At 38.5% G+C, this 228357-nt stretch overlaps 2 protein-coding genes across 7 annotated transcripts; both read left to right on the top strand.

Moving 5' to 3' along the window:
* Positions 1–19792: 19792 nt before the first annotated feature.
* Positions 19793–126402, top strand: ZDHHC14 (zinc finger DHHC-type palmitoyltransferase 14). Of its 5 annotated transcripts, none has more exons than XM_054061600.1 (9): positions 19796–21512; positions 75370–75542; positions 89186–89344; positions 100057–100194; positions 104066–104114; positions 108208–108310; positions 110962–111071; positions 113927–114029; positions 123305–126402. In XM_054061600.1, exons 1-9 carry the CDS (start codon positions 21262–21264, stop codon positions 123659–123661), a joined length of 1443 nt encoding a protein of 480 aa, XP_053917575.1. In that variant the 5' UTR covers positions 19796–21261; the 3' UTR covers positions 123662–126402. The 5 variants fall into 5 exon arrangements, with proteins under 5 accessions (XP_053917577.1, XP_053917575.1, XP_053917576.1 ...); XM_054061601.1 differs by having other exon boundaries at positions 19798–21512; positions 75370–75530; XM_009570354.2 differs by having other exon boundaries at positions 19799–21512; positions 123260–126402.
* Positions 126403–163164: 36762 nt separating this feature from the next.
* Positions 163165–220500, top strand: SNX9 (sorting nexin 9). 2 transcript variants are annotated; one of them, XM_009570353.2, is made up of 18 exons: positions 163165–163315; positions 180195–180281; positions 181999–182073; positions 183235–183357; positions 195090–195273; positions 196046–196196; positions 197668–197752; positions 198560–198685; positions 198985–199102; positions 201807–201937; positions 203284–203387; positions 204625–204728; positions 207388–207465; positions 213010–213086; positions 213983–214072; positions 215449–215563; positions 216960–217051; positions 218420–220500. In XM_009570353.2, exons 1-18 carry the CDS (start codon positions 163304–163306, stop codon positions 218465–218467), a joined length of 1800 nt encoding a protein of 599 aa, XP_009568648.2. In that variant the 5' UTR covers positions 163165–163303; the 3' UTR covers positions 218468–220500. The 2 variants fall into 2 exon arrangements, with proteins under 2 accessions (XP_009568648.2, XP_009568647.2); XM_009570352.2 differs by having other exon boundaries at positions 163166–163315; positions 196043–196196; positions 218420–220494.
* Positions 220501–228357: the final 7857 nt, after the last annotated feature.

Below are 228357 nucleotides of genomic sequence, written 5' to 3'. Positions count from 1 at the left end.
TGACAAATGGTGGGGGTGCTGAAGTGCGTCTTTTTGTTCAAAATCTTCATTCTTCTATGCTGTGTAAATAGTTCTTTAAACACTGTCTCAGTCATAATCATAACACTGCATACATCTCTGTTTCCATTCATGTCAGTACCACAGTACTGTGCGCTTGCTGATGGATATATAACGTGCTTATCTATCACACTGCTCAGTGTGTGCCTTTATCAGATGGTACACTTAGGATAACCTTTATCCAATGGTACGCTTAGGATAACTTATCAGGATTCAGTATGTGCAGCTAAAGTATATTTTTATTTATAACAAGTCCGCACTTTAACAGCATGCAAAGGATGTAAATAAATCTTCCCGCAAAACAAGCGTTTCTTCCCCAGCTTCCTTCTTTGTATATGTTCATCATCTTTGATAGTCTGTAACTAAGGGTCTAATTACAGAAGCTTGGGTTGCTAGGCAAAAAATTAGTATTTTGGGAAACTTCCTGTTCACAGTACTTCTGAAAACCAATCCAAAGCCATTTCCTAACAGTCCATGTAAACAGAACTTTACACAGTTAAGCAGTTGTTATAAAAGAAGCAGGCATTATCTCTGCTGCCTAAAACATCATTACTAACTCAGTTTCTCTAATCTAGACGGCACTTAACTGACTTCTAGTTTTTTTCCCTCCTTTGGAAAAAGCACTTCTAAATCCTATGTATGAATAGCATTGGACTTTGCCTCAAATAATTATAATACCTCCTTGAGAAAGCTTAGAAAAGGTGGTCTTAGAAAAATTGCACTGTGACAATATTAAAAGAAGAAATTACTTTTTATTTTATCTTCATGCTGAAGTGTATATGATTCTATATTTAAATGTTGTTAGTATGCATAAAACTGAAACAACAGCATGCATGTCATTTTCCTTGCAAATTGTGTCAAGATCACTATTGCATCTGCTAGAAGAATCCCTGAACTATGAGAGATAATAACCTATTTTTTGTTTCTTTGATGATAAAACCCTAGATTTTCTTCTCAGGATACTTTTTTAAATTCACATCAAACAAGACATCACTCTCTTTCAAATCTTCTCCAGAACTAGGAAGAAAGAGAAAAGAAATAATAATGTTATTTAATCCTGGTTTGAACAATGGCAAGAATCTATCTTTAAGAGAGTCAGATAAGATCTATCTCTATTAATCATTCAAAGACTTAAAGTAGGGCATAAAATCCATGAAATCCATTCCATCTTACTGAAAAACTTAAAATTCTTAGTGTTGTAGTATAAATTGTCCTGCTTTAACAAAACAAGGGATGTTAAGCAGAATTTTGTCCATTTAGGTTACAATATTGATCTATTTTTGGTATATAGTTGTATATAATAAAATGCTTTCTTTCCTTTTATTTATACCTCACTCAAGAGCCTTGCATTTTCTGTCATAATTCATTCTCCTGTCACTGTTCTGACACCCGTGCAAGTGTACTCGTGTACATATGGATACTCAGAAATAACCAGTTACCTTTTTCTAAAATTCAGTTGCTTTTCTAAAAGCAGACATTTTTTTTTTGAAAGATAGATTTTAATTATTTTAGTATCAAATATCCAAATCTTCATAAAATGAGGGCATGTATCTGCAAGTAAATAGGTTATATAGGTGATAGCAGAGACAAAAAATACACTACTTTTACTCATTTAATTTGACTGCAGGTCTGAGCTCTCCTATCTTTGAATTTGGACAAAGTAATAGTAATTGCATGACTAGGTTCACGTCTACTTTTTGTCAAGCTTTGCAATAGCCAGCGTGCCCTTCCTGTTTTTACAAAAAAAAATTGGTCAACCAACAGCAGACAATAATAGGCAACCAAAGTTTTCACCTTCAAAGTACCTGTAAATCTCCACCTCTAATTCTGAAGTTCTGGTTAGGATTTCTATATTGACCTTTGGGGGTTAATGAAAAATTGGTAACACAGTGCTCCTCTCATTGAAGTTTGTAATAAAATGTATAGTGTTGGTGAGGGTGAAACATGGAAACAGAAAGATCACAAGGAAGAAAATACATTTAAGAAAAATACAAAAGAAACAGATTTACATAAATATATTTGCTAAGAGAATTTTATAATCTTTGTGAATGGTATTTCTGCCAATAAACAGCTCTATTAAGAAATAACAACACGGTGTGCAAGCTTCTTAACATAATGCTGCAAAATACTTAAATCTCAGCCTGTGTTTCTCCTGCTCCCCTCTCTCTTCTGTGCAGGACAGCACAGTGATACCTGGTCATCTCCATGGAAGGTGAGTTTCACTTGAGGACCAAACTTGAAATCTAGAGGAGAAGAAACTAGTTTATAAGCTGGCTGGGACATAATAAATGCAGTAATTTGATATGTGCACTAAATGATCTAACTGAGTGATTTTATATATCTGAAACAGTGTTGAGTGCTACTGCAAAAAAAAAGTTGGCAGCTGAGGCACAGAATCCTGCCTCGAGTTTGAAAATCCAATTCAAAACATAGAGGAGGTCAATTTCAATACTGGTTAAACTGACATCTTTGGTAACAGAACTGGATTATGTAAAAGTATTTGGGAGGGAGCCAAACACTGGTTTTGGAAAGAGAGAAAATGCAGAGGTTGGGCTGCTCTCCGGCTCTCAGAAGAGCTGAGCTTTGCTCTCTGCTTGACTCTCTGGACTCATTTCCTGTATTTATGAAAGCTTTGATAGTCCTGAAAGCACTGTGCAGCCTCAGCACTGGATGCAGGCAGGGGCATGAAGAAACCAGTTCTGTATTTCCGAACAATTTTCTGGTTGATTGGAGAAAAAATTAAAGCGTTCTGCAGCTATGGTTTGGTTTCTGGAGGAACGTCTGTTTTTACAGTAAGCTGGTTACTGTTGTGCATCTCTTAAAAAGCTGGTGGCCGAGATTCCCATGTTGAGAGTAAGTCCTTGGGTCTTTTGTTTCACATAGCAGCAAAAATCTGGTCACTGAATAATGATTTGTAGACTTCAGCCACAGAAATACTTATAAAGTCAGAGCTCATTTGTCAAATATGAGAAAAATTTTAAGAGCCTTGCACCAGAGAATCAAGACACTTTAAAAATATTGGTTGAGCTGGCTTCACGATTTATGGGAGGGGTATTTTTCCATTTGCTGAAGATGAATAAATGAATCAGTTTCCACAAAGTTCAGCTGTAGGTCTCCAGCAAAGGCAAGAGTTGAGAGGATAGATCTCCAGATTCTGGTCACTTCTTCTAAGCCCAGATCTGCCTTTCTTACCTGCACTTTACTGCTGCAGAAGATTAAACACTTGTTTTTAATTTCACTTTTACATTTGGTTATTCAGTGTAGCACATCAGGCATAGCTTCGGACATGACTGAGTGTGCTGGCAGGCTGCACTAACATCACAGTGGCATTGCTTTTTTATGGCCAGAGCCTGACTGCATTTCAGTAAATGGCAAAAGTCCCGTTAGCAGTATGGCCAGAATTTCAGTTATAAATCCCAAATTAACACTCATAGATGATGACGTTATGGCTGCACTACAAATTTCAGAGCTGTTGATAACACATATCGAGGCTGTCATATGCCTTAGATGGCATTAACATGGCACTGCCAAGATGAGAACACTTACAGAGGATTTTCTCGCATATGCGTGTATCTGCTTGTTTTCAATTCTTATCCTTCTCTAAATTATATGTTTTATTACCTTCTCAGTATTTAAGATATACTCTGCAAGTAAAATATGGCTGTAGGTCTTTGGCTCTGCCTGCATTAACTAGAGAGGCAAATCATAGATTCCTTCCCAATTCCTGTGGTATTACCACTGTCTTCGGAAAATAGCAAATACGCTTAGAAGCTCTTTTAATTTTTTTTACTGGGTACCATGTCTTTAATGGTCTCAGTATGTATTTCGTTATAGAATTGTACTCTCTAAACTTTTAATAGTTACTTTGCCATACCATATTAGAAAAGCTTTTAACATGGGCCAGAAAAAATGTATTTCGGACTGACTTAAAAAAAGGAACAGCAAAAATGAATTATCATTTCCATTGTGTAATTAGAACATGGCCTGGTACTTGAAGCTCAGCCACGCTGTGTGGATGTTGCTACCTGAGTTAGCAGCAGTGATCCAGCATCTGCTACCGGTGATGACTTCTTTGTCCACAGCTCAAGCAGGTCCCCATGAGGATGGTCAGACTCAGATCAGGCTACCTTGAGAGGTCTTGCAGTCTCCTTTTGAGGATCTTTTCAAGAGGATAAAGCCCTGAGTGAACTGGTCTGAACTAACAGCTGAGCCTGCTTTGGGGTGGAGGTTGGACTGAGACCTCCTGAGCTCCCCTCCAGCCTGGGTGACTTGGGATGTGTGGGTAGACTCCTCCACAAATTAGCTAGTGGGCAAGGGTAACTTCAAGCTTGTTTCACTTGCACTTAGCTCTAAGTAACACCCCCTGCCATGTTCGTTGCCTGTGCCACCACCAGGCAGCAGAAGTCCCTCAGATGCCATGTTCAAAGGCTACTTTATTGGGCAAACCCGTGGGAAGGCTTCTATGCCCACCCCGTGCCACTGGCTGTCCTCCTGTTCTAGTGCACGCTGCAGAGCACCCAGCAGAGGAAAGAGGTTGAATTAGCATTTCATTTATCATGGAGAGGCAGCCAGTATGAACTTGACCCATGTACAATAGTACAATAGTACATCACCTGCTGAGAAATCTGATGGTAAAATTAATTGGCATGAATACAAGATGTATACTTCTCCTTCTTGACTTCAGTGCAATTATATCTAAATGCCCTTTTTGCAGTCATTCACAGAGCTTAATTGCTATAGTTTAATCTTACAGTTTAAAAAGGCCTGGAAGGAAAGCTGAATATTAGGCTCCTGATGAATGATAATTATCACTTTGTGTAGACGAATAGAAAATATTTCTAATTAAATTATTCTTGTAGCATAAATTAATAGTGTGATCTCGATAAAGTACTTCCGATTTCACATCTAGAATATTTCTAAGAGCACCAGGTTTGTGCCAGAATTTCAGTCAGCAAGTCAAATTCTTTAAAAAATACCTTTCCAGTCAATTTAGCAGCTTTTTGTAGGTTTCTGGAGGGAAGATGTTCAGCAATGAGAGAATGATTCAAACGTTGCACAGAGAATAAAGTAAAATGAAATGAAACAAAATAAAACTATGCAACTAGCATCATCTCTTAGTTCTATGAGCAAGGGGGGATTCCCAGTCTAAATGATAAGGATTCACAGTGTAACTGTCACACGTTTTCTTCCTATATTAATTTAATCTTTATCTGAGCATTTTTGCAAGACATGAACCATTGAGATAATACTTTGAAAACAGGAAAGCTCATTAGCAGTTGTAGGGAAGGGGGTGACATGGGCAACGAAGGTGCAGATCATTAAGGTTTGAAAGAGAAGGAAGTGTGGTAGTTGTGAAGAATTACTAGATGTGATATTTGTGCTCTTTAAAAATCCAGTGATGTTTTTTATATCTTGCATTTGTTTCTCATTAGCAGGACCTGTAAAGAATAAAGTAAACAGACAAATGTAAAAGTCTCAGCTGAAGGTATAAGACTACATTTCAAGAAGTGGATTACAGATAATCACTCTAAGATGACTGGTAGCTTCATGGCCTAATACAGGTAGCTGACACGTTAGGTATACACAGTAGCTCTTTCAGGAGATCTCATTAGACAATCATTTTAAGTTTCTAGAGCAACTATCTATGACTCCAATGGCATATTTTTGAAGGGCATAAGTGGGAGATAGGTGGCCACGTTCTGTCAGAAGATAAGGTGAATATTGTGTCAAGGCACTCTGTGCATATAGAAGACTGTCCCTTAGATATTCTGCATGCATGCCCTCTTGTGTTTGACATATATTAGTGCTTACTGTATATATCAAGATTTGGCACTACTGTAGCTCTCTAAACATCACATTAATCCATCTGTCTGTCACCATGGTAACAAGGGTCCCTATTGATGACTGAAGAAGAGCTGAACCATTAAAACTATACGTACATGGTTAAAAAAAGGTGAGTAAGCTCACTTCCTGTAGCACTACAGAAACACAAATGGTAAAAAATGGGCTAATGAATATTTTCTATATACTATCTTTATTCATGGTTGTATATATGAAATAAAGCCTATTGCTAAAATGATCCTCAAATATTATCTTTGCTTCTTCACATCTATTTATTACATATTCTGCAAAACTCAACATGAAAAAATGTGCATTTTTCCAGAAGTTTGCATGTTCCGTAATATTTATTTATCCCAGAGGGGCGGAAGATGAAATTAATATCTTAAAGATACGAAGTACAAATTAGATTAGAAATGTTGCTGAATATTTTACTGCACATATCCTATCGCTCGCTTGCTCGCTTCCATGCTTGTAACATTGCCAAAATAAAATCAGTAATGTGCACACATTCATTAAAGGATCAGTGTCTAACTGAGCACTGTTAGTTAGTTGAACCTGATATTTCTGTGAAGCATAATGTTGTGGAAACTCTGACATGAATTACTGAACTTCATAAATCATTCTTGGATAATGAATTTCTATTTTTTATTACGCTGGCGCCATGCATGCTATTAATGGTAGACTTGAGTCTATAATTCTATTAAGCTATAAAGAGGTATTTGGTTTTAGACCAGAAACAAAGCTTAAAACTAACCACTGACATCTCATCTCCTGGTTTCATTGCATAGTGCTCCTTGTTATCTAGAAAAATGCTGTGCGTTTTCTTGACCCTCTGCAGATTTTCTTTTCCAAGCACCTTTAGTTTGTTCTGCTCACAAGGTTAGTGCTAATAACAGCTATAAAGTGGATAAAATGAGGGACCAGAAAAAAAAACAGGAATAGTGTGTTTCAGAATGCTTTGCTGCATTCACGGAGCTGAAATTATGATTATTTTTTATGTCAGGATTTTCAACTCTTTGACATCTGTTTTAAACTATGGCCCTGATCTTGCAATAAACCCTTGAGTCAGGAGGTACCTCACAAGAGCATTTTATCAGCTCCATGGAAGGGATGGTAGCGTTGCTTTGCCTGTCTAGGGGTGGGGGAAGTTTGTACACATGCATACATGCTGAACTCTGCTTTATCAGGCAGATTTTATTAGATCTGGTGTCCTACTGAGCAAACATGGATGTTACAGGTGATATAAATACCTGGAAGGTCAGCTGAACCTGCCTGGTAAAACAAGGAGGCACAGATGCTACCAGCCTATATTTACAGCTGACATTTAAAATGCTTTCAGCTCAGCAAGAGGCTAGAGGAACTTCAAGGTATGGAGGAACACAACCCAACCAAACAATCAACCAACTAACCTCCCCTTCCTCCTCTCCTTTTCAGGAGAAGAACTGATGGAAAAGAGTATTCATGCTTGATATGAAGCAGAGGGGTGAGAAAGACATATCAACTGAAAAGAGTCTTCTTAGGTTTGTCTTTAACAGAAAATAGAAGATTAATTCTGAACTTTATAAATGCCACAGTTATGGCATGTATTGCCCTGGGTAGATAGAGACACGACAACGTGATCAGGCTGCAGATGCTTTTTGGGATATAAAAGTGGCACTTGGCCATGTGGATAATGACCATCTGTGATGTATTTTATGACCTAATTTGCCTTTATTCCAAGCAGTATGTCACCTCCACCGCTGGATCCAGCAAGCCTTCCAAACCATTGAAAAACTGCAGCTACAGACACAATATGTGTCTCAGTGTTCCTACAGTGAGCTAAGCTTTCTAAGATTTTAAGGAGATCTTGTTGATCAATGCAATTCATTCTACTTTCCCAAATGTTACAACAACAATGTAATCTGTTCCCCTGATACAATGAATTTCAGACAGTTTATTATATGAAGAATCCTACAATGCAATCAAATGGCATTCCTAGAGATGGGAGGAACTTTGCTTTTTACTTACAAAATTATACATTGTAGTAGCTTTTTAAATAAAGTGAAAAAGTTTGTTAAAATTCAGAATTTAAAAGCCTTATCTATGAAAAATTATTATTCCTATTCTAATTCAATATGGAAAAAAGCGTATTATATTGTTTCAAAGAAAGTATTTCAAAAAAGGTATTCTGATTTTCATTATTTGTAGAAACTGCAAAATTTCTCTTTATTTTACGTTTAATTTTGCAGGGGCTGGACAACATCCTTTGTTACTTCAGTGAATTCCTTTCTCTCTTAAAAATGCAATCTTCTGAAAATTTCCTTTTCTTCAAAACATGCTCTTTTAATAAAAACTTGGTTTGAATCCTCACCTATCACAAGAGACTTACTTCCTTGCCTGCTGTATTTCTGTCTTCAAGCTACGTAGTACCTGTGTCCTTTCACTCCAGATGAGACAAATTTGAGTATCTCTAGGGCGAATACTTCTGTACTGCCCATACATTTGGCTGCTATTCATATATGATGGAGCATGTTCAAATCTTTTTGTCAACCACTCAACAGAGACAAAGCATTTCATGATCAAAGTTTTTATTCAAATAACGCAGTTTTGGGCCAGCTAAGATAGGAAATCCCTGAATCACCCTGTTCACTTTCATTTTCTTTACTGAAACTGAGGACTGTGCAGAACACTGCCTGCAGCAGTACAAGGTTCTTGATCTCCTTGCTGCACAGAGCAGGACTGACAAGTTGCGATAGACAAATGCTATTAAGGAAGTGGTCTTAATGGAGATGGGAGATGTTCCAACATCTCATCCACCAGCAAGGTCAGAGTGCCTTATTATTGGAATGCCAGGTTCTTCAAAAGCCTTCTTTCAAAAAACCTTTTACAAAGGTGAAGAATTATGTGCAGAGAGGAGATAAACTGGTGCTTTTCATGACTTTGGAAGGAGGTGGGAAGGACGTAGGAAAAGGAAGTGGGAGGATTGAGTTTTTTGGTCTTTTTGTATAAAAAGGAAACTTGCTTTTGTCTTCTTGAGGAGGTGCTGGGAAAGGAAGGAAATTAGTGGGGTTGTTCGATCATGTATGGAGAAAGAAAAATTCTGCCCTGTGAGCACCCGTGTGAATGAACATTCATTACAGTCTTACCCTTCTCACCCTGAAGACCCAGGTGGGGCTTGTGGGAATGCGCTGTTGCTAACACCCATTCGCCTAGCAAATCTATTTCATGCAAGTCTAGGGTTTTCTGCAAGGTGTTGAGATGTGATGCCAGAGATGGCCCCCTGGCTCAGGAGCGGCCTGAGATGCTCTCATGGTTTCTTGAGCTGTTGCACAAGGAACAGGTACCGTAGCAGCTGCCGCAAACAAAATAATGGCAGGTGGCGTGTGTTTGCAGTGTCGGGTATGCAAAGGTTACCAATATCTGCTAGGCTTATTCTGAATATGTTGTGAATATGTTGTGGTTAGGTGTTGTGGTTACAGCAGACAACTGCTGTGGTATCCAGATAAAAAGAACATGGGATGGAATTTGCACAAAAACATGCTTTTCTGAGTGTGAAGAAAGTCCACTAGGAAAGCCCTAGCTTTGACCTGCATGCCAAAAGCTAGTCTGAACAAGTTGGCCTGCATGAGAATCACAAAAAATTGAAGTTAAATTGGGTTCTCATAAATCCCCATGAGCTGCCTCTTCATGCTACCAGTAATTTGTTTCTTGTTAGCATTTCTCTGGGGAGGAATCCTTCCTAGTTGCAGTTATCTTCAGAAGTGAAAAATACAGATTTCTACAGATTATTTCCCATTATAAAATGTTTCTTTTGTGTAAAGTATCCCTAAAAATTCACCTGCAGTTTCTCATGTGGGCAGTGAGTACTGGACTCTTGCCCTCTTGATGTCTTCTGCCCCTGCTCCTCGACTCTGAACAGCAACCCAAAGATTCAGCCTTCGACTTTACCAGGTATTCACCACACCTGAGTCATCCAAGGATGATGCTGTTTGCCTCCTTCAAGTTGGGCTTCTCACTACAGGCATTTGGAGACTTCCTTCTTCTACGTGTAACCCCACTTTATAAATTTCTACACATAAATATCTGTCTTTGGATATAAAAGCTAAAAGGGGGCCCTACTCATCACTAAATGAAACTCCTCAATCTCAGATATTCACACAAGCTTTCCCCTTCTGCCCTCTTTCCTTCGGATGTTACTGATCAGTTGGGGCTCTGTGGCTGAGTAGCAACTGAATTAAGATGGTCCACTTCATGTGCTCAGAACTGGAAGGAAGGCCAGCTGAGAGTGCGCCACTACAGTCAAAGTGAAAAGATTTCTCCAGTGTCTGCTTACACACACCTATGGTACAAAGGGATATGTTTATTTGACACTGTGAGGAACTCTGTCTCCTGATAAACACTTTTGTTGTCTTTACATCAAGCTTGAGTTTAAATTGTTCTCCCAACCTTATTTCTTTCTGAAGTGAAAATCTTTTTCTGCTACATTCCTGCTAATATTCTGTACCTACAATCCTTTTAATCAAATAAAACATACCAATTCATAATGCCTCCAAGACTAATCTTTGAATATTATTTATTGCATGAATATTAGAATTCTGAATGGATTTCCTGGATTTGCGGGTTACAGTTTTATTGGTTTAAGATGTGATTATATTGCAGACTGCCACTTGCTCATCAGAATTCATTTATATGAATACTAGTATATTATTATAAACTACTTATATAAAAATTCAGATTTATGAACTCATTCTCCTATTTTGGTGTAAAAAGCATATGTTCTAAAGCCTTGACAAGTCACTCTTGGAATTTTGGCCAAAATCTTCTCTTAACCATACAAATAATCCCATACTTTTTCCTATAAGAAATTCTTGATTTTTTTTTTTTAATGAATAATTATTGGTTAAAATAATTAATGGCTAGATAATCTTGCATGAAAAAATAGAACACCTTATGAGGCCTACTTGTGCACATATGAAGAAGACAAACTCCTAAGAATGCTAAAAAGTGAGGCATTACATTGACTGCAATCTGAAATATGCATTTATTATGTGAAAATCACGTTTCCATCAGAACATGTTGCCTCAACTAGTAGTAGAAGTAACTGCTAAAACTCTGGTGCCATAAACACACACCTAGTTGGGCATCAGCTTTTGAGCAGAACAAAACCATCCATTTAAGTGGGCACAGACTTACAGGAATGATAACTATAGTAAATAAATGAACAAAAATATCAGAAAAATGTTTTTGTTTTATGCTGGTGACCACACTTGCGTATGATCAGTAGCACATTTCTATCGATTATCAGACTTCCTTTCTCTACCGTGATGTTGTCAGCCATATGATTCATGAGTCACATCTATTCCTTTGTATATAGAGGTCACTGAATATTCAGATTCTACAGGGTATAAATGATCAAGTTAGTGAATTTTTTTTTTTTATGTTTGCTGGGGGGGGCAAGGGAAGGAACCCCAGCTTTCCAAATTTGAAATTAATTCAGTCCTTGCAGTGCTGCATCCCTGAGTCTGTCATGGCTTATTGTCATGAAAACAACAGCTCTGATACTCTGATATAATAACAGCTCTGTAAAATAACCTGTTCTCCCTTATTCTTTTTGCTCATTGTTTTATGTTGAGAAGATGGAAAAGAGACAGGTGTATGAAACCCGAGGCCAATATTTGCTGAAAGTATGTATATGGCAGAGGGCAGGTCTAGAAGAGACACAAAACTGAGTTGAAGTCAGGGAAAGTAATATTGGAGAGAAAAGAAAGAAACAAGAAAAAAGCAATGACATAATACTAAATTGTCCCCATTAATGATGCTGAATTGTGACAATGAGGCATTAAAGAGATTTTCAAAAGCAGTTAGCTCCATTTTGAGATGGTCCAGTTAAGTATTTAATGATGCAGATAGTCCCCTCTGGGATTTTCAGAAGTCTCTAATTGCCTAATTCCTCCAGGAAAACCATTATGTATTTTGTGTTAATCCATATAAACACACATCATGGACATGTTCCACTGACAGTAAAAGCTAAAAGTGTGTGGGCCAAAACAGTGAAACAGCCCACAACTATAATTATAAAGAAGGCTTTTCTCAAAATGGGTGTCACACTCCTGCATAAGCAGGATGAAATCACTTTTTTGCACTCCACCACAGAGTGCAAATAGTTGCTTTCCCACAGTATTTTAAGAGGCTGTTTGCTGAGGCAGTGGAGAAAAGAAAGGAAGAGGCAGTCAGGAAATATACGTAGAGAGGGGCAACAAAGGTTGTCTGTGAGACAAATTAGAGCATATTTGCGGTTATTCTTTTTGTCAACCAGGAGCCCATTCCCTTCTATAGCCCCAGGTAAGAAACAGGAGAAAAAAAGAAGCACCTGTAAAAGCGACACAGGAGATATTACTTAAAGAAATCCATCTCAAAACATTTTTACTATTTTAATTGCTTAATTAAAATAATTGCAGTTGACAGCATCCCTCTAATTACATGACCTTTTGTAGATGTGCATCTTATAATTTTTTTGTTTGTTTCCTATGGAAACAGATTTATGCAACTGTTTAAGGTGTCAGTCAGACTTTATGTCTCTCCTCAAAGGAAGACTTTGGAACTTGCTTAGCTGAACAGGAAAGAGAGTAGAAGTTTCAAGTATAAATAAATTCTTAAAAGTTTCCTGAAAATCAATGGAAAAAGGGCAAATTAATGCCAACGCTGTGGAAAGGGGTTGATCATCATGCACTACCATCCTTAGCAAGTTACAATGAGATGGCTTGAGCTTATCTAACAGTCTACTGCTACCACAGGTGAAGGTCCAGCTCTCCCTTCTTTTTCTGTCTTTAAACTTCATGTTTTCTCCTCACACTTTTTGCCAACTCTTGCACCTATGGGATGCCTCCATGAGCACATCTGGTTGAGCCTGAAGTTCAGTGGCAGCCCAGACCTATCTGACTACTGCCCACAGTCCTACTCTCTGCCCTTGTTCTGTATCCATTTAAATTTATATTATATATAGTTATAAAGACAAAAAGCCTTCCCTTTTTTACTTCCCTTTCCCTGAGCAATGTGTTCCTGCCTCTCCCTTGTACCAGTCCTGGATGCTTTGTCATGTCCTTTGCTGAGTCGTTTCAGCATGATAAAGTGGCAGAAAATTAACTCTCTGAAAAAAACACAAATACTTTTCTATTTCTGCTCCTACTTTTGTCCCAAGACAGCTCAGCAAAACACTCAATGAGCAGTGGAGATACTTCAAGGGAGAGAGTAAAATGGGAGTACAGGGACAAAAAGGGTAAAAGGGGAGGGGAGGAGAGGACAGGACAACTGCCACCCTTCACTGCTAGTTTAGGAGCGGGGAAAGGTCTTACTCCCTTGATGCTAGTGAGCTGGAAGTTCTGCTCAGCCACTCACCCATTTTAAGTCACTTCTCTTTTGGTCATTTGGTGCAGCCAGCTGGCCACCAGACAGCATGCGTGCAGCTCCCAGTTAGCCACAGTACACGATCCTCTTGTCACATGGTGGGTATCATGCGGACCATGAGTGCAAAGCAATGTTGTTGTGATGGGGAAAAGAAATCCAGTTCTGTTTCACCCATTGCTCACATAGATGCTTGCTTTAATATTAATTGTGTTGAACACAAAAGAAAAAAAAATGAGGCCTGGCGCAATAGTAAGGAGTTTAGCAACGGAGACACCTCGAAATCAGGAAGCATGTCTGCTGTGACAAGTACAGATGGGCATGACCCATGATCATATGTTTTTTTCTCTGAAGTGCTAAGTTCATTTCCTGTACGTATTATAGGAAGGAGGGAAGTTGGAAAGTGGTTTTAAAGAGGAAGTTTACTGAAGTACTGGTTTGGTGAACTGTGATTAGGATGAAGGTGTATGAAATGTGTTAATCAAGAATTAGTAGTGCGGATGCCTGACCTTCACTGAATTATACAGAAATTTCTGTATGGTACAGACTGATTAAATGATGCTGTTCTGCATCAAACAATGATGAGTACTGGGTTTTCCACAGGGGACCAAAACATCAAACAAACTGTAATTCACTTCACTGCCTAAGCAGTGTGCTAGACTAATACATGATGTAAGACTGTGGAAAGTTATTTGCTAGCTCCATTGAGGGAATGTTTGATGTGCTCCAAGACTGATAATACTGGAAAATTTGCATTTTTTCCTCATGTAACTGTACTTTCCTGGCCTTTTCTCTTGGTTGGTTCATTTTCTGTGTCAGCTTCCCAGAATAAAAGACATTTTCCTTCCTTCACTCAAATTAGGGTAAGAAGAAATGTTAAATAGGGTTAAAATACCACACTGATGATCTCACACAGTGCGTAAAGATCATCTAGTTCCAACCCCCCTGCCATGGGCAGGGACACCTCCCACTAGATCAGGCTGCCCAAGGCCCCATCCAACCTGGCCTTGAACACCTCCAGGGATGGGGCAGCCACAGCTTCCCTGAGCAACCTGTGCCAGTGCCTCACCACTCTCATGGTGAAGAAATTCTTCCTGAAGTCCAGTCTAAATCTGCCCCTCTCCAGTTTATACCCATTCCCCCTGGTCCTATCCCCACAAGCCTTTATGAATAGCCCCTCTCCAGCTTTCCTGTAGGCCCCCTTCAGGTACTGGAAGGTCGCTAAAAGATCTCCTTGGAGCCTTCTCTTCTCCAGGCTGAACAACCCCAACTCTCTCAGCTTGTCCTTGCTCCAGCCCTCCAATCATCCCTGTAGCCCTCCTCTGGACATATTCCAACAGTTCCATATCCTTCTTACGTTGAGGATTCCAGGACTGGACACAGTATTCCAGATGAAGTCTCACAAGAGAGGAACAGAGGGGCAGAATCACTTCCCTCGCCCTGCTGGCCACGCTTCTTTTGATGCAGCCCAGGATACAGTTGGCCTTCTGGGCTGTGAGTGCACATTGCTGGCTCATGTTGAGCTTCTCATCGACCAGCACCCCCAAGTCCTCCTCTGCGAGGCTGCTCTCAAGCACGTCATCTCCCATTGTGTACTGAAAATGGGGATTGCCCTGACCCAGGTGCAGGACCTTACACTTGGCCTTGTTCGACCTCATGAGGTTCTCAGAGGCCTATTTCTCCAGTCTGTCCAGGTCCCTCTGGATGATATCCCGTCCTTCCGGTGTGGCAACTACACCACTCAGCTTGGTGTCATCCGCAAACTTGCTGTGGGTGCACTCAATCTTGCTGTCAATATCATTGATAAAGATACTGAACAGCACTGGTCCCAGTACGGACCCCTGAAGGACACCACTTGTCATGGATCTCCATCTGGACTTTGAGCCATTGACCACTACTCTTTGAATACGACCATCCAACCAGTTTCTTATCCACCTTACCATCCACCCATCAAATCCATACCTCTCCAATTTAGAAAGAAGGATGTTGTGGGGGACTATGTCAAATGTGATAGATCACATCCGTCGGTTTACCTGAAAAAACACGTTTTTACTTCCAGAAAAAACAGCTGAGAAAAAGGAGAAAAATATTTGGTCAGGAGAACAGGGATATTGTGGAAGACCCCTAGCATTATGTGCTCTTGACATTGTAAACCAGCATGTATGATGTACTGTAGTAGTCAGCAATTCTGAACTTGCAAGGCTACATTCACTGTCTCATGAGACAACGGCATTATCTCTACTTTGTTTGAATTTATTTTTCAAAATTCATTGTGAAAGATGTTCACAGCAGTGCCTAGCTTTCTTTCCACCTGTAAGAGTATTAGAAGATCTTTCTATTCAAAACTTGTCAATCCATCCTCCTTTTTCGATTGGAAGTAAAAAAGAATTTGTTTGGCAGTGCAGGATGTGTGGAGTATAGACATATTATGTCCAAAATGCTACAGTTCGGTAGTTTGTGTTTGTTTAATCACTTAAATACTATAATAATGCTTCCAGCATAGTCAAGCAGATTCTGCCGTGAAGCATGGTAATGGATGTTCTATATATGTAAGGTGACGTGTCATCACAGCAAATTAGCTTTGCTGTTGTTTTAAGACTTGCCCTTATGACACCTCCACACTGCAGACAGGGTACGAGATAGCAAGTTTCAGTGGCAACAGCTCTTTCACTAACATTTTCCTAACAAAAAGACAGTCTGTCTTATTTTTTAAAGTAAGTAATGTTGCTGCAACATATCCATCTATTGCATGAGATCAACCTGAGTCATGGATAAGAAATCAGAAGAGTACCTGCCATAACACATGATCCTACAAAGTTCTATGAAGAGAGAATATTTGTTCTACCAACTATGTTTAAGATTTAATCTATTCAGTGCCTCAAACCCGGTTTTATTAATGTTCTGAATAAACAATAACAAATGCTTTCAAGAATAATGTTGAATTGTGTGCAATATTAGCTGTATAAAGCCTTTTTTTTGTAGGGGACTTTTCAAATTGTTTTAAAAGCGGCTTCAAAGAGGTGTTGATAGTGTGGTCACAATATTTGCAAAAGGACATCAATAACACTCTAAATTCCAATGCAACAACACCAGTACTGATTAGGGACTAGAATAGGATATCATGTGGAAAGTACGATGGCTGGCACTGGATGATCCTGTTACAATCAAAGCAGATTCACAACTAGAAGTGTGTTTGCTCTCCAAGTTTGACTTTTAGAAGTATTTTTCCATGCACTCTCAAATTCCTTTATGTATTTCTCTCAATTAATATGACTGAAGTTCACTTCTCAACCATAATGTTGTAAAACCCAAGAGAAATACTGTGGAGTAAGACAGCAGCTTGAACGAGGTGCTGGTATTGTTTACAAATGTTTTGCTTCTGAAGAGTGTTTCTGAAATTAGCCTGAGTGCTACCTGCGAAGATAAGCCAACAATGACAACTCTTACATAAACTGTTTGTTTTATTTGTGAATGTCAAAAATATTTCATAATCTCCGGAGAGTATAATGCCATTTGACATGATACAGTCATTAATATTGTGAAAGCACTGAAGACAGATGAAAAACTAATGAAAACCTGATGAGGACTAAAAATGCTTGTCAGTGAACCACAAAATTCCTGTCAGCAGCCTTCTGCTGGCATAGATTGATGCTGTAGTCATGAACATAGAAAGAAAAGTTATTACTTTACAAAGAACATTTCAAAGAATTAAAAATGCCATGATATCTAAGTTATGAGATAGCAGGTAAACTGTTGACAACAGGCACTACAGAAAGAGGAGGAGGAGGCGCTGAGAAGGAAAAACACAGCAGCATCTATTACAGGTGGGCAAGAAAGATGCCAATGCATTTGCATGAAAGATGATATCAGAAACTGTTTTTACATCCTGCTACCCACTTGCCAAAAGACTACTCCTTTATACCTTGCAGAGGGAGACACCCCTCCATAGTTTAGCCACATGGCATTAGCATTCCCAAAATTGTTCTTGTGTATCAATAAATGAATCATAGAATCATCAGCAGAGTGTCTACCAGGCCAGTCTGTAATTTCGTTACCAAAGTAATTTCCTCCAAGGAAAAGGGAGTAGCCACTGCTAGTCAATCTGTTCTGTGGTTGCTTTGTTACCTGGCACTGTTTATGGATAAAGAATTAGCTTATCATATTATATTAAAGGGATAAATATTCCATTCCAAAATTATAAGTGGAACAACGAAAACAGAAAACAGATTGCCTATGTACAAAGTCTCAGCTGCATCCTCACACTGTATTTTTGGTGTCACTCCCAAGGGTGACTGCAATATATCTTAAGTTTTTCCAGAATTTTTTTCAGTTGCTTTTGGGTTTTTTGAACTCAAGGTTACTTCCTACCACGTGTCCCAAAGTAGCCCATTCTCTGTATGTTACACAGCCCCTCTAGTAAGCTGCAAATCTTTGTAAAAGATTCATCAAAGTGAAACCCTTGTCAGCAGTGCACGTGCCTGCTTATCAGTTCATAGAATCATAGAATCACTTATGTTGGAAAACACCTTTAAGATCATAGGAGCCCAACCGTAAACCTAACGTTGCCAAATTCACTGCTAAACCATGTCCCTAGGCACCACATCTATATCTCTTTTAAATACCTCCAGAGATGGTGACTCCACCACTTCCCCAAGAAGCCTTTTCCAATGCTTGACAACTCTTTCAATGAAGTAATATTTCCTAATATCCAGTGTAAACCTCCCTGACACAACTTGAGGCCACTTCTTCTCATCCTATCACTAGGATCTCACTTGGGAAAAAGAGACCAACATCCATTTCCTTACAACCTCCTTTCAAGGGGTTGTAGTGAGCAATAAGGTCTCCCCTCAGCCTCTTCTTCTCCAGGCTAAACAAACCCAGATCCCTCAGATGTTCCTCCTCTGGAGACTTGTGCTCCAGAACCTTTACCAGCTTTGTTGATCTTCTTTGGACACACATGGAAAACATACTAGGTAGAAACAACAGCAAACAGCTTTGAGAGTACTTGTCCCTTTGCTGTGGGAAGCCACTCTCCCTGGGCTCTCTACAGGTGAAATTGCTACCAGTGCCATTTTGCATTGGCACAGTTCTGTGCAAGAAGGGCTTGATGCAGGATTGTGTTCCTGGGAAAACTTTTTCTTCACGGCTTTTAGCATTCTAAGGTGTGCCTCATGAAAGGAGGACAGAGTAAGGGTCTGTGTGAACGTCACCTTTGACAAGCCCATTTCTCCCAGCAACGTGTTGGAGCATGCGGATGCCATTGCTAAAACAATGAAACATTCGCCTGTGTGAGCAAAAGCAGGGATAGCCATCTGTTGGCCCATCTCACTGCTGCAGCCGAGTCCTCCCTTATGAGAGCAGGCTGAGAGGGTTGAGGTTGTTCAGCCTGGAGAAGGGAAGGCTCTGGGGAGACCTTATAGCGACCTTCCAGTACCTGAAGGGGCTACAGGAAAGCTGGAGAGGGGCTCTTTATCAGTGAGGGGCACTTTATCAGTGGAGTGCAGGGATAGGACAAGGGGTAGCGGGTTTGAGCTGAAATAGGGGCGAGATTTAGATTAGACATTAGGAAGAATTTCTTCACCATGAGAGTGGTGAGGCACTGGCACAGGTTGCCCAGGGAAGTTGTGGATGCCCCATCCCTCGAGGTGTTCAAGGCCAAGCTGGATGGGGCCTTGGGCAGCCTAGGCTTGCGGGACGTGTCCCTGCCCACGGCAGGGGGGTTGGAACTGGACGGTCTGTGAGGTCTTTTCCAACCCAACCCATTCTATGACTTTGGGTAGTCGGGACAGGAGCTCTCTTTGCGCTGGTTTTTGCCTCTGTTTGTGCTGGGTGACCAGGGAGGAGCAGCGCCCACCTGAGCGAAGCAGCGGACGCAGCCCCGGCTCTCACGTCTCCATGAAATCAAGACTGGACATAAACTCAGAGGAACGCTCCCGAGCGAACCGCGCCGGATGGGCGGTGCAGGGACCGCCCCGCCCCGGCCCCACGCGCGGCGGCCCCGCCCCCTCCCTGGGGCGGCACGAGGTGTATGCTGGGGCTTGTAGTCCACACCCTGCCATCCCGCCTCCCGGAAGCGGGTATGGGGAACTACAACTCCCACCAGGCGCGCTAGCGCCTGAGCCAGGTCCCGCTAGGTCGTGCCGCCTCTATTCCCTCCTATCGCTCAACCCGGCAGCTCGCAGCAAAAAGGGAGGCCGTGGGCTTAACGGCAGACATCGCAGACCGGGCTCGGCGGCGCGTGCCTGGCCGTGTGCGCGCGCGCTGGGTGGGCCAGGAGGCGAGGGCTGAGCGGGGCTGCAGCCGCCCGGCCATGGGACGGAGTTAGTGCCGTCGCCCGGGGAAAAGGGGGGGTGGCTTGGGGCTGGGCCAGGAGTGCGGAGAGACGGGGGCGGGGGCGTGCGCCCGTGCGGTCCCGTCCCTCGGCGGCTCCTCCCGCGTGCGCTGCGCCTGCTTCTCGCCTCCCCCCGCCCCCCCTCGAAGATGAAGAGGTGGCAGCCGCTGCTGGGCTTGGCTGCTGGGGAGAAGCCTGGGTAGAGGCGCCACCGAAAAAGGGAGAAGGGAGAGAAAGTCGCCGCTGTCCGGTCGGCGGAGCGGGGAGCTGGGTGTGTTCCCCACCCTGCTCCGGGCAGAAGCGAAGCGAGGGGCTTAGGGGCGAAGCGAAGGGAGCCGGGGCGAAGCGAGGGTCGAAGCGAAGGGAACCAGGTCGAACCGCGAGGCTCCGGAGCGAAGGGCCCCGGGTGGAAGCGGGGGTTGAGGGTGCCGGGGCGAAGCGGGAGTGGAAGCGAAGGGAGCCGGGGCGAAGCAGGGGGCTCAGGCTGTAGTCGAGGGTCTCGGGGCTCAGGGTCGAAGCGAAGGAGCTGTGTCGAAGCGAGGGGCTCAGGGTCTAATCAGGGGTCTTAGTGTCGAAGCGAGGGGCTCCGTGCCGAACCGAGCTCTCGGGTGGGAGCAGGGCGGCCGCCCGGGGGCGGGATGCGGGGCGGTCGCGGCGGGCCGGAGGCGTGCGGGGAGGCGCCGAGCGAGTGGCGGCGCTGAGCCGGGGCGGCGAGGATGATGAGGGGAGGGAGAAGTCCCGGCGGAGATCTCCCGGCACCGGCGGCGGCTCAGGCTCCCTCTCCTCTCCCTCCGCAGCCTCCCTTCGGCGCGGGGCTGCGGAGCATGAGGCGGCGGCGGGGACCCGCCGTGTAGCAGGAGGCGGGGGTTGAGCGCGGCGGGGAGGGAGAGGATGAGGAGGACGAGGAGGACCTGCTCCCACCGCGCTGCTGCCTGTCGGGGACCGGCCCTGCCCCGGGCTGCCTCGGGATCGGGGGAAGCCGCATCAGTGGAGCCGTGAGAAGTCGCCCTTCCCGCTAAGCTGCGGGGGGAGCTCGGAGTGTTTCTCGGAAGCTGGAGTTGCAGCCTGCTTGCTTTTTCTTCTCCTTCCTCCCCTTTAATCTCGCTCTCTCTTGAGAGAACGGGTTAGGGATGGTCATTTTTAGCAGTGAGCTGCGCAGGGGACGATAACAAATCTCAGTGAACGATAGACTCGATCGCTAAACCTCACCTTGTCCAGCCTTCTGACCCTCGGAGACGAGGGTGTGCGTGGGAAGGAGAGAAGAAACGCTCCCATTTGAAAATAAACTTGAAAAAAAAAGACTTTTTTTTTTTGGACAGCCTAACTGCTTTATAATTACTTTTTTAATTTGGTCTTGTTTGGTGATAAGTTGTTTTAAAAAGGATTGCCCTACGCAATTGTTTTGTAACTGGTGGAGGAAGGTAGGATCCCCCTCAAGCTTTTCTGGTGTGACAGCCTTGGATTCTGAAGAGTTAACCGGTGTCTGCATGATACACCTATTGCTAGTCTGGTAGCAGACTTTTCAGCTTTTTATTTGCTTTCTTTTTTTTATTAACTGCGGCCGGTGGAGAGGGTTGGCCAGAAGAATATTTGCACATACATATATTGTGTATATTTTTGGTGGGGTTCTCCCCACATTTTACTCTTTCTTGATGACTCCTGGAGGTGGTAGTGGGCCCATGAAAGACTGTGAATACAGTCAGATCAGCACACACAGCTCTTCGTCTCCCATGGAGTCTCCCCATAAGAAAAAGAAATCGGCTCCCAAAAGAAAATGGGAGGTTTTTCCTGGAAGAAACAAGTTCTTCTGCAATGGGAGGATCATGATGGCTCGACAGACTGGAGTCTTCTACCTGACTCTTGTTCTCATCTTGGTCACCAGTGGACTCTTCTTTGCATTTGAGTAAGTGACAATGAAGTCTTCATATCTTCTTTCTCTTCCTCTATTTATTTTCTAGCTGAAAGCAAAGTAAACGTGTTTATCCAGATGTCATAGACAATGCTGACTGAATTCAGCTAATGTAGGTTTATATAATTGAAAATATGATCTGATAACATGCTAAGCAGGACATGATCCTGTTTTGATTATCATGCTGTGTTGAAAACTGATGTTTGAGGATTAAGGTTGTAGAGCTTTTATCCCACAGGTCTCCAGCTCTTACTGATGTTGCATGAGAAGTGTAAAGCAGCAGGTTTGGGATGGTCAGGAAATGATGTAGCGTCTTGTCAGTCAGTTTCGCTGCTGGGACTCAAAACTGACAGGTGCAAAAGTACTGATGCAGAGCTGAATGCAAGAAAAGCGATATATTTCATTAGACTTCCTCCCCTCCCCCTTGAAGTAGTTTAATAGCTTGTAGATGAGAATTTCAAGTTAGTAAAAAAAGAAAAAGCTGTTTTGCATATGTGTAGCTTTTTACCACTAGGTAACAGCATTCTGTTTGTGATGGTAACTTCAGAGTTTGGTCATAGTTCAAGCTGTATTTATTCTAGATTTTTGGGTTTTTTTTTTTTTTTTTTTTTTTTAAGCAGGCTTCTGATATCCTCCTAGGATGTTTTTCTCTGTTTGTGGTCTTCAGGAGTCTTTTTCGTATATACAAAGTGAATGCAGAATGACAGAAAATCAAATATACTTATTTTTGCACTTATGGCTAAATTAACTATGCATGACAATAAATAAATAGGAATTTGATATGAACAATACAGTTCAACTTTTATTTACTTATTTTTGTTAAGGCACCAAGTACATAGGTGGTCACACTGCCAAAACACTTGCTATAGTAATAATTCTTTTGAAAGAGTTAAGGCTTCTTTACCTTTTTAAAACTATTATAGCCTGATTTGTGGTTTGCAGGAAGGAAAAAAGTCCTCAAAATACATGTACACCTCATACTGTTTTCTTGAATAGGATCTAGTATTTGTAAGTAGGCTTCAGCACTGCCTCCAGAAATCGTTCATTTTGCTAAGTGATACAGTTGAAAAACAGAAGTCATGCATCACTTGAGGTCTTCAAGGAAGAGAGTAGTGACTCAGCAAATGAATTGTTAGTGGACTCCACATTACTTTAGAGGGGTTTATTAACTGTAAATCTTCTGCAGACATTGTGAAGCTGCTTGAACATCCTTTGAGTAGTTGAAATAACAGAGTCAATGATGGTATCCATGTACGCCAAGTGTTTACTTTACTGGTGTTAAAGAGGTATTAAATGTGTAACCTGATATTATTGCATCGTTACTGGGTGCTGCTCTATTCTGTTTGCCATGATTAGGCCTAGCTTTGGAAAGCTTTTCTGTGTAGGCTGAGACTTGCATCTGGTGCAGTCTCATCATCTTCAGCAGAACCTCTGAAAGCAAGTGCTGTACTTCCCACAAGTACGAGAATGTAAGTGTAGGATCAAACCTGTAATGTTTTATAATCACAATTGTAAAACATATTTATTAAGCCGCTGTTTACAGCATATTTATATGTTTTAACACTTTGATCCTTCAGACATAAATATCTGCAGCTGCATGATTCCCAGCTGCTAAAGCAGGATGAGCTGTTAGCTGTTCGTCACCTTCTGATTTCATTACTACTGTGAGTTATGTGCTTTACCAGGGTCGAGCGCTTCAACTTCTGTTCTGTCTTTGAGCTTATTTGCGGTGTAACGGTGTGTGATAGACAACAGTTTTAGTTAAGCTACAGCATTTAGATATATAATTAGTGCTTGAAGTCTTGAAGCAGGGAAAAATCTTTGAATTTATATAACTGTGTAAATTCCGTGTATGTCCTGGTCTTGAGTCATTCTTGTGTCACATGCACTCTTTTAAGGAAAATCAAACTAGACACTGACAATGATATTTCATTTTTATAGTAACAAGGTATATTTTGGTCTTTGAACAGCACTTGCACTGAAAAAGTATTACTCAATCTCTGAGGCTAATTAAAAAACCAAACTTTTAAGACTGAGAATGGTGTATTACCTGTTTGTGAGTTTTGAACTACAGAAAGTTATTAATGTTACAAAGAGAGGAGTCTCTTTGATTAAACAGTGTTACTTTGAGGTCCTAGTAATCTGAGGTCACTATTTATTGATTAGTTGGTAACATCTTTAGTTGTGAGTGTCACTTCCATTATTTGGCCAATTTGGTTATGATACTCCTCGTTAACCAGCTATTTACATAATATGACAGAAATGTTTTTCAGTCCCTTGTGTACACGTGGGGCAAAGTGATTTTTAAATGGCTACGTGCCTCGTGTGTCTGAAATGTAAAGTCAGACTGTCATTGAAGGGGAAGATAACTGCTTTGTTCTTGGAATTGTTTGGTCTTTTTGCTGCAATTGAAATTAATTATTTTGTTCTTTTTGGTTTTGGAAACTGGAATGTAGGTACTTGTGTTCCAAGTCACGCCTTGGTTGCAGGCAGTGAAGAGGGGGAGTAGGAAAGAGATGACTTTTAACAGCTAATTCCTGGGAAAGCATCATGCTAACATAAACACTTGTCCTTTATCCTTTTGGCTTTATTTGTTCCTCTAAAATGATCTCCCCCTTGCCCCGCGCTGCCTTGTACTTTATTCTTAACACCCATTCGTCCAGAGCTGAATCTCACGTGCTCTGGAATCATCTCCAAGGTAGAAATACATTTCTCTGAATCATCAAATCTGAGCTCTCCAGAAGCAAACACGTCATACATCTTGACCTGTATAGCTTTCGACTATGAACCATGCGTTTGTAATCTTTGTTTCTTCGTATTTATGCTTCTGTGCATTTTCCTGCATACTTCTTCCAGCTCCTAATTTTGGCTGGTTTTATTCCTTTCTCTCTGCTCACTTTTCTCTCTCTTGTACTCCAAATACATCATCACTTCTTCTTTTTATCATTTCACTGTTCTCTCCCATTTTCAAAGGGGTAAGCCAGGATTTGCTTAAAATAAAACCAACAAACCATAGGCTTTCAAGCAGGTGAAGTATTTATAATTCCTGCTTCCCTGCCTTTCTGAAGGAAGAGAATGCAAATACCAAGCAGTTTTATTTCTGTAACTTGTCTATTAAATGTAACATGAATTATTGCAAGCACTTTTGGGTCCCAAGAGGGATGCCGTGTTTGAGGTATTCTTAAAAACAATGCCTATTTTAAAATGTTAAAGATGAGCCATCACAAAGAACCTAACTTGTCTGTAAAATATGGATGTGTTGTTTTATCTTGGAAATGTATCTCCTAACTTTTTTGATTTTGTTGATTTTTCTTTCTTTTTCTTGCAAATTTGACTTTGTGTTGAACTTCCGTTTTCCCTTTGCCTTGCCTACCTACAGACAAATAGGTTTGGTTTTTTTGATACTCTTCAGTGCTCATGTAAAAGTAGCTACGTGAAAAGTCTGGAAAACAAATTCCTTTCCCTAGAGCAAAGATAGTATCTGTAACTGAAGGGCAGATCTCACTTACTGCTGTACCTAGCCAGTTCAACCACTGTATTTACATATGTGTAAAGTCTTCTATTGGTGCAATAAAGAGAAGCAAAAGTAAGGCAGTCTGTACTTACTGCTTTTATTCAGCTAGGTATACATACTCAGTAGAAAAGAACCCTTTATGCCTGTGATCATTTAGGGGTACTGTTTTTGTAAATTACAGGAAAGCAAAATGAAGGCTGAATGACATGTTTAACACAGTAGGATATGTAAACCAGACATCATGTTGTTAAATGGCAAGTCTTCTACGGATGCACCAGCTTCACGAGTTTGGGGGTGGCAGACCAGTGTAGCTGCTTTGCTACTGTGGGTTAACGCTGCCTCTTCTGCCAGCACCCTTCCTTACCTTCTTGGACTTCTGCTGTGCAGGTAGCAGGAGGGAACTGGTCTGCATCTGAGCTGCTTCAGTTCACGGAGGCACGTTACACTTCCTACAAAAGCTTAGTTTAAGTGAAGATGCTGACTGAACTGAATTGACTCAGGCACAGTCGTGTTTTCTTCTGTCAGCTCAGTTGCAGGGCGAGTGGTTCTGGATGAAGGTTGGAGCAGATGGTAGGATGCCGGAAGGGCTGAAGCAGTGTAGCTCTTTTCTCTGTTAAAGTGAGTCAGAGCCCTATCGCTTCTGATACAATTTGACACTTGCACTGATTCAACAAACTGGAGATGATTTTTTTTCTATGCACCAGTTTGGGTTTTGCAAGCATTTGTGTTACTGCATTGTCTTTCAAAAGATGGATGTTGGAAAATTATTCAAACTGAGACTGTTTATGTGCATATGTGTGTACAAATCATTCTTTCTATCTGCTCTTGCAGTTGCTGGCAACCTGCTCCATGCCTCCCACTTTGAAAACCAGTGTGACTGGAGGACATGCATGAGTCACGCTTTCTGATGCGGTGTAGATTGTTCAGTATTGAACTTCTGTAGCATGTGAGTGCTATGGCAAAGTGGTAACTTTCTGCTCACTGTGACAGACCTCTGTGCGTAAACACTGATGTCGCAACAAGCTGAGCATTTTCACTGTGGTATCAACAGTCCTCTTCATCTTACGGCAAATGTTTTCCGTTCTTGCAGAAGTGGATTCTTAGTTTGAGGTTGTATTCCAAATAGGTGGAATGTTATTAATCTAAAACATCCTTTACCTTTCTTCCTCTTCTCTTCAGATGAGTAGGTTATTTGTGTCTTGTGATGACCACGTCCTTAAAAAATTAGTTCTTAGAAGGAAGTGTTACCAATCTGACTTCTACTGTTAGGGACTGCTGTAAACTTGTAGGGCATTTCCTGCTGAAGATGTGAAAATGGGTTTTAAAGTAAAAATCATGGTACATAAACTAAGATGATTATTTGACAGAGGTGTCCATCCTTCTCTGCGTGGAAGGCATTATGGCCTAACAGTGCATAGCAGTGTAGGTGAATGCAGTAATAAGTAGGTGTTTTTTCTCCAAGTTTTCATTGATTGTTAGAAAAAATCCGTTATTAAAATTAAACTAGAACAATATTTGTTTCTTATTTTGATGTGTTACGGATCTCTAACTTAGTGAAAAAGACATGGAATACAGTAAGCCTAATCTTTTGGATTTACTTTTTGTGTGTAGTTTATTTATTATAGATATACTGAATATTATCTGTCAAATTCCTAAGGGGTGGATGGCATCCATTCCAACCAGTTGTGGGTTTTTTTTTTATTCTTCACGCTTAAGTTATCCTGAAAATGTTAACTGTCATAATCAAATATCTTTGTAGGTACAAAGTAAATCTAACACTTCATTTCTTGACAAGGGACTTTCCTTGCCATGATTGCTAAAAAGTTTACTTAACTTATCTGTTCTGAGTTTCGCAGTGATATGTGCAAGTATGTCTGCTGAAGTTTCTCCCTGCCCAGAAGGGAAGGTTTTTTTTTTTTACTATCCTGTCTTAATGTAGCACTTCACTGATACATCAGTTTATATAGTTTTAAACGTGCTTTGAATGAATTATATGATACAAATTGAAATCCTCCTATCCTTAAGTGTACTAATAACATTTGACGTTAGGTCACACACCTCTACTTTTCAAGGCTAGGTCCATTTATGTGCCAAGGAAGAATGATTAAGTGCTTCATTTTTCAGAGTAAAATTCTGTGAGGATAACAGAAGGATAACTTCTCTTGGTTTTGGAACTTATACCTTCTTTAGTTCCCCAGAAACTGCAGAAGATTTTATGGTTTTGTTACACAATAGTGAAAGGTTAAATAGCTTTTTTTTTCCTCATGGTGGTTTGTTTTTGGTTTGTTTCATTTTGGTTTTTTTTTTGTGCTGTTTGGGCTTGTTTGGTTTTTTTTTTATTCTGCTTAGTGATGGCCTTTATGTACTCTTTCATGGAGCAGACAAGTTTTGAACATAATTTTTGGTCTTTTAATTTCTTCCTTTCTCACCTGTACTTCTACTTACATTTCCACCTTTTTTTGCAGAGGTGGAGGGAGTAAAAATAGAGAGCATAATGGTGTAAGAAGCCAGTGGTGTAAGATGATGTTGGCTTCTTGGATACCGTGAGCTCTCAGAACCTTGAGGAGATCACTGTGTGGCTATGAACCATCTATATATGTGCATCTTCAGAGTGAAATGTGACCGTTTGTGGTCTCTTTCCTAGTGTCACTGCCCTCTTGGAGAAAGAGGGGTAATTCCATAGCAGCCTGTTGGGGTGTGGTTTGCTGTATTCATCGTCACTCAGCATGCTTGTTGTAGATAGGTATAAATTCTCATCTGGGATGTTTGATATCCCTTGTAGAGTGAAAAAGAGGTAATTTCAAAAGTTTGGTTATTCTTACCTATATAAATGTCTTCAAATATTTACAAATGCCAATGAATAATACTTCTGTACAGCTTTTGCATCCAGAATGTGAGGTTAGACTTGTTATTTTATGACAGTTGTTTGGTAAGATATTAATTTATCACTGAGAAGTTTGAGGTTTCTGTTGTTGGTACAGTCTACATGGTATGCCTCTATTATTTTGTCTTTCGTAGGTACTGTTTCCCTTTATATTAATGGCTGTGTGCCAAAGGTATAAAAAAGGTATATCTCTAGAGATAAATGTAGGGAGAGTTGTGTTAAATAGATTTACAGTATTAAAAAACTAATTTCTGTTAGTTCCTGGAAGACTGTCATTTCCGTATGACCTTCTCTGGGTCTGTCCCCATATCAGCCCCACAGAAATTTTTGTGCTTTATTTGAAGGAAAGATGTTTTCTCAAGTCAGTTTCTCAGGAATCGTGCTACATCTTTAGGTTCATGTAAAGTATTTTTTTTACTTAGGTTTAAATTTGGGCTACTGATTCAGAAAATACTTATGTTGCTACATGATTTGTTTTCTTTCGTAGCTGTGTTGCATTATTACTTTGTAAATAACATTTAATACAATGAAATGGGTGATTAGATACTCACTGGATGACTGAGGAATTATTTTCCTTTAAAATTAAAAGAGAAGATATTAGTCTATATGGAACTGGAACCAAACTGTTCTGTTCATTCTGTTCATTCTCCTTTTTTTTTTTTTTTTTTCCCCTTTGGCCGGGGGGGGCACAGGCTGAAAAAGTATTTTGTTAAAAATATCTGGAATTAGTTGTAGATTCAGTAGAAACTGGAATTCTGAAATTTGAACTGGACATAAAAATAGAAATTCTCTTTTAATGGATACCTTTTATGTGGCTAAAACCAACATCAAAACAAAGACTTTTGTACTGCCTTTCTAATGGAATGGATCTCCATTCTAGTGCAGCATTAAACTGTTAGTTGTAACATTCAAATGTGAACTAATTAATGAGAAAGTGAAGATGACTGCAGAAGAGGAGGAAGCTGAGAATATTTTTAGCTTTCTGAACTGCATGGTTGTTTCAAAATAGCCCACTCACCCCCTCCCTCAGCTTAAAATACTGGGACATTTTGAAAAATTACTTAAAATGTTATAACAACATTACCTATGAAATTTTTGTTATCCTGATTGCTGATACTTCTAAGTAAGGCTGTAGTAGTTGATTATCACTTAAGTTTCAGGCTGCAGTAAAGGTTTTTATCTGTCGATGCTGCTCATCTTTCTTTTGGAAAAGCTGATGGAAAAGGGGAAGACCCCTCTGGAGGCAGCTGTAACTACCGAAGTCTATTAAATTTAATAATAGCCCAGATTTTTTTCACAAGATAATAAGAATTGTTAAATGGTTGAACTTTTTACAAACTAAAGAAACAGACCAAAATAAAGAAATCAAGATGAAATCTATACTTAATAGCTAAAAATAAAATTCTATTCATATTTCTCACATTGCATAAGTATTAAACGTTATAACATAAAATGTACTTAGAGAAGGAAGCTGAAGTGTTTTGGACTTTGTTTTGTGTAAAGCAGCTTCGGTCCCTTACCCTGTTAGAAGTTTTCATTTTTGAATGCCTGATCATGCCACAGTTACCAAGCGAAGGGGGCTTTGTATTTGTGAAGCCCAATCATGGGCTTTCTGCAGTATGCATTAGTGGAGATCTTACAAAATTGCATTCCAGAACTTTAACTACTAAGTTGACAGTGTGCTCTAGTGCTATCTGGTTATTCAGCTTCTGTATCCCTGATCACTTCCTTTTCATCAGTGTCCATAGGGTTTTTAGTTGCGTTTTTGTGGAATGGTGGTTAATGAGGTCTTACATAATGAGCTTGGCTAATGAGATCACAGCTGGTTTTGTTTTATGTTTTTCCAGTCCTGCTATCCTCTTAAGTTGCTCATTGCAATAAATACTGGTGGTGTGTGTTTATTGTGAATATGCAGTCAGTTCAGCTTCCGTAAATTTTACTCTTGTTTAAAAAAAAAAATTATGAAAGAGATGGAATAGAATACTGAGAATTAAATTGAAAACTTGAGAACCTGAACTCAGAAGTTAATATGTACAGAAAATCTGCAGTTTGTGAATTTCATATTAAAGTTTTAAGTGCAAGATAACACAATTATGTTGTCTGCATTTAGTGAATGTATGAAATAAATTTGTAGGTATGTTTCTTGTATGTATGATCAATATATATTAATTCTTAATAGCAAGAAACACATATACTAGAATTTGTTGTTATTTTAGCATAAACACTCAATATACTGCTAGAAGTTATGAGTGTAGGTTAAGCAACATTGGCAAGGACTGGAAACTTTTTCCCCTCTTAGGACAAGGAGTACCACTACAGAACTTTTGTTTCCGATTGTGATAGATTTAGTGATCTTCCTTTTGGAATTGTCTAGATACCAGGAAATTGCAGTCCTGGTCTTGCGTTTAGTACACTTGTTAGATATCCCACTGGTTATGAATGCCATTTTTCAGGGTAGGAGCAAGTGTCAGATCAGTCTGTGCTTTATGTCTGCTGACATGATTCTGTGGGTTTTCGTGGCACAACTATCTATTCATGTTTCTTAGTACATACTGTTTTGTTGGCAAAAACGGCTTTCTACTCTTGCATTAGAATGTGGAAGAGTTATAATTTTTCCTAATTTGGAACTATGTAAAGCAGTTAAAAGCACTAAGAAAGCTAGAGTACTGATGACTTCTCTTTCATCAGTATTGCAGCTCTGTAATAAAGTTGCTTCTTGTGAATGTGGTTTCTTCAGGGCTGCAACTCATAATGCTTCTATGTAGGGAAAAAATACAACTTTTAAGATACTTTTAAGTATGAACTCTTTCCAGGGCTGGACAGGCATCGCATGTGGAATCAGCCAAGTAGACTTCGTCATTAGTCTGAGTAGACTGGTACATGAAATGTGTTGTATGGTGTGATATAAAAGAAGTGAGTGCACTGTGTAAAGAGCATACTCACTTCTGATTTTCCCCAGTGAATAAGCCCAGAGAAGATGAGAAGCCCTGGACTCTTTCAGTGGTCCCCAATGACAGGAAAAGAGGCAGTGAGCGTAAAATGAAGTACCTTAAAAAGGTTTCTTTGGCTGTTTTGGGATTTTTTTAATTTTTTTTTTTTGGAGGGGTGGGGAAGCAGTGTTTGGGGTTTTTTTTGTTTGTTTACCTGTCTTGTTTGGCAGTTTGCTGTGAGGGTGATCAAACACTGGCACAGGTTGCCCAGAGACCTAGTATAGAAACAACCCAGATACAGGCCTGAGCAGCCTCCTCTAGCTGACCCTGCTTTGAGCTTGGATTTGGACTTGGTGATCTCCAGATGTCCCGTCCCACCTCAACTATTCTGTTCTTGGATATTCACAGGTGACTTCTTACCATAAGACAGCAAATGATTTGTCTAGTGAGATAATTTTAATCCTGTTTTAATGACCCAATTATTACATGCATATTTCACAGGAACTTTAGTTTTATCTAGTCTTAGGATCTGAATTTAAGTCTCAGTCAAACAAAACTTAAAAAAAAAATTTGCAAGTGAAATAGCCACAGGTGTTCTTTCTGTCCTCTATTCTCTTTTCTCTCCTTTGAATACAGCTTTCTCGGTTTTTAAGTACATTTTCCAAGGCTGCGTGGAGGTTCTTTTTCTGCTTTCTTTCACTTATCTGCTGTTTTCCACCAAGCTTTACTCTCTTATTATCCATCTGGCTTTTGTTGGGGTATAGTTCGTATTTTCCTTTCTTATAGTGTAAACAACAGCATTAAGTTTCAATAGCATCAGTTTCATCTGGCAGAATGTCTCTGTATATGGTTATTCTAGCAATGTGATGTGTTCATGAATTTGTACATGTCATACTTAAATTTTGTGAACTTCTTTTTCCTTCCGTGCAGTCTTTCCAGCTGCTTGTTCAATCTTAATTGACTAAGAACACTACTGTAGAAGTGGTGAGGAGGCAGTGGAAGTGAAGTTGGCTTACTTTTTCACTTTCCATAGTTGTAAGGGATGAGAGTTCAATATTTTTTCCTGTGATCTATGTTGTATATGCTTATATCATTATGCAGCTATGTAAAATCATGGTCTGTCTCCCAGTGCTTGAGCCAGGTAAAAAGGTTGTTCGGATCCTGCAGGTTCAGCTTCTTCCTTGAATCTGCTATGTGACCACGCTAGCGTCAGACCAGTTCTTGAATCTTAATAAATAGCTCGTTCCAGCTTCTGGACTCCTAGACATAAAGGATGAAATTAGTTGCCTGAAAATCTGCTAAAGCTGGATTGGTTTTCTGTGCAGAAGGGTAAACACCCTGGATATGTCAGCTTAATTCCAGTAAGGCAGGTGTCCAGTTCTGGATAACAAATGAGAAATAAAATTATAAGAGGAGAAAGCTTAAATGAAACAGAGCATATTTTGAATGAAATATATCTAAATTTCTATGTCCTATAGTAGCTATCCTTGCTAAGTTTCTCCGAGGCTGGTGGAAGCCAAAGGGGCATTTTCCTATACCATATATTCAGAGCACTGTTTTTCAAAGTGAACTTTATGCCTGTAGACCTGCTTGCCTGTTCTGAGAGGACAGGGATTGGATTTTTACTGCTCATGAATTCAAACAAAACTCTGGAATATTTCATAGGGGCGTCCCAGTTTCCTTTGTTTTGCACACTTGGTTGCAGTGAGATGAATCTGAGAGTTGAATGCTGCTGAAAAGGATGGACCCACCTCTTCCCGTCTCCTAGGCCTCAGATATTACTTCTTTTGTCTGGCTCTGGTGTTTTCCTCACCCAATGATGACCCGCTTCAGGGAGTTCCCTTCCTGCAGAAAGCTTATCCTTCCCTTCTGCCCACACAAAGGAAAACTCTGCTGCTTTAGATCCCTGAGCTGGATCCCTGAAAATTCAGAAAAATGTTATTACTAGTGCCAGGGAAGAAGTGGGGAAGTGAGAGGAAGGAGATTGTCAGACCATCCTAGCTATGATTTGAAATTGTATCCCAGCTCGAGGAAACTTATTATCTAGTCGTGGTTTATTCTTTGGTATCTGAGAACACAAACAAAATATAGGCTCACCTGAATTAGTATTTAGTTGCTTAATGAGAATCTACAGAATTCTAACTTCTTAACCTTCTTTTATTTCTGAAGGAACTGTGTTGTAGTTTAGAGAACTTGAACTGCAGCATCTTTCAAATAGCACATTATTAAGTGCTTCTTAGTTGTTCATGTCTTTTTTTCTGTGTTTCTGTTTTTTAAAGGCATCCTACCTAATCCTGTAACATAACACGAATGGTAACTGAAGCATCTTCCAGCATCCTTGCCTGCGTACTCTGTTCCTCATATATGTTCCTTATATGTCCCTGCCCATGGCAGAGGGTTTGGAAGTAGATGATCTTTAAAGTCCCTTCCAACCCTAACTATTCTATGATTCTATATCCAGGCTGCAGAGCCATTGTATTGAATTTGATACCAAAGCCTATGGAAAAACTGCATGAATGTTTCTTCACGTTAGGTTGTATAACACCTTCTGAGTTAGCTCAAAATATACTAAGCTGAACCAGGAAAGGAGTATTCTCAATCCTGGCCATTTCTCCCACACTTCAGCTGAGATGGCAAACAACCCAGGGAAATTGCCTGTTTCTTTGCAGTCCTGTTCAGCTGCCTACTTGGCTGGTTTTTTATTTTGTTGGTTTGTTTGGTATTGTAAATGTTGAAAGTTTAAGCTTAGGAGGATGAAGGAAGAATCATAAAGCAGTTAATGGAAATTGAGCAGCTTGCATGCAAGAGGCAGTTGAAACGGATGTCTCTATTCACGGTGCGATAAAAGAATTGTCCTTTAAAGTGATTTTGTTAAATAAGACACCTAAAGCTAATCAGAGCAGAAGGAATTGTCTACAGAGCAGAAGATGGGGGGAAAAGTTATGAACTGAAATATGACAGATCAATCTACTTCAAGTAGAACTATTCTACTTGAATAGTTCTTCTTTTAGAAGACACTAAGCTCAGAAAGCGCTCTTCTCTGTACCTTGAGCTGTGGAGGCTCTGAGAATTCTCGTCACTGGTGTGAGCAAAACATGTTGGTGGGTGGGTTTTTTTTCCCCCTAATGTAATGAACCTCAGACCCTTTTAGGATCAGGCTGCACTGTGCATTGTTTTTTTAATGCTAGGCCCTGGTGCCGGAATCTCATTTCCAGTATGTGAGTGCATCAAAAGAAGTGTGCTGGGGGCAGAAGGACATTTCGGAGGAAAGCCTATAGAAATTGGGTGGGGTAAAATAATTTTGCTTTTTTCACTTGGCTCATACTCAAGAAGAGTTTGGGAAACAGGCAATTGGCTATAAATGTGCTAATCAAAACAGTCTGATATGAGAAAAACACTGACATGCTTGGATCCCAGTAAGTGAAACTGTTGCGGGCTGGCATACAGCTTGATGGAAAGGTAAATATGCCGTTTCCCATGCACATATCTTTCTGTTATTGCATCCTAGAAAACTTTAACCAACAGATAAAGTTGCTAAATCATAGTCTGGAGGTGCAGTATTACCCAATGGTTGACTGTTCTTGGCAAAAGTAAGTTTATTTTCTGTCCTGAAACTTCTTTTAAGCAGTTGTTGGTACTAGCCTGTGCTGTTGCAACAAAGGAATGACATTTTTGAAAGGAGAGCATAGGTTCGTTGCTTCTTAGTTCAGTACAAAAGAAGTGAGGTTTGTTGACAGGTAATTCACTGTTATTGAGATATCACTGTCACTGAAATAAGCTTTTAATTTGACCTCCATTACAAGTATTCTTTCTGACTGCAAAGTAAAGATCAAAGATGAAGTGCAGCTTGTCAGTGAAGTTGATTCTTAGAGATATAAGAGTTGCATAGTTATGTTACCCAGAACTAGTGCGTTCCTAGGCCAGCAATGCTTGCCTTCATATGATGAATGATGAAAAGACTTTTCAATGCGTGTAGAAGAGGTAGGAGGAGGAGGTAGAAATAAGAAGTGCTATCTGCTGTAGTGATTTCTTCTGGAAATTAATTTCAATTACTCAAGGGACAGTTGTTTTGTGTTCATATTCATTTAGTATCTACAAGTAAGCTAGTAATAACTTGTGATACGTATCCTGGATTTTTCAGTTGTTATTATGTCCAGTGCTATAGACAGAGTTGGACTGCACAGCAAGAAACTGAAGTTACATGGTTCTCAAGTTGCTTGTGCATGTTGAGTCCTATCAACGTCGCTCTCACTTCAGACGCTGAGAGCTGAAAATAAACCTATGAAAAATGAAAACTGTGAAAAATCATCATGGAGATATACTGGCAGCCCTAGTTCATTAGTGCAGAACTGGGTTTGGCAGCATGGTGCACAGAGCTTTGTTATTGGACTCCTTTTGGGGTTTGGTTATTCATACATTTGCCATGATGGTAAGGGAAAGACCCAGGAGACAGGCTTGCAGGTTATGTGTAGAAGAGATAGTGGCTTATTCTGAATTTTTGTTATACATAGGCAGGAGTCTGCAAGTGTGGTAGCATCTCAAAGATGTATGTTGTGCTGTCTTCATTAAAGTCCAGTACTGACATCTGCTCAAGCTTGAGTCTTTTGTGAATGCTAAAACTTATTTTTTATATAGTAAAAGCTCTGAAACCTGTGTCTGTGCTGGGCATATCTCTCTGAGGGCATGGCACAACTCTCTCATTGAAATTGGTTTTGAGCAATGCCAACCTACTTGTGAGTTTGGTAGCACAACTGTTTTGGGGAGCTAAGCTGTGCCCTGTGGGGTTGCCTTCACCTGTGGCTACAGGCAGCATAAACGCAGAAACAGTAGAACTGTTTCACTCACCACGCATCTTCCAGTTTCTGCAATCTTCAGTTCTGTGTGTTGTTCTTACACAAAAGTCATCTTTACTTAAACTCCACTTCATCTCTGGAACAGTTCCACCCACAGCTTTAAGTGAAGCAGGAGTCCTCGGGGGTGAGGGGTTTAAAACTAAAAGCTCTGTCACAAAGCGTGTGACAGATGAAGGAGGGCTTGGCAGAGTGGTGTCAAATTTAATTTCCACAGGCATGCTGGCATTTTATTTCGTTTTGGCAGTCTTGAATGTAGCAATCTTGTAGTTTGTTTTAGCATAGATATTCTATGTGCAATTGTTAGACTAGTAAGTTCCAAGCCAGGTGCTATTTCTCTTCTTTTCCTCACACTCTCTCCCAAATCCATGTCTCCTCCTTCCAAATAGCTTGTACGTGCTTGCCCTGTACCATTGTGTTCTGTGGACTGATGCATCTTCCATCAGCACCTTTCAGGGGCAGCACTGACTTTCTTACTCAAGACAGCTTTTGAACTTGTTGCAGGGGTCGAAGAGGTAAAGACAAGTGGCTTCGATCATTTTGTAGTGGTGTTGTAGTCTTGCTTTATTTTCTTCTAATTTCTGCAAGTCTTGCAGATTAGTCTCTTAAAGTTGCTCTTCTTTTTCTACGCTCCTCTAATTGAGGAGGGAGTGTTAGGGATGATGAGAACACTGGAAAAGGAGAGATGCTGCATTGTGTACTTTTACAGAGGGAGGCATTTGGCTGTTCACATAGCACTTGTTTGCCGCTCTTGATCTTTCATAGTGCTTAAGGTGTGGGTGACTGGACGAAACTCGGGAGGGTTCAGAGATGCTCTTTACAGGCAACAAAGTACAACTGGAATGAGTACAGTGGGACAGCCCAGCCATTGATGTAGATATTTCTGCATGAGGAGGAGGCTACTGCTCTGCTATATAAAATGAGTTGTCTCAGTATATCTATCTTTAATGTGGTACTTAATACGTTGTACAGAAAACTTCATTAAGTGGATCTAAATGTTGCTTGGATAGGAATTGCAGTAAATAAAAACACTTTGTAACCCTAAATACTCATTTTGCTTTTAGCTTGAAGTTCTACGCCAGTTGCATTAAGAGAGCTCTTTGATATAAGTATATGTCAGTAGTCAGACTTGTACAATAGCAAAGTGACTGGTGAAATTGCATGGATCTTGGTGAAATGGAAATTAACAGCAAATTTAGGGGTGGCCGAGTCCATGGTGTAATAGTATTTAGTGCAGAAAATGTTCATTTTGTGACCATTTCATATGTGGACTTTCTTTAATATTTTTTGTTTTGAAGGTGCAGGAAACCTATTGCAGGAAACCTACAATAGATACCTATTGTACCTATTGAAGTACATACCTATGTACTACAATAGATACCTATTGTACCTATTGAAGTACATACCTATGTACTTCAGCTTTAGTCATACATTATGGTACTAAATTTATTTTAAGTTTGTAAGATGACTCCACATTCCGATAGCTGTGTTGTCTGAAGTGGAGTAAAGTTCATTTGCCAGTGGAGAAAACTGAGATCGTCAGCTTGGTTCTCCCGTGATTGGTCTACTATGCATGAAAAAAATACATATAACTCAAAGAAGTGTTTAACTATATCTGATAGTTATGAAAGGATCAGGTGTTGATCTGACCACTGGCAAATCAGAGGCCTGTTCATGTGTGTGACAGATGTGGTGGGTGATAACTTTTGCTTCAGTATAGATTTTCTTCAGCTGTGTAGATCAGCATGCACAAAAACTTAATGATAAAATAGCAGGCAGGATGGAGAAGCAAATCTCCTTTTAGTTATTTGTTATTGTTATATTTGTTATATTTTGTATTATATATTTATTATTATTTTTATTACATTATTACAGTATAGCTTGGGATAGGGTTTTTTTGCAATAAGATTGGCACTGGCTGCTTCCTCAGCTAGCTATCAAGGCTCCCTGCCATCTTGAGTTTATTTTTCTTGCACAAAGCCTGGGAAAAAATATGAACCTTGTTCTAAAAGTCACTATGTCTAGCTGTCTTTCTGAGCAACGAAACTGAATGAATTTCAGAGCTGCTGACCCTTCATATATAATATTGTGCCACTGCCTGCCTTCATTTAAAGCAATGACCTTCAGGACACTGAGGGAATTTCAGCAGGTGTGGAAATGAATAAGGAGGATGTCCTTCTAAGGTAGCTGGATGCAATCTAGTTTTGTTTTTGCACGTTCCACTGAAATTTTCTTTAAGTGAAAGATCATCCACAAACAAACCTTTTTCCTTGTTTGATGAAAACAGAATTTTAAAGGTACTGTCTTATTCTTATGGCAAGATATCAATTAAATTTTAATACTGTTTGTGACATTGAGATGCAAGGCTGGCTTCTGAATCCAGCCATCCACGCCTGTTTCTTTTAATCTCATGTTATGTTTGTGAACACAACTATGTCACCAGTTTCATAAAGTGGATACCAGTAAAGTGGAGTTTGACACATGATGGAATCTTTCCAAAGGAGAAAATGGCCACTGGCAGATGCAGCCCCAGTAATATATTTACTTTTTATTTTTACCTTTTTTGGCTTGGGACGAACTTACAAGATCTTTTCCTAAGAAGTACCTGAAATTTACTTGTGTTCTAGAAATGTGGTTTGTAGCACAGTTCATACTATGAATTGAAGGCCAACCCTAAGATCTTGTTCAATACAGACAGAAATATCTTTTGTAATGCACTTTATTTTAAGGTGGTATCTTCCCACTTTTTTTTCTTCAGGCTCTTTTTTGCATGCTCACACTTCAAATTATACTTCAGAAACTCTTTCCATTTTGTATTCTAGTAGTAGGACTATCCTAGTCAAATGAAACTCCTTAGAATAGTACATTTCTCCTTGGTGCATTGCTTGGTTAGATGCAAGATAGCAATTAAACAAATTATCTGTACTGTGTGTTGTGCAAAACAATGATAAAAAAAATCTTTAAAGAGAAATCTGTTGGAGGAAAAGTGGACTTCTCTTTCAGTGGCACTGAACTATGACAAATATGGCATTCAAAATACATGCCGAGACCTGATTAGATCGGATTATTGTTTTCAGACTTGAATGATTATTTCTATGAAGTGAAATCTTAACATGTTTGGAAGAGATCACAGGCAATGATTGATGTATAGGAAGAAGATGGTTAAACCCTATTAGTGTCGGTATAAAGTGTTACTGTAGCTCAAGCTGGCATGTGTTTAAATACTTGAACATGCATCGTTCTTCTGTTGCTTTTACTGGAGAACTGTCGACTTCCTTATAATCCTGATTGCGCTTGAGGTGATGTATGAGAGCAGTGTAATGGAAGATGCTGTCTTTGCTTGGGTATTGCTTTCCTAACAATAGATAAGGTAGCTTGTTAAATTGAGAAATGTCTTGAATGGTTTTATTCTAATTTTCTCAACTTTTTGCCTTTTATTTCTCTCCAAATTAGAGGCTTTATCAGTAAATTTAGCGGTTTCTTCATCACAAGAATTTCTTCCTTCTTTTCCCTTTCCCTATTATCACCTCAGATACATAAAAAAAAGGTTGGAATTTCTTTTACCTAGAGAGGATGATGCTGGCAGAGTTATGGTGATGGCCTTTGGATTTGTGGAAGGATGATAATAAATGGTTCTCTTCATTGTTTGGGATGTGACAGGAAGTTCTGACTTCAGGTTGCAGCAAGAAGTATTCAGGTTAGAGGTTAGTAGACATTAAGGAAAAAGAACTCTTTCAAAGCATAAAGATGTATGAGGACTGAAATAAATTTCCCAGGAAGATTGTGGGAATTGTCAGCATTAGAAATTTACTGTGAAGCAGGCTCGACAAAGCTTTATCTGAAATAGTCCATGTATAGCTGGTCTTCTGCTGGAGTACCATAACTTCCAAAATATGGTTCCGCTACTATTATTAAGTAATATATCTGTGAAATGCTGGAAGGATATTAGTTGAAACTGTTATTAATGCAAGGTTGTTGGGGTGGGGAGAGAAAGGAATCTACTGTGCATTGAGTAGAATGTAATTACATCAGTTAGTGCATTGTATGTGTGACCTCAGTTGTGATTAATTACAAGAAGGAGGGAAGAGGTGTCTCTGAGTGGACACCAAACTATTTTAGTCTGTATGTGCTTCTATTACTTTGTAGCTGTAATGTAGAGTTTTATATTATGCAAGAATTATAATATTTAATGATGTAGGATCTATATGGGAATTGTGGGAAACAAGTTTCAAACTGTAAAGCTTTCATAGTTGAATGTTAAAGATCTGTGGTATAGGAATGGATCATAACTGCCTGTTATATTCCCACACTAACTGTGCTTCTGTCTGAGTAGGGAAAAAGGCTGGCTCTAGATTCTATGTTCATATATCTATATCTCCCCTCTTTTCCTCCAAAAGAGAACAGTTAATTTCTTTGATATAATGCAAAAGGTTGTGAAACCAACACTTGTGGCGGTCGGTTTTTTTAATAACCCATCGTTGCAATTTTTAAGTTTTCGCTGAAGTTTATGCTGAGTAAATGCTGGCATGTTCAAGGCAGAAACATGGAATTCTTGATAACAAAAATTAATTAATTTACCCCACACTGCCTATTCTTACCTTCTTTTGAAATCCTATGTGGATATGTTCTAACTTTATATGTTCTGCATTGTCTATACTTCAGTATGTTACCGAAGATTTTATGGGGGCGATGCAAAAAATTCGTTCTTATGTTCATCTGTAGTATAGGTCTCTCTCAGTATCTGAAAAGTGCAAATTAAAATACTTCTGATCATTTTTCTAATTTATAAAAATGCTGCACTAGGGTCCATGGATTTTTTTTTTTCCTTGCTTTTCCCAGGTTAATGAATGCAAGTACAAAGTAAACTTTCTTCCAGGTTTTTCTCTGGGGTTTGTTGTTGATTTCATAGAATCAGAATCACCAGGTTGGAAAGGACCCACCGGATCATCGAGTCCAACCATTCCTAATAATCCCTAAACCATGCCTCTCAGCATCTCATCCACCCGTCCGTTAAACATCTCCAGGGATAGTGACTCAACCACCTCCCTGGGCAGCCTCTGCCAGTGCCCAATGACCCTTTCTGTGAAAATTGTTTCCTGATATCCAGCTTGAACGTCCCCTGGCTCAGCTTGAGGCCATTCCCTCTTGTCCTGTCCCCTGTCGCTTGGGAGAAGAGGCCAGCTCCCTCCTCTCCACAACCTCTTTTCAGGTACTTGTAGAGAGCAATAAGGTCTCCCCTCAGCCTCCCCTTCTCCAGGCTAAACAACCCCAGCTCTTTCAGCCACTCCCCCTAAGACTTGTTCTCCAGCCCCCTCACCAGCTTCGTTGCTCTTCTCCGGACACACTCCAGAGCCTTAACATCCTTCTTGTGGTGAGGGGCCCAGAACTGAACACAGTACTCAAGGTGTGGTCTCACCAGTGCCGAGTACAGGGGCAGAATAACCTCCCTGGACCTGCTGGTGACCCCATTTCTGATACAAGCCAAGATGCCATTGGCCTTCTTGGCCACCTGGGCACATTGCTGGCTCATGTTCAGTCGGCTGTCAACCAACACCCCCAGGTCCTTCTCCTCTAGGCAGCTTTCTATCCAGACTTCTCCTGGTCTGTAGCACTGCATAGGGTTGTTGTGGCCCAAGTGCAGGACCCGGCATTTGGCCTTATTAAACCTCATGCCATTGGTCTCAGCCCAGCGGTCCAGCCTGTTCAGATCCCTTTGCAGAGCCTCCCTACCCTTCAGCAGATCCACACTTCCACCCAGCTTAGTGTCATGCAACAAAATGCCACATGGTTCAATTTAAGAGTTTCTTTTGTCAAAATCTGCTTTCTTATATGCACTTAAGAGTGATGTGGAAGACGTTGAAATGAAACAGAATGTGTACCTGCAGTGTATTCAGGAAATCTGAACCAAGCTTTAGTTCAGTTGTCTTTTGCAATATGGACTGTTAACATGTCTTGTATGTGTTGTATTTTTGATGCAAACTATTTGTTATACAAGCAATGTGCATGGAATTACTCTTCCATTTCCACCATGTCTCTTCAAAAATGTTTCTAGGAAGAGGCCACTAAAAAAATTAAAATTAAAAAAACCCTCAGAACTCTATTGTGTACCTTCTTTGAAGCTTTCAGTGTTGCTATCCACACTGTTTTCTGGTTTTGTTTATGGATGAAATTATCCAAAGATAAGTGGTGGGTTGGGGGAGTACTACATGAACAGTTGCTCCCTAAACATGCACAGAACAACATGTCAGAGACAAGACGTAGCAAATATAGTCGCAGTAGACACTGAACAACATGAATCCCATAGTCATCTTTGTGTTGGCAATTCAGATACATCTGCCTGTGCAAATCTTGACCTCTGGGTGTGTAAACTGATGTCTTGGCCTCTTATTCTGACTTTTTCTTATGAATATCTAGCTGTCAACTCAGGCTTAGTGTGACTAAGTGGTATTGAGTGATGGCTACTGGACATCCAGTGTCACAAATGCACTTTCTCCAGCTAGCTTTTTTTCTTCTGTGGTGGCAGTAACAGCAGGTAGGTTTTGGTCTTGTGTACATGCAGGGATAAATAGTTGCTTGAGCGCTTTGTGCGTATGGCCTATAGCTGTCTTGCTGTTTGCAGTGGTTTATGTCTGGTGGACTGCCAGAAGCTGAGTGGGATTTAGGCATAGAGGAAAAAGGATTTGTAAAATGCCTTCCATAAACTCATGGGAAGGTATACAGGAAATACCTTTATAGAAGACATTCTGTGAGCTCAATCACAAAAAAACCCCTGAGACTATGCCTGCAACTTTTTATTTAACAAATTAAGAAAAACAGCTATGATCACTTTCAAAATAGTTCCCTTCCGAGTTGACGCACAACTGCATATGATGCTGCTAATGTTCAGAGCAATTCTGTGATTGAAATTTTCTGAAAAACTGTTGTGGATCTCCATTGGTTTTTCTTTCATGTTTTCTGCTGACAAAAAATAGCTTCCTTTGAGCAGTGACTTGATATTTGGGATCTCTTCACTGTAAACCTCAGTAAATATTTGAAAAGTTTCCATTATGGATTTCTTCAGTTTTACAAGAACTTGGTGTTAACTCACTGTTCACTCTTACAGACCGACACTTTCTAGCTGAGAGTAAGAAAAGGTCTATATTTCATTATATGCCTGCTTGTACTGAGTGAAGTGATTGTGAGAGGTTAAAACATGTTCTATAACCCTCTCTTTGCCTCTTCCCTCATGTTTATAGATGATACTGTGTTTTTGAGAGTTTAACCTTTGAGCATGGAAGTAAACTGATTTTGGGCTATTTGTCTGTAGAAGGTGACATCTGGTTACTAAGTCCTTTCCTGAGTTATTCATGTTCAGGAGACTGAAGGATGTTAAAGCAAGCCTAGTTAAAGATCAAGAAGCGGGTAAAGCAGTTTTGTGGAACAGCTGTAATTTTTTCAGTTTCTATAAGCAGAGCAAGTTTTAGTGCTGTTTTTCAAAAAGCAGGAGTCCATATCCAGGTGTTCTTCTCAATACTGTAATTATTAGAGTCTGATCTTAGATAGTTGCTAAAAAAATAAATAAAACCAAGTTGTTTTCTTTGTTACAGCCAGCAGGGAACAACTTCTGTCAAAGTAAAAATTACTCCAAATTATTTTTTTGTGTCAGTCATTTCTACAGAGTAAGTGAGGAGTGGCCTATTTTGACACAATTTTTTTATTTAATAAATTTAGCCTTGTCATCAAAATTGTTTTCCTCTGTCATTGCAGTGCAAAGAATTATGTTAAATCAGACTTAACAGAAATATGGCAGAAAACATAATCTATTTCCTAAGTTTCATAATAAATAAAATTATTTTACCTTCATGTATTTCATCAACTCTTTTTGCCTTGTCAACATGGGTTTTCATCTCATAACATATCACGAATACTCTGAGGAAGCATTTCTTCTTTCCTTTTTGTTTTCCCCTGGAGATTTTTTTTGACTGGGATGTTGGATTTGGTGGTTGTTTTTTTTAAGCAAGGATGGTAACTTCTGTCTTTGGCCTCTTGAAAGGAATAATGTTAATTACTGTATATTTTTAATGGAGTTATTAGTAGAAGAGATTACACAGTGTCTTCTTAGTTAAAGTATGGTCTACATGTATTATAGTAGTTTTCAGGGTTAGTTTAATACAACTACTGGAAATGCATTTTTCTGTATAAGCAGATGTTTGCCTACATGAAATGGTTTCCGTTTTCATTTGGAACTCGTCTAACTGAGAAGGGTAAAATTTGAACAAATGCAGTGGTGGTCTTTCAGTGATTTTTAAGTATGCAATTTAAACAGGAAGTATGATGTATTTTGTTATTTAAAGTCAGACTTAAATATTCATACCATTTTGGGATAGGGTTATGTGTCCTGCCTTCTTTATTGACAGCTGCCTGGAGATACAGTTTAACCTCATTTTTGAGAGCTGTGTTGATGGTTCACACAGCAAGCTATTATCTAAGTTACAGTTATTCTTTCAGTTTTGTTAACAAGAAAGGCCAGTTGCAGGTTATAAGAAACATAATGTCTGAAAGATTTGCGGTAGCCTGAGGAAAAACACAGTTGTCGTGATATTGCCAGTGATCTAAAAAATGAAGGCTTTGTTATTGAAATTGACAGTGTTTCCTATTATGGTTTTTTCCTTTTGAGATTAAAACAAAAGCCTCTAGACAAATTAGGATCTATTTTTTCTTCACTTTCATAAACTGTTCCCTTTGGCTGACTGTTGAACTAAAGGAACAAAAATGCTATGTATTTTTGCAAATAGTACTCGAGACTTCTACCTTAAGCGCGGAAACAATCTTTACTGCTTTTCAACATGTTGGTAGTGCCTTAACCAGGCACACAGTTCCCCTGCTGATTAGAAAATGAATGTAGGAAGCAGAATTTACTTACTTAATTCTCAAGGTACCTTTTTAATATCTTTCTGCTTTTTGGTATTGAAATGTACAGATGAAAATACATGATGGCTATTGAGACTTACGACAGAGTTTTGACTTTGGTTCCGGTTTTCTCATTGTTTATAGAAGGTACAGCATTACAAAATGTGTTGACTGCTGAAGATATTAGCAGGTGTTTAAAGAGGTTATTTGTAACGTTTTGGGCATCCTTTTGTTGTAGGGTAAAGAAACTTTGGAAAATTAGGCTTGCATATGAGAAAGAGCTGTCAGGAAGGCAGTAGAGCAAACTAGACTTAATTTTACTGTAGATTCCAAGATACGTTTTTCTCTTGGATCTAGTACCCAAGTGTTTTCGGGCATTTTTGTTAAACAAAGCAAAGTAGCAAAGCTTTTTTCTCCCCTGCATCATCTGTAACATCTGTTTAAAATAACTGCATCTCTCAATGAAAATACCATACCACGAGTTCTTTGGAGAGCCCTCAGAAATACCTGCTCCAAATGCTCTGTTATTGTCCTTCCTGCAGTATTTCCAGTTCTGAAGATAACTATTGGCAACAGCTGCTGCTTTAGTTGAATATTAATTTTTGTCACCTCTACCTTTTGTTTTTAATTGGAACAAACAAGCTTTTAGATATCTGTTATTTCTTTATACTTCGTCAAAATCAGGTGGAAGGTTTGTCATCCTTTGGAAGTTAAGGAAAGAAGCTGTAAAAGAAAGTGTAGATGGACAGCATGACCACATGCTCTCTCGTCCTTAGATTGTCCAAGATGAAAATAAAATGGTTGATCTTTGTTTCAGTTCTTCAGTTTGTTTGTGTGGTTGAATGGCCACCAGAGGATTTGAGTGATTCTTGTGTATACGTGCATGCTGTACCAGTTGTTTCCAAGTGAGGTAAAAAAACACAAGTAATATTGACTGTGAAATGTAACTGATGTCCTTTTGCATGTTTTTCTTAGTTTCTCTCTCTTGAATTATTTTATATGGAGGCACAGAAAGAGTTGGAATTTTAAAAAGGATTTCTGAAAACTAGGAGTCCAAATATCCTGCTCCCTCGATTTAGGTCTGTCATCCCAGCCTGTGCGGAAAGAGAATGTGCATAAAATCTTAGAAGTGTAGACCGCAAACAAAATAGTGATATGGACTTTAATAGACTTTTTTCCTCCCCTTATGGAAATCATATGCCGAAGGCAGTGGTCTGGGTTTTTCATCATGTCTTTATTCACAAAATCACATGGGGTTTTTTTTTGACTAGTAAAATAATTGCTGAGATACCTTGAGATCGTTAAAATCTCAGTGGTAGGCCATATGTAGTAGTTAATACCTGCCTCTTTCTCAAAAATGTCTGTGTGCTTTTGGATGTTGTTTTGTATATACTCTAAATTATTAGAAAATATTTGGGCGAACTCTAATTGCCCAGGGCCAAAGAATTCTTTGGCAGTTGCGAGGACTGGATCTGTGAATAGAGACAGTAACTATTGCAGCTGCCTGGCACGGAGTGTGTTACTTGTTTTTTCTTTCCTTTTCCTTGTACAGGAATGGTGCAGACAGGCAATTCTTTGTCTAAAACGTATGCTTTCATGTGTTTTGACTGAGACACATGCTTCCCAATCACCACATTTTTTATTAGAGGGGACTTTGCATATGCATGCAAAGTGTAGTTAAAACTTGATTTAAACGGTAGCTAAGCAATATCGTATAGATTTTCGTTGTTGTTTTTCCCTGCTGCTTGGATTTAATGGTATTGAATTCTGTAGAGGACAGAGGAACTGGTGAGTTTGTTTTCAGCAAATACATGTCATCCACTTGAACTAAACAGGATGCTTGTACATATTTTTAGTGTAATGGACTGTCCTCCTGGCAATCTAGGGTATATAAACTCTTGCTTGTGATGTGCTCATAAGATTTTTATTTGAAGGAAATAATCTCTTAAATCATACTACTGTTATTTACTTTGCTTTTATATAGCAACAAAAATAAACTGTTACGTGTTTTTCTTAATAAAATAGATTTACATGGGATTAGTGTACAAGTAGACTCTGGTCTACAGAGATATTTAGATACATAGCTTCCTGCTGGAATCAGTAGAATTTCAGAGAGACACTTTAAATACTTTTCTGAACCTGGCTACAAGTACTTCAAGGGCTTTTTAGTCCTAATGATAATGTTTCTTTAAAGTGATCGCTTTATTCTTTAGAAGAGTAAGTTTCTTTTGCAAGAATATTGTATTTGCAAGAATATTTTCCAAGAATGTTATATTGATATAGCACTATGTATCACAGAGAATACTGTCAAGAATAAATGTATTTCAAAATTGTTATATAGATTTGAATTTGATTTTCTTTGCTGGCTGCAAAGATGCTGGTCTGTTCTGTTAGGGTAACTTTCCTCCAGGAGTTGCAAGAGACAGGTACTGTTTTGTTAAGTATCAATGGTTTGCATATTAGATTAAGCTGCTTGCTGACTGAAAATATTCTAATTGAGAAAGTAACTTAAAAACCCTAAACCTACTCATCTCTTTTTTTTTTTTTTTTTTTTTTAAGGAGCAGTGTGTGTGAGGGAGACTAAGATCAAGGGGTAAATATGTTCAAGTACATAGCAAGTTGTATTTTGATATAAGGAAGGAGGACGTGTAGTGGATCAATCTTGCTGTTCTACCTTGTGGATAACACCACCAAAGGTGGTGTTTACCTCTGACAAAGAGGATAGTGAGGGACTTCTAGTGCATGTAAGCACAATTTGATTGGTTATAGTAATGTATTTATTGCTAGATTTCCCTTGGGACAGTTATTGAATACTGCTTGTGGCTAGAAAGGACCATTAAGTCATCTAGACTGCCTACCTTACATACTACAGATCTTTGTGTCATTCAGTTATCCGGTAACAAACATTTTGACGTATCTGACCAAAACACAGTTTGTGCCTAGCTGAAGTGCATTTGCCAGAAGGATATCTATCCATCATTTAAAGGCATCAAGGGATCAAGAAGACACTAGTTTTTTGTGCTCGATTACTCCATTTCCTTGTTTGAAAAAGGAAAAGAAAGAAAAGGAAAAGCATTTCTGCTTCATGACAATGATTTAAAATTGATCCTGATTTCCTGGGTTGCTAACATGGTTTACAGTTGTATCTGTGTAATAAAAATGCATATACACACATGGTATGTACATAGGTCCATACTGTCAGTCTTAATTCAATTCAATATACTTTTGTTTGGGAAATGCTGCTATGCCCTGTCGCGTTTACCTTTGATGTGTGAATGCAGCACAAACTACAGTAAAATTTTACATTAATTCCAATAAATTTGTGATTTTTTTATCTAGTACAAACATTTTATAAAATACTGTAAATTAATGAAATAACATTATTCTTTCAGCTTTTTATTAGTTACCTTTGCCTCTGGAACCATTTGCAGCTCAGAGCTTCCATTAAACAGTATCAGGACTGGATTTCACAGACATCTGCCATTAGTTTTTAATAACCTTTTATCTTTTAGCATGGGCTAGTTACGTCTAGAACTATTGTAGCTTAAGTTTTTAACAACATTCTGCAAAAGTGGTATTTTTATATGTATTAAGTTTTTGTTGTTCTGGGGTGTGTGTCCATACTATTCACCATTTCTCCACATTGTATGGGTACTAAAAAAACAATGCATTGGCAAAAAATCCCTAATTGCTTTGTAGCTTTCTGTGAGTGTTCTCTTCTATCAGTTTTTGGGTTATTGGAATCTGTCCTACAAAGTATCAGTTTCAGGATGTATGTTTTGTTATACATGTATAGTTTTCTGTGTTGTATGTCTTGGTTATATTGCTACTCCTTCTATTCCCCCATAACAAAATTTCAGCCCTTCATATGTAATCCTCTTATTTTTAGTATGGTGACCTACATTTTTCATCCAATTATGTATTTGAGAAGCCTGGGACTACCAGCCCTATCATTGACTTTATTTTAGAATTTAATTGTAGAGTACAGGTCAGTGTGTTGGGAGCTGGACTGCGTTCCTACCTTTTGCAGATTTCTCACAGTGATTCACTAAAAATTAGAATTTCTATGTGTAGTCACTACTTGTATTTTTCTTTTGATTCAACTTAAGAACCTGGCATTGGACTAGCAAAAGTGATATGAGCTCTCAGGCGTAATGGGACTCATGGTAATTTTGTGTTAAGTAAATATAAAATACAACTTTTATATATTACAGAAATACTGTGAAAGGCTACCTAGCCTGGAAAATATGCTGCATCCACAAATCTTGAACATTTTTTCTTCTGTGCCTGAATTTTTATTTCTCAAATCTTGAGGTAGTGCTTTATAGATTTTAGTGATGTATTTTGAGGACAGTGTTTTTTAAGACACTCAGTGGATATAATAAATGGCGTTATGGAATACCACACTAGGAATCAGAGGAGTCTGCCTTTGTAGAAATACTTGAGTATTGCTCAGTATAGAAGGCCTCAGGCTATCTCCTTTTTGAGAAGAAAACAAAATATTGAGTGGTTGCTCAATAAATGCGTGTTGATTTTTCTTTTTAACTGAATCAGTGAGAAGCCTTGTGAGGGGAGGTAGGATGTGAGCCTACAACTAAAAACTTGACCATCGTGCAAACACACAGGGCAAGGGCAAATTAAGGCTCTCGGGCATCTTGCCTCTTTTTTCTGGCACTGTCTTTGACATTTGCTGCCTTTAAAGGGCTTGATTTTTGCAATTTGATTTTCTCTGGGCCTAGTTTCTGTCCATAACTGTACAACTCTAGGAACAGCCTGTGCAACATATGACACAAGTGAAATACGGTACAGAACAGCTTTTAAAAGGTTATTTTGATAAGGCCCATTGTTGGGTTAAGATGAAAAGGGTCATGCTGGAAAAAAGGTCAGGCGTTTTTGAATTAAGAATAAATGGCTGATATGCCAGTGTATTTGTAAACTGTGTTTAATCATTGCTGTAGACAATCCATAATTTATCTGCCACTAAGGAACAGGAACATAAAATTTCCTTCTCAGAATGAGCAGTGTAGTGGGGGAGCTATTCATCAAAGTTACAATGTCAGAAAGGTCATGGGAAGAGATTTGTAAAATTTTCGTAATTCCAGAAATAACCCCTTTGGCATCCAAAAAGAAACTTGAGTGTTTAGGAGAGGACTCGTAGTTGTATCTGATACCATCCTGCAGCGGGGTGAGTCGGCTCTATGTGATGGATATTCTGTTCAGCAGAGCTGCATGTTTTCACTTACCCCTCCCTTCCACCCTGTGGGAAGAAAGGGGGAGGTAATAAGCATTTATTCTGTGTGTGACAAGCAGAGTTCATCCCCTTTGCTGCTTATGTCTGTCTTTTGATTTTGCTGCTCTGTATGAAAACCGACAGTATACTTTAGAGACCCTATATTAAACTTGCTGTTAATTAAGTTCTTCAGATAGATTTTTCCCAGCAGATTTTTGAGTCGGGAAGATTTAGAACGGAGCTTTCATACAGAGAGTCCTGCTGTACCATGCTGTGCTTTTTGTGAAGTCTCTACATAGCTATAATGTCAGAATAGCAAGGTATTCATTAGCCTATTTGTTAGTACTTTTTCCATTAAGTATGGAGGCATGTCATCATAAAATAAATCCCTTTTGTAGCTCAAAATATTTTCTACCTCTCTTCACTTTTCTCGTGGTCCCTAGTTGTCCTTATTTCTAAACATGTGTTATGTCAAAATGGTTTTCTTAGTATGTTTTTTCAAGTTCTGACTCAAATTGTTAATATCCTGTGTTTGCAGGTAAGAAAGGAGAGATTTCAGAGAAATTTATTTTTTTTTTCCCTGGATTAAGTATATCAGGATGCAAGATACTCAGTTGCTTATTGTAGACGTCTCTGAACTTCCCTTAAAAATTCTTCAAGAGATTAGTATGAGGAATCATTTTATTCCTTTTTGCTCATTCTTTTCTCCACTCCCTCAAGAGTTTAACTAATCAGTGTTAATGCAGGTAACAGCAAAGAATATAAATGTTCTTTCTAAAAGAACAGCAACAGAACTAACTTCAATATCTTTTCTTTTAAAGCAAAGCATGTGATGTTTTAATATCGTAGCTGGAGCAAACTGTGACGTTTTAATAAAAGCGTAGCTGGAGAAAACTGTTTCCCAGTTGAAGTGATTGTGGACAACATTCACTTCACTGAAAAAAGATGCTTGCAAAAAATCCATGTATTTTTCCCCATTCGTTTTCTTAATGTCTGTATTGTATACCGATCCATAGAGTAATACATGTTCAGTGTCAGGTAAAGGAGCACTTCCTACATAATTAGTAAACCAATATAAATATTTTAGGGAAGTATTTGATTGCAGTAGGCAACACTGCCATAAATAAATAGTCCTGACAAATTCCAGACCAGCACAGTGTAGGTCTCTTCCTGATAGTTATTTTTAATGAGCTTTTTGGATAAGACCTTGTTGGTGGCTGATGTAACAAGGTAGGCAGATACTGGAGGCAATTCAGGAACATCTTAGTTTCTTTTGTTACCGTTTTCACTGCTGAAAAAGAACCAGCATGTAACAAGGTTTTTAAAATAATCCCTCATCTATGATTGGAGGCTGTTAATAGAGTTAATGCAAAATTTGAAGATTCAGAAGAGACAGAAGTTTTAAGAGTTAAAATTTTAATTTCAAGCATTTTGTGAGCAACTGTCACAATGAAGAAAAATTGCATTTTTCTCTGTGGCTTGAAGTGTGGGGTTTGTTTCCTTTTTTGATAGTAGCTAGTGTGGTATTGTTTAAATTATGTCTGTTTTGGCAACTATTTCTTCTGTCTGCATTCAGTTTCGTCTTCTATGTTTTACTCTGCCATTTTTGCCATTCTGTTTTCATAATCTAGAGTGTAGCCAGGCAAATTTGTTCTTCCTGTATAGTGCTTTGTTTCTGATATCTGAATCTTTGTAGTAAAAGATTGGCACAAATTTAGCAAAACCTTATCTGCAGAGTTGCTTTATAGAGAAGCTGTGAATTCAGTCATATGTTAATGCTGCATAAGTATACATAGAGGGAAGCTAGAATGGTAATCACATTTTGAAGGGCCTCAACTCAACAGAATGTGGCTCCAGAAGGGATAAAAACTGTAGTTCTCTGGTTGAAAGGAGTTAGCACAGTCCAGGAAGTGCTGTGTAATGGTTTTCTTGATGATTTACAGCATATTTATTTTTAGCCAAGGAAAAGGGAAAAAAAAAAAAGCAGCTTCACAACCTGGTGTTTTTTTTGGAAAAATGTGAAAAAACAAATCAGAAGGTTTGTTCTGGAATGCGTCCTTCCTGTTTCAAAGTAAAAATGCATTTAAATGCACTAATCAGAATTTATTCTTATACATTTGGTCTTTTTAATAATTCAATTTTAAATTTCACTTTAGTCTCTTTTGAAGATGCACTTACTTTATCTTATGGTAGAACATTTTATTTTTTCATGGATTTTTTTTCAGGCCAAAGTATGACTTTCATGACTTTGTGAGTTTTACTGTGAGTTTTACTTCCTCTTACTTGTATCATTGCCACTATGCAACAAACTTGCTATGCTCATGCCAAACATATTTTTTTATCCTTTGGGATGCCCTTTTGGGTTATGATTAGTAGGAGCATAGAACGAAGTTAGGGCTGTACAACCCTCTGTCAGAAGGGGCCCCACTGATCGTCAGACTTTCAGCTATCAAATGTCAGAAGTTGCACATTTTTTTTGTATTGATTTTTCATATATTATTTTCTTTAATGTGTTTTTGTTAGATTCCCTCTTGTAGATGGTTAACTGAGCTTTATATAGTTAAAAAAAAAAAAGCTTGACTGTGGTACTCCTAAATCTTTGCTTTGATTTTTTTTTTTGTGTGTGTGTACCCTCATATATAGGTGTATATATATAAAAATGTGTATGCTTATGAAAAACTGTGCATATATACATTTGTACATACGTGTGTATGATTTTTTTATTCTGAAAAATATGAATTTTCTACAAGACACTTGAAGGCATAAAGAAGTCTATCAAATTCTTTGGAACTTATGAGATTTGCATATGCAGATGCTTTAGAAGAGCTTAGAGATGCTTTTAATTAATGCTTTGCATGAAGGGATGAGTGTTAGGGCAAAACATCTATTTTCAATTGGCCTCTTATGGAAAGCAATCAATATGCTTATTACTTATGCACAATTCAGGTATCTAATCACAGTTGGAAGTCCTGTAATCTCGGCCATCAGCTTTGGAAGCTTTAGTAGAAGACCAGTCTTAATGCTCCTGTAGCTAAGAAGTTCTTCACGTTGGGATGCTGTTTGGATTAACATACTGTGTTGTGCTGTATTTGGTGTATGTTTTTACTGTGTCTGATATGTGATTGCCAGCTTTTCTGATTGTTTTGGTTGTAGCATGATATAGTGTTGAGAGTGAAATTAGTGTTACTTATAATTAACACTTTTTCTAAGCTCTTAGTAGTTGTATCAAGCAAAACCATGAATAAAAATAACATTTTGAAGTGGTTTTGAGGAAGCGAGATGAAAGATTGAGGAGAAATAATTACTTAATGGCTAACTGCTTTAAAATAGTAGCTGCTATTATATCTAGATTTCTTCAAATAGGAGTGTGACAACATCAACCAAATGCAGTATGAGGAAAAAAGCCCAAACCCTTAAATACTGCTTGTGTTTTGTGTTGGCTGTCTACTGGGGATGAATTTCATGCTCATTGAGAAAATATTGGAATGAGTTGCTGTAAAACCTCTTGCAAAGCCTTGGCAAAGATTGAATATGAAAGTATGTATCAAAAGAACAGTAAACCAACTATGTTTAGGAGAGATGCAAGATTTTGGTTGGAAAGAGTAGGGTAGCAGTTTCTTCAGTAGCTGAGGCAGTCTGAAACTGGTTTACTGTTACCACAAGAGAGACATCTTTCTAACCCACTCCCACAGCTGTGGGTATGGTACTTTTCCCTCCCGTGCTCCAGTTCTGATGCTTTGTGGACTAATCCCTGATTTGCTCTGCTTTGCTAATGCAGCAGAAAGTGCCCTTTGCTGGGTGAGGGAGCTGCACAGGCACCTAGGGATCTCTAGTGCATGGGAAGCAGTGAAATTCTATAGCTGTCTGTGGGCACAGCAGTACCAATTTGACTCCTTCCATCACATAGAGTCCTACCTTTGTCTGTAATAGACCTCCGTACATCTCTGGTTTTTCATACTGCAGATCACGCATTTTCTAAATACATCCTACATTCAAATCCTAATTTTGCCCATTTCAAAACCATATTACTAGCCTCTCCTTCCAAAGCTGCTTTGCAAGAGATCAGATGCATCTCTCCTTGACCTGTGGCCCTGTGGGCTTTTTGGTTTTGTTTTTTAAGACTTGCAGATTTTAGACCTCACCTTTTAAAAATACATCTTCTTACCTGCACATTAAAATTATTTTTACTGGAGCTGGACTTTTAAGCCTTCATATTTTGCATAATACTTTATCAATATGCTTATTGTAACATCTAATTCCTTCAAATGAGTTTCTAACAAGCTGCAGAAATCCTTTCTTGTGAAGTTTTCAGTACAAAATGTTAACATAATTTTATGCCTGAGCTCCTGGTTGACTTTTTTTTTTAATCATGTTCCTCTCTTAATCTAGGTATTAGTATCAGTTTCCCTTAAACTATACAATTCAGATGTGGATGGTTCTTTTGGTTAAAAGTATATAAATGTGCAGCTTTGAATTGAATGCTTCTTACAATCAAAATTTTACTATTATACAAGGTAATCATTATTAAGATTACTATTTAATATAACTGAGGTTTTCAGAAGTTGGTCAAGAATATATTTTTATATTTTAACAAAAATGTGTATATCTAAGTAACTGTAATGTAGTCTGGACTTTCCCTACACCCCTTCATTTATTATAGTTCAGACACTGAATTTTACAGTTGTTGGATTTTCAGTAATTTACAGGATTCATCACGTTTCATAGTCTATAGCTTGGTTGATTATTGTGTGTGTCTTGGTTTATATTGTGTATGACTTAGTTTCTGTTGTTCACATGTATTAGGAATCACTCAGTAATCTGAGACAATATGTTTGTCTATTTTTTCTTTTGCATAAAATTGGATTTAAATAGTTGTTTCCAGTGATGCTAATTTATTTGTCTGTTTAAATCAACTCTGCTTCGTAACAGTCCTTTTAGTAAATTAGGGTTCTTTAGTGCAGCAGTAATCTAGGATCAGTAATGTGCTTTTTAGAAGTGTACTAATTTGAGACAAAATCATTGAAGCAGACTGTCAAACAGAGGGTTAGCACTTACATTGTTTTCTGAACTTACGGATAAAAAAATTAAATTGAAAAAGCAGCTATGGTCTAAGTGTGATTGTGTTGGCAAAAGTAGTGGATTATGTTCCTCTGAAATATCATGCTCTCATTCTATTCTCTGACAGGTAAACTTTGTCTTTTAAGTTTAATGAGTCATTCTGCTATTGTGAGCTCCTGTTATGATTTAAGTGAGGTAGAGATTTTTTGTAAACCCGAGCAGGGTAAGGCTTTGGGATACTGTGTGGATCTTTGCAAAGGGTGTAGGATCTTGAACTAGGAAATGTAAACTGTAATTCTGGATAGGTCAAGGAGCAGGAGTTTCTTTGTAGTTTTAATGGTGAAGGAATCCAAGTTAATACGTCTGTCACTTCAGTGTAATCGATTTTACATGTTTATTTAATTGTCACCTCAGTTGATGAGTAAATGTGACAAGAATAATGGTGGGAGATGAGAAATTCATTGTCACATTGCTGTTGTGGTTGCCTTACGCACAAGGTAGTGCCATTTTGAGTATTTGGCAGTCTTTGTTTCAGCTCCAAGTCCTTGTTCTGTGTCTACCACTGAGTTACTGAGCATATAAATATTTAAAATCTTGTGGGTAGAAAGACTCATAGAATGGGTTGAGTTGGAAAAGACTTTCACGGGTCATCTAGTTCAGCCCCCTGCAGTCAGCAGGGTCATCAGCTAGATCAGTTGCTCAAAGCCTGGTCTAACCTGACCTTGAGTGTTTCCAAGGGTGAGGCATCTACCACCTCTCTGGGCAACCTATTCCAGTGTTTCACCATCTTCAGTGTCAAAAGCTTCTTCCTAATACCCAGTCTAAACCTCTCCCCTTTTAGTTTAAACCCCTTACCCCTTGTCCTCTTGCCCTGCTAGAATAGGTTTTCCCTCATCTTTCTTATAAGCCCCCTTTAAGTACTGAAAGGCCGCAACAAGGTCTTCTCGACGTATTCTCTTCTCCAAGCTGAACACCCCCAACTCTCTCAGCCTCTCTTCACAGGGGAGGTGTTCTAGGCCTTTGAAAGAAAAACAAAAGCCTCTTGGCTTGTAGCCTTGCATCTTGAATTTCTGCAATTTATAGGCCTGTCTTTGTATTCCGTGAAGGAGTATTAAAACCAACAGTTGCTTCAGTGGTATTGTTGCTGTCTGTTTATCCTCAATGTTTATGAAGTTCTTAACTGAAATATTCTCTCAGAGACCAATAGCTCATCTTTTGTTAGGTGTCAGCTGAGTAGTCTGACCATCTCTCAGCAAAGAAGGAAGGAAACAATGCTTTTACTGATTGGATTACTTGAAGTAAGAGGGATGTATTCCTTCTTCCTACTTCCACAAATACATCATTTGCATTGTAGTAGCTCTGTATCTGTAGCTGAACTTTGTGAGCTCTAAGCAATTTAAAAAAAATATGTGAATAGCACTTTGTCAAGTAAAGAATGACAATAACAACATTCTTTCCAGGGTAGCTATGACCATAGTATTATGCTAGCCTGTTTGCTCAAAGATGTAAGCAGTTACACACAGTGGCAAAGAAACACAGCCCTGAAAACAAACACAAGCACAAGACATTGAAATATGGCAGAAGTTACTAGGGCATATGCTTTTGTAAGTTTATATCTAATATTTAGTTCAAGTTCTGTTACAATCAGTGTTTGTCATAACTTGAGTTAGGGCTTCAGAATCTTGTTTCTCCAGATTTTGGGAATCAGTATACAATGTTGAAAAGATATTTCGCATCTCCTGAGGCAAAGAGTCAGTTTTTGGAAGCCACATGTTAGACATTCCACATACTAAAATTTGGTGAGCCTATGACTGAAATAATACAATATGATTTCTCAGATAGATAAAACTATCGAGTTAGTTTCCTTTTTACGGTTTCAGTCATACCAGCACTGTTCTGAGGTTTAATGGATACTCAGACTCTGTCTAGTGCAAATCCATTCTAATTTTGTGAAATCTCTAGAATAAAGTTGTGCTAAAGAAGGAATTTATTATGAAAAGTAGAAGATTCAATAAGCTGTAGTCCCATTATAAAAATTTTTTACTAAAGTCCAGATAGAGTAGATGGACTGCATTTGTTTCATCTTTTTTCAGTTCATAAGGGGTATGTATTGAGTTAAACTATGTAGTTTATCTTTACTTTCTATTTCTTCAGGTCTTTCTTTCAAAATGACTTATGAAGGGTTTTCTTAATGGTAATTAAGGCAAATTCAGAGTTCTATATTTGTCTGATTATTCTTTACAAAAGCAGATATTTGCTGCTTGCTGGTCATATGGTAGCATATAGCTAATTTCATAGTTTGATTTAAAAAAATCTTCCTACTTATTTTCCATTTTAATATCCTGTGTACTTTTTTAGTTTTCTTGATTACCGTTCCCATAGTGGAGCATGGCATGCTCTGAGTTCTTTCACATATGATGTGGGCATTTGCATTTCTCTTCATTAAGTCTTGTTAGTTGCCTTTCTGTGCCTCTTGTTTTGCTGACCTGTTGTTTCTGGGCAACAGAAGCAAACCATCCTTTTAGATGCTCCATCTTCAATCTCAGTATGGCATGAATGCACACTTTTCCTGTTTGCTTGGGTTTTTTCAATCAAAAAAAGTGACAAAATTTTACTTCTTGTTCCATCCTAGTTTGAATGTTTATTTGAGCAGGTCTGTTTATAAGCAAACAATTTTTGACCTCCAGGGTATAAATGTCTTGTGTCAGTAAATCTTCCCTCAGCGTTTCTGTTGACCCTGTGTTTGAGGTGTTTATTTGAATAGTTAATCTTAGGCACCTGTTTCTATTATGCCAGAAAATGTTGTGCTTTTTGACTTAAGAAATGACAAAGCCTTCTTCAGATCCAGGTTCTTATGTTCTCCAGTTTACTGTCTTTGTCCTTTTGAGTTGCAGATAGGCGTAAGGGGCAGGGAAATAGCTGATTACTGATTGTTTTATTTGTTCATTTAACTTTCGTATTTAATAAGCTGATTCAGTGTAATACCAGTTTTTCTGTGACCTGTTCCTCTGTGAAGTCCTTCCTCATATACAAAACCAGATTTTAATGAAAACTGCCTTCTTAGAGCAGCACTTTTTCACTGAAGACGCCTTTGTCTCTTAGGCATGCTACTGTTGTTTTTTGGTCTATTTGTGAAGACAGTCTTTCCAAAAAGATGATGAAATTTTTGTTCCATTAACCTCTATTCATGTCACTGCCCAATTACTGCAAACACTTAGTAGTACTGTAAACATAACCTTTTAAAACTATAATTTCCCTGACTGACTCTGACCAAAGCTAATTCTGCTTTATCTAAGGAATCTGTGTCTCTAATTGGTGAGATATTACTAATGCACTTCAGTATCTAAGGGACTTTACTTTTGGTTTACTATCCTCAGCTTTGACCTGAATAATCCAATATCTTTTTCTGTAGTCTCTTAAATGTCCCGAGTTTTATGTCCTGAACCAGTATTTTACAGTGTCTTTCAGGATTCATATATTCAAGTGCAAAAAAATGTCTGTTGTTGCTCTAACCTGGCCTGAAAGAGCCATTTCAGGTTCAGTTCTTCCATGAACTCCTGCAGTGACTACAGCTCCTGTCGATATCAAACCCTTTTCGCTGCTGTCCTTGTAGTTGGAGAATTCTTGAATCCTCTGCTGTGTAAGTGTATCCACGACTTCACTTGGGTGCAGAAACCAAAACTCTGCTATGACTCTCCTGGAGTACAGGGATCAAAAATCATCTGGGGTACTGACTTCATGTGAAAACAGGTTTAAGTTTAAGCTTGTACATACAGGGAGTTTCCATATTTCCTGCCTGATGCTTCTGTTAGATATTTTTGCTTTGGTCTGCAGAATTACACGTGAATTAGCTTAAAGTGGATTGGATGATTTATACCTATGGGGTATAAAGCTGCTTCAGCTTGCTTACAATCCTGCCTTTAATTAAGATGACGCAACTCTGAGTGCAGATGAGACCTGATTAAGATCCGAGTGCAGTTGATGGTCTTTCCATTCTGCTCTGTCAGACCAAGCAAAAAATGAGTGCCAGAAGTATTGTTACTAAAGTTGAAATAATATGCAAAGCTAGTCAAAGTGTCACCAGTATGACATTTTGAAGTCATAAACTGATTATATGGGGATTTTTTTGGAACATATTTTTTGTACACTTGATCAGCAAGATGACACTTGCTGGTCATTTTCGTTGTATTGACCCAATTAACTCAATATCGTATTATTTAGCAAAACAGTAGTGGTGGTGTGCAGATAGTTGTCAGGGATACTTGAAAGAAAAATATAATCTTGGTAGCAGATCATTGTGTGTCTCTTCTGAATGTTTGCATTTCTTCAGCTATCTTACTTTCCTTGTTTTGAAGCTCAAGGCCGTACAAGGACATATATTTTTGTATGGCATTCATCATTCTCTGCACTGATGGGGTCTGGGTGTTTTTTTTTCCCCCTCACTTCAGTCTTTGCCATTGATTGCATAGTCACAGAATGAGCTGCAGGGTAGAGAGGGAAATGTACGTTTCTGACGCTCAGAATTTGCTTTTGTTGGAGAAAGAAGCAGTGCTGAAAGGAACAAAAATGAAACATTCGGTGCTGCATTGAAAATGCCTTCCCTCAAAAAAATTATTCTTCTCCTTTGATTATAGGTTTATAGCACTGTGGGATATAGTTCTTTCCTGAAAGATTGAGATCATTAAAACTGCTGAGTTATAACATCCTCCTGTACAAAATGCCTCTCAGGTGTGGTAGTCTCTGTAGTTGTTTCTCTGTTGAGCAGAGGGATTGGTCCCCTGGCTGGAGTTTGCAGTGCTGAACCACTGAAGTATTTGTCAAGTGCTGAGCTAGGCTTGTTGCCCAACTAGGAATAAGAAAAGTCATTTACATTTTCATTTGTAATTGATTGTCAGGATGGTTCCCTGGACAGCTGCATTGTTGCTGTCATCTAAAAGATTCATTGAGTTGTGATCCTAAGGCATTGTTGTCACGGCTGCTGTCCACGTTTCATGGTTGATGTGCACAGGGGTAAAAAGGCAACACTTGAGACAACCTTGAAGTTTGACAATGCAGGGATTTTTTTATCCATGGAATCATAGTATTATGTTATAATTTACTTAGGCCTAGAAATCATCTAGTTGTTGAAGTATTAGCAATAATGATATACTGTAATATGGAGAATATTTATCAATTCCAACAATTCGACTGTCATTCTGTCCCAAGAAAATTTCACTTCTACTAAGTAAACTCATCTCACAGCAAATATTTTTGCTTGACACAGGAGAAAATTGCAGAGTAAACATTCTGTGTTAAGTAGCAACAATTCCCATGTAACACCAACATTTTTTATAATCTAGGAATTAGAGGACTGCTATACAACAAATCCAACAATAAAAGAAGGTAAGGAGCAAAGTGAAACTTCCCTTGCTGTTGTTATAAAGGTAATGGTAGAATTTGCATTGTAAATGTACTTCACATCTCTGCAGATAACTTGACTTATTTTAGCTAAAATGATTGTTTTGAAGAGGCTGAGTGGAATTGGTGTTTCTTTTTGAAAAAGTCTTGTCTGTAAAATTCTATGGAGTTTAATAGCAAAACATGCAAAGGGCTGGATATTTTTATATGCTTTGGATTTTTCCCTCATTAGTTGTCTTGATTATAAATGTGCAGCAAGTGTTGCTTAATAACACTTATTCATATTGTCTGTAGACCTCTGTAGCTTTCCTTTAAATTTAATTAGATTATTTGATTTTTTGCAGGTTCAGTGTTTGTAAAAAGTACTCGAAAGATTATAGATGTAATTTATAAGTAATTTTCTTATATTGTCAGATTGGAGTCAGTCCTACGGTGTGTGTCAAATTAAATGGAGGTGTCTGATTTTCCCTAAAAATATTTCAGTGTTTTTCTCTGTTGTAGATCTGTTGCTGGCTTAACTGAAGATTATTTCAGGTATTTGAAGGCTGATGGTCAACTATTTATTAAAAATTTAAACCAGACAGACATAGCTAAACAATGGAAACCAAGAACTGAAAAAATGACCCAATCAATCATCTCACTTCTCACTCTAGCACATTTTCCAGCTCTTCATTTTCTTCCTGGCGAGGGCGTTTTCCTCACTCCCTGGAACATTTGTGTCAGCACAAGGCAAGGGTGGAAATGACTGGGCTGGCTGAGAGGAAGAGGAGCTTCATTTGGCACAGTCAATGAAAAGTTAGTCACTCTCAGCATGTGTTGATGGAGGAAATTGCTTTGGTCTATATGGACTATTGTTAATCTTCACAGTTGCAAATAGTTAATAACTGTTGCTTCAAGTCTCACATACTGTAATTCAGAAAGCCTAGGGCTTTTTTAAAATGAAGATAGTTTCTTGGAACAGGCACATTTCTCAGTATCTTTGACTTTACAGTAAAAAGGAGAATTCAGGTATCTCAGGAAAGTCCCACCCCTCCAAACTTTGAAGTAATTTCCTCAGAGTTATTGTCATAAGTATGACAGACATGCACTGACTATATTTAGAAGGGAACTTGCTAAAATACCTGTCAAAATCAGGTTCCTATGAAATGTTTTTGAAAACCAGTTAAGTTCTTGTCTAAACCTGAACGTTATTTTATGAAACAATATTTAAATCTATAAAGGACAAACACTCTGTCTCTTTAGGAGAGCCTGAAACACTTCTAATTCTGTATATTTTCGTAATTTGTTGTCATTGCAGTGTTTTTTTAAATGTAAACTAATAATCAGCAAGTAACATATGGAGTTTCTATTTTAAGTCCTCCTCCTTTTTTTTCCTATTGTATTGTGTAAGCCAAGCTGTGTATCCTGTTAGTAATTATTTGTATTTCAGTATTGCTTGGAGATTCTAGCTGACTTGCTTGTTGCTTAGACAGTGTTTTTGTATGGTAGAGTCCAAGACCATCATCAGTTTTCACTGGCAGAAAAAAAAAAAAACCACCCAATAAAAATAAGTAACTGGAGGGGATATTTGTATTCATACAGAGATTGGCACATAATTAGTCTGTCTTGCTTGTGTCCTGGATAGATAGTAGAGAGCTGAATTGCCTTTACTCAAGGTCACACATCACATTCCTGGTTGATCTAGGTAGAGCACTTTACCGATTCCTGGTCTCCTGTCCCATCCCTTGAACTGTTTGTGACCTGTGTTTTAATAGGGTTTTCTTAGGTTAATCCATCCCCTTTCTGAGAGAAAATAACATAATATTTCATCAAACAAAAATTAAGTCTAAAGCATACATTCACTGTCCTTCAAGAGAAACAAAAGAAGCAAAGATGGATATTGTATTTAGCAACAGTTGGAGGACACAGCATTGTTTGTGCAATATTCCTTAGGTCTCCAGAGATTCTTTCCTAAGCCTCGAAAGGCTGAGGAAGTGGAGGCATTGGCATGGTGTTGAAGCAGCTGCAGAGGGTTGGCTAAGCTACAAGCATCTGAGTGCAAAGTAGGTCAAAAAATAAGTTATGTGTCTTTGTTGTTTTGAAAGAATATATAGTTTAGCTAATTTTAGCATGAGTAGTACAATGTCGTATAAAAAATGCACATGATTGCAGTGTAGGGTTGCAATGTAGCACATTAACAACTGAGGGATTTAAGCCATATGTTTTCCAAATATTTCCAGTACTTTTTTTTGTAATCGAGACACATTTTTTTGCACCACTTCGACTGTAATTAGCCACCTCTGGCCAGTAACGCTGCTAGGCCCTTTCTTTACACTTCACTTAATGCTTCTTGACTTCCGTAGTGTGATTTCTTTTTTTTTTCCTTTAGTCTTTAGTAGAGTAGAAATACTCCTGTGAATTATGAATCTTTAAATTCTGTTTATAAATTTAAGGTTTAATTTAGCTCTTCAGTAGCATATGAGAGATAACTTGAGAGGGTTTTGGCACTAACTGTATGCCAGCTTCTAAGGGATAACATAAGGAAAATCAGAAGAGAGAACTTAAGTCCTTCACTTTGAACATTGAGTAGTCAGTGAAAAAATAATAAAAATAAAATATAAAGTATTTGTTGCTGTTGATCTTTCCTTCTTGAAAACCTCATTTTTTTTTGTCTCTTCTTTTTCACTCTTCTAATCTAAAACTGTTTCATTTGTTGCTCTATTGTAGTTTTTAACATAGCTACCATTAGCACACTTTTCTGTGAATCTTATTCACAGAAAAGCACCGATGCCTTTGACTGTGACAATGAGGACTGAGCTTCAAGGAAACTCCTGCTTAAAAGCTAAGAGTAAGAACACAGGACGTTCAGGTCATAGACCTCCATTGTGTAAGGCGTTGCCTTTTGTTTATTTAATACCTAGCTAGATCTTAGAAATTTTGGAATACCAAATTGTGGACTCATTACTATGGGTGTTGTAACTATTTTTGTCATGTATATGTGTTTTCAGAAAAGGGAGAGAAAGGGTTAACAGAGGATGAATTAATGAAATACTCAAATATTAGAATCGTAACCTAGGTCCAGTTACAGTCAGTGCTAATCATGTTCTTAAATGCTGGCTTTTTTCTGGGACCTTATCCTAGTGTAGGACCGGCTTGCAGAACAAGCATTTACATTTTTTTTAGGTTACAGATCAAAGTGTAGCTTAGGATGCTATGAATAATTATCTCTGTTGAGAAACAGCAGAATGTGTTCACACTCAAAGAGGGATATTTGTGCTGTCCTGAGGATGTTCGCAGTGGATTTATATACCGTCCGTGCAGTGCATGAGCCTGAAACCCAAGCCTGGAACTCATGGTTGGCAGATGTGGACTATCACATTTTAATGGCTGTTGACTGTTCTAACAGACTGAAAAATTGCAGACAGTTCGTTTCTTGGTATTTCTGTGTCTGTGATGAGTTGGACACCAATAACAGGGCTCATAGGCATTCATAGCAATGAATTTTAATTCAGTGATAGTTGCATTAAAAATCTTTTGAGGGACTGGATGCAGTTATACTAATAACTTGGCATTTGCTATGCTGCTTGCTATTTTGAGGTTTGTAGCTTTGAGTGGAAAAACTACGCCCTCTGCTCTTGAATGTTTACTTTTATTCTCTCCAGCTGCATGATTTTCTGTGTGTTTTAAACAAGTTAATAGGTAGTTAGCATGCATTTAGGACACAGAGGATATTAATGTTGTTTTGCAACCCAGGACAAAATGCAATGTTTAGAATTTTAATTAACATATATCTGAAATGTGAATTTCTCTCTAGATGACAGAGCATGGGTTAGGATCTTGCCTGTTATTTATAAGCTGTGTGGTCTTCAGTCCTTTTATCTTTCTTTCAGCAAAATCATATTAGAATCTGCTATCTGCTAGCAAAAAGCTTTGACTTAACGGACAGAATTGAAATGTATCTGCCAAAGTGTCAAATATGAGAAAAGAATGGAAGTGGTTCAGTAGTGAGAATAATTTGACTTATTACTCTAAGAAGGGCTCAGAAAAATTAACAAGCATGAGTTAAGTACTCAGTTCAGAAAGTTCAGTTGCCTGGCAGTGCTTCTGGACTTCAATTTGTGAACTTATTCACAATTATTTGGTGTGTTCTTCATACCAGTGAACTTTTTGAGAGTTTTATCTTCTTCAGACTAATGAAATATTAGGTAGTATTTTATTGTTTATGGATGTGAAAAATGAAGTTTTATTTTGTAGTATAACAGGGGAAAAGCAATTGTTCCTGGAGGGATAAGTACACATAATGTTACTTAAGCTTGTAATGTAAAGTTCAATGAAACTGAAATTAGATTTACAGCCGTATTTTGGTTTAAGATTGGTTGTATGACTGTCCGTTCTTCTTTTCTCTTTTTTTCATTCAGACAAAGCTGAGTATTGGAATAAAGAGTTCTGTACTTCAGAGCAGAGTAGTTACTCATGCTTTGAGAGGAAAAGGATTTTTTTCTATGCCAGTGAAGAAAAGGAATCTTGTGTTCCTGCTATGACTTTTATTTGTAAATAGAAATTACTTATTGTGCTCATTGTTCCGTGCATCTTTCATACACTTTGCTTTATCAGTTATTCATTGTAAGCATTAGTTTAATGTTTATAACTAGGAGCTAGATGGACAATGGTCTCTTCTTTCTGAATGCATGTAGGCAGAAAATGCTTTACATAGGATAGCTATTGGAAAATGAAGGACATGCCTGACATCTGAAATTTGTTGTCATGTTTGTAAGGGCACAGAAAGGAAGGGGGAGGAACACATTGATATTTACCCTTTTGTTTAGTGCAACTATTTGAAGTAACATAACCAGCAAGCTTCTTATAGTTATGTGTAGCTTGTCTTTTTGAATACAGAATGTTCTGCAAACCCAAAAGGCAGTCTTTTTCATGGAGAATGAACTTAATCATAGGACAGGCTAAAAGAAAAGAGTAAAGGTTATAGAAAACTATGGATCTCTGGAGCTTCCTCATGGTTAGGGTCCATTCCCGTTCCCATGTGCAAAGCCTCTGATTAATCTAGAGTAGCAGCTTTTCTTCAGGTACTGTTGCCGATATCCTCATATATATCAGGACACCAGTGGGATGTTGTAAAGGCTGCAATTCACCTCTGGTACTGCATCACAGGGATTGTGTGCATTTGAAGCTGGAAGAAGGGCCCAGCCAGCCTCTATTCTCTGGTGGTCATAGTCCAGCCAGGAAAGAGCCTGAGGTACTTGAGAGGGGCTTGCCAAAGGCAACAGCAAACCTGGTTAAAGAGAGAACACCAGGGCAAAAGACGGTGATTTAGTAAAATAGGGTGCACGTCACAAATTTACACTTAGAGATTATGAACTACAGAGATATAGGATGCAGCATGCGATGCTTTTTTATGCAGCTAGTTGGGGTTTTTTTGTAGGGTGGTGTCTGGCAGTGTCTTGCGGCAGTGTCTGGATTGGTGCTGCAATCCTGGTTTTATTTTAGTTTCTCTGCAATTGTTTTATGTATTCAAAAGATTTCCATTTCTCTTTAACTTTGCGCCCTGCTAGTTTCCTGTTTCTGCAAAAGTGCTGAAGTGCAGACCAACACTTGAAGCAGTATTTGCATGGTTGAGTATGTCTGCGAGAATTGTTTACGTATCAGCATCTGAAACTGGGAGGGAAGCAGCAGAACATGTTTGGCAATGGAAAGATGGAGAATAAATCTTTTATTGCAGTTCCTTAGAGTGTGTTTTGGGAACAGTGAAGTAATTGAACTTTGCTCTGATTTTCAAGGCTGGCTTGCCTTAGAGAGGATCATGTAGTTCTACTTGCAATATCATCTACCAGGTGTCAGTATAATGGCAAAAAAAATGCTCTTTAAGCGAGGCTTGGGATTGTATCTCTTATAACAAGTTGCATAATAATAATGTTAGAAGAAAAAAGTTTGAAATGTACAGTGGCAGTGCATATAATGAATCATAGAATGGTTTGGGTTGGAACGGACCATGAAATTCATCTAGTCCAACCTCCCTGCAGTGAGCAGGGTCATATCCAATTAGATGAGGCTGCTGAAGATCTTCCTTGCTTTGCTTCACTTTCTTATGACACTTTTAAAAAAAGTTTTGGCAGTCTGACAAAAACAGATGTTAAATTGGAGATGTAAATTACACTTTCAAAGAAGGGTAGTAGTAATGCCCTGTGTTCTTTAATCTCGCTAACCTGGAATCCTAGTAAAATTTATATTAAAATTTGGAGTTTGAGATAATCCCTGAACAAAATTGCAGGAACAACTCAATTAGGAAAAAGCTTGAAAATGTTAATGAAATAGTAGAAAGCAGAATTTGCATATGAAAAAAATTAAAACTGAGTGGGAATTTTAAATAAAATATTTTTAAGAAACAATATAAAAGCTGAGCATTTCTTCTTTGTTCATCTTCCATTCATCTGTTTGTACATTAGCAGTCAGCATATTTAGTTACTGTACAGCAATTAACTGTAAAGTACTGTGGTTCCTAAGTGACTGACATTTGTATGAGGAAGGTAGTTCTTTTAAATGTGGAATTGTTTTTGCTGTTAAGCTTGTTATGGAACCTTCTGTGATACTTCTAACCATTAATGTGTGTGATTTTCATTCTCAGTTTTTAATGTTAAAAATAACATTGCTAACTTCCTTTAAGTGTATTTTTTTTGTAATGCATATTCTTGATATTGTTGGCTTAAGAGAAAATATGCTGGAATAGTTCACTCATTTAAACAGATGCTTTAAATCATAGAATTGATGTGTGCTAGAAATAACTTTTGATTAATTATACATGTCCAGGTAGGGACTATGGAATTAATATTCAGTCAGTGGCCTTTCTCAAGAAAAAAGTGCCTTTACATAATATATTCATGGAACTACAAAGAAAAGCACAATGCAATAAAGCCATTGATTTTCAATTTGAACATGCTTATATAGATTTGATAAGTACTCTACCTAAAAGTGCATGCAGAGCCATTTTTTGTGCACATGTCTTTGAAGATAGTTAAGGGCTATGAAATTGCCAACTCTCATTCAGAAGCAGTCTTCCAATGTAGGACATTTCTTAAACTTTTAATGCCTGGACTTGCATGAATTACACCCCCAAATCTCAGTCCTAATGCAAAACAGTAAAAGATATTTCTAGTTGTTTAAATGCATAGCTAACCAAAATATGGTAATAGTAATGCTTTCTGTGTGGATGAAGCACTGTGTGGTTTAGTTTTTTTCAGTGGAAAAAGAAAGATTTGCCTCAAGCTGGTCTTGCAGTTTATTTACATTTAAACTGACTGATATTTATGCTTTAGTATGATGTGTGCCAATTAGTTGTTGGGGTTTTCTTAATCTGAAGTAGCCTGAAATACGCCAGTCTGTTTGTCCAGTGAATTCCTAATCTGGGATAAGAGAAATAAGAGGAGACAGTAGGAAAAAACAAAGGATACCATTTCAGGTAGAATTCTGCTGGCATTTGTGCAGACCCAGACCTGTGATGTTACTACAAACAGGCCTCTGGGGTCTTGGAGGAGGATGATCAAGTCACTGAATTGCTACTGCTCATCTCTGCTTTTTTTAGGGAAGAGGAGGTTTCTTGGTTTTATGCTGCCCCTTGCGTTATGTTCCCAGTTGCTTTGTAACCATGTGATGCGTACTTTCAGTACATAGAGTGGGCAGGGTCATAAATTCTCCACTTTTTTTATAGGTAAACGATCTCCAGGAAGCCCTATATATGCGAAGCATAGCTCTGTTTTTCAGTGAAAGAGCTAAGGCTTGTACTACAGTGTGTTTCCCTGAGAAGTTACAGTTTTACAATTTGCCCCCTGTATTTTAGATCAGTGTTCTTTCATGTATTTCATGCAAAAGACTTGCATTATGGAGAACTGCAGAGGGAAAAAGACATGGTAATAAAAAGCAAAAACTAAACCAACAACCATGGGAGATGCTGGATCTACTATTCCTAAGTGCTTACGATTATGGGTTGAATTTCATTTTATGACTAAGTCCACATAGCAGTTGACTGCCTTGGTAAATGACAGTTCAACTTGTCCTGCACTCGATGTATTCCTTCCTGTTCATGGGCACTCATTGTGTCACACAGTGAAGTTTTTGAGGAAACTGATGTAACAGAAGATGATTATTTTTTTTTTCCCAGAAAAGGAACAGGTTGAGAGCAATTCCTCTGGTTTAACTAAGTGTTAGCCAACTCACTTGTGCTATACCAGGGAAGTGCACTATCAGGGCTTTCCCCTTTAGCAAGGGCTAGGCTTTATATCTAACCTTCAGATCTTATAAACTGTGCAGGGCGAACAGAAATTATAGCTCATTGAATGCTTAGAATCCACTATCTAGCAGAACCTTACGTTTCGATTTCCAGAGAACCCTGTGGAATATCACCTAGAAGCTCATACTCCTTCAGAGACTTGTTTGTGGTATAAGGCATTTCCTCTTGTTTTGTCCTACTTTTCGTTTCTGTTCGTAAGTACTTGGGATTAACCTGATGGTTTAGTTATAAAATCACAGATCAGGAAATAATAATAAATAATAAGGAAGTAATATGAAGCATAACAGGAAAGAAAGGGTTCTAAATGAGCTGTTTAAAAGAAATGGTAAGGTAGTGCATTTAATGGAGTTCATTAATCGGTAGCCTTTTACTATGGAAACCATATCTTGTACTGTATGCGAAACCAGAGAATTAAAGTACAAATTTAACTTTAGCTTTTCACATAAGTAATTAGTCAGCAAACAGGAATTGCAGTAAAGCAGGCCTTCTGTTTGCTGCCTGGTTGGTTACCAGGCCTTTTTGGAGTTTGTCTTTTGAGAATATGTCATATTTGCATTGGCATTTCCTAAGACTCTTGATGTGTAGTTCATTTGATATTCCCCATTTTCTTACTACCTTACTTGAAATTTCCTGGCAAACAGCTGATGCAATCAAAATTATAGAAATTGTGTTTTGTAAAAGAAGAAAGCCTTCTCTGTATAACAAAGTAAGAATGTAGTTGCCCTTGTAGGAGCTTCAGGGACCACATCTGTTTTGCAGATGAGTTCTTCTCGCATAATGCATTTTATCTATCCCAGCTTTGAAGTTTGACAGTGGATCATTAGAGTTAATTCATGTAGCAATAAAAATCAGGAGGTCATGTAAGGCAATTATTTTTATTGTTGCATATCTGCTGTATTAAACCCTTAAGATCTTTACTTGTAGGAGAGAGTTCTCTTATACAATTTCATAATCAACACTACTTACTTAGCTTCATTTAAACTCCTACATCCAAATCCAGCTAGTATAAATCTGATCTTAATGGTAATGAACTACAATTCAGGGGAATTAGTGCCGCAAGGAGTTGCATGGAACACTTGTTGGTTTGTGTAGGGAGAGAGAGGTCCCTGCAGTCTTTCAATTTGGTAATTGATCACGTGTTTTGACATCAGCTTTGAAGACCAAACTGTGTCAGGTTTTCACATGAAACTTTGAAGACCAGTTATTGAGCTTTTGTTGTTCAGGGTACCATTAAGCTTACTTTATTTTGTATTAGGTTTCAAAGAACTTTTAAAGTAGTTAATTTACTAGGTTTAAGAACTGTGCTCTTCTGTGATCTGTGCAGTTTCATCATATTAATCTTCTTTGGGTTAAGCAATAATTTCTAAGTGCTGGGTAGAACTGAGACACTTACGTACACAATACAATTACTATTATTCTGTATGTGTTGCCAATTAAAAATTATTTTTAATTGGAATTAAAATTAAGAAGAGTTACCCCCCAAGCAATATAACAAATACAGAAAAAAAAAGTAACATGTATCCAGTACCATAAAATACAGGAGAAACTAGTTAAGCCTTCAAGTGAGGTTAAATGCTTCTTTAAAGAAACTATTAAGTAAATCTGCATTTGTGGTTAGGGTATAATATTTTTTATTGTTAAACTGAGAAGGTACTATTCTGCTTATTTCTTCCTTTCCTGCTGTCATTCTGCCTTTTGTTTGTTAGCTCTTGTGTTTTCCATAATCTTTACATGTTTTCAGCATTCCAGACTTCTTGGACTTGAAATGAAGCAAGTATTGGAAGGATTTCTCTTGCATTTTGTCAAATACATTTCTGAAATTGATTGGCTATTCTGAAATGAGGGATTGCATGATCTTAAAAAATAGTTCAAAACACACACACAAAAATGCAGAAAATCATTTTTTTATAAAAGGAAATTTCAAATCTCATTGAAATTAGTCTGTGTTTTCCCTAATATCTCTTGAAAATTCCAATAGGAATTTTAAAGACTGTACAAAAGAATTGAGCAGACGTAGGAAACTAATGCACAACTTCCTTAGCTAATCTTGTTAGGCATTTCATGTAACATCACTTGGACTACTCTGTACTCAAATTATACCACAGTTTCTATTTGCCAACAGCATGCTTATGAAGAATTAGACATGTAATGGTTAATGCACTGCAAGTTGTTTTATATTGTAACTTTTTTTCTTGTGTTACACCTTTTTTAGAGTTTCTTCATCTTAACTTTAGAATAAGGCCCTCTTTAAGGAAGTAGTTCTAGGATGCTGGGATTTGAGGTTAGAGATGGAAACATATAAACATGCCAAAAAAATACTAAGAACTGATACATTGAAACATTCCCTGATCTTTACTTTTTTCTGGTCTTTAAATTAGTTATGTATTCTTTTCTGTGGCATTGTTTTCTGCTGTAGCTATGTCTATACAATGGGAAAATTTACACTGTGCTTAAAATTCTGAGTATATCAAAACTATGTTTTAATATAACAGATGCAGTACTTTTGAAGTAGTGTTTAGCAGGTTAAAGCCTCCAAACCTTACAGCACTGAAATTATTTCACTCTGATCATTCTCTTTGTTCCATTTATTTCCCTACAGCCTTTGTCAGCAGCCTTCAAGGTTCTTGCTGTGCCCTCATGTTTTGCCCATCCTTGCATCTTCCACTGTCTGTGTGGTGGTCTACGTGCGTGTCTCTGGCTGCTTTCTAACTTGTCATTAGAAAAGTAAATTAAAAGCCATTTTTGCTCTTCTAACTAATAGTCTTGAATTGCCTTTAATCTATTTTTTGGGTATTCTGTTGCCATTTCTAAATTGAAAGAGGTCAAGGTTAGAATATGGTTTCACAAGAAGCAGTGGTCTGGATGAAAATCTTACTAACTGCTGCCAAAATGGAGGTCTTCCTCCCTCTGTCCTAGCTTTCTTCTCCCAATAGTTTTTGTGTGTGTGCTTCTGTCTCTCTTGCCTTGTGCTAATATCTGTGCTCCTTTCCAAGTGCATGTTTGATTTGTTAAAGAGGCAGAAAGAGAAGTCAAAATGGTGTGATTTTCCTACATTTTAGTAAAGTAACTTGGCTCTCAAAAGTACCTGAAGATTTGTGTTGGCGTGAGGTCGGAAATATGGGCCTGAGTGGCTTGGAGTAATTATGCAGTAGAATTGAAAGGAAGGGGAAGCTGAGAGGAGCCATAAATAGAAGTGGAAGGACAAAACCCAAACCCTTGGGGTTAGTTTAAGGAAAGCATCAGTCTCATTCAGATGTTAACTTGTAGCACGTGTAACGGAAGCCGGAGTTCTCAGTGCAAGCCTTCTGTCTTAGTGTTGGACCCTACCTGCACACTAATAGGTGCTGGCATATTAAATAGGTGATACCTGTAGAAACATAAATTAAATTGATGATGCAGAAAATGAACAGTATTATTTTTTCCTTATGTTACTTCATTCTCCTATACTTATGCTTTCTGTAGAATACATCTTTTTATATCTGCTGCTAAGAGTTTTACGTTGATGAAAAATTTGACTCATAGTATCCTATTACCAGTCAAGCTTGTAGAGGGTCTTTTTTTTTAACTAGTGTAATTAAGTCTGGTGGCTACTACATCTTTGCATAAAATCTGTACTTTTATTGTTTTCTGCCTGCCAACTTAGTAAATATTAAGTGAGATCTCCAAGTTCTCACACATATAAAACCCTGTCTTATTTGTGCTCTTTAGTAAATGGCTGTATTTGTTCTTAATTTTTTTTTGTAACTACAGGGTTTGCCTCTCTCCAAGTTAGACTCTCTCCAAATCTCCATTATCCCTACTGGATAGACTTGTCATTTACTGTGTCTCCCCATCAGTGAATAACAACAGCTGTCAGTAAACTGTTGAAGAAAGCCTTAATCTTTTTAGGAAAGGCCTTAAGGAGGCTTCTTTTTTTCCTGTTCCCTTTTCTAATGAAAGAGCTTGAAAGTTGTAGAACTCTCACTCTGTGTGCTCCTCAGTACGATCACTACGTGTATTTTCTGTTGCTCTTGGTAGCCACAGGGAGCGTGGGTACACAGCTAAGAGGGCTGCTGGGTGGTAAGAATGTCTTCTTGTTCTTCTGCATCCTTTGCTCACAGGGATGATACTTGATAATTATCTCTTAAATGCCAGCATGTTTTTATTTTTGTCTAGCTGTGACAGACTAGTCTTCCAGCAGATTTTGTTTCCCTCCTACACTCCTGCAAACTTCCACATAATGCTTAAAAAAAGTGGCCAAGCATAAAGCAGGGCTGATTTGTAAAGGCCTCCTATTAATTAAATCAAAACTTCAGGTTGTGTAACTGGTTACTATGTGCAAATCCAAACATTGTTCTCTGAAGAAGCTTTTTTCACAATGATAATTTCTAGTGGGACCTGTAGTCAAGTAACACTTCCTAAAAATGTGCTTTCTGGGGTGGACCCAGTCAGTACTTGGTCTGTGCTATCATTAGCTGTTAGGAAATACCAGGTAATATTTACTTTTAAAACTCTTTGAAAATACCCTCCAGAAAAGATACCACAAGAAATACCTGAGGAAAGATGTTGCCTAAAGGGATGCAAACTCAATTGAAGTAAATTAATTAAGGAAATTGAGGAGTTATTAGGAATAATCTTTTTTCTGTGTACAGTATTTGGCAGTTCTAAAAGTAGTAATGCTAAACCAAATTGTTTAAAATAATATCCACTTAACATAGCAGTACAAACATTTGTTATATAAGCATGCAGGTATAAATGGTGGATTTTTCTTAATAACCCAGGAGATGGGAAGATCATTTCCCCCTTTTTTATTACAGACATGACGAAAAAAGTGGTCTTTACAGTATCTCTGTTTTTTTTCAATTTGACAGGAACTTGAAAAAATAAATTAGGCCTTTCTGAAGGATAGATATCATTGTGCTCTCTGCTTTTTCATGGTAATGCAGTCATCGCTTTTCAGCAATGCAAGGCTTTCTCAGTATTTCAGCACAGGAATTTGTTCTTTCTACCAATTCCCTATGAAATTATTTTTAAAACAAAACATGTCACTGTCATGATGGCCCTTAATTTTCCATTCTCTGAGTATCACTGAGATTTTGAGATTTTAAGTTGTATAGGTAGATGCCATTACTGTTTTTGCATTGGTACCTGTCTACATTTCATTGTGCCAACTGTGCTGCCCTGAGATTATCTCATGGTACCTTTTGCACACATACAGCTCTTGTTTGGTCAACAGACTTCATCACAGTTGCAATTTCTCCGGTATGTGTAATGAATAATGCAATAGAATAGTAGCTCTGTGCTATATTTAGTGTTCATTAATGAACATGTTCCCTCTAATCCTTTTAAAAATACATTCTTGCAGCCTAGTTGTACTCTTGTCTAATAGTACAGCCTATTTGTACTGTCTACTCTTGTACAGTAGTTTTGATTTCAGAAATTCTTTGTGGCAACAAATAAATTGAGCAGTAGGATCTTTATGTGGTATGAAAGCTTCTCTTTGGTTCTTCATTTTGAGTGACTTCCCTGACTTGAAGGGAGCAAGGCTTATATCTACCAGTTGTCTTGCTGCTGCTTCCTTTAGTTAGCACTGATATCATAAATCTAGGTCTTTGACACAGATTTTCTAAAAGAGTGCATTTGAAGTACATTTTCTAGGGTTTAAACGGTCTATTCATTATATGAAGCTACAGTATCTATTGTTCCTCACCTCTGTGTATATACCCAGTTGTCTTTTTAATCTTTCATAACTTATTATGCCTGTAATATTATCGTCATGTAGGGTGAAAGATGAATTCCACTCCTAGTGGTGGTATGATGAGCTGTGTAATGTCTATGCACTCTCTGTATCCATGAAACCCCCAGAGTTCTGTGAAACAACTGAGTGAATTTAACAGGATTATGCAGGGAGATAAATGCTGGGTACATAGTAGCTTGTATAAAAAATGTTTCCATTTTCTCCTCATTCTGCGGGCAGAAGTGATGGACAGCGAAGCTGTCATGATCATCACTTGTGCACAGTTCACGTTCCAGTGAAGTTAACTGACTGGCAGCACAAAAGCTTGTGTGTCTGAATCATCATTTCAAGCACTCAGCTAAAACAGGGAAGACAATGTTAATTAAACTTGACTGATACCTGGGAGCTTTAGACGAAGGCCTGAGGCCTAGAACTTGTTGGCTTTCAGCTTCTGTTACTTTTAGACTTATTTTATTACTTCTCAAGCAGACGTCAGAAATGCATGAAGCCATCTGTGTGTTTTGCCTCCTCTACTTAATGTAAGAGCCATGGAGAGAGTCTTCAGCCTGTATGATTCTAAGATGATCCTGCAGTGCCTGTTGTATGACTTGGATTAATGAGTGTGTGTACCATGTAATGTCCAAGTGTTCATATTCCCTCTTTCTGCACAACTGTTAAGAGATACTTATATGTTTTTGTTGCTTAGATTCCAATGCTTCTGTCCATTTTGATTTTATTAAATGTGAAGCATAGACTAAAACTTGATCCAAACTAGAGCCATATATGTATATTGTACTAGTAGCCAGAGAGTGTTGTTTTGTGCTGGTAAAGGGCTGCTAGTATTGCCTTAGAGCCCTCTGGATTCTCTGTTTCCAGATGTATTGCATTGTCATTTGCAGTCATCTAGCTTTGTAAATGAGTAAACGAGATTACCAAGCTACAAGAAATAGATTAAGAAAGAGAATTAGTAATGGTGTTACACATCAACTGAAAGTTCAGGTTTGATAAACGTTCAAGACAATAAATTAAGAAAAGAAAGTGAATTCTTCATATGCATTTAAAATAGTAAACAGTTTTTGATTATGTTTAATATTTTTTCTTTTTCCAGTTGTCCGTATTTGTCAGAGAAGATTACACCTGCTATACCTGCAATTGGTGGGATTCTTTTCTTTTTCGTGATGGGAACCCTGCTGCGTACTAGTTTCAGTGATCCTGGTGTCCTCCCACGTGCAACACCAGATGAAGCAGCTGATCTAGAGAGACAAATAGGTAACACTGAAGGTTTGTTGTCTCTTCGCTTTCCTCCCGAGGGTGCATGTACTGTGTGAAGGCAGTGTGCTGCTCTGCTTATGGGAGGAGTTACTCCTATCTTGCCACAGTAATTGTTCTGGAGTTTGTAATGTCTGATAGCGTTGCTGTGATTCCTGTGGAAAGATGATTGATCAGTTCTTCACCAAGAAAGATAGTAAACAAAATCCTGGCATTGGAGAGTGATAGTTATTACTGTAAATACTTCTTGGCAAGTATGGTAGAAGTCTGTCTATGATAAACAAGAGAATACTTTCTAAAGTGTTTTTGGCAAGAAAGCTGATATTGCAAAGGTTCTACAATTGTGCATCTCTTAAAGTACTGTACCCTCAGAGTGCAACTGAATTTAATTATGTTGCTGTTCATATTGTGACAGAGTCAGACTGTTTAATATACAGTCTTGTAAGTTGATGCCGTCTTGGGAAGACTTTTGTTCAGAAACAATAAAATGTTACTGGTTCTCATCTTTAAAGCCAGCACAATTAAAGGAGAGTGAACTAGATTTTAATCAGCTTCATCGAAGAAGAGAATTGTTCATTAAATTCTAATTGTGGAATTTCTACAGCTACAAATATGCAGAGTAGCTAAAATACGCTGCCTGCGTAAGAAGACACATGATTTTGCAGAGCTGCTTCATAAACACTGGTTTTGTTTGCTTATTTTTTAGTAAACTACTAAGGCTTGCTAAAGGCTACTGTGTCTGCTTTGGTATGATACTGAATGGAAGTCCCTTTGTTCTGAAGCAATTTCAGAGGAACGCTCAGTCATATAATTGAAAAGACAGATAACAGGTTTATGCAAGTACAGGAGTAACACCTGCAGGGTCCTTGTACTATAGTACAGTCTTAGGCTTTGTGTAATGTGACAAATAATTTAATGCAGTAGAAGCAGATGGGTGCACTAAAGCTGCAGTTTTTCTGCATCTATAGAGTGTGAATTTGAGGGGTTTACTTCTGAGCAGGTTTTGTGTGATTCTCTAGACAAAGAGAACCTTTTGTCCTCCATAAAGCATTGGTGAAAATGTATAAGGGGTGAAGGCATTGGTTTAGACTCTAACAACATGTTGTGGGGTACAGTTCATTTGATGTGCACATGGCGCAGAAGTTCTGGTTTAGTTTCCTCAGAAAGCAGATGTAGTCTGTATGTACCAAATTCACACTGTGAACCATGCTGGTAAGTGGCAGTGATGATTGTTTTCTTTCACCAGATTGGAAGATCCTGACCATAGCTAGTTTGCTGTGTTACAGAGTAAAATAAAGAGATGACCGTGTTATAAATAGCATTTTGTGTATTTCAAAGTGTTTGAATTTGAGTTCTGAATGGAATAAAGGCATCTGCAACAATTTACAGCATGCTATGTGCAGCAGCTAATTGTGCTTACACCATATGCTCTTTGCATGGACTTTATGCTTTTGGAACTGTATGATCATGTAACATGGTTGTTGAACTTTGTGGGAAGGAAATCTTTTCTTGTGGATTTGTGAAGTTTGAGATGAGTAGTTCATCAAATTTTGTAGACCTGCTATAGCTTTCTAAAAAGCAGTCTATTCTGCTGACATTCACATCTCGGGAAGGAAAGCCTACATTGCTTTTATACATTGTTTGGACTTACTGTGCGGAGCCAGGAGCCAGCTGTCATTGCCATGACAGGAAGAAGATTACATTTGGCCAGTCTAGACTTAGCTTTGGGCAAGGACCATACTGTGTGTAGTAGGCAGGGAAGAAAACTGTTGGATCCTAGATGAGTCAGAGAGCTCAATCCTAGATGGGTGAACTTAAATTCTTACAAATTTCTTCTGTTTGCTTACTTTCTGATGTGGCACTCTGGATTATTTAAAACGAAAGTCAGCCTGCCCTTACATGCTATAAAGAACTTAAATTGGAAATGGAGGAGTATTGTGAAGCCATCTTTTCACTACACTCCAAAACCCATTAAAACTGAGTATGGAATGTGTTTATACTGAGGAACTGGAATTCTCTTCAAGCACAATAGTTTCAGTACTTACTTGTGTAACAGAAGAATTCCTAGTATTCACAGAATTCAGATATGTGAAAAACAGATGCCAAAGTTCAAATGTGTTATTGGGAAAGCTAACAGATTTCTTGGGAAGACTCATTTTAGAGGGTTTTTTTTTTTAGCTTTTGTCAGTGCTGTCACTGCAAACATTTTTCAGGATCAAATACTGAGTATGTTATGTGCTGCATACAAGCGTGTAAGTTCCTGTAATGTGTAATGAGATAATTTTTATAGCTGGGAAGAAAAGGATAGAGAGTGGGGGAAAGAAGGCATTGAAAAAATGTGGGAAAATTTCCCACTCCTTTTCTGCCCTCACCTCTTCTCAAAAAAAAAAAAAAAGAAAAGCTATTATCTCTGTAGGAATGTAGGAATAACATGTGAGAGGAGGATCAAATTCAGGTAGACATATTCCTTAGAGTTGCCTAAAAGGAATGCCTCTTTGTATCATAATCTTGTGTTCTAAGTTGTAGGTAAAAAATTGTTTAAAATTTAGAGTTTTCCAGAAAGAGACATTTTGAAATAGTTTCCCATGTATCTTTTATTACTGCTGTAATTGTTGTGATGGATTGTGAGTATACTGTGTTTTCTTTAAATTGAGTTCTTCTTCAGTTTTATTAATGCAATATTTGGGGAGCAGTGGACATTCTTTGCCTGTTTCAGTACTGGAGTTCTCAGTAAAATGTCTTGTGATCGGAAGGTAAATAAACTTATTAGATATTTGAAATCATGAGAATACATTTCTAATTGAATAACCTTCTATAAAATTTACTTGACCAACACAGATTTCTGTTAAACCTTTACATGTCAAGTCTGCCACCATGAGCTCTTACAGCTGTTTCACTCTAGCAATCCTAGCACTTCTATTTTTTTCTCTGAAACACTAACTTTCACTGTTGTTTCCCTTACTAATAACACTTTGAGTGAAAACAGACATCAGTTTAGAAGAGAAAGACAGAGATCATGTTTTGGATTGTGCTGCTGGTGGCTGGTAGCTCAGCTATAGAAAAATAATACATGTAATTCCTTAATATGTTTGAAGATTAGTGAAATAAAATCTTCCTATACAGTGGGAGTCTTTTGCACCTGCATTTGAGAAATGAACAGAGAATAGGCTAAGATGCTCAAAAGAATAGTAATATCCGTTTAGGTGCTGTCTGATGTACCCTGTCATCTGTGTAGCTAATTTTCCATTCCTATGTCCATTTCTTTGGATTTCTTGAGTCCCATAGGCAGAAAATGAAATTATAATCCATTAATGAAGCTGCTACTGAAATCTACTTGCCGATTATCTATTGGTAATAATAATGATGCAGTTGAGGAAAGAATTTTCAGAACAAAAACTTGTATAACCTATTCTTCTTATGTAAACCAGGTGGGCTTTCCAATGGAAATTTAATTGTTTCAGTAATTACATGTAAAGATTATAACGATGATGGTCTGCTAAATTATATTGTGAGTTGTTGAAGAGTAGGCAGTAGAATTTAGTTATCTTGCTCTGACAGAGATTTTTCACCACTATATCCAGCTACTTAGTGAAATCTTGAGTGTTCTGTAAATCATGTTTTAAATATTCTTTTGTTAAAGGATTTTCCCCAGTTTAACCACAGAAAATGAATTCCTCAGTTTTTGAATCCAGTACCCATATAAGCAATATTTAATTGTATCTATGGTTTTGCAGTGAACATGGTGTAATAGTCATTTCAGAGTTTTTATGGTGTGCAGTTTAATTCTCTACTCATATAGAATGGCAGATGTGTAAACAGGTGATAAATATTAACAGATTGTGTTCTTAGCTCTGTTTGAAGGATGAGGTATTTTGAATGCTTGCTAATTGGCATAGAAAGTGGCTTAGATGCGTTATTTTCATAATCCAGTGGTTATAAAGTAAAAAAAAATTAAATGGAGTAGTAAGTTGTTCTTAGAGTAATTAAAACCTAGACAGGTAAGGCAGAACGCAGCACTGTAAGAACACACTTCTTGTTATTAGGGCCTTGACATAAAAACCAGTCACTGTGGTTTGTTCCAAAAAGGTGTTTGGACTTTGGCTCCTTTTTCTGGAGAATCTTGTGCTTTCTCGTTTTTAGAGTCCACTCAGGGTCTTTTATTTGTCTTGCATCTGTTAGGTACATACAACCCAAGTTCTGCCCTGTCTTTTCTGTACTTCTTTTCAGCTCTGCCTACATGGTTCCTATCTGGATCCGACCTAGTTGCATTTGTTGTTATCTGTCACTCCTTGTTGTTTGTCTGATCCTTCCTTCCACTCTACTTTTTACTCACCTAGTGTTTCTATGATGGGAGCTCCTCAAAGCTTTTCCTTTTTCTGATTTGAGCAGGCCCCTCCTCTTTGTTTTGGAGGTGGTAGGAGGGAGAGCCAGCCAAGTTCCTTCCCCTAAGACCTAAGGAATCCTTTACCTGGAATAAAGTACCAGCTTTAGTCCAAAATACAGGCACAGGTTCCTGTTCAAGGAATTACTTATTCACCCTGTGTTCAAAGAAACATTTATCTGTGTCAGAAAAGAAATTATTTCACTTAAGGACTTCACAATAATAATTTTTCCTTAAAGAAAGATTCTGTTCGATAGAGACTTTTGGCTAAATACGAAATGTAAAATATAAATTGACTACTGAAAAAAATTGCAAAGATTATGTATTTAAAAAGTCAGGAGAGTCAAAATGTTCCCATGTGTTACTATTTCAGAACTCGTGTTTACAATTTTTATTAAAAAATGGCTTGTATGGCAAATCTAATGGAGAGGAACAAGCTGGCTAGTGATAACTAATCCTTCTGCCTTAAAATTGTGATTCTGGAATCAACAATGAAAATGGAAAGAAACATCTTCGTACTGTTAAAATACATATTTTAGTGTGCCCTAAAAAATACATCCTAGTGGAGTGGCATCTGTGCAGCGGGGAAGGCTGGATAGCTCCTGCTGTTCAAAAGAACTTCTGTGTGCTCCAACACTAGTTCTGGTTTGATTGCCTTGGAAGTTGTACCTTTGAACTTGAGGTACAAGTTGAGGTACCTTGCCTTCTAAGGATGAGGTGCAAGATTAACAGGAATGTACTTCTAGGCAAGAGATAAATCAACTAAAACTAATGCCTTTACAAAATTGTTTTTTTTCTAAAATGTGTGCATTTAACATGTCCAGTCTGTGGCTTTTACTTTATTCAAGTCATTCGTGGGCCAGAGTAAGTTTTAAGTATCTATCTGTCTCTTTGGGAAGCAGCCTCACAGAAATTACTGTGAATGCAGTGAGAAACTGTGATGTCCCAAGAGGAGGAATTCTGATTTAAGAATGCTATTTCTAAGTTCTTTTAAGGGTCATTAAAAATTCTTGTTGTTTGTCTGAAAGCATAGAAAAGAATGAGCTGGTTAACTAGAACAGTTCTCAAAATAAGGCCTTCTAAAGAAACTGCCGGTACTTCATTCATTCAGGTGACTTTTTGGAAACGGAGTGGTCATCCTGGCAGTGTGGAATGTTTCCACCTAGGCTATCACCTTTTTCCAGATGAAGATGGGAGACTTAATAGGGCTGTGATGTTGCTGTTTCCACCACGAAGGTGCAGGAATGGAAAGCAGTTGTTTCTCGAGGATTTGGCGAGGTGGTAGTAGCCCAGCTGATCATAGCAAAACAAAAAGTGAAAGGAATTGCAAGTAAAATAAAGATGTCTGCAAAGCAAAAGAGATTTGTTATTGAAAAATATTGTGTTAAATGCACATCATCCAGCTATTCTCATACAGAGGAAGGTTGGGAAGAGTAGTAAGAGGCCATTCTATCTGTATTTCTGGTTTTATGAAGACTGCTGTCAAAAAGAGACATTTATCAGACATGGAGACAATTTCTAAAGGTGAGTATAAAGAGGCAGCACAAGCATACATGGAAAGTGCTAGAAAGGCAAAAGGGGAATAAACTCAGCTACAACCAGTAAAGAACAGAGAAGACAAACAAGACGGTTTCTGTTAGAGGTCAGAGGAAGAAAGAAGCTGTGTAATTGGGAAATGTGAAATAACAGAAGGCATTCTGAAATACTCAACACTCTTCTTTGATCTCAGAGGAGAATTTGCACGTTTCTTGCCACCTGAAGGTCAGAAAAGGGAAAGTAGCAGTAGTAGTTAAAAGAAAAAGAATAATCTGACAGTCTACTATACTGTTTCTATATCTGTCTAATGTTCTACTCTAATAGAAATCTGTCTATTCTATCACTAGAAACTATTTTCTGTCTGGAGAGAGATCTAACAAACTGCTAAAGGATCAAATGTTAAGAATTGGAGCTGGCAGGAGTTGGAGCTTATGGCCATTTAAGACTCAAAGCAAGTTACAAGGTCTTTCAAGAGCAAATAAAGTATAACCAAACTGATGTCCTTTATTGAAAGATTAACCAGGGGAAAAGAATAAGCAGGCGTGATAAATTTTGACTTGTAATAGAGCTCTTGATGCTGTCCTCCATAAGATTTTTTCTGTATAAGTTTTGGAAATAAAGTCTAGATGAAATCACCACAGAGTCAATGAGTAACTTCCTGGAAAGACAATCCATTGTTAAATGTAAGTGATCAAGCAGGACTGTGCAGAGACTGACTGTGGTATTGTGGGCTCTAGAAGAACAGAATATGTGAAGTTGATGCTGATGTGGGGGAATTTGCTTGCGCTCAGCTTGATGATTTATTTTTTTTTAGTACTCTAAGTAGTCTTAGCAAATTTAGGGAACAAATACAAAATGCATGATTGCAAATGGAAATCAAATACTAACAAAAAGAGGGTTGAGTAGAGACTGGTACAGTAAAGGGAGGCTTGAGTATAATCCACAAACAGATTGAGTCGGCTTTGTGATAGCATGACGAAAAAGGGACATTCTTTTTTGGGAGGCATTAGAAGAAAAGTGACATTCTGCAATACCTATAGATGTTGAGGTCTCAGTTCACTGTCCATGTTTTGACACCATGCATGGAAACTCAAGAGGAAGCAGCAAACCAGAAAAGTCTAGAAAGCATGACCTGTAAGGAAATATTTAAGAAATACTTGTGTTTGGCCTAAGAGAGGAAAGATTTTTAGTATTTTTTTCATATAACATAATAGAACAAAAGTAACGAGCTGCATGAGGCTTGTATAATGCAAAATCACTGAAGATAATATAGGGTTATTTGGTATAAAAGTGCTATAATTTCAGTTAAATGCAGCAGGACCTCGTTTTTTATGAATAGGAAATCAAACTTGTTGATGTAGCATTTTTACTTTGATTATAACTTTCATGAAAATCAAAAAGTAATTTTTTTTTCTCCAGGACAACCCCAATGGTAGTTGCATCCTTTTCGTGGTGCATATAACCATGGCTGCTGCAATCACACAAATTACTATATTGAGAGGGGCTGTTGTTTCTATGGGAACATGAAAACTAGAAACAGCCTTATTTTGTAACCTCTTTGTGGTTATGATATTTGTCTAATATTTTATGATATTAGTTAGCTTTGTGTGGAGTCAGCTCAAGTGGAAAATATTTATAGGATAAACTTGTAAATAGGAGGGCTTTGAAGGATAACCAAACCCAGGAGGATGGGTTTCGCAGGTGGGAAAGCATTTGTCCATTAGATGTATACAAGATCAACAATTATTTCACAATATCACTCTTTTTTTGCATTGAATAGGTGATGCATGTAAATGAAAAGATGGTCATGGTCATTTATCCTTCCAGCCTTAAAAAGGCCCATCTATAGTAAGGAGATACTTTGGATTTTTCTTCAGAGTAACTGTCTTAACTTATGTATATCTTCCTAACTTATGCTGTAGAACCAGCTCAGGCCAGTTCAGAGTTTTTGCTGCCTTTCTTTAGCTAATTCAGCCTGCCGTCTCTGGAAGCTGGTTTTGTCCTGGCTCTGTAATTTTCATTGATGCTCAAGACTACATTTGAGGCTTCTCCACAGTTCCTTGCTTGTCTTTCATTTGTTTTGAAATGCACAGTTTGATTTCCTTAGAGCCTTATAAAATTAAATCTGTGTCACAGCAGAGACATTTCATAAAACTGACAGTAGCCTGAGCAAATGTATGCAGCTTGTGGGTACAATGTGGGTATGTGTTGCTTTCCACATGCCAGCTTGATAAGCTAAGTCATACCTGATATTGGATGGTCTTCAAGTAAATTTAGTGGAATTACTTTGTGCATCAGATTAAGTCTTTCAGAAAGCTCCTCCTCTCTATGCTTCTTTCCCCCAGCAAATCACTAAAGATTATATCTCGTTCTGGCGGTAAGAATACCTTCCGCATAAAGTTTTAGACTTTAAAATGATGCTATCCTATTCTTCAGAAAATAATACATAGTATTTTCTGAAGCTGTAGCAGTAAGCCTTTTATCTAAAGTTAGGAGCAATATTTGGTCGGTATATCTTGTTCACTGTCAGATGGAGAATAATGTGAAGAATGCAGTTAGCAGCTGCTGGTTTAAGTCTGAGCCAGGTTCCCAGTATTATTTGTTCCTGAGAATACTGTGGGCTCTTGTAGCCCAATGTTGTTACACTTATAGCTTAGATGTAAGTGGTTAAACACAACCGAAGACACTTCTTGCCGGAGGTTTGCATTTTTGCAGGGTTTGTTTTGGGGGTGTGTGTTTTGTTATTCTTCAGATGTTATAGACCATACCTAAAGATTTTATTCATTCTGCATGATAAGATTCTTGTAGAGACAACGTGGAGTGACCTTCTGGAATGTCCTAGGAATTTAGGAAAGTTGACCATAAAAGCAAATACTTGACTGAGAGAGAGAATCCTGATAACGTGGCTACATATATACAAAATTCCAGCCTTTCTGTCTCATCTAAACAGCACCTTCCATTTGTTTTCAGCATAATAGTTCAAGACATCTAAGCAGACTTTGTTGTCACGTAGGAGGTTGCTAGACTGTGCTGGATCTTTATTAAATACTTGAAGTGACTTTCTTGCCGCATTTCCGGTACTTTGCAAGGATATGAATTGTATGTTTGGGGGGTTTATAATAGGTAGTAAAAATGCTGGAACCCCATCTAATGCAAGGACACTTAATGCTGACAGAGAAGTTATAAGATGTATCAGAGCAGATAGCATGGAAGGTGATCCCAGTATTTGGGAACATTTTACCCTTTTTGTAAAATAACTTGCATTACTACATCAGCAATTAATTGGAAGAGAAAACTGTAAAATGTAGTGGTGAAGTGAAGGTTTATCCGAGGAAAGTGATTCCGTAAAGCCTTGTCTTATACCTTCAAGGGACCGCATATATTAAAAGATTTAGCTGTGTTAGAACCCAAGTATGAGTAGTCCAGTTGAAAGCTAATTACAGTCTGAAGAATCACTGTGAGACCAGAACATGTTTAGCACGCTTATGTTAGAAAAATCTGATTAAATCCAAGCACGTTTATCCTTGCTCTGTTGTGTGTTTCCAGGAAAAAAAAAATGCTAATAAACAGAAAGATTGGGACTTTGGATTTGATTATAGAATTTGAGATTGTGGGAAAATCCTGACTCCGTGGAAAGTCGACAAGACTGTTTTCATTAATTTCATTTGCATCAGTTTTTGTTCTTGGATGTCGAGATTAATTTTTCTCAGAGCTAGGATTTGCTGTCCCTGTGAACTTGAACTTTTCTGCAAAGATCTGGAAGGAAATCCTCTTAGAAAATCAGTGTTGTAGTATCACGGGCTGGCCAGCAGTTCCGTTTTCTACCAGAGAAGAGGGAAGTTGCCTTGAGATTCTGTCAGAGCCCATTTTAAAATAAAATAGATACAGTGCACTTTTTTTCACTTCTTGAAAGGTGGAGAATTATTTGGTTTAGTCACTGTACGCTTTTTAGGTGCCAATGTTTCATTAGAAGAAAAAGTTTGGTTTTTTTCTAAACAATTCACTTTTACTGGTTAAAGTAATTTTCTTTCAGAAGTTATGTACATATTCAGGAATAATAAGATTTTATAAAAGAAGAAAATCTGGAATGTTGGTATTAATTTAGGAAATCCAGTGCATCAGCGCTGCTTGCAGTATAAAAAGCTACACCTGTATAAAATGCAAGCTTCCTGTTCAATATCTTTATCAATAACCTCAATGAGGGGATTGAATGCACCCCTAGCAAGTTTGCGGACAACACTAAATTGGAAGGAAGTGTAGATCCATTGACGGGTAGGGAGGCTCTTCAAAGGGATCTGAACAGGCTGGATCGATGGGCTGAGGCCAATGGGATGAGGTTTAGCACGGCCAAGTGCAAGTCCTGCATTTGGGGGACAACAACTCCAGCAGTGCTACAGGCTTGGGGAAGACTGGCTTGAAAGCTGCCTGGCAGGGAAGGACCTGGGGGTGTTGGTTGACAGCTGACTGAACATGAGCCAGCAGTGTGCCCAGGCGGCCAAGAAGGCCAACAGCATCTTGACTTGTATCAGAAACAGCATGGCCAGCAGGACCAGGGAAGTGATTCTCCCCCTGTACTCGGCGCTGGTGAGACTGCACCTTGAATACTATGTTGAGTTCTGAGCTGCTCACTCCAAGAAAGACATTGAGGCTTTGGAGTGTCTCCATAGAATAGCAGTGAAGCTGGTGAGGGGCCTGGAAAACAAGTCTTACGAGGAGTGGCTGAGGGAACTGGGGTTGTTTAGCCTAGAAAAGAGGAGTCTGAGGGGAGACCTTATTGCTCTCTACAACTACCTGAAAGCAGGTTGTGGAAAGGTGAGTGTTCTCTCTCTCCTCCTAGGTGAAAGGTGATAGGACAAGAGGGAATGGCATCAAGCTGTGTCAGGGGAAGTTTAGATTGGACATTAGGAAAAATTTCTTCACAGAAGGGGTTATCAAGCAGTGGCATAGGCTGTCCAGGGAGGTGATTGAGTCCCCATCCCTTGAGATATGATGAGTTGCTTGGGGACGTGATCTAGTAGTAAACAGTTATGGTTGGAGTTGATCTCTTTTCCAACCTAATGATTCTACGATTAGTATCTTTGACAATTTTACACCTAAATTTGAGTATGAGTATCAAGTGGAAATCACCGATTTATTAATGAACATGTTATGCATGTGCATGTTAAATGCTTTGTTGGATAAAAAGCTAATTACAGCTGATGACCTACAGTTTTCTTATATTTTAAGTCTATCCTGACCAGACAATGATCAGAAATGGGTGGAATGCTATGTTTTCTAAGACCCATGTATTTAAAGGACAACTAAGAGTATTACAAGCCTGCTGGTCATGTCGTCACTGAAAGTACAGTGTATTAAAATATATTTATCTTTTTCAGTGATAGTAAGTAAAATAAGCTACAGGGGATTGTTAATAACAAAAAACTTAGTATGGGGATTTTCTCCCCTAAAAAGTATTGTCCTCTTTAGATCTGTACTAGTACTGCAAGTTTTTTTTTTATTTCAGCCTATGGTAACTTGTTCTAGAGAAAAGAAGTTTTCATCAAAAACAGGGAAGGTTTTTTAATGTAATCTCTGGATTATTAGACATTCTTCCTTGTTTTCTGGTTTTAGGAATCATCTACGTCTCTGTAAAGCTTTAAATAGTATAAGTACAGTTGTTCTATGCCCCTAAAAGAACATCTTTTCAGCTTAGTTCTGAATTAGAATGCAAAAATAAAAAAAAATACTTAACTCAGACTTATATGTCATGCGGATAAATAAACTGTTACGCAAGCAAATAAAGAAGTCTTTTACTATAACCGGAAGAAATGGAATTGTTCTATTGACCTCACCAATTTCCTTTTTTGCTCGCGTGCTTTAAAATCATGGCCATTTAATTAACAAGTTTCTTTTAAAAAACATAACTGTAAAAAAGAAAAAGTCCAAATTGCACACTAAACAACTTTGATTGTCTAGTCATACTTCAGTATGTAAACACACCAATAGCTTGTGAAGCAGTACTCACTAAATAAAAAATATTGCATCAAGTAGTACCTTCCTTGAGGTCAAAATCAGCGTTGTTGATTGTTATGGAAACCACACAGTAATCTCTGCTTCCACGTGCAGATCATAGGACCTAGTCCAGAGTTCCAGAAACATTGCACAGGCTGGTGTAGATCCAACACAAGCAAATGTCTGTACCTCATCAGGGTCTAGTAGGCTGCTTCTAAGCTGCTGTTTCTTCATTATTCACTACTTGATTCTCATAAGGGATGCCTAGAAGCTTCATAGCCTGATTCCGTCATTCTTATCTATTGCTCCCCTCCTTCCACCTTCCTCTCCAAGAGAATTTTCTGGGAACTGTTTGTTTCAGTGGTTGTGTTTACACTGGTGTCCCACAAATACTTTTATTGTTGCGTATTTATGGAGTGGGTGAGCATGTTGCAGATGAGAACTTGCTAGCTAGATTATGCCTTTCTTAGAGCTATGCTGTCACTAATTTGGATACCTTGCTAGGCAGGAGACTTTCTGTTTGCCCCCTTGGAAATCGTGTAGCTTGTAAGCTGTGTAAGTTTGTCTGCAGCCCTGGAAGAAATTGTAATTGTGGGTGATATTTATAACAATTTGAGCTCAAATACAAGTCATGGATCTTTTAGTAACCTGTCATCCAGCTCTGTGCTTGTCCAACAGGACATTGGGGGTGAGCAACTTAAAACACGGTTGTGCAGGTAAATGTGACTTTGAAATATAGTTTCATTCATATATTGGAAAAGAATCTATATTCCTTTCTTACTGTTCTTTCTATTCTACCTGTCCAAGAATAATAACTTGGGGTTTGGGTTTTTGTTTTTTACTTTTGTGGTTTGATTTCATTGTGATTTCACAAGAAGAGATAAACTAAGAAAAAGGTATGCTCTAACACATTAAACTTTCTAAGTATAGCTCAGCTTGGAACTGTTTAAAGGACAAAATTGAACCTTAATGATTTGGCCTGATCAGTCCTTTAGTTGCTGGAAAAATGGACACGGATGCCCTAAAAAAAACCCGAAAGCGATCAAGCAAACAAAACATAAACCTCACCACTTGTACCAAATGAGGTAGTTAGAAACTACTTTTATGCAACAAACAAACTTCAAGATGTGTAAAAGTAATACTGGGGGTTAGGTTTTCAAACTCTGAAACAGTGAGAGCTATGAAATACTATTCCGAATGTGCTTCATTGTAGCACAGCATTTGAGAGACCTCTAAGTGACTACTGATTTTATTTCTGCCATGCGCCAAACTATAATGACAGAGGTGCTGTTGCTTAAGTAAGTGCAGATTCTATATTGGATTGCAGAATTTCTGCAGCATGTGTAGAGAGACTTTTTGTTATTACAGGAATTCAAAAAATGTCAGGAAAATCCTACAAATAACTTGTCCAGCTTTTACCATCCTGCACCAACAGTCATAGTTGTCTTTAATGTATTCTCTGAATTGTTAGGGTGTACAAGTGCAAGAATTTTGGGATCAAGGTAGCTCTCAGCATCTGAGAATTGAATTTGGGTAGTTTCTTCAATTCAAACTGATTTGCTGTGGATGCCACTTGTAATTATTTTTTTGCCACATGTTATTTTAAGAGAATGAGAAAGGAAAAGGTTGTTTATTTTGAGTGTGTTAATAGAAACTTGAAACTTGCTATAGATTGCCATTATGGACAGTTCTGTGTATATGTCATAGTTCATGTGAGAAATATAATGCATTGTATTTCCACGTTTAGATATTGCAAATGGCTCCAGTTCAGGAGGATACCGTCCCCCTCCCAGAACAAAAGAAGTGATCATCAATGGACAGACAGTGAAATTAAAGTACTGTTTTACTTGCAAGATTTTCCGCCCACCTCGTGCCTCACATTGCAGCCTTTGTGATAACTGCGTAGGTGAGTAAAGAGAGATATGGCATATATTCAGTTTAGTAGCTTATGTATTGTTATGAATGCTTTTGATATGAGAGAGAAAATAGCCAGAGTTAGTGACAAGATTATTCCTGAGGTCACTTACCATGTTAATCTTTCTTTCCTGCAAGCTCTATTAAATGTTAAGAATTTTAGAGGAGGCAGAAGAGGAGATTTGACCTAGTGGGTAGTAGTCATTAATCTAGAAAGGAAAATATCTTCTGAGGCATACATATTTCCTAACCTGGTCCACAAGGTAAAGAACACACCAAAGCCAAATAGGGCCACCTAGTACACGCTATGAACTTTCAAGTGCGGAGAACCAAGCTTTATGAGAGCCTCAGAACTGTTTCCCTCAAAACTAAACTGAGGGCAAGGAACTGCTTCTCTAGTTTATTACAGGATAATTGTTCAAATGGGTGTGAACAGAACATACACTGTTGGTGAATCTTAGCTTTGAACAGTTTTAAGACTAGAAATTTTAAAGTCAGAAACCATAAGAAATTTTGAGAGTAAATACATGTTAATCGGACCTAAGGATATTTTGTAATGATAGTGGTGTTTTTTTCCTTTGAACATCTTGTCTTTCTTCATGACTGTTTTCTTTGGAGGGCAGACAAGGTGATTAAGATATGCTTGAATTTAAAAGCAAACCAAAAAAAACCTACCAATCAAATCTGAGTAGTTTTCTAGTTAATTAGATCACATTTAGAGTTCAGTGCAGCTGATTAGCGCACTGTTGAGCTGAGAATGTAATTGCAGCATTCAGCAGTGATATTTTTGGATATGAAGAAGTCATTGGAAGAATTAGTTTCATGTTTAGATGCTATTTGTTTAGGCAGTACACTTGCATCAGAGTGAAAAGTATAGCCTTTAGGCCCTGTACAGTTAATTTGGTATCTAGCTGGTTTCTTCAATAAATATGGTTTTCTGATGTGTTAGAATTTTGTAAGTGTTGTAAAAGCTATTGAACTTGGCAAGTAGGGATATTTATGAATTGTAGCTGACACATTTTCAGAAAAATATCATATCAAATGTGTAACTTGGACATGTTGTGGTATTGCTTAGCAAACCTGATTATGTGAAAATGCAGTTGTCGACCAGTGCAATAAATAAAAATTAAAGGCTTTTGTTTTTACCAAGAGTGAATAAATAAGAGCAACTCACACACACATCCTGAAGCTTACTTAAAAATGATGTTACAGTTTTTATAGTAAAATAATATGAAGGATTTTTCTAGGGGTTATTCTGTAATCTGATTGTGTCCTTTTCATACCAAATTTTGAAAACCTACTCCGTGAAAAACACAATTAGTGATGGTGGGGAAACAGCTTAAACAATATTTGTCTTCTGATTATGTCTGTGAAGCAACAGATGTGAATTATGAATGTATAGAAGAGTCTAAGCACATGACTTTTATAAGTGATAATTGTATCCAAGATGATTAGTCTTTTCTGCTCGTAAAATAGGTATGATATTGTAATTTCCTCTTGCACTTTTTTCTATTTGAAGTTATTTGTTTTAAAGTAATTCTGTCCATTTATTGTAATGAATTTACTGGTTATTTGATCCTCCAGATGACAATAAATTATAACTTGAAGAAGTACATTATGTAGTACTTCTGTTTCCTGATTAGGTATTGCAAAAAAAAAAAATTTCTGAGCTCAAGCTAGTTATCGCTGCATTTAGACAAGAGGCTTTGACTGAATGTGTGATACTAGTAGGAAGCTAGTGGTTGGGCTTGCTTCTGAAATGACCAGATAACCCTTCTGAATTTATTTTTGTCATTTCAACATCAGCTGTGTCATTTCCTTTTTTGTTTTGTTTTAATAAATATTTTTTGATCTAGTTTGATTTCTGTAGTAAAAGCTGAGCAAGAAGCAGTTGACTCTTTGCAAACAATTTAAGTAGGGTACTGATAGCAGTAAATCAACTTAGTCCAATAATCTAAATTTCTAAAGCCTTCCTTGCTTTCACCTGCCACAGTTTTGCTTATCAAGTGAAAGTAAAGGATTTAGACTAAAGCAAAAATCCAGTATGGTGAAAGAAGAGATCCACCATTTATTCTCATCTAAGAGAATATGGCTTTTTTGTTTGTTTCAAAATCTATATATCATAAATTTATGTGCAGCTGATGGATGAGGATAGCTTTTCTTCTCCGGTTCCACTGTGTTTCTTTCAACACATGACTTTTTTTTCCACAGAGGTTTGAAAGGTCACATTTTTGAAATTTTATGTCAGCACTTAACTTTGAAATGCTTGTATTAGGACTACTGAGAAATTAATTTGAGTTTTCAGACATCACTGATGAACATGCCGATGCCATACCAAGGTAGACCAAAGTTTTGGTTCATGCAGCAGCCTATTTTCTGCTATAGCCGGAGTGGATGCCTGGAGAAGAATGAGATAACAGGGCGAGCGTGTGGGGATGCTTTCTGCTAAATATTCTCACGCTCTCAGTAATTTTCAAGGCCTTCTTGAACCTTGAGGGGTTATTCTTTTCTTTTCAATAGCTCTTGCTGGATCCTAGTTGGGCTTCTTTGTACCCAATATAAACTTTTTGAGACAGGGAACCAGGATGCCAGTAGTGCTAAGGGCACATGTACCATAGTGGCATTTTCTATCAATGTTTCTGTTTTCTGTAGGAGATAGGATTCCTCTCACTTGTAAGTCTGCTTATTTTTCTGTAGATCCCAAACATGAGACCGAGTGTCAAGATTTTGACAGAAATTTTGCCAGAAAATATGCTATATTAGAAGCCAACAGACACTGTCTTTCTGGTTAACATGTTGCTTCTGTAAAGCTTTTCTCCCTGCCAATAGTACAGATCATCTTTTGGTTTTGGTCTTGACTGGACTACATTAATTTATTATTTTGAAAATACAACGTGTTACATACCCAGCAGTGTGCCAAACAGCAGAATTTGGATGAAACAATTGTTTTTAAAAGTAGTTTCCTAAATTAGGCAATAGTGCTAAAAATTTATTTTCTTAAAATGGAGAATTAATTGTTAAAACAGATGTAATATGTAACACACACAACATAAGACAGAGTGAGAATTGCAACTGTTTTCTGAGAGAAATTCTTCCCTATAGTCACTCCATATACCACCGTCTTTCTGCCTGGAGAACACACATTACTTCAAAAACAGTCTGAGAGTCTGCGTTGTAACAATTTGATTATTATAACACTGACACTGAGAGTAATTTTCACAGGACTTCGTGGTCCTTTATAATCAGAGAATATTTACTTGATGTCAGGACTTCATTTTTCACTTGGATTTAATTCCGTTTGTGGCACTCTTCATTACCTTATCCTTTGCCTTTTTCCTTTTAGTTCCTTTTCATGATCTTTGTCTGTTTCTTTATTTATATTTCCTGCAATGAAGGCTCTACAACTTTCACTTCATTTTGGGGATGATTTTTGAACCTGTTAAACCTTAGCTCCAGGTCTCTTTAGCTGAATAGTTACAAATACAATGTTGACTACTATGTCTTTTGGGGTTTGGTTTTTTTTTTCTATTTTTTCTTGGTGATTTTTTCCCCCAAATTTTTACATGGGGGAAATGGCTTAGGCTCTTTTTGTTTGTGCTGCCTTCTTGGGCCACCCAAAAAGTGCCCGAGTTGGGGTTTTGGGGTTTTTAACTCTCTTTCTCTATGGTTGCCTATGTGTCTGACACTTGTTTGGTTCCCAGTGTGTGAAAGCATTGTATTGGCAAGAATAAGTATGTAAGGAAAGATCGTTAAGTGTAATGTCCTTTGCTTTACGTTCATTGTTTTGTTCATTACTTAGCAAAAAAACTGTCATTCTAAACTGCTGCCACTGCCTTTTTGAGGTGTCACCATTAATGTGCATGCAGTCAAAGGGGTTTGTTGTTAATTAGTCAACACTTATTATTGGAGGTAGCAGTGAAGTGAGCTGTGTGATAGTATAGTTTAGTTACTGTGAGCTATGCTAGAGCAATGGCTGGATGTTTTCCTGATAAATCAATTGCTATTTTCATTAAGAAAATTAGGTGTATTTATTTTCTTTTTGTGAATAACTTTAGTGTGCCATTGAAGTTGCAACTGATTTTCTTAAAAAAAACAAAAGCAAAAGCCCCACCCAAAAACCCCCAAAAATTCACCCAAATAGCTTAGCTGTGTGGGACAGTATCTAGCTGATGATGAGAGTGAAATGCTTGTTGAGTAGCCCCTTGTGCTTCTGTTTCTCACTGACTTTTTGTCATAGATAACTATATAAATTATTTCGTTGGGGCACATCTTTCCTAATGTTACATTGCTGTTTCAGTTTGTATCACCTTGTAGAGATTAGTGTAGTGTTCAGAATGTAATGTGATGTAAACTTTTGAGTATTTCCCAAATGTAACATTGAGGCTAGAAGGCACGTTTTGTGCCACGTGGTTTTCTTGGGGTGCTTTTGATCTGGGATCACAGCAAAAAAGTACTGATTTAAAGGATCCATTGTGCATTGTTCCATAACAGATGTTCTAAAATAGCATCAGCATGCGTATAAATGTAACTTGCAAACGGTCTTTTGTTGTTTTTTTTCATATAAATTTCTACTCTATTTTCATTCCACAAAAGTAACAGCAAAGACATTGTGAGGGGAACAACTCACACAGGTGAATATTTCGTAAGTTAAATTTATTGGTATTGCTGTTACCAACTGGCAAGTCCCGTCAATGGTTTTTTAAATATGATTAAGTAAATAATTTCTTAGGAGTGATGACTTCAGTCAGTGGAACTGAACATCTGAGCTAAGGATGTTTTTTATGAGTATGCTATGAATATTGAATAGAATATTTTTTATTTGTTACGTTAAATTATCAGACATCCAGAACTGACTGTAGAAGATTTAATTCCATGGTTATATTGGCTTTAGTGCATGTGCACATGACTCTCAGCAGGCTTTTGTGATTGAAATGCTGTATCTTACAAGAAAATAAATACTTTCTGTGATAAGAAGTACTCCTCATATGGACCTTTAAAAAGCTTGTTTGTTTTCCTAAACATTTCAAGAGCAACAAAATTCTGAAACTACCATTTGTCATACAAAATATCAAGTTAAGAAGCCTGAACAGTTGTGGTCATGTTATGACATCATAATCCTAAAAAAAAGCTGTAATTGTCATCATTACAAATATGTGCAGATGTGTCAGTATCTCTACATAATTGTCCAGTGTGCATCCAGGACAATGAACCTTGTAGTCTTATTTTGTACTGCTACTATCAAAAGTAATTTTGAGTCATTCTGGCCTAGTTGGTTGAGTTGTAATGTGCTTTTTGTGACTGATGCAAGATTTGTATAGCAGGCTGTTGACTCTTCCCAGTCCTGGGATACATTGTTTGTGTGTGTTAAATAAAGATAATAATATTTGGTGAATGCCTTAGGTTTGTGTGTTTGCCCTACAATGCTTTACATGAGCAGGAAGGAAGAATCTGCATGTGAATTCTAGCTTATTCTCATTGGAATCTGCTGGTAATGTGACCTAGATATTTTTTTTCACCTGCAGACTTCTGGTCTTCCTGAGACCTGCCTTTATATTAAGCTTTAGAAAATACATGTTGGCATGCAGTGACTCAGTGAAGCAATGGAAAAAAGGAAGCAGTTAATAAATAGTAACAAATCTTTCTGAGATTACAATATGAAGAGATGAGAAAAGCTGCAAACTGAAAGACCAAGCTGGCCTACAAATATTCCACGTAAAAATGCTTTTTTGTTCCTTATAAATTATAAAGCATTTATTAAATATTTTGAAAGAGGAAGGAAAGCATTGGAATAATTTTGTACATGGTTTCCTGGAGTGTAGTAATTGAAAAAATGGAAGTTAAACAATTAAGGATTTAAAGAGTCTGCATGCTGTGCTGTGGAAAAGTAGAGTTTTGACTCTTTGGTTCTGAGCAGCAAGGCACATGCTTCAGTCTTGCTCCTGAAGGAAACCCTTTCCACATATAAGACCATTAGGATGGGAAATGTTCTCTGTTTTGTTTTTATCTGAAATAAACAGCAGTTCATGTTTCTTAAGCAAATTTTTTAAATGTAAATGTTTCAGGGAAGGTAAAAACTGAGAGAAATGTCTGAAGTACGATATAACTTGTATGTTGTTCTGTTATCCAGTTAACATATATTATTAGATGAGTGTTAATGAGAACACTGAGTCATGCTGACAGCTTGCTGCTTCCAAAGGGAAGATATCTGAACTTCATCCTCTTCCCTCCCCCCCTACTTGTGTGATTCTCTCCTTTTGCCTATTTACACAGCCCTTAGTAACATGCAGCCATTGGTAAGTCAGTTTTTCTCACTAAGCAATGAACAGAATACTTCCATTTTTTTCTTTCTTGTTTTTTTCAGGGAAGTAGTTTAGACAATGAAAGATGGAAGTGTGATAAAGCGGCAGGAAAGGCAGTAAGCAGCCATCTCTTTCAATGTTACTAAGCTTTTTGATTGGCTCGGTAATCCTGTGAAGCCTCACCTGATTTGGTTTGGGGGATGCTGTCTGTCCTTAGGAGTTACTCAGATTCAAAGTTGCTGATCGCTTGGGAAAGACAAGTAAAATAAAGTCGCAGTTGCAGGTTTACTGACAGTTCTTGAGGTTTCTTACCTCTTTGGTTATCTGTGCTCTTCACAGCAACATTTTGAAAGCTGCCTGGAGAAGGACCTGGGGGTGTTGGTTGACAGCTGACTGAACATGAGCCAGCAGTGTGCCCAGGTGGTCAAGAAGGCCAATGGCATCTTGGCTTGTGTCAGAAATGGCATGACCAGCAGGTCCAGGGAGGTGATTCTCCCTCTGTACTTGGCACTGTTGAGACTGCAACTTGAATACTGTGTTCAGTTCTGGGCCTCTCACCACAAGAAGGATGTTGAGGCTCTGGAGTGTGTCCAGAGAAGAGCAACGAAGCTGGTGAGGGGGCTGGAGAACAAGTCTTACGAGCAGCGGCTGAGGGAACTGGGTTTTTTTTAGCCTGGAGAAGAGGAGGCTGAGGGGAGACCTTATTGCTCTCTACAACTACCTGAAAGGAGATTGTGGAGAGGAGGGAGCTGGCCTCTTCTCCCCAGTGACAAGGGACAGGACAAGAGGGAATGGCCTCAAGCTGAGCCAGGGGAGGTTCAGGCTGGACATCAGGAAAAAATTTTTCATGGAAAGGGTCATTGGGCAGTGGCAGAGGCTGCCCAGGGAGGTGGTTGAGTCACCTTCCCTGGAGGTGTTTAAGGGACGGGTGGATGAGATGCTGAGGGGCATGGTTTAGGGATTGTTAGGAATGGTTAGACTTGATGATCCAGTGGGTCCTTCCCAACCTAGTGATTCTATGATTTTTATTCTTTGTTATCCATCTCCTCTTTTCATTGATACTTCACCTTATAAACTGTTCACACATTTTCTCAGTCTTTTTTGTTTGCTTCAGCTTTTGTTCTCAAGACCTTGAAAAACTGATCAATACTGAATTTCTTCTGTGGTCCTGATAAGCGCTAACCTGTAGTTGATATGACTGTAAAATTATACCATATCCTGAAGGCAAATACCTTGCTGCTTTTACTTAAAACTGAGCACAGGAGGATGATCTTCTTAAACTTCTGTTCATTAAATCCTTCTGTAGTCGTACTTCTTAGCCTTGCAGCTTTCTTCCTCTCTCATGAAGAGTTGTAAACACTTTTTATTAACAAGAGTTTGTATTGCCAATGTTTTGCTTCTCCTTGTTTGCCTTGAATATTTTTTACATTAACCTTGTCACAAATTTGTGATTGAATACTGGAGCATGTTACCTATACTCTATAAATTTAAACCAGAACTGCAGTCATCACCTCTAAGTAGTCCGTTATTCTTCATATCTATCAATTGCATTTATATTTGCTCTGCATTTTAAGCCAGAGTTTCCAATTTTTCTCAGCATCAGTAGTTTTTCATTTCTCAGTGAAGACAAATCTTAATTATGCTGCCAACGTTGTGAAAGCCAAGTAAAGATGGCAGGCAGAGCTTCTTTTTACAATCATTGTTTTCTCAGTTTGCAGGCATCTGGAGTCCTGGAAGTGAACCTTAAGATATTGTGTTATATCTTCATTAATACTTTTTCAGCCATGCCATTTTGTAAGGAAGAAGAAACAGCTCTAGATTTAAGAGAATTTATAGTTTGGATTTCATAACAGCATTAAAAACTTCTTCTTAGTATGTGTCTGTGTGTTTTGCCAGGGTTGACTGTTTTCTCTTGCCTTAACGTCTAAGCAGAGAGCTCAGAAGCTGTAAGGTTGTTATCTTTAACTTCTATTTACATATTTGTGTTCTGCTGAGGAGAATAATCCCTTGCTTTTTAATACATTGTTATGTGGCATATAACATAAATGTCACATTCCTTTCTGTTTTATGACTGAGGAAAATGAGGCCCAGTTTATTAATTCATAACAATCATGTAAACCCTTTAATACTTCTTCATTAGAGTTGATTTCAATTTAACACTGTAGCAATGCTTTTCATATCCAGGTAGCCTTTTCTGTCCATTTCTGGTTTACTTAGGTAGGTAGTTAGCTTCACAATGATTGGTAAGGTATTTCTTGAAGAAGCAGAGCCTTTCAGTTTACCAAGAAAGTTCAAAGACAAAAATTGGAGAGGAGTGACTTGTAGGTTAAAAATATCAAGTCAGTTTTTAGTAAGGAATATGTGTGTGCATGTGCTTTTATAGATGGGGAGGTGTATGCGTATGTTTTTGTTTGTCTGCATTTATCTGAATATATCTATCAAATAGATGTGTCTACCTGTACCTAAATATTGCTTCATGGCTAGAAACTGAGCTTTACATGAGTATAATTTGTTGATTGCTACTGTGTCAGCATAGAAAAGAATGTGTACATATGGAATTCATCTTCCGAAAATATGTCATGATTTTATTGTGTTTTTCTGCAGCAATAGGGTACAAAAGTACCCTAAGACTATGCTCTTTAAAAGGCATATTGTATTTTTTGTGTGTTATTTGCTAATGTGTTGTATTAGGTACCCATTAAATGAAGTGTTTATCAGAACATAAGAACTTATTCAGAAGTACAAATATAAAAATAAGCACTGTTCAAATGCAATGTCAACTTATTTTGGGATTACAGCTGTATTGCATTGACTAAAGGTACCAAAGTGTTTAGTTCTTGGTATTAACAATACCCATTGAATCAAAGTATTTCTGAAGCCTTATCCTAAGGAAGTTCAGTAAGTTCACCTTGAATAGCCCCATTGGAATTTGAAACAGATTTATGGCAGAAACATGTGGTCCAAACAGCTGTCACGCAAAACCATTTTAAAAAATCCTGAAAGTCTGATGAACTCAGAAATCTGTTGTGCATGTTGTTTTGGCTTTTGTTTAATGAAGATAATACTAAATACATCCTTCAAGGAAAAGCTCTGCTGAAGGTCTTTAACATAAAGCCATAGCTAAAATAAACTGGTGTGCTGAGACAGATGTGCCTTTTTAACAGAGGGCTTAAAGACTTCAAATTTATAGCTCGCCTTTCCTGTGGAATTACAAATAGTTTGATATCATACGTCAATGGCTGCATAAAAGTCACAGAAAACAAACCAGGACATTCGGACAAGGATCAGAGAGTGAGTCAGCATGAGCATCTGTCTTATGTTATAGCCTTGGATTGATTAAAAAATTTTAAATTCTGCCAGTGTAATCTCTCCAAGGCAGAGTTAGGAAATGCCAGTTTTTTTCTGACAATTCTTTTTCTGTTAGCTGGTGTACTGAGATGGAAAGGGAGAGTCCAGGCTGCCTCAGAACAAGCAGAGTGGAGTGTTCCTTCTGCCACTTTCCAGCACTGGGGCATTTCCCCTGTGTTGAGGACACTCATTTCTGACTCCTCTGGCCTTTTCCTGTCTCACTCTTGAGTTTATCTTTCAGGGAAAGGGAATGGTTTAGTAAAAATAAGAAGGACCCTGTAGTGGAAGGGGTAAACAGACCATTCAGGTAACATCTACCAATTTTTATACCATGTGGTTTACAGAGAATTCCTGCAAGATTGAATTGATTATTAAAGAAAAAAACCAACCAGCTCCAAACCCAAAAGAAGTAGAAGCAAGTTTTACAAGACTGTCAGAATTTTAACATTTGAAAAATGGTTTATGTGAATGATTTTTCTGTTTTTAATGGTTCTGTGTGCCATTGTCAACTCTAAATGGAAAAATAGGAGGTCTGGAATGGCGAATATTTTGAGTGAAGCAATAAAAGGAAGTGAGAGGGTTTAAATATTTCATATACCATAATAGATGAATGAGATGATAGTAGACATAAGTCAGGGGTGTGATCATGACAGATACGAATAAAACAACATCAGACCTTCCAGTTTTGAATAGAAGAGTCACTAGGGGGGGAACCAACCTTATTTTGAAATAATAAAATACAATTGAGTTGGTACTGCTCCATGTGCATAAATACATGCGTATTAGTCTGGCTGCATAATTTATCACAATGATGCTGTTAGTTTAACAGGAGCTCACCTCAGCCATGCTTCAATTTTTTTAAAAGCTGTAAGTTTTCATTAAAGTACTCCTTTTTTTCTGTTCTAGTTTTTCCTTTCTAAATAAGAGTTTCTCTGTGGCTAAGTTGCAAATGCCAATTAAATCATGAGTTTTAATGTAGTATTCGGAGAGCTTTTTTCAAATAAACAACATTTTATTAATTGTTTTCCATTTTTTTTTCTTCTGCCTCTCATTTCAGAACGGTTTGATCACCACTGTCCCTGGGTAGGCAACTGTGTGGGGAAAAGAAACTACAGATTTTTTTATATGTTTATTTTATCTCTGTCCTTTCTGACAGTCTTTATATTTGCATTCGTTATCACCCACGTCATCCTTCGTAAGTATGCTGGTGAAATCAGATTACGTATGTAGCCATTTGCTTGAGTTTTTTATTTTTAAGTTAATCTTTTGATCATTCAGGGTTTATTTATTTGTTTATTTATTTGCCTTTTCTCTGAAGCTTCACAGTCCCCAGTGAGTCCCATTCTGGTCTATAGTAGACCCTGCTCATTGTAGTCATTGATCTAGCACTGGCTTTATATTAATGCAGGGTTAATTTTCTTAGGGTTTTTTGTCCTTTTCTGGATGATTTATTGGAAAAGCAGCACACATACTGTGTGTCTAAGAATTCACATAGTATCGTTTTCCAAAAGAACTTCTGTGTGCTTTTTTAACTGTAAGCATGAGTCACTTGCCATCCAAACACACACATAAATTACTAAGAAATAAATTGGAGCTATTTTACACTCTTTGTTGTTTGCTATTTAGTGTTACATCTTTCCCCTATTTTTAACGCAAGTTACTTCATTTGCATGGACATTCTGAGAATAACCAATTCATAGGGAAGTGAATCAGATAAGTTATAGGAAGACTAATATTTCTCAGTTTGAGACTGATTTTCATTTGTATTCTGGGTTGGGTTTGAGGAGGGTATTTTCAAGACTGTCTTGGGTACTGTCTTTCTTTTTATTCCCACACACCTAATAAATTTTGTTAGCTCCTACATGACGATGTTTTAATTTATGGTGATAGGTTATATGACTTGTCTTTAAAGATCTCTTGTATATTGTGGGGGTTTTTTAACCTACTATCACTAGGAAGATTGAGTCTTGTCTCTTCACCAATTGTATAGGATATTGCCTTGAACAGTATTTCTTTAGTGATTTTGGAAATGTGATCTTTTTATTTCTTTGTACTCTGTATTACAATGGAAACCCAATAGAAGTAATAATTTCTGTTTATTACACATTTATAAGGCTAACTTGATAATAGAGATATTTAGAGACTGTTTTATGGGGGAAAAAAAAATGCCAGATTGTGCTCCATCTCCTAAATTGCTTATACTGCCCAGGGAAAATTTGTATTGTAAAGAGCAGAAGTCCTGCTGTTATTTGTGCTTCACAAAAGGATAAGAGCACCGAGTGGCTCTCCCATAGCCCAGAAATCTAGCACATAGGCTAGAACCAGGAGCACCTAATTTTGAGGGAGTCTGGATCAACAGGTTGTTCTCACTTGCAGATACAGCATTTCTAATACCAGTTGAAAGAGCAGAGGAGAGATGTATGTGTTGCTTAAAAAAAGGAAAAGTAGTTGTTGGAAAGAGGACACTTTCCATTAATACTTAAAACCTTGACATTTATTTGGGCATGCATGAGCATATGCGTACACGCATTTTACATTTAAGAAGAAAGCATGGGGGTTTTTTCCTGTCATCTTACTTTGCTAGAATTCAGTAGTTGTAAACATTGCCAGTCTGACAGTGTAAAGCTACTTTTGAAGCTGGCCTGCCTGTGTTTAGCAGAGACTGCAGTGCTTTTTATCTTTAGTTTTCAGCGTATGAATTACCAGTATTCTGCCAGTATTTCGTGTTCTGTATCTTAAGTAGATTTATCCAGTGGATTTTTGTCTTTCCAGTGTCCATATCTAATTCTGAGTATGAATTAGACAAAGATCAGAGAAATTAATTATGCCTTTGCATGGTTGAAAAGCACTTCAGCATTGTGTAGGTGTGACTGTTAATATACAGGGAATGTTATATGCTGATTTATCTAAGTATATCAGCTGTAAAATAGTCTTGCTATGTTTATCTACCTTGGATGAGACAGGAAAAACCTCTTTAGTTGTAAAAATTGATTGGTCCTCAAAGGCAATGGAAGCAGGTATGAACTGTGATTAGTTCCTCAGTGTTTATTTGCTGTGCTTAAGCTTCAAGCCCTGCTTTCAAATCTATCTACTGTAGTCTTGGCTGTGTCCAAAAAAAAGAGTTCTTTACAAATAAGTTTTTTTAATCATACCTATCTCTGTGTGGCAACCATGCTTCTAGAAGTCCTCATATCTACCTTTTTAATAGTTGCCACTCAGCCATTTCCGTTCTGTTTTACAGCCCTGCAGTTCTTCAGCTGATGCTAACCAGTAAGCAGGGTTCTTGGTTACTTAAACTGAACCTTTGCACTTAGCATAGACCACTCTGTGTTAGCATATCTGAATAAAGTCTGGGTTTTTAGTCCTGGCTCTGTGATCTTCCTGCAGTGTTTCAAAGTCATGTGTATGTATTTCCCTAAGTCCTGCTAACTTAGTCAAATCCTGTTCTTAGCTTTTTTGAAGACAGTCCTAACAGGATTGCCTTCAGAAACTCTTTAGATAGCATGTGTTAGACAGGATGCCTTCTGACACTGTTCTTTTAGGAATCCTAACAGGGATTTTCCTTCTGTGACCTCAGTGATTACATAGGAAACATATTTTCTTTTTTTTTTTTTTATTCTCTTTATGTAGACAAATTTTTGAAATTTGTATTTTTTTTTAATACATCTTGCAAACTGACTTTTTTATAATTCTGGTGGGCTTAAGTGATGATGAGATATGAGATACATATTAACTTCTGTGTTTATGTGTCTTTTGAGGAATTCATTGGAAATTTGCACTTTCCAGAATTAAGAATATGTGCATATATTACTGAAGATGATAAAATGTATTTGTAAAGCAGATGCTTTAAAGGTATTGTCTTGCAAGATTTTCTTCCATCTCCCCAAGCTCAACACGTTTTCAGTAGTAGTGTCTGGCTTCACTGTTACTTGGCTCCATTTGAGGCATTTGTATTTCAGCTGTTTATTGCAGTGAGGAACCTTCCCCTTCTGATGTATTGGGAATCACTTGGAACAGTGTGACCAGCGTTAAGGAATAGAGGTCACACCTACCTGCTGCCATTGCCATTAAGGATCCTAGAAGTAGTAGGAAGATAGGGAATTTCCATTAGTCTTGTGCCTTGAGGCTAAGAACCAGTTACCAGGGTCTGAAAGGGCTCAGAAGTACAAGGTAAGTAATTTTCCCTTTATAATGACAAACAGTAAAATTAACCAGGCAGGCCTAGCAATATATGCATGTATACATACACACATATCTTTCTTTTTTATTTTAAAGACAGGGTTCTTCTCTCTTCATACAAATCTTCAGATGAATTTAGAGAAGGACTGGTTTGTGCTGTGGGAAAGGCTTTCGACTTGATGCATTTAAATCATTTAAGTTGTATGTAAAATGCTAACTATATGCCTTTAGCTCTGTGACGTTGAGTCAGTTTCTATAAACTAATTCTCTTGTTGCAATCAGCAAATTGTCGAATTACCCTTTTTGATTAATATCTTGTGCTTGTGGAACCCAGGTGGATGTTCTAGTTGACTGGATCATGCTGCTTTTGAGCTCTTTTCAGCTAGCAGATAATCTCTTATTTGCCCAGAGGCAACAAACACTTATTAGATAAACCTTCTGTACAGGTGCAGTAGGAGCAGAATTACAGTCTAGAGAACTTTGGCTGCCTCCAGAACAAAGGAGAAAAAGTTGAGAATCTGCTTTATAGAATAAATTTTCTGAGGAAAAAAGTTGTTTTGAAAAATAGTATTTCAAAACAAAAAAGTAGCTTATAATTTTTTGTTTCCATATTAGGTCCGAAAAGAACAGGGATAATCAGAAATCTTGTTCATGGGAAAGTATGCGTGCATTGGTTTGGTATGACTGAGAAAATATCCTGCAGATGTTAGACCTGATAACCTTTTTTTTTTCTCATGTCGTTGCTGCTGAACAACATAGTCTCAGATTTGTATTAGTAAATCTATTCTATGATTATTTGGTTTATGATTAATTGTGTTAACTATGGTAAAAACAGCCTGTAGTCCAGTTTCTTACTCAGCTGGTAATTTTGGGTTCTATTTCTACAGGTTCTCAACAAACAGGGTTCCTCAATGCCCTGAAGGACAGTCCTGCAAGATATCCTTTCATTTAAAATTGTAGATTTTGTTGCAAAATAACATTCGAGATATGGTTTTGCTTGTTTTCTTGCTACTGTTGGATATGTGCATTTAAGACTTCATCAATTAATAATTTCATCACTTCCTGCACAGTAGGATTTCTCCCACATGTTGGAGCTAGGAAGGAGACTACAGCTGAGGTGTTTATTATTCTTCATCTTTTGAAGAGTGGTACTCTTGACAAAGGTCTCTAGTTTTCAAGTGTGATGGAAAAATGCTCCATATGTTTGTGACGGAACTTATAAATGTATCTCATGCTATACCTATGCTGTGATTTCATGTAAAATATTCAATAATTCTCCTGCTTTTACAACAGAAAGTATCCAAAATGGCTGATGGAGAAAGTAGATTGTGAAACAACTGAAACCATAAGCTATCCCTGAAGAGTTCAGTTCCTGAAAGTATTCTTACATTGATGTACTGTTTCTAGAGAAGTTAATTTCAACTTCTGTTGAGTTACGTAAAAGTATATACATGCATACAAAGGGACTACTACTGTTGTTCAGCCTGGAGAAGAGGTGACTTTGGGGAGACCTCATTGTGATCTTTGGATACATAAAGGGGATTCATAGGAAAGACATAGACTTTTTACTAGGGCCTGTAGTGACAGGAGAAGGGGCAGTGGTTTAAACTGAAAACGAATAGGTTTAGGTTGGCTATAACAAAGTTTTTACAATCACAGTGATGGGGCAATTTAAGAGGTTGCCCAGAGAAGCTGTGGATGCTTCAGCCCTGGAAGTGTTCAAGGTCAGGTTGGATGGGGCTTTTATCAACCTGATCTAGTAAAAGATGTCCCCGCCCATGGCAGGGGGTTTGGGCTAGATGATCTTTGGAGGTCTCTTTCAACCCAAGCCATTCTGTGGTTCTTTTCTGTAAATACTCCATGTTCTTTTTGCCACTTCATAGGAGCTTTCTCTGTATTTTCTACTTGATGAGAAGGGAAAAGTCTTCTGTCTGAATGGAACTAACATAATGGAAATATGGAAAGCTGACTTTATTTCTGTTGAATTTCTTCCTTACATTTCTGTACAGAATGTAAGCTTCCCACTTCTTATGTATAAGTTTTGAGTGGTTTATGTCTGAATAAGCAGTTTGCACCTCTCACAAAGACACTATAAAAAGAATTCTTTCCCATACTCATGCTGAGGAGCCTTTTGTCTGTTGTACCTCACGTGGTTTGCTCTTTTCCATGGAAGAATAGGAAGAAAGATCTCTTGTCATTCGTAGTTGTACCTTACAAGAAACCTCTCCTTCCATGTAGTTTTTCCAAGTGTCAGATTCTCCAAATTCTGCGCGTAATTTTTTGTGTATATGTGGTCATCAGGTAGAGTCACTGAGCTGTAAACTCCCTGTTTAAATAAAGCCACAGTTCAGATTTTTTTTTTTTGCTAATAATTTTAAAGCACAAATGATCTGTTCTAAATAATACAAGAGTAGCTTCCAATTCAAACAATGACAATCACTTTTTAAAAAAGGTAATTGTTTCAAACTATTTTCAAACTGAGAATAGCTTTCAATTGTCCTTAAATCAAAAGGTAATTGATTATGCATTTGAGGATCCTTGTAAAGGAACAACAAGCTGCTTGTTCGTAATTTGTATTTAGCGATGTGCTGCTTTGAAAGGCTCGGTAGTTCATCTTGTGGAAACGGCTAGTTTGACAGTGATATGGCGGACAATTTAATAGCTTGGTTACAATTCCTAACAGTAATCCAAATAGTATTGGGGATGCTGATTTGGAGCAAGGCAGTCAGTTCAGGCACAGAGAACATTGCCATTTCTATCTTGCTAATAACCCTGTGTGAGATACCAAGGGAGTGTCATACCTTATTATGCTAGTAAGTTGTACTTTCTGTTGAGAATATGCTGGGATATGCTATTTAATTTTTAATTAATGAACTCATGTTTAATTAATGGAGTCATGCTAAAGTAACATAAGCCATGCCAGCTGTTCTAGACATCTTTTGGATCTTGATGTGGAGAACTGAAAGAAGTCTCTTTCTTGGGGAAAGACATACCTTTCAGTGTGAGACTGAAAGAAGTCTTGAACTGAAGGGAATTCCCTTTTTTGTCAGTAGGAATTACTGTGTGGAGAGGGAAGCTCACTTTTCAGGATCCTCTCAAGTCTAACCGTGGTGAGGAACATCCTGTTAGTGGTGTACTCAGTCAAATGATGAGGTTGCAGGGAGCCCTTCTCCCTCTCATATGCCCCTTTCCTGACCTGGTGATTCTTCCCCTTAGTCTTGATGTGTAGTTTCTACCTAACAGTGCTCATCTACAGCCTTCCTTATAATTTCTACCTTCTCAAAGCCCAGTTAGGTGGGCTTGTATTGTGTGTAATGTTTTGGGGCTGTTTCCTTCTTTAACACCTTTCTGAGCCCTCTGCTAACAACAGTCTACTTCCTCACGCATTCTCCCTCATTGTCCTTGCTTTAGCTGTGGCTCTGGCACAGTCAGCAGAGACTGAGTTCCTGTCTTGTGTAGGCTTGACTCCACACAGGTTGAGGAGGTCATCCTGCTGCTCTTGGAGCAGAATTGCTCAGAAAGCAAATGGCTCTTTTTTGGCATTTAAACCACTCTGAGTGAAGTAGGCTCTAGGGGAAGTTATACAGACAGTTCAGGTATTTCCTATTTCATTAGGTGAGAGCAGACTTTCCATACAAAACTCTTCACTGTTATATAATGTTAGGATTATTTATAGCTAATATTTATGTCCATCCATGCATTTTCCAGTCTGTCTGCATCATGGTGAAAAGCTGTCATATTTCTCTTCTATTGATAGGCTCAGAAATAAGGATGGCTTTGTATGTTTTAAGGCTGTGTCCTTGTTCTGAAATATTTTGAGTTGATGTTGTCTTGGAAACTGACTTTGCTAAAGGTTGGCATACGGTTAATATACAGATTATTTTTATCCTGTTCTTTTCCCGTTGTATTGTTCCTACTTATTTATTACATCTATTTTTCTGCTGTTGATTCATGTTCCCTAAAAAAAATTGCTATTGAAGTGTTATAGAAAATAAGTCTTAAAGTAGGTGTATTCTGAGTTCATGGCTATTGTGTGTAAATAAAAATATATGTAACTGAAAAACTGCGGCAAGAAGCCTTCTGTAGAAAATTGCTCTTTATGCTTGATTATATAAAGTTTAGCAGCAACTTTGTTGTCTCATTGCTGAGATGATTACTCCTTTAGAGTAAAAGGAATAATGTAGACAGTACCAAGTACGCAGCACCGAGTGCTGACTGACTTTCTGAATATAGCTGTCTGAATTTTTAAAGTCTGGTTACTTCTTTATGGCATTTGGGTTATGCAGTTTATAAGGAGTGAAATCACAGGTAGTTTGAAAGTGAAAAAAGAAAAAGAGTGAAAGATGCAAGCTTAAAAATAGATAACCTAGTAGTGCAGTCTGTTATTTAACTTTTGTACTATGCTGAGTAGTGTAATTCTGTGCTTTTTGTCTGCGATGTTGCAGTTTGGGAAAATTAGAATGAGATAAAGGTTGGTCTTGCAATTCAAAACTCAGTTCATTTAGTTCAAAACAAATCAGGATTGAAGCTGTTTATTGGTTCAGTAATGACATATAGATCACTGATTGCTGGATAACTATATATTTAGGGTCAATATCAGTAATAAAAAAGATAAATGTATTGGACACTTAAGAAATATTAATAAGCACCTACAGATGTCTCAACACCATTCTGTAACTAAACTAATACAAGTGTTATGACTTTAATAGAGTGAACATGGAAATTTGAATTTTAGCAATTAAGATTAAACCCACTCATCAATAGTTTCTGGCCTTTTTTAAGCTGCAAGCCCTTAAATATTTGCTGTTGTAGATGCTGTTCAGTGGCCTGTATACTAAAGCCTACTAACAATAGGCTGGCTTTTCTGAGTTTAATTTTTGCTAACCTCTTTGAAGTACCCTGAAGATCTCAATGGACTTGCGGACTGTAAGTTGACTGCGCTGAATTTTGTGATTGTAACTACTTGTTATTTGAGATATATATATATTTTTTTTTCCCATTTGCATATATTTCCTTGACTTTTAATTACTGTGCTGGAAGCTGTGGTGTGTTTTTTCTCAGTATGGTCCATTGTTGGCCTCTCAGGTTTTCACACATATTTGATCAGCTCCAATCAAACAACAAACGAAGATGTAAGTTCATAGTATATTTCTACATATATACTTTTCTAAATAACAGTGAGGAGCAGGTGATCAATTTTATGCAGTTTTTCTCTGTTATTCTTGGAGAAGTCATACCTGCCTGCATAGCCTTGTGAATACCTCAGTAGTGAAGAAGGAACAAGTAACCTGGTGATGCTTGATTCAAAATATCCGAAGGGATCTTTTGGACACTATTTGTTGTGGTTTGAAGACGTGCTGGTTACTTAATGTGTCCACTATGATTTACACCCACAGGACCTAAATCTTGAAATATGAAAATATAGAATAGAAGAGACAAAGAAATACAAGTCTATTTTATAAAATAGGAAATCACTAAATATTCTTCAGTATTTCTTTCGCTGGGAGTCCTAATATCCTTTGACTCAAAAATTGCAAAGTATGTTGAATTCTCCAAACAAAACTTTCAATCTTTATTTTATTTTTCCTTTGAAATTTCTTTGCCAGTCTGAGGTCTAAAACCTCTGGCAAGGAGTATGTAATTAATTTAAAGGTCAACTTTCTCATTTATGCAGTTGTCCTATTTTGCTCTTAGGTTTCTATTTTTTTGGTATGAAATTATATTTAACTGTATGTGGAAGCTTCATGTGTCTCCCCTAATAAAAAGAAGAAATAAAATATGAACAAAAGGACTAAATAAAAATATCTAGGTAGCTAATGGATTGGAAAGCTTGTTGGAATTCAGCAAGTAATCTAACAAACCACTGCAAGTTCAATATTATTTTATGGTAATTTACCAATGTACCTTTTTTGTCCCTCTAGATGGATCAAGTGTGATTCCACTATCCAACTTCCCTCAAATAAATATCTCTCTTGGATTGTTGAAAGTCAGATAGCAGGGAATTGCAGAGTGTAATGTGTCTGAATTTCAAATGAACTGCTCGATAATTTCATTAAAAGCATTATTTCCAGTTGAATACAGTAGGATGTTTTACTCAGGCTTTCAGGTACCTCACAAACAAAAAAAGCAAGACTGGCTAAAAGAAAATGTAATATGGGCTAAAAGGTACTAATGACTTCAGTTACTTCATAATGTTTTAGAGCAGTTTGTGGGCATTAGGAAAGATATCGTTGTGTACTGGTCTAGTACGGCTTTAGAACTTACCCAAGAGTATGGGAAAAGTGCTCTATTGCTGACAATAACTGTGTGTTGCAATTGAGCCTCGTCTGTAGAATGTACCATAATATTTGTAAAATTAAGCTTGTGTCATTATGTTTAGATGCTGAAATTCCTATCGTGGTGGGGTGGATTGACCCTGGCTGGATGCCAGGTGCCCACCAAAGCCACTCTATCACGCCCCTGCTCAGCTGGAGAGGGGAGGGAATGTACTACTAAATGCTCTTGGGTTGAGATGGGGACAGAGAGAGATCACTCAGCAATTACTGTCACAGGCAAAACAGACTTGACTCAGGAAAATTAGTTTATTACCAATCAAATCAGAGTAGAATAATGAGAAAATAAAAACTAAATTTTAAAACATTTTCTCCCCATCCCTCTTTGCTTCCCAGGCTCAATGTCACTCCTAATTTTCTTTTCCTCTTCCCCTGCAATGGCACAGGGGAATGGGAAATGGGGGTTGGGGGTCAGTTCGTCACCTGCTATCTCTATGCTCCTTCCTTCTCAGGGGGAGGACTCCTCACTCTGTTCCCCCAGCATGGGTTCCCTTCCCGTGGGAGACAGTCCTCCATGAACTTCTCCAACATGAGTCCTTCCCATGGCCTGCAGTTCTTCATGAACTGCTCCAGTCTGGGTCCCTTCCACAGGGTGCAGTTCTCCAGGAACAGACTGCTCCAGCGTGGGTCCCTTCTACAGGGTCGCAAGTCCTGCCAGTGAGCCTGCTCCAGCATGGACTTCTTTCTGCAGGGGTTCACAGGTCCTGCTATGAACCTGCTTCAGTGTGGGCCCTCCACAGGGTCACAGGGCATTCACCTGCTCCAGCATGCGGTCCTCCACAGCCTGCAGCTGGATGTCTGCTCCACTATTACCTCTACAGGCTGCAGAGGGACCATCTGCCTCACCATGGTCTTCACCATGGGCTGCAGAGGAATCTCTGTTCCAACAGCTGAAGTACCTTCTTCCCCTCCTTCTTCACTCACCTTGGTGTCTGCAGAGTTGTTTCTCTCACGTATTCTCACACCTCTCCTCTGGCTGCTGCTGAGCAGGTTTTTTTCCCCACTTCTTAAACATGTTATCCCAGAGGCACTACCATCATCAGGGGTGGGCTTGGCTTTGGCCAGTGGTGGATCCATCAAACACAGGGAGACCTTCCAGCAGCTTCTCACAGGAGCCACCCTTGTAGCGCTCCCACAGTGTCCTGTTCCCCCCCCCCCCCGCTCCCTGCTACCAGAACGTTGCTATGTGAACCCAGTACGTCTGATTATAATGGTCCTTTGAGAATTTGAGTTGTCTAAATCTATTGAGATAAAGCACATGCTTGCTTGTAAGGTTTTAGACTTCACACCTCCTTAGCAGGCCAAAGTTCTAAGCTGTCTGGAAAGCATGATCATGGATTTTCTTCTCTGTCTCTGATATAAGTAGCAATGCTGCTTTGGTAACCCTTAATTTGTCTCAGCCATTTTCTATACCATATTATATGTGATCTGTCTTGTTCATATCTCTTCAGATTAAAGGATCGTGGTCAAATAAAAGAGGTAAAGAGAATTATAATCCATACAGTTATGGCAACATCTTTACTAATTGCTGTGCTGCACTCTGTGGGCCCCTCTCCCCAAGGTAAGAGTATCAGAAGTATTGTTAATATAAATAAAGACGTGGTTATTGATTAAAAAATTATTCTCTTTGATTGCCTGAGTTTACTTAACAGAAATAAGGTTCTGGTTTACGGCCCATTAGAAGTTTTAATTAAGTTTTTTTCAGTAGTAAAGAGATAAGTTGGTAGATTGTGGTTAAATTAAGTTAGTGGTCAGATACTGTGAAATATATTTAAGGTTGACATCTGAAATGATAGCCTTGTTTATGTGTTTTTTGAACCTTTGCTACTGCAGTCAATAGCTTACAGCAATAAAAAAATTCCTGGTAGTTAACTCTTGCGTGATGGGCAGTTTGAAAAAACTCTTACATGTCTAACAGATGTGACGTGAGTTTAGGAACCTTTATTTTACAACTAGTTTGATAACTGTTCACTTTTGTCTTTCCATTCTGAACTGTTTTGTTAAATAGACAGTAATTTTTATTTGTGTTATTGTTAACTTATATACATTAAGCTGAATTTGGTGGTGTAACGCCAAAGCAGCTCCTGAGAATGCGTAATGGATTCATTTTTGCTACATACGTTTTCACTTTTAAATCCAAAATATTTGTATATTCATGGTTGACGATGACTTTTCAGCTTGAATTAAAGATAAGACAGAGCTGAAACTAGAGAAATAAAACTGGCATCAGGAAAGACATTATTATTTTCTTATTCCGGTGCTCATTGGTTAGATAATTCTTGTGCTACGTGTACAGTAGAAGCCCAGTTCCTCAGTAAAGAGTGCTGACATCTTGCAGCTTATTTTTGTGGTGTACTTATCAATGGAAGCTGGTTTGCTTTATCTGGAGTTATATAGTTATTAATCTGAACTGCTGAGAAGGAAAAAAGTAAATGACTTTATAGTCCAGTGGCTAAGGTCTTTCATTGGAAGTGGGATTTATATCTTTACTGTTATGAATAACAGAAATGGTTTTTCTGTAAGCTGTTGAATATTAATTCTTAGGTTTGACTCTAAATGGAAATCTTTATTAAGACTACATAATGTTTCTGATCATTTGGAATAGCAGCTTAGGCTGATACAAGTAGCAGCACACAATAAACCGGACTATCATTGACTCCTCTGTTTTAACAGTTTGTACATTTTTACCTGAATTCCATTTAGCAACATAACTTTTTGGATGACAAAGTGTATGCACAGTTCCTGAAGGGAGGTATTTTGTGATCAACAGCAGAACTTTACTGACTGTAAAATGTAAATTATAAACTTTCCTTTTTTGACTTTTAATCTCACTTGTGTTCACACTCACTAGATTTTTTTTTTCCTCCCTTAATTTCTGGTGAAGTGTTTTAGCAGCAATTACACTTAAAATTAAAAATGTTCAATTGCTTTTAATGCAGGTTAAGAGAGGATCTGTAAATTATCCAGAATTTTCTCACTTTTGTTAAAGATCATGTTTCTCATTTTTAAACTTATGCTAGCAAATTCAAAATGCATTTTACATGTCCTCAAGAGTAACTTTCAAATCTTAATTTCATCCGTAGCTGTCAGCATGTCTAACTGGTGTTCTCATATTATAAATCATACACTTATTTTAAAGCATCTGATTTTTTCCACATGGCAGATTGTAATCTTGGGTGGATTTCTATTTTTGAATGTACTTAAAAACTCTTTCTGCAGACCTTAATGAGGAGAGTTTGGACTGGTCTCAGAGTGGTGGAAACCTTTACTTCTGAGAAGGGAAACACCTTAGTTTTTCTATGCATCCTGTTCTTGTCTTTTAAAATTGAAGTCATTTTGACCCTTAGCAAATTTAGAGGTCCCATAAATCAGTAAGTAAACTGACAGTCAGTAAGTGCTGACTTCAGCTCTCAGGTGGTTTAAGGCATTCCTGTTGTTGCTCTTAATAACAGGAACTATAACCATCCAGTTAAAATTTGATAGCCTGTAGTAAAAATTGTAGTTTTCCAGATGGGAATTAACATTGGTAAGGTCACAGGAAAAAAAACATTTTGGCCTATGATTAAAAATTTATGGAACTATATTTGAAAGCTGCATGTATTTAAAAAAAAAAAAAAATTTTAAAAAAATCCTTTGAATGATTTGAAGCATAAATGCTGTTTTAGGTTTTTTTATATGGAAGTAATATGAGCTAATAAACATGTAGAATATAGTACATTCAGCTTTTTATGGGTATTAACTAGAAGAACCTTACATGTGGTTTATAGTTCCCAAAATGAGAGTAAAATTGCACATGGAATTTGAGAAAAATACTTAACTAAGTCAGATGACTCCGATCTATTTATTTTTATTAATTTCTCCACAAAATGTTTTAATCTCTGAGTGCATCACTTTGGTAGAAGCAGTGGAGCAGTATGAGCAGTGTTAGGTAGCTGTTGTGAAACACCTGGCAAATAAGTTGTCTAAACAAAATTTCCTCTTTCTTTCTAAACTTTGTGACTGTGTAGCTTTAATTTTGAGGTGTGGAAACTGATAAAAGAACCTTCAAAGTAGACACCAATTCAAAGTACACTAGTGAGTTTTGTAATTTGTTTTCATACCTGTGGTTTAACATTCTTTGGTTTGTGGTATCTTCTGGCCAGCTTCTAAATCTTTTGCCTATTATTATAGACAAAAAAGTCCAGAAAAGTAGCAGTACTATATGGTGGGTAGTATTTCAAGGAAACAATTATCTTGCTAATGAGTAGAAGTGACGTCTTATACTTCAGTTGACTGAAAGGGGAGATTTGAAGGTATTGGTCAGGTATTAAGGTCTGTTCTGTGACAGAAATATTTTCTCTTTCTTGTTATTGAAAGTAAGTAGTTAATGATCAGCAATATCTCTCATCCTTTTTCTTTGTTTTGATTTCTCCATAGCTTAATTGACAGAAGAGGATTTATACAACCAGATACGCCACAATTAGCAGGACCATCAAATGGCATTACTATGTACGGGGCCACACAATCTCAGAGCAACATGGTAGGAATCATCCCATAGTGTTATTCATCAAGATTCCTGTGAATGTTTTCCTTCTCCACTTTCATGTGAACTAATCAAGTAATAACTAACTGGATACAGCTGACACTCTGGGTGGAATGACTTGGTTATTAACAGTAAAGGAAAAAAAAAGGCTCGTTTTAATGTATGTTTCACACAGTGTAATAGTTATTGCTCATGGATTCTAAAAAAAGAGGCTTTTCTACACTGTTGATTTACTGAATGTACTGGCATTCTGACTTGTACTGTTGACATCTGCTGTGTTTTGAACTGGAATATTCAAGTATCATGGACTTGCTCTGGTTCATCATTTTACAGCTAATTGTTGTTTTGTATGGCGCTTTTTTTCATACTCTTTCCTTCTTTGCACATGCCCTGCGGTTTTGCGTAGACTAATGTGTTTTAAAAAGCAAAGATGAACAAAGAGGAGTTTCTAGGGGAGAAGTACGTTGAAGAGCAGGAGGACACTGAACTTCCAAAGAAGAAAAAATGGCAACTGGATTGTTACCACAAAAGCTTTTAACAGTCTTTGAAACTGTGTCAAGTTTTTTTGCTGGTAGCATTGGCTCTCATAATGGAAGATAGGATTTCCAGTGCCAAGAAGAAGAGAATAACTGGAAAGAGATATTTTTCCAAAGGCAAGCATCTTGCGTATGTGCCTATTTTCTGAGTTGTTACCCACATACCTTCATATTATGTGGGTTCTAAGACTTTGTCAAAGAAGCTGTGAGTTATGGACACCCTCCCTCCGCCAAAAAGAGGTGGCCACAGGGCCTTCTAACATAATTCTGCCTTTCCTTGAACTAAAGAAGACAAGGGTCAGTCTTCCTAGACAGATTAGTTTTAGTGTCACTAATAAACTCGTCTGAAAATTTTGCTGTAGTTCCTGAGCTGTTTTTTACTTATTATTTCAATGATTAAATCGAAGATTTATTAGTCTCCTTAATAAGAAAAAGTAGGTGCAGTTGTGCAGACCAAGGTAATGCTCCATGCAAATTTTACTCAAAAAAAAATGTAACTCTGAAAAGAGAAAGGAGGGTTAAAAAAAAAAAAAAAGAGGAAGAGAAAGCAAGCCTTATAAATAGTGTGAGATCTTTCTAGGTTTACTCCAAATTTCTGACTGTGTTAAGGCTTCTTGTTTGGGAGGGTCATTAACCCACAATAAGTCCCTGCATTAAATTATCTTAACATTATAAGAATTATACTTGCATTGTAAGAAGACACTATCATTATTACTAGATGCTAATGAGAAAATCTTGTGCCAGTTTGATAGAAAATTGACTAAATTTGTCTCTAGAAATTGAAAAATCTGTAATAGTATTACTTTAAGTCAAGCAGGTAGCTGTTATGATTTTAGAGCGCAGTACCTTTTAAATATGCAAATTCTATGAATCAAGGACTTGAGCAACTTATATTCTAGAACTTCATTCACCCTGCTTGAGCTGGGAAAGCCTTGGCTTCTTGAACAGTTATCAGAATCACTTGAAAATGTACCATTTTCATTCCTGAAAATGATGTCTCAGAGAAAGCTTGAAAAATGTAATATGTGATACTTGATTTGGAGGAATATCCTTAAAACTATGATACCGTTTTTCTCAGGATATTATTCCTGGTTTATATCCAAGACTAATTAGCTTCTAGTTGCAATTAGTTATGAGCATTAAAATTTCCCCTCTGAGTTTTCTTGCTAATTGTTAAAGACCTGCTTAGTTTTCCAGTTTCTCTAGCACTACTTTTTCTTCCCTATTTAAAATCTTCCATTCTTTTCTGAGTTTGAAGCATAAGAAATTATGAATTCATTTCCTGCTGGCAACAATGCAATGGAACATAACTTGGCCTCTGACTTGTTATGGTTTCACATTTCCCTTTTTCTGCGTTCTGAGGTCAGCGTTTTTACTCTTGTCAGTAGACTCCGCCTGCTTTCAGGTTCTCATCCCTCCTTTTTCATAAAGCAGCAAACAAAACTGATTTCCATGTTTCACAGTTGAGATCTCAATCTCATCCACAAGAGACTGACTTTTTTTATTGTACCAAAATGAATTCACCTTACTGCTAGCTTAATTGTTCTGTTACTAGATTTCCTGTTCCAGTTTAAATTTCAACGGAAATAATCAAGTAAATCTTCATCATTCTATTTAAAACTTTTTCTCGTGGAATGAGTCCTAGTACTTGTCCAGGCTATACGGTATCTGTTTCTCTCAGCTTTCTTCCCAGAACACAATCTTAGATTCTTCTGAAAAAGTTTGGGAACAAGGGCACTGGGAATGCCACTCACTCATTTGTTCTCCTCTGAAAAGGGCCACAGAAGTTTTTTTGTTTGATTGTTTTTAAGAGAAGGAATCTCTGTAAGATTCTCTAGAATTCCTCTTGCTAAAAGTTCAGATGCAGAAATCAAAATTTCCTTTGGTTATTGACTGTTTAAATAATAGACTAGATCAAGCCAAAGACTCCAGTGGAAGCAACACAGTAGAGGGAACATCTTAGTGGAAGAAAGTTTCCTTTTTACCTCATGTCCTCACTGACAAAGCTTAGGCAAAGAATGGAGTATGTTTTGGTCTTCCCTTCTGGAAGGTTGCTTACCTCTTGGGAAAAAGGCAGAGGCATAAGAGTACATAAGATGGATATGGAACCATTGGAATGAGTCCAGAGGAGGGCTACAAAGATGATGGAAAGGCTGGAGCACTTCTGCTGTGAGATCAGTTTGAGAGAGCTGAGGTTGTTCAGCCTGGAGAAGTGAAAGCTCTAGGGAAACCTTATAGCAACCTTCCAGTACCTGAAACGGCTACAGGAAAGCTGGAGAGGGACTTTTTACAAAGGGTTGTAGTGATAGGACAAGGGGGAATGGCTTTCAATTGGAAGGGGGAAGATTTAGATTAGACATTAGGAAGAAATTCTTCACAATGAGGATGGCGAGGCAATGGCACAGGTTGCCCAGGGAGGCTGTGGATGCCCCATCCCTAGAGGTCTTCAAGGCCAGGTTGGATTGGGCCTTGGGCAGCCTGATCTAGTGGGAGGTGTCCCTGCCCATGGTGGGAGGCTTGGAACTGGATGATCTTTAAAGTTCCTTCCAGCCCAAACCCTTCTATGATAAGGTGAAAAATGCTTTCCTGGGCCTGAGGCAGGTGGACCACACAGAACCAGCAAGTTTGAAGGGGATATATCTGGTACTGCAGTTTCTTTTATTATGGTTTCAGATAAGGACAGGCAATGCGGGATTCCTTGACTTAATAGTATGTGTAGATCATAGCTTTAGTCCATAAATGCTTCTTAAGTGGCAGAGGTTTACCCTTTTGTGCGTCATCAGGGATAATTACAGTTTTATCAATTTGGTGCTTTTGAGTACAGGAAATAACTTACTAGAAATCTGAAGTGTGTTCCAGTGCACCTTTATGGTGTGTCGCCATGGATTTTGTTCCAGAATGCATTACATCATCTTATCTCTACATTGAATCTTAATGCTAGATGTTATACTACAAATGACGTGCTAAAATATCTCTCTTGCCTTTACTATTAAAAGATTCTAATGACCACCTTCTCTCACCCCTGCCCTCCCCTCTTCCTCTCACCTTCCCTTCTCCTTCTTCCCCTTCCCTCAAATATTTGTGGCTTGTGTCTTTCTAGTTAGAGAGTTCTTTTGCCTCACCCAACTAGCCTCTCGTCATTCTTTAAATCTCTCTTGGTTGCTTAGTATTATATTCTGCTTTCTTTTATTTTATTACGTCTTTTAGCATAGCATCACTTCTGTATTTAAGCTCAAAATATTTATCAAGCTAAATTTAAAATTGCTAGACACTTTTCAGGGCGATGTATTATCTCTTTTTCAGAATATCTTTTGTGGGGCACTATTTTTTTATGTAAGAGCTTTTGTAGTAATTTTGTCTTTGAGACTGTGAATATTTCATGTAGGAGCTACCCTACTCATGCTAGTGGCTCAGTTTATCATAGCCTCAGAAAGTCAGGGCTGTTGCTGTAATCAGTGCTTCATAGACCCATGCTATGAGTTTATTTTTTTCTGGATCTTTATAAAAGAGCTATGTCTCCATTTCTCTCTTTAATATCTCCCTTATTTTGCTAAGAGCTGAAATCTTACTTTTTTGAGGGCTGGAAGCACATATAATTTTTTTCCTGATACATTCCCAGTGTTTATAATTTCTTTTCTAATATAATTTTAAAATAATCTGGTAAATTCATTAGCCAGCTTCTTAATATCCTTATCCATGGGACAAGAACAGTCACTGGGAGCTCCTGATCTGTAGATCTGATATTTCCTAAGTATTTCCCTATTGCATTTTATAGCTCTTCATTTTTGCAAGCTCTTCATTAGTTTGGTTGTCCAAGTATCTCTACTCTCATTCTTAAGGATGTTCTTTCATATGAAACACAGCATCTCACCCATTATGAAATCAGAATTTTCTGTGTATTTTGTTCTTTCTCTTTCACTTTAAGATTTATTTTCTTTGTATTCTGAAAAAAAACATAAGCGCATCGGCAACCGTTACCTGGATCTACATTTCTGTAGTACTTGGATTTCTCTTAAAAGCCCGTGTTGGTTCTTGGATTTTGTTACAGGGTATTTTATTCTTTAGTAATCAGTTATGGAGAAACACAGAATCTGTCTTGCTCCGTGCACTTTTTTGAGAGGAATTTGTTTGGTTTATTTTTACTATGATGTCTCTAGGAATTCTGTAATGCCTTATGAAGTGATAGATTTTACTTCCTCCTGCCTCGGTGTCAGGACCTATTTATTTCTTTGTTTTGAATTTTGACCGTACTCCTGCATTCCTAGGCATATCTCCTTCAGTGCTTAGGTAGTTTCTGGTGTGCCAAATTCCTTTATTTCCATTTCTCCCTTTGTTTTCTTATTTATATGTACCACTGCAAATTGTAGGAGCAATTCGTTACCAGTGAGATGTGCAGGAAAGTCCTAACCCAAATGCTCACATCAGGATTTCTAACACTGATCTGGAAACAGGAATGCAGCTGATCAAAGGAACATTAACTCCGACCATCTAGCATACTTTTTCCTTTGCTTTTCATATTCTCATTATTAGGAGGAAGTATTTCTATCATGATGGTAAAAGGATCAGTCAGGAGCCTCATTTTGCCGGGTGCTTTAAGAGTGTGTTTCCTTGTATATGTTGTACTTCAGAAATATATTTTTTCATTGCTCAAAATGGAACTTAGGGCTCTTAGCAAGTAAACATTACTACAGTCAAGGTTGATAGTGTGTTTTAATTAAAGCGTTTTACTTCACAGTTAAAATAGTTTAAGGACACATGCAGTAAATGAACTTCAGAATTTAGCTTTCAGTTGGGGTGTGTTTTAGAAGCAATTCTTTTGCATATATTTACTGCATTTTTGTTCTCATCACAGACCAGAATCAGAGCGCATGAACTAGATTTGTTTCAGAAGATGTGCTTCCAGAATACACCCACTATGCTCTATTCAGGGACATTGAGTTCAAGGAGTCGTTAGTCCAAAATATAATCCGTGAACAGATGTAGTTTCCTCTTGGGCTTCAGAAGCATTTCTTTTCATCAATCTACTCGTGGCACGCTTGCTAGTGGAGCCCTTGACTTTGTGTGTTTTGTGGCTCAGTTGTTGCACGGTATCTGCAATACCATGATTTTGGGTGTGGAATCCTACATCTGTTGGCAATGGTTGTACGGCTTCATCTCTCCACTCTTTACACATCTACTGTATTCATTTACTATGGTATTTCAGCACACTTTCTGTTACTTCATAGGGTTGTCAGTGCTCTCTGTATCCTTTGAACTTTTTGCACAGACGTGCTGAGATAATTTAACCTGCATTTCTCCGTTTTCTGAGAACTGTAACAATTCCTTATTGTCAGTAGTGTTTAGAAAACTTTTAACAAAGTTAATTTAAAGTTAAAAGTAAATAATGGCTTTGGCATTTGGAAATGTGAAAAACCAATTGCCATAATGGCTTTGGCATTTGGAAATGTGAAAAAACAATTGCCATGTACGACAACTATGTTAACATGTATGTTATGTGTAGCTTAGAAAAAAACCAGATTTTCTTCAGAAAAAAAATGAAAAATATTGTTTCCTTAGTTGGTTGTATTTATTATTTGTGAAATAAACAGAGAATTTTAGGTGTTGTCTAATTTGCTTTAATTTGCACTTTTTTTGATGTTAAAATAAGTGCAGAGAACTCAAAATTTCTATGCACACATTAAATTGAATTTCTGTACTCGTAGAATTTATTAAACTTGTCTTAACCTTCAGAATCTGCTGTTCCTCTGAAACAGTGAAAATTTTAAGTGGAAAATAAAATCAGTAGATCAGAAGTAAGAAGGTACTGGCAGAATAATTTCGACAGTAGGTTTACAGATATCTGGATTACAGTTCTTTTTGTTACAGTGATAGGTTGTTAAGACTTTTGCCCCTAAATTTCATTTAGTTAAGAGTGAAATATAGAATCAAGGAAAAAACACCAAGCCAGCCCTATAAACAAATCTGATTTCCTTGTTTCGTTTTGTGTTGACTGTTTAGACTCCAGAACAGTCTGCCTGTGTGGTACGCGTGATTTTTATCAGATATTTTTGTGAATGTCTTTGAACACATCTACCATTTTTAGTATAAACCACACTCTTTTGACTTTTGAAAGCTTTTTACAGCCTGTATTTTCCTAAGATATTTAATGTTAGTTACTGTTGAATAGAACAAAAAAAAAATAATCAAAAGGAGGAACCTGAAATGTATCTGAACAACAGGAGGGGCTTTAGGGAAGTAAGAAGTGCATTGAAAATGAAGGGAGATAGAGCACCTGAAAAAGTTTTATAACACTGTTTAATGGAACTTTTATAAGGCTACTTTATGTTGGTTCAGTGGAAATGCAGAGTTTGGTAAGAAGAAAATTAATTCAGACCATACAATGAGTTTAAGTAAATTACCTTCCGCTAATTTAAAACTTGTATTGCCTGGAATGCATTAATCATTTCCTTTTGAAGATCAGTGCTGAAGCTTCACTAAAGCAATAAGTCAGCTGCTAACATTATTTGTTTTCAGTGTTTATAGGTATTCCTTTGTTGTTTAACTTGCTCTTTGACTACTGCTGTTCAGAGAAGATGGAGATTGTTGGTCTTTTTGAAGTCTGAAAATTCAGTTAACAGATTCTTAAGGTCTGCATAGTACAGTTGGTTGAAGAGATCTAGTTTAATTGAAATAAGCAGGTGTGAATAACAGTATATTAATCAAGAATGAGTTATTCACACTGAATTACTAATTGAAAACCTGATTTTAAAATATGCTGACAGTTTTCTTCTTAGTAAGGTGTTTATGCAAGATTTTGGCTTTAAGCCTGTAAGTAATCCCTCTGAAATTATATGGGACCACTTCAGTTGTTTGGCTGGGGCTGTTAATCATTTTGTAAGTGAAGAAATTGCTTGTAACACATAAGACTCAACTTATGTATCAGGAGGACAGAGCATTATCTTTCTGAAATTATAAGTGTTGGAAAATATGTAACAGAGTAAGGATCGGACTTCTGCCTGTTGATCTAGTTGGTCTAGGAGTCCTAAACCCCTTAGGCATGTTTAAAATACTGCTTATCTACTGTGACGAAGTAGTCTGCTTGCACACTTTCTGAATATAATATATGTGCATCTGTCATTAAGCTATTCAGTGGTGGAACTGGAGAACCAGAAAATATCAGAGGAAACCATTCACAGCAATGGTTTTTCATCATACAGTAAAGGAAGCAAAAGTCTTTCCATTTATTTGCATAGCATATATCCCAGTGGCTTATTAAACTCAAATAGGCATTTTAGAGATTTGCTGTCATGTTAGTAATAATGGTTATGATTTGGAATGTCTTGAACAGATGTTGGATTTGTAGTGTCATTCAGTAATTTGATAAAGACTGAAGTCAATTGTAGAGCAGAACATGTTGCTGCAACAGAATCCTTGAAAGAACAACAGTGAATAAGCACGTCTTACATCTGGATATGTTTGTGGGGTTTTTTATTCTGCTTTCTTGCTTCCAAATTTTCTTTGCTGCATTGGATTTATAGTTGTATTCATTGACTGCAGTGTTTCTCTTGCACAGTGGAACAGTAGTATGACAAATGAATCTAACAGGGTTTTGAAAATCTGCAGATGTTGTAACTGATTAGGCTTTAAATTAAATATAAATTGTCTTTGGAAGGTATCAAAAATCATGCCAGTTTGTGTTAAGGAAACTTCATTTGGCAGTAGGCGTACTACCTACTTAGCTGGCTGGACATTATTGAAACATCTATCTGTTTTGTCATCTCAAGGAATGAATGATTTTGTGTGAACAGTTGAATGACATAAAGCCAAAAGCATTCTTGGTAATGCTCACTGAGTTGGATTTATATAATGCTCAATGTGGCTTGTTATTGTGAAAGCGCTTGCCAAATAACTTGTGTTTTGTACCTTGATTCTTCATGTTATCAAGATTAAATTAATGAAGAAACAGCCTAAAAATCATGAAAGTTGATAAATTAATGCATCTGCAGTGCTGCCTAATTTCTGCACATCCTTTAATGTATTGATTATAGTGTAGTATATTATCTAGAGTGTGTCTGTAATGTATGAAATTAAAGGAGAGGGGGAGATTGTTGCTCACAAAGGCTGTATTGCCAGCTATGTCTTTATAGAACCACCTGCTTCAAAGGAATTCTTGTTCCTGTAGACTTCTTTACACCTTAACTCATATGCGTGAAAACAAATTTAAAAAATACGCTTGCCTGACGCTTTTGCACTTTGAAAGATGCTTAGATTATGCCTTTAGGACCCTCTCTGAATGACTAGCTACTCTAGGGAAGGTTTTGGGGTACCCAATGCAGTTAGTTACACACTGTGCAGCTAGGCTTTCCAAATTGCTTTGAACAAGAATAAGCGAAGCATTTGAATTACGGTACTCACAAAATACTATTTTAAAGGTTACCAAAACTCTTAAGTGAACACTGTAAATGTTTATCATAATTTACTTTGATAATGTACCAAAGCACTAGCTCAGTTATGCATGTTTGTTGTTTTGGTTTTTTCCCCTGGGCAGCATGCAGTGGGATTTTTGGGTGGCTAACCATGGAATGATACTAATGTCTTTCTTTTTTTCTCTTCACATCCCATTCTTTTCCATGCCTTTTTGTCCATATTCTCCCCTTTTTTTTCCTCTATTTTGTTTGCCTTCTATGATTTTGACACCCTCCCATTCTACAGTGTGACCAAGATCAGTGCATTCAGAGCACTAAATTCGTTTTGCAGGCTGCTGCCACCCCCCTACTACAGAGTGAGCCAAGCATAACTAGTGAAGAGCTACCTTTGCCAGGAAAAACTACTATCAGTGGGCCTTGTGCAACTCTAACTCTAGGGCAACCAACACCACCATCTTCTATGCCAAATCTCACATCAGATACAGGTTTGACAGACATGATGCCATTAAAAGAGGAGCATGAAGGTCATCAGTTTCTCACTCCTGAAGAAGCTCCATCACCCCCTGGGATGCTGCCAAGTGGAAGTCCTATTACACACAGCCATACAATGCATGTCCTGAGTCTAGCCAGCCAGGACTCCTTGCATGAAGACTCAGTGCGTGGCCTCGTGAAGCTTAGCTCAGTTTGAACAGCTGTATTTGAACTTTGCACCGTTTCTTGGTGTCTGTACAGATCTCTACTTAACAGGAATGACACTGCAGTACCACTGTCAGACTTCGTAACATGCCTATGATGGAAGCTTTATTGCATATTGGAGTCTACTAAAAAGACAAGTTATTTTTTGATGGAGCCATGGTATTTTTTTGATCAGCTTGTTAATGGTTGAGCTTTGATGGTGACTGCATTTTATTTTTAAACAAAACCAGAAACGGTCAGTAATCTTGCTTCCTGAAGCTTGGGTACAGTAAGTTGGAAGTCGGCCTGTAACAAACACCATGTACAGTACAAAAGAGAGAGATTCTTGGATGTGAGTGTTATGCTCTGTGTTCTATGCTCTTGTAATACACACTTGTTAAGGCTTACCACATTTGTGGCCAGAATGATCTGCACTTACATGTTATGCTACTAATATTTGAGATAGAAAATTACCATTCCGTTTGTTAATACAAAAAAAAAAGACTGCAGATATGGATTTGCATGCCACGCTACAGTATGTGTTACAGTGGTGTTGGTATTAAGAGAAAGTGCTGCTTTTTTATTTGTGACTTTCAAAGTGCTGTTTCATTTAAAGACAGTGCAACAAACAAATTAATGGACTATATTATTTTTTCAATTTATTAAAGTTTATTTTAAATTAATCAGTGGTGCCTAGAAGATGGAGAATTACTGATTTGATCATGTTGCATATCATTTAACCTTCTGTTTAAGTGTTTAGAGTGAGATACTGTGTTGTGCCATACCATGAGATTCTTCCACTCCCTAATGTGATACAGTTACCTGTGGACCTCCAATAAAATGACATCCTCTATTTCTTGGACATGTGTACAGTTATCCTTGCAAAATTTTCCTGGGGAAGGATGGGGAAATAATGATTTGTTGACATCGTTTGTAAAGACTTGACTGGAATATGTTTACGTAACGATACTAGAGCTACAGAGGAAGAGCTGTTTACAATTAGGATTGCTTCAGCATCTTTTATGGTTTTGTTTGAGATGTGTGTTTGTTCCCGTAAGAAGTCTTTATTTGGAAACAGAGTTAGCCTCTGCTTGGACTGTAATTCCATGTTCTTCATCTTACATCTTACAGCTGAAGGGTGTGGGGCTTGAGATTCAAGACAAAGACAGATGGCTTAATCTTAAGTAATCTGAAGTAATCTTAAATGGTTAATGATAGGCTGTAGCTGCCCCCTGCCATCATCCTTCATTTGTATTTGTCCTTTAATATTTTATATGAAAACTTGATTTCATAGAATTCTTCTGTGCTTTTCTTTTTTAAGTAAAGCACAATGAAAAGGTTAAAGATTTTTATAATTTTTTTTTGTGACAGCTGAAGAGAAACCCTAGTTAAGATGAGAAAGTCTAATAGCTTTAATACTGTGTTTACAATGCTTTCCAGGATGTGGAACTTGGATTCTTCTTTTCTCAGGACAAACTTAAGTGCAGAATGTGCTTTATCTAATGCTTTTGTGGCATGAAAGTTTTCAGTTAAGATATATAACAGTTCTGTATTGTTCACTATGGGCATTCACTGACACCAAGATGAAAATCTTTTTGTTTTTATTTTCGTTGTTGAAATTGAGGACAATCAGCCTGCAAAGAATCAGTCACCCATGTTATTGAAGCTTCCAACAAGATCCTGACAAAAACCCTACTCCTCCAAGATTTCATAAGCAATCTGTTTCTATAATTGATGATGCTGGCTTTGACCTAATTCAGTATGTAGAACATAGCAACGCTTTCTGTCTGTAAGTGCTGTAAGGGGTCCACCAAAGAATTTCTGGCAGACAAGCCTGACCCAGCTATTGGGGCCACTGAGGAACCTCTGGCAGACAAGTCTATTGCAGCCACCCTCCCAGCATTTTCCTGACGCTGCGACAGTGTTCAGTTCTTTCTGTGAGCCAAACTGTGGTGATTGACATGTCCCAGTTGGCTCATCTCCCATTAAATCCCAAGTATCCGCATTTATTTCTGTGTCTTCTCTTGAAGTCAGTGATGTTTATCTTCTTGATTTCATCTTTCTCTGATGTAGCTTTTCATGTATGAAGCCATGAACACCTGCATTAAAGCAGGTAATGGATTGAGGGCTGGATGTGCTGGACTCAGAGACAAGGAAAGAATGAGTTTGTAGGTCAGAACTTGACTGAATCATTTTCTCACGGATGTCTGTGGGGAGATAACTATGGATGTATTACACAGAAAAACAAGTCAAATATTTTTAATGTGATATCAAAACTTTCCACTTGTAGCAGTAATGATGAGGACCACTGTTTTAAGGAAATGGTTCTTTTTAAGTGTCCCCGAAACACCCAAGGGATTTCATGCTTCCATGAATAATAACTTTGTGACATTTGTTTGTGTCACTGCCCCTAGAGAGTGTTGCAGGAAGCTGCACTCCAGCTCTGTGCACGTGATACAATTAGTGTCAGTTTTAACATGAAACAAAAGGAGAAGGACGGGATTAGAGTCTTTATGCTGTTTTTCTTGTTCTCATGCTTTTCACCATCATTTTTTTGAACCTTCTGTTTTGTTTATAAGTGAGGTGTAAGAATTATCTAACAAATTGGAAACAGATGTGCTACTTCACACAGATGTGCTAGTTCTGTACTTGTTCAGGTGACCTTTTTTTGTCTTTTAAGATGACAGACATATTTTTAACATGCTGCCGTTGTATTTTAAGTTTGACATTTGAGAATAAATTAAATATTTTGAATTTGTCTGTCTATATGTTTATATCGCCTTTATTTTATGTCTTTAATTCCTTCCCATCTCAGTCTTTTTTTGAATGGTGACATCTCTAACCTCCCTGACACGGCTGCCTTGTGAGGACATCTGCTGGAAAATTTCAGAACTAAATCTATTAACCCACATGGTGTGGTAATCGCAGCCTTTGATTGACAGCTGGCAGGGATTTAGCAGCAGGTTGGTGGAAGAGATGCCCCTAACAGGGGTTTTGGTCCCTTCCCCTTGCCTCCAGCACAGCTGCATTCAATCGTGGGTGCTCCCTTCCTTGGAACTTCTCTATGCCTCTGGAATGAGTCAGCAAAGTAAATAGTCATCACCTGCTCTACAGAGCTGGGATTTTTATTTTAGTTATTTGAACTGTGATTCCAAAGCATGCACGCCAGCAATCCAAAATTATAATCCTAGTGAATACTGCACAGAGTTTATTCCTTTTTTTCTTTGACAGTTAGTATACTAATATTAAATAGTTCTTTCCATATTTATCCGATTTAGAAATGTAGACTTGAAGTAAGTATTTATTTTTTTCTTAAAAATCTAAAATATTTGAATTTGGAAAAGCTGGTTAGTTTATCTGGTAAAAAATATTTATTCTGCTTTGATTATTTTAAATAACGTTTTCCTCTTCTAAGTGTCTGTGAAATATTCTAAGTAAAATGAAACGCGGTGCTTCAGAAAATGGTTTTGAAGGCTCATTATTCTTGTGACTGCTCAAAGACATTTCTGGTTTAGAAGAGAGTTTTATATTCTTATCAGTTAATCAGTAATATAATAATGTCAAAATATTATTGTATTTTTGTATCATAGTGCATCTTTTACCAACTTTTTATCTGTTCATGTTAACTGATGGTAAAGGTACGTGTATTTCTGCATGAACTGGTTAATGCATTCATTAAAAATAATCTTATATATTGAAGATTAGGCATTTTGCTGTTGATCCTAGTGAATGATCCTAGAGGAAGACGACTGATCTCATAAACTCAAAGAGCTATGGGTTAGCAACATGTGTGAATACTGCAAATTTTGTATTTTTTGAAATCTATACAGTGAGTGCAGTAGTTCATCGTAAGTAAATTATTCCCTAATGTTCAAAATACTAAAGGAAGGAACATCTCTGTAGAATTAACAAAATTGAGCTTCTGTTTGTCTTTTAGTTCCCAGATTCAATACAGCTTGAAGAACAGCTCAGCAATGCTACAGAGGGATCCAATCCTTACTTTAGTTCTTTTCTGGTTTAAATTATAAGTGGGAACTGTCGTTATGTAGTTGGGGTGTTTTTCCGTTCCCTTTCTTAGCAGCAGTGAATCCCTGAAGGTGACTGTGGTGTGTTCATTCTTGGGCCAGCCTGGCCCTTTGTTTTAAAATGCAGTTGCTGGCCAAGTGATTTTGTTTTGACGGCTGAAGTGAAACGAGGTGGTATGCTTCAACACACTTTCAAGTGTTCTATGCCCCAAAATATTAATGGAATGTATTTTAGACAGTTGTATATAGATTTAATTCACTTGAACTGGAACTGTCCTAGTTTTCAGGATCCATCTGTGTCAGGACTTCCTGATTTTGCCTGTCCACCTGCCCGCAAAGACATTGCAGTTTGACATTTGGCTCAGTGTATTGCCTGGACTTCTGAAAGACTGGTGGGACCAGGTGAGCTATTTAAACCTATGCAAATCTAGATTAATTATGACTTGATGCAGCAATTAATTTCCATCACCAGAAGGCATCTCCTAATTTCCGACTGCAGAATTTCAATGTTCACCACAAACAATGTAGGAGGGGCAAGCAGAACAACTTAGGAAGAGATAAAATAGGAGTTTGTTTCTAAGGTAGGTCAGAGAGGACAGGAATAAGCAGATGAAAGGGAAAAGACTTGAGTGAAAGCAGAACAGAGAAGATTAGCAGGTGACACAGAGGAAAAGAGGAATTATCTGTAAGCTGTGGAAGGAGAGAGAGGGAGAATAAACAAAAAGCCACATCAGGGGAAGGCGGGGTGGGGAAGAGGCCAGCTGTCAATATTAATCAAACAAATTTTTTCTTAAAAATCATTTTCTCACTGGTATTCAACTATTTTTGTGAGTTTTATTTTAAAAAAAAAATCATTCTGGAAAAAGATTAAAGAGAAATAATGTCAGACTTCTGAGAGAAGGCATCTGTAGGAAGATAAAGAGAAAAATGTGAGACATTGGTCTGCCCTCAAGCCTCTCCCCCATAGTGTCTTTTCTGTTTTGAAAATGTATCTGTAAATATTAAAACAGGTTAATGCTTGGCCCCCTTGAACTTGATGGGAGACTTAAGACATTGACCACATCAAAAAATGTTTTTATAGCATTTTGCATTTCCATACTGTTAGTTGTTTTAGCATTCCATATTTCCATACCAGAGGTGCCATTGCACTGGGAAAATGCAATGTGTAGTGTGGTTCTGTGTTTGTTTTCGTGATGCCTTCATTAAATTTGCTCACCTTTAAGTAAAAGTGTTTCTCTTAAGTAGTAATCTTGCCAACTGGATGTGAAACCTGGAATTCAGTCAGAGTTTCTGTGACTACTGTGGAAACTGGAATTAAGACTACGGGCTAAATTAACTTTGTGGTTTATAGACCAAAAAGATCTGTCCCACAGAGATACATTTACTTTGCAATACTGAAGTCAGTTCCACTGGCAACAAAATATTGAAGGCAGTGTATTGATGTATTTTATGCCCTTCCCAACTGCAGCTGTATTGCCTCTTCTGAAAAACTGGGAAAACAAACCTAAGTTTGACCCCACTATAATTTAAACCTCCTCAATCCTGAAGCTGGTAACAGCTGCTGGGACTTACTTGTATGCGTTTAGCTGTAGTTATAGAAAGAACTGAAGGGCTCACTCTAAAGCAACTTGGCTGAGTGGAGGAGAGTTCTTGGAGCTTTTCCCGAGTCCTGAATTTAACAGACTCAAAAAGATCTCCCTTTATTGTATGCTCTGTAGTCCATAGCAATATGCAGGGATCTGACTGCGCTGGGGACTGCCAGTTGTGAGCTGGAAGCTGAGATGGACTATTTTGTGAGACCTAACCTGGAGTATTGTGTCCAGTTATGGAATCCTCAACATAAGAAGGGTATGGAACTCTTGGAATGGGTCCAGAGAAGGGCTACAAAGATGGTCAGAGGGCTGGAGCACCTTCCATATGAGGACAGGCTGAGAGAGTTGGGGTGGTTCAGCCTGGAGAAGAGAAGGCTCTGGGAAGACCTTATAGTGACCTTCCAGTACCTGGAGGGGCTACGGGAGAGCTGGGGAGGGGCTGTTCACAAAGGCTTGTGGGGATAGGACTGGGGGCAATGGGTATAAACTGGAGAGGGGCAGGTTTAGACTAGACATTAGGAAGAATTTCTTCACCATGAGAGTGGTGAGGCACTGGCACAGGTTGCCCAGGGAAGCATCTTGTTTAGGGGCATGGAGACACAGAGCAGCCATACGGTGGCATAGGAAACAAGGCTGAAAGTTTTGGTAAAAATTTGCAGTGACAGGCTAAAATGTCTTAGGGAAACATATATATGTGTGAGAAACCAAGGAGAACACATATCCAGAACTTTTTGACTGTATGCCTGGGACTGAATTTCCTCTGGCCTGTGGTTCTGTATGTAGCCACATTAGTATTTTAACACACTTTTGAAATTAATTTTCCTGTTATCTCTGCTTAGCACTTTGGCTTATAGAATGGAGCAGTCTTGTAATATGAACTAAATTTCTTTTAAATAAAAAATAAACCAGAAGGTAGGTTGCATCAGCTTTCCTAATGCAATCCAAATGCTAACAGGACCAGACTGGAGCTAGTCCAGAGTTTCTATCCCTAAAACATACACACTTTAGATATCAGGTCATCAGCACCAAATATTTTGTTATGTAAATCTATGCATATTAAGCTCACTACTTGTGAAAGCAGATATAACCATAGATAGATTTCCCAACAAACTTGTATTGTCCCTCTGGTTCATAATGCTGAAGTTGTGCTCTCCTTATTAAAAAAAAAAATCTGTCAAAATTAGCCTTTGTGAATTTATAGGAAAGGTTTCTTTAAAATATGAAAAAATAATTCTTATATAAGGATGTCCTTAATAATGCGCCCAGAAAATGCTGCTGGAATTTTGTGAAATGCAAGGCTAACACATGCAATTCAGGGATGAGCTTTCAGTAGCATCACATACCTCCCCAGTCACTCTGGGAACCTGCTGTCTAGAAATCCAAGGGCCTGATTTCTTGTACGTATCAGTTTCATTAGTTTATGAGCTTTAGCATGCTGGTAAGGCTTTTTTTTTTTTTTTTTTGGTGATGTACGCAGATCTATTTGAAGAGATTAAAGTATGTATTATTTTAACTGTTTATGTTGCTTCTGAATTATGGCAAGTTTTGTTCCCCTGATATCCGCTCTGATCTTGCATTTTTGACCTATTAGTGATCCTGATGTCAAAGATTTTGAAGCTGGTGGTTGCATTTCTTCTTAGAATCATAGAATAGAATCACAGAATATTTTGAGAAGGAAGGAACCTTAAAGATCATCCGGTTCCAACCCCCCTGCCATAGGCAGGGACACCTCCCACTAGACCAGACTGCCCAGGGCCCCATCCAACCTGGCCTTGAACACCTCCACAGATGGGGTATCCACAGCTTCCCTGGGCAACCTGTGCCAGTGCCTCACCACTCTCCTGGTGGAGAAATTCTTCTGTATGTCTAGCCTGAATCCACCCCTCTCCAGTTTATACCCATTGCCCCTCATCCTAGCACTACAAGCCTTTGTGAACAGCCCCTCCTCCATGTTCCTGCGTGTTTCCAATGGCTGTAATGACCGTAGCATCCTACAGAACACATATTTCAAGAATAATTAAGGAGTATAGCACTGATTAAAACGCATACATAAAATATCTTCAAGATAAAGCGTTTCTCTCACTGTGACGAACAAACATCAGATTACATTACGGAATGCAGAAACATGTCATAATGTGTCAGATTTTATCTGCCTTATGTGAGCAGTATTATATTCATACAAACTGATACTTGTCTGTTGTCACTACATGTTAATGGGAATGTAAGTTTAAAGTAGTAGCCTTGAAATCTTTAATTTAGTCTCATTCCACAGAGGTACACAGCAACAAGTTGTTAATAGCACCAGTGCAGTGACAGATGCATTGCATAGATGTTATGAGGAAGAGGGGATGTTGCATGGAGCCCATTATGTGATTCATGATGACTGTGCCAAAACAGGATAAGAAAGGCTTATCTTTGGTACCAAATGTTATTTTCTCCCTTTCCCCACCCAGAGACCCAACCATACCTGAGACTAACGACTTTTGTTTTCCTGCCCTGTGGTTTGGTAGCCTGCAGGACCACAAGCCCACGCCCACAGTGATCCGCTGGTTATCCGTTCTCGGCTGCAGTCTTGCGTGCTGCTCATCCACACAGTTCATGCCAACTAGGAATTGGATCTGACCATTGCCTTGAAGTGGACTGGTAAGTATGAGCCAGGTACTGTTTCTCGCTTGCTGATCTGTTTCCTTCTACAGAATCCATATGGATCCCTCAGGGTTATAGTTAGGCAGTTTTATATAACTAAAATGTTTGAGTACTAACATGCAGTAAAGAACATGCAGTACAAAATCATTAGTATTTAGATTAATTTTACAATTTTCACAAAATTTTTTCACCATACGTCTCTCCTTATGTGAAATCAGAATTCTGGATATTTGTCTTTAACATGTTATTAAGTTTAGTTAAGACATGGAATTTCTTACAGAAAAATACAGCTCAGAGGACAAATTCTCTGACCCAGTGCAGGCAGCCCCGCTTAATTAAAGCATTTGTATTTTTTTTTTTTTTTTGGTTTTACCTTACCTTAATTAAAGGATTTGTATTTATTTTGGTTTTACCTTTTCAGGGGTACACAAGTGGACAATACTGTGTTGGTATAACGTTATTGACATGTGTAGACTTTTGTAATTAAATAAGCCATATTTTCTGAATAAGGTTACAGATTAAAAGACAGGGTACTATTCGTGAGTGTAGAAAGTATGGTTGGTTGTTTGGTTTTTTTTTAACCACAGCTTTTCATCATTCTTTTTATAATATATTGAATAACGTATAACCCAAATCAACAATAAAGCAAATACCCAGGTTTAGCGTCTTGCCAAGGTGTTCTGCTGGCTTCACAGAGCCAGGTCTTGTCGCTAGACTGTGGTGTAGATCTGAGATGCTATTTTCTGTCTGTTTTAACAGACTTGAGCAGTGTTTTCCTTTATTATTTTCAGTGTAAATCTTTTTCTAATGGACGGTCTCATCAGTCACAGTTCTGCCTAGACATTTGTCAGTTCAGCTGCACTGGCGCAGGTTGCCCAGGGAAGCTGTGGCTGCCCCATCCCTGGAGGTGTTCAAGGCCAGATTGGATGGGCTTTGAGCAATCTGATCCAATGGAAGAGTGTCCCTGCCAATGCAGGGGGCTTGGATCTGGTTAAGGTCCCTTCCAACCCAAACCATTCTATGATTCTAAATACATATGTCCATAACTTGTCCTGAAGTTTCTTTTTTTAGGTGGCAATGACCGATTCTGGATGTTGCTCTGTCATTGATTTCATTGTAAAGGATGATCTTCTATCAGGAAGTTTATTCTAAGGGACATTTAACAGCAATATTCCTCTTTGATTTGTAATCGCACCTCTCTGCAGGGAGAATCAACTATAAACAGAGTTCCAGATGTTCAGTTCTTAAGTTGGAGGCTGTGAGGCCTGTAGCCTTTTTTGGGGCCTCAAAAGTCATGTCTTCTGTTTGAAATGTTTGGGGGCTTGTCAGCTTGTGTAGGTCTGTGTTTCTGTAGTGAACATAGAAATTTACAACGATTGCAAAGTTGCAGCTTAATTTATGATTAAGCGAGCAGATAAAAATTAACTTCTTTTCCAGTGTTGCATGAACTAAAAAAAAAGTTCTCCCCGTAGTTCCATAGGTTTCACAGAATAGGGAAAACCAAACAAAATTATATTGGTTTAGTCAATTAGATATGGTTTTAAAACAAACAAAAAGCTGCATTCAATCCACATGGAAAAAGAGCTACTTTACATTTCCAGGTCATTTTTTGTGACCACACTCAATATTGTTACTTGCACTTGAATGTCATTTGTCACCACCAGTCTCGTCAGTGTTTGTCGTTGTTTCCTATATTGGAAACACCCATTTTTTGAGTCTGAGCTTGATGATAGAAGAACGCATTGCCTCCTTCTCTTCACTTGAAGGGCGTGGGCTATCAATTTCCTGCCCAAGACTCACATTTTCTGTCATTCTGTGCCACAGCAGCACAACCGTTTCTCACAGCCTTGCAATGTCACTGCCTGTATCACTGTCTGGGGTTACTGCAGTGCAGCTGGGGGCTTTGCACTGGTCCTTGCTGAAGTTAGCAGGGATCCTGTCAGTCCTCCAGCCTGCCTTGGGGTCTCTGAAAGGCTGCCCTGCCCTTGGCACATTGACTGAACCCCCCCTACAACAGTTTGTTGTCATCATTCTCTGGTAGCTTCGGGGTTATTAGGAGGATGGTTGCTCACGTGAACCCATACAAGCTCAGTATGATTGCCTAAGTCAGTTTTCCTTAGAAACATTTCTAATTTAATCTGTACAGTTTTGCTTTATGCTTTGATTTTCCTTACGTGCAACTTCACTATTGCATAGACTTTCATCCTTGTACATCTAATGCTGACTAACGTCTGACTTTGTTTTCCTATTCAAAGAAAATAGGCCTTAGAATAGAGCTTCTTTCAGTGTACTTCTGCAGCTCCCCAGTGTTTCTGAGTTTTCTCTAACGTAATTCATTGAGTTCGTTTGAGAGCCTGCTGAAAGCTTCAAGATAGCAAATTACTATGTGTAAGTGGCTTGGTGGACCACTCAACCTATAAATGATTTAGTAGCTGTCTTTCCAGCAGGGATGAAGCTAGGTTATGTGTTCTATAATTCAGAAAATACTTAACGCTTGAGTGAACAGACATATACAAAAAGAAACATAATTCATCCAGTATTACTGCAAATCTGTTCCTTGTATTTTTTTTTTCCTTTCATCATTCTAAATTCAATAATGTCAGGGACATAAGATTACGCACCCTGGTCTAGAAGGCAGTGGGAACCATATCAACCCTATTTAATTGTACTGTTACACTGGAGCATTTAAAATTTACTGGATTATAAAACCAGATGTTGTTTGTTGTTCTTTTAGAAAAACTGCTTATTTTAATGTGGTTGGGATCAATGATGTGCTAGTGTGGTCCTACAGAAAATTTAACGGTCCTTTTCCTGTGAAAATATGTATCTGCAGCAGGTGTCTGTGCTGTAAACAAATGTACTGTTTACCAGATCATCTTAAGATGCATGGTGTTCCACTTGTAAAAGTTTATTTACTAAAGTATAATTCATAACCACTGCCTTCTTAAAAAGGAAAGTTTCCAGGCAATAATTGTGCCCACTTGCAATGATATGGGAAGTTCCTACTGCAGTTTTTAGTTAAACTGATGAAAAAACGCTGTGAAGTAGACCCACTTGTGCACAAATGTTGTCTATATGTCTCTATGTTGTTAAGATCTGGTTCTTGAAATGGGAGTCTCATGGGGAATGAATATATTTATTAATCAAAGAAATAGAGTTCCTTTTTTCATGGTCTAATATAAACAGTTATGTAGAAGATACTTTTTATGACAGGAAGACACTGCAAAAGGACTGTAATTCCACCCAGAGAAGCATTCTTTTCTTTTGAAAAAAAGTGTCCTGTTTTGGCAAGCATTACATCTATAAAAACATGGTTTTACTGAATTGCAATACCTGAAGAATTTGTGTTCTGGAGGGGAAAAAAAAAACACCATGAAAAAAACTCGCACAATTAGCGAAACGGTTTAGGGGTTGCTGGGATATGGCAGTTGCTTAGTGAACAGGAAAGAGGGTTGTAATCATTCCTATGAGGGAGAAAAAAGGTGCTAAGAGATAAAATTTTGTCTGCAGTCAAGGTCTTCTGAAAGTCTTTTCCTCCTCACCTGTATCACTGTGAACCAGGCTTAGCAACGGATATGTAATATATATCGGAAGGTAGCACGCTTGGTAGTACCCAAAACCTTGTCATTCAGTGATTTAATCAACTAAGATTTAAATAAGATTAACAGTTAGTAAAAAAAAAAAAAAATACCTTTTTATGTGATCTCTCTATTGCTGCATCTGCTAAGGTTTGAATCACCAGTGCCTCAGGTTAATGTTTTACAAGAACAATTAAGTCAATAGGTTTACATCAATGCCGAGTTCAATTCTTAAAATGTAGAATCAGTGCTCTGTGGTGCTGAGAGTTAGAGGCACGTGTCAGCTGGTAAACAGATTACCTTTTGCTGTCCTCTTCTGTTTGCTGTTTTAATGTTGCCATCAGTAAATTTGTGGATTTGGAGTTTTTATTTGTCTTTTATAATTTCCATGAAGGTGAGAAGCTTTTGTGTCTTCTGGGAAATCGGCTGGGGGGTTCTGCTTGAAGCCTCCTAGTCTCATTTGTTCTAATTTACCCCTTGTCCTAGGCTTTGGGAAGAGAACATTTAGGTCTACAGGAAAGGGAAATATATTGTGTGAAGGTGGTGGGTTTGTTCCCCAACCCCGTTTTCACTGTGAGGAAACTAAATTAAAGGTGTGTAGCCCAGTAAAGTCGTTAAATTTATATTAGTGCTGCGGTAGATTATGTTTCACAGAAAGCAAAAGACATGGGTTTAAAGTGTTAAACCCTAGGTTAAATTCAATGAATAATCGAGAAGTATTGCTGGAAAAGAGAGAAAAGGAGGAATGCTTCTTGTATTTCAACAGGGGTGGACTAGTACCTGCTTTAAGTCTACGTAAGAGGTTATTTGTACGTGGTTCTGTATTTAGGATGTGTTGAACTGAAATCATTTGGCTGTATGGAGTCTGTTTCACTTCTACACGCAAGTTCTGCTTGCTTAGCACATAAACAGTTTACCCTCCTTCTCATAGCTCTGGGGAAAAGACCTCAAAAGCAGCACTTCCCGTGCTTTCACCCCAGATAAAATCCCAACAATAGCAAATACCTAACCAAATGCAACACAATGTGGAACTTCAAGTCACCTAGCAGTTATAAAGCCTTTGTGGATTTACAATGTCCCATTAGTCCCTTAGACTTTCTTCTCGGTCATAGTGGACACCAGTGTTCACTAGCAATGCTCCAGTAAGTTCTGAGTCTGCTTGTTCTGGTGTGCGATATCCTGGGTCTCAGCTGTCTGATCAGCCATCATTCTTCCTCTGAGCGTGCAACAAACCGGCCAGATCAGGGCTGCTTAGCTCCTGCCCTTCCCGTACTGGAAATGCAGCCCATTTCTATGAGAGAGATTTGTTGCTGCATTTATTTATTTATTTATTCATTCATTCATTCATCAGAGAACTTGAATTAATCAGTGTTATTCATATTCTCTGTTTGATGAGAGGCTTTATAGGGCCAGAAGGGTGCTCCTAATCACTGGCAGGTAGCGTGTGTTCATACAGTGCTATAATGGCATTTAAAGGATTTGAAAGGGAGCTCTCAGGAGTGGGTGAAAGGTGGATAGGCAAGAAATTTGGAGTACATAGACCTCCTGCCCTAAACAGGCAACTGCATTTCTGATTGTCTCTTCCAAAGTAATTTCCATTGTTATTTACAAATAGCTTGATGGGGTAAGAACAGATAGTTGCAGAGGAAGAGAGAAGTGGGACAGGCAAGTAGAGCCTAGAGTGCAAGTCGAGCTCTGGTTCAGCTCAGCGCTAAGCAGAAAAATGCTTCTGAAAAGGCTGGCTCAGAGCCAGCACAGGTGGAAGTAAAAGTCCTCAGCAATCCTGTAAAAACATCACTGACCGGCAGAGAACAGAGCTCTGAATCCACCATTTGGCTGAAGCTATAGATTATATACGAAAGAATAAAGACTATATACAAAAGAAAAATTATAATAGCCATTGCTATGGAAATTTGATGCTTCACAAACACACAAACCTCATGCTCTTTCAGGTTATATTTCTCCTTTTAATTAGAAAGTGGTGAAACCGCTGTTCTCAATGCAAGACAGTAGTACTAAAGGGTTTTTGATAGATTGGGAAGCACATAAGGCACATCTGCACAGTAATCATGGGCTAATTAATCTTGGTATTCCGTCAGTGGAGCAAGTCATGTGGAGTCAGTATGCCGTGCAGACCTACCCTTAGTGACTGAGCCATAGGACTCAGTCAGAAAGCCGCATCCCTGACTTGCTGTGTGATCTCAAGCAAGTTGTTTATTCTTATCGTGTTTACTGTACCAATTTTTCTACAAATTGGTTAGGTTAATTTGGGGAACTAATGTTATGTTTTAATACAATGATGCAGTTCCCAGGCAGAAAAGTAATTTTGTTTAATCTTCTGTTTCCTGAAACATAAAATGAGGCTTCTTCCTCCTTCCATTCTCCCCTCAGCAAAGAGTTGTGTTTAGTTAAATTTACTCACTCCAATGAAAACATACTCCAGCGATTCTGAGTTTGAGAATTCTGTGGTTCAGGTTTGTCGTGTTCTACAATCCCCAGGTGCTCCAGCTTGATGGTCTAATATGTGCTGTACTGTGATGTGGTTTAAGTACACTGCATTATGGAATTGTTGTGGATCAGGTATTTTTCACACAGGCAGGTCTTGCCAAACTAACCTGATCGACTTTTATGACAAAGTGGCTCGCCTACTGGATGAGGGAAAGGCTGTGGATGTAGTCTTCTTGCACTTCAGTAAAGCCTTTGACACAGCTTCTCACAGCATTCTGCCTCAGAAAATGTCAGCCTCTGGCCTGGACAGGCGCACACTCTCCTGGGTTGAAAACCACCCCTCACCACAAGAAGGATGTTGAGGCTCCGAAGTGTGTCCAGAGAAGAGCAACGAAGCTGGTGAGGGGGCTGGAGAACAAGTCTTCTGAGGAGCGGCTGAGGGAACAGGGGTTTTTTTTTAGCCTGGAGAAGGGGAGGCTGAGGGGAGACCTTATTGCTCTCTACAACTACCTGAAAGGAGATTGTGGAGAGGAGGGAGCTGGCCTCTTCTCCCAAGTGACAGGGGACAGGACAAGAGGGAATGGCCTGAAGCTCCTCCAGGGGAGGTTCAGGCTGGACATCAGGAAAAAAATTTTTCATGGAAAGGGTCATTGGGCACTGGCAGAGACTGCCCAGGGAGGTGGTTGAGTCATCTTCCCTGGAGGTGTTTAAGGGACGAGTGGATAAGGTGCTGAGAGGCATGGTTTAGGGATTGTTAGGAATGGTTGGACTCGATGATCCAGTGGGTCCTTTCCAACCTAGTGATTCTATGATTTTCCAGGTTGTAGCTTTTCTTTTTCATTTATTTATTGTTTGCATTATTTTGATAAGAAAATAGATTGCAAAGAGGAGAGATTGTGCCTTCAGTCAGCTGATGCATTAGTCTACAATAGACACAGGGGAATGAGGACCAGCTGTGTTTGTTTGGCTCGCAACTGCTCTCCCAATGCCCAAACGAACAAGAAAAGATGCTAACAGCACAGCGATTTTTTTTTTTCATTCTGAAGCATTTGCTCTATACAAATTATCTTATTAAAATAAATTGTAATAATAACTTTTTTTTCCTGCAGAAAAACCCAGACAACAGCAAAGAACTTTTCTGAATTAAGTTCATCTTAGAAAACGTCAGGAAAAATTGGGTTTAATCTCTCTTTTTCACTAGCACTAATTTACAAGTCTTGATGAATAGCATAATTTCCTTCCCTAAAAATCAACTAGTACATCAAATCTGTTCAAAAGAAACTGAATTAAATTATTTACTTCTTTTGATTTAATTCCCTGAGAGCAGGAGGGATGGGTGGCATCTGTAGTGTCCCAATAAATCATTTTGATTAATTCAATCGAGGCTGATTTCACATGAAACCGTTCCTGGAACTTGTTAATTCCTTTATTTCCTTATTAACCAAGATACTTTTAATCAGTTTGAGATACCTCTGAGCAATTAATAAAATAGGAAGTCAGATCAAGTTTCAGAAGCAGAACTAGGTGTTACTATAAGTTACAAATTTAAACTTTGCCTCTTCTTTAGGCTTAATTGCACATATGACACAGAACTAGAACAATTAGCAGCTCATTGATCTGTTTAGTTCAATCACATTTGTTTGCAATGGCCAGAAGGAAAGTGCACAATATCCTGCCATGGACAGTGAGGAAATGATCTCTCCCAGGAAGTGCAGGTCTGAGATAGGAAGCCTGATGATTTTTAGCCATTTCATAACATCCAGGATGATGGAGTTTGTTTGGATTTTTCTTTTTTTTTTTTAAAAAAAGTGGGTTTGCGTTTCCCTAGAACTTTCCAGGGCTTTTCATTCCTACTAGGATCTTGGCATTTGTGATACATGTGGTAGTGATTCTCCTGAACAATTCAATATATATTGTCTCCCCCAAAATATATTTTTTTATTTTTGGTCTCTATATAAAATCTCCTCTAGGGGGTTGTTTTTGGTTGGTTCGTTGGTTGGTTGCTTGGTTCAGTTTGGTTTCCCCCCATTGTCTTCTGAGGCAAAGAAAATAGATGCATTGCTTGTTTATGGTGTTAGTTCATCACTGACTTTAGGCTTACTGTAATTTTCTTTCTCCTAGAGACACATGCAGGGTCAGTTCTTGAGAGCAGCTGTCCTTACAGATCATTTACAGGTTCCTCAGCTCTTCCCCTTCAGAAGCAAAGCTCAGGACCCCCTAGACTCTCTCGAGAAATAGCTTTGACCTGCATCCAGTTAAGTCACTTAGGAAAAACAAGTGTTCAGCATCAATCTCCATTCTTGAGATTCACCCCATGCAAACCCCATCAAAATTCCTTTAAGACTGTTTGGTCTTCAGAAGTGAACCTAGGAACGAAACCTCCTTTTGTGCAGCTTCCTGGCAGTACAAGTAACTATGGAGTTTAACCATGTTTAAATGTGCAGACCCTTCTTCAGCAGAGGCTGAGAGAACATACATCGGTCTCACCACAGAGTGTCTTTCAGCATAATGTGGACAGATGACTTCTTACATCACGCTTTCACAGTGCCTGTATGGGAAGCTGCAGTGCTAGGTGGGATCTACACATGCTACATGTGTCATCTTGTTTTCGAGCCCCCTGATATCTGTACAGAAGCCAGTATCTGTCACCCAAGCCCTGTGCCCAGCCTCTGATGTGTTCTCTTAGGGTACACTTCTGTAAACCCACAGGGGTTCCAGCTGATGCAACTGTATTCTATAGAGTTTTAATTATGCTTATGCTTTTCCTTTGCTCTCCTCTCGTGCCTTCTTTTAGTGAAATAAGACCCGATCAGAAGAGTAGGAAAATTTGACCACCAAGACTGATCACAAGCAGGCTCTGGGAGAAATGCTCAGGGTTTCCTCCCAGGGCGGGAAGAGATTGGGACAAAACTGCCTTGTGGTTGCTTGTGTTGTTGATCTCTCAACACAAGCACTTCTGAGAAGGCAAAGATAAGTTGTCTTAATGTCAGCACTTTCATAGCTTTTGTGCATGATGCTTGTCAACTTTTTTGTATCATGTTTTCTACAAAAAGGGGTGCATTCTGCTGCCTGCTGCACAGGTATCCAGCTGGGGGAACCCCATTGCTAGTTCAGTGAACCAGAGAGTTTTGCTTGAACAAGTAATTTTCTCAGTGAATAAAAGCTGAAACGAGTGCTCCCAGCGTAATGCAGTCTCAGCAGTAGTTATTGGTTCAGCTTGTGTAATGGTGCTGCACAAACCCTTTTTTGACCCAGTTAGGTAGTTTAAGGCTCAACCAAATGTCTGTGAAGAAGGTCTTGTTCTTTAAGCAAAGCACTCAAAACACCCTGTGCTCTCAAAGAGCTTTACTTTTACCAAGACTGATTTGTGACCTTCCCCATATCATTTTGCCATGCTCAGCAAGGTGCGCCTTGAGATGTGGAAAATTAGTAAAAGATGAATGACAACTCCTGCTAGGTTCTTATAAACATGCTTGCTTACCTAGCAGTGAAAGTTGTTAGGATTTCACCTTATCTAGGTGACAAGCTGTAGATGCTACGAAGGGTTTGATCATGCTATATGTTCTGCCTTCTCAAGGTGCAGTTGGTTTATGTTGCGTCTTCTCTCTCCCAGATGGTTTGGCAACAGACAACCTGAGATGAACACAACAGCATCATAAGTATACCCTATTTTTACTTTACCTCTGAGCCTGAAGTTTCAGTTTTCTTCCTGCCATGCTTTTTGCTGTCCTCTCCTGCTTCAGACAGATCATGTGCAATTACTGCCTTCCCAAATGTTAAACTCTATTAAGGAACTACTGCTTCAGAGCCAACCTGAGCCCTAACAGATTGCAATCCCACTGTGAAGCAGAATGTCCTGCTGCATGAGGCTGGACAACATTCATATTCCAGATTGCAGGTTTTTTCACATAATTATCCATGTATTTGAGATGAATATATGAACTTGTGGGGCAGTATATAGTATGATTTCTCATGTGAAAAATGGGTTTAATGCACATAACCCATTACTGCAGACTCGGTATTAGTTAAATCCCTTCAATGCAATATAGCCTCTTTGAAGAACAGCTTGCCCAAACCCTGCTTCTGGAATAGCAGTGAGTTATCTCTCCGTGTGACATATTAGTCATTGAAATATCTCTTAATCACGTTTTAAATTAGCATGCTTTGGCTTTTCTTCTCTAAAATCCAAGATATGAAATGTTACCTAAGACCATGCCATTCCTTCTGCAAAAAGAGGCCTGGGAGGAGTTAAGGGATGAAATCTCTGTCAGCAGACTGCACTGCAGTCCCTTGCTAGGGAAAGAGCTGATGTAGCAGAGTAACCTCCCAGAGGGGTGGCAAACCCTGAGCTTTTACAAGACCAAATAGAGGGAGCTGTGCTTTTGTGTAGGAGCTTTCCCCCATTTAAACTCCCTGAGCTGCAGCTGCCTTGGGACATTTAGCTGTTGGGATGGGGATGTTACTTTGCCTGAGGTGCTGGTATAGACTTGCCACTGTCATGTCTGAATGACTTGCAGTTGTTCTTGCCACTAGCCCAGGATGCATGCTGACAGACTGGTTGGTAACACGCTTCACCTTATGCATTCTGAGCCTGCCTGTGGCCCCATGCTAAGGTGCTAAGTATGGCTGGGCTTTTCTGTCTCCTCCCTTAAAGTCTTGAAGTTGGACTTCTTGTTGCCTTCACTTCTCTGCCAGCACAGTTGCACCCAGCTAGTAAAGACCAGCTCTGCGGAGATTATAGCACCTTCACCTGCTTTGGCAATTTTGATGAGAGTACAGGCACTTATGTAGGCACCAGCTACCTATTTTTCTTTGCAGACTACCTGTGAAGCATCTAACTGAGGCCATGTTGGATCAGGGAGCTGAAGTGTGCCTTCCAAGGCCAACTGGATTGACTAATTTACTGGACTGAGTTTCTTCTTCTGACCTCTTTTGGAGATGAAAAAAGAAGTAAAGTGAGTCCTCTTTTTCTGGCCCACCTCAACTGTATTTCCATCCCAGAACAAGCTCCCTTGCCTTGTGGATGGGATTGTATCATTGCACCTGCCAACGGATGGTGCCCTGCAAGGGTGGGATGTGTGGGGCGCACACGTGTCCTAGTTCTGATTCCCATCCTTGCTGGGCACTTCATTGCTGTGTCTCTGCAAGGGTGATAGGAATTATAAAGCAGCCAGCCAGCTGGTGCCCTGGCAGGTGTTCAGGCTCTGCTTAGTGTAGCTGTTTTGGCCAGAACTGCATGTCTCCCTCTTCCACCTTCATCCCAGCTGAACTGATGTAGAAAGACTCCCCTCAGTTAAAGAGCATTTCAGTTTCTTCACTAGTGCTTTGAAATATTTTCCCATCTCTTCTGTCTGTTAATATTGGCAAGTGCCTGTGTTGGCAGGTACTTGTGTTGCCAGCTTTCATGCTTTTGTCAAAAGCCATCGGGTTGCTTTGCTGAGCTTCAGCTCCTGCAGCCAAATGATAAATAACAACCTCTAGTGTTTTTTGGGTTTTGGGGTTTTTTTTTTGCAGCTGAGGAAAAATGCCACCATATCAGAATTTAAAAATCTAGAAACTAGAAAAAAAACTCTAACTGAATCTTCATTGTTAGTAATAATAAAACCATGATATTATACTGCTAGTCATATTATGAATGGGATACATAGCAGTGAAGAATGCTTACCAATAGTCACAGAATATAAATCTTACCCATGAAATTTTGCTGGCAGGAAGTTCTCCAGGCCACAATATATTGACCCAAATCTCCATTCTGTATTGGTTCAGCCACTTTGGCGGCACTGCTTCTGGTCTCTTATGCAGTAGGTTTGCTGGTGGGTACCTATAAGATCCCTCACTGTTAGCAAGTACACTCAGATATTTTCTGAGGCAGAGCCGCTCTCTTGCTTCAAACTCCTCTCAGCATCCAAAGCTTGGCCTATTGGTCCTACTTGCAGCCTCTTCTGTGCCCTTCTCTTTCCAAGGGGAATGTGGCAACCAGCCACCCCCTCCAAACCTGGGGGGATCACACTGTTGGTAAGCACAGGTAAGCCATGATTTCCTTCATCACAGTGAGGAGAATAGCTTGATGTCTAAATTATACCAGCTACATACCAGCTGTGCCACAGGAGCTCAGGAAGATCATTTGCAGAGGTTAAAGCTTAGTAGTGGCATACTACAGATCACAGTCCAACTCTGCTGCTCGCACTTTGCTCTGTCTCTGTTGACAGACGGCCACCCTGGGGCGATGGCCAGCTCAGCTCTCCAAAGCAAGCCCCTGTGTTTGTTTCCGAGGGAAAACTGTCTTGCCCAGTGAAATACAACTTCTCTGTCTTATTTCAGTGAGGGAACTAAAGGCAGAGAGGTTAAATGACTAAGTAAGGCCAAACGATGAGTCAATACCAGCAGTCAAACTGAAACTCAGTAGTCCTTGGCTTCTGCTCCCATGTTTTCTCTCCTGCTCAAGGAGATGGGAAGCTGAGAGGCGGGTGCCTGCTAGAGAGGCTGTCTGCAGAGGACCGAATAAATACTCTCTTGTGTGCGAGTGAACACAACCTCGTCTGTCTGTGCCTGGTGCTCTGAGGAGGAGTTCATTGTGCGCCTGGGCCATTAATTGCAGAGCCAGATCCTCTCCTGCACTGAGCTGCATTGTGCGGCACAGAGGAGCGTGGCCCAAGGCTGGCATGGCTGGGCACGAGAAGACTACCTCGGGCTGACAGTGCCGTGCTGTTACAGCCTTCCCAGGGGCTGCCGGAGGGCTTGTGCCTGGGGAAAAAGAGGAAGGATTTGTGTGCACATAGAAGGCAGTGGGGGAGCATGCTGTGATATTCCTCCAACCTCCATAATTTGGAGAGGTCTGAGGGTTGGGGGACTCATAAGATGCCGAGATCCAATTCACTTCTGAGTTTTGAGCACTCTCCTTGGCTACCCTTTGTAACAGGACAAGGAGAGCAAAATGTGTTTACTTCATGAATGAAAATAACTCTTCTGAAAGCATTGCATACTTTTGATTAGTATTATTAATGTCATGAATCCAGATAGTCTGATGCCAGCTTTCAGTCCAGATTGGAGCTTGTACAGCTGAAATCCATCCTTTCATGAGGTTGCTCATGGAAAGAGCAATAATCTTTATGGTGCAGTGAATGATAATATCAGAAATAATTTTCTTACGCTGTCATTTGATGTGTAGATAAAATTTTAAAAACTAATTGCTTTTTATTTTTAATGTATGACATTTAGATCTAGTGAACTTGTCAGAGGATGGAATGATGCTTGAATTAAATAAAGCTAAATTGCTTGTGTTCTTGGCCCTGATGATATGAGGTGACTAAAAGGTTACTTCTTTGTCCGCCTGCCTTTTTCTTCCAAGATACTTTTGACTGTTTCCTGGCTTTGTTTAGCACAAGCATCTAGTTTTGTCACTGAGCTGACAGTTGTGGAGGGTGTTGTGCTATATTTATGTCAAAAAGCCTCTGTCTAAACAGACCCAATGTCAGTAAAAGATGACCCTGGAACAAATGGCCTGAAGTTCCAGAAAGCTGTTCTTTCCCAAAAGTGACTAATGTGAGGGAAATGGAAAATGTTGGTCTGAAACAAGTCAGATCCAGCTGCACGCATCTGATTAAAAACATCAATTGCTGGACATCTAAACCAAATAAAATATGAAACATTTTGACTGAGCAAAATCAGGAAACTGTTACCATTTTTAGAAAGTGTTAAAATGTGTCAGTATCTATTATCTAGTATGCTGGTATCTTCAGTATCTGTTTAAAGGGACTCCAGTGTTCAGGCAATATATGCTGTAACTTCTATGCAAAATTACTTCTGTGTCCTTTCATCCAAGCTGGAAATTCCTGTCCCCCTTGTCCATCGATCTCAACATCAAATCCAGCTGTTTTTCCCGTAACACAGCTTCTTCTTTCCAGCTGGCCTTCTGTGCAACTGATTCTTTTCAGACCTTGCATAGGCCCATCTGTAGTGGTTTGACTATAATCTGCACTCTACATAATTGCAGGAAAATGGCTCTCCAAAACGTTTTAAGTACATAACAGAGCATAAAATATAAGGAAATCGGAGAAGGCAGCTAGAAAAGTAGTAATCAAGATGAGGAAAATTGTGTTGTTTCAAACACAAAATGTGATCACCAGTATATCTTAATTCAAAGATATTCCTGTCAGCATCAGCATTGGCATGCAATTTTAGAAGGAGCTGAAAATGCTTGTAAGTATATAGGGTTCCACTCTTCTTAAGACTCGGGATACCATTATTCTTGTATCTTTAGTATTTGTGTGCCTTCTGTCAAACAAAAAAAAACATGCTCAGTTCTCCAGTTGAAAAGAAAATATAATTTTTAAGAGGTATACTCCAGTTACTTAACATATTAATAATCATAATCATCTGCTTCTAAAAACAAATCTAGTCATTTTAGCCAAATTAGCAGACATAGTGAGTGGTGACAGTCAGAAAAGATACAACATGTCTTTGACAATAACACAAAGTGCAATATTGATACCACATTTTCAGGACACCAGGCTGCTTAAACTACTTCGATCTGCTGAGATTTGGGTAGGTGGCCTGACAGGAAATTCTGTGTAGCGTGCAAGGGGCCAGTGATGTGGGCCAATAACATCTAGTTATGATGCTGTGTGAAAAAGCAACAAAAATTTTTCTTGATAAACTAGTTTTTGGGAAATTCAGTCTCCAGTGAGCAGCTTAGGATACAGAACAGAAAAGCACAGCAAATCAATGCTGTATGAAATCTAAGTTAATGCACGTGTGTTTTTTAATAATTTACATTTGACAGAAGCATTAGGGGGACAGCAAAGAAGATTCGCTGTTGCATCTAGCATGAAGTTGTTTCACAGCTCTCCTAAAGTAACAAGAGAAGTTACTTCAGTACAGCAGCCCTTCTGCCCAATGTGTTATGGGGAAAAGGGGAGCTGATCCATCACACACAGCGAGAGGGAGTTTCCTCAGCTGTTTCAGAGGACAATAAGAAAGAGGAGTTGCCTCAGACTGAATTCATCTCTCTCAACAGTATGTTTTGCCACCTCTGTAAAGTGGTGATAGCAGTTAGTTCCCGATTCCTCTGGCATATCACCCTAAGGCACACAAGATTATTTTAAGTTTAGCGTGATGTTAAAAAAATAACCCCATCTCTCCATTCTTTTTCCCCAAGTAAGCAATACAATTCTGATGAGTGGATAAGGTAGGAAAGGGAAATCCTTTTTTTTTTTGTGGAATAGAGGCCTCTTAATTGCAGGACACCATCCATCTTCTCAGGATGTGTCTGACACTGAATTTCCTTCACTGGCTTGTGAAAAAGAAGTATTTTATCAGACATCCTGAAATAAGCTCCTGTTTAGATCTAATTATGTAATTTGCTAGTCAGAGTGATTCTGAGATACTTAAATATGCAAAGGTAGTTGTGAAGCTCTTTGATAGTCTTTTGAAAATGGATTTGTGATTATGCATGAAACCAGTCTGAAACAGATGCATACAGATACAGTGGTGAAGATTGATTAGAGGTATATAGGTCATTAGGGTGAAATTTCAGATTTTGTTGTGTTGGTTTATGTTCTCACTGCCTCTACTGGACACAATCTTCATAGCTGCTCTATGATTTTAGAGAAAAAAGATGTTGACTCATGCCCAAGAAGATGTGTTAAATCTGTTCCTCCTCATGTAAATCTAATTATAATCTAAACTATATAAATTCCTATTGTGTTGAATAACTGCCTCTTCCTCCAAAGTGTTTGTGATGGGCATCAGAGCAGCTATCAAAGATTAGCTTTTCTGAGATTTCTATGCACCGAATGCAAAATTTTTCTGAAATATTTTTCATTTAGTGCCTACATATAAACTGAGCTTATATGAAAATATGACTCTGGGTGTATTGGGAGAGTTTATACTACGATGAAAAAAGTAGTCAGATAATCCACATGGACGATTTATATGGAATCAATTCTGGGTTTACTCATGTTTATTATGTCATTTTCTTCAGCAGGGCTCTCTGTACAGATGAGAATACAAGGACCTTAGAGAAATAATAGGGATAGACAGCATTGATTCACAGACGAAGATAAGCACTGGAAAACGTAGGGACACCAGACCTGAATGTTCCCATTGCTCCAGTGTAGACTGCCTCAGAGACATGATCTTGCCACTATGTTTTTTGAGCTCCTCATGACTTTTTTTCCACACTGTCCTTATTTGTGGCTATCGCGTCTGAGTAGTGCGAATAGGCTCTATTGCCTAGCAGTGGTTGGAGGAATGATTTGGCAGAAGACTGTGATTCGCTCCCTGAAGGAATTTGGCCAGCAAGTCATTAAAACACACGCTTATGATGCACTCCTCTCTAGTGAGGATATGTAAATAATGAGTAGTAGAGAGTCAATTAAATGCCTGCTGGCCCATCAGAGTTAAAGAGTTGAGAAAAGGAAGTTGTCTACTATCCAGAGCAAAGCATGTGATGAAGTAGCAACAAACTCATGACTTAGGAATCCCTGAGTGGGTAATTTAGGTTTTCCAGGCTGCAGTAATGAATCACTGAGTGTTTTTCTGGGTGTGAGCCTTCAGGTGACAGGGAAGTTGTCAGCCAGAGCATAACTGGCCTCAACAACAAGCTTGCTGGCACAGATCAGGGGCCTCTCTAAAGCAGAAAGGCAGCATGTCAGCAACACAGAACACACAGGTAGGATTTAATTGTAAGGTTAGGATTAAATAACGATTCATCAACACTTAAGACCGCAGCTGTATTCTATGCCTGAGACCAGATGGGTGCTGTTAGTATCTAACTCAACAAAAGATAATTGTATATGCTACCTTCAACAAAAAAGTTATTCAAACTGCAATGAAACAAAGTTGTAAAGGCAGCAGTGACTGAATAAAGACCATGGGGGGGGGGGGGGTTCCTCTTTGTTGTCATACCAACGACTTGATAGCAAGACATTCAGGTTTTGGTTTTGAACATCTATGATCAAATAGAACATTGTTGTAGCACTATCAAAATTAATGCAGTTACATTAACGATCGATTTGGTCATCTTTCAGTGATCACAGAATTGTGTATTCCTTGCATAACTACATTATTTGAACAAAATGCATAAGAAACCTTGACACGTTCCAGAGTTTTTTAAGTACATATGATTTTTATGACCACAGTATGAGTAGGTGCCTATACTTACACACAATCTCTCCATGACGTTCTGTAAAATAGGTTATCTAGTAATATTGTATGTACCTTGAGAAATAAGTTATTGAAAAAGCAAAGAAATAGAGACAAGCTTGCATAGCAAGCAACAACCAGCTGTCCCTACATAAACAGTACTCCTGTGCTCCAAAAGAGCAGATATGCAGACAGACACCACTGTAATTCTCGCGGTGGTCAGCACCTTGCGGGCTTCAGCAACATAAAGAAGAGTTTGGCTCTCTCTTTTCCATGATCTTGTTGCCCACAGAAGTTTCTGTTGTCTGAGCAGAAGCACTGTTGCTGCGGCATGTAAGCTCTACCCCCAGAGAGAACTGTGTGGGGAGGACAGTGAGGGGAAATAACACTAAAAATTGACAAATCACTGCTCCCTCTCACTGTTACAGGAACTCTAAGAAGTCAGAAAATGCAGGACATCTGTCTATACCTCCCAGACTGCTATGCAGGAGAGTCCACAGAAAGCAACAACTGAACTCTGCAAAACTGATGGGTTTTAAAGGGCAAACAATTTAAACTTCATAAAAAGACAGTTCAGCCTTTTGACAGGCAATGACTGTCTACCTGCTCATTGGACTGAGGCATGTTCCCATCAACTAAAAGAGGTTGATCTGTCTGCCTAACAGCAGTTTTGACTTTTGGCTCACACAAGACTTGATCCAAAGCTTGTCCACGGTCAGTAAAGGGGGGGTGTGAGGAACAGGTAATTATTTTCAATAATGAAATATTAGAATTAGGTAGCACGTTGTCTTCTGCCTGATGAAGTTCTAAAATATTCTTGTGCCCAAGAAAATGTACAATTTACATGCATAAGCCTCTTCTGTTTGTAAAATTACACAGTACAGTGTAGCCTCTCTATGTGAATCAAGCTTTGTAGAGACTAAACCTATGTGAGAGTTTCCAAAGACAGGATAAATCTGTGCAAGGTTTCTTTGTCTACAAAAAGGACCACATGATGGCTGGTTTTAGGAATCAACACGAAGAGCGTAGACTTGAGCAGAGAGTGGTTTAGGAGTGTTTGAGCAGTGTTAGTGCCAGTATACTACTGAATGGAGTTAATTCAAGAACTCCTTTGCTGACCAGGCTCCGAAGTCTCCATAAATAAACATTTAATATTTCAGCTCTATTTATGTTATTATGAAAAGCTGAAAAATGTGACAAGAAAAAAACACACAAACCAACCACTAAAGAAGCAGTTTACAATTTCCTGAAGTTTGAGAGAAGGTAAGAAGTTTTATTTGGTCTTGAACTGCTATTTAAGTGCAAAAAGAAATTTCCTGTAGTCAAAAATTCTCTCTGCTTTAATAAATATAAATGTACATGTTACTTAAGCCCAGGCAAACCCATAAAGCTTTAGAACTTGGCAGAAGGTTTCTCTAGTGAACTATAGGCATTTATCTCACAAATAATACTGCTTTTTTTTTGGTCTCATGTAAGGCAAGACCACATCTGACTTTTAAAAGCCTCCTCAAGAAATCATTACCATGAACTAGAAAATAGTCTTTACACTTGAGAACAGGGAGAACAGAAACTAACATGGGGTGTGCTGACTATGCCCTCCAGTAATTGTCCCTCTTGGACATGATCCTGTGTAAATAGCTGCTGCCTACCACACCAGCACCTACCCAAACATTTTCAGCGGTGAGAGGAGCAAATCCAGTCTGGGAGCATCATCTTTTGTTGAGACCAGCTATCTACCACAAGTCAAAAAGAAAAGGCCGGAAGGGCGGAGCTGATACAGGGCGGTTTGTGAGTCAGCTGCAACTCCTTGGCTAAACCACTCTAAACCAGTTAGCACTTTGAATTTCAATATGGTCGCTTTTAATATTTTTCTCACACTTAAAATTCTTCTGTCTCTGAGTATATGAATCCCATAGAAATTTTGGGAAATAAATCAATCCAATATTATAATTAAATATTATATTAATCATGCTACCTGTTAGGCTGTGTTTACTTGATAGACCTGATTGGTGATCTTCCCAGGGTCAGAACCAAGAACTTTTATTCAGAGGCAGACTCCATCCACCTACATTTCAACTCCTTAAATCCAGGCAGACATCTGGCTTCTCTTCCTCCAGCCCCTTGACATCTGCACCAAAAAATCTTGCTCTGGCTGGTGCGTAGCATAGAATGGTTTGTGGGACCAGCTCCTCTCCCCAATAAAACCACTTATGTCACAGAGAAGACTTTGTAGACTGAATTGTGATTTCCTGCTCAGGGTATGCCATTTTGGATGATGCTTGTCCATGGGTGCCTTATTTCTGCTGTTTTATTCATGTGATACCTCTTGCAAGTAGATTTTACTACAGTAGATACTTTGATATTTTGATACTGTTGAACTTCCACCTGTTTGATCAGCAGAGGTGCTGGAATCAGGAGACTACTCCTGGCTCTTCCACATACTTCCCATATAACGTTGTGTATAAGGCATTTGGGCTGGGTCGTATTATCCTTACTCATGTTGATGAGCAACTAAAACTGTCCCACTGGCTGCTATGGGTAAGACACGTGAGTTAGTGATCAGCAATCTGAGCAAAGGTTACAAAATCTTGTGTGTAACTTCTCTGCTCTTGATTTAACTAGTAGGAAACAGCATTCTTTCACTTCCTTGCTGAGTGCTGTAAGCTAAAATACCTTAGCAGCTTGAGAAGAAAGATAGTGCAGAAGGGCAGCGGACTGCCAGTATAAAGTTATTAGGCTGCCCATCCTATGTTGTGACATTCAGCGGCCCTGGTAAAGCTCTCTCCAAAGCTCCAAACAGGAGACTTCCTCTCAAATGTGAACTATTTCGGTCAAGGCCAAATTATCATCTCTGAGCTGTGCTCTCATTTGGCCTCCTGCAGAACTCTCTCTCAGGTCACTTTTTAAAAAATGTAATCTTTAATTAATCTTCTGTGAAATACAGTACTAAAAAGCTCAACTGAAATCCTACCCATTTCCCACATATATTTGCCTGATAGGGGGTTGGTTGTTTGTTTCCCTTTGGAAGAAAAACAAAATCCATTTTGTCTCTGCCCAGATCAGGAAAACAGGTCATGTTTAAGGAGATGTGGGCTAACATGCTCTTAACACCCTCACCCTCAAAACAAACCAATGGTAAATGCTACTTAAAACAGGTTTAACATATCTAAGAGATTAGGATCAGTCTTTGCCTCTACACTAGCTAGCTTGCTTTTAAATGTGACCTCCTTTCCTCGCCTAGACAGATGCTCTTTGTCTGCTGGGACCACTCCACTGTAAAGTCATCCTGACAGCTACCTCCCAGTCTTTCCCAAAAGGCCAAAACTCTTCCAAGTGGTTTCCTCCTACTGAAAAGACTGTAATTAGCTGCTTCCCCCTTTTTCCTCTGTTTAAAATTGGCATTATACGGCCTTTCTTCCTATCTTCTGTAACCTCATCTCCCATCCTGTCCTGCTTTCCAACATATGTAAAAGGAAGTGCTATGCAATGGGAGTATAAGGACATTGTTTAACAAAGACAAAATGCCAGGTTTCATAGTCAAGAATCAACATTTTCTTCCTTTCCCATCAGGCTGTGACTTACCCTTCTGTTACGCAAAATGCATATTATCTGCTTGTTTCTGAACTATGACTACCTCCCATTTTTACTAAACGTTATTGATAAATTGTGTATTTTGGTAGCCTGAACATTAAGGTTTCCTTTATAGCTCTAGTATATTTTTCTGCCCTATATCTAAGTAATTGCACATTAAGTTTTCCTGTCCTGTTCTATCAGTGGGTTAGCTTTTGAAAATGTAAATCCAGCAACAGTATTCACAGATTCAAAGATTTCAGCTAAGAATGTGTTTTGAAAGAGTGTTGGGGACAATTTCTGGTTTACAAGGGATTTGAAGCTGAGAAGACAAAAAAATCTTACAGGCAGAGACATTTTCTTACAAAAATGTAATACTGTGTCAAAGTCTGAAATACCATTGTTTGTTTTGCAGAACTTAGTGTCAGTGTTTTTAATAAAACCCAGCACCTTCTAAAAACTGGCTCTGCAAATTTATGAAACTCATCTTAGTTAAAACAAATTATGCATCAGTTTTTCAGATTTTCCCTGCTCAATTATGCAGGTCTCAAAGCTCAGTTCACCAAAGAAATGACTGAAAAGCTCTATTTTAGGTTATTTCAAGTGTTGGTTTATCCAAGTCAAGCTTTGTAACCAAAATGTGACAATTAATATTCCTTTGTAATTTTATACAAATGTATTCCTTTCTAATTTAATACAACTGTATTCCTTTTTAAATTAGTACAAATTTATTCCTTTGTAATTTATTATAAAGGAAGATATCTTTACAAAATAATTTTCTAGCTTTTTGCATAGGCTTTGGCAAGAACACTTTTATCTACTGAACTGTATGTGTTTGGAAATAAATGTACAGCATTTCAAACAGCAATTCCAAATTACTAAGGAAGCAGAGCTGCTAGTAAGTATTTCTTTTTAGCTTTCTAGCCTAGGACATTTTGTAGGACATATGTTTACTTTGCCAGTAAAGTCCTGTGTCAGTCTTGGTCTGTGAAACCTTGAATCAACCTTAATTCATGTTATATCCGTCAATTCACAAATCTAAAATATTTTATCTGTTGAACCAAGCATCTCCACCCAGTCCAAAAGGATTCTTCATGTTTATACACACTATTTTCCAAACTAATGACTCTATCAGACCCATAGAATAAGCACCAATTTCAGTTTTGTCTTTCAAACTAGACAAAAGACTACATGCTAGACAAGTCTCACTTATTCCCTTTCTACTCCCTAACAAAAAAAACTGATTCCAGCTTTTCTGCTAAGTTTTATAGCCTGACATGGTTCTCAGCCAAGCAAGGACTGTCCCAAATAGCTACTGATATGGAAGCTATTTAAGGCACACACATGCAAGGTATTGGGATGCATAAGGAATACAATAGTGAATAATCAATAACTATTGATAACTCAGGGAAGGCTTTATCTGCCTGTTGGCTGCATTCACAGTGTCCTAGAGAGCAGGCCATAAAGCTGGGAGGAGTACAGAGAGGGGCAATGAAGCAACTGAAGAGAGTGAAATGGCTAGGAATGTCTTCCTGAGAAAATGAGGTGGTGGGGAAGTGGAGATCTGATGGAAGGATATCCATCAGAGAATGTATTAATGCATAGCAAAACAGGAGCTCTCGCTATCATAATCCCAAACACAAACTAGATATCTGATAAAAATCAGAGTCAGATAATTCAACATTGGTGAAATAAAATGTATTCTGAAGTTCTACTTTCAAAGGATTTGAAGACAATTTGCTTTTGAGAAGAGTTAGTTTTGCCTAGCAACAAGTGTCAGCCACCTTTCTGGTGAAAGAAAGCAGGTGTTGCAAAATAATCGACATGGCCTCTCAAATAAAAATAGTCATGGAGGAAGGTAAGGAGTAACTCTGTTAATCAGCATTATCTGGAGGAATTTCTGGTAGTCAGAATGTAACTAGTTGAACAGGAAAGCATCTAAGATGTGAGTGATTTTACCTACGCTCTTGAAAAACTCGGCAACTATTCAAGAACTTTATTCTACTCCTTGTCTAAACCTAAGCTTATTGCTGGGTTGTCAGAGCCAGGATCACTAGTATTATAGGCTGAATGTACTAGTATAAACTAGTAAACTTAAGTTTATACCCTAGTAAATCAAATGTGTGTGGAAATGTTCTCAGACACCAAAGCTAATTGGGGTGGCACAGCTCATGTCCTTGCCGGTAAACGCAGCCTCCACAACCGTGTTGCTGCCTCAAACTGCCTATTGGGGGTGGTCTTGGTAACATTATCATTCTCAAACTATCCCCATGAGTAGTTTAGCAGGGCACTAGTTAGCCTGGGCCAAAATGGGGCTGGGAGCAATCTGATGATTTACCACTGTATACGATTGCATTTGACCTACCTGCAGTCACAGAAGACTGGCAAACCTCTGGAATCTCTGGTGATGAAAGGAGTACTGTAGGCGCTTGGTTCTGCTTTGTTGGTATTCGCTCAGATATATTCTTCATGGATCGATGTTCAGGGCAATAACAATGGTCCAGTTCCAGAGATTCTGTGACTACATGGGATCAGAAAGGAGAATTAGTAATGGTTGCCAGAAGCCCTTCTGCTGAAGTTATGGGCAACCCCAGGAGCTGTTCTGCCATAAGGATTGCACATTAAAATAAATGGCTCTCTTCTTCCTTCGCCAATAAGACACCAATTTGAATTAACCAGGAATGTATCATTTATCAGTAGAGATAACTTTCTTCACAAGAGGTATATTGAGAGTGGCCAAATTGTGGTATAGGAACACAAAGCTGATATCAACATACAGAAAAGATAGTACAGTTTCAACTTTTATTTTAAAATGACCTTAAGCTCCTAACGTAGCCAGGTTCCCCGCACACATATGCCACTAGCAGCAGAGAATAAGCCTTAGAGAGCAAAGTGCAGCAGCAGCAGCAGCGACCCTGCCAGGCCATATCCCTCTGCTGATAAAAAGTTGTCACTGAGCCAAGAGAGACTTTCATTGCATAGCGATTCATCTACCAGGGCTTTTAAACAAGACTGCACCCCCACTCCTCTCTTGGCCGTCTTACTGAAATCCCACAGCAGAATCTGCTGGTTTAACTTTTCCACAGGACAGTAAGAGTCAAATTATTTGACACTGTGAAACCTGCACTCTGCTAAGCAAGTAGGAAAAATAATAAATGTTACTAGGTTACTCTGAATGGTCTATTGGCATGCATGTCCCAGAAGCCAACTAGTAGGAATAACAGCTATCAGGGTCAGTTATTTTGGAAAGACTCTTGAAGGAAAAACTGCTAGTTAATGGGGATACCTGTAGGAGGCATTGTGTCAGAGAAACACAATTGAAAACAGATTGAAGTGTCCCTTCTCACCTCCACTGTAATTAAACACCATAGAAGTCAAGATTTCTCTTCAGACAAAATACTCATAAAGGGGACTTGACGTCTTACAAAAAAAAAAAAAAAAGAGGTGAGAGAAAATTACTCTAGAGTACAAAACCCAAGGATGTAATGCAGCCAGAGGTATTTGATAGAGGGCGGTGAGCCAGCAGTGACTGCTGCAGGGGAAAACGCTTCAGACTTGGTCACAGAGGCTTTCAAGGCAGTCAGCTGGTGCAGAGCGAACAAAGGCATCTACATAGATGGAAGACATCCCTTCTGGCTCAGATCAGGATATTCTGATGGCTGAGTTAAAGGAGCAGTCCTCTTTGTTTAAAGGAAACGTATCTGCCTTTCATATTGGGCATAGGCTACATATGTGAACGGATTTGTCTGGGTCGGGGAATCTCTCTTAGCTCTGGGTGAACAAACTTTTTGCAGAAGTTACCTCTGTCTGTTCTTCATTCTCTTCCAGATGTAAGAGAATGTAAATCATCTGTCCTTGAGGAGCTTCTGAGCAGCTGTAGCCTGAGAAAAAAAACACAAAAAGTTGTTGCCAGCTAGGGTCAAAGCCAAAGCACACTAGGGTTTGGCTGGGGACTGCTCTGGAGCAGTGAAGAAGTTAGCAGTGGAAGAAGCAGCCTGGGGGATGCAATCAAAGGTGAGTTTCTGTGGGGAAACAGCTCAGCAAGTTAGAAACCCAGGGTGGGGAGCAGGATGAGGGAAGGCCCCAAGTCTTATGTGTTGCAACTGCATGACCTGCTCCGGATGCTTTGTGGTGCCAAGGGCTTGCCTCTTCACAGAAACACCGCAGGCCTGAAAAAGTACTAGGAAACACTTCTCTTCAATTTTACTGTAATTAAACACTCAAGGGAAAAGAAGTCTCAGACTGATACGGAAGTAGAGCTTCAAACTTGCCCTGCAAGCCAAGAAAGAGCTGGTTAGGAAGCATGACAGACACTCCAGCTATTAGAAACACAGGCAAAATGGTCAGTGTGATTACAGTCCTTCACACAAAGGGTAGATTGCAATCACGATGGCCAGGGACTGCTGCCACACCATGATTAAGTTATAAGCTATAGTACAGGTCTACCTCACACTCCAGCATCCACAGCAGCCAGTAGCAGGGAAGGCTTCGAGTAGCTCACCTGTCAGGAGTGCAAAGGCAGCTGCAGAGGAAATATTCAGGGGACTCAGAAATATTTCTGGTAGGATATCCAGAATTAAATTCGCATTCAGGAAAAATCAGTCAGGATGCTTGCAGAGAGAAAAATCATGGACAGTAATGATCAGGTTTGCAACCAACTCAATAATATTATGGAGGAAAACTTACCATGCTACCTGGGAATTAAAGTACCAAATAAATTCCTTCAGCCCCAAAAATGCTCTGAGAAAAACACAGACAAAGGAACCTAGTGAAGTGATAAATTCAAAACTGGAAGGAGAGCAGGCAGGTAGAGATCTTGCAGTCACAGTGCCCCAAAACATCTGCTTGAACCTTGAAGAGGGGGAAAAAATGGGTGGATGCTGCATGCTGATGGTGGAAAACAAAGCTTGGAAACAGAAGATTCACAAAACAAAATTAGAAATATTAGTAGGTTTTGCGGCTCACCGTAGTGCTTAAGAGGTTTGGGGCTTCTGTCTTTTTTTTTTTAATGTCCTACTACAGATCATATTTCCTCTTTCATTTGTTATCATAACTTTAAAGGAGTATCCTTTTCGCTTCTGCAACAACAGCAATATTCTATTCCTGTAAAAACCTTGGACTGATGTAGCAATGACAGGCAAATGCCAGCAAGCTCCTGATAAACAACAACTTTTGGGTAAACACATTACTGGAGACAATCTGAATTATGTGATACGCTGAAAAAATGCACATTTACTTGAACCCCCTCACAAGGTGCGGTTCAAGTAAATGAGAAAATGTACTTTGTGGTACAGCAGGTCCTTATTTTATCCTCAGCATTTCTTATGTAAACTCACTGCAATTGACTCTAAATGTCAGCTATTAGTTGGATAGCATCATGGTTTTTTATTTCTTCAGTGACTGTTTTTGATGTCAAGAGCAGCTGTGTGCAGTCTTTCTTCTTAAAAAAGAAAAGAAAAAGAAAAAAACACAGAGTTTAGCATCTGAAAAAAATGGCTTTGTGTGGCTAACCACAAGCAGGACACATGACTGAGCGCTGCATCTGCTAGGTCTCCCTTCAGTTCAAACAGTTTGGGCAAGAATATTCCATAAACTTAAAGGGGAACTCTTGGTTTACAGAATGCATTTTGAGTTACTCATCAAAGCAAGCTTCGAAATTTTCCCCCTACCAAAAAAATAAGAAAACCTGTACTCTGGAAAAGGGACATGCAAAATTTACTCCCCTCTGTCTCCTCTCTTTAACCGCAGTGTAAGGATCAGATTTCCAGGAAATATGCAGATTATTGGACATCTGCCTTTCCAGAGTAGGCAGAGCTACCTCTAGGGTTGTTTCTGGTAATCCGAAGAAAATAAGTATCAGATAGTTTGAACATCTTGGTACTCATATGCAGAAAGAGATGAAGCACTTAAATCCCTAAGGTATAATTTTTATTTTAGCATTGGTAATAAATGTTTAATTAAATTTACTGATCTTGTGACTTTTTCAAAAATATTTGAATACCTACTCCTATCACATATCCTGGAACTGCCAACTACTTAATACTCCTACTAATGAATGGTGCTGTGCCCTGCAACCAAAGAAAACTGTTTTGTTTTTTTTTTTTTGCAAAACCTAATCTGAGGCAGTGATTACAAAAAAATTCATAGATACTTGAAATTTTCTGACCTGCCCACAGTCCCATAATTTCCTCAGCAGCAATGTAAGGTATGCAGCCTACAAAGACTCTTTTGTAGCCCTTCATCTAGCCACAGGCTTTGCTTTTTCTTCTGTGGTACATTATTATCTCTTTTCTAGGGTACCATAATCTTTATTGGCTACAATGTGCAAAAAACAAAAAAGTAGGGTAAAAAAGACCTCAAGATTCCAACCTCCTTCCTCAAGACAGAAAAAACTATACAAAAGGACTGTATCTAGTTATAAGTACAATGAAATTCATGAAAGCTTTTACTTTCTCCTCTTTATTCCCTTTTGGGCTTGTCTGGGCTAGAAGATACTTTATTCACCAGAGATCTAACATGGGTTGACACAAGAGAGAAAGATATGTGCACTAGAAACAGGTTTCATAACTCTTCCTCTAGCTGCAGGACATCTTAACCCTACTAGAGAAAACACAGATGAATAATAACTCCTGGAAATGAATATTGGTTTGCATTTGCTCTGGAGCAGTTTTTGTCACCTTGACCTCCATTCATTAAAGATGGGCTCATGAATGCTAAGGGGCTGCTGATCAGCAACTTCTTTCTATGAAGTAATTTCATTGTCAATTATTTCTAAAGGAAACTGCCTCAAAACAAGATTTAAGAAGTAAAGGATGTTAAGGCCTGCTTTAGTCTTTTGGTGACCTCAACATATTAATACCACAGGGCTGAATTTGTTGTGTATGAAAACACAGTCAGTTACAGATCCCAAAATCTCCCAAATTTCCAGGATGAAAACATACAGAGATGTAATGAAGTAATAAAACTGTTAGAATAGGAAGAAGACAAGCACTCTGAAAACTCAGAATTGCATTACTCCAAAACCTCTGTCTGTATCATGGGGAAAAATATGTGAATGAATGCTGCATACTAGAGTGCTGGAGAGCAAACATTAAACCAGAAATACAACATATTTGAGATCCATGTTGGTCAGTAAAATGATAATTTTTAGTTTTATAAAGGACAGCACCTAAATTAGTTTATTTACAGTAAAAAGCATGCACTCGTGACAAACAGCATTTATCCATAGAGTGTGTAGCTTTGCATGACTGCTATCAGAATGTAGAGAAAAGTGTGCCTTATGATGGTTTGATACTGTTTGTGTTGTTAATTTGTATGTAAACGCAATATATGCTAAACGCCTATAGGTCTACATTCAGTGTTGTTCCTGCTTTCATTACATAAAGTACAGCCTCGTGCTATGCTGGCAGACTCAAGTGCCACCACTCCCCTCTGTAAAAGCTCAGAAACCATAGCAAAACAGCTCAAATCTCTCAGGTTAGTCCTGCAGCCTTCTGTAGCTTTCTCCTCTATGAGCTACTCTGTAAGGATGAATAACTAGACAATTATCTAGAAGTGATTGCAAGGAATAGTGAAGTCTTTAGTACAATTAGCAATCTGTGTGTTGGAAAACAGTATGGGTGCAATCCTTAGCTTCTTAATGATCACAAGATCTTGTCATAGATGTACATTTAATTGAAGTACATAGCAGATCACACTCCTCTTTCTGTTGCTTTGCTTGTTGAGACTGTAGTCCCCTGAGACAGCACGATATGGCAGCAGGCAGAGCCCTTCCACTACGACAGGAAAAAATGGAAATAAGCCACAGGCAGTCAGCAGTCCAGATGGAAAAGGTCAGTAGCCGTAAAACTCACTAGTGCTAAAGGTATGTCACTTTGGCTAAAGCTAGCAAACAGCAAAACAGGACCATCTATACCTTTTAAAATATTTTTTTTAACTAAACTGTGGTTTATTTTTCAGGAATGTTGACTTCAGAACCTATTGACCGCAGCAGCCCTTGCATTGAAACCCAAATGAATATAAACTATGAGCAAAAAATCCAAAGGCAAACCAACACATATGTGACACATATGCATGACAAGTATCCTAGCTCAAATATGACCATATATATAGCACTACCAATTAGCTGGTCTGCTGAGAGGAAAAACAACTGCTAAAGAACCTCTTGGGCAGAGGTAGGTGAGGCCAGGAGGATTTGACTTCTGAAGATGAAGAATACACTGCAACTAAGTTTTTGATTCATAAACTAAGTCATGGCTTAAACATTTCTTAAAGAGCTAATTTTAAGGCTTTTGAAATGTGAAATCTCTACCCCTTCTTAAAACAAGAGGTGTATCCAGTGATTAAGATAAGCATGACAATTAAAAGTAGTCCGAAGAGTTTGAAATGTTTTTATAATTGCTCCCTAGTCATGGTTAATCTAGTTAGATATGTAAATGCATGAGCCAGGTAAAAGAACGTAGTGTGGAACTGATGTTATCATGCACACCACATTGACACCCTCCCAACCAAAAAAAAAAAAAAAAACCAAACAAAATTCTTACTTTAACACCCTGAAAAGAAATATTTAGGACAATATAGTTTCAGTACGCCTGCTGCAAAGACTTTGGAAATATGTGTATCTGACAGGCTGCTCCATTTGCAAAGTTGTTGCCAATAAAGATAAAAATTTCTCCTTAAAATTCCTCCACAGCTGTGACAAATGCCTCAGGGCCACTTGAGTAACACACACCCCACACACACCTAGGTAATGCTAAAGGCAGAGCCTGCCAGCAAGGAGAAATCCAAGGTACACCACCTGAAGGAGCTCCTAAGGACAGCCGCTTAGAAACGCAAACCATAGTTCCTTCTCCACATGGTTTTCACCTTGAAAGTTATCTGAATAACCTTACTTTTTCTTTATCATTCTCCACCAAGCTTGCATAAGCCGTCCAAGTTCATTTTCATGATCTTGAAGCTCTAATCTTGCCCAGCAGAGAAGAGTATTTAGCAAATGTTTTCCATGTCCTTTTCTCACTGTCCGTCTTTAATTAAATAAATAGCATAGTGCTGCTGGCAAGAGCTTTTCATTTGATGAGGCTCTACAACAGATCTCGTCTCCCTGAACTCTGCTGCAGCAGGTGTTCCTGGGAATGTCCTGCAGACAAGTTAACTGCAATAATACAGACTTCATAGAAATCTGTAGAGAGAACATTAGGAAAAAAAAAAAAAAAGATCAGTTTTGTGCTGAGTCCAGGGATCTCCTTCTGTTACTGTTTTTTTCTGGGTGGAGATGTGTAATACAACACACACGGGGGCTTTAGTACAAAGTGAATAACAAGCCAACTGTGTTCAAAAGCAGATAAGCTCCACCCAGAGCACTTGACTTATACCCTACCAAATGCTTACGCATTAGATCAACTCCAACAGCCTCCCAACAACCTACCTGCCTCTTAGAACAGTTGTCTTGGTTGTCTTGACAATTACACCGCATATTTCCTTCTGCAGAAAGGAAACATTTCCTGATTCCAGGCCAACCACTATACAGATGAAAAGTTGCGCTTTTCAGACGGTGCAGTGCCTTGCATGATCACTGCTGCTGGATTTTCCCATTCCTTTCATTTCAACCTCACATCGTGTCTCTCCCACAGGCTGGATAATTGGGTAGGGCCACAGTTTTTATGAGACGGTGATGGAGCACCCAACAGGAACGCTACTGACCCTGACCTCGGTGTTATCCTCTGTTGTCAGTCACTGCTGTACCCCAAATCCCGGCTGAAACAGGATGTCAGGGAGCACATCCTGCTAACAAAACGGGTGAAGGGGCTGGAGAACAAGTCTTACGAGGAGCAACTGAGGGAGCTGGGGTTGTTTAGCCTGGAGAAGAAGAGGCTGAGGGGAGGCCTTATTGCTCTCCACAACTAACCGAAAGGAGTTTGCAGAGAGGTGGGTGTTGGTCTCTTCTGCCAAGTGACAGGGGATAGGATAAGGGGGGATGGCCTCAAGCTGCATCAAGGGAATTTTAGATTGGACATTTGGAAAAATTTCTTCTCCGAAAGGGTTATCAAACACTGGCACAGGCTGCTCAGGGAGGTGGTTGAGTGCCCAATCCCCGGAGGTGTTTAAAAAGCAGGTAGATGAGGTGCTTGGGGACACGGTTTAGTAGTGGACAGGTACGGTTGGACTTGATGATCTGCAAGGTATTTTCCAACCTAGTGATTCCATGATTCTATACACAGCTGCTGATGGAGCCCGGCCAAGGAAAAAGAAGTTTGCTCGCAGAAAAAAAGAACTCTGCTCGCCATACAGTTGCTTCGCTATTCCTGTTCTAAAGCAACCCAGGGACAATGTCTTTCTTCAGGTCCTGTCCCCCTGGGCATCCAAAGCGCTCCCCACCACTCCACGCACGGGAACGCGAAGCCAAACCGGTTACAAAGCGAAGCCACTGAGGGGGCAGGACCCAACTCGGGTCTCCTTGAGGGTGGGGACAGAAGGGGAAGAGGCGTGTCGGGGAGGGAACAGCAGAGCCGTGCGGCTCCATCCACTCCCGCCCTAGCGCCTCGTCTCGGCTGTGGAGCCGCCCAGCAGTCCCCAGGGGGCGGTGGCAGCGGCGGGCGGTCCGCACGGCACCAAAGCGGGCGGGGAAAGGGCAGAGCGGCCGCCCCGCAGCGCCATGGCCGCCAAGGTGAGCAGCGCCTGGGCGGGGGGGAACCCTGCGCCTCCGCGGGGGGTCCGCGCGTCACGTGGTTTGAGGGTCCCCGGTCACGGGGTTGGGGAGTCGGGGGTCTCTGCCACGTGGTTGGGGTGGGTGGGTGCGTGTGCTTTGTTTCTGCCTCGTCCGCAGCGAATGCAGCGACGAAAAGCCGTTCTGCTGCTTCTGTCCCTCTTCTCCCGAGCTGGGGAAAGGCCTGCGGGCCCTCTGGGACCTGGGGTGGGGGGGGGTGGTAGTCGGGTCGGCCCGGACCCGCAGTCGCGTCCCGGCTATCCCCCCTGCCCCCATGCAGGCAGTCAAAGACCGGAGGGTGCGGGTGTTTTCCGAGCCCCAGAGTCCGTGGGAAGAGCCCTGTGAGCAGTAGGGTCTGATTTGTTCCAAAACCAAAACAAAAGTAGGAAGTGAAATTACTTGGTTGAGTTTCTTTAACAGTATCTGCTGTGAAGGCTCCAGTGGAGTCAAAAATCAACCCACCCCTACCTGAAACCGGTCTCTTTCTAATTTAGCGGTTTGTTTACTATATTGAGGTGTGAAAGTATCTCGGCTTGCGGGGGTGTGAGTGAACATAGAATAGTTTGGGTCTGAAGGGACCTCAGAGATCATGCAGTTGCAACCCCCTTGCCATGGGGAGAGACAGCCCCCACTAGATCAGTATCCATCCACTAGTAAACTGTCATCTGTAAGTTGTCGACGCGTCAAGAAGGCATTTTTGGAATTTGAAGCGATGCTTTGAGTCACCTGATTCCATGAACTTGGCCGGCAGTTTAAAAAGCTCCTTTTACTGCGGCGTTTCTCAGAATCATAGAATAGTTTGGGTTGGAAGGGACCTTAAAGATCATCCAGTTCCAACCCCACTGGATCAGGCTGCCCAAGGCCCCATCCAGCCTGGGCTTGAACGCCTCCAGGGATGAGGCAGCCACAGCTTCCCTGGGCAGCCTGTGCCAGTGCCTCACCGCTCTCATGGTGAAGAAATTCTTCCTTATGTCTAGTCTCAATCTGCCTCTTTCCAGTTTATACCCATTGCCACTAGTCCTGTCACTACAAGCCTTTGTGAACTGTCCCTCCCCAGCTTTCCTGTAGCCCCTTCAGGTACTGGAAAGTCACTGTAAGATCTTGGAGCCTTCTCCAGGCTGAAAAACCCCAATTCTGTCAGCCTGTCTTGGAGAAATTCTGCATCTTGAGCATGTCAAATTCAATGTATAAATAGCTGTCTCTGTAACCCTATGAGTTGCTAGTTACTTATGTTTTACAAAACTTTTTTAGAAGCACAGGGAAGTTTGGTTTAGGCTTCAAAGTCACTTAGGCAGTTCAAAAAATGTTAAGATAGTGATATTTATGTGCTGTTGAGGGTTTAAAATATTGTTGATGGACCCAGTTTTAGTATTGGTGGTTTTTGCTGATATGTGGGATGTGTGTATGAATAAAATATAATGAACCCAACTATTGTGAGTAGCGAGAATAAAAACATTTCTTCCATGTACAAATAAGCTACGTAATACACAGTATCCCAGGCTGGTCATGTGCAAAACCCGTTTGAATAGTGTGTGATTTCTAACTTCCTAACCAGAACTGCCATGGCAGTGCAAGTTTTTTCATTCTGTGTGTTGCAAGTTATGGTAATTTACTTTAATTTGAAGATTACAATTGGGAAGTGATCGTCAGCGAAGACTTGATATTTTGTGTGCAGGTAGCAGAGCAGTACTGAAGAGAAACTTAATTTATTTTCTGTGAGCTTCACTCAGGAAATAGGTCCCTCTCTGCGATTTGCCCTGTTTCAGGTTTTAATTTGTTAAATTTGTGCAAATGTCAGCTATAGTAAAGGATACATTTTTCAGACAGTGTAATAGAGTAACTGGCTCAAGAAACAGTTTTTAGGAGCTTAGCCAACTAACCAGTCACCATTTCACTTGGAAAAGAAATTTTGTTTTTTAAATTGTAAACAAACTTCTCGCCTTCTGCCTCCACTCCTTCCAAAACAGCCTATTTTTTAAAGAAATATGTGAAGTGTATTTGTATTGTATGTGAAAATGTTAACAAAACTAAACTATAATTAGTCATCTGGAGTGTGAATTTCTCAAACTTTAATCTAGAGTCCTCTATAGCTGGTAGAAGCAACTGACAATGCCTGGCCTGCATTGTATGGGCTTTTAGTGCTTCCGGAATTAATTTCCATTTAAACTAGAGTATACTTTCCGAAGAGGGGTGGGGGAAAAAATTTGGTCTTGATTTGAATGCTTTCAGTGATGGAAAGTGCAGTCTGTCTGTCTTTTTTTAAACTATCAACTCTCTTGTTGTTGTTGCGTCTTTATTGTGACTCTGAATTTGACCAGCTTCTGTTTCCAGTTTTATCCTTTTGTCTACAAGATTTTCAAATGCTTGTATAAAAGTGTTAGGTTTCCTGCAGAGTGGGAGGGAAGTAGGGATTTCTTCCACAGCTAATTTGTAGACCCTGGCCAGTTTTCTTGCCTCCCACTTAGATAAACCACAGCAATTAAGTTCCTAGAGTTTTTGGGTATGAAGATATGGTCTACAGTCATGTTATCTGCTGGCTCTTCACTGTATTGTTCAAACTCGCTGGATTTCTTACTGAAATAATAGAATGTTTTATGAGAAAAGGCTATTATTTTCATGTAAAAAGCCTTTAGTAATGTTTTCCTACCATATTTGTCAACTGGCAACTTGGTAGGTAGTTTCTTGTTGAAAGCCAAAGTTGGCTGTAGGCCCTACGTACTGTGGAAGCTGTGTCTGATGCTGCAAGCTGAGCTAGCAGTCACGATTGCTCCTTCTCTTCTTCCATGTTCATAGACCTGTGGTGTGCGTACATCTCAAGAGTTGGTTACAATGCTTGTCAAGCCTGTCTTTGAGCTACTGCAAGTTGCTGAAATAACAAAAGATAAACTGCATGGAACCAGTGGAGCTCTTTTCTCCAGTTCTGGGAATTTACAGTTGCTGAAAGTTTGCTCAGTGCTGATACAGAAGGTTGGATGGGGTGGCAAAGTGGGGAGGGGGACACTTCGATGGTGAAGTGTGGAAATATAAATAGGAAATGAAGGATCTGCGATGTCTGATGTCAGCTTTTTGGTTGGCTAGATTCTTAGTGTAACTTGGCAGTGGATTTTGTGTTTCCCTAAAGGCTCACTGAAGGTCACATGTTTTAAAACCTGAAGCAAATGAAAAAAATCAAACCAAAAAACCATTGTTTAGGAGTTGCTAACTTGCAAAGTTTTTAGTTTAGCTGAACCTGACTTCAGAGGTAGGCAATTTCATATCCATGTTTAAGAACTGAGGCTTAAGCCAGATACTTCATTTTGGATGCTTCCTTCAGAAACATAGTTGAGTTTACCAATTCCTTATTGTTAACTGTGCATTACAAAAGAAGGCAAAAAGTGCCTGAGCCTAAAAGGATAAAGCTTAAAAAATTTTCAAAACACAGTGACAAGGAAAATGCAATGTTGTAAGCGGGTTTCTATGACAGTTGCTGGCAAAGGCCATGGATGAGATTCTCATTCTTCCGTTTGTTCCTTCTTGACTTCTTTGGCCTTTTCTCTGCTTTCCCCTCTAGAGTTTGCCAATCCCAGCTTTACTCATGCCCTTTCTTTTGTTTTAGAGTTTCATTGAACAGAGAGAGCTAGAAATGTCAGGAAGTGATATGCTGGCTTTTAAATAATTTGCTCTCTACCTCAGTCTATTTTTAGAGTTATTAATTGAAAATTTAGGCAAGTTCTGCTCTTGAAGAGGCTGGTTTGCGATTTCCAAAGTCCCAATTTCAGAAGGAGGCGGTGATATTAAGAGAAGTTGATAGGTTACATGCACACTGATGGTCAAGACTGGAACCTGTGCTGCTAATGTGCAATGAGAGTTTTAATTTAAAAGTTCATGTTGGAATTGGGAGCTGATAAATGCTGATTTGTAGGAGTAACACTGTTTAAGTTGGTGACATTACTTTCACAAGCTAGGTGTTTCACAGGACAGGTTTTTTATAAGCTTCCTATGGTTAGGCCCCTCTCAGTGTCATTAGCAACAATCTCTTCTTTGTAAGCTCAGGGACACCTGTATCCCACCTTTATGTTCTTGATTGTTCAATGGTTTATCTACTTTAAGAAGTCATTTATCTGGTTCTGTTTGTAGGACTGGGCCATTTTTTGTGGGAAGAAGTCCCTTTGAAAGCTTAGACTGAATATTCTGTTCTTGAAAGAAGGTATAGCTAAGCAATACTTCTAAAATACAGGAATATTCAAGTTTTTTTGTCTGCCTAATCACAGTGGATTATCTCTTGTGAAAGTCACTAAGCAGGTACAGTTGAAGTTGGCATGGTTCTTGTAATTGTGGTGAAGGAAGATCGTGAAGTATCTATGAAAATTTCAGGTTGGAAAAAACAACAACACGTTAGATTTCAAATAAAGATTCTTTTTTCTTAAGTGTGTATCACTCCTTTCATCTTTCTTATTTATTTTCTGTTGCTTTTGTAAGGCTCCCCCAAAGTCTCCCATTTTGCTTTGTACCGTCACGAAGCTGTTTGTATGTTTGCATTATGAATCAGGCAGAAACAATTCTTTGTTCTGATTTGGAGCTGGGAAGTGAAGCATCCCTCTCTGGTAAATCCTCTAAAATATCCAAATTTTATGTGCTCTAAGTCTGCCTTCTGTATTGTCATAACTTTGAAAGTAGACTTTTCTAGGAAATGACATCTTAAGAGAATATTCAGTTAATAAATTTTAATACATCTGTGAGTTGGGATGAACTTCACTGTGCAGATCACTTCATAACCCATTCAGCATGTTCCATTATTTAAATTCAGCAAAGCAATATGTGATACAAAGAATGATATTATGGTTGATTTAAATATGTAGGATGCGATGGAACAAACGTAATTAGATGAAGTTATAGTTCCGATTTTATGATCTTAATCATATGAAGAATTGTGTGGGGTTTTTTTTAAAGCTATTATTAAGTAGATGTAAAAATACTTACTGGGACTTCCTGGATTATTTTGATGTGGTGGTTTGGTTTTTTTTTTAACAGGCAACAAGATGACTAGAGAACGTGAAAATGTTTGGTAATGCAAACTTGGCACAGATTGACATATTGATGATTTGAGATATTAGGTTGAGCAGGAGAACTGATGGAGCCTTATTTTATTAAGGTTTTCTGTTCTTTTGTCTTTCTTTCTGATCTCCGTTTTAAAAGATCAGTGATAAGTGGGATATGTTACATTGCAGCAGTTACTTGTGCAAAGCTTCTCATTTGCCAGCCTGTTTCTGTACTGGGAAGCTGGCGAGCTAGTGATGTTCTAGATGATGCTATGCTTGGGTAATGATTCCTCTGACTCAGTTTTTCAGACTTATTTTAAGCAGCTGGGCATTGAGTCATCAGTGACTTATTACCAGAGGTCATAATTCAAAACATGATTACAGTAACTAAAGAGAAGGAAGTCTGATATCAGATATCATAATCTTCATCTGATTTATAGGCTCAGAGATTTAGATTTTCACTCTGGTAGAATTTCTCTGTATATTGGTATTATTTCATCAAGGAGTCCTTACAGTTAGATATGGGTTTGTAGCAAAGATTTATTTTACTCCATTCTTTCAAGGTTTTCCTCCATGAATTTCCTTCCTCTTTTTGAACGTCTCATTTTCATGTCTTGAAAAGCCTACAGAAATATTAATTATCCACACGTTCTTCTGCTTATAAAAACCTCTTATTTGATTAGGGTGTCTGACAAATTCAAGAGTTTACAGAGATTACAAAGGGAAAATGATATGAGAACTTTGCTGTTTTGAATATACCGGTCCCATTCTGTGTTACATTTACGAGCAATTGCAGCATTAGTGGTGTTAGAAGCAATCTTGCAAAACATTAGAAAAGCAGGTAATGGACACTGTAAAACAGTGGAAGTGCCAGCACTGCAGACATTTAGATATCTGGAATTCTTTAAAGTAAATAACTATTGCAGTGTTCGACATTTAAAGCTAATCCCCCTCTATTTCAAAGCATGTTTTACAATTATAAGGTCATTCAAATTCACTTTAAAATTCGTTGGAGGGGGAGCAAAACCCAGAGCTTGTGCTTTTACTTTCTTTAGCTGTGCTCCTGCTTTCTCTGCAATTTGTGATTGGAAAGCAACTTCCCAACTAACACAAAGTTAAAAAGTACAAAGCAGTCTTGTACTAGTCCAGTGAGCAAAATTAAGTGCTACTGAAGAGAAAAAAACATATGCGTATTACTTACTTGGAATATTTAATTTAAATTCTGAGCCTTATGGTTCTTTTCCAAAGCAGTCGTTCTAATTGAGCTTTATATGGGTAAGAAACCTCCATCAGGAAAAAAAAAAGGTGATTAAGACCAGAATCACTTAACTTTGACAGATGGTCCTCTGTGAGACTTGCAGTAAGAAGAGAAGGGCACGAAGGACAGCTCTTCTTGTAGGGAGCTGCCTTTATGCGGGCTGATCCAGCTGTTGTGTAGTTGTGAGGGGACATCCAGGACATGGCATGGTATGACAGGCATGTGAGCTGTCCTAGTCACTGCTAATAAGCAGGTATGTGCTCGCTGTAAGCATGCTGGGTAAAGTCCAACCAGCGACTCTGTGCATGTGAACAGTATTTTTGTTGGCAAAAACTCTGATTTCCTCCTGTGTTTTAGAACAGCCCTGCCCCTTAAAGGAAACCACTGGACAGGAGGGGTTTCCAATGTGCAAAATAGGTGGTTTGGAAGGAGGAGGGGGTGGTAGGAAAGTAGGCAGTGCTGCTTGAGTGATGTCCTTTGGGAGTTGAAGCAAAACAGCTGCTTCTGGGCATGGGCAGTTGTGCCTGACCTGGGTTTCTGCCAGCAGGACTTGCCCAGGTAAAATCAGTCAGTGCCACATAGTGGGACTGGTGTACAACTTGTTCAGAAATTTTCTTAGGATTTATCGTTGTGTTGCTGACTTCTGCTCTGAATTGCCATCTGCTCCTCCTTGGCAAAGGAGCTGTTGTGCTTTTATTTTGTGTATTCATATGGTATCTCTGTTTATACACAGTAGGTTTTGAACTTGCTTTGCTTTTCCTGGCCTTCTGAGACTGCAGAGCAAAAATAAGTTGTCCTCTGAATTCCAGTTGAATTCAAGCAAAATGTTTGTTTTTCTGGCTGGTACAACAGAATGGCTAATTTTCAAGAATAACTATAAAAATCCTTTTAGACTGGCTTTGAACTTGTTCTCTCTTCTATGTGAGTATTTTTTTTTCTTTGTCGTGATTTTATGGGCTGTTTCAAAAGGAAAGATGACTGATATAAGGCTATTGCACTTATTGTTCCTCTGGTTCCAATTTAAATCCTGGGATTCCCCTATAGGCCCTATACAATTCGTTTTTCTGCATCAGTAAGGCCATAGTTGATAAGGTGTGTCATTTTGTCCTGCAACTTCATCAGATTTGAGGATTAAGCTTAAATGTTTTATTTCCTCCGCTGCATTAATTCTTTGGGGAGGTGTGTGTGTAGATTTAGTTCAGTAATTGAATATTGCAGTAACATATGATAACATACTGTATCTTAATGCTTAGCTAGTTATAGCACAGTTCTTTCAGCAGCAGTACTGTAATTTCTTCCATTAATAGCCCTAAATTTGTCTTCTGAAAATGGCTGCTTGTGGAATACAAAATTAAACAACTTTCCTGCTGCAAATAACTAGACCATGTTCTTGGAAGTTTGTATATGGTTGCTGAATTGTAATTTTTATATCAATAGCTGTTACATTCTGTCAAGCTGCCAAATTTTCTAGCAATTTGTATGGAAGCAGCAGTGCAAACTTCTGACTTTTTTGATGCTTTCTGTCACTATGAAGGTTGCTGGTACAGGAAAAATTTGTATGTTGTCCAATTTAAATCAATTCCTAGATAATGGAAGATGGAGACTTCTAGAGGAGAAACTTTAAATATTGTATGACTTACTCCAGTTCCGTCATTCATTATGTCTTTTTTTTTTAGGCTTTGGTCCAGGGATTCTTTTTCTTTTCTTTTTTTTTTTTTCCCTCTCCTCTTCTTCTTTTTCTGTTTGTTTGTGGTTTTTTGTACTTAAAGTGGAATAGTGCAATACCGCTGGTGTGCATATTGCATTAAATTGCAGGTGACTAATATGCAATTCCCCTGCTGGGTGTTCCCTGACCTGGTCTAATGGCTGAGCTTTGCTTATTTGCACTGTTGTTTAGCGTGCCCAGTTTGTGACTTTACAGGGTCTTGTACTTTTCTACACTGTCAACAGAAAAACTTAAAATAGCTGTAGGCTTGGGTATGTTAGAACCCGTAATACTTGAACTTTGCCCGTTTCTAGAGTAAAGAAGCTTCATCTGATAAAATAGTAGTACATTTTCATTGATATAGTTTCCTCATTTGTCTTCATAAAATAAGAGTAAACACAGAAATGATTCAATTATTGGGCTTTCATAAAGTAGCATTTATAAAATGGGCTAAGAGATCCCAAAACATTAGTGTATTGACTAATGTCAGTCACTTCAGTGACAGAGAATTTAGTAGAATTCCATCTTGATGATCTGTTTAGCTGCCTTTTAGATCCCTTCCCAGCTGTCTTCAGCTAGCATGCTATTGAGCACTTGTTTTCCTGTCAATATTACCAGTGTTTGGGACTTACAGAATAGAATAGTTATACTATATTAATTTGGCAGGTCAAGTTTTATTTGAAGTAGCATCGTTTTAACATGCAGGTAGTTGCTTTGCTAGTTTTTAATCTGCCTCTAGACTGTGCAGCTGGTACATTGAAATGCAGAGCCCATAATAGTGTGGTAAGTCTGAAAAGTCTTGAAGTTCATTAGATAACCTTAGCAAAACTTTGTGCCTCTCCAATTATTGAGATAATTACTGGTCTTTATAATCTTCCCTCTGAGAGAGACAGCACTATTAATTGTGTGACTACAAGCTGTCCTTAGTGTGTAGGCCATAATCTGGCAATTTATTTTGTGAATGTTGCAGGCTTTTTTTGAAACCCTCACCTCTTACCAGCTTTGTTCTTTCAGGACTGGACTGCAAGGGTACAACACTAATCACCCTGAAGTTTCAGGCAAATGCCAGGGTGCTCAGCATGGTGGACTTCTGAAATACTCAGTTAAATATTGATTCAGCAAACAGCCGCAAACATTGCAATTTGATTTCAGAGGCACAGCAATGATTTATCTAGACAGATTTTTAATCGCACTTGGGATAAATGCATCCTGCCTAACATCTCTAAGTACAAAGCTGTGCTGTACCTGCTCCAGTTGTATGCTCTGCTGTAACTGGAATTATTCTTCTCGGATTTGAAATTTTTAGTCCCCAGTCTATTGGGGACCTGGAGTAGGTTGGTATCCAGAAAGGAGAATGTGAGGAACTCTGGGCAGTTGGAGCAATGTGATAAATTGATTCTGGAAGAGATGTGATATCATTAGAACTCCTTGGTCACAGTTAAGAGTTCTGCAGTACATTGTTAATAACTCATAACTGGTTTATAAGTAATGTTTTAAACAAGGAAAAATCCTCAAGTGCTTAATCCAACTGAAAGCTCTGATGTGATTCACAGGAGTATTTGAGTCAGTTTTTGGAAACATCTCTAAATCACATGGATGTCTTGCATGTGTTTCTGCAACTGAATTCCCCTTGCTTCGGTACTACTTGAGTGCATGGGGATTCTGTTATTCGGTTTGACAGGGTGCTGTAAATAAATTTGTATGAACACCACAAAAGGTAACAAAGCACCTCTGTGCTTGATGGTGCTTCTGAAAGTATCAGGATTTCAATGCTGCTTTTTAAAACTACTGAGCTGCTTATATGTAGTCCACAGACTTTAAATTCTTGAGCACTGTTGTAAACCTGGAAAATATCACAGTTTGTTCTTTTCATGCTCTGTGGCAGTGATTATCTGCCCATCCCATTTGTAACTGCACAGGAAGAAGCTGTAAGTTGTTTTATTACCTTAAGATTTTAAGATCGGTTACATTCTAAGACCATTAAGAGATTTTAGTCTTATAACCGTTTTAGTCTTAGACCACCTTGATAACATTTAATCCTAGATGCTTGAGCTGAACAAGGGGACCTTCCACTGTGTGATTTGAGTTTGCTCCAATGCAGGTTCTTAGTGCGTGTGCTGCCTTTAATGCTGAGTGGGAGTGTATTTTACTTGGCTCTTGGGTGTGCTGATGTTTGCTTACAGGTACACAGCTATAAAGAAACTCATGTTCTGTAAATCAGAAGTAAAATATGTAACAAAAAGTGGGCTGGGCTAGCCTGAACAGAGTTAAGGTGTTTCTTGACCAAAAAATTGTTTTCAGCAAGACAGTGGAGTCCTGTGTGGTAGATGTGAAGACCTAATCTGTCCTCAGTGAGGAAAGCCTGAGTTGCTGAAAAGGCTAGTAAGACCTTGTGTTGATTGCTAGAGACAATATTTCAAAGCCTCTAACACTTGAAAACTTGCCTAGTCACTTCTTTCTTACACAAAACCATACAGAAATTATTTCAAGGTAAGCTTGTTACACCTTTATTGTCATTCTGGAAGTGCTAGTGGTTTAAGCCACATGCATGTTGCGGGGAATCAAGTATTTCATTACTGTCCCTTAATCTATAAATACTTCAAACTTTGTGTTTTGTTCTTTTTGGAAACTCAGCGTGCTTTGTTAACTGTTTTCTTGCAATATGAGATTGGCCTTTTAATCCAGTGTGAATAATTAATTAAATACCTGCCTGAAGTGTTGCAGTCACTTGCAGCTTCTGAGGCTGAAGAGGAGCATCCTGGTCTGAGTCTCATGTCTGCAAGCATATTTTATTAGCAGGAAGAAATGATGCAAGTCCTTGTTTCTTACCTTTTTATCTGTATTTAATTTGCTTCTAAAGTGATTATAGGCAATGGTGTTGACTTCAAATGACTAGCTGCAGGCTGTTGAACTTACTTTAGAGCTGAAGAATTGCATAGAAGAAAGTCAACCAGAAGGTCAGCAGGTGTATTTCTAATGTGAATTTATAGAGTAATGTGAGGATTCAGCGTTTAGAGCTGGTGGGGGAATCTGGAGTAATGACATCTGAATATGGTGACCTCTTAGTCCAGAAGTGGAGTTCTTGACTAAGCTTAGTTTTACTTTTAAGATGAATTTGTTTTAATTCTGGTGTTGTAGAAAGAAAAAAAAAAAAAGAAAGAAAAAAAAAGGATTGTGTTAGAAAATAAAAGGGAAGTTTTTATGAAACCAGCAAATCTTAATTTTTACTGATTGTTTAATAAAATCATAGTATAAAACCATTTTCAAGGGATGGTTTGGTTTCTTCAGGCTAGTAAGTTTTTTCCTAGGCAGATGTTCGAGCGTGAAGAACAGTGATGCCTAGCACTATACAAGAAATATGAATTTTCTCTGTTTGCTGTGTCTTAGTTACAAAGATAAACATTGTGGTCTTTTCTCCTTTGTAATAAATATTTATCACTTTAACTGGCAGTTTCTAGAACAATGTATAATCTTTTCTGTTCCTAAGGTAAGGCTTCTGTAGGAGCCTGTCTGAGAAGACAATGTCCCTACTGTCCTCCTACGCTTCTGTCTTCAGTTTTTTGTTTGCTTCTTGTGTCTTAGGAATGCCTATGAGAGGAACATGTGTAGAGATTACTGTAAGCAAGACAGAAGGAAGCTGCCTTTCCAGGCTGAGAGGCCTATGCACTCGAAGAGCCACTTGATATTTCAGCAGACTGTCCAAATGTACACTTAGCCTGGCAGTCTGATACAGTTGTGATAGAGGGATTGAAAAAGAGGATTTTTTTCTGTTAGATCATAGTCCCAGATGTTGCAGTTGCTGCAAGGAAAATCTCTTCAGTGTTGGAGTACTTACTGGCTTTGGATGGGCTTGGATTTCAGGATAAAGGGTGGGAGAAAGGTTAAATCTACCTAAACACAGGGCAAATTGCTGTGTAAGATTAAACAGTAGAAAACAGAAAATGTAATAATAATGTAGAGTTCATTGCTTTTGTTTGCAAAGTATTGCCACTTTTCAGTTAAATATTTCATTAATTCTTTCAGATGTAATTGGAAGATATTGCCAATTTCTGACCCAGTTTATTTGCAGCTAGGTTTTTCTCTTTATTTTTTTCTTTCTGCTTCCTCAGTTTCCCTAGCCCTGGGATCCCAACCTGAATCCCAGGTACGCTGCTTCTATTTTATTCCCTTGGAACTTTTCTTTAGAAGGAAAATTTTATTTCTAAAAACAATATTGGTGGGAAAAACAGTTCTGAAAAGAAGAGCACTGAAAAGACTCCCTCCAACAAAAACAAACAAACAAAGAATTCCCCAAAACACACCCCTCCCAAACCCACATCCTAAAAACTTGTAGTAGAGAATGAATAAAAGTCAGGGAAGAAAGAAATTCATTTTACCATTCTGTGCTTCCAGATGTGAGCAACATATAGCTTATCATTGTTTCACAGGCAGGTTTCAAAGGCTTATGCTTAGTTGACCTACTGAAGAATATTTGTACTAACTGCGCAGTTTTTTTTAGCAAGCCTGTCTGAAGCTTACTCATGAATAACAGCAATGTTACTGGTGTTATTCGAGGTCACTAAAAGCCCTTTGTTGTTGATTCCAGCTAAAAGCTTAAGCTGATGTCCTAGAAGAAAAGTTCAAGTCTGTTTACTATTGAGGCTATTTAAAATTTAAGAGTTTGACTTGTGAAGAAGAGTCATGGCTCAAAAATAATCAACCAACTGAAATATGGGTTTGATCCTCTTCTGTGAATCTGGGAATTGCTGCCACCAGCAGTAGGACAAGAAACCAGAGGCAGAGCATGAACCTGGAATGCTTTGCCATCCTTGCTGCTGTGATAAACCAGCTGTCTTTCTAAGACAGTGGCTCCAATTAAACCTGTGAATCCCTGACCTATGAAAAGGGCACTACTGGGTGTCTGGAACACTGAACAGCTGAAGGGCTAACTGGTACAAGGAAGGCGTGCATTCATTATGGGTGTTTCGTGCTGTGAACCTCTTATAGGTATTTCCTTTGTATTATCTGCTACTGCCAGCCATCCAAGAGAAGCAGTTGTGGTACAAGTTTGCTGAACTTAAACATATGGCTGAAGCAGATGAATCTATGGCATAACACGAGAGCTCTTTCTAGAACAATGAAGTCTTGTCTATAGGGAAGGCATTTTCAAAGGTGTGTCCAGTTTTTGAGTGGTTTCTCCATTTTAGTGTTAAAAGCATACTTACATTATATGCAGTACTGCATCAGGAAGTCCAGCATTACAGAAACATTTTGCTTCAGAAGAGAACTTAAACAAAAACCAGTAATCTCTCTGTGGGATTGTTAATCATTCTTATGACCAGAGGGTTAGACAGGGAAGCTACTATAGAAACTGCTGGGATCACAACTGATGTGTGTTAACTGTTAGTCTGCGTGCTCCTGGATGGTAATTTTCATTGCACAGTGGCTTTTAATTGTCCTGCTTCTCTATGAACAAGCTAGCCTGCTTGTAATAGCAATACCTCGTAATAGTGATTGATTGCAGTGCTTAGAATTTCTAGAAGTTGAAAGGCTTCATGGTATAGTAAGTTGATAAGTCTGTAAACTGGGAAACCACAGTCCAGATGTGTAACTACAGCAGGTAGAACCAGCTCCAAAGAATGCTGATGCGACACTGAGAATTGCCACTTTCCTTTCTATTTTCTTATTACAATTGGAATGTCTATACCCATACTAATGAAAAACTAATTTTCGTTTAATAAGGTTGATAAGGTCTTACTGGTTTCCCCCTGTCCTCAACTTGCAGAGAAAACTGCCAGCTCCTTCTCATTCCAGAGAAACTGCAATATAAGCAAGAGCTACAGAGGTGCTGGGGATCAGAGAGCCCTTTCCTTCTTGGCATGCTTTGTGCCACGTTCTGGTTAATCCCTGCCAGCCTTTTCCCATGCAAGGGAGAACGAGATGAACGTCAGCATGTGTTACAAACTGCTAGTGAAGCTCTGGACAGTAGGTGTACAGTACAATGACCGGATCAGCTCTCTGATCAGTGAAATCTGTTTTAACTTTTTGGGTTAGCAGTCCTTTTTTTCAAAGGATCTCACAAAACAACTTCAGAATCCGGAACCATCTTGGGAAGGGTGAGTGTGGGAGACAGAGTGCACCCAGTAAAAGAAACCGACTTTCCTATAACTAATAGATGGATTAGCAATTCTTACTTGTTTTGTGAACTTGCGGTATTGTGTAAATGAAGCAAGGGCCTTTAGCCATTAATTAAATGTTTGAATCTCTGAACTTCCTGTAGTTCTTGGATTGTTACAGCCTTCCTACGAGCTGAATAGTTCCAGATTTTTGTGAGTAACTTTGTTTACCTGCTGGGAACCTACTTTTTCCCCATCTGGAGAACCTACTCGTATATGGGTTTATTGTTAGACACAAACATATCTTACCTTTCTCATCTGGTCATTGCTGTGGGGTGTTTTGCCGGTTTTCCTGAAGGCTATTAAGATCTGCCCTTGCCCTGGTGAAATCTCATCATTCTTGTGAGTAAAAGGAACAACTTAATACTGTGTTGTACTACTTGAAGAAGGCCAAGAAGGCTCCATGGTTAAAAAAGCTGTATTCCTTATGATTTAAATGCCTTGCATCTGAGCATTGTTGAAGTGGCGTGCAGGAACTGGGTAAGTTTTGTAACCTGCTGTAGAAAGGACATGTTCAACACCTTCATCTACTACTGCCGAGAGGAGTGGCTTGGAGGGCCTGCTTAACATGTTCTCATACTAAAGAAGGCGTGCTGCTTCTCTTCACTTTATATTGTAAGGAAAGTAGGGCAGATTATTCATATATTTGCATGGAGACCTGATTTTCTGCTGGAAGGAAAGCAGTCAGTGTCGTTATTGAAAACAGTTTTTTCATCTTGGTTTTGCACGGCATAATCTGAAATTGCTGAAAGCCTCAGTTCTAAGGGGAAGCTTTCATTCAATGAAGCATTCATAGTGCTTTGGACTTTTCTGCAATGTTGTGCTTCTCTAGTGGAGAAGACCAGTTGCTTTATTTGTTGTGCACATGGTTCAGCGTTAGCTTTGTCAGCTAAACCACAACATATGTGTGTTTTCTTGGCACTGTTTTTGTTTACACTGAAGTAAAGTATTTCTTGACCAGCCAGAAGTATTTTCACATGATACTTAGGAAGTTAAAATCTGGGGGAGGGAAGTTGGTTTTTTTTTTTTCCTGGTTTTATGTCAGAGGAAGGGATGTCTTGGTGGGAATCGCAGCAACCTGCAGTTTTGAGACAGGCAAGGCTCGATGGTGAATGTCTGTCTTCTGGTATTTTTTTTTCATATCACACAACTTGCTTTCAACAGAAATTAGGTGTGGGTGTTAGTGGAGTTTTTTTCCATCCAACCTCCAAGTACAAGAAGGGCCTCACTGTTGCACAGTTCCCGGTGTTATTAGTAACATCATTATAAAATTGTTTTTCTTGGATTTAGTTTTTTAATCTGCAGGAACAAAGCCCACTTCTGTGTAAGCTGAGGTAACTAAAGCATATGTCTTACTGGTGAAGGCGAGACCATAGCCTTACCTCTTTCCAGATGCACTAGGGCAATTGGTATGTTTCCCAAAGTAAACTTTCTGCTCCTCTTAATCCTTTATGAGCTGAAGAAATAAGGGCTATGACATAATCAGTACACTCTCTTAAAATTCCTCGTTTTTCTGTTTCCCTTTCCTGACCTGTAGTGTAGCTTTCCCTTTTGCTGCTCTTTGGTACTTCAGCATTGGTATTTAAATAATGTATTAATTAATCCGGGGCACCTGGCTAACAAAGACTTGAGGTGTAGTTAATAAAGCCTTTATCTTTTATAAATTCTACTAGGGTGATGAGTTTTCTTTCAAAGGAGGAGAAGCTTGGGTAAAGAGTTTATTGTGGTCATGTTTAAACTTTATGTAATGTGTCACTTTAAATGGAAAGCTAAAACTTTGGTTCTAGATCTTCCGTTAAGAGTCAAAGAGGAAAAAATGTTTTTTTTTTCCTCTGTGTGTTTTGCAACAGTTTGTGAGAAAATAGATATAGTCCATTTGCAAATCCTGAGAGCTTCGTCTACTTTTAGACTGGGAAAGAGTTTAGTAGAATACAATGAATATATGTTTGGGAATACAGTCTCAGGCTGTATCACAATTCTTTGTATAAAGAAGCAGAACTGTTCTTTAAATGCTCAACAACTTTACCCGTGTTTCAAATGTGATAGTTCTTTATATAGTATAGTGGCTGAGTCAGTACACACCAAAGCCTTTTGTGTCTGAACAGTTAAAAGTTCAGAGGGTTTTGGTTTTTTTTCTTCCTTCCTTCTATGGATATGTAACTGGCCCGCTGTCTTTGTGCATTTGCATAATTCCTCCTATATGCGAAGTCTCCTAACATAATTTTAGGTGTTACTTTTTATGTACAGCATTGGCTACTTACATTTGAAATTACTTGTTCTTTTTTCTGAATTGCTTGCTCTAAGAAATGGTTCCCTTTACCTGGAATTGGAATCTGTCTTCTAGGAAAAAGAAAAAATATGTATTAATGGGATTGTTTCCGTTTCCCCCTGGAAAAAATTGTACACATAGTTCTGGACATAGCAAAAACCAGCCAATTTTAAACTAAGAATCCTCCTGGAAAATAATGATCGTCCCTAGCAAGCTCTGCAGGAGATTTTCATCTTGTAAAGTTTGTGTTAGTGTTCAGTTCGGAGTTAAATTTTAGGAAATGTTTACTTCCTACATGCTGAATTGCTCTTTGTACATCCAGCCTTACCCTACTTACTATTTCTGCTACTTAAGAATTGGTTGTGCTGACACTTTCTTCATGAAGTCTTCTAAAAAAGCTGGAAGGCTCACTGCTATATTCTTTTTCACATGCAGGCTCGTGTTATGTATGATTTTGCTGCTGAGCCTGGAAACAACGAGCTGACTGTCAGTGAAGGGGAGATTATCACCATTACCAACCCGGTAAGAAAACTGAGATGGAATCAAAGCTTTAGTGTGCTTTCCTGATGAAAAAAGGTGCTAGGTGACATCTGAAAGCCCTGGCTATACTCCCCTGAAGAATCAGTGAATAAACTAAATACAAAGAATTTTCTATTAGTTTTGTGGCAACAAAAGCAGTTAACAGTTTTGGAGGACAGGGACTCTCTCAGATTGTGCCTATGCACTTAGGAAGTAGCTAATAATGGTGGCACCTTTGACATCTGAGTGTGTGGGCTTGCTTTCTTTGAATATCTGATGTTCCACATTTTGTGTGTATGTAGTCTTTCGGTTGCTTGCCACTTGCATTTAAATCTGACATACCAGTTCCCTTTGGTGTTAAGTTTCTTAATCAATGACTTCAGCATTCCAAGTTTGCTCAGAGAACTTGTGACAAAATTTATTACTAAGTTTGTGTGTCCTTTCATAATCTAAGTAATACAGACAAGGTACAGGGAAGTAGTGAAAATACTACAGTAGTACTGTCAGGGAGTTCTTAACTTTTACTTTTGAGCACTGACATTTGATTTGCATGTGAAGTTTAAATTTGAGTGTGCTTTTATTGCTCTATATGATTCTTAGTAACAAGGAAAGTGTTAGTTGATTCTGCTTTTGAATTTTTGGGTGGCAATAGAGTTCAGTGAATAGACTAGACTATCCTTTTAAAACACAGACAATCAAAAAACACCTGATCTTAATGCCAGGTTTTATTTGTCTGGTAGTATAAGAAACACGAATTCTGCAGGATGGACTAATTCTCTGAAGAGCCTAGTCATGTGTAATTGTGATAATTTTTAGTTCCAGTGACCTTAAATATTTGAAGCAGATATTTAATAATACATAAAATAATAATATATAATATTTAAAGTATCTACTAGTTAATAAACCAGCACTCTCTTGGATAAGATGCTGTGGTGTGGCAGAAGTGGTGATTTAAATGAGTTCAGAAGTTTAATGCTGTTTCACAGAAGTTGAATAAAAGCTAAATAAATAGTTCTTAACTGCAAAGTTTTCCTAGTGTATGTAGAATAAGTGTTTTAAAAAAAAACCAACTCAAACAATAACAGGATGCCCCACTGAAATCGGATCTGAACTGTTAGTGCTTTCCAAACTAATAACATGAGACCTGCCTCTGAAATTAAATTTAAACTAGAAAGAATGTCTCTAGATCTTGCACAGTGTGTGCCTCTCTTAATCTTGAGATTATTCTTAATGTTCTTGTGGGTTATATCTCCCACTCATCACGTACCTCTGCACCTTCAATAAGTGAAGCAGAGATTCTACAAATATTAGTGAAAGCTTAATTCCTTGAGTGTTGCTTCTTTATAATCTGTTGATTAAAATTAATGCTTTAGAATTGGTGTCCTAATAGCTGTGTTTTCATGCTTGATGCAGTCTGTTTACAGACAATTGGATGTGGTTTCGTAAATGATCAAAAATGCTGAAAATAAACTTTTTTCATCCCTTATGGTTGTTAAAAGTAAAGTTCACAATAGCTGTGTGAAACAAGCGTGGTCTGCATTCTGTTTAAATGAGTATCTGCTGCTTCAGCAGATGTGAGCAAGTTTGTTTGTGGTTATACAGTCATAACTGTATTTCAACGACTGCATTTGACAGCAAAACAGTGCTTCCTCCTGAGCTATTTAGAGTATGCTATGGGCTCCATCTAGCAAAACTATTTCTATATTATTACTTCTTTTAGGATGTTGGTGGAGGCTGGTTAGAAGGAAAAAACAGCCAAGGTGAGAGAGGACTTGTTCCAACAGATTACGTTGAGGTAAGTGACTACACTGCTCTGCACTAAGAAAGCAGAACTACTAATAAGACCATCTTTTTACTTGCTGATCAAACTGTAATGCTCAAAGATATAGCTTCCAGTGTTAAAGCTTAGAATGTGTAATTTTATTGTGGCAGCTGTAGCTGGCTTTGGAGACCAGTGCAAACATGCCATCCAGAGCTACTGTGCGACTTAGTGATTTTCCAGGAAATGCAAGGTGGTTGTCCAAAGCAAATACTGGTGATCTGCAGAACGTGAGCTTTTTCGAGTCTGCTTCTGGTTTTGGGGGTGTCAGGATCCAATAATTGTTTCATTTTCCTGTCTGAAGATACAGATAGGGAAGTGAAACACAAGTTTACAGTGGTGTTGCTGTGACTGATTTTCCACATGCACGTATACCTCTGGAAAGGAACCCCATGTCTGGGACTCAGAGTATGGCATCCCAAATCCGGGGACTACTCAGTTCATCTTCTTCCTGAGGGCCTTTGCTGTCTCTTCAATGTGTGTTGATCTCCTCTTTGCTTACAGCCTAGTGTAATGGGGATGGAATGGACGTCTTGATGCAAAGACTGGGATCCAGATCACTCTTGGAGGGTCAGGCCCAGTGTCTGTATGTCTGCACGTTGCCAGTTAGATGAAGAGGCTGGCTGTAATTCCTGTAGCCTCCTCTTAAGGCATGTGCCTCCTTTCATTCACCAGTGCTGTGTTTATTAAAAAAAGACACGGGGTGAGAGGAGGATGCTTGTTCACATTACCATGTTGTTTGTTTTCAGTTGGCTAGCTTATGGTCTAGTAGCTTTTGCTCTCCAAATTTGCAATTTGGAGAGCAAAATCGGTCCCAAACCGATTCTGAGTATTGAGTTCCTATTCTCCAAGCAGTAATGCTAACAACTGTGTTAATCCCCCATGAATTTATAGTTAGGCGTCCACTGCCACAAGTCTCATGTGTTACACTGTAATAATGTAAGCCAGTTCCATCTGTTGTGGAAGTAAATCTTTCAGATTCTCACAGCATCTTCTTGTAAAAGGTACTATTCAGTTTGAATTCAAAAAGGATATATGCAACCATCCTAACATCTAGAGATATGAATGTTAGGATTATTATATATGGTACACATCATAATTTCTTCAATGAAAATCTTCCAATATTTTCCATTTCAGATTATAAGTGAAGGTGCAAAAGATGGAATTAGCTGCGGTAACTCATTAGCTGACCAAGCGTTTTTTGATTCCCTGTCTTCAAGTACAGCTCAGACCAACGCTGCTGCAAAAAGCAGTCATCAGGTATGTCTCCAGTTTTTTCAGGCACAGTTGGGGCAGGGTGGGTTCTGCTTGCTCTCCTCAGTTGTGCTGTACCATATCTGTGAACCCTCATAAAAGTACTGATTAAAATAATTGTATTTTCATTAGGGAACACTTTTTTAATTGAATATTAATAATATGAGTGCCTGTTCAGCTGCTGTCCCTGTATGAAAAATGAGTATTCTAACACTTTCAAAAATAGAGCATTTTTATTCTTTCCAGCCTTCAATCATATAAATCTATGACTACCTCAGTCTCTGTTTGTGCCTTAGTTCTGTGTAAGTGCACTCTTAGCAAATTTACTTTTTCAAGTTACTTGTATTAGTTCCTTAAAATGGTTAGCATACCATAACTTCCTTTTTTTTTTAAGATGTCTCCTACAGTTGGTGGTCCATTCATCATCAGCCAGCGTGAACACATATATATCTTTTTCAGAATTTGAGTAAGAGTTATTTCTTTGATTAAAAAGATGAAGGAAGTTGATGCATTTGTCTTTAATCAGCTGGAGAAGAGACTGACTTCAGTTTTGCCAGAAAAATGTTTTTCTCTCTCTGCCCACCTTCCTGCTTTATTCATTGCTTTTTGCCCAGTGTGTCAGTTCATTAAGCAGCAAGTATTTAGTGTCAGATAACTGAAGACATACATTATGCTTAAACACAAGCTGTATTTTGTGGTCTACAGACTGCTGCACATCCCACATATAGGAACAGTTAAACATTTTCCAGTCAACAGGAGGAAAAAATCTGCTTTCCCAGCAGCAGTATACAAAGGTCTTGTGCGTTGGAAAGTAAATGCTTTACTCATCGTAGCAGCTGGGGACACGTACCTGGTTTGTGGATCAGTTGTTTTCTTAATCATAACATGGAACACAGGACTTTGACATGAGGTGAGATCTCTTGAAAAATGCACATGGGGCATTTTTATATGACAGTCATAACATTTAGTTGACTGTATAGTGTTTAATTTTAATGCTTCCAATATTGTGATTCTGTGATCACACTTAGTGAGAACTCCAGACCTCAGTTAATATCCAGGTTAAACACAGAACTCTTGAAATGTCTTACTACTTTCTCATGTCAGACTGAACCAAAATGAGTGAGAACCTAATTTCTTCTGCTCTATTTGTTACACTTGCCCCATTTTTTCCTCCTATAGAGTTTCTAGCCAAACTTTACCTCTGGGTAAGCTTGGAATATTTGCAGCAGCTACTTCTGTCAAATCCAAAAACTGTTTCCCTTATGAAGGAAGGGGAAAATATTATTTAATTTGACCTAGGAAGAATTGCTAACAAACAAAATGGATATACAGTGTTTTAAATGGTGGTAGAGGCTTCTATGAGAGGTATATCTGTGCTTACCATAGGGTATGCATGCCAGGACAAAGGAAGAAAAAAGCCCTTGCTTGTATAAGAGTAAAGGTTAAAATAAGGTATCTACTATATCCTAAATAACAGGAAATTACTATGGCAATATAGTTTTGGAAGTTGCATTTCTAGAAGAGGGAAAAGCTTGAAAACAGAATCACTTTACAATACCGTTTTCAGAGGATCCGGAGTATAAACTAGCCCTGTAATGCATACAAATTGCAGTTTCTTCTTAGCAAATTTTGGAAAGGAGTGTAACTTCAGGCAAACTGGTTGACTCATCTGTTTCAGTGCCTTATTCTCACAAGTGTCTTATTCCTCTACATTATCCTTCAAATGCTGTGTGAGACAGTTAAGAGAACCGGGGTGCTGTAGACAAGAGAGACAGAGAGAGAGACAGAGAGAGAGAGAGAGAGAAGGAGAGGCTGCACCTGGATGCAGCCAAGGCCATGCAAGATGCAGGGGAAGCAAATTTCCTCAGGCCAGGGTGCTTGGGCCTGTCTTTTTCCTTTTTTTTTTTAATACCAGGAACTATCCTGCTGTGTGGATGCTTTGGAATTTTGTCATAAGTTATTTCCATTTTCTCAATTTTTTTCTTTAACTGAATTTGCTTCAGTTATGTGTTTTCTAGAAAAACAGCAGATCTTCATTTGAAGAAGGGTTTCTTCATCTTCTGATATACATCTGGTAGTTTGTTCCAGTGGTTTATTGCTAATAGGAATTTAATTTCTATACCAAGCCGTCTGGCTTCCACATTCAGCTGTTAGGCCTTTCTCCCAGATCAGAGAGCTTTCTAGTGCATTTTCTCCTTGTAAAATTCTACAGCTAATTGTCCTCTTAATTGAGAAATTATATCTGTTCTATGTGTCTGGTATAAGACACTTTTTCCTGCCTTTGAAAGAAACCCACCTTTATTCTCCAGTCTATTTGATCTTGTGGCTTGTCTGTAAAATGTATTCATTGCTCCTGTGTACGTCGCGTGATGTCAAACAGGTTTTGATGTTGCTATTCTGGTGTATAAAAAACTGATATAGTCAAAGATGGCATTGGCTTCTGTCATACTGCATCAGGAGGTTGTAATGAGTTGCTCATTCCTTACATGCTGACCTCTCTTTTAGGGCCACTGCTTGTAAAAATATGATCTTCTGCTTTGTATGCATGATCCTTCTTCCTGGATGTGTTACTCTGCATTTGGTTGCAATGACATTTCCATTGTTTAACGTGAATTGGCTCAGGCACTTTGGATTTATCTGTTTTTGGATGCACAGTTGCAAGCAATTGACTTAAATATTTTCAAGTGTCTTAACGAGTGACTAAGTCAATATACAAAGCAGTTCATCTTGGACTTATGTCTGCAGCTATGGAGAGCAAAGACAAATGACCAATTAGTTGTCAACGTAAAGAGAATCCATGCTGAAGGTGGCACAGTGGTGTTTATAGTTGTAGTCTGGTGGGATGAATTAGAAATAACAGCATTCCAAATGCTATTATATTTTATGTTAACATGGGGGTGTATAAGTTTATTACAAAATGACTTTATGAAAGCTATTCTAAATAAACAGGATGCTTGGTGATTTTTCTTACTACTACTGTATCAAAGAAATTGCTTTCTGTACTATTAAGACACTTTAATGTACACATAATTACACAATATCCTCATCCCCCCAATTTCTATGTCAAAAGATGTTTTAATTCTTAGAATTCCTTCCATTCTTTTAATAGTACATAAAAAACCATGTTGTCGCATAGTTTTTGGCACCAAAACTTATTAGAAATAATAGATCTGGCTAATTTGAAATGTGCGAGCGCAAGGTTTGGGGATTTTTTTGGTTTTTATTTTAAAAGGCCAGTTAAACCACACTGTTGTGATTTAGCTCAGTCCCACCCAGCTACTATCTCACTCCACTGCAGTGAGATGGGAGGAGAAGGTGCGGGAACTTGTGTATTGGGATAAGGATAGTTGAATCGGTAAAACAAAAGCTGCAAATGCAAGCAAAGCAAAATTCACTACTTCCCGTTGTCAGGCAGGTGTTCAGCCATCTGTAGGAAAGCAGGGCTCCATCATGTGTAGCAGTTACTTGGGAAGGCAAAATGCCATCACTCCGAACGTCTTCACCTGCCTACTTCCCTGCAGTGCTTATTGCTGAGCATGATATCGTACGGTGTGGAATATCCCTGTGGTCAGTTGGGGTCAGCTGTCCCACCTGTGTCCCCTCCCAGTCTCTTGTGCACCTCCAGCCTCCTTGCTGGTGGGGTGATGTGAGAAGTAGAAAAGACCCTGGCTTAACGCAAGCACTGCTCAGCAGTAACTAAAACATCCCTGTGTTATCAACACTGTTCAAGTTACAAATCGAAACATAGCCCATACCAGCTGCTATGAGGAAAACTAACTCTGTCCCGGCCAAAGCCAGCACAGCAAGTTATATTTGAACACAAACTTTCTGGGTTTTTTTCCTGTCACAATTTTATTTTTAAAGTTCTGAAATAGTTAGCCTGTCAGTTCAGAAGTATATCTCAAAGAGCAATGTGACAGGGTTTAGAAAATTCAAATAAATTTATTTTTTAGCTCTATATGTTATTTTCTATATGTATTTTCGCTGGCACTTTCATACGCCCTGATAGGTCTGGGAGGATGACTGCTTATCTTACATAGTAATGCTGCATGTAATTCAGAACCCTAAATCATTACAAGTTTCCCAGATCACTTGGTATGTATGCATATCTCTCTCTCTCTCTCTCTCTCCCTTTCAAAAGAAAACTTACTTCCTCCATCTACATCAGTCCCATTTTGCTTTCCAGGCAAACAAGGGGCTTTTGGTTTCGTGCTCTGCAATCCATAACTTTTTGCTGTTAAGAAAACATCAGTGAATCTCCTGAAAAGTATTTAATAAGCAATAACTAAAAGCTGCTGCTTTTACTTCCTTTTCTTCACTGAGAAAGGTACAGTGACCACAGCAACACTTTGGTGTTGTACCTTAGCCGGGTTTGCCACGGGTGTAGGAGAGTTTAGTGTTACGTCTGGCCATAGCATTTGTGGTTTAATGTTTGAAAAGCCTTCAAAGATTATTGGAGAGAATACAATTTAAGCAAACGTTGGTTGCCAAAGATGGAGGCTTTTGTATGGGTCGCATGCTGCTCTGACCCTTGGACAGAGGAAGCAAAGGAAATGAGGAATTTTTTCTGTCAATCCACTGTTCCTCTGAGCAGCAATGCAGGTTGCTAATTTTAGACTGTCATTTGGAACAACTAGTGAGTAAGTATATCAGCACTTATGGTTTTTTCCTATTTGTTAGACTTGCATAATATATATTAGTCATTTACCTGTAAACTTTTCTGGTATTAGAATAACTCTGACAATGATTACATTGCAATGAATATAAATTGTGGCAGGTTAAACCAAATTAACATCTTGGAATATTCTAAATGCAAAATTTCTCATTTCTGATGAAAAATGAGCTATATGTTTTTCTCTTATAGTATTTCTTTGATGCTGAGTTGCTTCCAGAGGCTGTAGCAACAATGGATATCCTGTTTCACACTTTTAAGTAGTGCTTCTCATTGCGGTTGATCAAAAGGGTGTTAGCTTGGTTGCATTGGGAGCCCTCATAATTTAAGTATGTATGGAAATACAAATGTTAATGTAAAATTTATTCTGAGTAGTCTCCTTTAAATGGTGTTTGGATTTTTTTGTAATCGAGACTAGTGCTTCTCAAATCACAGGTGTACCTGCATTTATTTTGCATATGCTCTAGGTTCAGAAATGGCTGTGTTAAGTGATGATTTCTCCATTCTGAACCAAAACTTGTGATGGTTTTTCATTTATCTAATTTAAAATGTTTTAAAAGTTGTGAACAAATACCAGCTTTCTGTTTAAACAATGGAGTTTATCTGAGTTACTTAGATTACATCTAAGTCTAAATTAACTATATTGGCCCAAAATAGTTCTCCTTATTAAGAAGCTGAACATTTATCTGTATGCTAATCTGTTTAGTGGTCTGTAAACAAACCGTGTGTACAGTTCACCATTAACATAGTCCAGCTTTTTATAGCCTGTAAAGCATGCAGATTTGACATGAAATGAAATGCTATAAACCTCAGTATACCATGTATTTTAGTCTGCATAGTTTCTCTTCTCTCTAGAGCTTAGTCTAACGCCTGTTTTTCTTCTCTCTGGAGAATAGAAAACTAATACTAAAAATGTATAAATGAAATTAAAGCTGAGTACTGCCTGTCTGTTTCAATGTGGAATTGGATCACCAGCTATGCTGAGGTAAAAGCCGTCGATAAGTTGCGTTTGTAGAGGAGTTTGTTCCCTTTTCTTGACATTTATTCCCTAATCACTGCCAAGTCTACTTCTGTATGAAGATGGCTGTACAGCTGCTGTTAGTTCTGAGTAAAATAAGTGTCGTGAGAGTTTGCATTTTTTGTGAATTGCAGATTTGTCAGTTCATTCCAGTGTGACCTTAGTGTATCTACATGTTTCATGTCTTCAGTTATGTTGTGGGCAGAGCAGCAAGCCCCCCTGAAATAGGTAGAGGAAGCAACTAGCAGAAACCCCTCGTGTTTGTATCATTTTAACCAGTGGTAAGTGTGAAAGTGCTCAGGACAGTTTCTCAGTAGAAGAAGGAAGCTGCTACACAGTTGTCAAAGGATATGAAAACAAATTGACTGTCTTATGTTTAGAAAACCCTTTCTCTGTGGGACTTTGATATAGGCAGGATGAATAGTGAAAACACCTGGTTTGTTGTGGAGGAGGAAGTTACTTCATGTGTGCACATAAGGCATTGAACATGCATAAGGAGGATGGTAAAGAAGCTATTCCCAGACTTGTACTTCATTCCTTTTCCACCCTGCAGCTTAGTAGTAGAAGGGCAGATTGTCATTGTTATGTTTGCAAACCATAACTCATCCTCCCTGCACTGCTGTGAGCAACAATAAATGCTAAGATTGAAGAAAATAAATGTAGTGTTCCTAAGAGTGCACTATTCTACTTCTGTGGAAATTTTGACATGCATGTTGCATTGCTGTAACAGCATTTCCATTCTCTGACATTTCTCTGTGTGTGGTAAAGTAGAAGTATTGTCATGGTAAATATAACTCACTGGTGTTTGATTGAGTCCAGTTTGTCCTGTTAAACCAGTCTGCTAAGTTACCTTATAAAATACAAAGGCACCTTCACCATGGAAATAACAATTTCTGTTGTTTATGGATTTTGGAAATTATTGCTTTCTTGACTAAAAAACCTGTATAAAGATATACATTTCTAAGATTAAGCTACCTCTGTTTGTACATAAGTCATCTCTAGAAGGGCACGGAGCAAAAGATAACTAAAGAAATACAAGCAAAACTGGTGGGTTAGAACTGTTCAGAAGGGGAAAAACCCAAACCCTACCCAGTGTTTTATGCTAGCATGACTTTCTTGATTAGTAACTTCGAGTTCCTGTTAATGACACTATCACATCCTCCTTTCTTACCTGTAATTTGAGAGCAACTCTGACTCTCACCCCCCAATCCTAAAGTGGCAAAATTGCATTCGGCCCAGGAATTTGTGACCAATTTTTGTGAAACCAAAGTACCAGGTAGTGACTTCCTTACAGTACTGGAAGCAGTGGCTTGTTTGCTTTGAAGTGACTCACATTCATGTATTAAAAAATAACTGTTCAAGATATGACAGTGATTGTACGCATTCCAATTATGGAGTTGTCTTGAGCTTTTTTGTGTGTGTCCCAGTGGGATGCAAAGGCTTGGGCAGCAAGTTGTTAAACTGTAATGCTGTGATCACTCTTCTCCCCCATCTGCATCTGTACCTCAGGCAAAATCTGCCTATTGAGATACTTCAAGAAGAAACCAATAGGGATTGAAATCAGCTCATCAGAAGACAAGGATCTAAAGAGGTGACTTGATTGCCATTTACACGTGCAGGTGTGGGTAACAAACAGAAGCCTGAGAGAGCTCCATTGAATAAATGTATTCATGACTGAAAGTTGAAACGAAACATATTTTTTTAAAAAAAATTCATTTCCTTTAAGGAGTCAGGGTGACAATAGATGTATTTTCCTTCCTCTTGTCCCATCACTGAGCATTCTTTGCTGAAGTCTGAACTACGTATCTTTTTAAAAGACCATTCTGTACTTCAAACATGGCTTTTTGTGAGCTGAATTGGGAGTTTAATAGATGGAAATCCTGTGCCTGTGCTGTGCAGAAGCAGAGCAGCCTCTAGTCCACTTTGTCTGTCAGTAATCTCACAGGTGAAGAAATGGGATTGGAAGTAGGAAGAAAATGCAGATGTGGCTGTGCTGCTCTCCATGGCAATAACAGTTCTTCCACTGGTAGTTTGTGGGTTTTTCATGCCAGAAGCATGGAGTGTCCAGTGGTGTGCCTTGGCAATATGTGGTTTGTGAACAGGCAAAGCCCAACTCCTCTGCAGGTACTACTTTGTGAAGAGGGCAGTGGGGCTGGGAGTATAGGTGCTGAATAATGGGTTACTCTGGAAGGAAGTTAGATTATAGGAGCAGCTGAAGAACGGTGTTCTTTTTTTCCTCCTCCTCAGCTGCTTCTGGAGGTCCTCATTCCTGCTCCTATATTTACCCACAGGAACGTTCTAGTATGTGAGTCCGTAAGGCTAGTTATCCCTTAAAGTCTAGCATGTCTCCATTCTTGCTTTTTCTAGAGAATCTCTTTAAGGAGAAAATATGTTGAAGTTGTAGCACGAAAAGAGGGCCTTCCTTCTGGAGTGAAAGAAGTGCCCAGGACCTCAATGCTAAGGTAATGATTTACTGGGAAGAAAGCTTGGGCATGGAATATCATGAGCATGGTAGCTACTTCATTGTCTGCGAATGTGCACACTTGCTCTGTGGTAAATACAGCACAGTGAATGCAATTCTGTGATACCTGCAAAGTAGGCTTTTAGCATGTCACTTTTCTTCCTGGAAGAAAAAAGCCTGATCGTTAGGGTACCTGGCTATATTCACTTTTTTTGTGTATCTATTCAGAGGCTCTTGTCCAAAGAACTTGAGATTAGTGTAATGTCTGAGTCTGCCTAAAGCTTTGTCTCCATGCAGGTAACTAAGGCAGCTATGAAACTGGAGAGGTATATTCATCTGTTTCTATAGTGAGTTTGAATCTGCTTTTAACGGAAGACTGTTTAATAATATGTTCCCTGTCTGTTTCCCAAGCAGCATTTTTGTATGTTTCTTCTCCTAGAACAGTAGGAGCAAACAAGTCCGTAATATTTTACAAAATGGAAAATCAGCTGCCTTTAAAGAGTTTATCCTTATTTAATCTCAGTGTACTTGTTTGATGTTACCTTGAGAGGCAGAGAGATGCAGTGTTTCATTTGAAGGTTGTTTAGTTTCTTAATTATGCTTAGTGTGGCATTTCTTTTTGTGTATTTGCATTTGAGATTGCTTGCATACTTGTATGTTAGGTGTGCTGTGTCAAGTTGTATTGACTAAATATCAACTTCTTGCTGCTGTTACTTAGGGCTCTTCATCTTTATTCGTGATGACTCAAGAGTGATGAGAGGATTATCAGTTTGTTATGGAAAACTAGAGGTGTGAGAACATGTAATTTAATCACTTATAAAATACTCGCTGGCTTAGTTAGGTTTTATTCAACCGGAGCTAAGCCACATAAATGGCTTCTTGTGTGGAATTTGTCAGCTGCTGAGATCCACATAACTGCTGATGGGAGCAGAGATTGCCCTTTTAATCAATGCTATGACTTTATGTGGCCCTCCACAGTGCTATGGGACCTTGAGGATGGCAGGCCAGATTCCTGAGCCATTCTCCATGTCTACTGATGTTTGACTACCACATAAAAGTGTCCACAGTGTATCTGTATGTTAGCAAATACTTAAAGAACGATGAAAGAAGAACTGTAAATGCTCTTGAGAGGTGTTGTCTATATATACATTCTTGCCCATCTCTTACCTTCTTCCCTAGTGCCCTGGAAAGAAATGTGGATCCTTTGGCTGAAAAGATCTGAATGGGAATAGCATATTCCACCCATATTGAAGCCTGTGGGCATTACACCCAGGGGCAAGAATTTATCCCAGAGCTTTCTTGGACACCTCAAAAATAAGTTTTCTGGTTTGAGTAGTGCTTCCATATGGGTACATGGAGAAGGATATCTGAGAGGGCAGTTTAGGTAATCCCTTTCCCCTTGCTGTACAGCATTTAGTGTATATCAGCAACTGTCTGCAAGTTTGTTGATGATTGCTCTTGATAGTCATTCTTTAGCAGTGCGCCTAGTGTTAATATTGTCTCCTCCTTGTTTTGCGGCAGATTTTAAGGTTTCTTTGCCACCCACTTGTGTACCAGATTTCACTTGAACTGCAGAGAAGAGGAAAACTTTACTCAGCCTTTTGGCAATCATTCCATTTCTGGGCTTTCATTTGCCAGTGATCAGCACAATGCATATTGCAGAAGTATATGCAAATGAATATTACGCCAACTATTTTTTTCTAGATGCTCTAAGTTAAGTTAGGAGCAGGCATGCTTTCCCATGTGTCTGGGCCACAGCATATGTGTTTTCTGTGAGTAAAGATGATAACCTCTGGCTGATGGAATGTATGGGATTTACTTTTTACCAGGTGAGCATCACAAGAAGACCAGGCTGATAAAAGCTACCAGCAGCTTCTTTGTGATTACTGAGAGTAGTACTGTGTTCCAGCTATCTAAGAATTAGGTAGACGTCAACAATATTGCTCCCTTAGGGAGCTGTGTTCTGTTTTCATTCTCAAAAAAAAATGTCCCAAACTTATCAGTATAGAAGTAGTCTACATAATCTCCCTCATTCCACCGGTTCCTAGAGACCTGTGGACTCTGGAGAGTCTGCTGAATGGTGATCTCCCCCCATTCTTGGGGCTTGGTCCTAATTTCCACATCCTACAGATTTGGTACCTGAAGAACAGGTGTTATATGATGTCAAGAGCATTTTCAAGTCTTAAAGGTTTGATAGTGTCTGTGAAATCTGACTGTCAGATGACTTCTTTTTTAGGAAAATCTAAAGTGAGAGCTCTTATCCTAAAGTAGTATCTAAAAGTTAAAATGAGGACAGAATTTTTTGTGAAGAAAAAATGAAGTGTAGATTAGCTGTACCTTTTTTGTGTAAGAAACAAACATATTCAACACTTTTGCAGAGAATAATTTAGCTTTTAGTGGGAGGTTTTTTTAATTTTCTGTACTGGCAAACATTCTAAGATTCATGTAAATTGTACAGTCTAACAGCAATTAATTTATTTTAAGCATCCCTTCTTTGATATGCTGCTTCATGATAAAAATGATGCATTGGCTTCTGGAGGTTTTGAGACTTCCTTTTACAAAGCTTAGTTTCTCCCTCTGCTGAACAAGACAAGCTTTGTAGGCTTTGTTTGCTTTCCTTCCCCTTCTCCTCCTTCTTCCTCCTACACTTCGAGTGTGTGGGGTTTGATTTGTGTGGGTTTTTTCTTTCTGCCAGCTAGTCTCTGCACTGAGTGTCTGGAGTATACTGCACTTAACTAGTCTATGCTTTTTCAAAGTGTAGTGTTAAAATCAAGAAGCTGAGCAGGATGCTAAGATATTAATCCAACTTACTGATGAACGAACTTGATAAATTGATGCAGTAGTTAGAAACATGTCTGCTCCAGGCTCCTGCTGAGGTTTCCACCTCCACAGCAGCATCAGCAGAAGGGTACATGTGATTACCTTCACTAGAAGCTTATGCTGAAAGAGTAGGTCTGCAGGGAATGCCAGGCTGTTCCTTGGCAGATGTTTGTTTCCTTCCGTCACCTTCACTGTGCATGAGTCAAGCTCTGACAGGGAAGCTGAACAGGTTGCTGGCCCTAACTCCCCAACTGTCACATCGGTAGTGATGGTGTGGGTGGGCAATTTATGATTTGCTTTCAGTAAAGCCACTGATCTGAGTCTGGTAAAATAAGTATTTGAAAAGAACTAACCTTTGACTTTTGAGTTTCTGTTTGAAATGTTCTAATTAGTCCATGGCTTTATGTAATTAATAGTTCGCATGCACCATACTTACAGTGTTGGTGTAAAATAATTGTCATGGGTGAGAGTGCTTCCTAGCACTATTGGATTAAATGGTTTCATTTCCCTGAGGAGATGTAACACTCTTATTAGTGTGTATTGGTGTCACATTCCTGGAAATCTGATCGGTTCTTCTAGGTACTTACTACATTGGAGAGCTGTGTAGCTGGGAACGTAAGATTTGGCAGCTGCTCTTAAGTTGAACAAGTGCTGAATGCAAACTCACAGCATATCAGCAGGAGATCAAAGACTTCAAGAAGAAAGTATGTGGTTGTTGCTTGTTTCTTCAGCAGTTTCTTCTTTACTTTTGTCTTTATACAATATAGGCAAATAATGCCAGTGATCCTTGGTCCAGCTGGAGCACTGGGAAGTCTGGGAACTGGGATAATGGAAATGCTGTTGACAGCTGGGCAACAAAACCTGAAAGTGCAGCTGGACAGAGAAACAGTGCTTCAAATAATTGGGAGACAGCAGCGGCATTTGGTCATCCACAGGCATATCAAGGACCAGGTGTGCTAATAATCTTATTTTTTTAATACATTAGAGTAGGTGGACAGTAGAGGTATGAATTGCTTAATTTTTCATAACTATAGAACATAGTTTATAGAAAAAAAAATAACCAAAAAAAACCCAAACCCTAAACCAGCTCTCTAGTAGTGTATTGCTCCATAGGTAAAGTGGATGCTAAAATAACAGTTTTTTTAAATATTTTTTTTTTTAAAATCAGATCCACAGTAACAGACACCTCAGACTTGTAGGGAAATCTGGCAAGCTGAAGTCTATTGCATACCTGATCTATTCTCGGGCATGTTGTTTATCTTGCGTAACTGGGATTTCAACACTCTTGAATTTGTGCCCTCATTCCTGTTAAGTAGTAGTCTCTTAAATCCTTAATTTTAGGGAGCAGGTAGCCTTTCAGAAGGCTTCGGTACCTTTTTGTAGTAAAGGCCTAAATTAAGAGGAGAACTCATAACTACAGAATGCTAACACAGAGTCTGTGACTATGGAACACTGATGAATTCTTCTTAACACACCATCATCTCTCCTTTTTTCTTTTCCCCCTCCCTCAATAGATTACCAGTGTAGTGTTTTGCAGGTTGTATTTGATGGGGATGGTGGTAATTGAGGAGGAGTCACAAATAAACGGCCAGGCTAGCTTTTGATATATTTACCTTGTTCATTATTTGTGTATGAGTGCTAAAGTAGCTCCTTCTGCTTTTAAAGAGAAAATATTTAACTTTCTCCTTTCCCTACCCTCCTACCCCTTTTTGTACTTTAGCAGCAGCTGATGACGATGATTGGGATGATGACTGGGATGACCCAAAATCAGCTTCACCATCTTATCTTGGTTACAAGGAGACTGAGGCATCAGAGGCAGGGGGGGTCCAGCGTGGAAATTCTCGTGGAGCTGCTATGAAGTTACCGCTTAACAAGTAATGGAAAATGTGGGGCAAATGTGTATATATTGAACAGAATTGAGATATGGCAAGATGTGTAAATGTGTGAACATTCAACCTTCTTGAAATACGCAATGTAAATATTACAGTTTGGGAGTAAAAGCAGAGGTGGCTTTGTAGCTTGGCATTCTCCCTATGTGATCAGAGAACACTGACCCATGAAGATCGGAAAGTACATGACAAAGCTGTATGATTTTTTGAGGTGTTATACAGACAAATGACACTTTTGCAAGGTCTGAACTTTTGGGCATACTGACCTTTAAAATTTAACTCTCTTTAAAACTATGTGCACTTAGTTAAAATGAAAGTAAATTGATGGGTTGTCCATACAGTGAGACAGATCAGACAAGCTGCCCTGGAATTTGTGAGCAATTTGAGTTGCTTGAAATGAGGAAAAGTTCTGGTCTTCTGTGTCTGTGCATCATCCAGGTTCATTCTTGAGCCACAGAAAGCTTGATTTTTAGGTAAAGATATTGCAAAAGCACGAGGCTTTGTCATAGTTATACTACCATTATCTAATGTTACAATTTAAGGTTTGTAGATTCTAAAACTATTGTTACTCCAAGATGTTACTGTGTAGTAATCCTGGAGTGATTGAAAGCAGGGTGCAAAAGGATTATAGAAAACTGATCTCCTCAGGTAGATGTATATAAAATTAACAACAGGTCATGCAGAGACAGATGATTTTGTTTATCAGGGTAGGTTTTGTCCAGTTGTGCAACAGTACCTCTGCATCATTGTGGCATCTACTTGTTGCAAACCCATTTAGTATAGCCATTGTAAACATACCTTAGTTAAAAGCATTGCTTGTCTGTGAACTAAGTCTACTTTACTGCTCATGTTCCTGCAAGCAGGCAGTAGGTTGGCAGTACTTGAAGGGCTACGTGTCATCCTAATTAGAAAGAGAACCATCATTTGGTTTTTCTAAGGCTTTTTATACTCTGATGTTAAGGACATTATGATGATTTTTGTGTGGTTGTCTTTCTAAACTGTGAATAAATTATTTAACAATGTTTGTGTTTAGAAGTATTTGGTAAATCTGCAGTTCACCATTCTTACAGATCATTGAATTCTTATCATCTGAAAGGGCAGGATGGTGTGCGTAAGAATGTGTGTGTGTGCATTTCCAGACAGAGTGGACTGCACTAGGGTGGCAGATGTTAATTTGTGTTTTGCTGTTATGCTTGCACTCATAGGCTGTGGAGCTCAAGTAGCTATAATGCTTTGCCTTGGAAGAAAAGGCCTGTATACACAAATAAGAGCTGGAGGTCATTAGCTAAAATTTTTCTGTCTTTTCAGAGGAAATTGTTGGTTGTTTAAGTACTCCACATCAATTCTCCTCTGTACTTGAGAAACAGTAAGGTTTACTTCTTAATTGACAGGTAATTCTGCATGTGTCAGAGGAAAGAAAATATGGAATAGACTTGTCACTTTGTTTTATTGTTAGATTTCCTGGATTTGCAAAGCCTGGGATGGAACAGTATCTGTTGGCAAAGCAGCTAGCAAAACCCAAAGAGAAAATTCCCATAATTGTAAGTTGGGGATGTGTGTGTAGGTTTTGTGTGTGGGTGGTGTGGTTTGTTTTGGGGTTGGGATTTTGTGTTTGGGGTTTTTTTGGTGGTGGTTTGTTGTGTTTTTTAATTATCTCCACCCTTCCGGTTTCCCCAACTTAACTTCTAGCCTTGGGGTTGCTATATGTGTTTGGGTCAAAAGAAACTGATACTGAATATATAATTAGAAATAGAACTGTCATAATAAAACTGTGTACTATTTAAGTATTTCAGACTTGTAGTAGACTACACTTCAGAGTCATACCGTTGAGCGATTTTTCAGGGACAAGTTTTAACTGCGTTCTTCTAAGTGTGCTGATTTATTATTATTTTTTTATTCTTTTTTTCAGTACTTTTGTCATGCTGCATCTGCATTACTTGTTGCCATGACAATAAGCCTTTTTGGAACTGGGAGGGAGATGCTGTCTATTAGTTATCTAGGTAGTTATCTAATATGTAGGAGCTGCATTCATAAGGATTTGCAGTATTCAGTGATCGTGGTCTGTCAAATCGTTGTATGATCTTAAAAACTAAACTCTTATAGATATACGCTGTTCTAGTGAAATGTGGTTGAATTAGCAAGCACCAGACTTCACCATTCCTTTGCTATTTGGGAAAAATTGTAAAATACAGAATAAGTATATGTGGCTGCAAGAAACCCCCATTTCCTGACTATCAGGCTCCTGATGAAATCAATAAAAAATTTTCAAGCGAAGAAAGTATTTGTCTCCTTGTTTGCAGCTGGTGCGACATGATGCATTTAAAGATAATGTTTGCAATTTCTTACAGATTGGTGATTATGGCCCAATGTGGGTTTATCCTACCTCTACATTTGACTGTGTGGTAGCAGATCCCAAAAAAGGTTCTAAAATGTATGGTCTCAAGAGCTACATTGAATATCAGCTGACCTGCACTGTAAGTGTATATGAAACAGAATATTCTCTCTCCCAAATATGGGCCATTTGTACATAGCAATAATATAGTTCGTGTGACTTAATAACAGGATTGTAAGAGTAAGTGTTAGTTGTCACACTTTTTTTCCTCTAGCGTGATACTTTGTTCTAGCATTTCAAGTTTTTCTGTAATTACAGATTCAAGGCTGTAAATCATAAATTTTATTTACATTCCACGTGTTTTTTTTATTCTGGTCATGCTTGTTTCATGTCACTATATGCAGCTGCCTGTCAAAATTCAGAGTTGCATTTCTCTTACAGAACACTAATCGATCTGTCAACCATAGATACAAGCACTTTGACTGGTTGTACGAGCGTCTCCTGGTTAAATTTGGATTAGCCATTCCAATCCCCTCTCTTCCAGACAAGCAAGTAACTGGTAATTATTTCCAATTGTTGAATTCATGGGGTGGGAAATAAGATCACTTGTTTACAAGGTTCACTTATTTCTTACTGTTTGTAAGAAATAATAATTCGTACCCATTATTTTTAAAGAAGGTATCAAACCCTCCTAACCTTTTCAAAACTTATGATGAGTTGTGATGGCCTGTTGATAATAAAATATGAGCACTAAGAGCATCATTTCAGAGCTCAGGTTTACTCATCTAGTCCAGTGACTTTAAAAAAAATAGTTAAAATCAAACAAAATCCCTAATCACCACAGAAGAGACTACTTACTATTCTTGAAGAGAGATAACTACTTAAGTTCCGTATTTGCTGATTGTCTGGAGAAATGTTTTTTGCAGGGGTGTTTTTGTTGGGGGGAGGATGGCTTTTTTCTTTTGCATTTTTGTATGTGTGTTAGGTTGTAGGAGCTTTGGAGCAAAGCCCTTGAAGGAAAGGGAGCATCCTCTGACAAGCTGGGGGTTTCTTTTGCTTGCAAGTAAAATGTTGTTCCTGTAGCTCAATTTCACACTTGATTTAGAAAGTATAGCTCATTTTTATAACATTCTGCTCTGGTTACTCAGTTCAGCATCACCAAACTCTCTGAAACTCATGGAAATCTTTTGTTCTGACTGCAATAGAAGTGGGATTAAACCCTTTAAATGCTCATGAGTTCAGTCATTGCAATTTGAATATGGCAGTGGCTGTGTGTTTTCAGTAGTCTCTGGCTTCCTTACTACAAGGGTGTGCTAGAATGTGTGTGAGGAAAAGAATGGACAGCTGTATAGGAGGAAAATGGATTACTTTTGTCCATTTCCACTTGTGTGTTTTCTGATAAGATTTTTATACAGCCTTTGAGACAACCAGCCAAAACCAAACATACAAAAGCCGGCATGTCGCCAACCGTGTGACTGTGAGCATCACTGAAAATGCAGCAGCTCTGCTATGCTTGAAGAAAGCTAAGCATTGATGCAGATGCTGGGATAAATGCCGAGGAAGCTGAAAAGTGAGGAAGTGACTTCCTTCCCTCCCCTCCCCTTCGTCTCTTACAATTCTCTAATATTTTTGCTTAAACATGTGCATGCGAATTAAAAGGAAGCCAGAATACTTGATGGGATCTTCACAATTTATTGTAACTTTAAAAGACTCAAGAGTTTGGCATCACAGTTAAACCTTGCCTGTGGATTTCGGTGTTCCGGAGTCAGTGGGAGAAAAAGCATGCCTCTCTTCCTCTTTTCCTCTCTCTTTTTAAACATTATGGGAAACACTGAAAAAACAGTCCTTATTTTTCTTTGTGTTTAGGACGCTTCTTTCTGAAGACTGTCTAGAGAAGTATTTCTAGGCTATTATTCTTGGCAAAGCGAGATTCTTGACAAATAGACTGACTTTGCTCAGGATCATGGCTTTGCTGGTGATGATATGCCTATTGACCAGCACGTAACTTCCAAATGTTACTGTTCCTGTTGCCTTGCATTCCTTATGCTGGCAAGAGCGCTGCAGAGATATCAGTGTAGATTAAGGTGGGAAAATGTATTACTGCAAGTTACATAATGGCTTCTCTGTAGTAGTTTATTTTTAATTTTTTACCTTATCTAACTTGCAGAAAATATAACTAAACTTCATTTTTCACTTATGTTCTTTACCTGCTAGTCTTACTAGTTTCCATATTTGCAATTTAAAAAAAAAACACAACAAAACATCACAAGAAAACGCAACCTTGTGGAGCTGCTGCCATAGTAGAAGTATACTGAAAGGGTACATGTTTCAAGATTTGTCACATGCGCTGCTATGGAAATTGGAAGAGTTGAATTGTGGAGAAATCTCTCATTCCTTTCAAATACATCATGGTCACTGCTTTAGAAGTCTGACATTGAGAATTTTTTTAATTCTCTAAATGCTAAAATGAAGAGGTTCTTGTAAATACACAGTGATGATGCGCTGCTGATTAAAAAGAAATAAACTGATTATTTAAATAGTTTGTGTTAAAATCTCTGAACTACCAAAAAATGAGTTAGTCTTACATATGAATATTCAAACCAGTTTATATATATGATTTATTTAGGATTTTTTGATTTATTTTTTTTAACACATGCATTTACCTATATAGAAAAATATTTATGGGAGGTACTGCTTTTTTTAAATCTGCGATTCATACCTGAGCAGTCCAGTTTCAAATGCTTTGTTAGGTAGGACATGACAACTTGGAAAGCAAGTAGTTCCTTTTTCTCCAACCCTCTAGATCCATACATAGACCAAGGATTTAGTAGACTATATCAGAAAAATGTCTGCGTTCTGAGCCTGTGCCTACCTTTTCTTTTGGGTCACCTGAATACCTAATTTTTCCATCTCAAAGTTTATTAATATTTTTTGGGTTTGTTTTTTTTTCACAAATCAAATTTTATTGATTAAACAAATTTGATAAGTGACTCAAATTTTATTTGATTTGTGAGTTGGGATTATGTTTGGTTTTTGTTAATATTTCCTGACTGTCTTTAAAAGGAAAGGTATTCTTGGTCAGTAACAAATATACTGCAATATAAGGTTCTTCTGATTTCTCAGTATAATGTTTCTTGTAAGTTCCGAGTTATTAAGTGGTTAATAACTCACCAGATGAATTACAGGTTCTGTTTTAATTAAAAAGAAAAAAAGTTGAGTGTACTAGAGTAAAAATGTAACGTCTACTGTTAAATATATAACAGGGCGCTTTGAAGAAGAATTTATCAAAATGCGTATGGAGAGACTGCAAGCTTGGATGACAAGGATGTGTCGCCATCCTGTTGTGTCAGAAAGTGAAGTTTTCCAGCAATTTCTCAATTTCCGTGATGAGAAGGTAAGAAATAAAGTTCAGACACAGACCAAGACTGAGGAATTGCTCCCCTCTCCCCCGGCGGGTTCAGCTTTGTAGCCTTCTCATTTGTCTGCCCCCCTGTGGGCAGTAGAGACAGCTGACAGCTACTGTGTTTGCCAGCTCACTCAGCCGATTGATCAAAATGAGGCATACAGCTGATTCTGTGAAATGCTATATGCTGTTCCAACAGAGAAGTATTCTTTCAAGTAGCTTTGTTGCCAGTCTTTTAAGGACAGTTTACGTCCTCCAGCAGAATAGGAACATGCATAACAATTCTTTTAGCTCTTGCCCTGCTGTGTCTCTCTTACACTTATTAATTACTGTGGTCCTCTGGTACTGCTTGCTAACAGAAGCATATCTTGGATGCTCTGATCCTGTATTATATGTAAAAATATCCCTCCAACAGTTTTCACGGGGATGGGCTGCAACAGCATTGTGCCACAGTCTTACCTGACAGAACCAGCCCTTTTTAATTCCTATGTGCTTCCTCCCCTCAGCATTTTCTTACATTTGAAGAGGTTTTAATATCTTCACCTTCAGTATGCCTTCAGTAAATAATGGTTTCTTCGTGACCGAACTGCTGCTCTGTTACTAATTAAGATATTTACTGATGAGGAAATAAGTAAGAAAACTCTGCTGCTTCCTCCTCAAAGGAGATTTTGCTGATAAAGTAAATGATCCTTAGAGGTTTTGAAGACTAGAGTGGATAAAGCCCTGAGTAACTAAGGTCATGTCTGCCCAATTTTGAGTAGGAGGTTGGAGTAGAAACATCCTGAGGTCACTTCCAACCAGAAGTATTCTGCGGTCATGTAACTAGCAGTCCTAGTGAAGTGCTATTTGGATGGCCAGTAGAGATGTGTATAATTGTGCTAGCTAGTCAGCAGTTCTTAGTAGTTTGCTTATGGACTGATATAAACAGAGCAGATGTTGCAATACATTTGGAATTCTTAACCTTTCTATCTGTTCTTACTAAGAATTTCCTATGGCAATTGCATAATAGTCTCATGATCTTCTCTAGAAGCTTCTGATATTGGCAGTATCACATGTGCAGATACAGCTGAATATAGTTGCTCTTACCCTGTATTTCAGTAATGTACAAGAGGGGTCTGTTTACCCTAGAATTTAGAAAACAAAGTGTATAAGGAGGGAAACTCTTAAGAAACCTTGGCCTCATGGAAACGTTTGTTTAAAAGGTTTTTATGGGTGGTCTATTGGTTAAGTGTTCTCCTAAATACTGCTTTCACTGCTACAGTGGATGCCCTTAAAGATGCATGAACAGTGGTTGTCAAACTTTGTCTTTTGGTTTTTTTTCCTTGTCTTTCCTCAAGGAGTGGAAAACTGGAAAGCGGAAGGCAGAAAAAGATGAAACAGTAGGGGTCCTGATCTTTTCTACAATGGAACCAGAAGCTCCTGACTTGGACATGGTAGAAATGTAAGGCAATTTCTTTTTTGCATGGACATTATGCATCTGGATATGCAACTGATACTGACCTAATGTAAAAACTAGAAGAGTAAGAGTGCACATATATTCATGGATTTGAAGAGATACTCATCAAGGTCGAGCTGAAAAATTTTGAATATGAGATTTTCTTATCACCCTCTCTGAAACTTGGTGGAAGTCCATGTCTTGTCTCTTTAACTTTGGTGACTGAATACTGATCTTAAAAAGATTTACACAAAGCTGGTTGATGAGCTAGAGTACTGGCAGATACTATGGAGTTATGTTTAATATTGCTATGGAAGTATATTTTGGTCTTTAATCCTTCAGTTGTGAACGGTTCCCAAGTGTGCTAGACTTACTGAGTAGCTTAGGTTGCTTTTGTGCAAGGCTCGTGTCTTATAGGCTTGGCTGAGAGCATTTGTAAGATTTGATGTAGTTTCAATGATGCTCATAGAAAATTAGAAAATATCTATCTAGTTTTCTTTTGTAGAGTTCACAGAGTGTTGCCATGTATGCAGTGCTGTGATAATGGAAAGCTTTGAAAGCTGCCTGAAAACATGCTTAAGGAAGGTTAAAAAAGCACATACTAATTCAGAATTCTCTTTTGAGCATCGCTAATTTTTTTTCCTTCTATATAACAAAACTGAACACAATGGTATTATCATTATAATACAAAGTTAGGCCATATATATTTCCCTAGAAGAACTACTGTATTATTTTTAATTCACCTATTTTAGATTTTTATTAATCTACCTGGAAAAAATATTTGCTTTGTATTTGTTCATTGTTGTATGAATTTTGCTACTTCACTTACTCTAACATCTAATTTCTTATCGATATGTGGTCCTTCTATTTCTGTTAAGTGCTCTAGGGATGCATTTTCCTCAAATTGGATTTTGCGGTTCTGTTACTATTTGATCTCATTGAGAAGGATATTATTGGCTAGTAGCCTTTTTGTTTTTTCGAAAGTAACTACCTATAGTAAGAAAGATAGTCCAGTACCACATGTTTAACAGAAAGGGAAAAATAAAATGAAAGATGCTTGTATCTGAAGAGGGAAATTCTGACCTTGGTGAAATGGCAGATTTCAAAGAATTAATTTCTCTGATTTTTTTTTTTTTTAAGACTTAGTTGACACTACTAAACATCTCAGTATTGTGTTTAAAGTTAGCATAATGCACTTGTTAAACTGTCTGTGTTTTGGTTTTGCTTTTTCCAAATGCCACAGAGAACAGAAATGTGATGCAGTGGGTAGGTTCACCAAAGCAATGGATGATGGAGTTAAAGAGCTGCTGACAGTGGGACAGGAGCACTGGAAGAGGTGTACAGGGCGTAAGTGTCCCTTCTAAACTCAGCAGTCATGTCTGTGTTGCTTCTCTCTGTTTTATTTTTATTGTTATTTTTGTTTATAATCTAAAGGACATCCGAAAACTAAAGGAAATCCTAAATTATTATCAGGATTTTATGGCATTCTGGCTGCTTTCATTCTCTGGGATGATATGTTGTACAAGTCTTTTTGGTTTGTTTTTTTTCTTCTCTCATAACACAAGTATCTGATCCCTGCCTATAGGTTTAAAAATATTAAAAGTTAAATAATCCTCGTAATCCAGCTAAAACCCTTGTTGGATCTGTTCTCATATATTTGTCGTTTATCTACCTTTTAGTGATATGGGCAAAGTAGACTTGTCTGTTTTGAAATCATATATGATTGCTTTTATTAACCCCTTATTTAGGATTCTTGCATGCCAGGAGGAGTGATTTAAAGATTAAACGAGTTTAAAAAACAGAAAAAGAAAATAAAAAGCAACTTGATTCTAACTTAATCTTTAGCCCAATTCTTTTTCTCCTATCTTGTCTCTTCCTTCCCACAGATATTTAGGGTTGCAGAACTTCACACCAAGTCCCTATGACTCTGCCTGGGCTCTAATTTCCTAGTCCACAGCAGTGTTCAGTGTTTGTGGCCACCACAAGGCAGCTATTGAAAAGAAGCAGGTACTACAGCTGAGGATTGTAATAAGAAACACTTCAGGGCAGGCTGTAGTGTCTGGCAACCAAAGACCTATCACATAAATCTCCATTTATTTCTTTCAACACTTTCTTACTCCTACAAAAAACACGTTGTCCCAGACTCGGGAGTAAGTACATCTCCCAAGTTATCCCTCTTCTGCTTTCTAATCTAGCAGTGCAGTTGAATATCTCAGGCTGACTGGAGGGGATGGGAAGTATAGAAGCCCGGTCTGTTCTAGTAGTGACTACATTAAACCTTAGTATCAGTAGGATATGAAGTTTAAATTGTTTACATTTCTCCACTTTTGAATAAGGCGGTTTTCCTTTGTGCATCACTGACCTTACTGCTGGTTGAAAATAGTTTAACACAGGTCTAACATTGTATGGATTTTGCTTCACTAGGAAGTGATACCAAGGGGGAAGTGGAGGGCAGGAGAAGGGATAAGCTCCCTCAGATGAGACTAGGAAAATAGCACTGCTTTTCAGTTACAGAAGCGATGATCAAAACCACCGTAGTTAAGGGCTGGCTGTGACTTGTGCTTGCTGTAGAAATTCAGTATTTTGTTCACTGCTAAAATCTCCCTAAACTTATGACACTAGTGCATTAGATGTGTCATGACTCTTCTAATACTTACAGCTATTAATTAGTTAGCGAAAATGCAGTAAGTCAGATGTGATTGTGTTGTAAATTTTAACTTCTAACTTTCCGGACGTTGCTCCTGAATAGAAAAAGTGGACTGGTAAATTTGGGCATGCAAAACTGAAGAATTTCAGTAGTCTCTGAGGTTTTAAGTTCCCCGTCAGCTCTAGTACTACCTCATAGTCAGAAGTATTTTTGGCAGTTCCTGAGCTAAGTGCATTCTATTCTTTGATATTTAAAATGTCTGATAGTGGAAACTTCTTAAATGCAAGTGAAAAGAAACCAAACGTTCTTCACTGAAGTTTCCACTGACAATTCGGTAACCAGTTAACAGCTGATAACAGAACTCTAATACTCTGAATGATACCTGTTGTATGAGTAGTACCAGTTCTCATAAGTAATCTAACTTCTGGGCCAGAACTTCATCAAAGGGAATCAACAAAATTATGCGATTTGAGAGTTTTGTGTTGGTTATTTTACCACACAAAGGAGTTCCTATGTGAAATCAGGTGGTGTGGGAAGCTAGAGCAACTAAAAAACTGCTATTAATCTGGACGGTGTACCCTCTGGACACAAATGTTTGACAATAAAAAGCACATCTACTTGGATTTTTTTTCTGCTGGCATAGGTAGCTTATAAAAAAATGCTTTCACTTTTCACATGGCCTTTTAAGCCTCTGCGGTGGAAGCATTCAAAGTGTTAATAATGAATTCACTCATAAATCACAGTGTATTGACTTAATTGTGAGGAAGCAATTTATGCATACATTTTCAATAGATTATAAAACCGATTTTATTACTTAGATACTTGCATCAGTTCTGGTTCCTTGATAATCTTGGTTTCTAGTGCCTTTAAATATGAAATCCACAAGTTGAGAGTTTGGGTACTATATTAAAATCCCCTCTCTTAAAATATTAATGAGATCTGTTCTCCACATCATTGCAGCCCTTACCCCCGCACCAGCTCCTCCCGAAAAGCATAGAGTCTCCTCGTGATGGGGAGAAAAAAGATCTCACTTCATCCACAGGAGGACTGAGTTAGGAGTGCAGTGAGATTTGGGTTTGTTTGGTTTTTTTTTTTCACAACAGCAGTCACACACTGTTTCCACAGCTGATTGTGGCTTTCAAGAATCTAGATTGCAATTGCTTTATCTGGTTTTGGAATGTCTGTAGGCAGGGGGGATAAGAATGTGACTGTAATGCTTCACTAGCGGAAACGTAAAACCTAATTGGTTTTGACATCTGATTCTATCAAGTTTTGGAAATGCTGCAGATTTAGTCCCACTTAACCTTATGGGTTTTTACTTCTGTTTCCCTCTTTTCCCCATCCTTTTCCCTCTTTCAGCACTACCCAAGGAATACCAGAAGATAGGAAAAGCCCTGCAGAGCCTGGCATTGGTCTTCAGCACTAGTGGATACCAAGGTACTTCTGTAGCTTTGTTTATGCTTTACTTAACAAAAGATATTTTAATTACCTCATGCTACATTTTTTGCAAAAGATCTTAATGCCTTCCTTTCTGACCTTTAGATGTCAAACATGATTCTGGAAAAAAATATTAAAAACTTGTTTCCCCTGTGTGTTATGGGTTTTTTTATATTCTAGTCTACAATCTTGTTTTCTCTTGCTGTATAATCATCTTGGGGAGTTGGGGGAGAGTTTAACTTGACCTCATTATTTCATAATCTGGTCACTGACCTGACAGACAAAACATGCTGTAGCATTTTTTATGATATCAAAGGAAAAGGGAGAAAATGCGGCCTTGAAAATATCAGTCACAGTACTGTGTAACTCACTTCATGAAACAACTCCACATGAAGGCAGAAAACTTATTACAAGATTTTTGTATTCCATTATGTGGGCTGGAGAGTTGTTTACTGTAGCCTTTTCTTGTCCTTCACCTTTCCCTCTCCTTCAAGAGCCCTAAAATAGAGCCTGTCATGTTAGTTATGAAACTTGTGGGAGGGAAGAGAAGGACATCAATTGCTCAAATTTGTCCTAAAATGTAGTCTTTAGGCCATACTTAAAATCCTGCTTTGATGTGTTAAATTCCACTGGTGGCTTTTCAGGTAACTGGAAAATATTTCCTCATATCATAGAGGGAGCTAATTGAGTCCACTTTCTCTGGGATCCTCTTGTAAAATGTGTAGTTTTTTTTTTTTTTTTTTTAGACTTAACGGCAAAAATGTTCTTTTATAAAATCTTAAACGTTATAGCATAGAGGCTCTCATAGCATAGAGGCTCTCAGAAATCTTTCCATCTTATGACTTTTTTTTAGTTGACCAGTGCTTACTCTGACTAATCGTATCCCTTGCATTGTGCTCCTAAAGCTTTTTGCCCCATAGATCATGTATTAAAATGCACCTGTTTCTGAAACTCAGGTTCTCTGCTGCTGGAAGCATTGGAAATAGACATAGACCTGTAGTTTTTCTCTCATCTTTGTCCTGTACTTCAACAGGATGGCTGCTTAGTTAGAATTGCAGCACAGCATAGTGCCTAAAAAGTTAACTTTTGGATGTGAGAACCAAGTAGGGGATTTACATCATTAGGTACTCCTGGCATGTGTTAGAAAACTGTAAATCCAAGTCAGGTAAAATCTACAGCAAGGATTCTCAAGAAAGGACTGGTAATTGCTTGATCTATAACACATTCCTTTGCCACACTAAAGGGAAAACCATGTGGCTTAAAGCTAGGGTGCAAAATTTCACCTTTAATGTCCCTTCCAACCCAGAATATTCTATGATTATGTGAAAATTGCAGATCAACCTTACATAGGAAAATCTCAGTTTGATTTCCAGCATCTTCAAATGGTCTGGGAAAAATAGATCCCATGATGCTTGGGAACAAGGCGAGGGTGTTTCTCTTTGCTGTTTGCCCAGTTGTACCTGGTTGCCTCCAAGTATCTTGCTGAGGAAAATGTCCTTGCCTTTGTCCCGACTCCATGTATTTTGTTCTTTTTAATAACTGGTACACTAGTGTATTTTTTCAGAACTAATAATATATGGGATTCTTTGCTTTTTATTTGCAGTTCCCAGGAGGAGAGAATAAGTGCAGTGCACATGTGTTGCATTAAATGTTGTTGTCACTGCTGCCCTTACTCTATCCTGCCTGCTGTTCATATGCAATTTGCTGCCTCAGGTACCGGTCTGTCGATTAAGCAGGCGCTGTGCAAGAGACATAAGCATTGGATTTTGAACTGTTAGGATGCAGCTTTCTTAATCTCAATATTAACATTAAGGCACTGGACCTGTTCCTCCAAGTGAAGAACTAGCTAGGGTTCAGTTTCTGAGTTTCTGTTGAGAGAACACAAGTGTTTTCACCTACTAGTAGCTGACAGCTGATGTACTGAATGCACCGTTAGTTGATTTATTTACACACTTAAGGTAGGATGTATCTGCTCTCCCGACCTCTTTCATCAGTGCTGTGCGCTTGGTCTGCAGTCCCTTATGTGGTGAATGTCTACTGCCTTCTTTTCTGATTTCCAGCCTAAAATGTACATCTTGATCAGTGCAATCTTAAACTTGTTGAACTGACTCACTCAAGCTGTTTTTCTTGTGCTGCAGAATGAGCCTTATCAGTTAATTGCCAGCCACAGTGCATATTTGGAATCTGTTTTCAGTGTTTGCAAAGGCAAGGATACATTTAAAACTATTAATGACACGTTGAGAGGTTCTCATTTAACTTGGCTGTGGGCCTATGTGTCACCCCATCAGTTTTAAGAACATGTGCTTTGTAAGTATGGTGCTGGTTCAAAAAATGCATATTGGGCAGTTCCAGACTACATCTGAAAGTGTCTTGTAGACTGGCACTGTGTTGCTTAGCTTATTACATCATATGATATTCTTGGGCTAACATGGCCTCAAATAGCATGGCTTCTCTTTTGCAATGTCAAGCCTGGGCAAGTCTTTCTCTGATACTGTGAAAGAGTGAATGGCAGTGGTATGCCATTCAGCCATAGTGAGATCTCTTAATCCTGCATCACTCCTGAGGAATTTTGTTAGATAGCCACATGCAAGTTTCACTACCCTGCCAGCTAGCAACAGGCACATCTTGCCTTCTGAGCTGCTTGTGTGTTGAACACTATCAGTCTTAGATGTACTTGTTGAGAAAAATCTTGCTATGAGAAGTTCCATAATACATGAAACTTGATCTTTTTCCTGCTCCTGGATCTTGTTAAAACATGCTTTTAAAGAAAACAAAACAAACCCACTTCTTGACAAAAAAAACCAAACAAACATAAAAAAAAACAACTGCTGCCCTTATCAAGCTTTGCAGACTATTAATTCCCTCAATATGCCTGGTGTATTCCCTCGGAGGTGATAGCCACTGGCACTTACCAAGCACTTAAATTGCTGAAAGGTGCTCTGCTAAACATCTCCAAAAGACTCCTCATAGTTTTACGTCTTCCTTCATCTTCCTACAACAGCATGCAGGCCTGTAAATCAATGAAAGTATTGGTTTCTACCTGTGGTTGTCTTAAAATATCTGTGAAATATGACTGGCCGTTTTAACTGGTCTGTTGACAACTATCTTTAATTGATAGTTTTGACCAGACAATGCACCCTGCCCTAATTTTGTTGTAAAGGTCAGCAGTGTGTGGGGCTTTCTGCTTCTCATTGATTAGAAAAAATCCTGACATCTTGGTATATCCTTGGACTGGGACCCAGCTCAGCCTTCACAGCTTGAGTTAAGAAGCCCGTTCCCAGCTTTGCATCAGTTTAGAAGCTGAGAACGCTAGAAACTTGGGCCTGTTTAAGTAGCAAAATTCTGACCAAAACCCATGCCGACAACACTGATTGGAAGCAATCCGCTGTTGAAATTCGGGTTATTCTGATGGATGAGCATGGGGATTGTGTGCAGTAACTTTGGCAAGGTGGCCAAGTGTAGGGAGTGACCGGGTATGGCTTGACACTGCTGATAAACCTGTATTAGAACTTAGAGGGTGCAGCAGGAGAGGTGAAATCTGACTCTCTAAGGCTGCCTTGTCACTATCTGAAAGAGACTGTAGAATATAAGGATGCAGTGTGAGGAGCTGCAGATATTCTCCTAATATTTGTATAGCTATCTATTGTTAGGATCCACCGTCGGGAACAGCTTTTGAATGTATCATCCCGTAGCCCTGCTTTGGAGGAGTGTGGAAGCCTCTGCTAGTGCTAGAAACTCTTAATGCACCCTATGTTTTCTACAAGCTGTCTTTGTGCCCTGCTGCCCCCAAATAAATGATGATCAGTGTTGGGAGTGTTTTGCTTGGATAGGATGATCAGTGATCAGTGATGATGATCAGTGTTTTGCTTGGATAGGAAAAGGCATTGTCTTTTTATGGTATTTTGAAAAGAACAGCAACATCTAGATCAACCTGACTTCTAACCCTTAATTAAAGCTATACCGTATTTCGTCGTAGGAGTCAATTGCCTGAGCAGCAGTTCAGCTAGACTCAAGGTTACTTTTGAGGAGATATGGGGAATTCTGAAATAATGCAATTTATCTCCCTGAATTTTTTTATCATTTTACAACAATTTGAAGATATCTTCTGATTTATGTATCTCACTCTTGGATCTCACAATGGGATTTCATGAGGGTTTTTTATTTTATCCAGACAAGCTCAAATAGGAGAAAAATAACTACTTCTGTAGCAGTGTTTGTGTTGCGGGACTTAATAGTTCTTAGGGCCAGTAGCTTTCCCTCAAAGGGCTTTATGAAAGCAGTCTCATGGAAAGTAAGAATTGATTGACAGAACTGAAGTAGCATTGTCATTACCTTGTTTCCTTTAGAACACGCTAAAATGAAGGAGTCCTCTCTAATAAATTTTTAACATATATTAGTCCACATGTTGTACTAAAAGAAGCTACTTCAAATTAATAATTTATTTCAGTAATGTTTGGTGTTTTTTATTTAAGTCACTGACTAATGTATATGGAACAAAACCCAAATGTTTGTAAACGACTAACTGCTGTCTAATATCAAGACGTGTCTGAAAGGATGAGAAGAATTATTTTTCCTTAAAAAAATATTTGATATCTACCAATGATACCTTCCCCTTTCTCTACCTCAATTTGCTTTCCGTACTGTTGACTACATGCTTTGGACAAGCTAACAAGGATGGAAAAAACCTGTGGTGTTTTGGGAATATGAAGTGGCATGAAAAAAACAAGAATGTAAGAATGTAATGCTTGTTTCCATCTTTGTCTCGCATAGCCACATCCTGCTAGTAATACAGTGTTGAGTGATTGTGGTGGTGTCTAGCTTAGGATTTGTGGTGATGTCTGTATTTTTTAAGTGTAGTTTGTGGGGCCCTTTGATCTATTTCATATGATGATGAGAGTTAGAAACTTGCTCTCAAAAGCAGAGATTCTTGTACAGCTTGAAAATATTACCCAAGACTTCCCTAAAGGGTCAGCAGTCTTGTTGGCAAGGAAAAAAGTTAGTTAGGCCTCCATCCATTTCTCTGACCTTCTAATAATTACGGTCCAGGAGAGTTGAAAAGCTTAGGGCCAGCATCACTGCTCCATAGAGCATCGTGGAGAATTTACATTTTGCCAAGTATGAAAGGTATTAAAGATCAGAACAGCAGGTGCCTTTTCAGCTTTGTCAGTCCATTTTCTAGTGTCATCCTCCTTCTTCTTTCCATCCTGTCCTTGTAGGCTTCCTGTTACCCCATGGCGGGGAGAGTACTTGTGTATTTAAACAACATAATAATGAAATGCAGAAGTGAATAGCAATAGTACTGTGGTAGAACAGTGTTTATACGGCCCCTTTAGCATTCATTTTCTACAAGATCTTCAGAGGTTTACTTCTTTAATAGTATAAAATCAACAATGTTTTCCAGCTTCTTTATTACTGATGGTTATAAATTGATGAATAAGCGTTTAATATTGTAAAATAAACTGGGTTAGAAATTTGCCTTGAATCAAGGCAGGTTTCTTCTTGTGACTGACTTACTGTAATTGGAACACTGATGTTTACTTTTAGGAGAATCTGATCTCAATGGAGCAATAACAGAAGCAGGAAAAACCTATGAAGAAATTGCCAGTCTTGTAGCAGATCAGGTAAGAATATTATGAATGCATTGGCATTAGTGTGTACAAATATATCACCTATCTGGATTGTGGCTTCTGACTTTTTTCCCTTTGTGCTAAAACATAATAATGACTACTAGTGCTGCAGATAATTTAAATGAAATTATTAATAATACTTTTAAATGCACAATCATCATCTTTTCTACTGTGTGTCAATTTAGGGGGGATGTGATGGGAGGGTATTTCTCTTGGATCAGAAAACTCACATTGTGGTTTCTAGAATACTAAGATCATTACTTAATCTTTAAATATGTGTGTTTTCTGATGTCAGAGAGCTGTCTATATTACTGATACAACAGAATGATATTTAATCAAGGGTAGGGTTTCTGCCTTCTGTCTCCATTCCCCAAATGTCTGTAGGATCCATATATCGCTGTGTTTCGTTGTTGTGACATGAAATTGCCTGTTTCAGTAACAATCCAGCTTAAATAAATCCCGATTGGTGTTAGTATTAGTCAGAAACTGATGTATTAAGCTTAAAGTCTCCAACTTAGCAGCTGAAGAGATGCACCTGTTGCTTACTAATATGAGATCATTGCTTAGTAGTGCTATTGCTAGGACTGGTAACTCCTTTTCAGTGAAAATTTGAGGCAAGACCCCTCACTTCATAAGCCGGTGTTGAGTAGAATAGAGAACAGAGGTATCTGCTCACTGGTGCTCAGTGCCTTGCTCAGAAAAGCTTATATTTTAGTAAGGATTTTTTTAAACATGAAAGACTTGCAACAAACAATTAAGATTTTGGTTTGTCTTTTTCTGTTCTTCCATTCATTTTTGTTCTCTCATCCTATTTTTGGCACTGTAGTTTCTTTGCTGTGGTGTTACAATGCCACAGATACTTTTACTGATGCTTATGCTTTGTTTATTAGCCGAAGAAAGATCTTCACTTTTTGATGGAAACAAATCATGAATATAAAGGATTTCTTGGTTGCTTCCCTGACATCATAGGAGCTCATAAGGTATGTGAAGGGTCTTTCCTTTTAAGGGTTGGGCAGTTGGAAGACCTGCAGAAGACAGATAGCAACAAAATTGGTGGTATGGTACATTGAATTTGTGCAGTAGCCTGACCCCTGCTTCCAGCAACACATATCAAGCCAACATACTTATTTTTAAAGGGAAAAACTACTTAGAGGGGAGGGAAGCTAGAGCTTGCCTCAAGATTTGAGAATATCGTGACTTCCTGCTATAGATCATTAAAAGCTTCAGGGTTTTCTTCAGGATAAGTTGTGTCCTAGTGTGCTGAATAGCAGTAATGTAAATTTGTAGTATTAGAGTTTCACATGATAGTTGGCACTAAAATGTTTGAGCATTGTAGGAAAAATTGTGTACACTTACATGGCTGGCTTAGAGAATGGAGCTAACTTTTCTGGGAAAAAAATAAAAACATCAAAAACCAACCACTTTGTTCTCTGTAATATGAAAGTCAGCAGATAATAAAACAATAAACTTAGCCATTGTATCTAGTTTTGGATATTCTGCTTTTCTTTTTCATCCTGTAGTCTCCCTCACGTTTGTGTCTGCTTTAACATATTTCAGGAAAATAAAAATTTTAAAGTATTAAACAAGTGCAAAATTTTAGGTTTTTTACCACAAAATATTAAATGTATAAAACAAGAACATACTTCTGAGAGCAACAAAGATAAAAGCTTATCATGTTTGTTTAGTCTTTCTTTGGGACACCCACAGCCCCTCATCCCATAGAGTCCTTCGGGAAAAAATACCATAAAAGGGGAAGAAATGCTTTTAAAACTTGAAACATAAGCCTATCGCCAAGAGATGCATAAATAGATTCTCTTTAATGTTGTTTGGCACGAGTACATTGTAAAGGGAGAGGAATGTCTTTTTATGCTTCTTGTTTGACACACAAGGATTTTCCTGGATTGAAATTTAAACAATGCAATGAGCTGTAGCCTCTTCGAAATCAATGTACATTGTTGCACCCTGTATAATGTGCAAATAAGATTCTAAAGGCTTTTGGATGTCTCTTGTGTCAATTAGTTGTGTTTTGAAACTTGGTCCTTTTGTCCATTCTGTATATAGCCTTGTGTTTTGCTGCCTTTACCAAGCTCGGTTTCCTGGCAACTGACTTCACACCTGTGTTTTAACTGACTTGTTGCAAGCTGTTGGGGCTCTTGAAAGCAATACTTCGGAATTACCAAACTTGGGGTAAAAATGTGGGTAGTCAGAATCAGTCATTGTACTTATGACTGATGTATGTATTTGTATAGTGTGCAAGTTCAAAATGCAGTGATGTTCTAGATAACTATAAAGACCTTTAAATTGACTACTCTTTTAATCTATTCCTTTTAATCTTTTCTGTGTTTGTTTTTTACAGGGAGCAATAGAAAGAGTGAAGGAAAGTGATAAATTAGTTGCAACCAGTAAAATAACACCACAAGACAAACAGAACATGGTGAAACGCGTGAGCACCATGGCTTATGCACTACAAGGTAAAACAAATTCTAGTCATTGCCATTCTAAATGGCAATGTTGTAGACCTCTGAAGGACATCTTTTAAGTGACAAATTTTGAAATAGGACCTTTCTTCTATCAGGAATGATAATAAGAGCTAGGCTTTTGAGGGGGTTTTGTGACCTGCTTAGATTTTCCTTAAATTTCAGTTATTTTGCCCATCATTTTCTTTCAGATCTTACATTGCTATTGCAAAAGACACATGTTTTGGAAACACAGTTTAAAAAAAACCAAAAACACAGCTTCCCCCCACACTGATTCTTTCATTTTGAAATGGTAATGTGTTGCAAAGAAAAAGCATGGGGCCTGCTGCAGGAAGTGTTTTTCTGGCTCATGGTTTAGTCAGACATGCATGATTCAGTTGAGATTAATGTTCTCGTGGATAAGATTTTATTTCCTGGATGTTCTTTGAATGAGCTTTTCCTGTTTGGGTTAGAGGTGATGTAAATAGGAGATGTAGCACACGGCAGTTGAAAAACCAGGCAAGTGAGGAGTCAAGGCTCAGTCCCGCAGGATACCAAGCCTTTAAGTGTATCCTGTTACTAACTGGGACTACTCATTGCTGAGGGAGTTGCATCTTTTTCAGCTGACTTCAAGCCAAGATTACTCAGTATCTTACAGGACAAAGTCAGACCAGCACACAAAGACAATTTTAAAAACAAACAAGAGAACACACGCCCCTTCTGGTCATGATGATGCAAAAAGGACTGGGCTGTATAAATGGTAACCATGGAAGAGACCTCTGGGATGACGTTTACATTCTAGACTATTTCTTCTCCTTCTATTGGTATCTCAAATATGGTTGAAATAAAAACTTGACTATAAGCTGTGACCTGACAAGATGTAGAAAGTGGTGGAAAGTGTTATGGATTCAATAATGCTGTTTCTCAGGTTCCTATTGAAACAGCCTCAGTCAAGAAGAGGTCAAATACTACTGGCTTTATCATTTTGGGGTTTCTTTTTTACCTAAATATTTACAGCTGTGGCTTACGACTTGATAACTGTACCCTGGGAAATCTGAATTTCCTAGCAAAATTCTGTTGGAAACACTTCAGGAAAGAGCAGGTATCTCAGTAGGAGAAAATCATGCTTGTGTATTTAATCAAATCTTTGTACATGTGAGTATTGTAACCAGAAGCTGGCTTTATCCAGGAATTGTCTGCATTTTAGCAGTGAGGAACTGACACACTACCAATTTTATGAATAGTTCCATCATAAGTTGAGTGCTGCAGGCAAGACAGGTTTTGGAATCATGAGAACAGAAACTATACTGGCAAGACTGGACACTGAGCTTGTTGCACAGTAACTAACCTGAACTCACTGAAAACCGTAATTATGAATGTTAAATAATTTGCCTTCTGGGTCTAATTGCAGCTGAGATGAATCACTTCCACAGTAACCGGATTTATGACTACAACAGTGTCATTCGTCTGTATCTGGAGCAGCAGGCACAGTTTTATGAAACGGTAAGGTGTGGTATTTCAGTGCCATTTTCATGGCATATGCTGTCCTGCTACTTTTATAAGACATACTTGCAGTACTTAATCGTCTTCTTGTATGAACCTCTCTCAGAGAGCAGATATCTGAAGAACAGTACATGTAAAAAAATAAAAGAACAAAGAATGAGATAAAATAATATTTTCCTGTAGAAACTATTTCTGTGTACCTGACTACGTCATATTAGAGATATTACACCTAAAAAAAAAAATCTGTTTGGAGACATTATTGTTGACAGCTTGATTTAGGGTTTTTTCCAATACCAGTACTGAGGTTACAAAGAATTGTAGTTCTGTGACATGCAGTAAAACAGTCCTGCTGGACTGAATACAGCAATAAACCATTTGAACAAAACTTCCCTCCCACAGGATGGGAGGATGAAGGAAAAAGTTTCAGTGATTTAAAGCTTGATGTATATAAAGTGTGAGGCAGAGGCGACTGGAGTCGTTTAGGTGACTTACTAAATTTGTTAACTCTGAGCACTTGACCTACAACCTTAGTTCTCATTTAACATTGTTCATATGCATGTATTCCTTCTGGTTTTTAAATGAAACCCAAGAACAAATTTTCTCATGTGATATGCTCGTAAAACATGTGAGTTTGAGTGTGCTATAATCTTACTTCTACCAATTAAAGGAGTAACATAAGCACCGTTTGCCATTCACAGCAGTAAAAGGTGTCACTGAGGCTTCAGAGGTATCTAGCAGTAAAAGGTGTCACTGAGGCTTCAGAGGTATCTTTAGTGGATGAGAATTTTAAGTCCTCCATCAGGTCACCTTGCTCAGTTTCTCTGACACATCTGATGGGGTTAGGTATAGGTTTCTCCTTACCTCCTTTGTCTTTTATCTAGTCTATCCCATTTCTTCTGGTTGAAACTGCAGCAATCCTCTCTCCCTCAGTACAGGGACCACATCCATGTTCATATGTAGGGTGCTGGCTACCGTGAGAGCTGTGGTGAGAGCACAGGAGCTGTGTTCTGATGTGTGGCCTTTTTCAGCAGGGAAATTGATTTCATTAAAAAATTGGCTTTGTTCTTGTAGCCCTCCTGCATAGTGCAGTGCTAGGTAATCTAACAGGTAGGATGTTTGTCCTGCCTAAAATACTTTCTCCAACACAACCCTAGAAGTGAAAGCACATAAATGAACAAGGCAGAAAGTTGTCATAGGAGAAGAATGGCCTTTATAATGGAATGCTCTGACAGTCCTACATGCAGAAAATCTGCAGTAAAAAACAGTTTTCAGAAAATTAGGGGAAAAAATAATTTCTTAGCCTGCAATCATATTTCTGTATAGTGTTAAGTGACTGCATATTAAATATGTTCTGTTTCTTTGTTTCAGATTGCACAGAAGCTGAGGCAGGCACTCAGCCGTTTTCCTGTGATGTAGAGAATAAGGAGTAAGCAACCATAAAGAAAACTCAGAAGTGCTTTTCTGATTTGGGGGCAATGCTAATAAAATGTTGCTAGCCTTTGCCAGCCAAAAAAAAAAAAAAAAACAACCAAAAAAACCCATAAGAAGAAAAATCAGTTGTAGAAAAAAAATTATTTAAAATGTTACTTTGTCAGCCTAAATCATAAGGTTCACTTATCTTGAATGCTCTCCCATTTGTATCATTATTTACATAAAAACAGCTAGATAGTGATGCTGTCGATTATGGGGATCTAAATTATCAAACTGATATGTTGCCATGGACCTCATGCAGACTTGTGTCTATCGGATGTTCTTCCAAAAACTCTTCATCAACATCAGTTACAAATTTATATCTTTTTTTTTCTTTTTTTAAGTGGGAAAGCAGACAAGCTTGAGAAAATTACTTTAATGCTCATTATATTCAATTCAGCTCTCTAGCAATTCAGTAGCCAGAAGGAATTATATTTGTGTATGTTTCTGGCACGTGGTCATGATAGTTTCCTGAATGAACATTTATTTTCTAAGTTTTGCTTCCCATACGCGGCCATGGCATACTGCTCCCATTATGACTTCTGGTAAATATCATTCATTCTTCCCTTTCTCTTTTTCCTTCTAAATAAGTTTTGTACTTGTGGCACAACACCTCAGAGCTTATGTCAGGCTCTTTCTCACTATGCACTTGTAAGAAGACAAAGTACAAACAAGGAAAGCTATTCAGGAAGGTGTGAAAAAGTTTTCCATACCAGCACTTTGACACCCCCTGATGTTATGCCATAAGGCACTGGTGTTCCTTAGTGCTGTCAGGGCCAGCTTCCCTTTTACCCCTTGAAGAGTTTGAATTGTTTCAGGAGAGGGGACACTGCTATATCTAACCCAAACTAAAAGTCGCCAAATTCCAAGTAAGCTCAGGTCTTCATGTAGTAGTATGGTATCTTATTGGCTTGGGTTTATTTTTTGTTACCTTCTAATGAAAACTAAAAGGTGACAAAAGTAGTGAATATCATCATTAGTTATAACGCCAACTCTCTGCTTTGATCATCATTTCTTATCAAGTGGCCCAGTGTCCTCTTTCATACTACTGAAATATCATTTGAGGCCTGGGCTTTTCAAAACAGAAAAGCCACCACCAACCCTGTTCACAATGGGCACTAACTACAGCAATTCATTTCATACCACAAGCAATAAGGAAAGCCAAAATGCATTTTTTTGCTAAAATGTACCTAGAAAATAAACATTTTAGCAAAAAGTAATATTTTTTTAAAAAGGCCTTTTACCAATAAGCCATTCTAAGTGACGGGTACATTCTGCTGGTTGAATAGTTGCCTTATTCTGTTTCGTATTGGTGTTACTTTTGTTTGCTAGAAGGAAAATCTGGGTCTGACTGAATAACCTGAAACCAAACCAAACCAGACTAAGCGTAAGTCTAGATGCTTTTCAGTGTCACGGGTTTTGTTCACTTTTATAAACCTTGTGTTTTTCTCCTCCCAATTTTAGCTGTTTGCTTCCAAAATTCCATACTGCAGTGTTGTTTGATACAGCCATTTAAATATGTACAAATTGTAAAGAATATGTATAAATGTTTTCACCAAATGTAAGATCTGCTTGCATGTAGAAGCAGCTTATATAATAAATTGTTACAATGTGTACAGTAAATTCTGAAATGACTTTTTCAAGCCAGCATTTTTTTTTAGCATTTGTATATTCACTTTTTGGTAAAGAAATCTCTTTGTAACAGACTCTTAATATGGGAGGGGGAAGGGGGGATCTTTTTACCAATCTTTAAGTAGCTCTTCATGCACTAAAATTGAAGGTTCTTTATCTTGAATATATTATTTTGGAATCTAAATGTAAGCTGTGCATTCCCAGTGCAGGGAAGTTATGACAGTAGCAACTGTGTCAGATATGCAACCTTTTCGGGGAAAAAAAAAAGAAAAGAAAAACTGTTTAAAGACTTCTAGTAAAATGAAGTTAAACTGATAATAAATATTTATGTGTATTCACCAGCCTATTTTTTTTTCTTTGAAATCACCACATTGCTTTTTAACAGAGTAATGCAGTACAAGGCAAATCCTCCTTATAGCTTTTCATCAGCTTACAGACACTGACCAGCTGAGGAGTGAGAAAGCATCCATGTGTCTTCCATAGAGCAAGCATTATAACTGAGTGGAATAATAGTGTTAGAGACTGCAAACCAGCAAAGGCTATGCATATGTTGTAAGCTTTCATTATTCAGGTCAGTTCAGCTTGCGGTTGATGGAACCCTCCTGACTGCAAATAAGTAGTAGAGCACAGTGCTACTGTGTATTCTGGCTTTTTGTCGGCATGGTGTTGACCCAGAATAGAAATTAGATTGTCTTTGGTATTTGTTTTTTAAATTAGACATGAATAGTGGCATAGTTAGGTTGGGTGAGTTGGGAGCAATGGAGAATCTTCACACTGAAAATGCAGTCATAAAACAAGAATAACAAGTTAGAGTAAGACCTGAGCAGTGGCTTCTTGAATTTCATTTGTCACAGCTGAGTAATTAAACTCTGGAGCATCAAAAAGCCTTAATACTGTTTCCTGGCTTAGCCTTTTCTTCGAGGGGGAGCCAAATGCTGGCATTATCCCAGTGACTTTGTAAAAGACGTCAAATGCCCTAGCTGTTGTGTTTAACTTCTTAATTCATTTACTGCTAAAATACTAAAGTAATTTTTTAACAATAAAAATGTAGCTGTACAGAGGGGAAAGCTACCTGTATTTCTTGTCTGCACGTGGGATTAGACTGCAGCAACAGACTTGTTGCTATGTGTGGCAAGTTTTTGGAAGAGTACTGTCTACTGCAATTATTCTTTAATGCTATAGTGAGGCCTAATTTTGCACAAGTTCTGAAATTTTTATATTACCAAATGATTTGTTTTCTATGACAGAGTAGTTGAGAAGGTATTACTGTAACATGCACTTCTATGCAAATTCTGGTTAAACGATGTACGCGGATTTTACTGCTACCAAAATCTTTATTGCAGCAGAATAATTCAGACTAAAAGTCATGTAACAAAAGAGATGCATCTCTTGTGCTCTGGTTTAGTTTGAGATACACCAGACAGAGTGGCCAAAAGTACTCCACAGCTTTGTGACACGCAGTCAGAAAAGCACTCGCTAGGCAGGCATCCTGCTTCTGCCGGTCCTAGTGCTTCACTCTGAGACATGTGAGCATGCACCAGAGGAGGGCGAGTTGTGTGGGGTCTTCAGTCAGTTGTTTCTTCCCCTCTGCATACTTCCTATGCTTTTCTATAATTTTTCTGCTAAAATTAACACTAATAACTGACACAGTAACAAACAAGTATGGAGCAGGAGAGGTAACCGCTTGGGGAAAAAAAACAACCTTTTTTCTGTCTAAAGAATCTAACAAAAACAAAGTTATAGAAATAGAAACACACAGACTGGCTGGAGACCAATCCACCCATCCTGTAGTGTGGCAATATCAGTTATAGCTATACTGTTTTAAAGGACAGCTGAGTCACAAATACATAATTTCTTGGCAATTCCACAACATGCCAGTATAGTCAGCATGTTATCACTTCAAAAGCTTTCTGTTACATAACTTCTGTAAGTTGTGTGTATATAAAACGCTACCTCTAAGCTTGTGGTTTTGTTAACTGGAACAGTTAACCAACATATCTAGTAATTTTTACATACTAGAAGTCTTTCGTCACGTTCAAGTAGATAACCCTTCTTCCAAGATGCACAAAACTACACTGTTCTCTTGCTCATGCCAGTTGTGTTAATACATGCCACCGCGAGGACTATAGTTCTCACCCTTCCACTAGAGTCATGGTGCCAGCTCATCAGTTCTTGTTATTAATACCCACATTGCTGCCTGGCTGCATAACTTACATACAGTGGTCAAATACTATACAGGAACCTCTGTGAATCTATTTGTTTTTCTGAGAAGAAAGGCATTAAACTGAGAAAACTGCTCTGCTGAGAGGGTCAGTAACCAGTTAGGTGCTTTGACCATCTAACAGAATTGACAAAAGGGAAGAGAGGGTTGAGGGATACAGAAGAGATTTGTCATCAGCCAGCTTAGAAGAGGCTTGGCTGAGTCAGTGGAAGAGCAGTACCTGAATAGCTTGGAAAGGCAGAGAAAGGAGAAAGAAAAATAGGTATAGGTCTCCGTCGGGGTTTTGAATTCCTTTTCAGGGTTTCCTGGAAAGATTTGCCCAAAGGTTAGAAGCAACGAGAGAAGGGGGAGGGGTTAAGTTAATTTAGCTGTTGGGTCCCTGCCAGAAATAACTACACTTTGAACCTTTATGCACTTTCAACCATTACATGTCACTTCAGAAAATGCCTCTGTGCTGTACTACCTAGAAAGAATGAGTTTAGACTGTTAGGATTAGTGGAAGCTGATTCTGCTGCTGGTCTGGTGGAGTCAGTGAGTTGTGCAGTCCCATTTACAGAAAGGAGTGGCTGACAGGAAGGTTGGGGCTGTAAACGGGCTCAGGGGAGGAAGAACAGTGCACAGTATCTAAACCAAAGGAGGTGAAGTGCCGTGGAGTTGAAACACAGGTGCCTGGGGGTGTCTGGCTGAGGGACCACACTGTGGTCTGATGTTTCAGAGTATTCCACTGTGTTGCTTCAGACTTACTCCTGCTCATGAACAGTGTCTGCCCTGAAAGCAATGAGAGCAAGCACCAGGTGAGCTCTCCAGGTTTCCTGCTCTGAATATGCATAGTTTTTCCTATAGGCTTTCTTCCAGGAATTGTTAGTGTAAAGATGGATAGGTAAATATTTTTATCTTTTCCCATGAAAGACTTGTACCCGGTTGTTTGACTATTCTCTCTGTATCTCACCAATAGGGAAACCAAAGGACAAATGAATTGTCACAGGCTAACAAGGTAGGAGGGCTGAGAATGGAACCCAAATGGTAATTATGAGGAAGGAATTTGATGCTGAAATTCTTCTAAATTCAAACATTTCTAACTCATAGAACATCTCTACTTTTATTCAGGCATGCTATGAACTCTGCACATCAGTACTTCCATGTGGAAAAGATCTGCACGGGTTCTGGCCCTTCCATGTAGCATGCAATAAATCTCCAGTCTATTTCAAATTTCTGGAAGGAGTGAAGAGAAAATTCATCTGAACACCTACCAAAATATACAGGGAATATTATTCAAGATAGCTACTCTATAAGAAGATGATGGGAAAGCTATCATTGCACCCATCTTTTTAAAAGAAATAGGAAGTGATTGCAGGGATAACTAAAGAGAAACTCTCCCTGTGCACCAGAAACACTAATAACAGGAATGAACCATCAGCAGACCAGCTGGGCAAAAAGCATCAGAGAACGAAGCAGGGAGAAGGGAGTAGAGACAAAGAAGAAGGGTAATGGCAGCATGAGGAACAGATGATGGTGATGAAGGCAGCAAGGCAGGCAATTCAAAGAGCTAATGAAGTAGAGGTCATGAAAATGGCAGCAAGCAGGAATGGCAGGAGGTGAAGGATATTGGAGTAGGTGCCTGACAGAAGCTGGACTGTTACTTTTGGCTTGAGGCTCAGGCAGAGGAGAAGACACAAAAATTAGTGTCACACTCCAGCTGCCCCTGCCCAGTCCAAAGTTTTTTTTTCATGTGATTCTCACACCTCAGGAGCTGGCTGACCCTCAAATCCACAGCTTTGCAGAGCTTTTCTAGCCCACCCCCTGGCTTTACCAGGCTACTAAGATTATTTTGGGCTGCCTATGCTCTGTGCTTAGCCCTTCACATGCACAGCAGCTTGCCCAGGTTACTGGTAAAATTCTGGGGTACCTGTAATGGTGGCTGATACCAAAAGTCAGGAAACATCCTAGGAATAAAGCGCAGGCTACAGGGAAAATGGGTTTCTCATACCACAGCCCTCCACCTCCCCCACCTTTTGGAGCAAAAGAAGGATAGTAGCAGCCTGCATATGACTTTAGCTCTAATTCCTGCAACTTTCAATCAGCCGGGCCAGCAAGCCCTAGACTCACCTACTCACCTATTCTGACCAATCATTTTGGCTATTTATAACCCTAAACTAGCATGATGGCTACAGACACCATGAAAACTAAACCATCTGCACGCTGGGGCAGGAATGTATAATTCTCAATCAACCTCAAACTCCCCTAATGGTTTATATGTTAATAGTGGAATAGAATTACAGACGAGTCTTTCTATAGAAGCAATGCAAAATCTTTCAGTGAAGCAGAACGACACACCTAAACAAACAAGTCAAATTATCAAAAAACAAACACTGACTAGCAGGCATAATGAAAGCACACCTGCTTTTACTTGTACATAGATGTAGGCTGTGGATTTAACTGGTGCATTAAGAACAACATAACATATCAAAATGGTTGTTCAAATCACTTCAAAGGATGGTATTTCCTCAGTCCTTCTTTCTTCTGGTCTGTTCCTCTCATTCACACACTCTGTGCTGTTGGTCAGCTACCCCTTTACAGCAATACTGACAGAGATAACACCTCATTCTGTAGTCCTCATTTCCTTTCAAGAAAAGCATATGTTATTCACTCCACATTTACCATCACAGAAGTTACAGGCTGTGAAATCACTTGACACCTCACCTAGTTTGTTCTGGTTTAGCTTTTCTTTACCCTTCTCCAGTCCGTGGCTGGTGTTATACTGAGAAACTCCATTAGCTATTCTGATTTGAAGTAGTTCATATTCATTGCCTTTTAAACTATTCAGTCTAAGCCATCTTGTCGTAAAGCTACTGAAACACCCAAGATTTATTGTCCAACGGTGTTTTTACAAGATTTTTCAAAATTTGCAACAACAGTCAAAAAAACTCAAACCCTTGGTCTTCCATGTAAACAAATACATGCTCCTTCCTTCATGCAAATGTGTTATTGCACTGCCTCTTGCTCCCCTTGCTTTTTGGTCTGAAACCCCTCCTAAATCTGAAAATTCATGGGCAGGGCCTTCTAAAGCACAAGGAGACATAATACCACAAAGCATCCATTTATAACATGAAATTAAACAGGCCTAACTTCAATTTAAAAGCACCACATATGTTGTGCTAAAACAACTAAATTGGAAAAAAATGTTGATATGTGATAATGGAAAAGCAAATCTATGTGTGCAAGGCAGCTTGTGTTGCTTTGAGAGGGTGAGTGAATACATGGCTTTTTTCTATGTGGGTTAGCATCTGGCATACAACCAGTGGTCCACTGTCAAAGGCACTAACTAGGTAGAAATTCTGTATCTTAAGGAAGATGCAGCAAATAAATCCTGAACCTTACACCTAGGGAATGTTTTCCACCGTGGAGTTTATATATAACAACTGTGGTTGTGGACTAGATTCAAGAACTGGGAGAAATGAACCTACTCCTCACGGAGATATAAGGCTCCTTTCCTCAGTAGTTGTAGGATGGTGATACTTGTTGCTAGATAGCTGTTGTGTTCCACCAGACTACTGGCACAGATCACTACTGCCACACTGTTTCGAGCACTTTTAAACACCTATGAGATCTACCTGAAGAAAAGTACGAAAAAGTAAAGTGCTGATAATGTATTCATTTGCACAAGATGAAATAAGAGTCGAAGAATAACAATAGACTTTTGCCCCTTGTGTTCTCCAAAGTTAGTACTTTTTTTCTTTTGGAAAGCAGTGATTTCACATGCTTTTGTTACAAATTCATGTTTCTGAAGGTAAGTATTTAGCTTCTAGAAATCTATCGATATCATGACTTGATTGTATTAAAGTGGTACTCTCCAAATAGAACATTCTTTTATTTTTATCCCTTTTTTTGTTTAAATACTTGAGAACTTTAAACTTTTACATAGACAGGTTATGTCCAGCATTCACGTCTGTTAGAAAAAGTCTTCAGTTTTACTTTAGCATTGTGTAATATGTGCAAGAAAAAAAACAGGACTGGAATGTCAAACTAGACATTTTGGTTTTTCTATCAGGAGTTCCAGAAGATTAGTCAAGAAGCACTGGAAAACTCTGTGGCTTCCTAGACCTTTGAACATGAGAAATGAATACCTACAACTAATCACGTGTATGTCAGTCTGGAAGAAAGAATAAAACTTTTATCTGGTTGTCTGGTCACTATTACTGCCTAAATAAATGCGGTCTGACTAATGCTGCTCATCTGTGCATAGTTTTGGGATGAAGAAAGTTAAGCTTTAAAACAGCTGCTGTTACTGAAAGTAGTCTTTTAATAAGAAAAGACTAGTATCTGTTAATGCAGTGAATCTGCCTCTCTAGATAGATCTCTTTTATATATTAACTGCATGCAAGCTAAATAAGTGGTAGAGGAGGTGAGAAATTCCACTGACCTCCCACCACCACTTCAAACACAATTTTTCATTAGCAGCACTTATAAAGGAGTTAGCACTCCACCAGAGCATTTCTCAGCCACTTCTGGTACCTGTTCAGAGCTTGAATTCACAGCCCTGTTCTCTGCCAATCTGGAACTACAGCCTGCAGCCAGATAGGCCCCGAGTCAATTTGCATCTTAAGCTATTGGCTTCCAGTCCAACTACATTTACCAGCTGAACTTGCACTGTTTATTCACTTGTCTCACCCAGACAAGGAGCTGTGAGATTTAGGCTAACGATATGCTTAAAGTTAGGCATATGTTCTAGTGTCCTGCTGAACTGGAAGCTCAGGTCTGCTTGATTAACCCACCCCTCTCCTTTTAAAATAACTGGTTAAAAGATAATGCTGGTACAGAAATATTAGTATTAAAACTTTCTTTTTCCTGTTGTAAAGATCACAGACCCCAAGAGCAAGAAATAAGGGGAGCTTGTCAGGAAAGGTTGTAAAGAGGAGTGGAAAGTTGAAAATATTGTCACTGGCTGAAGCAAAGAAAATGTTTCTGCATTATTCCTTTTCCACTCATGGAGAGGCCAAATGTTCTTTGTCAAAATTGAAATACACAAATAAAGCATACTGATTTATCACTTGTGCTTCTCACGCTTTTTATAGTTATTTTTAAGGAAATGGTGTTGACTTCGTTGAGAAACAGTGACCTAGCTCAAAGTATATCAAACTGTCTTTGATAACAAGGTACCAGATGACTTTTGCACACAACTCTTTACACAGCCAAGACAAGCATAACCAACTAGAATAGAAAGCTCTTCCCTCTGTTTCACTGGGAGCATAAGAAGTGACATTAAAAACCCACAGATACTTTCAGAGCAACACTTTGAGCACTCTAGACCACAAAAAGTTGCAAATGCTTCCTTGTGGCAAATTCTGCTTTAAATAAAAGTTATTCTAATATTAACTAGAAAATGTGAAAACAATAAAAGGTTTTGCATATTAGCAGCAGTTACTAGTTGTTTTGAATGCCATGTTTAGGAAAAGCTATGCTGAGGTATTTCCCCTACTTCTTCTTTACTTACTGAAGTCAAAAGTTTCTCATAAAAGGCAAAAACCAGACTCTTTTCAATGACCTTGTGGGCACACACATTTCCTGAGGAATTTGTGACCACTGAGGCTATGCGCCATTGGCCAGAATATCCAGGAAATGCCATCATCAGTGATCTTTTATATCTAGCCTCAGAGCTTCAAAAAATTTACCATCACTTCCAGCAGCAAAACATTGGACACAGGCAGGTATTTTTTGTTTGTTCCTGCTGTGTATCACCAAAGCTTTTTGTACAAGAGTCCCAGATTGCAAAGGTCACTCAATAGCACATAGAGACAGACATTTAATACTACAGCACATTCACCCATTCTATGTCCCAAAGTGTAAGATACAGGGTTGACAGAGCTCTTCCAGAGAAGTAGCAGACATCTATACACCCTGCTCACCCCCAATTCTTCTAAACTCTTTTGTAACACCTCTGTTGTTCCTTTCTGATGCTTGTCCAGTCAAACATGCAATGCCACCT

This window comes from Cuculus canorus, chromosome 3 (assembly GCF_017976375.1).
Source record: "Cuculus canorus isolate bCucCan1 chromosome 3, bCucCan1.pri, whole genome shotgun sequence".
NCBI classification, from domain to species: Eukaryota; Metazoa; Chordata; class Aves; order Cuculiformes; family Cuculidae; genus Cuculus; species Cuculus canorus.
This window is presented reverse-complemented; position numbering and strand designations above follow the sequence as displayed.

What these genes read in the sequence shown, in the direction of transcription:
- ZDHHC14 (XM_009570354.2), top strand. Translation starts at nt 21,262, where the DNA reads ATGACTCCTGGAGGTGGTAGTGGGCCCATGAAAGACTGTGAATACAGT. An exon ending in ACAAATAGGTAACACTGAAG is followed by an intron (nt 75,543 to 89,185) that starts GTTTGTTGTCTC and finishes TTCCACGTTTAG; the next exon opens with ATATTGCAAATGGCTCCAGT. An exon ending in CCTTTGTGATAACTGCGTAG is followed by an intron (nt 89,345 to 100,056) that starts GTGAGTAAAGAG and finishes CTCTCATTTCAG; the next exon opens with AACGGTTTGATCACCACTGT.
- SNX9 (XM_009570352.2), top strand. An exon ending in AATATCAGCTGACCTGCACT is followed by an intron (nt 198,686 to 198,984) that starts GTAAGTGTATAT and finishes TTTCTCTTACAG; the next exon opens with AACACTAATCGATCTGTCAA. An exon ending in TCAATTTCCGTGATGAGAAG is followed by an intron (nt 201,938 to 203,283) that starts GTAAGAAATAAA and finishes TCTTTCCTCAAG; the next exon opens with GAGTGGAAAACTGGAAAGCG.